This window comes from Amphibalanus amphitrite, unplaced genomic scaffold, assembly GCF_019059575.1.
Source record: "Amphibalanus amphitrite isolate SeventyFive unplaced genomic scaffold, NRLGWU_Aamphi_draft 000777F_arrow, whole genome shotgun sequence".
Lineage (NCBI taxonomy): Eukaryota > Metazoa > Arthropoda > Thecostraca > Balanomorpha > Balanidae > Amphibalanus > Amphibalanus amphitrite.
Window position 1 is genome coordinate 8,010 of NW_024882271.1, and position 267,324 is coordinate 275,333.

The 267,324-nt window shown below is 49.7% G+C and overlaps 10 protein-coding genes across 27 annotated transcripts; 7 read left to right on the forward strand and 3 right to left on the reverse strand.

Moving 5' to 3' along the window:
- The first annotated feature begins 3,745 nt into the window (after positions 1–3,745).
- LOC122365998 (tensin-1-like) lies at positions 3,746–120,699 on the forward strand. Of its 15 annotated transcripts, XM_043337713.1 has the most exons (25): positions 3,840–4,466; positions 10,202–10,310; positions 31,007–31,044; positions 56,511–56,543; positions 57,850–57,981; positions 62,181–62,228; positions 75,878–76,072; positions 76,455–76,651; positions 77,756–77,902; positions 79,345–79,554; positions 79,907–80,070; positions 81,401–81,562; positions 97,956–99,603; positions 108,623–108,706; positions 110,597–110,842; positions 111,741–111,870; positions 112,393–112,485; positions 114,745–114,813; positions 115,423–115,535; positions 116,165–116,236; positions 117,125–117,321; positions 117,729–118,103; positions 118,652–118,832; positions 119,467–119,565; positions 119,961–120,699. In XM_043337713.1, the coding sequence occupies exons 1-25, from the start codon at positions 4,314–4,316 to the stop codon at positions 120,121–120,123; spliced, it is 5,058 nt and encodes a 1,685-aa protein (XP_043193648.1). In that variant the 5' UTR covers positions 3,840–4,313; the 3' UTR covers positions 120,124–120,699. The 15 variants fall into 15 exon arrangements, with proteins under 15 accessions (XP_043193653.1, XP_043193656.1, XP_043193648.1 ...); XM_043337716.1 differs by lacking the exon at positions 57,850–57,981 and having other exon boundaries at positions 3,896–4,466; XM_043337712.1 differs by lacking the exon at positions 116,165–116,236 and having other exon boundaries at positions 4,288–4,466.
- A 2,075-nt stretch (positions 120,700–122,774) lies between these two features.
- Positions 122,775–126,133, forward strand: LOC122366000. 2 transcript variants are annotated; one of them, XM_043337728.1, is made up of 3 exons: positions 122,775–123,134; positions 123,795–124,005; positions 124,321–126,133. In XM_043337728.1, the coding sequence occupies exons 1-3, from the start codon at positions 122,854–122,856 to the stop codon at positions 124,726–124,728; spliced, it is 900 nt and encodes a 299-aa protein (XP_043193663.1). In that variant the 5' UTR covers positions 122,775–122,853; the 3' UTR covers positions 124,729–126,133. The 2 variants fall into 2 exon arrangements, with proteins under 2 accessions (XP_043193663.1, XP_043193662.1); XM_043337727.1 differs by lacking the exon at positions 122,775–123,134 and having other exon boundaries at positions 123,156–124,005.
- A 376-nt stretch (positions 126,134–126,509) lies between these two features.
- LOC122366001 lies at positions 126,510–154,968 on the reverse strand. Of its 2 annotated transcripts, none has more exons than XM_043337730.1 (7): positions 154,951–154,968; positions 137,939–138,162; positions 137,428–137,578; positions 131,041–131,175; positions 130,644–130,744; positions 129,651–129,804; positions 126,510–129,125 (listed from the first exon to the last, which is right to left on the reverse strand). In XM_043337730.1, the coding sequence occupies exons 2-7, from the start codon at positions 138,092–138,094 to the stop codon at positions 127,894–127,896; spliced, it is 1,929 nt and encodes a 642-aa protein (XP_043193665.1). In that variant the 5' UTR covers positions 138,095–138,162; positions 154,951–154,968; the 3' UTR covers positions 126,510–127,893. The 2 variants fall into 2 exon arrangements, with proteins under 2 accessions (XP_043193665.1, XP_043193666.1); XM_043337731.1 differs by lacking the exon at positions 154,951–154,968 and adding an exon at positions 139,904–139,929 and having other exon boundaries at positions 137,939–138,126.
- Positions 154,969–155,544: 576 nt separating this feature from the next.
- On the reverse strand, positions 155,545–158,711 carry LOC122366007. Its single transcript, XM_043337737.1, has 3 exons — positions 158,208–158,711; positions 157,009–157,469; positions 155,545–156,700 (listed from the first exon to the last, which is right to left on the reverse strand). Exons 2-3 carry the CDS (start codon positions 157,447–157,449, stop codon positions 155,888–155,890), a joined length of 1,254 nt encoding a protein of 417 aa, XP_043193672.1. The 5' UTR covers positions 157,450–157,469; positions 158,208–158,711; the 3' UTR covers positions 155,545–155,887.
- Positions 158,712–159,041: 330 nt separating this feature from the next.
- Positions 159,042–173,263, forward strand: LOC122366008 (zinc finger protein 271-like). 2 transcript variants are annotated; one of them, XM_043337738.1, is made up of 8 exons: positions 159,042–159,139; positions 163,536–164,622; positions 165,315–166,424; positions 166,863–167,044; positions 167,481–167,816; positions 168,081–168,326; positions 171,078–171,362; positions 171,741–173,263. In XM_043337738.1, the coding sequence occupies exons 3-8, from the start codon at positions 165,341–165,343 to the stop codon at positions 172,314–172,316; spliced, it is 2,709 nt and encodes a 902-aa protein (XP_043193673.1). In that variant the 5' UTR covers positions 159,042–159,139; positions 163,536–164,622; positions 165,315–165,340; the 3' UTR covers positions 172,317–173,263. The 2 variants fall into 2 exon arrangements, with proteins under 2 accessions (XP_043193673.1, XP_043193674.1); XM_043337739.1 differs by lacking the exon at positions 163,536–164,622 and having other exon boundaries at positions 159,089–159,139.
- A 35,303-nt stretch (positions 173,264–208,566) lies between these two features.
- Positions 208,567–215,803, forward strand: LOC122366002 (serine/threonine-protein phosphatase 1 regulatory subunit 10-like). Its single transcript, XM_043337732.1, has 3 exons — positions 208,567–208,704; positions 214,325–214,398; positions 214,678–215,803. Exons 1-3 carry the CDS (start codon positions 208,567–208,569, stop codon positions 215,801–215,803), a joined length of 1,338 nt encoding a protein of 445 aa, XP_043193667.1.
- A 2,218-nt stretch (positions 215,804–218,021) lies between these two features.
- On the forward strand, positions 218,022–225,393 carry LOC122366010 (lymphocyte antigen 6H-like). Its single transcript, XM_043337741.1, has 4 exons — positions 218,022–218,196; positions 222,075–222,219; positions 223,429–223,492; positions 224,202–225,393. The coding sequence occupies exons 1-4, from the start codon at positions 218,192–218,194 to the stop codon at positions 224,333–224,335; spliced, it is 348 nt and encodes a 115-aa protein (XP_043193676.1). The 5' UTR covers positions 218,022–218,191; the 3' UTR covers positions 224,336–225,393.
- Positions 225,394–238,553: 13,160 nt separating this feature from the next.
- On the reverse strand, positions 238,554–239,461 carry LOC122366009 (protein obstructor-E-like). The gene has a single exon (XM_043337740.1). It carries the CDS (start codon positions 239,402–239,404, stop codon positions 238,568–238,570), a length of 837 nt encoding a protein of 278 aa, XP_043193675.1. The 5' UTR covers positions 239,405–239,461; the 3' UTR covers positions 238,554–238,567.
- Positions 239,462–249,380: 9,919 nt separating this feature from the next.
- Positions 249,381–250,313, forward strand: LOC122366003. Its single transcript, XM_043337733.1, has one exon. The coding sequence runs from the start codon at positions 249,381–249,383 to the stop codon at positions 250,311–250,313; it is 933 nt and encodes a 310-aa protein (XP_043193668.1).
- Positions 250,314–250,390: 77 nt separating this feature from the next.
- Positions 250,391–250,996, forward strand: LOC122366005. Its single transcript, XM_043337734.1, has one exon. The coding sequence runs from the start codon at positions 250,391–250,393 to the stop codon at positions 250,994–250,996; it is 606 nt and encodes a 201-aa protein (XP_043193669.1).
- Positions 250,997–267,324: the final 16,328 nt, after the last annotated feature.

Sequence of the window (267,324 nt, forward strand, 5' to 3'; positions counted from 1 at the left end):
AAAGAAAGGTCCCACTTGGCCTGGCCTTCGAGGTCGTTGATGGGAAGGCTGATGTTCATGTCTACTCTACCTTACTTACATACATAATACCGATATGTCCTTTATCTAACTTCCTTTCGCCGATTGCTGCCACATTTATCCAGCATGTCCATCATTTCCCCGACTTTGTGCCTGCGGAAGACGGCATCAAAAGGCTGAGATAGGGGTTAAAGGGCGCGCTGTCTGCGGATGCCGGTACGATTTGATGTCCCCTTCACCACTGCGTATATCACAGCCGAGTCAGGTGGGGCCTCCGGAGGGAGGCAGGCGCCACGCTTCCGCTTGTTAGTGTGTTTGCGTGCCGTGTACGACGTGTCGATAAATTTCGGTCCCCGACTGGGATCGCTGAGGTGAAAAAGTGCGGCGAAGGATCGGAGACTAACAAGCAGTGAGGCCATGTCATGCTGGGAGGGAATGGTACCGTGGGGTTATGGCGCGGTTGACTAGGATGATATGTTGACATATTTCATAACCCGTGCCCCGCCGATATGTTTTGTATCTTCGCCCCTCGGTGCAATAAAGAGTTTAGAGATACCTAAATAATCGTAGTGTACATAGAGCAGGATAGAGAAAAGGCATTTTAGATTCACATTTTGTGTTAAATGTTGGTGTTCTTGGAGTAGCGGCGGAACACGTTCAATTAAGGGGGGGGGGGGCTCTGCCGACTTTTGGTCCCATTCTTTCCATGCAACGCCCATATGACTAATGTTAAAATGGCAAAATCAACGGGGGGCACGGTGCCCCCCCCCCCCGTTCCGCCGTCTATGTATTCTTGAAAGTTCGTGTCCCTGCAGTCATGCAGGCTGATGCCGAAAAGAATGAGGGAAATTGGCGTTCCACGTACGGCTCTCGCGAGATTAAGCGGTAGGTTTTGCACTTTTACATTTCCGGTTATATCTCAGAAACTAATCGATCTACGATGAAGCCATTTTACACGATCATGGCCGGCTTGTGAACCAACAAGTCGATCGCATCTTCAACACTTGAAAGTTAAGACGACGATTATAGCCTGAAGTACACTGAATTTTCTAGGTGCAAAACCTTCTCCTAAAACCCGCGAGACATGTACCTACAGTTCAGTATTCACAATTTAATCTATTTATGTGTTGTTTTTGCTTATCTACCTATAACACAAGTTCGATCTGTTATGAGCTTTACTAAAAACTTTGTTCGCGTACGACATGCCCAATAGTAATAGGTACCCGTATCCAAACATTTGCAGTCTGATGCATTCCGTTTACATTGATAAACGCCGGTTGTGGGTATGGTTGAAATGTGACCTCGTACTGCAGCTCAAGGGAGCTATCTCAACAAGATAATGCAGCAAAGTACCTCAAATATTTTATCAGTTGGGTAATGCTCTCACAAAAGTCTGAATACCTTTTTTCGTCGTATCCCGGCTTCTCCTACCTATTGCGTGCTAGTTTTGTCTAGCGCAAGACCTCTACGCTGATTATCTCTGTGGCGCCCTATCGGGCGCCCTATCCCATTCACACCGTAAGACAAAAACCGTATTGAGTAGGTATCGTACAGGAGGCATCAATCAGCAGCAGTCAGCAGTGGCTGGCCACGACCAGAGCAAGGCCGTATAAGAGGACCAGAGACCCCTGGGAGGTGGCCTGCAACCGCTCAGCAGCGCCACCAGTAGGACGGTAAACTAACAGTGCCTAACCTGGCCACCAGGCGGCGCTCAGGTCGCCTCCGAGGCGCTCAGCCGGCATCTGTATGCAGATCAGGCCTCGGGCCGTTTGCCTGGCAATGTACGATGAAGGCCGCTCAGCGGGGGCTGGAGGAGGGGGGGGGGGGGGGTGCTCCGTCATCGTTCTGTGACGGGGAGGAGGGAGGGGAGGGAGAGGAGGTCGGTGACCGGCGGGTCGAGCGCCCAAACTTCATTGTCATCAGTTTTGAGGTGGGCACGGCGGGCAGAGTCAGCAGCACGGCCAGATCCAGTCACAAAGGTCTCAGCTGCCCTGTTTGAGGGCTGAGGCACCGACTTTGGGTCTGCGGGGCTAGGGGACTGTTGGTAGCTGAGGGCTGGCCGATGTAATTAGACACATCATCTGTCACTGGGTTGCAGCAATTGTGAACGGCGTACCAATCGTCTACCGACTCGGCACATATCCCCCACCTTCAATTATGTACCCTGATTTGGTTATCCGAAATAATTTGCCCAGCTATTCGACCGATAAAATATGCCACGATGTAGCACAATTATTCATTAATGTCTATCACGCGAGCCCCATGCCTCAAAGCAACCCTCCAGCGACCAGCGTCTTGTATGTTTTACGCCAACTAACTGGACTTTGTTCTTCCCGCCGTCGACGATGACAAACACACCCAACTGAACGTAACTAAGCTAAGCTAAACTACACTAAACTAGCTGCTCGGCTGGCCACTGTCCGGTACAGACCCGAGGCCGCCTGACGGCAGGGGCGGTCGGTGCCCGCTCGCTCTCACAGCGCCGCTAGGTAAACAGTGCTCGCTCAGCGGCGGCGCAGCGTCAGCGGCAGCGGCGCCGGCGGGCGGGTGGGTCTCCGGGCCACACCTGCACACATATAGAGCTCCTGTGCAGAGGCCTGCCGACCTCTGGCCTCAAGAGAAACGGGAAGGGTGCTTTAGATGTTTAGATACGTGCTTGTCGTGTCTGCTCATCTGTTGTATAAGTGGCAGTGCGTGAAAAGAGGACATTTGCTCATGCGTTCAACAACAAGGGTAAATTATCGGTTGCATGCGGGACCCGTATGCAGAAAGCAATGACATAGGGGGCTGAGGTGTTTGCTGATCGCAATACGTGAGCTGCACTCTTATACTGGGAAAATCGTATTTGTACAAAATATATCAGCAGTAATCGCCACGCACTTTTAGAATGTGGATCGCTCATGATTGTTCAATACAATATCAAGCATGTAGACAGTTTTGTCGATAAAATGTAGGTAGGTAGAAAGAATGATAACTCACTCACTTCGATCAACTCACTCACTTCGTTCTCGATCCGATTTGCTGCATGAATGACAATATCCACACATGGGCCTCACGTTTGCACGGCCGAACGGCTACACGTGCTAACGCCTCTCCGCATTCGTATAAGCTCTGTTGCGCAATGCCCCTGGCTCCCCCGTAACGCCTTATCAGTCCCTTCATCCCAAAGGCTATCTCGGAGCACCACCAACCCTTCCGACCAGTCCGGGGCACTGGACAACATACAGGAATGGAGCCTGCAGGTGCGGGGCGGGATGGTGTTCCCCGAACGAGCCTGCCTCCGCCTTCAGTGCTGTCGTGCACGGTGCATAGCAGGCGTCCAATGAGGGGTGCAACTATCGGCCCCCGGGGGCGCAGCTGGGCAGGGAACACAGATTCATGAAGCCACAAACATGAAAGACGGGGAGCGAGAGACAGCAAAGGATTCAGACGAGCGCTGCTTGAGGCTAGAAATGTTTTTGAAGATGCCGATTTCTTTATAAAATTTGCTAATTTGAGAGAGGTGCTTTGATTTGGTTTAGCTAGTTTTCTTAGATTCATCAGCACGGCCCATCGTGACCTCAGCAAATGTGAAGTCACGATCAGACTATGGATCAAGTCAACTTCGTAAACCGCCGTCACCTCGCCCTGACCTCCAGCCGCGGCGGTCTGTGGGCGGCGGCGGGGGCGGGGGCGGGGGCGGCCTCTCCCGCCGCCCACACCAGTGCGGCGCTAATGTGACGATTGCGGCGCGGCGTGAGTCGGGAGTGCCGCCGCGGCGCCACCGGCCGGTGGAGGGGCGGTTCGTGGAACCGATGCTGTGGACCTCCGCCTCTCGGGAGGGTGCAGTCGGGTGACCGGGCGGACCGGCGCCCCAGCTGGCCACTACTGCCAGTGGCCGGCGCGCGAGTGGCCTGGTCAGAGAGTCCGGAGAGACGTGTTTGAGTGCCGAGTGTCCACCAGTGTGTGCCGAGTGCTGTGAGTGCCTTGGAGTGCAGGGGTGTCGTATAGGGCGTCGGAGGGCGGCAAAGGTCGCCGTCACCGCCCCTGTGGAGGCTAACACGTGGGCACAACCAGTTTCTCCTGAACCGTGGCTGCGGGCGGGCGGCCAAACGGCGGTGTTGTGGGGCGTCCGCGGCCGCCAGTGCGGGCTCAGCTGTGGCCACCTGTGACTGCTGATGTGCTGTGTGAGGTGACCTGGGGTCCGCCGGTCAGCCGGGGTTGTTTGGGCCCATCAGGGCCCCGGGAGTGCATTGCAGTGGCGGCCCCACGCGGCGATTAGATGTGAGCGGCTCGATTGTTGCTGAGTGGATGGGATGAGCGTCCGCCGGGGGCAGCGGCCGGTCAGCGGGTGCTCGGTCAGCGCTGACGCCACGGAGACGCGTCTCCCGTCTGTCTCTTCTGCGAGCACAGGGGATATGACGGCGTCAGAGCAGTCCCCGCCCTCGTCACTGGTAATAGAGGCCCAGGTGAGTCTGGGCTGTTGTGAGTTGTTGTGAAGACAGTCTTCGTGCGTATAAAGGTCAAAGGACGCCATATTGTGTCGGGCCTGACCTGGTAAGTGGTTTAGGTATACGTAGTTGCAAAGTGTCATGGTCGGGTGGAATATTCATTGCGAATAAATTGGCCGACCTACTATCGTATGAATAGTAACTGCGAAAATGGTTTTGCCCCACCGACTATCGTCGGCCGATGATATTGTGTAACAGTGGGGCAAACAAAATGTGTTTGTGGGTGTGTTACGTTTACAAGCATTTACGGTTTGTTCAAACTTGTGTAATTATCATGGGCGATTCCTTATGTGCATTGCCATTCGCGAGGTACGTTCATCCAAAAATACACCTCACCAATCATTCGAGTCGGCTTCAGTTCACCTGATAGACGCCCGGGGCAAGTGCGGCTCAGTAATTGACGTGCTTCATTTCATTGGTGCCCGTATCGGCTCGCCTCGCGTAATAACAAATAATAACAAAAGTGCTGTCATCCATAACTCATTTGCATAATCAGATGCCAGAATCGTTCACTTGGTTTGACCCTCCCTGTCGAAGTGGGCCCATGTGAGCTGACCTGTGTGACCTTAGGTATCGTTCTTGTGGACGGCTCCTTGATGTCATGGAACTGACCCTGACTCATGGCATCAAACATGATCTGACCTAACATCCATTTAGCAGCTTCCGTCCTTATACTCCCTTGTTTCCTGGCATGCCTTTTCACTTCAATTTCGATTTATTAACTCTTCTATATAGGTAATGTATCCTTGCAACCTTTTCAACCTTTCCATTCGGAGCTGGCCCTATATTTTATACCTACACATCCCTCTCCTCGTTCTTTCCCTCGCTCTCCCTCGCTTTCATCCCACACCTCTCACACTTTTCCCTTCCAGTGTGACGTAATGGTATCGGGGTCCCATTCAAACACCGAATTACTTCGATTATGAGCATATTTAATTGACCGAATCCTCAATGTAATCTGAATAAAATGACAAATAGCAAACATTCGGGTATATTCGATCACAGATCTTTGTCAACTTTGTCTTTGTGGGTTGACAAAGATCTGTGATCGAATATACCCGAATTTTTGCTATTTGTCATTTTATTCAGATTACATTGAGGATTCGGTCAATTAAATATGCTCATAATCATCATGATGATTTTCCTCATTACGCTAAACTCACCGAATTACTTCATACGGTTCCGCCCAGCCATGCCGGCTCATATGGCGACCCTCGATTCTTCTGCTCTCAGTCACAAGCAGGCACTCTGCGCAGATCACTGTGACAAAACTTTGCCTACTGAGCGCCTCAAGCAGCCAGGACTGAGGACACGGCTTTTGCATTGCTTCCATTTACATATATTAGTACCGATATACATTGATACTACGCTGATGATACTATATAGTAACACACATTCTGATAGTTGATACTGCTACTACGTGATTGTATAGTAGTATGATAGTTATCCGATTACAGGTAGGCTCATCCTAAACGTGTGGTCTTATTCCGGTATAAGATCGAGATGGACTTTTACCTACCTACTCACAGGTTTTCTCATCTGCACCGAGTGCTAGGCCATCTGGACAAACGCACTTTCCAACCCTGATCGTAAGGCAGAAATGCGAGCAGCCATTGCGCTGCTGGTCGCAGGCGGGTTTGGCGGCGGCCGGCTGGAGCCAGGGGTGCAGCACCTGTACGGGTCCTCCGCCGGTGTTCGCGGGTAGCGCGCGTGCCGATCCGTCCGTCCCACTGTCGGCCGTCCAGAGACGACCCGTTGAGTGTTCCGTCCAGTACAATCGAGAGCCCAGAACCGCCAAACCGCCAACATCCTTCAGACTCGGGTGGGTCAGCATCGTCCGCAGTTTGAATGATGACCATCGCCAGGTCCGTTCGTAAGACTCGACCGAGTTTGTGGTAGCATTCACCCAGAAAATACTCTCCATCCAACCATCGGAGTCCAACGGTGGCTTGACGACCACTGCTTTCGGCGGAAACTTGAGCTTAGTGCGGGTAGAGCCAGCAAAGTTTCCGTAAAATTCTTTACCATCCATTGTCATTGCACGAAATGCCCACTTTCCCCAGTCTAATAACAGAAAAGCAAAAGTCTGGCCGTTTCCAGTTCTAATAAGATTGCTCTGGTGTTCCCAATATTTCTTCAGCAGCGTTTTGACATATGCGCCATCAAACGGCGTAACCTTAAATGATATCGATTTGCCGAACCGTACACTTGCGTCCTTCTCCATCCAGAGAAGATTCTGATGCTCCCAGTCGATAGCCATACCCAGAATGTGTTTGTTCTCAGCCGCTGGCACTACGATAGAAGAATCTGAAACGACTGCGCCCGGCGACCACGAACCACGGGACACGCCACTGGCGTCCAACCAAAACAGCAGGTACTCCTCGTTGCCAGCCCGGAAGAAGGCCAAGTCGGTGACATTGTTGAGACCGGAGAGGATCTCAGTCACCTGCTCGGTCTGCAGATCCACCGCCTGCAGAGAGTCGGCGCTGGCCACCACGGCATATGCTGGGTACTTCTTGTGGCATCCCAGTTCGACCAGATCCTGTCCCTCCGGGCAAAAGCAGGTGGCGCCGGCAGTACCGTTCACCGCCGTCGGAACGCAGAGATGCTGACACCCGGCGTCTTCGCACGCGTTCTGCACCTGCTCCGGCTGCCTCTCCGGCGAGACGATGCGGAGAGCGAGCAGCTTCTCCGCCTTCGCCAGCGCCGGCAGCGTCTGCCCGCGGACCGCACCCGCCACTAGGTCCTCGACCTCGCCGTCGTACGCCGAGACGCGGCTCACTGTCGTCTGGTCTTTCCACATGATGTAAATGTCGCCGTCATTGACGTCGATTGCGCGTCTGAAGTTGGTGGCTATCCGTTCGTCCAGTGCTGCGATCATCCTCTCGTTCTCGCCGGCGTAGTTGACTTGATAGATTTCGGCACCTAGGCCAATGTTGCGTCGACTGGCTAGGGTGTAAATCTGTTTCTGCACTGGGTCCACAGCCATTCCACAGGGGTAGGTGATGTTCACTGGTAGCTCGCGTAGGCCAGTCCCGTCCAGGTTCAACACCTGGAGCTTGTAAGGGCCGTATTTCTCATTAACGATCCGAAAAAGAAGCCGGTTGGGCATGTCGTACGCAGCGTAAAAGCGGCTAGTACCGCCCGCTTCGGCCAGCTTCACGCACCGGTCGAAGAGGTAGGAGCAGACGTAGCTAACTCGCGACGCTGTGAGGTGCCAGTTTTCGTTTACCCAATCGAAGGCTAGTGCTTCTATGAAGTTCAGGCGAATGTGAGAAGGCTGCGGAAGATCCCAGGTGTCGTTCAGGCTGGCTATGGATGCGCAGCGCAGCATGGCGTTTTCGTTCTGGTCTTTCTGCGCCTGGACCCAGCAGACAGTGCCGTTGTGGGGGTTGGTGGCCACATGCCAGGCCTGCCACCACTGGAACACCTCCGGACGCCAGGCGATCAGCTCACCGCTCGTGTCCAGGTGCATGATGCCATCCTGAGATACGGCGATCAAGCTGAGTCTCTTTGCACTGGCGTCGGCGGCAGCAGAAGCGGCCAGTAATAGCAGCGCGAGCACCACCGTCTGCAGCGCCATGGTGCTGCCCCTTGACACGGCGTCCAACTGCCGGGTGGGCGACCAGCGACGATGTGTCCAGCTGCTCCATGGTCCTAACCTTGGCTTGATATGTTCCAGAGTTCCATATGATACAATGTACAAACCCCGACCGGTTCTTGAACTATTCCGTTGCTGTCATTGTGCCAAGCACCAGAACGGACGGCCTCGGTTTACCGAAGACAAGTGCATTGCTTTGTATGTATGTATGTATGTATGTATGTATGTATGGATGTATGTATGTATGTATGTATGTATGTATGTATGTATGTATGTATGTATGTATGTATGCATGTATTGACACCAAAAGCCTTCCACATATGGCGTGGCGATTACGGCTGTTCTTTTTCTTACGGCGATTCTTTTTATACCAATCATTAAACATAAAGGAGCGGTCAGCGATCCTGATCGAGGTTGGACAAAAAGCTTATTAGATCATATGTGACGCCTTTTAAGGGTAGTAATAGCTAAAGTACCGTCAGTCTACTCAGCTACTTTTCCTGGTCATTCGTGAGCTTGAAGTTTCCCAATGTCGAACCACGTTTGCATTCGTATGGCACCGCACGGACGAATGGATGTAGCAACCAGACGTGCCACCGATGTTATTTCGTCTGTTCAAGTTGTGTTTGGGCATGTTTGCCGTCCTCGTTATAATGCACGACGCACTTCGTGTGTATCAGCTTATCCTAACGAACGCGACTGGTAACGATGCAAAACCACAGCAACATGCGTAGCTTCCTTAAGCCTGAAACAGACTCTTTCCGCAGTCAGGAAATCGCATGCGAGAGCCTATTCAAATACATGGAAGCACACTCGCATCAATCGCACGCACCTCTCGCAAGCGATTGATGCGAGAAGAATTACAATGTATTTGAATAGGCTCTCGCATGCGATTTCCTGAACGCGGAAAGAGTCTGTTTCAGCCTTTACTGTGCGACGTGTACATAGACGCAGCTGTGGCCTGTGGTGCTTTGAGCAACGCGGCACCATTGATTATAAACGGTACTTGGGCGCCTGCAGGGGCTGTCCAGTGTCCACTGTCTAAGACGTATGTCTACTGTTCGAGAGCGGTGCGGAGGTTCCGTCAGCCTTCCACTATGATAATTGGCATGATGATCATCAGCCATACCCATTACCCTGGCCGCTGACAAGCCTATCGGTAATTTTTCTGGGCCTGCCGTCAACTTTGTCATGACTCTACCGCCAGATAGCATCAGACTGTGCTAATGAGCGGCGTCCAGCGGCGGGTGGAAGCGTCAGGCGGGGGCGGAGAGCGGGGCGGAGAGCGGGCGAGCGGTGACGGAGAGCGGGAGCCGCGAGCGGGGCGGCATCCAGCGGCAGGCGGGAGCGGCGAGCGGGGCGGCATCCAGCGGCGGGCGGGGGCGAGCGGTGACGGATTGTGGCGGCGGGATCTCTGGATGAGATGAAGCGTCGCGAGACTGATCGGTGGAACTTGGACATCGAGTCCACCAACACAGCGGTGCACTCGCATACTGACACAGAGGCTGGCAGTGGCAGACCGGGCCGTCGGCCGGCACGGCGGAGACACTGAGTGGAATCTGTTATCACTGAACGCGCAGTGGGCCAGGAGAGGTCTGTCAGCACCTGTGATGGATTGAGGAGCTGCGCCGTGCGCGTAGTGCGCAGCCCTCCCATCCACACCACCGGCACCAACACCAACACACACGGCTGTCAGTGAGCAGCTATACTCGGCACTGACAAAATGGTAGTTGGCGGAACCGCTAGGGCAGGGGGAAGCGATACTTCAGACTGTCCCCAAAATGTAAACGACATCTGCCCAATAGATAAACCCGGACCGGTATTTTCCCAAAATCAGCCATGCTGTTGTAACTGGTCTGTTTTGCTTAATGATTTTCTAGGGGTGCGTGATACGCAATGCAATTTTATGACATTTCAACGTTTGAGCTTAAGAAAAGGCGATAAGCAGATAACAAAAGTACGAGTCAGTGTGCACTGTGCACTGTCCAGTTTATCAAGCCTGGTGGTCCGGTAGGGCTTATTGGTGCCAACGTCAAGGCAAATCCCCATTTTCAGCTACTAATAGTCTGACGCCATACCGTCTCTGTTTCAGGGAGATGCCACCCTCCAGTGTCACACCTTCAAAAACAAGCTGTTCAGGAAGAAGCGGGCGTGCAGCGTGTGTCATCAGATCATCAACACGCATGGCAGCGCATGTCGAGGTCAGTCATTGCACACACCGGGCCTGTGTTAGGAACCGAGCATGTATGTCAGAAATGGCGCTTGTCTGGCAGATTCCTATCGCGGTCTGTCGATTTTTACACCTTTATTTCAGGATAGGTGTCCGTCTAGCCTATGCTGATTCCTTGGCCGATTCCTTGCCCATCTTGTCATGCGCCGTTCACGTCGCTATCCCATGAATGCTTCGAATGCCATACTTTGACAGTGTGACGGATATTACAGATCCGCTATTGAGGCCGACATATTACTTACCGTAACGCACAAATGCCTGTGTTTGAGCGGAATTATGCGATTGCCGATGGTTGCGACATTCTAGTTGTCGCTTGGTATCAGTTGCGGAATAACGGCCCGTTTCCTGACACCATTCCTCTAAAACTGACCGCCAGGGAGGGTCACAGTTCGGGCCGGGAAAGGGCAGATGGAATCGCGTGACCTCGACATCCAGCCGATAACCGAGATGACCCCTGGCGACCTCTCGACGTAACACACGCCACAGAAAGCATGACTGGTGATTGGGATTGATGACTGTCTCTGGGCTTGGAGGCCCGTCGAATGACATTTTGTGGTAGAAAGTTTCGATTTAGAGTTTTTAAGTATACATAAAATGCGTTGTTTTTATTTTTCGAAAGTTTTTGCACAATCTTTTCAACCTGATGATCATGTTTCATGCGACAATGAATTTAGAAGTTGAAATGCGTTTTGCAAATTTGTTAACTACCCATAGCGCTTCGTCAGATGATGCAGGCTTTAGCCTTTGCCCGGACGGCTCCCGGTATGAACGTTAGCCCCATTTCGGCTCGAATCGACTCGGTCCCTTTGGATGTCGTTCCTCATACTGCATGGCCGAAGCTCTGACGACATTCACGGCCATTCATCTTGGCTCCACTGCTGCTGCAGTCTTGGCCGTGACACCTCCCTCACTCGGACCGCCGTCAGCCACTGCGTGCCAGGTGACTGACAGCGGCCCTTCGCGGCCTGACCGCTCCCTACACTGAGTGGCTATTTAACGTGTCGGCTGGTAGCCCACTTAGCGCCTTTTTGCCAGCGCAATCAGTGGCGTCATGCCTCAATATCTGACCGCCCGCGCAGCTCGCACGCGACCGCTCGAGGCACGAGACACGATATTGCCGCCGTCTTTCCGTTAAACCCACGGCGCGCGGGCGGGCAGGCGTCGCCTCTGTGTCTGTCCGCCAGTCCAGCTGTGTGTGCTCAGACGGGACTGCTGAAACCAGCTGAGAGAAGGACGCTTTCTCCCGGCCATCCATTGACGCTGTTGTATCGTGGGCTGCGTAAGGTCGTGGAGGCACGGGTCGCGGCGACAATAGACGCTCGCCGTGGCTTGGCGCACCGACCTACTGTGTGGGAGGACGTCCTCCGAAGGCTAAAGTGACGTGGCTGTGGCTAAAGTGGCGCCCCGCGTGGCCAAAGCGACGCGTCTGCGACTGAAGTGGGGCGTGACACTCATAGCTAGCGCGCCACACGACGAGACTGGCGCACCTGCGGCCGGCACGGCGCGGCGCGCGGGGTCCTGGCGCGGCTGAGGGGAACAGCACGAGCCGTGATGAAGCGGTCTGTTGTGGACGCCCGGTCCTTCTGCCAAATACGGTCCGCGGGTCGGCGGCCACTGACCGAAATGGGAGGACCGGTCTGAGCCATACTGGTGCAGGCAGTGGGCGGCGGCGCGGCCAACGGCCGTCTTGTTCGAGTCCTGCCGCCTGGTCGGAAACAAGTCCTGCCGCCAGGTCGAGTTCTGCCGGTCTGCCGCATGGATGCGCTTCAGCCTTCATGGATGCATTTAGCATGCTTACCTGCCTGGATGTGGGTATAAACATATTTATACATATATACTTATGCAAATTGCATCACATATATCCAGTGTATTTTATTAGCCAGTCCCCATCCTCTTTTTCCTGAATGGGCGATTAGAAGAGTGCCATTCATCTGAACAGACCTGCCAATCTATCTACGATCGACCTGACCAAACGAGGTGTTCACTGATAAAAATTTTGACACCCCACCTCTACGACGACTCCATGTTTTAGAGTCTGAGTGCTTAGATTTTGGTGTCCGACTCCAAAATGTATGGTCATTGACCCCATCGTTTGGCGTCGGTTTCCGACGAAGCCAAAATATGGTGTCCTCCTGAGAGGGTCATGACACCCATAAATCGGATCAGTGAGCTCTGCGAGGGTGTCCGACACCAAAACGGCAATAGTTGACGCCTTTGTTGGGGAGTTGGCTATCTTTAAAAGGGAGTCGTGCATCTTAGCAAGGGAGTAAGACACCCCTTTATGAGAGTCAAGTTAAAATGAGGTGTCTTGACTCTACGTTATTGCATGACTCACTTAAGTCTTAACATGGAGTCGAGACTCCTTTTACACATTTGACTCCCATAAAAGGTGCTTTACTCTCTTGCCAAAATATCTGACTCCTCATCAAAGAAGGATGACTCTCTTTTGAACGTAGGTGACTACCTTTGGAGAATAAGTGATTCCCTTTTGAAACTGTGTGACTCTCGTTTGAAAATGAGTGACTCCCTTTTTAACATGTGCGACTAGCCCTAAAAATGTGCAACTCCCTTTTCGAGAGGCGCAACTCCTTTTTGGAAATGTGCGAATCCCTTTTGAGTTAGGTACGATTTTCTTTTAAGATATGTACCGCGCCTATATATAGTTTACATATAGGTATGACTCGCTTTTGAAGGTGTACGACTCCCTGTTGAATGATCCCTCATGATCTACCACTCCCTTTTGCAAATTTCCATTGATGTACGGCTTTCTTTTAAAGAACTACGACTAAATACCTCGCTGAAGATATGTCCCTCTAATAAAAGTGTGACGTTACATTACGGGAACGTTAAACTCTAACAGAAAAAAGTATACTCCCTATTTAAGGTTTCAGACTCCTCTACGACTCCTTTAAACGGATGTTATATAGGTGGCGCTGCTATCGTGCTGGTACTGAAAGTTTTACTTTTTCTCATAGATGTCGCTGATTGTGACAGTCTTTTTTTGCGTCGAACTTTCCGCTTTTTGTCTGTAGGTTTGACGTACCTTGTCTTTCTTTCATCATTTTCATCAGTTTGGCAGTTTGAGATTTAGGACTGGCCCATCACAACTTCTGTATGATGTAAGATGATTGTGTGGTAATGCTTTGACGGCTAAAACTCGGTGAAAAGATTCATGTTGTATATAATAAAGCTTAATACTTGTATGTGCATGGTTATATTGATTAGATTCCAATCTTGGAGTCAAATCAACGTTTGCAGACCGGATGTGGACATTGAAGTCATATCTAGAGATCTTCCGAGAACAATGCTTTGGAATTTCTCAAGATATGATGGAAATGGAATACATCTATACATGTCACGGTGACAACAGTGAATGGCGGCACCGTGGATTGCTGTTTCGCCAAAGAATGGTGAAACACCAAATAAGACGATTCTGCTGAAGCGCGTCGCGTGTAGGGACATTTGGATAACACTCCAGAAAAGTGTCATTTGCACCTCGGTAGGGGGTAATTCAAGAGAGCTATGACTCCATTTAAGGTGATATGCCAAAAAGTCCGCCCCATAGGAGTGTCAAAATACCCTCTTTTGGGGCATCATTACCCCAAAAGAAAGAGTCCTAAGGGGAGTCGCGACTCTATTTATGGTGACATGCCAAAAAGTCCGCCCCACAGGGGTGTCAAAAAACTCTCTTTTGGGGCATCCAAACTCCGAAATCAAGAGTCCATGTACGCCAATAAACGGCGTTCACGGACACCATATTACGGTGTTATGATGCCCCAAAAGAGAGTTTGTTTGACACCCCCGTGGGGCGGACTTTTTGGCAGAGTCACCCTACCCCCCATTTGGTGTCATTTTTTCTTTCAGTGTTAACGCACGGTCTCGACTGATTAGGGCTCGTCCCGTGTTGGTTAGCACGCGGTCCGGGGTTGTTAGCACTCGTCCAACTCCATTGTCTGGTATCAGCCACCGCGCCTGAGGACAAAATGTAATAGAAATACCTTATATAGAAAAGTGATTATTACCAAATGCCACCAAAACCCAGTTTTATTCATAGGCCACACCCTCTGTGGCCTTTGGTTCTCACGCGAACTTCCGCACGCACGAATGTGCGAGTACCGCTTCCGGCACACAAAACCCACTACGTTTCCTTTGTCACTGTCCTGTTAGTGCTCAAATACCCAGTAATTCGTGGCGTCTTGTTCCAAGTCGCTACGGCTCAGCTCATCTCGCCATGACTCGACTGAGTCAGAGCTGGCTACTGACTCGGAAGACAAGCGGAAGTGAACGTTCTGTTCAGCTGTCTGAATGATATTGGCATAACCCCGGCCGGGGCTAGTCGAAATGACCTTTGATCTATGAGTACTCAACCAGACGTGACCTCTGATGTTGATGTGTGAACATATCGAATCAAGCTTTGTAATACTGGAGATAGGCGATGTGGCGCACCGTCCTGACGTGTCATGTGACTTACTGCCACCAACGTGGAGGCATCTGACAGCTTTACTGTCTGTGTCTGGCTCTGAAGACTTAAACTAATTATTGTAACTTGTAAGTGGCGCTTCATCAAACAGTCGGCCATTTTATGATGACAAACCTCAAAGTCTAGTTTCCAGTAGGTACTGAGATGACTACTGATAGACGATGGAAACTTTGGACAGTTTTGTTATACATTAAATTTTAGTGCTTTATCTTGAATTGTTGAAGTAAAATAACGGATGACATCTTCTACGAGGCAGTTACGAGTTTTAGGACCGCTGAATTGCATTAAATTATCCAGCCGAGGCCTTCAGCCAAAGTCGAACCAGCCAGTGGCCGCTTGTTGACTCTGGCTGACTAAAGGACAGAACTGTCTCGACTAAACAGAAAAGATAAACAGCGAGGACTGACGAAAAAACGGAATGCCACCGATCTATCGAAGCATCACGCGACGAGGAAAGGGTTTCGAGGAAGCGCTGATGATGCCCAAATGCTCGATTTGCAATATATGGCCAGTCGGGTGATGGCAAACGGTTGACGATATTGATGGAATAAGACAAGTCTTTACGTATGACGGCTGACAAACGAAGAACGTCTGACCACATCGCAAAAGACGGATGATAATGATTGACAACAGACATTTAAAGAGAGAACGTATAATAGACCGCTGATGACAGGCGGTTATGTACTGAGATGACCGCCTGTCCTCAACAGACTGCCCACACCTTCCATTGACCATTAACTGCAGACCAGAAACGACGCAGCACACAATTGTCGAGACTATTGTCGAAAAGTAACCCCAAAAATAGCAATTCCCGCTTCGCTTCTGTCAACGAACTCAGCCCAAATTGCACATTGCACATTGCACAGCGAACAGTGCATATTGCCAGGGCTGCGGAGTCGATGGATTTACGGCGACTCCGACTCCGACTCCGACTCCGGCTTTCAAAAACCAACTCCGACTCCGACTCCGACTCCGGGCAGAAATGTCGACTCCGATCAACTCCAACTCCCGACTCCGACTCCGCACATCTGGTAGGGCTGCGGAGTCGACAGATTTTAGGTGACTCCGACTCCGACTCCGGCTGGGGTTTCCAATATCGACTCCGACTCCGACTCCGACTCCGGTCACAACTGTCGACTCCGACCAAGACTCCGACCAACTCCGACTCCGACTCCGACTCCGACTCCGCAGCCCTGCATATTGCACAGCTAATCTCAGGCCTTGTTGCAGGGCCTTTAGACCACAGCAGTGTCAGACTGATTTGTTTTTATATTCTGATGCCCTCCAAGTAATATGATGTCATTTATACAATGACATCAAACACGTAATAATAAATGTTCGCGAGCGTCTTGTCCAGAACGATCGTGGTAAAAACGACGGCAATTTGTAAGGAGTCCGCCGGCTGGTGAGTGCTCCAACTCTATCGGCCTAGGAAGGCTTGAAACGCCCGCTGGGCTGTCTGGTAGGTACGGCTGGGGACGGGCTGCCGGCGCCTGCTGGGATGGGTCTGGCTGGGGACGGACTAGGTCTCGGCACCCGCTGTGTGGGGCAGGCGGCGTGGGGGGAGGGGGAGCGGGGTGGGAGGCCGCCCGCCGGCGCTACCCCCTGCTATTACCGGCCTCACCGCCGGCAGAAGGGTCGCCGTAGGGGACGGGTAGGTGGGGAGAGGGTCGTAGGGGACCGGCAGGGACCAGTTCAGCCCTGTGCGCCCAGCCGGCGGGCTGTGGCGCTGTGCGACTCCGAGGCGTGCGACTCCGATTTGGGTGTGCGTTGAAGCGACTTTATTTCAGTGGTGTTAACGGTGAAGTGAGTTTGGCATTGTGATGGTGTGTTGAACTATGGTCACTGGTATCGAAAAGCACCCATACTCAATAGAAGTATAGTGTCCTGTTGTGACCCACCCAGTCCGGTGAGACCTGTGAGCCATACCGTGAAGAGTATGCCGCCTCCTACAGTCATGAAGGGACTGCTCAGAAAAGGTAAGTTCGATATCGCACACCGACGCTAAGTGTAAAGACTCGTAGCCAAGAGACAATATCACACCTCATCTTGATCTGCTTTGCCGACCCTGCTGGCTATTCTTTTCAAACACAACGGTGTCTGATCCAGATTAGCTTTTCCAGCAGCGCTTCTTTAGTATCATATGACTCAGCTCCATGTTTGCTGCAGCTGCAGCTCTCAATTCTGAGACCCAACAGCTGTGATTTGACGTGACCTACCCGATTCGAGCCAGCACGACTCACATGTTTTGACCTGACCTTTCCTTTACACCCCTGTTATGATGTCGATGTGATCTGATCAGGTGACCTATGTGACCCAGTGACCTGAAGCTGACTCAGCACCATCTGACCTCCACCTGTCTCCAATGATATCTGTATCTGCCTTTCTCGCTTCGACTAGCCCCTGACCGCTGTCGTTGAGAGCGTGACACGGGTCGGGCTCGCGCCCCGACTAGCCATCAATTCGTCCCATAATAGAGAGCACATGCATGGCTAGAAAGTCCCACGTGGGTGCAGGTTAACAAACGAGCCTGTTTTGATAGGCTGGCCAGCGCCGCCGGTTGCTGCTTCAATGGACGGTGAAGACGGCCGGACGGTGACGGCGTGGGTTTCCAGGGGAGGGGGTCCGGTAGGTATGCGCCTGGCTCGTGGAATGTGGGGCAAGACGCCAGGTGGGCAGATGTATTGTATAGGGAAAGGCGTTTAAGTCATTTGTCGTTACGAAGGATCACCTTTGTCGCTTTGGTATTTTGTATGAGTTCGTTGTATTCATTCCCAGACCTTTGGTTGCTGGGAGGTAAGGGTAATCGGCTGGGTTTCGACCGATTCTAAAGCATTTTACTAAAACAAAAACAAAAAATGCTAGTCAATGTCGACATCACACGAGAATGGCGAAACAGACCATCATATATGTATATTTGAACCGTGACGGGCATCGCAAAACGCGCTTTTGGGCACTTGCAGAATGAAAATGCGAATCTGCTGTCCCTCCTCTGCTGAGCTTCTTTTTATCATGTCTGTTGTCTGTTTGCCGAAGTTTTTATTCGTGCCCTTTTTATCTCGTCCTGCGTAATCTCGCCCTTGAAATGTCAGTAGTTACGCTCGCTCTGACCATAGAGCTACAGGAGCTGTGCGCGTCGTGTTTTTACTCCGTGTCAGAGTCACGACAAGTGTCACCTGGTGCCCAAAATCACCCCGTCATCTGGTTCGGCACGTGCCCCGCTAAAGACGCACGTGCCACGTGGAGGTGCGAGTACCGGCCGCACGTGCAGGAGATGTGTCACAACATGCGGACATGCCTGTGTGAAAAGACGCGACGGGGGTGATCGTGGATTTGGCACATTGTCACACCCAGTTTGGTAAACCTATTGGCAGCCTGCCAGCAATCGTGGCATTATGTGCCTTCGCTTCGACGTGAGACGGTTGGGCTCGCTCAGCGTAGCTGATGGACCAATAACTCGTTTACTGGCCTTCGAGACAGTGCAGCCCGAGCTGAAATGTCGGATATAAAACGAAACTGTGGTCCGTTGGTCGTACATTACAGCAAAAGTTTTCCCTGCAAAGAATAGTGAGTGAAGTGATGTATGCTTTATGTCGCCTGGAGCCTCGCATGCGAACTTTTATTCGCATCGATCTGACTCTCCAGCAACTCTCCCGAGTCCTGTTATTACTCACGTTTCCTGTCTATCAATATCTGCGGTTCCACCTTTCAGTCCTTTGCTGTTGCCACCTTGCTGTATTTCTACCGTTTCGCTTCTCCACCCTTCTGCCTCCTCCTTTTTTCGTCTCAATCCTGTCTCCCGTACAGGCGCCGGAAGGGGCAAGAGAAGCGACAGTTCAGCTCAGCCCTTCCTGTTTCCAGCCCATCTTTCTCCGCGCCGGAAGATACAGACGAGAGACAGCCTACCAGTCCAATCCCAGAGACCTCGGCGTCGGGCGGCCTCCCCAGCCCGGCCCAGGAACGCTGACGACAGCTCCGTCGACACGGTACATGACAGGCGAACACGGCACCCGTCACAGAGCGGGACGGCCGGGACGTGACGTGACGTCCAGCCGTGTCCCGTGTCACGGCTTGTCACCACAACGTCACGCCAGTGACGTTGTTATCACGTTATTACCGCGGTACAGGGCGTTGAAGGGTGTCACAGTCACCAGCTGACTCCAATCTGTCCAGCTTTCTGTCGTCGAGGAAGTCGCTAGTTGTCAGGAATGGCGCTCGTTCGAGACGCCATTCCTGCTCGGGCATTCGGGGAGGCCTCTAGCCTCCTCGCCCCATCACCTTTCTTCCCGCGAGCCTATCGCTCCTCCGTCATCGCTCTCAGTCACCCCAATCCGTAGAGGCCGCTCGTCTGTCGGCACCGCCTCCACCCGCGTGTTTTACTCGCCCAGGCGTTCGATGAGGAACGGTGCTGCCGCTGCACGTTCGCTGCACGCCGGGCGAAAGGTCACGGCGTGTTGACAAATGTGTGCGGCGCATATCGGCAGCACATGTGTGCGCCGCGTCAGCACCGTTTAGGCCGCTGCCCGCGGCTGTGAACGATATCGCAGCCGGGCGCCCGCCTGGTAGGCTCAATGAAACACTCGTTTGTTGGGTGATATTAGACGAGCATTAGGCTCGAACGGCTTGAGTAATAGAACGCGTAAATTAGGGTGCAGCTGTGGAAGCGAACCAGACGTTTCCTTGCCTTTCGATCCCCGCAGTCTTTCACCAAAGACGCGCGTCCGGTCCGTGCCGCTTGCAGCTCGTCTCAGTAAACCGGTCTCCCCTTTTCCCGGGCGGAAGGGACCATAACAAGAGGGTGAGCGGGCGGCACGTGCCTCCCGTACGCACGTGCCCCGGCCCTCTGTCCATTGAGTCGCGGGACCACCGCCCCCGGCGCCAGCTGGGCTGTGTTCCGCTCCAATCCAACGCCACCGCTCCGGAAGCCGGCCATCACGAACAATTACCACCGTGGTGACGCCCGGCGGTCGGCGGCGCCTCAAAGCGGTGTCAGAGTGAGATGGACGGTGGAGGAGGCTGTCAAAACGGCACCTGAGCGCATAGGATGATGCGATAAATCAGAAGTCTGTGTGCTTTGTTCGAACTGCTAGTGCTGTGCAATATGAATGTTGATATATCAAGCAATAATTGAAGAGAATGCGCGCAAAATAGCTAAAGAACACTACCTAATGGGCCTTCTTCTATCTTTGATTACCGGTATAAGAGAAAGAACGGCTTTTATTCTATAAGCGCAGGCGTTTTCGGAAATGGTACCTATGTCTTTTAGCGATCTCGGCTGCAGCGCCTAAGAAACGTAAGCATCTTTGGCGTCTTGCAAGTTGATGGTTTCTGACAGTTTGGTGTCTGCAGCTTATCCTGAATGCGCGGCTCACTTCGAGATCATTTCACCATCGCTCCACCATCGCTTTTCTATCATTTCACCATCGCTTCACCATCGCCTTGTTGCTCGCCATCTCCCCCCCCCCACCCCACCTCATGCCCCCGTCTCGGTGCCCGGCTCTCCGGTATGTCACCGAGAGGCGGCCAGGCGCGCGAGACACGCCAGTTATGAATAGCCCTCTGTACGGTACTCGCCCGGCTCGTGCCGTTTGGGAGGGGGGGGGGAGGAGAGAGGAGGTGGGGAGGGGAGGGGCAGGTATCTGGGGAAGATGGGGGTCAGAGTACGGAAACGTAAACGATCCAGCTGGAGCCGCGCTCACAGAAGGCACGGCTCGTGCGGGGTGACCTGGTTGCGCTGAGGTGGGGAAGGGAGGGAAACTGTGAGGGGATTACGCTAACCAGCGGAGGCTTACAGCAAGCCGATGGAAAGATGAGGGGATCGTTAAATAGACAGGACCGGAATACATTATTTGTTTCAAAGCATAACAGTTTGAAATTAATATGATGCGTAGTGGTCTACTTTCTTTATCCTTTTGTCTCCGCTGGTAACTGGACATGGCTCTCCCTTGAGATCCCAATAACAGCGGCATCGGGCTGGAATATTCAATATTCATGACCCGCTCACCGTCTCCGAATCCATTAGCATACGCTCGACTCCTGTGTGGGTCTTGGGCGCACCGTTACTCTAGCTCCCCGACACCGATACCGTTCGCATGCAGGCCGTTTTTCGTGACCGGTCCTGTGTGCGCTCGGTGTCCGATCGGGTACTCCGTGAGCCGTGATGACGGCCTCTGTTCGACCACGACCCGGCCCGTCAGCACGGCCACCTAATTAGCATCTGCAGACGGTCACGTGGTGCATTAGTATTGGCGGCGCGGCGCGGCGAGCAGCGGCGCACTGTGGCGAGGCTCGGCGCGCCGCTCAAGACCGCGTGCCGGGCCGGGGCGGCGCCGTGCGGCGCGTGGCGCGCGAGACTGCGCTATTTCTGCCGCGGCCGCGCAGCGTGCCTCCCATACGCACACATACAGCGGTGGGCAGACCAACAGAGCAGTCACAGAGGCGGGCTAACTGCGTCAGACAACCTCGCCAGACCTGCGCTCTTCATGGACACATAGACCAGTGATCCCTGCGATACCCTGTCCACTTGGGATCGATTCCACACGGCGTCAATTGTTTTCAACCTTTGCACCGTGGCCTGGCAGGCTGTTTGGCCTGTTTCCCGTAGCGTGACGGTATGACGACGTGCCTGAATAATCAGGAGTGACCGATAGTGGCGCCCACGTGAGCGATGGCATCACTGACAGTCAGGACGGAGAAAGTGGTCGGGAAGGAACGGATAGAGAAGGGAAAACGGCTTGACGAATCCTCGTAGGTATACATAACTCTAATAAAGTTATTTTTAACGTTGTGCTTTGTTTTGCTTGCAATGTATTATCATATATGAAATTATTTTTTATCATAAATATATCAATGAGCCATTTTTTACTCATTCATTAGAAAAAGTGCAATGCCTGCCGCTACAAAGAAAGCACGTCTTAGATTTGATAATCTGCCATCTGAGCAAAGAAGGCCACCCCGATGCAAGGAAATCAACCGATGCGAGGGGCCCCACAAAGCCCCGGCATTTCAATCGGATCTTTATGAGGCGCTGCTGATGCTCCTGTTGCAGAGTTGGCTGGATCTTTGGCGCACGAAACACACGTCTTTGTATCTTCTTACCAACCTGATCGCTCGACTGCGCCTCAAAGGGTCGAGCTATCCGATCACACTGCAAACATGGCGCAAGCTGTTCTCGAGTATCGGTATCCACTGCGCAGGCTTTGACCTTCGATCCCTGTGTAGAAACGGGTGATGACAATGCAACGATCGTTTGCTGGCGCTTTTTGTCACTAGATGGCACTAGCAACGAACGCCTGAAAGCATACTGCACCGCCGAACAATGTAAACGGCCTGATGCGCTTTATCATGCACCCCTAAGCTCAGCGCCTCCGGCCTCTCACTCGTTATCTTACCAATGCTTACAGGTTCTCACCTTTGTCCATATCCGTACTGGCCAGTTCTCACCTCGCGGGCATTATCTATCTGCTCACATCGTTTCTCCTCACTGTATCTCTCATTTCACACCCCAATAACCGGTGCTAACAGCGCCACTGTGACGCCGTTTGCGGTCAGAGGCCTCCTTAGCGCGTGCGGCCCGCCACCACGGTTATTTAGAGCCGCTGCTTCCTGTGTTTCGGTCCGACTTCCGTTCAGACTGGCACGGAACCTGGGTGGGCGGCGCGGGCGGTGCTCCCGGAGCTGCCTCACCAGCTGCCGACTCCCCTCCCCTTCGTCCCCTCCACTAGGGCACAGAGACGAAAGGGGAGAGGAAAGGGAGAGCTGAGAGGGGAGGTGGTGGTGTTACTGAGCTGAGTATGATTACTAGCTATAAAGCTGACTGTTGATCGATTTTTTTTGCGGCGACCGACTTCCCATTTCGGCCTTTACCATTGTTCAGGGAATTAAGTTTAGATTTTGAGTGTCAGGGCTTCGTAGCTGACTTACGAAGGGACATATGCAATTACGAAGGGACATATGCAAGATTGAAGATGAACCAGGCCAGTCTGTGTCTCCGTGTGTGACTATAGTTGCTGATGCGTCCAAACCTACGGCCAAACAGAGAGTGAAGAGGAGGTCGGGCTGAGAGGACTGGGCGACCGAGCTCCAGGGGTGACCGACCAGCTTTGGGAGGGGTGACCGACCTACTGTGGCAGGGGGACGGGATGGGTCTACGACGGGTAGCGTGCCTCAGGGATACCTACTTTTTCCCGGCATCCCTGGAAAGCAGCTGGCATTTCTGGCAGCTAGGGTATTAACTGTACAGCAGTACTGCGTTCTAATGAATCACATTCATCACGATGATTGATTTCGGTAAGCATCGGCGATGTTGATTTGCCCTGAAAACCCGACTGACTCAGCGAGGGAAAATGTGAGCGTCAAACTGGTTTGGTAGCTACAATGAGTGTATGACGTATACTTACCAGGTGCATTGCAACTTGCCGGTTTGCACATTGCTTTGAGCTTGCAAATTAAAATTGTTACCTTTTTTACCCTTAAGAGCTTTGAGGCATTTGTATTTAAAGCAAAAGCTTATTTTGTTTTATGTATAAGAAACGTATAGTCAACACAATGTACCATTATAGCATTTACTTCTAAATACATAGTAACTATGCCTGAAAAGGTTTGCTTCCATGAACTATACACTATGTTCTGTCCCGTGCCCCGATTACATTTCCTGTTCGTCAGAACCTTTATCCCGCGGGCTGCTGGATGAAAGTTGCAGATAAATGTTTGCAGCTCCATGAAAAAATAAGATACGATACGCCGCTGCAGAGTTTGCTGTGAACATTGAACAACGCCGTTCCTGTCATCACGCATCGTACCGTCCTTCTATAGCTACACATGCTCGCTACGAAATGCCCGTGCTGACCCTGGCCTTGGATCGATGAATGCAATGTCGGTTCGTATCGATCCGATGGGACACAAACAGTCCATGCAGCCGGCCGGTCGACGGCTCTGTCCAAATCCGCCGCTTTCGCCGCCGCGGCTATTTACCGCCCGTCCGACGCGGCGCAGACTGGTCGGACACCCCTGCAGTCGGCGGCGGCGGCGGCGGCGGCGGCGACGGCAGTGAGGCAGCCCGCCCGCTCAGGCAGTCACGCAGCGGGCCGTGTGCGTGGCGGGCGCGCAGGCGGCCGCGAGACGTTGGCGACGCGGCGCGGCGCCGCGGCGGCGGACCACCAGGCGGTGTCTGGGAGAACGGAGAAGTGATTAGTGACCAGAGTGGCGAGGAGAAAAGTGAGGTCGTGTCGCGCGCAGTTTTGCCGTCGATTTAAAATCCCGAATCGCCGGATCATTCGTCGTTCTTTGGTGACTGCCGTGTGTCGTTTGGTTCCCGGCAGTGTGTGGAAGTAGGGTCTGACGGTGAATGGCTTCGGTGATGTGTGATGATCACAATCTCACAGTGCTGCGGTGAAAGCCGATGGAAATGTGACCACAGTGATCTTCGCTGATCACGTGGTTTTGGTGACCGAGGATTCCGACCGTTCACTGCCTTCTACTCAGTGTGTGACGCCGCATTGCGACCACCCCGCGCGACTGTGACGTGACGCCCGCGTGGTGACGGCGTGCTGTGACCGTGTGACGGGTCCTAGTGACGCCCGTGACGGTGTGCCGTCACGGAGCGGGTGCGGCCGCGCGGTGCCCTGTCGCCACTGTCTGCGCTGTGTCGGAGGTCCAGAGGATGCGGGCGGTGACCTGACCCAGAGCGACGGCCAGCGCGGCCCCTCCGGCGGCGCAATGGACCTCCTCAAAGACTGCCGTAAGTACCGCGACTCTCCGAACGCGACAGCCTAATGGAGGCCCAAAGGCGTCGCCCACACCGCGTGCAGCTCGGCAGCCGTTTTTGCATCGCCCCCGACGGCTGATGTGTCAACACAGTGTGCATTTGCGCTATCTTGCACACGCCTTTGTCCGGTGACAGTCGTGGGCGACCATCGCGCTCGTGATCAGAGCGATGTGTCCGGAATGGTGCGCCGGAATGACAGCGGAATGGGGCGCGAGTGGCGACGGAATGGGGATTGGGGAGGCATCCAACTGTCTGCCGTTCCGAATTTCGAGACTTATTTAGAGAACAAAAGTAAGGCTTTTGAAAGCCTTTCGAAAGGGTTACAAAACTTCCTATATCATTTCTGCCCCATGTATCAAATATTCCTGCCTGACCAAACAATGACATCACCGTTATAGACTGTTCTTTATTTCATAGACACTTTTCACCTCCTGTGTCGTAAAAAGGTTACACAGGTGCCAGGAAATACGAGTGAAGTTCCCGGTATAGCAATGGGAAAGTTTGAATTTAGCCTAATGGTTTCGATTCGAACAAAACACGCCATGCACTTCTTGGGCCTTTCCTGAAGCATTTGCATGAAGTTTAAGCATGTTTGCCGTACTTCATACCTTATCTAAGGAAAAAAAAAACATGCATGCCTTCCTCGCTTGATTTAACAGGAGATATTACCTTCAATCGGTATGTGACTCGATCTACAGCAAACGAATGATGATGCTAGGTGTCTGAACCACATGACTAGCTGGCGCCTCTTACATGTTTGAGTATTTAAACTGCTATTTGTTGTGACCACTGCCGATCAAATGTCATTGACCCTAATATTATCATTTTTCTGCCTCTTGATCAAACACGTGCTGATTGAATTTTAATTATAACGGTGATCATCGTGGCGGGCCCGGGTATATTTGCACACGGCCGGGCACCTCCCGCTGCGAGCACACCAGGCGGTTCACATCAGTGGGCGCGAGTAGCGTCTGCTTCCAGAACTGGGACGGAACTGCTGTCAGGCATCGACATCTAGAAACAGTGGCTTTATTTGATTAGTCTGATGGGAGCATCCGTCAATTCCAAGCCATGCGTTCCGTCTGTCGAACTTTGGGCTGATCGAGGCAGATGACTCCACCATGAGCTCGATAATCAGTATCATCGCTCTAAGCTGGCACGTAATTGTACGCTGACCTTTCTCTCCAGTCTTATATCTTTATGCCGACCTCTCTCCAGCACTTAACATCCGTACGCTGATCTCTCGCCCTGACACTGCATACGTGAGCTGACCTCTCGCTCCGGCGTCAGTTTCTCCTCTGCCGCCGTTGCTCCTGCCCGCGGCTGCGCGCGTGTTTGAGGGCACATTTTGAAGACGGCCTCCGCCGCCGCGCCGCTGGCCTGTCGGACGACTGGAGTGCCTTCACGTGCCGTCCCTGGAGACTCACGCGCCTGCACGACGCCAGCAGCCGCCGGCCGACCGCCCCGGCTTTCGAGCACGTGTTGGTTATCGTTTTTCCTCCCCTCACAGCGACGTGGCATCAGGCAGAGACCGCTTTTGGTGGTTGTCATCACGCCTTTTTGCTCCTTGTCGGAGCGGGCAGGATTCAGTCTAGGATTTGTCGCTGTTGTGTGCCGAATGAGGCGGTGGTCTCTATCGTTGGAGCCGGCCAGACGGATAGTATCTGCGAATTCTCTGTGTGTTGGGCTTTGGTGAGAACGGGGGCGTGGCGTGGATTAGTGGGCTCACACGGGTAGCGGCGCCCAACAATGGGCGGTCGGTCAGCCCGCCGCGACAGCTCCTGTGTTACCGGAATGACCAAGTATTGGCCGTCGCCTACCCTGTGATTAGCGAGAGAGCCTTCTGTGTAGGAGACCGCTCAGAGCGTTAACCCCTGAGAATGGAAACTATCGATATTTATCGCCAGAGCCTTATCCATTGGGATCAGGCAGTTGTCACTTTGGATTCCGTACGAACTCTGGGATGATATCGCCAGACGCCAAAGTCGACAAATATCTAAAAGCATCATAAACTGCCACACTGATAAGTGTGGCAGACTGCAAAAGGATAAGACTAATACCTATTGTAATATCCCAAGGGGCTCGTAGGCTAATGTTAATGCGATTAAATGGCGCCATCTGAACACCACCCATTTTACCCATCCCGTAACTAAGCAGGTGGCTGCCACAGTCGCAGCCAGACGTGTAGCGCAGGCCTGCCGTGCAACCTCTCGCGGTAGTTATGGTGGGTGTGTCGTCTGGTGGGCCGCGGAAGCTGGACAGTAGCACGGTCGTGCTAACGTGACAAATGCGGCGTACTCGGCAGCGCTAGTAAACATAGCACGTCTCTTGTCAGTGACTACCGTGCTCAATTGGCGGCGTGCACAGTGCATACAGCATCAGTAAGAGATGCATGCTGTCTGAACCTTGAACAGACGTCAGCATACAAAACACTGAGCCGCTGCCAATGGAGAGGGGACCCTTCACTTATGAGAGGGACATAACTACGGCAGGGAAATGTCGAAAGTTGAGATGACTTGCACGAGTTTTTTTTTATTTTCGGACAGACTGCTTCCAGATGGTGAACCTCTCCGTCCACGTGGTGAAGCTCAAAATATCTCGTAGCGAACGTCTTGTCAGTGTCAGTGGCATGACGATCCCGCAGTGACCCAGCCCGGGTCGTATCTCCGTGTTGGCGGTACAGCCTACACTCACGGCGGAGCGGTCCAATCACGTGCGTCGCCTCGCCGCTGGCAGATGCGGCACAGTCTACTCTCACGGCGCTGCTTGGCCCCGGGCAGGTGTCTGTCTAACAGCCGGCCTCTCAATCGAATCCGACCTCGTGTCTATTGTCTCGGCATTGCTGGCATGATTGGCTATTGTTGCTGCGGTCGGCTCTCAGTCAGCACCCCTGCTGCACGCGGCAGGTCAAAGTCAACCGACTCGCCGTGAGGAATTCCTTCCACAATACATAAACGGTCGCCGCTCTTATCAAAATGGCCACTCATGTCATCAAGATATGCCGCAAGACAGACCTGTGATGAATGGATGCCCGCATTACACTTGCCGTTTTTGGGCTGCTAGGTAACCAGGATATATTTACGATCTCTGAACGCTGATGTGAGCCATTATAGATCAGCGCCGTGTTTGGGCAGTCGACAGTCGCCACCCCGGGGTGGGGGGGGGGGGGGGGGAGGGGAGTGAGCGGTGGGTGAATGAAACTCTCCCCACTCTCTCTTTCTCTCACCCTCTTCCATACCCAGCGGCCGGCTGGCTGTCGGGACTGACTTACTGCCTGGTGTCAGCGGCCGGCGACCGTATGGAGCGGCCAGGTGCGCGCGGTGCCGTGTCGAGTTACCGGTCTGTGACACGGGGCACGGCCCGGACCGCTCGGTACGACCCGTGTCCGGTGTCAGCACGGGTCGCGGGCGGGAGGAATTGAAACGGTCAGCGGGGCTTCAGTTATACTGGGGTGGAGGGCGGGTTAGCGGTAACGGTGCTGCAGTAAAGGTGGCAGCTGGAGTGGGATTTATTATTCGTTCCCAGAATATATTGTCTAATGACCGTGCCTGCTTTTGCATTGTCGCTTACCGAATGAGGTGCAGAACATCCGTGGATCATGGGCTTATACGACCATCAAACCTTGATCGTGCATAACGGTTAGATCCATTCGGCATATTTATGTTTTTATAGGTCTTAATGGGGTGAGCAATGAGCGTGGACATTTACAGGAAAATCATTTTAATAGGATTAAGCCAGTTTACCTGTACCACTAGCACCACTTTTTATTCTGATTGGCTTTGGCTGGTGATCACCACAGTTTGTATCAATCAAACCGGTACTGTTCGTCTGTAGTCTGGCCGTGCAGACCACAGCCCAGCGACAGCGTTCGGCGAACGATAGAACGCTGTCAACGGCCCACTGATCCGCCCACGCTGGCCTCGACTGCCCATAATGCTCACAAATAGAGGAAAACAGCGACCTGCTCCGTCAGACGAGGCTACTGATGAAGCCTAGAACTACTGCACTTTCCTTCGTGACGCTGTCGGCCCTCTCCCACTTGACGCCCTCACTTCTTCGAGTCAGTCACTATCAGCTCTGTATCTTCCATGGGGGTGCCCTCAGCTTCCTCTTACAAGCTTTCCTCGGCTCTCCTCCCCCAATATCATTCGCTTCCCCAATCTGGGTGACACATAATGCATATGTGACATACTTATCCGTTTTACAAGGTTTTGTCACGTGTTCCGTAATGCTCAGCAATCCAGACGGACATTAGTTCGTCTCCTGTCGGGTGAGGACTCTGTGGCCGTCATTTGGTCATGCCTTCGTGCACGTGGGCCGTCGCCGGCCGTGTCAGATTATGGTCCCGGACAGTTACGGAGTCATTTGACGGAGTTACGGGGGAGGGCAGCCATTGGACGTCACTGGCTAGCTCGTCACACCACGAAATGTTTGGGATACCACCCGGCTAATGGGTAATCCCCGCGAGGCGTTATTACCCGGTCTGGTCGTGACTGCCCTTTGTATTTGCACAACTATGTATATAGGTAGTTGGTTATCTGAAAGTTATTTGAAAAAGAGCGAAATCATTGCATACAGTAGGTATCACGCCGATCACCACAGATCCTCGCTCATGTACCCTTGCGTTTTCCGGCATAGTTGTGCAATGTGCATGTTTGATTTGCTGTTTGATTCTCTAAACACCCCGCTACAAATGCGGTTTACACGTTGTTCAACACATTTTGCATGCAGCGGTCCTAATCGTCGAGCCAGACGAGGCACGGTAGTCTGTGTCGTCCACGGAGCTTTGCGGGAGTGAGGCCGCGAATATACCCGGAAACGCATTTTATCTTTAAATAAATATATCGGGCTGCTTCCCAGCAGTGTTCCCATCCCCAATGGGGATGGGGGGGAAGGAATTAAGGAGACTTCGGCCGCAGTTAAAATGTTACGATGCCCTGATTCACACATAACTTTACGATAGGCAAGTTTAAAGTTCATGTCAACGAACACTGTTCCGGTGCAGACAAGACAAATGTCACTTTACGTTTCTGCCCTCATCAGTACGGCTGCGCTTTTACCTCTTACAACTCATTAGTTGACTAAACTAAGCGAGCGTTGCATGTTTCCATTCCCGAATGGGCATGCAGATCTTGAATGCAGTGCGCACTGCGCTTCACGAACCTAATAACGCCGTCTGCGCAATTTGTCTGCCTGACGTTATGAGTTTGCTGTCTTTACGGCCGACGAACAGTGTATGATTGCTCTTTGTGGGTTTATGTACCTTATTTAGAAAGACACGATTACGGTCATTCAGGCAAAGACCAACTTCATGAATGACAGAATGACATACGGAAGGGGTTGAATGGCAAAACGCTGGTTTGTTATATTTGCGGCTCATTTGACCTTTCATAGTATGCATACACTAAACAACGCAATCTTTGTGGACTTTGCAGGATACTATTGTAATGGAAATGCTTTTCAATGGCGAAATTCTGATCTGGGAGTGCAGATCAGGACCTCAGTATACCGCACCATTCTGGTCCCAGTCCATTTCGCCTGGGTCAGACTGCCCTCCGCTCTCATCGCGTCTCGCATCCAGCCTCCTCTGATCCCATCGTCCTCTGCTGCCGTCCTGTTCCCCCACCCTTTCCTCCCCTCCCCTCCGTCTCGTGTTACGCCCTGTGACAACCGCCGCTGTCTGGCGGCCAATGCAGGGTCGTCACTCACCCCTCTGCTCCAGACCCCCCCCCCCCCCCCAGTGGCAGCACGTGCCGACCAGCCATCAGCGGGATGTCAGACTCGTTAGTCCCCGTTGCTGACGTCACGTCGGTCACGTGATCTGAGGCTGTTTGTTTTTCACGGTCATTGTGACTGTCACGTGATTGGTAGCCCACGGCACATGGAAAGACAGGGTGTCTTTCAGGGTCATTGGAGGCGGTCGGAATGCATTGTCGTTGCCATGGAAACGTTTCGGCCTTCCTTCCTCCCCGCATTAGCACCCCTGCGCTAATCCAAAGAGCAATGGGGCGTGCGGTTGTGCATTTGTGTGTGAATGTGTCGTGTGGGGTGGCTAGTTGTTCGATAATGCGGTGTGACGTATCCATCTCCCCATGACCGGAGTGAATGTCGAACCCCTTTCGCTGTACAAAGCAAATAAATCAGGATAGAAATCTACCCAATTTAGTATTTACCAGGAATTTGACATCTGTTCATGCATCTATATATCTCGATAATCCATTTTCGTCTGAGAATTGTGAGCTAACGCAGTTTTGTAGTTGATGTCATGTCTGATGGATACAATTGTACGAATTTTCCACTTGGTTTGTATGCGTGTCTCTGTGGCGATTAATGCGTCTTTGTGTCCTCTATGCGTACGTGTGTGACTCGAGTCGAGTCGAGTCATCACCAACTGACTCAGACTTCTGTTCCTCCGTTCCAGTGTGCAAATATGCCTGCCACAAGAGCTGCGAACCCAAGGTAAGCTTTGTGCCGACTGTGGCACTCGAGGCTGGCCGCTGCACCTGGGACTGTTTATTCTGCTACTGGGGGGAGGTGCTGCTCTGTCCTCTGGCATACAGACTAGTACGAACGTCGTGGACATGGAAGTCGCAAACGGTCACGGGCGTCACAGACAATCGGGAAGTAATTTTCTCGACTTTGGCTCACATCTCATCGACCCGTGGCATGCACACGTGCCACATGCCCCTGCCGGGCTCCGCTAGCGAAAATTGACCCATACAATCTACTGCGCGGAGTCTTTTAGTCCATTCAACTTAAGTTCAGTGGACTTAAATGAGACAAACATTTGCACCCACCACTTCAGATCCAGCCTGCGGCTCGGCATCGGGTTTGACCCGGTCGGCCCGTTGCGCCCTCTCCCCACGTGTTATGCCGCCCGTTCCGTCGACCCCCTCATACCTCCCCACGCAGCGCTCGGGTCGTTCGGCCCTCTCCGTGTCACTTATCGGCGCGAGAGGCGGCGGCGTCCCTGCCCCGATGGAAGGTACGATAGCCGTGAACGGCGGCCGCCTGCCGCCCCGCCGACTCTGATGGCCAGTCGTGATAGCGGCGGCGCGCCTGAAGACCGTACGCACGACGCACAGGCCAGCCGGTGCTCCGGGGCAGGGGCGGCGGTCCTGTAAAACGCGCCCACGACAAAAGACGAGAGGGCAGATACGCCGATTGAGGTGGTGTAACTCTTTGAAGCCATCAATCAGCGGCAGTAAATCAGCCATTGGTCACCGCTGCCCGCCCGAGTGAAAGGAAAAGAACAAGATGTCGAGCCGTTTCACTAACGAGCTGACTGGACAGAGAGAACGGATTGGAGGGATTATTGCGGTCGGCGTGTGGGTGTGAGGGCCGGCGACCCGGCTGATTTTCATAACAATCCCTGTGTACCTGCTCAGCTCTGAGATGACCCGCGCGCAGACAGAGACAGATGGTTTAGAGGAAACGTTAAGACCCACGCGAGACAGAGAGACGAAATTATTCGATGGAAGACAATCAGATGCAGTCGATAGAGACGAGATAAGATGCATGAGGGTGGCGAGAGATGTCAGAAACAGATGCAGGGAAACGCGAGGAGGTGAGCTAAAGTCGCGAAATCAGCGACAAAATACGTTAGAGACGACTAGGACGAAGACACTTACTTACTCAAAGAGAGACGACAGGAATGAGAGACAGCGAGACGCAGGAGACGGCTGGAGCGGAGACAGAGAGGCCGTTGGATGAGCTGCGACCTCTCTGTGCGCGGCGGGGGATCCGAGGGACCCGCGTAGTCGAACACAGTCACAATGGTGTGTTGTTACCTGGTCGTGGAGAAGTGCAGACAGGATCGGAGAGAGAGGACTGTTAAGTTTATAGGACTATGGTGGATGTCGGTCAGACATAATGACCAAGTCCTTCACCGAGGGTCATGCATGCATATGGGCGCATCGCCATGCAGTACGTCATCAAGCTGAATGTTAGAAACTAAGTGCCACACTTTGCGCTAGCGCACTGCTCAGGGCAACACAATTACCAATGAAAAGGGTTATCTAGTGGGTAAGGTAGGATTTCCAACACCTGGACATCAGTGTGAAAGATTGCGGTCATTATGATTGGCATCCCGGGTTTGATGGGCTATCTTCCGCCGCTCATTAAGAACGGTTGGCCCAATTTTGATTCACAGTAACTGAGTGTGACGGAATGGGCTTACCTGTGAAATTCGTGTAGTTAGTTTTGGCGTGGCGGCCAACACCAGTTCAGAGCGAACCGGGCGTCAAATCTAAATCATACCGTCTCATTTCGTTGCTGGAGCTAGGTGGATGATTACTGAATATAGAATAATTGATAAGAATTGTATAGATTAAGATCATTGCCCGAAGAATTTGCGGCATCAGCATGTATTTCAGACAAATTTACGATACTGAAGTGCGTTTCTAGCAATGCGCGTAACCGACGATTCTGACACAGTTGCTGCCATTGCACGGCCACGATAAACCTCTGTGACATCTTCGAGTGACGCGCCACACCCAGAAGTCCAGCCTTTGTGCCACTCTGCCTAGCGAGTGCAGAGCCGACCAATTGTTGTTCGCCCGGCGCCCTGTCGGTGGTCAGTTGATGGCAGGTCGGTGGACCCCTACACACTGCACTGATGAGGCCGAAGCCCGACAGCCGTCAATGATGACGAGCGGGCGTTGTTAGCAGCACACAAGGAACTGTTCCGAGGAAGATTTATAAGCTCGATTGTTGAGTCCAGTTGTCACGAGGACGTTCGAAGTGCTGCTCTCTCCAGACATCCAGCTCGTAACGAAGACAGGCTGGCCGGTCAGACTTCAGCCATATTTCTCAGCTGATTGACGTTCCTCGTTGTCGAGTGATTCATCGTCAAACTTCTGTTATTGGCGATCAACGAACGCCTGTCTTCTGTCTAAGAAAGCTTGTCATTTCTTTCACCAATCGATCGGCCGGGCGTAGTGGCTGACGATCCATGAAACCAGGAATGTAGCTGACCGCATAAATCGTCGTGGATCACGCCGTCGTGAATTTCTGGAATATTTGTCCGTTCATCCTGTTACGAAACATTCCGTGATCGCTCACTCTGATCACAAAAAGCCTGGCACAATCTGTCACAAAGTTACCTTTGTGACATGGGATCATTTTTCAAACACCATCCGATAAGCGCGTCAGGCGCTATTGACGTTTGGTGGACGGGCGTGTCCAGAACGCGTAAATCAATCGGTCAGGACTCCGTAGATGGCGCTGCCTGTCCTTCGACCGGGTCAAGGTCGCTGTCAGATTCGCTGAGTAGGCGCTGTGAAGAGAGATTGGCAGTCTCCGTCCAATGCTGATTTTCAAACGGATAGGGATAAAAAGTCGGTGATCGTGAACGATACCATCCAAGCGTTTTATTATTGTTAGTGGCAGTTCTTGTGAGAGCGCAGTACTGGACCCTCGCCGTCAGCCTACCGAGTCGTGTAGGTATGCACAAGTGGGAAGTTCAACTTAACTAAAGACTTGTTTAAACCTACCCATAGTGTTGCCTGAGCCTCAACTCAACAAATGGACGCTTGTCACCAACAAACGATTGACGGATACGACTGCGATTAGAAAATTCCCTTTCCGAATGTAATTAGTTGTCTTGGCTGCCGGTCTACCTAAACTACCATGGCGCTACGATGTAGACCTCACTCTCGGTGCCCGACCACTCTATTCTGCCACCCTCCTCTGCTCTGCCTGGTCACTCTCCCCACTGACATAGCCTCGCCGAGTTTGTCGTTATCATGCTCGACGATTGCCTCGCGCGGCGGCCCAATTTGGGCGGCGGCCAGCGTGGCCCAGCCTCCACTGCCGGACTGCCGCGCCGGGCCGGGCCGGGCCGGACCGGTCCAAGTGGAGCTTGTTTGTTTGAACAGCCAGAGTCATCGTGCTTGAAGAGGCTGTCTGTATGCATCGCCCGCGTCTGTTGTGTTGGACCTGGAATGTAGGACACGAGCTCTGACGCACGCATGCGCACAAATACTTTTGACACCGACACCGGTACTGACACGATCTCAGCACAGGTACTGACTGGTACCTCGGCTGACAGTGACACTTGCACTGACACACTGGCTCAAGTCTCATGACACATGGACACATGCTCGTAAAACTGTCTGAAACGGAAGAGATGGTCCTTGGCGGCGCCATAATAGGAGAATTCAGCCTCAGTTTCGACATTCCTCATTAATAGTCAGCTAGCATTACAAGTTTCGATATTTTGTGTCGCAATAGCCAAATTACAGGGACACATAGTCGTACATAACTAAAGATGGCGGACAAAGGCAGCTGACCCGGCAGTTATATCGCCGCTTTCACAATAGCTCGCGCGGCTATGCATGCTAGGTGCTTGGGTTGGCACATGCCATGCTCATTCTTCGCCCCTTTTATCGACTGGGTAAACCCTTTGAAAGACTTCCCAGCTATCTCACTTCACGGGGTAACCAGTATTATATTTTGCGGTGTTCACCCTCGGTGTACCAAGGTCCAAAACCCGCCACAGGTCGCAACTCTCACGATAAAGAAATGTGCTGACGTTCAGGATTATTCATTATCGTAATCGCCGGCGCTGCCTTCGGGACAGCGCTCTACCGCCATTGGCTACGTTAAATACCCGTCCCGTGCTGAGGCTGGCGGAGCCGTTGTGCTATTTCTCCAAGTTTGCACCACATCCCAGTACATTTGATTCCTCATCCACGCCGCCTGTCGGTGCAGTCAGCGGTCGTCCTAACCGGCCCCGATTTGTGGTCGCTACTCGCTATCCCCTTGGCCGGCGGGCTGGGCTGGCTGTGTCTGACCTACATATACGGGTCGACCCCGTATGGTCGCCGGCGGGGTGGCTGGGCCGACTGTGCAGTGTGCACTGTGCAGGTCGACCTATACGGCTCGACCCCGTGTGGTCACCATCCGTCCCTTGGCCGTGGCTAGGGTGGCTGGGCGGCTGTAGTCGACCTATACGGGTCGACCCCGTGTGGTCGCCGGCCGGGGTGGCTGGGGCGGCTGCAGTCGAGCTATACGGCTCGACCCCGTGTGGTCACCATCCGTCCCTTGGCCGTGGCTAGGGTGGCTGAGCGGCTGTGGTCGACCTATACGGCTCGACCCCGTGTGGTCTCCGGCCGCCGACAGCCACAGAGATGGATGGACGTCGGCGCCGATGTCACTCTCAGCGGGACGCACCGCTCGACGCCTCCTCGGCGGAAAAAGAAAAACGACTCATTGGCGGCTGGCAGATCTTCAGTAAGACGATGGCGAATGGTGAATGGCATCTACAGAAAGACGAACTTACACATCAGGAGGAAGCCACTGAATTCCAAGACATCAGGAAGCTTAATGGTTTTATTCATCATCACATGTCGCTTTATGTAAAATTCATCGATGGACGAACACAATAGATTTGATTTATCCATGCCTTTCCTGTTACTTGCATCATTGGTCCAGGCTAGGCATGATTCCAAACGATCACTTTCTTATGTTATCTATATCAGATTTTCTGATTGTGCTCTTTATACGTGCTTCCATTTCTGTTCCTTCCGTGCAACTTCCACGACGTGTAAATGGCCTTCTAGCGCCAGACTGGCTATCCCCAGTGAGGCCTGAATGAAACTCTATAGCCTCTTCCCTCTTCTGCAGTCTCGTTGGATGATGCATGATCAATGTATCCAAGAATGTCAACCGTCTGGAAAAATGATTGTCCTAAAACGCTGAGTAGGATATAGGGCTAATAAGCTAGGACAATTTGGCTAATGGAATAAGTCGTAGATTGGCAATATGTGTGAGTAGATTGGCCCTTGTGGACACTTCCTTGCAGCTTGGTATAGTTCCCTCGGCATTGACTAGCTGAGGCTCCATCACCATTTGCACAGATTACCTCTGATCTGAGGCTCTGAGGGATGAAATCTTCCGATGCATCCTATGGTGCATTTTTTATTGCGCCTAAAACTCCACAATGTGAAAGGATCAGACTTTTTCTCCCGTTGTCAGCTCACATCTCTAAGGTCCTCTGACCAAGTTCGGTTCACCGTGATAAATACCCCCGCCTGGGACGGTGTGAGGTCGATTACATTTCCAGGGTCCCCGGCGTGTGGTCCCGGGTGGCCACCCCAAATACCGACCGACTGACACGGCCTCCAGAGGGCCGGTCCGCACGCGCCAGACCACTGGAGATCGTTTTCCAGGTCACGTGACTGATTTGAATGTCGGCAGCCCATCTGTCTTCTCACTAACAAGATAGAGAGGCGGACAGCAGTTATATAACTGTCCAACGGCAGACACGGCTGTCTCACATAACGAGATTTGTTCTGAAATATCCTCCACCACACGCAGTACGCTTCACGAACGGTATCCTGCTGATAAAGACACAGGGAAATCGACGTCCGATAATCATAAAGATGAAGATTTCCCTCATCAATGAAGATGGTCGTATATCAGGTGTGGCATATCTAGCCCGCTTTAGGCTTTAATGTGCTCATATAGTCTGGGTTTTATTGCATCTAACGAGTTATCGCTTAGATGGTTGATAAGAGGTTATTGATGTTCAATGGCTTTCGTATTGGTTTAACTAGTCTATGCATGAGACGAACGTTGTAATCTAATTGACCGGTGATGTGAAACCAGCCATATAAATCGTGACATGACCCTGTGTTGCGTAACAATGCAACGTTCCCATGTTAGCTATCAGGCAACATTGATGGATGCGGCCTTTCACTACGCACTGCAATCAATGGAACTCTCAGATCCTGATGACGCTGATAGCGCCCTTTAGACGATACAAATTATATATCGGCTTGTCAACCGATTTGGTGGGAAAGCCCTATATCTTACCCTGTCGTCGACATCCTGAGCTGACCCCAGGTAAAAGAAAACACTCACGTATTCATGCGAAAAGACAGTTTGATCTCATCCACTTTGTAAGTCTAGGAGCACTAATTTAAGCTACAAATGCATTATTGTACTTTTCCCCGCCGGAGCACTGTTGGACTAGGACCAGCTGAACCAGTGGGACTGCTCCCTCGAGGACACATTTATAGCCACTTCCCCACCCAGCCCCGCTTCACCGACCCATGCCGTTCCCCTATACCCAGGGATGAAGCACGGCCGCGCCTCTCTGCGGGGGGCGGCCCGCTCGCCCGCTTCGCCCCATTGCCCTTCAATGGCCGATCGTTCTTGGTCGACCAATGTGGCGGTCCGACGAGCAGACAGCGCGCACGAACAAACGCATGGAATGTCGGCGCCGTACGACAGCCAGAAGTGGTAAACGGGATTGTATCTCGAATGGGAAAAGTTCCAAGCGGAGCGCTGAATTGGTCACTCGAATGGGAGCCCTTTCGTTTTGGAGACAACCGGCCCGACAGAGCTTCAGTTGTTTGGAATCGGTCGGGACAGACCATGAGAGGTGCTTTGAGCTTTCAGGCATGTTCACTCACTGTAATTCGTGCAACGCTTTCAGACCGCCTCTCACGGGAGCACTGATACCAAACCGCTATAAATAAATAGGAAACAAAAGTCTGCGGTCTGGCTGCCTTGTGTCAGTTGTGTGACTAAGGCTCAATGTCATTCGTGACGAGCTAACTCACAGAAAATGCATTAAGATCATCCTATCATCTGACATTCCGGCGGCATTTTTGGAAGTCCCTTTGTCCGAGATATGATGATATCTGCGGTCAGATCCCTGTCACGCCGCGGTCCAGCCCGAGTCCGGCTAATGGTCGCTCTCGCCGCATCATTTACGGCGGTGGCGGCGCGCCGGCGGCACTGGCGGCGCGTCCAGCTGCGTCGCTTTGGCCGCACCCCGTCATCATGGCGATGGCGTGGTCATCCCGCTGATGGATGTCGGTGTACTTAGCGCCGTCCCAGTGCTGCCATCCGCGGCCCTGCTAGGTTTTTTGGTGATAGTTGCCGTGAATGTGTTAGTTCCTGCTGCGGGGTTTATCTCACTTTCTTCGCCTGACGCCCTCCGAATTCCGATTGTGCTTGGTGATATTTTATGCGGATGAATTAGGCTAACTTTGGTATAAGTGACGAAGGTAAGTGACAAACTTGTGAGATATCAATTAGCCATTAATTGAGGAAGTGCTTCCTCTAAACAAGGGCTATTCTTATCACTCGGCAATGATAAATCAAATCTTGCCCGTCTCCGAACCTAGCCAGTATGAAGGCGCCTTTACCGGCGCTGCAGCGCAACCGTCTACCACCTCACAGTGGCTTCTCATGCCGTCCCGATACAGACCTGGCACCTTACACCGGAACTGCAGACCCTGCCAACGGGACCTGTCAGGTGTCAGCTGACCGCTGGCGTGACTGTCATCTGTCAGCAAACTGCTGACCTCACTGTCAGCTTTGTGCTGCACCCTGACAGTGTCTTTGCTCGCTGGCGACTTTTCTAGCGGTCCTGAGGATTATATAGGCGTGTCAGCGTCTAACTGTATGGCTTCGGTGGTGCCGTACGACACAACGAAAGCTTCCCCTCACTTGCGACATGCTTTTAATGTGTCTAATAAATGCCCAATATCGTGGAATAGTGACGTTTCATTCTTGCGCGCCTTCCTTAACAGCAGCACACATTAGTCTTTGATGGTTTTACCTGTGCGTTTCGTCCCTCCGGCGTTCTGAAGTGGCCATCAGATGAGACGCTCACGATTCATTAATTCTCGATAGACATTCGTTTGAACACATCCAAACACCATAACGTCTGATAGAGCGTCCGTCCCGTGCACTTTCACACACATAGCACTCTCACCGCAGTGATGAACACCAGAGATGCACTAAGAAGCCCCGTGGTGTTGACCTCGGCTCAGTCAGCTGACGACCGGCCGGCGGCGCCCACGTCTGACCCCAGGTCAAAGGTCAGCCTGCTTCCCAGCCTGACCGAGATGGAAAGTTGGCTGACGGCCCACGCGGGCCAGTATATGTGCCGGCGGGCGGGTGCGTCCGCCGTTATGGCCACGGTTTATGCCGGCTGTCGGTTTAGTGTAAACTGGCCTTTAGACGGAACGGTCCGGCCGACGGCAAAACGTGAGCTTTCTGGTTGAGTCAGAATCAGAGTGAATCTTGTTTGTGTGGGAGCTCAATGCAGCCGTCAAAACGGAGCACAGCTGTCTAGCTACATAATCTGCTCAAAGTGGTGCAGATTTTGTCTGCTTCTTTTGAAACGAGTTAGTTTTGTTCGCTATTAAACCAAGATGAGTCGAAGTCCTTGCTTGTGAAAACCCCATCATTCGGTGGAGATATAATGCTGGGAAACAGCCAAAGGGTAAGTTACTTTAGTGATGGGACGGTCCTTTGAAACACGCACTGCGACCAGGCGCTCAGTGCGAATGCTCCTGGGGTCTTCAGATGTATCTTGGTCCCCGCTCTCGTCCAAATCGGCTGATCACGGCTGAGCGCACTCGGCCGCTCTGAAGGCGAGCTTGGAGTCCATCTTTGGTCACACATGCCAATTACGGTGACACGCGACAAATGGTAGGGCGGTAAATGACCGTGCCGGGCTATGGCTGACCTATTTTGACGCCCATTCAACTGACGAAAACACCTCGGTGAATCGGAACTCAGGGACTGGCAGCATTGGGAAGAAGGTGCAGAAAAAGCAGAACAAACCATTCCGGATGGCTATTGACGTGCTAGCGATTTGCTGCCTGCGCCAAAAACACCCGACCGGGTTGTTGCTTCCTCGAAGCGGACGTCAAGGTATTTTCTTTTCATCAAATCGCGGGAGTGTATGTGTACATTTTACCTTTGAATTGTTAGATAGGCACAAAACCGAGGCTCTTGTTATCAATTGTTTTACCATCTTTGAAATTTATCTTTGGACGTTCATATGAGCGTGCACTCAGGCCACTCCGCGTGTAACCCAGCCACTTGACCTCCCCCTGCCCTCCTAGCCTGACCCGAGTGGGCCCGCACCGCGGCCGTTGCGCCAAATGCCAAGTCACGCGGTGACTGAGCGCGTGGACAAAACACTCCCGGGCGCCGGCCGCGAGCACTCATTGTTTCCGAGCAGCTCGGGCTGGTCCGAGCAGCCCGAGCGGACGAGCAGCCACCAGCAGTTGTGAGAGCTTCGGGTCCACCGCGCCCCGCCCCCAATTGACCTTAGCAACACACAGAATGGTCGTCGTGATTAGAGGGTCACGGCGGGCCTGATGAAAAAGTGGGCGGGTGTGAGCCGTGTTTTCTCTTGTGACTGAGTTCCCTGGCCAACGTCCTTTGTTTAGAAGGCGGAGGTTTGATGCAACGTAGCTTCTCGCACGGGCTTTGGAGTGGACAGGGCGAGCTCAGTTTGTTTCTTGGAATTTACATAAACAAGAGCTGCTATTGTTTTTACTTGTAGCATTTTGTGTTGTATCATTATTATGTATATGATAGAGTACTCGCTCGGAAACATGCAGTTGCTCAAAAGTCATCGAAATACAAGGATTGAAAGTGAATGGTGCCTCCACCAAAGGGTCAAAGCAGAGAGGCGGCTAAACGTCTGAATTAGGGAGGCGTAAGCTGACTCTGGTAATTGGTATCTGGCACAGGCTTGCAAAGACACACGCTGACGTTTAAATATTTACTTTTGACACCCATGACGTAGGTACGACAACTGGCCATGATTAGGTAATCACATCGCGGTGCAAGCTAATGAAGCTGACGTTGTGATCTGGTTTGGCCGACACCGGAACTGCAATTTTATATTTTGTGCCGCGGTAAATAAAAATTTGCACGGGTGTTTTGAATAAATGGATTGGCGCAAGCATGTTCCGTGCAAAGTGCTACCAGAATTGAATTAGCTTTTGTTTGACTATGCCTAGGTATTTTATTTAGGCACATGGGAAACTGTATTTATTGTCTACTTCGGACGCGGGTAGCGTTGCTACTGATGCCCGCCAACCATCGGCAATAAAACATTTGGCCAAACTTATCGACCCACCAAACCATTTATCCAACCTATCGAAAGGGAGAGGCGCCCCACCCAAAGATCCGTCTGTCTGTGTCGTTTGACGCAGTGCTATTTGAATCGGCCACTGGTGGCTACTGGCTACATTTAGAGTTAAAAGCTTGGACTGCCTATTTGAAAAGCAAAGGCTGCACAAAACATAGCCGTCTTAGCAAACGGCTGCTCTGTGCCCATTGCCCCACTGCACTGCTACCTAGGGCGCCGTTCAACTCTCAGCGGGATGAAGCTATACTAATAGTACCTGCGATCACCACCAGGTGGAGGAGAGGCTCCGCTCGGAACTGCTTGGTCCATTATCTATCAACGTGTATAAGCCCTCTTCCAAGAATCACAATGAGAATGAGTCGTGGCACGGCACTTGCCAAAGTGACCATGCATATGTAAACAAGCTGTTGATTTCGCTAACCAGTCTCACAGCCCTGTTGTTTTTCAGAACTAGTGTTCAGTGCCGGACATGCTAAGGTCACAGACGTGTTCCTGGCACTCGCACATGTCTACTAAGTACCAACACGCTTTGATCGGGCCCTTCTGAAGCTGCTGCAGATCAAACGGCCATCTGGATTAGTCATTGACCGCTAACCATGGGAACACGAACCATTTGATCTATCACAGCGTCGTATCCTTGAACGGCGCCCGAGCGGGATGGGGCGCTCGTAAAGCGAGTTCGTGACGTGAAACCTTAGTTTCTGATCCGTTAGCGATGATGTCCCCAACTCTTCTTCCTCTTCCAGCCGCAAGAATCGCCATCCAGCGTCACACACTGGGCCAAATGAGCGTGCCGGCGCCACCCAGACGGCCCGCGGACGGCAGAAATCAATGTGCCGCTGTCATTGGCCTTGGGACCGGCCGGGCCGGGGAGGGAAAGGGAAGGGTAAGAGAGATCTATGATCATGCGGAACCATAAATGGTCTCAGGCCCGCACACGCTTCCGGCCAATGGTTCTCGGGCCAGTGGTTCTTATCTTCCTGCTTCTTACGGTGTTGTGGCATCGCTGACAGATGCAAGCTTCTATCTATAGACTCTTGTCATCCCATCCGACTTGGTGTGTTTGGGTATACATTAGATGACGACGATGACAATGATGACGATGGCTTGATGACGCAATTAAAGGTGTCGGAGGTGACGTCACCAAGTGGGCTGTTAGCGGTGACCGCAGTTGGCTCCAGGAAGACACCCCTTCCGGTGCAGTGACCCAGCTCTGAGGGTCTGCAGCCGCACCCCCACCCCTCCCTGCTCCCGGCCGCGAAACTGGGACATTCATCAACGTTGCCAGTCTGCTTTGACAGTGGTGAATGGGAGCACTTAGCCTCGGCGGCGTCATAGATGTACTACTATCGGCAAGAGCAGACCCGTAGCTGACCCAGACCAAACCCAGACCAAACCCAGACTAGACCCACAGGCCAGACCAGACCCAGACCAAACCCAAATTAGACCCAGACCTGATCCACACCAGACACAGACCAAATCAGCAGACTAAACCAAAACCAAATCAGAGCAGACCAGACCAGACCCAAACCAGGCCCAGACCAAATCAAATTAAATCAAACCAAAGCAAACTAAACAAGACCAGACCCAGACCAGCTCAGTCCAGTGGACAGTCGGGCTCCGTTTAATCTATTGGACAGCCGATCGCGCCTGGCCATGCCTGGCCAGACAGGCCGACAGTCGGCGGCGGCCCCGGCCCATCAGGAAGTCTCCGGACTGCCAACACCAACACTGTTGTCACAACACGAGGACAGAGTCACCGAGTCCGGCTGGTGACGCTGCAGAAGCTGATGTCGGGTGACGGCGTGATGGGCCACGACACCGACACTTCGAATTGTCAGGAAAGCTGATGGATATGGAGGGAACTGATGTCGAGAGAGCTGATGTCAAGGGAACTGATGTCGGGAGACGGTGTAACGCATAACAAGGTCCACCAGCAAAATTTGGCTCGTCGCGATCTATCACGAAATTATGACGGATTGTTTTCGTAATATAATGTGAATTGAAGGTCAAATGGAGGATAATGGCCGTTAAATTTAAGGCAAACAATCGCAGTGTTCAAAAAGATGCCACTTGCAATCTCGATGATGTAAGGTATGCCGTCTTCTCTCGGCATGGCTTCATGAAGACTGAAGTGAGCGGCGCAGAGCCGGCCTATAGACCACGAGTCACAGTGTCATCCGACATCCCAGTCTGTAATGCTGTTAGTGACTCCCACCCCTGACACTGGGCACTGCATTGTCCGTCTGTTGTGGCGGTCTGTCGGGCAGTTTTGACTGCTCCGGGGTGGGCTCAGTGGTCACCGGGATGAATACAAATCACAGCCGGCTCCGTAAGAAACGGGATGACAAATGAACGAGGCTGCGAACCGTAGCACCGACATGAACATTGCTGGCAACATGACCATTGTATGAAGGGCAAGCTGTTGGTTGCGTGGTATGTTTTGCAAGTCTGCGTATTAATCATATGTAAATACATATATCTGCTAGGCGGCATCTCACAGCGATGACTCGGCGTACGACTGCATGGTAAGGTATCCTGTGAAGATAAAGCCTTTTTTTCTCACGCCATTCATTCTGTCGGACAAATTTGGAAGGTCGCGGTCGGCAGGCAAACGACCCGAATCACCAGATGAGTGACCACTGACCCGCTGAACTTTCCAGATCCTCTGGTCACTGCTGTGACGCTTCTCCAAATAAACATATGTTCGGATTCGGCTGTCTTTTGTAAACGAACCAGCAGCCACTCCGTCTACAGATGAATTTAGGTGCTGACTGCTGAGTGGACTCATGTGCGGCTGAGATGTCGCATCGCATAGACCATGATTGCTAATTAACAATTGCTACGGTATTTCAACATCTCTGATTCTAAAGCTGTTTTACGCTTGTCGGTAAACCTTTGAGTGACCAGTTACAGTTGGAGTGACACATTTTCTGTGCAGTGTGCCCGGTGCATAACCTCCTCATGGACCCTCCCAGTCTGCGCTAACATGGTAATATATGCTGCCACGTCTTTGGTATGCCGTAACACCCTGTGTGACGTTAGTTTTTCAGCCCCCAGTGGGCTTTGTGTTGTCACTCCGCAGTCATATGTGACAGTGGCGGACGTGCACGGTGCATTCCAACCGTGGAGGTGTTGGGGACCATTCTCACCTGTGCGATATGCGGCCCAAGGGACCCCAGCAGACCCCAGACCAAGACAACGGCCTGTCAGGGCTATGAGCAACATCTCTTTTAAAGGGACTATCCCACCTTTAACATGGGGTTTGAGTTGAGATAGCCAAGTTTGCGGCGAGGTTCAGAAACCACTATCTTTCTAGGTTGCAACCCCCGCGGCCTCTTGGTTTTGAAGAAATTCGTTCCCTTCATTTGAAAATGGGCCTTGTGCAAGGCCCTATCTTCAACATGGAGCGACCGTTAGTGTGACGTCACCTCGTTTAGTCATTCTTATTTAAATGGGTTTGTTCGTTGAAAAATCGCTTAAAACTTGGTCTGAACTTTGTTGTGGTGCCTACAGAGTAAAAAGAAACAGCTTTATGACAGTAATGTGGCCTGGGGAAGGAGGTAATTTTGGGCTGTGACGTCACATATTTGAAAGTTTGTGTTTGGAATATGGGAAGCCTAAGATGTTTAATGAAAAATAAATGCCGGAACCGTGTTCCTGGTCATCCAATCTATAAAGTCGGGCACAATTTAACTGGTTTTAACAACATTTTAGAAGGTGGGATAGTCCCTTTAACCCACGCCCCGTAGGGCCCTACCGGCGGACCCTACCACCCGTAGGGGGGGGGGGCGTTTCGGCCCCCCCTAAGATCTCGGAAATTTACCGGCCGATTTTCAAAATTCAAACGGCGTTTGATAGCCCCACCCGGGAACTACCTTGTGACCAAATTTCATTGACCTAGGTCAAACCGATGACGTCACAGGTCAGGTCAAAGGTCAGATTTTCACCGTTCACAGGCATTTCAAGAAATGTGTTGTGGAATCGAGTAAATTGGTAATTTATGGAAAACCATCGATTGTACATTGTTCGTCAAACACATACTTTGGTATCTGAGGTCACTGATACCAGGTCAGGTCACAGCGAGGTCAGGTCACGGGGGTCACAATATGAAAGTGTCGTGTGATACATGTTTTATGGTCCATTTTACATGCCAAATGCGATGATGTGGGTTAGGCAGCCTTTGGGGCCAGCCTAGGTCACGTTTTGGTGAAGGTCAGGTCAAGGTCAGGTCAAATTAGGTCAAATTTCAAAGTTGATATTTTGCATAAAATGGGTATCGATTCGATGCAGCTCGTCACGGGGAGTCTAATGGTGGTCTTTGTTTTGCTCTACGAGGTCTAGAATTGCCAAAAATTGAGTTTGAAAATTTGACGTCATCATTTTTTTTTCGCTATAACTTGGCCAAAAAACAAGGTATCGATCTGAAATTTGGTATGTAGATAGAAGACGGTAGGTACTATCACATATATTCCGGTTTTTTCGAAACTCAAAAAACTTTTTGGATTTTTTGGCTAATATATCCAAAAAAATGCTTTTTTTATTTTTGGGGGTCAAAACTCAAAAATTTCAAAAATCCGAGATAGCAGTTTTGTAGCCCTGTCAATTCTACACCTTTTAAGTCTTGATCATTTTTCTGTATCTTCAAAGCTGTAGGCCTGACAGGTCTTCTCGCGAAGGTCTTTTTTCGGTCGAAAATGACAGAACATGACGTCATTCTGACGTCATTTGTGGCCAACCTATCGTAGCCTCTGGTAAAATTTTTGGTCACAATGTGTAAAATTGATGCCCGGAGGGGTCCTGAAAGTTTAGTGGCGATATCTCCAGCCGTTTACGAGATATCGACCGAAAAGGACAGGGGGGGCCGTTTCGGCCCCCCTACGGGGCGCGGGTTAAATATCTTTACATCTTCTACGAAATTACCCGAGCATATATAAAAATTGATAGGTAAATCAATTTTGAAACAATTAAACAAAATTTGACAAAGCAACTAGGTATCAGACTCAGTATTTTGACCTTTTCATCTTTTTTCTTTCTTTTCCATGGGTGGGCCACACTTTATCCCGCTCCCCTACCCCCTAACCCTACCCCTCTGGACGACTTGGCCGGCACCCCAGGCCAGTTTTTGTCGCTGGCCCGCTGCGGAGGCACGCGTGTTCTGTCAGACTGCCTGGGGGAACGGGGATGAGGTATAGCGGACCGTCAGCCTGTAATGAACTTCATGAAGATCAGCACGGAGAAACTTTAACTAAGTGTATACTAGATGGCATGTTTTGCGCTATAACTGTGCGTTTTGATAGATGCGTTTAAGGGGGCATTAGTTTGGGTGTGGGAGCTTATGATTTTTATTTGTCTTATTTTGTCGGAGTTGGATATTTGTTTGAACGGCATGGTATGCTGGTGCTGGTTGTGGGTTGTTAGAGCCTTTCTCATGGTTTGCCTTTAACGAACTCAAAACCACCCTACCCTACCCTAACCTACCTATACCCTACCCTACTAATAACCTACACGTAGTTGCCCTTCTCATACTCGATTAAAGTAATGTACCAAATTTGAGCGCAATCGGCCCAGCCATTCTTGAGTTATAAAACTGGCCAACTGCACGTGCGCACGCGCTAGCTGAGACTCCAGATAACTTGTGTCAGCCACCTTTCTAAATTGTCCCCAACAGTGAACAAAATTTGAGCGAAATCGGCCCAGCCGTTCTTGAGATGTGGAAGCGGACCCCTCACGTGCGCACGTGCAATCGATCCACCCTACCTGTGACAAACGACCATGCACCGCCAGGTGAGTGCCCCCTCCACCCACAGTCCAAGTTTCAGCGCAATCGGCCCAGTAGCAGCTGAGTTATTCCTAGTACAATAATGTGCTGTTAACTGATAAGCGCATATTTTAAGTGTTTTCTAATTCCCCTTGGCGGGCGGTGCATTGCAGCCCATGCTTTGATAGCTATTGTCAAAAGTTGTATGACCTGCCGGCCATAAGCCATCGATCGGATTTTGTCGAAAAATACCTGTAACGTTAACAAAACACGGTCGTATGTTTGAGTCTTTTTCACGAAAGTTTATTGACTTTTCGATAATATTTTGGGTGGATATTGGTCAGAAAAGAATGCTCTTTCCGAATATGTAGGTTTCATAGCCATTGATTAGCGTTTTAAATACGTTTTGATGTTGTAAAGGACTCCGCGCTCCGCGCGAATCAAATTTTCAAATTAATTTTTCATTATTAAAGAAATGGTACGGATCATCACTTTTTATCTGCTATCCTCTGATTACACGTACATTTGCCTTCAAAATGGCACCACACCGATTTCATTCCGTCAAGCCGTTTCCCAGCGGCATCGATTTTCCCGTCACAATGCACGAAATCGGTCATTTTTTGACAACCGGGGGTGCTGTCTTGCACGTGGCGCGTGCTATACTATGAAACCATATCAATACGCTAGTTCCATCTCTCCTCTATCCAGTGGTGGCAACCCCACCTCGCTACGGCAATCTGTCGCCGAGTTTTGGGCCCGGGAAGTGGGCGCCGCAGGCCAGTTTTCGCCCGATCTTCGATTTGACCGTTTCCTGTGTTAACCCTATGGCGCACGCGAGCGCGTGCTGACGGCGCACCCCTGGCCCGATCACCCCCAAATTTTAATACAGCGGTCACATCAACCCACAGATTGTGCCCACAAAATTTCACGTCGATACGCGGCGCCTTTCAGGCGCAATAAGACACATAAGGCATGACAGTCGCAGGCACGTACAGACATGTTATAATTCATAATATAGACTAGTAAAACGCCCTTTGGGCGAAGAACGAGCGAGCGAGATAGTGAGCCCTGCACGTGCGCAAGGGCGAGAGGGTACTTCCAACGGGCTTGTGCAAAGCACTCTTCTAACCGGTCGCTAGCGATGTGCCAAATTTGAACGCAATCGGCCCAGCCGTTCCTGAGATCTGGAAGCGGCATTCTGCACGTGCACACGTGCAAACGGGGTCCAAAATGACTTTTGCACGGCACCATACTAACCGGTCCCCAACCCTGTACCAAATTTGAGCGCAATCGGCCCAGCCGTTCTCGAGATCTGGAAACGCCCCCTGCACGTGCGCACGTGCAGTAGCACCCCAACCGTAACACATGCAGATGAATTATCTGATGGAGACCTAACTGTGTACCGAGTTTCAATTCAATCGGCCCAACCGTTGTGCCGTTATTGAGGTTGCAATTTTGGGGGTTCTTAAAAAATGTCCAACTTTACCACGCGCCACGTGCGGTGGTTGGCAAGAACGCATGGTGGCCATCACACCACAGAACTTTTACGTCCAAGTGACATTCAGTAAAGAAGACCGCTTGTCAATCGGATGTCCCGTTCCTAAGATATTAGCTTTTGAAAAGCGTCCCCACGGCAGGCCGGCCGGCCGGCCGCTCATACTCAGGATTTTCCCTTAATTCAGTATGAACTCGCTCGCTCGCTGCGCTCGCTCGCTCGTAATTAAAAAAGGAATGCTGCTTCCATAGGACACTTGACGCTCAAGACAATCTTTGTTTTCGTGTAAAATCAGTCTAATTTATCTGAACGCTGCTGTTGTGGCATTTGTCCGTTCAAGTAGCCGTGATATACGGGTATCGCCGTCTAGTTGCAGGCGCGCGTGCTGGAGTGTTGGTTGAACCGACCCCGTGTGCGATTAGCACCCCGCGGCCTCCCGCGGTACGTGTTTATGCCATTAGGGTGATGGATGGAAGCTGGGGAGGCAAACATTCCCCATCAACCAATCATCGTTAGCATAACTCCGAACAGAGCTCCAACTATGATAACGGTAATCACGAGACATAGATATCGCATAAGTCGGCTGATCTACAGCTGTCATCACTTTGTACCTGCAGTATTCTGCCCCTTCTGAGAGGGGCAGAATATCGTATATCCGGAGCATCTCTTTGCTGTGATCCGAGCAACTCTTTACTGGGATCCGGAGCAGCTCTTTACTCTGATCGGGAAGATCTCTTACCTATGATCCGGTGTGCAGCTCTCAGCTGTGATCTGCCGGGCGGGGGACGGCCCGCGGTGGCTGCCCGCGCGACGCGTTATTTTTACACCCGCCGGCCGCGGCGGCAGTTCGGGCGGTGGCGGTGGCGGCGGCGGCGGCTCGGGCGGCGGCCGGACCGCCCAGAAAGGCGGCCGACAGCGAGCCGGCCGCCCGTGCTCACCGCCCCATCCGGACCCGGAGCTGGAACGGACCGGACCCGGAATCAGGAGCATCCGGTCCTGGGCGCAGCCTGTGAGTAAAGTACCGAGTTCTGAGTTCGTAAGGCGTTGCCAGACCGCCGACGACCGTCTTTTCCACGACATCCCCTTTGATATTGTATTTTGATCTTCAATCTGCATATTTCCGGCTGGTAGTCAGTTAGAAGGCAGCAGGGGTGGCATTCTTTGATGAATATGCCTAAAAGCCGGTTACGATGGCACCGTTTTGATTGAAGTGTAAATAGGAAATGGTAATTGTATTTTTTCATATAAGATGTAGACTTCCTTCCTCTACATTTTCTACAATGCACTATTGCCGTTTTCAACCAAACCGTGAGTGGCGCATTAAATTAATGTTTATCAGCATTGGTATCGTGCGAGCACTTTATAGCGAATAGCCATCGCAATAACGCAACACTTTATTGTTTACTGTTGTTATCTGTTGAAGTGCTGAGCCTTACCTATACCTTGCCTTTGAACATTGCCGTCGACGCTCAGTCATCTCAAGTCAGAGGCGCTTCAGATGTGTGCTTTTACTAGAGGTGTGCCCGGCTACAAATAACAGAATAATGCACCCATTTAGTTTTATTAGCATAGAAAATACCGGCAATTCCCTTTCACTTTTCACACTGGATAGCTCGTACCGCTTGGGTTTATGTATTTGCCATTGCCCGCAGCGTTGGATCTTGCTGCTATCTCCGCCCTGTGTTTGAACACCTGCCGTGCCTATATAGTTCTTGCTTGGAGCGTTAATGTTTCATGCATACCAACGATCAATGCATGTAACATGGAATGAAGCGGCGCGGCGCACCGCATTTATGCATACATACATAAGCGCACGACCTGATTGGGCTAGAAAGTTCTTCAGGGCCTCTCACACGTTGGTCTCGAGTGACGCACTGTCAGAGGCGCCTGTTCAGTGTAAGGTGTGGTCTGTTGTTCCCCTTGTGTTACTCATGCCTGCTCCGCTTCGCGGGATCTCCCCTTTTGGCCTTCGTAAGTACCAACATACGGTGCAGCGTATCGGTAGTATACTGGCCGCTCTTGCCCGATCTGAGGGCCGGTTCTGAAGCTGACTGTGCGCATGGACTGCATGCCGTTAGTGACCCCCAGATGATCTCTATTCCTCCTCTCGTGATACACAGACACCGACGAACCCTGACACGCTGACACGGCGGCGGCGGGGATTTCTTGACAGCCCCCCCCCCCCTCCAGTGGCAGAGCTGCATGCCGGCTGACCGTTGAGGTGCTATGCTGACTGCTGAGCAAGCTCAACTCATGCTGAGGTCATCAAATGATGGCTGCTGCCGACCGTCCACTGACCAGTGCCACCGTCCACCATCGCCCGTCCACGTTTGCTGAGAATTATAGAGCTCTCGCCCGAGATAACACTCTCCGTCCACGGCTCGTTTTCCACCGTCCAACGTCCATCGACCGGGTGCCTTCCGCCGTCCACCGTCTATCATGCACGGCCCACCGTCCACCGCACGCTGTCCATCGTCCTTCGCCCACCGTCAACCGTCAACCGTCTACCGTCCATCGTCCATCGTCCACCGCCCACCGTCCACCGCCCCGCCGCCCACCGTAGCCTGAAGCGGGGGCCGTCATGACCAACCAACTCTCCTTACATTGACGAGCGGATGGCACGAAACTTGAATAGCGGTCGCGCAGAACTGGTGCATCTCAGTGGTTCGCAGCGGACTCTTGGTCACGTCGCTGCTTTGCAGAGGTGGCTGAGTAGATGAGTCATTCTGAAATGACTGGTGGCTGAGTAGACGAGTCATTCTGAAATGAGCCGGGCCTGGGATCCTCCGTTGAAACGCACTGACCAGCTTCAGTGGAAGCTTTTGGTCTCTATTTTGGATTTCGAAAGTATTTTACATTATCTAGTGCAGCTAGGAAACTCACCTAGTAACACATTCCACACCATGGACCCTGCTTTGATTCATGCCACCATTCTTATCCGCTGGACCTGTGGGCGCGAATGGCGAGCGACGGCACATGACAGTGCAATCACTACTTCACTAATGTCTGTTTATGCACTGGGGGACAAGCAGTCCGAACTCCAAGCATGAGTCAGCTCGTCAATTGAAAAGTCTGATGGGGCGCAGGAAGCCGGTCATTGATCACAAATGTTATGCCATTGCACTGTCGTTACGACCTCTAATGATGATGTCATGCCACTGATGAGATTCTCACGTCAGCGCCCTGCCTCGCCTACGCCACCGCCGCCTTGCTTTGGCTGGCTAGAGTTACCTCCACTTCTGTCCTGCTGTGCCAATATTTAGAGCAGAACTGGACCGACAAGTAGAACATCAGTATTGGGAACGAGCTCCCGAGTGTCGTGATTATAGCGCTGGAGGACCTGAAAACGGTCCGTGGGCACCGGAAATGATGGTTCTCACGAGCTCTGGTCGCCGCGCCGCGGTTAGAACGCTGAGAACGGTGAGAACTGATCGATATAACATTTAACAGGCGGAGTTTTGAATGATGGATCGACACGCACTCGTGTCCTCGACGTATGCTCAAATCTGATGTGGAATTTCAGAGATGCCCATACTTTGCGTCGAGGCTGCATCTGTAGCGATTACATAGCTCTTCGAATCTGGATGAATGCTTGCTTACTTATCTACTTTTGATTCTATTCTGGCCAACATGATCGTCTGTAGGTCATAGCTCAGACAGGTAGAGAGGAAATGGCAGAAATATAGGTGCTGTTGGCAGCGATCGAAACGACCCCAAATCCAAGATCGGCGACATGCCAGACCGATTGATAAATGGACTGGTCGGTCCCGAACGATGATCCCGGCAATGACGGCTATATGAAATGTCGGATAACGGAAGCAACATTAGTGAGATGTGCGTACCTTTAAAAACTAATATTATTCCTTATCCCTCAACATCAACTGACATTGAATCATTAATATCACATGCATGTCACAAAAGTCAAAACTACAACTAACGCTTTCTCCAGTCCCTTCATCCCTCCGACTCCCATAGATGGCGTGGCTCGCCCGCTCCAAGCAACCCTCTCCTTTCGGCCGTCTCTAGTGCCCCTTTGGAAAGCCCGGTCCGCCCTTCCAGGTCACTACCCGCCTCTCCCCGCCTCGGCCATCGCCCCACGTCTGCCACCCACGGTGCAGCGGGTCGGTGCATTAGCCGGGACTGGTGCACTGTTTACTCGGCCTGTCCACCGGTCTGTCAGCGCTGACTGGACCGGCAGCCGGAGAAGCCCTGTTGGCACCAGGGCCCAATCTTACCAATGCCGTGGATGCAGATGCCGTGGATGCCTACCACGGCGGCTGATCCACGGCACTCCATTTACCCAATCTCACCAATGCCGTGCCACGGCATTTCTATTCACGTCATTTTGCCCACGGTACAATTCAGCGCCAGCAGAAAACACGCAACGTGATTGGCCAATTCTTGTCACCTTCGCTATCGGAAATTGTGCGTATTGCTTGTGAACAAGTATAGTTCTCTATTTAAAGTTTTGTCGGGCGTTTATTTGTTTTAGAGCCATACATATGTGTGAAGGATAAGTTATTTGTGGAAAACGTGATAGCAAACTATGAAAAACTAAAGCCTGCCTAAAGAATTCTCCTGAAAAGCGGATTACTGGCCTAGTAAACTTCCGCGAGGACATTCTCGCGCTGAGAAAATCGAGTGGATTAGATTTCAACTTCGTTTCGCTGCTCATCATTTCTATTTACTTGCTGTTAAGATATTGCAACAATTTTGAGATAAAATTACCTATTGAAGTAACGACCTAGTGATAGCTCCGCTGTTGTTTCTAAGACATTGGAATAATGCAATTGAAATGCAGCTCATAAAGTTTAAACTTTGGGTACATGCACCCTGACAGCTCAAGCTATAGCCTTATTTGCTGCTTTTTACGAGCACGATAACAAAAGGAATTACTCAAAATATTGAAGAAACCCGTCTACATCTCAAAACCATAACATATCAAGAAAAAGGCATTCAGTTCAGAAGTCAGATTGAGACGCATGAAGACAACATGCTCCGTAGCTGTCTGTGCCAGACAGAAAGTTTTAAAATATGCATTGTGAGTGCCGATACTTGTTTGACAAGTTAACGGTATTTAATTGTTTTAACCCTCGCCGGACCTATTGGTTTTCTACATACGCGCCGGCCGAGGGGGGGGGGGGGCGGGTACGACCCCCCCTCGCCGTTTCGCCCCTGGTGGAGCTAGCGCGTCGCGGAAAAAACGAGCGTGTGCGCCGTTACGAGACGCAGAGATTGGTACCCGATTTTAAGGTCCTAGGTCAACCGGTGACCTCTGAGGTCAGGTCAAGTGCCCCAAGGTACGGTTCAGTTTTTGGTGAATAACTTCGCAAAAAACGACCGCAGAGCCGCGATTTTGGCAGCATCGTGTTCGCCTCGCTCAGGCGCGTCGAATGATATACTTTTTGTCCGGGTCAGGTCAACTTGGGGTGTTGACCTCAGGTCAAGGTCAGGTCAGCACCCCCAGGTCACGAAGTTGGTCGAAAGAGGTCATGTCGCATATCATTCGATTCGGCAGGTCTTCCTGAGTCTATTGGTGGCTTTTTCGACTCGCTAGCTCAATTTGATCAAGAGTTATTGACGAAAAACTAATATGACCTTGATGACGTCATAAATGACGTCACGCAAGGTCAACATTGCAAAAGTGACGCATCTAACCTTGCAAGGAGTTCATCAAATCACGATTCTGTGTGTTTGAGATAGTTGGAGATCGTTCCCGGCGCCAGAATAGCAGTTTTCATTTTTCCCCATTGACTTATAATGGTGAGGTCACGAAAATGACCTGACCTCATATGACCTTGAGGAAAAATCCGAGATATACAAGTTGTGAGACTCATAATGGATACTAGACCCTGCAAGTTTCATTTCCCTGTGACATCTCCTCTGGCAGTGAGGGCGTTGCGAAGTTGCGACATCTGAAGACCGTGCAGAGGTTCACTTATGACGTCATAGGTCAGTGACCTGACCTGACCCAAAAATGCGGTTGGTGTCAAAAGATGCGGCTTGGATCAAAGGTCAGGTATGCCAAGTTTCAGCTCTCTATCGCCAGCTGTTCGGAGCTATCGCGAAAAAACCCTATGGGGGGGGGGCGGCACCCGCCCCCCCCCCCCCCTCGGCCGGCGAGGGTTAAATATTTACTTAGAAATCATGAAGGATGTTTGTGAGACGTCCGGACGGGGTGAACACTGAAACACCCATATTATAGCATATATAGATAGGTTTGGCATTGGTATGATTGGGCCCAGATGCTAAAATCGCCTCCACGATCTCGTATGGATTTGAAAAATAAGACCATATAATGAATAAACATGTTTATTTTTATGGGTTTGAGTGTGATTTTAACCCTGGAAAATACATTTTTTTTTTTGAAATAATAACTATGCGTGTAATCGTCGCTCTAAGATGTCAAGGGCATTATATGAAGAATTCTTTACTTTAAAAAAAATAATAGTGTCAAATATTGCATAGTAACATCCTCCCAGCGACCTATCCCTTTCACAACACCCGCCATTCACGGCACTAAAAGGTGGCGTGAATGGAACGGCCACCGACAGCGCAAACAGCTGATTATTTGCGTTTGTTCTGCCGCCTTCGCGGCAGCTTGTGCCACTGCCCATGTTAAAGCACTGCCAAAATGCCGTGGATAAACATCGACCGCATGCCGTGAATGAGATGGCGTGAATAGCTATCCACGGCATTGGTAATATGCCGTTGCCGTGAATGGGCTCCATTCACGGCATTTTGCCTATTCACGGCATTGGTAAGATTGGGCCCTGGTACCGGACGGGAGGGAGGGGAAGGGAGGGACGAGCGCTATCAGACAGGAATCGGCGAATCAAAGCGAGGGAGAGAGAAAACAGCAGATTATTCTAAAATAGGCTTGACTTTTTTTTTAGAAGTGAGCTTCAGAGGGTGTTTAGGCATTCCATTATCTATGGCAGGAATGATTTTGCATCATGTTGTTTCTTCTTTTCCCTTCCCTTGCTATCTACGATTATTAAATACAGCACAGAAAGTATGCCCAGAGCATTGCGGTTACTTCTCGAAATCTGCTGTAACTCTCCTCATGGGCTGCTCCTTATATCTATTCTATAGACGCCACTCACGTCGGTTGCAGGTCTGTTTAGAATCACTCTCGGTCCCTGTCGTCGGCAGTTGCGGCGAGCTCGGACATTCGTGGCGCGTTGGTGGTGTTTGCGGCGCGTTAGTGGGCAGCGGCTGATCAAAGGGAACGATCGGTCTGATCACAGGTGGCCGGCGGGGACACGGAAAGAGTCAACAGGCCGCGGTGGACTCTAGCAAACACTGACGGGGGGGGGGGGGGGAAGCAGAGGGATACCTATACAAACTGGGACTGATTCACCTGAAACGTGCTGTTTGGGTTGAGCTTCAGGCTCACTGCCTGGCTTCTGTGTTATTTTTTCATGTCTAACATATTTCCATGCCATAACTTTTGCTTATTTGCGCTTTATCCATGCGCTTTTTCATATATCGGTGACGATGGGTTTCTTTACACAAATCTAGCAAGCTATCGTGTCGAATTCGTCAATATGCACGATTTTTTGTTGGTCTGTATGCCAGTACAGACAGTGGCACCAGTACAGTGCAGCCAATTTTTTAACTTTTATTTACGTTTGATGTAGTAAAAATGCATTGATGTATTCGAAATGTGCTGCTCTCTACTGGTATTTCTTTTGGTAGTGTTCACGTTTGTATTATGTTTCTAATTATTTTTCTTTCTTTTTCTTTTATAGGCATCTTCCAACTGCAGAGAGGCCAGTGAACGGGTAAGTTGCATGAACAAATTAGCAATTAACCTGTAAGAATGTCGTGGGATATATGTCGATCGCTGCTGAATTCTAGACATACTCTGCCCGCCAAACTCATTTATTTGAACATGTGCAGTAAGTGTATTCGTAACTATCACACAATCGTACTTTAATCCGTCAACTGACATCTTGTGCTATCGGTAGGTGCCTACCCGTGCAGGCCAAATAGCTATTAGCTATGCATGTTTGTATTGCAGTTATGTTGTTTCTCTAGCACATTAAGCATCTCTCGGTTATATGTGTGCCCCTAAAGTGTATTGTTATGGCTGGTCCTAGATTTAGATGCCTCGCATCCCATGCCGTGATCGCATTAGCAGTGCCCATTTATAGAACCGCTGCAATGGGCTCAGATATTCATGGCTCGTCCGGTATGCAATGGACTTGCTAACCACGGACCTGCCGCAGGCCATGGCTCCGCGCTGTCGTGGGGCGTTGCAATACTGCAATTGCGCACCTTCAGAGACAACACTCTCAAGGATTGATAATGCTTTGCGAATGAGATCCTTTACCCTCGCTTCAGTTTCTTACTCCTTTCCGTTTGAAGGTCATGTTTAATTGCTTTGCGACTTGATGTGTAAAAATCAACCATGAGACTCATGAGTCACTACCGATTTCCGTATCTGCATTGATAGACGGTTTATTTCCTGTGCAACATTCGGTCCTGACTCAATCCACACTGAGCCGACAGCGCAGCTTTACCTCTCTGCGCCGCCAATAGATGGCAGGGCAGGTCACCGGTCACATTCAGAGCCGAATAGGTCTGTTTATGCGTCCGCATGACCGCCCGTGGCGCGTGGACTTTGGACCGAGACCGACCCTCTGCCCATGACGAGGCGAGCGGGGGATATCGCGGCCTCGGTCGGGCTGGAGATCGGTCGGGTCGAAAAGATGGGAGGGACTAGCGATCTTCACAGCCCACAACCGTCGATAGCTTGAACTAACTGCCCAATGCCCGTTGTAGTATGCTTTCATATCTTCGCGTGAAAATTGATCCATTTCTCACACTTACATTTTTCTGTCTGCGTGAATTCTACCTTGAACCTTTCTGCGTTACGTTCTTTATTTACCGTCTTCACTTCCCTTTCTTTGACTGATCAGTGGTGTCTTATTGTGACTCTGTTTTCTCCTGACGCGTTATTTGGACTCGACCCGACTCTAGATCTTCCCCGTCTGTGACTCTATCAGACCGTGACTCTATCTGGAGTCCTGGACTCTGTCTGATCTGACTGTGACTGATTCGCTCTCGTCTGCGGGTGTGCCGTAGCCGGTCGGACAGGGCCGCGGCCGGTTCGGCCTTCGATCACGGGACACTACTCCGGAACGCTATCAGGGCAACCAGGCCTGGCAAATCTACACGGCCATTAGAAAAGAGGAACGCCAGAGGGGCCCACCTCCGGTAAGACCGGTCACAGGTCAGCGCCTGAGGTGCCGACCGCACTAAATGCCGCCTGTAACTGCACGGGGTGCGACTCAAACGGAAACGGAACATCCGATTACTGATCAACATTGTTAGACACATAGGTGGAGGGAACTTCTGAATCCGGGCTGAGGCCAGAGCCTGAGAAATGCACACCTGACCACACTAATGAATATGTAGTCATGACTCAGTTTCGCGATCTGGCCTCAGAAGTTCTGTATAGTTGTTTGCAGCTTATAGAAACATTTCGGACTAAACTCACCCTGCACAACACTTGGCCGCTCGACACGACTCTGACTGGCCACTGTCCTATGTGCACAGTGCACAGCACCCAGTTAACCACACCATGCACCGGTGCGTGAACACAGCACTTATGAATCACCTGCTTAGCACTGGCAACTTGCGCTTGTGTCCAGTGGTTCCTAAGCTGGTCCATTTTTGACACCTCGGTGACAGTGTACCTAACTGGTTTTATGGTGAACATAAGCTAACAATGTCTTGTGAGGTGAACCTTTGTTATAGCCGGATAGACTGAACTAATCACTAAACAATAATATCAACAATTAGCCGCGTCAGTAGTCCCAGCGTTGTGGTGTCCTGTGTGACCCCATGAGTTCAGCTCTCCAATGGATAGCCCCAGCGTTACAAGCCGCCCTGGTAGTGCGTAAACCCCATAGTTATAGTCCTAGCGTCACAGTCCTCTTTGTGTGACCCAGCGTCACACTTGCCCCGCGTGGCCCCCGCTTTATGCGCCGCCATGTGTGTGTGTGGCTCTGACCGCGGCCGAGCGATCGATCGTCGACAACGGCGCGGAGCTGGCGCAGCCGCCGGTCGTCGGACGCTCGCACCGGCCGCACGCAGCTCGTGCCACCCGGACAGTCGATGGCGACACGACGACACGAGCGGCGGCACGACCGTCGAGCCACGTGCTGAGGGGGTCGCCGCGTGTAACGTGTGAGGTGCCTCTCCGTGCTGTGGATACGTGCGGTGGTACGCGGTGGTGGACGAGAGACGCTTTGTCGCGGTCGACGTCCATGGGCGTAGGAGAAATAAAACATTGCAAAAGGCGGAAGACCTTGTGGGCCCTGGCAGTGGTGACTCTTCAATATTCATGTATTAGATCCTATGGTGGCATTGATCGTTGCGGAACCGATATCAATGCGATCCACGCAATCGAGTGTGGTGGAACGATCTCTTGCAATCGGTGAACGCTGAACGAGCTGTGATCGTAAGCTGCGGTGATCCTGTTTTGCAGTGTTGTGCTTACTTTAATGCCTCGAACTAACTACAACTAAGTCAGTTTGGGTGGATTTGAGGAGATTGCAACCGGCGGTCCAAGCCTTGTGTCAAGGACTCCTGTCGCGGAAGCCCGAACAGTTGATCGCATTAGCGGCCGATCATGAGATATCATGCGCCGATTGGGTGGGAGCGGGTGCTCCATATCGTCACGAAACCTTTCTTCCGCTCTGCGAATAACCATGAAGCCATGCAGAGGGGCACACGTGCACTGACTCCATGAAAGAAGCGCGCTCGGGTCAGGATCCCGGCCCAGCTTGCTCACACCTGCTGTGACCTGACCTCGAACCCCTGCACCCAAAGTCGCCACCATGCAGCAGGTGCTACGCAACATGGAGTACTTCCGCGAGTACCTGGCGTACCAGCAGCGGCGCGAACAGCGCGAAGCCCACCGGCGGCGGCGGGAACAACGCATGAGTCGCAGTCTGCCGGAGACGAGCGCGGGTGTCGTACTTCCTCCGCCTCCGCCGCCCGACGCCGGGTCAGAGAGTGAGCCAGACTCCGGGAGACCGTCCAGAAAGTCGCGAAATGCGGCGAGGATGAGAAGACGACTCAGCCACGACATATCCGAGTACCAGGCCAGGGTGCGCATATTGAGAGTGTGTCGGCGACGGTGGGATGCTTGGCAGTCCGCTGTTGAAGTTAGTTATAGGATGTATGAGTGGGATGAATTCCTTTATGCAGGATTCAAGTTTGAGTTGTTTAGTAGTTGAACGGATTTTGCGAGCGCCGCCTACCGCGCTGGCAGACTTATTTCCGGGTTTAATCTATGCGGATGGGCAGCCGAGGGAGTTGATTTGGCCCCGGGATAGTCCGTTGCTTGCAGCTGCCGTGAGTCTGCCACGGCCCTTACCGACTGAATGGCTGGTACTAAAAGTTCAACGCTAGCTCGATTCCGTCCAAACGCCAGTTGGTATGAGCTCTTTTGACAGATGTCTTATCTCTTTGTCTTTCGATTTAATTTCCGCGGAGAAAGAGAATCATCGAGCTGACATTTTGTGAAGTGGGAACGTGAGATGAGAGGCTGCTACGCCATAATTAGAGACTGATTCAAGGCTATAGGACTGGAGTGATCATTGAAATCATTTGCATTTTGCAAAGCATGTAATTGGATACTAGGTAGGTATACATACCTAGTTAGATTATTGACTTGATTTTATAACATGAGTTACAAAGGACATGCGTTATTTATCTACTTTCCTGGTTCACCAGCATTCAACGGTGATCATGCTAGCTTACACTGGAATCTCAACTCTGTTATGTCAGTCTGCTGGTTCTATCTGCTCGATAGATAACCACAATTCAGCTGAATGGCCAAACTGGACCGTCCCTATACGCTTACATTGCGGGCGAACTTTTATTTCCCTACAAAGCTTTTGGCCTGCCCTTGGTGTAAACGCGGCCTTATCAGAGCTTTAGCGTTTGACTACGGTCTTTAACGAGCTTTAGTCCCAGTCGTCATGACTGAAAGGAAGTTTAAAAAGGGATGTTTGTCTTCTTTATCGGTTAGCGGCTCGACCCGGGTCCTGGGTTAGTAGACCAAGTTTCCTCAAACGATACTCGATTACGATAGAGCCAGCTTGTGATAATGGCTTTCAATGGGCCATGGGTTGAATTCCACTCATGTTCTTGTTTATACACTTCACACTTCACTTCACATATACCTACCTAATTTGTGTTTGCTTATTTCCTTCATTCTGTCTCTACAAAACGGTGGCAATGCTTAGACGATAATCATGGTACCGAATATCAAGTTCAGGCTGGTCTATGCATTGAACACTTGCACATTGCGTTATATACCTTATATATAACCGTGCCTACCAAGCATGGTCAAGCATCAGCAGCCACTGAAGGGTCTCCGCGCCACCACCAGTGTGCGGCTTCCGGGCCGACCTGGCCAAAATCGATCCCCCAACCCTGCCGACACGCTGCCGGCGGCGCCGGTCAGTCGGCGGGGGTCGCAGCGAGGGGCCGGTTCCTCAGAACTCACACCAAGTGGCCCAGTCAGTTCCAAACTGCTTAGCGCCCTGACCAGTTACAACTGCTCAGAGACCCGGCTCGGTCAGCTCAGGGCCGGAGGGGGCGCCGGTCTCGCCTGGGCTGTTGTGCCTGACCGAGTTTTACCGCGGCAGTCTGTCTCTGTAGTGGCGAAATGTCACCGGCCTGTCACATACCTAGGGCAGGCGTCTGGCGACGCCGCTGCAGTTCTGCATCGACAGGGATCTATTTTAAATGAGCTAGGCGCTGAGCTATGCCAACTCTGAGCCTATGCAATATGTGGTGCGCGAGGCTCTGGTGATGGTATTTGATTGTGTGCTACTGGCCTCACTTGTGTCTTGCGCCTTTTAAATTATAGGTTTCCTTTTTATTAAAGATGCTTCCGCGTGTTCCCCTTACCGTCCTATATTAAACCAGGATCAACAAAACTCTGTGCATTACTGGTGCTTACACGCTGAAGCAATAGACATACATGCGTAACATTTATAAACCATGCTTCTTACATCGGTAGCCGCTTTACGCTTTCGCCTTTTACGCTAACCTTGGCCAGCGCTCTTTCTCTGTTGTTCCGGTTATGTGCCCCAACTATCCAGATCAGATCAATACGGAGCCCTACGCAGCTCCGAGTGGGTCGTATTTTGACTGGTCGTTGTCTGCAACAGAAATGAGCCGCTCAGAAATGTGTGCCTCCACTTGACTGGCTAGATATAAAACGTCCAAACGGAAGTGTTTTCTGAGCCCGTCACCATGCCTGATTAGGGTCGCGGGTTTCCGCTTTGTTGTGATTGTTTTGTCGTGTGTATAATGTTTGCTTGCTATAACGCGACGGGTAGCTGGCCATTGGCCACAACTATCTAACACCTCGTGTTTTTGTTTTGTTCCAGCTTCAGAATGAACCTGTAGCAAAGCCCCGGCAGCCACCAACCAAGCCGGTGAGTACAGGGGCTCCATTCAGGTAACAGTAGCCCTCTGGCTACTCCGTGCTCACTGCTTGTTGCTGGTTAAACACGACATTCATCCATATTTATCCTAATTTAGGCAGGATGGCTGTTTTTACTGCCACCACCAATCGCCATTCTTTTCCATTGCGGGGCACTTTTATTTCATTGCACTCTTAAACCAACCCGACGTGACCGCTAAACCCTCTAACCGGTGCACGATGGCGTAGAGTACGCCTCTACTACCATGATCGCCAATAGGCTCGGTACACGCTCGGTTCCAACGTAATCCGGCATGCAGCGGTGCTAACGCGGCAGCGATTCGGCTCAGGAATGCCGCTCAGCAGCCGTCGATAGCGCTCTGTCCCAGCCGAGCGAGCGGCGGAGCGGTCTCCGCGCGTGTCTTGGCGGCCGGCCACCGCGCCGCGCCGCGCCGCGCGCTGACGGTCCGTCCGCCGCTGATCGCTGACGGTCCACCGCTGACCGCTGACTGCCCGCCGCTGACGGTCCGCCGCTGACTGTCCGCACTGCACCCGTCAGCAACCAGTCAGACCGCCACCATGACCATTGCGCGCCGCGGTGACCGCTCCCGGCGGCCGCCGTCTCCGGGCGGGCGGGCCGCGTCGCGTGCCTTACCGTAGCGGTGATGGTGGTCGACAGCGGACATTTGTCGTCGAGAGGCCTGGCCGGGCCGGTTCGCCGGCCTCCGCGCTGGAGATCAGATGGAGGGAGGGGAGCACAGCCGGACAGTCGCGTGCCGTCCACCTCACTCCGACACTGATGCATTATTCAGTTCAGCTGTTGCAGTAATCTGGGGATAACACCGAGTATTTGGGCGAGTTGAAGCGAAACTGCAGCGTGGTGTTATCACGCCAGAACCTCTCGCGAAAACCCTCACATAAAAAAATGTTGCAATGCCTCTACAGGCAGTATTTGATGTACTCCTCCAAAACGTTCCTTTCCATAACCTCATGAGCTGGAGCAGCCTCTGAGCTTCCTGCTGGCTCAGCTCTCGCTCACCTGGCACGCCTGCTGACGTCCATTCGCTGACGTCGATTGGTTCGTGTCAAAACAGTTCTCGTCTCTGACATGACTGAATTCCCGGGTTCGCTGAGGGCGGAACAGGCGACTGGCCAGGAGGATCTCAGCACCGCACACAGCCGCTATTTGAGTTCGGAAGTGGCCAAAATGCGATAACTCGTTAACCAGTTGACATTTTGCCAAGGAATTTTTATTGTATGTGAAGTCAACCGTAAGGTCACATATGGGAACGTATGAGCATCCATGCTGCTACATCATTGCCGTAAAAAAATATTTTTGCTTGTAATCGCGGATGACGGGTATATCCCATAACGTGGGTGACTCGGGAGGGGATTCTGCATAGCTTCCCTGCTGTCTTCGAAACTACTCGTTCAATACTAAAAGTTCAAACGGCTTCTGATAGGAATAGCTGACAAACGAAACCTAACTTTGTCACAAAAGGGTCATGGAAAGATCATGGGTCACAAAAGGTCATGGAAAATGTCATGGAAGGAAATGTATACATTTTTAAGGTCATGCGACACATCTTTAATGGTCCATTTCGGCAAAAGCATCTAAAATGATGTCATCTGGGTCGTCCGATTCGAAACTATTTCCATTCGACAAATGAAGGTCAGGTCACGGCGAGGTCAAAAAGGTCAAATTTTGAAGTTGAACATTCTCAACAAAAAAGATGTGCATCGGATGCAATTTGAGCTCTGGAACACGATGATGCTATTCGTTTTGGTTTGCGATGTCAAGAACGTACTGAAATTGCCTTAACAATATCGAAAATTGTGATTAACCGACTACGGTAAAATACAAAAGTCGATAACATTGCCATTTCTGAAGTTATCTGACTGAAACTTTCCAAAAGCAATGCAAATGTTACATACAAAAGCCAATAAGGTTCATTCTGGTCGATGGCTGCTCCCCAAAACTATGAATGTTATCAATCATATCGGACATTCTTACGATGTTCTGTTGGCTGGATGTCTTTTTGCTTTATTGAATTTGATCAGACTACATTCAGTTAAGACGACGTACATTTATTGGTCACCAGAAAGTATACCCACAAGTCAATCGGCAATCGACAATCGACAACCAACAAATGCAATCGACACGAGCGTCGAGCACCCCTCAGCACAAACAACTGCCGGGGGCGGTAAGACGGACCGCGCTCCTCTCTCGCAGCTGATTGGTCAGCTGCCGAACCGCACGGACGTCTCGCACGCCTGACCGGGGTCGACCGGGCGGCGACCTAGCGTCACTAGAACTGCAATAACTTTTGCCGGCAGTGTGATGCCGACCTAATTTTTTCAGCAAATGGATCACAATTGTACAGTATATGTTATGGACGTTGTCTCGATGTGAAGCACGCTGTGCGTTTTTTGGTAGGCCTATGTAAATATTGAAATCCTCAAGCCCTTCTGCTTTGTGCAAGTGTGCAACAATTAGCTTACAATAACTGAGTGGGAAGTTTTTTAGATGCACTATTGTTACCAATGGATTCCGCACATTTTCCCCTTTCAGCTGATATCTTACTTACGCATTTTCAAGCAAAGAATATGACAGGAGACTCGTCAACATTTACATGAAAATCGCAGCACAAGTTCGGTCTCACGGAGCAAAACAAAACGGTGTACTTGAGGAGCCCACCAATCTGTGCCAGAATGAGTAATATTTTTTCTGGATGATATTTTATACAGTCTGATCAATTTACGACCAGAAAATGTGAGAAAATCACGCTTTAAAATTTGTCGAAAATTAGGGTATTGGCCACTTCTGAACCCGGATAGCGGCTGTGTGCACCGCAGTGACAGACCGGATCGCGCGCGATCACGATAAACTCCGGGGTCGGTAGCGTCGTGACGTGAGCGGCGGCGGCGCTAACTGCCCCGGTAGCTGAGAGGGAGGTGCCTCCGCATACCGGCGGTCCAGTGGCGGCGCTGGCGGCGCTGACCGCTGCTGTGTCCATCTGGGGACGGGTTAGCAGCGGCCCGGTCCAGGCGGCGCGCCAGTGCAACCGCGGACCGCGTGCTGCAGCGAGCGGTCAGCGGACGGCGCGTGGTGCAGTGGCGTCGACAGGAGCCCACCTGTGTCTGTGTTCTGGTGTTCAGGGGTGACGTGAGGCTCAATACTCCGTGCAGTGAGTGTCGCGTGTGCAGCCGTGTGATAATTTCCTGGACAGCACGCGAGGCGTCCATAGCGAGGACGGGCGAAACAATGCAGCGAATGTGATGATGGCTCTGAAAACTTTGCCGATGTGTAATGTGTGAGCATGAGCAGTGCAAGCCACCTGCGTTTCTCACTAATGGAGAACCACATATGAGACACCCGGCTCTGCAAAGTGTGATGAAGTCAGCGAAAACTGGCATGTCTCCGTTGCGACAGGCGATGCGGTGACGCTTTAGAGGTGCGGCGTGCGACAATCGCCGAGCGACGGCCTGCTAGACACCACCACTGAGCGACAGACAGTCGCCGCGCTGCGCGACAATCGCTGGGCGACTGCCGCTGTCCTACAGTCGCCGCGCTGGGTGCCAGCTTCGCCGTGCGACAGTCGCTGCGCTGGGCGATAGTCGCCGCTGCCGCGCGACAGTTGCCGTGCGACTACGGCCGCGCCGTGCGACAGCCGGTGGGTGCTCACGAATCAGCTTCGCGGGACCGTATCCACCAGATCAATTCTGCTATCTAATCAGAGTGCGGCTGGCGGCCGGATGGTGGCGGCCGGATGGCGGTGCCCCCAGCTTAGGTCGATGTGGGCCAGTGTAGTGAGGTCGCCCGTGGTGTCCTCAGTGTCGGTTAACAGCCAGAGCTGTTTGGGGAGAACTGAAAGCCGGTTACTGGTCAGAAGACAGGGAGTGTGCCTAATGAGAAACAAGTGTTAGTGACGGACTCGATTAGCTAATCTATACGTGATTTGGCCGTATGCTCAGTGATCAGTTACGAGCATTCGCTAAGTTGAGCGATCAAAGTGAAAAACGCACTGCTGATCGAAAGCGTTCCAAATGAAGGCAGTGATACGCTTGACAACACTGTATGGAGTGAGAACCTGAACCGTGATGGTTGCGTCAGCATAACTTTCAATTTATGGCCATATGTGCGAATTAATTAAAGCGAACTGAAAGCAGACAAGGGACATCTGCAATAGCAGCATTAACATTACTTCTGTGGACCAGTGCTGCCGACACAATCCCGTGGCATTTCATTGGAAACTTCCTTTTAGCGGTAAGTTTTCGGTGAATTTCATTCACAACAGGCTGCAGAGTGCTTAGTACGAGAATGTCGTCATTCATTACCTGTCATTCATGTCGTTCATGGTGTGTTGTATCAGGAAAATTCCCTTTTTACGTGCAGCCACCGTTGCGTGAGACGTGTGGCGCCATTACCGCGCACGGCGACTACCGTTTTCCATTCAGGGGACAATGCTGTGCTATTTTTGCTCCGTTCTGCCATGTGCATACATGGGTGCATCGATCTTGGCATATGTGTCAAAGGCACCGTATTTGGGCATTAGAACATACGATTTTACTTCAACAGTTGCACTATTGCGCTCACATTGCACTGGCACAAGCCTCATAAAAAGATGCTGAAGCATGGGGATATTGAAAATATTTCTATGGAAACGTTTACCAGAGCATGGGATGCTTACTAGACAAACCACCATGCAGTGTGGTTCAGAGCTGATCTGACGCGGAGTTTGTTGTCAGTTCAAGCACACAGCTTGTCAATTTATCGTCAAAGGCGTTTTATCGTGGTTTTCATCACTAGGACGGATGAGGAGCTGAGTATTGATCTGGCACTGTGCTGGTGATGTGTTGGATATATCGTGTTGGTAATTGGGCATAAGAGTACCCGATTACCACCAAGGGATACAGGGGTACGTTCAGCTGCATCCGCACCCCGGTGTTTTTCATGCCTAAACGGGTGTAGCGGCGACAGTGTTCACTAATGCAATCACTCCCTGCATTGGTCAAATGGCGCCTCACCCGCTCAAAAGCTCAAACGGTCTCATTGACAGCTGCATGAAAGATTGTGGCGATAAATGCTCCTAAGCTCCCTGACTAATGTTGGAAGCTGATTCCGTCGTGACTTGGTCGTCGTCAAGGTCTTGGAGATTACGACACAGTTACCAGCATGCGCTATGCGTCGTTTAATCTTTTAATGCCTGCACAGGTAAAAGAAATGCTTCCGCACTTACGACAAAATTAACAGAATAAGTCTGCTGTTTGTGCTTCTGAAATCAGATTGACTTTTCATTTCGTGTATAATAATCGAATTGATGTCAAGAAAATTCACAAAGTCGTTTGGGAATGACACTGCTATATTTCGCCGTAAATTTATTGCCAGACGTCAATGTCCAGAAATGTTGTCCTATTGAGAAAATACAACTCATCCACATTTGAAAACACATATTGATATTGCAATATTGTAATTAAAGTGCTTACTTTAAGACAAATGGCTTAACAATTAAGTGCTTCTTAATTTTTCCAGAGGCGCTACTTTACACTAAAGAACGGTTCATGCAGTTCATTCCATTGAGCCAGTACCGTCCACAGCATTGAAAAGCTGACGTGGTAGCCGACCCTCGAGTGTTTCATTCAGCTTCTGCCGTGACCGCTGGGCGTTCGGCGTTATTGAGTTGGACTCGGTCGTGACTGAACCCATAACTCTGTCAGCATGACGCCAGAGATTCACCGATGACGGTCTACCAGTCATGCACGCAGCTCCATACACCACACCTTCTCAGTAGACTGTTGGGTTTTTCTCAGGGACTGCTGAGCTATTTACGGCACTACAAAACGCTATTAAACCGGCAGATGAATGATTGTGAAGTCATTTAACTGAAACGTAAAGGAAAATCTGTGTGGAGTTGACTTACCGATCGTCAATGTGGTTTTCCTCTTTGCGAGAAGGTAGCACACGATATTTTATAACCTCATGTTTTTGGTTTGTGACTATAGCACTAGCAACCAACTCATGACGGTAGCATAATGCCGGGCTCAATCGGAATTTGTTTTACGTGACGTTCAATTACTTTTTTGTAATTTAATTGCTTCTTGGCCTCTCTTTGAAATATTGATGTAACGTTGTATACCCGTTGCTTCAGTAGAATGACCCGATTTGCAATTTCAGTCCATTAACTTTTTATTGGTATTTTGTTCCTACATTTAATACCTACCCATCACTTTTATGGTGTGCTGTGGTAGTTACACATTGCAGCCTGCAACCTTGAGCCCCTAACTTCCCCATGGATCAAAATAAAAAAACGCAAAAAGTGTTCAGTCAGAGCATATACCTACTCACTATTGGAATGTGTCTCTCATTTAAAAACGACATGTCTATGAGGTAATGTACGTAATGTACGTTGGTCATATTTTTTTGGGAAAGTAATCCTGTTAGCGCTAATGGCAATGCGTTACCATGACGTACGGTGACTATTCCTGATCTCATTAGCCACGTTTTGGCAGAAAAAGCATGGGCATCCCACTTCCCAGTCTAGCTGCGAATGTCTCAATGTCTCAAAAACAAATATTTTCACTCCTGAACATAGCACAAAACATCTTTTTATCTAAAAGTGCAAGCAATGCTACACTTGAGAGTAAGGCGATGGGGTCAACGTCTCGGCCTCAGGATTGTACCAACGTTGGTAGAGTATCTGTTCGGCACGACCTTCAATCTTCAAGACATTTTAGGCATGGCTTAATAAATGAATGCTGGCTGCTGCTGCAAAATCATGCTGTTAATAAATCCCCCAATCAAAAAAACAAAGTTTAGAGCCTTTCTCCTTTTGCCGACATCTGCGTCACGCACCAGGCGATCGCCCAGCGTCCTCCGCCGCCAGCTAGTGCGGGCCGCACCGGGTCGGCAGTGGCACACGGCTCCGATATGGCGGCGCGCCATATCAGCGTGTGTTTGGCGCCGCCACAAATGGCGCCAGTTAGTCGCGCGCTGCCTGCAAACAGCCAGCGCCAGCGTGCCGCGCGGCAGGTGACCTCTGCAGTCGATGCCGACGGGAATGTTGCGCTCATGTCTTCATCGGAGAGTTCACATTGACGTGATGTACACAGATCGGCACTTAGACGCCGGTGTGCAAGGAATGATGATGGTAGGATATGAACGGGTTCATTAATTGAATGGCATGCTCGGAATAGTGCTGTATGTACAGTGTCCATCTGTAACTATCCGTGGTCTCTGCAATATCCGCGTGCACACTGCACATGTCACCGTGTTGCACGATGCGCATGGCCTGGGGCGAGGCGGGGATGAAGAGGAAGCTGGGACCCAGAGTGGTGAATGGCATGTTGTGTCATACTGACAAACATGAACAACCGGCATTTCTCATTTCTGTGGGTTAATATTTATACTTGACATGTCGACTGGCGTAGTATCGTACAAAGGTTGTAATACCGCCCAGCGTTTGTAGCGGACCGGAATCATTTTGCTTTGTCGTGATGTATTTCGACCACACTTTATTTGGTCTATTCATGAGTATTTGTATGAATACGGCCATAGCAATTAGGTATCAAGATTTCACGAGCGGACCATTTAACAGGCTCCGTGGCAACTGGAATTGGTTTTCGCTATATGGTAGGCCCATTCTATCGAAATGTACATGGTGCCACATTCTGATTAAATTTGGTGCAGGTTGGAATTTTCTTCCCTCACCATAGCAATCCACGGACCAAACATATTCACGAGCGGGCGTTTTCAGTGTCCTCGCATGACAGCTATATTTGCAACTCGCAAGTATGCTATTATTTCAATGCCTGAGTTGTGTTCAAAGGTTATCTCGGACAATAGTGTAAGGCATTTTGTGATGAATACGGTGCGCCGAAAGTTTTGATAGTTTCTTGCTAAGTCTAGATTTCCGGGTCGTCTGCAGAGAAGTTCGCTTTACTTTCCTCATTATGAAGTTTTCAACCGGAATAAGGAAGAGAATCAGGCAATGCGTATCTTTGTATTCCTTACTCAAAGTGAATGCTAGGTCGTATCATGACTGATCTCCATGTATCAAGCAGTTAGGTGCTAAGAATTATTTTCATCTGTCCATATTCTGATAAGCCCATTCGCCAATCAAAGTGGTGACAACTGACAGATCCGCCAATTCTGCTGCGTCCAGCGTTCCATTCCAACATGCTGTATACTTGCACAGTTCTTCCTCAACCAATTTTATTAAGAAATACATCGTTAGAGCATGTGCAATTTATTTGAACAGTTCACGATGCATATTCATTCACATTTCCATCAAGAGATAAGGCATTTTGACATATATCTTTCCATGAACAAGACGTAAATACCCGTGGAAATCATATCATCCTTTCCGAAAACCCATACTACGCTGTTAGTTCTAGTTGCACAATGCACATAGCCCCTCGGCCGCAGAGGTGCAGTTTTATCGCTTAGCTTGCATTCCCTTGTGCACATATTTGCCAATCATATGCCGTACAGGCAGGTGTTTCGCTCACATCCCCTGCGTCGCTTAACCCCCGCCCCTGCTAGCACCCCCAAACCAAACCGACCGAGCCCAACACAGGGCATGGTGCATTGCCCTGTGTAGGTATAACGAAAGTGGGTGCACGGTCATTGTTGGGGGCGGGACGGGCACCTGGTGAGGCCCTGCCCCCCCCCCCCCCACACACACACACTTACAGATATCACACGGGAGGCTGAGCTTTCCGTAAACACAGCACAGGGTCCCGTTACTTACTTCGAGCTAACACAGTGACGTCCATGAGGGTGCAGAAAGGGGCCCGCTGCTGAGTTCAAGGTCAGACGGGCGTCCGTTTTCTGTGCATTGAACGTGGTTGGCGTTTCATGGATGTCATCGCCTTCCATGTCACTTCCGGGATATCGTACTTGTTCACATCGAAATGATTGATCATATAAAGCAATTACTATTGTTAGTGTTAGTTATGTTTGCAACGTGACAGCAATTTACCATCAAATCTTGAGAATACTTAGATATTTTCGTCACTTTTATAAGCATAAACCTGTAAGAACATATAATTTCGGAATGTTTGATTTCATAATCCAGAATTGGAGGATCAAAAGCATGCGATAGCATGCTTTTGCATCCGGAAATTCCCATTGGTGGGTCGCTGAAAAAAAGTTCGGCTGAACCTTGGGCTGAACCTGTTTGTCAGTGAGTATGTGAGTATGTGAGTGAGTTTGTCCAAGCTTTTTTGGACCTGGACTCAAAATGGGTGGACCGATCGGGACGAAAGTGGGACCGTTTGATTCGTCTCCGGCGAGGTAAACTTTTGGTGCTGGCCTCGGTTCGCTCGGTGCTTCGTGGCACATGCTATTCCGCTTCAAAGTTTCGGTGACACGAAATTTTTTGTCAAGGCTACAGGTCAACCCGAGGTCACGGGCAAAGCCATACTGGCGGGACACATCGGTAACACCTTGAACCAGTTTCCAGGGGGGTCACCGTCTGCGAGGGGTGCAGGCTGCACGTGCTGGGGGCGGAAAACCGTTTTGACGTGAGGTCCTCTGGCTCAAAGAAATTTTAAGCTATCAACCTCAAAATCGGTTCAATGGTAGTCCCAGGCAAGGCCTCCAAAATAATGCACATTTGGTTGAGCTAAACTCTGTGGTGCATGAGCTATGCACGTGCAAGCCGATTGCACCCCTTCGTACGTTGCCACGCCTGCAGGGTAAACGGCAGCTCTAAGTGGTTCATAACTTGCAGGTCATAAGAAGAATACATTTGATCGCGACATTCCGGCGAGATAATATCCGAGGGGTGCAAGCTGCGCGTGCGGGGGGCGGATAACGGTTTTGACGAGGGATCCTCTGATCCCGGGAAACGTCGATCTAGCGACACAAAAGTCGGTAGACGGATAGAACTAGACACACGCTACAGGGTGTCATGAAAATGACTGCACTGGGGTGCCTGGGGCATGAACTATGCACGTGCAGTTAATTCATATCTTACTGTAGGTAGATATCCACACCAATTTCGCGTGCTTTCAAGCATTTTTGGGATGTTTCGGTTGGTTTCAGGTTCAGTCCAAGCGAGTCCTGGCGAGTCCAAGCTCAGTCCGCTCAGTCCAAGCTCAGTCTGGGTTTCGGTGGTTTGGTCCGGTGTGTGCCCTCAGTACCGTTCCTCCAATTCTGGCCCAAGGCAACGCAAGAGCGCTGCCGGCATCTAGTCCTTAGGAATCGGTGTTGTAACTTGTAGGTTATAAAATCCCTTAGAACTGTTCGGCCCCATGCGAAATTAAAGGTAGTGTGCCAGCTTTCCTGGACCGTATGGAGTTAATGGCCCAGATAAGGAGAACCGGATTTTTAGAACTTATCCATACCTTCAAAACTCATGGAAACGTCTTAAATTCTTCAAATTTTGAGTACCCCAGTGCGAAATTCGCCCCGACGGGTTGTCGGTCGTACCCCAACCACATTTCACACCACTATGAACAATAAATGCACACACTGAAATCGCTATTACCGATATGCTCATCCAATCAAGTTTCGATAAACCCGTTCATCATCACCTCCTGCGGTTTCGAACACGCCTGTTAGGTGGTGCGGTAGACCGCGCCCAAAGCCAGGGCCCCGGTAACGTGAGTTAGCCGAGTCGGGGCAGCGTGCGCTGACCCAAGCCGGGGCCGCGCGTCCTCCCGGTGTCGTGTGATAGCCCGGGGCTGCCCGCGGGGATGCGGTAGACCGCGCCCAAAGCTGCGGCCCCGGCTTGGGTCAGCGCACGCTGCCCCGACTCGGCTACCTCACGTTACCGGGGCCCTGGCTTTGGGCGTGGCTTCTGCTCATACTTTGTGGTGCGGTGGTGGTGCGTCGGGCCGCGCGCTCTGACTTCGGCCAAGAAAAATGCGTCAGCTGATCATTGTCATTTCTGCCACTTGCGTGTGGTGGAGTGCGTCTAGCGGCTGGTAGGGACAATTATGAGACAGTGCTTGCGCGCTTTATACAAACTGAATTATCGCAAGGCTACTAAATCAAATTGTATTTGCGCATTGGTATCTTCGGTCTTTGTTATTGTTTGAGCTGGCCGGCTGCCGACAGGTGTGCGGTTATTTATTTTTGTTTTCGGCAGGAAGAGACATCTCATAATTTCGAAGAGACTACTTTTTTGCTATTGACACGCTCAGAAGATTGATTGAAAATGTGACGAGATGAAAATATTCCAAGATGAAGTGAAAGTCAAGTAGCAAGAGCCCGAAGAGGTTGTTGTCGCAAGTATTAATTGAAATAGATAGGTATGGAAGTGCATCTATATAAATCAATCGCCAATGGATAAATACCAATTGAGTTTATTGGTGGTTTATTGGTTTCCCAAATCCCAGATGGATCATTGTAGACCGTGTTTGATTGAATCAGACTGCAAAATTCATGCTGGATTTACCATGTTCTAGGTAATTTAGTTATGTTCACATAATAATACAGTAAATGTAACTGGTTCATCTTCAGTTTAACATGGTATTGATGTTTGCAACCATGTGTTTTGTCGGATTAATCAGAAATAAAGTTTGACTTGCATGCTGACTGCTGAGTGGCGAGCTTTCTGCTTTGGGCACCAAGTTTGATGTTGTGCCCACACTCATAATGATAAATTATTTCTATATCAATATTTAGTTAATGAAACGTCATCTAAAATGGAAGTGAAATATTACTATTCAATATCAATATTTATTGTCAATATTCTATAGGATTAAAGCAAAAAACATAGTGACCTACCTTCTGATGTTTGTGAGATGTACCATAATTGAATATCAATATAAAGGGGCTAGCTTGTATTTCCTGGTCTAATGTCGGCTGTTGAAGGTCCTGCTTCAATCAATGATAGTGCCTACTTGCCTGTCATGCATTGAAATTGGTGCAGTGTTTCAATACATCTGTGAGAACTGAAAGTTGTCTGTGAGAATGTCAAGGTGGATCAGAGTTTGTGCATTGCAACCAGAATAGGAATTGAGACCCTGGAAGACCATTATCAGCACTAGTAAATTCTAACACTGAACACTCCTTCCAGGCTCCAAAACTTGGTTGTCATAATCTTTGTTATTTTTATGCCAAAACCAAAATGAATTTCAGTTTTACATGTGGTGTGTGCAGCTTCCAGCCAGCAGGAAATGCATTTCAAAATGAGCTATGGTTGACTTCATTCAGACCCCATTACACTTCCATAACATATCATGAGTCATGAAGAGAGAGCAACATTATTCATCATTACGATATATGAATGCTTTTATTTATCTTGCCAGGGTCCAAGCGTGCACGTATTTACCTACTATCAATGCACATGACAGAACAGATAACATCAGCTCGTCAAACACATGATACCACACGTATCAGGAGTCTACTGTTATTCTTTGAAAATAAGCCTATCCATGAACACCTTGATAAACTGCTTGGCAAACCCAATAAGTACTTGTGGCTATGACAAAGGTGCTTGCAGAATCATAACCAAACTACTGTAAGTTGTAACAATAATAATCCCTGTTTTCTCTTGCTTTTTTCCATTTCAACTCGGATCTTCATTTAGGTACAATCATCTCTGGAATACCTATTTATCACACATTTCAATCCATCTTCTGATGAAAACAAAAAATAAAATAACCAACGCTCACTCACTCCTCATCTCAATCTTAAAATATCTCAATCTCATCACATTTTCCACCAATCTTCTGAGTGTGTCAATGTCAAAAAGGTAATCTCTTCGCAATTGTGAGTTGTCTCTTCCTGTCGAAAACAAAAATAAATAACAAACGCACATTGGCAGCCAGCCAGCCCAAACAATAACAAAGACCGAAGATACCAATGCGTAAATACAATTTGATTTAGTAGCCTTGCGATAATTCAGTTTGTATATAGCGCGCAACCACTGTCTCATAATTGTCCCTACCAGCCGCTAGACGCACTCGTGTGGTGGAATGGGGTCATAACTTAAGAGACGGCTTTTTCATATCAATTATTTTACATAAAATCATATTTCAAGCCATAAATAATGTTCGACAGCCAAATAAAAGAAACAATACCAATACAGGCTTACAGTTTAAGGCTCGACATTGTGTTGTCTACGATTAGACAGCTGATAACTCATTCCCGTACGTCGTAACTCTATAATGACCTTTGCTTATTGTCACATGTGCGCCGCATTCGCGATTGTTGCCGACGCCTGTTTGCAGGTCAGCCCACTACAGTTGTTATACATATCGAAAAACCGATAAACTTTTAGGCGAAAAAGGCACTATTCCAGGCCCATTTTTGATTTTCTTTGCGATATTAGGTAAAAACAGAAGCTTCTTATCGTAGGAAAAATAAAATGGGAAATCTTTCAAAGGTGGCACACTACCTTTAAACAGTCAAGCGAACGGGAAAACGTAGCTCTGCCCACCACAAAATACCGTAAATAAAGTAGAAATATAAATAAAACAATTCCCAAAAAGATTGAAAAATTTCAAACTGAGCATATAATTTTTTATGATATGGTATCGATAAATTGGACCGAACGAGACGAATGCCCAATTTATCTTGCTTGTCATTTTAGAGGCATACCTACACTGCAGCAATCTTGTTTCCTCCGTACCCAGATAAAGCTGCACCCCAGCCCGCTGCTCCGAGTGACCGTGTGCTGACGCCTCTGTCCTCTCTCTGTGTTCCAGCTCCCCCAGAGCAGGTTGGTGGCTGAGAGGAGGTCTCGGGAGCGCACTGAACCGCCGGCCAGCATGGAGCTCAACTTTGTCACCCAGCGCGTGATGGCGCTCTGCTTCCCGCCGGGAGTAGACGCTGATACGTACCGGGCCAACCTGCGAGAGGTCGCGCAGATGCTGCACAACAAGCACGGCCACAACTACATGGTAAGTGTCGGCACGGTCTTCTGGCCCAACTAACAAGTGAACTGATAACTGACGGGGCTTAGTGCTGCCTTTAGCATTATCGGTAATCTTTAGCTACAGCATAATGATTATGCCCTCTTTTGCTTGTGACGTAGCCCAGGCTTTCCAACCGTAATTCAAACTTTGCCTCCCACAAAATATCAATTTCAGGGTCAGAAATATGTTCATTTACGCGTATTTTTGTTATTTTCTCGGTGTATATACCTAGTTCCAAACTTTTAATTGAGCTGCAGTCATTGTTATGGTCCACGATGTCACGGTCTCTATCAAACGACAAATTTCAAGTGGCGTCCCCTCCCCTCACCACCGCCCGGAGTACCATCTGACCTCACCTCGGGGGCAGATCTTCAACCTGTCGGAGCGGCGTCAGGAGCTCTGCGAGCTCAACCGACGAGTATCCGAGTTCGGCTGGCCCGAGACACTGGCGCCGCCGCTCGACAGGCTCTGCTCCATCTGTAAATCCATCGACAACTGGACCTCGGACGACCCCAACAACGTGGCCGTGCTGCACTCGCGCGGCGCCGACGGCAGTAGGGATAGGTGGGTATCGGAGATGAGCTAAACGAACATGGAACAGAATAGAGACATTGCACATTTTTCTAGACTTGGCATGATTATGTGTCTGTGTTTGTTTTAGTGTTTATTTTGCACTTGTGTGATGCAGTCTTCGTAACACCATTGCGTGGGTTTGACTTGAATGGAGATCTGTGTGGTGCGGGATCAATTCTCTGCGACTCTCCTCGATATCGCATTATTTGTCTCGGAGCAAACCTCAGATAGCACGCTTCTGGCATAGCTCTTCACTTCATCTGGCACTCTGGTGATGTTAGAACACAATACGACTTCAGTAGGAGGTTCGTTTTGTTTTTCTGAGCTGCTTTGTTGTATGTAGTGTCTTATCTCTCCTTGGTCCGAAAAAACTGGCAACGGAAAACAATTACCGGCGTGCGTTCTTGGCAGGGGACCCGTGTGACTGAAGGCACTTTTTGTTTTTCATTTCGCACTGCAAGGAAAATAGCATGCTCTGGGGTTGGTGTTTTCTTGTCGCAACAATTCTCTTCAATTTTTCCATTTTACTAAGGCTTCGGTTCGCGGAAGTGAATGAATATGAGCTTTTCCAGTCTGACGTCTTTGGCCTCAGACTGCGCTCGATGAAAATGTCCCGAATCCTCGTAATGGGCAGTATACAACTGCAAAGCTTCAGAGACGGCTGTCACTCTTGCCGAATTTTCTACGAATCGTGGCCGCTAAGCAGTTCCCGGGATTTATTCGTCGGAGATGGTATTATAACGGAAATGGAATACCGATGCAGCTGCCAGATGACGGAAGTCATATTCGATGCCGCCAAATGCAACGACTGCCCAGCATCCAACGAATCTGAATGTGCTTCTAGTTTCTACTGTAAGGCAGATATGGTCTTTTCACGGTTTTAAGGAAAATAGCCTTTAGTTTGCGGCAATTCATAGCGATGAAACTTCGGTACGTAGTTCAAGCTAAAAGAGTTATTCACAAGCATTTACTGTCCCACAAGCTCATTTGTTGAATATGCTTTCGTCCGTCTCATTAGGCCCAGCGAAGCGCTCTTGAGATGGGCGTACGTGCTCACTTGACTGTTCTGACTCCTGTGTATATGTGTGTGTGCAGCGGCGGCTGGGACCGGATCGGCGTGGTGGTCAGCGCGTACATCCACTACTCCAACATCTGCAGTCCCGACCAGGCGCTCGACAGGTTCGCCATGAAGAAGTTCTTCGACGACAAGATCCGACGGCTAGACCACCCGAGCCAAAAACGGTGCGTGCCTGTCGCGTTTAGTTCCATGCCTTTTTAGCAGATAACCTGATGTATAAATGAAAATCGTAGCTGCTTTTACCCTTCATTTTTCATGTTTTTTTTATCTGACTTATAATATAGAGAATGGAAATTCTACCATTCACTTAATTTGTTAAGTGCTGCTGTTTTATGAAATGAACTTGCTACGAGATATTGTCATTCCTGGTTGAGGCACTGCACCACTCGTACTGTTCTCTCTGGCCGTCTGTTTTCTGGGGTGCTTATATGTGTTCGCGACTGGCTGCTCTCGTTATCGGGCCAGTTGGGCTAATTCAATCACAAGACACCATGTCGTGCCCTCAGGGGATGGGAAAGGAGAGAGAGAGAGAGAGAGAGAGAGGAAGGGAGGGGAGGGAGAGACTCTGGCTGGCCTCCAGGAGGCGACATGATTAGTCCCGCTCACGACCTATCCTGTTTTCTCTCCTCTCCTCTCCTCTCCTCTCCTCTCCTCTCCTCTCCTCTCCTCTCCTCTCCTCTCCTCTCCTCTCCTCTCCTCTCCTCTCCTCTCCTCTCCTCTCCTCTCCTCTCCTCTCCTATCTCCTCTCTCCTCTACGTTTTTCTCCCCTCCTCTCTGTTCCTCTCTTCCCCTCCCGTGTGGCGTGAATTATCCGTTACACGTGCGGATGCACGCAGTTCTCCGGGCTTGGCTAATGTTCATGGTTGGTTATCTGATGCAACGCTATACGAGTGGACAGGAACTCTTGACATTTCTTGCCGGCATAAACCATTGAGACTCGTACTCTAGATAATCGTATCAGTTCGGTACACAATCCCTTTATCTTCTGTAAGCTTATTTCCGATCTGATAGGTCATGCAGTTTGTCAATCACAGAACGTTCACTATAGTCATGTTGATTGTTGATGTCCCAGACCTGTGAGCGTTAACTGCACTGCATGAATTACGCTCAATCGACCAAATGATCTGCAGCTTTCTCGCAGTCATACAGTTTTGGTAGCCTCGCCGATCAGGTAAATGCGTAGCCGAACAGATTCGATAGCTCGGCAATGGGACGAATATTGGCGCATCTGTGATATGACATCATGCCTGAATCGGGATGCCACACCTCTTTATCATTCCTCAAGCTGCACATCACCATTTACATCATCCTCACAAGGTTTGTCAATTGCATGATTCGGACCATCGGCGTCACACTCAACCATGACAGCACACCTGTGCGATGCCATGGGTGTGTGCTGTGATGTCATATCACACCTAAGTGTGTCGTGTGATGTCATGAGTTATAGGTGACCTAACATCGAGCTCGTCACGAGGTATCACATATGTTCATAACAACTCCTCACCTGACATCTCACATGATACACAATTAATACATGTATCGTCCTAATCCTCATGTATCATGTGACTCATCTCACTTTACCCGACTCCACCCCTTCCTTCCACAGGTACGTCAACTACTTCGCTGGCCTGCTGTCGGGTCGGATCCAAATCAACAGCGCACCACTGAGCCTGCACCACCTGGTGCTGGTGGGCGCGCCTCAGCTACGGCCAGGCGGGGGATGTAGGGTGTTCGTACGCCTGTACCAGGGCATGGTGCCCCTCTGGACGTCCGGGGTGTACACTGTGGACGACCGCGCCAAGTACACCGTCATCAGGTGAGGGTGGAATGGGGACGTTGATTGATGGACGGGGAAGGGACGGGAAGGGTGTGTAATAGCTGGAATGGTTCACGGTGGGGGTGTGATTCGATAGTGCAGGGATGGTGAATGGTGATCCGCGTTTGCAACCAAAGTTTTCCCGTTTGCTAGATTTTTGCTGACACTAGCAGTTCAGCTGCACGAACTGCAGATGGGCTTCGCTTCCCGTGGTGTAGTCGTTTCTTTAGTATTGCCCTTACAATGATATATTGTAAGGGCATATCCTCTATGCTGACTCGCCAATCTCCGTTGCCCTGTGTTGCCCTGTGCTGCCACTGCCCTGTGCTGACCTCCCTCTCCCCGTCTACAGTCCTGAGGTTGTACTCCAGCTGCGGGGCGACATCCTCATCAAGTGCTACCACTGCGAGTCGCCCTCCGAGCGACAGGTGGTCTTCAGAGTGCAGTTCCACACGTGTGCCGTCTCCGACGACGTCCTCAGCTTCCCCCGACAGGATCTGGACGACGCCTGCGACGGTAGGTGGCGCTTTCTGGTGGTGGATTGGGCGAACTAATAGTTACTAATAGTGCTGCTCCCTACCGCTGCAGTTTGAAGACGCTCTGAGCGGTCGTCAATTGTTAAATAGCGATCTGCATTTAGCTTCTACTCAGTGCGAACTGCGAGCAGGGTGTAGCTATAGAAGCGTTAGACGGCGCAAACGTAGCTTTGGCTTGTTAGGAGTCTTGTATCTTTGCTTTTGATGCGTCATGTCCGTGAGTATGGTTCATATCTTCCGCACATCCTTGTTCCTGAGTCCTGACTCATTGCTCATAGTGGCAACTAGCATTAGTACTTGACTTCCGCCGTTGAGTCACATCCGGTCACTGTTGGCTAGGCCTCACTTCCGCAGTCCATGGAAACAATCTCGTGCAAAGTCTGGAACTCGAACGTAATGTCGTCCAACGACATCTGAGATCGTGAATGTCCACGTTAAAAAACCGACTGCATGAAATCGTACGCATTATTCCAGCGCAATTGATAAGAAAGTAGCCTAATTTGCTTAACTTCAATCGAACCTACTGTAAGTCCACAATCATTGCCGATTCCACGGGGCCACGAGCAACTATTTCCGGCGTCTGCTACCCGTCCCGCCCGTGATAACACCCGTGATTCCGCCCCCAGCGGTTAATTGCTTACTGCTTCCATACATTGTCTATAATGTATACCCGGGTCCCCTCTCCCCATACCCCTCCCTGGCTCCGCTCAGCTGAGTTGGACCTCTCTGGCGGCCCCTGATGGCCCATCGGTGGGGCTAGTGCACCTGAACCTTCCGTCTCGGTGGCCGGGTTTATTGGTGCACCTGCATCCGGTTAGGAGTCGCACCACTGAGCCCGGCTGGCGGACCGTGCCAGTTGAGAGGGATGCTGTCGGGGCGGCGGGCTGTCGGCTGTGCGAGAGCGGGCTGGGGCTGTCGAAGAGGTGTGTGATGTACTGTGTGGATATGTGCGATAGGAGAGGTGTGCACTGTATAGTGTGTACTGTGCTGTGCAGATAGGTGCTGTATGAGAGGTGTGTGATGTGCCGTAAAGGGGTGGGTATAGCAGTAGGGTGTGTGTTGTGCGGTGGGGGCGGGGGATAGGAGCACGGCGTGTGCTGTGCATTAGGGGTCTGAGCTGCTCGTGGATGTGCTGTGATCTCGTATGTCCTCGTCTGTGATGTTTGTGCATGGGATTTACTCGTGGGTTCATCTCTTCGCCAACGTAACATTTCACCATGCTTACATTTTATTCATCCTCTCCATCCTATTCTTAATTAAGTTATATACCTTTCACTCATCTAACCGTGCTTCTGTTTTATCTCCGTCAGACATGCGATTCCCGCTGGACGGCGGTGTGGAGCTGCACTTCTCCCCCACCAGTCTGGGCCAGGACCAGGTGGCGGCTCCGGTACATCTGGACCGCACCCCGGACCCGGTCCAGCGGTGGGACAGCTACGTCGAGCTCCGGACGGGACCCGCCGACCTGCCAGGTACTGTCCGGGCGCTGGGTATTGGAGGGGGTGTGAGGGGCTTGTCAATGGGAGGAGAAGTAACGATGATATATTGGGTGAAGTGTAAACGGGTATATCACCCGGAGATCAAACTGTATTTTTATATTTGTGTGTTCTTTGTTCACCCTGGTAAGATCTCGGGTTTGTTATGTGATGCTTTCAAGCATGTGTTAAGAAGCATTTGCTCAAACCAAAAGAGTCAAATTCCTTTATACAGGGCCGGGAATAACGTGTTTCCTATGCGCATGACTGATTATTTGGATGGTTAATGATCCAACAAGATTAATAGTCACACCGTTAATTATTACCGGCAACATAACAAATTAAGCTGCTAATCTGGCTTGACAACATTAAAGGTTGATCAATTATTTTTTACAGCGGTGATCTTTTTACGCGTCATCTCTTCTTGGTGACGTTTATCTAATGCTCAACAATTCATTAAGCAGGATAATCCCTTGGAAAACCATTATGTGGGCCCACCAAAAGCCGCATTGGCGCGGGCATGCACGTCACCGTTTTCAACGCATATCATGAAACAGATTTCTGTAAAACAAAAGTGTATTTAAGCCGCAAATATTGCCAGGCTTGGAAAAGTGTGTCGCTTATTATAGTATTTCAGTTGAAAGCGATATTAATTCCAAATATGGCTTAGGTCCATCAACAGCTGACACTTGAAAGCGCCACTGTTGCGCCCAGCTGTAGCACGCAAGCGTTTGATATAAACACGCACCACTTCACATGACCAGCGACTGAACGCTATCGGCGTGCATCGTGTCAGCTCCTTGTCCATCACAAGTGGACGAGTTCTAATGCACCTCCGAAAATGGTGACAGTGGCTCCTGTGAATCCAAAACATTCATGAGACGCTCCGACATGCGACGGAGCTGTGACTGGTCCGTTGTTTTATGTGGGACGCTCACTACCCACGCGATCCTGGCACATGCACGACCTGCGATAAATGTTAGATAACGCGGCATTCGGTTAGATTTAAGAAGTTCTCGCCGCTGGCTTTATTGAGCTATATGCATGTGACTATATGGAGCTATCATTTTTTTTTATCCATTACTTTATTAACTGAACAAGATAAGAAGCCATGGTAAGGCTAAAACAAACACACACGTGTCACAAATGAACAGGTGTGCCGTACCCCCGTACCCCTTCCCCCGATGTCGCCGCCCCCGCCCTGCAGCCCGTCTCTGTGCAGTCTGGTTGCGCTGGTCGGACTCCCCCGCCCACATGTAGCAGTCCCATCTTTCTCCGAGCGGCTGTGATCTGACCTATCACCGTAATCTGACCTTCATCTGACTGTGGTAAACAGTCGAGGGGTGGGCGCGACTGGCGGTAGCTAACGGTGTAAGGGAACTGACGGGAAAAAGGAGAGAATAGGAGACTGAAGGGGAAGAAGGGACTCAGCGAGGCGGAGAGAGGTGCCGATTATGCAGACAAAGTAGCCCCCTGGACAGCACAGGGCGGTACCCGGTGGCCAGGTGCTGGGTGATGTCCGGTTCTGCCCTCATGGGCGGACCGAGGGCGGCCGTCCACCCATGACCACAAAAGGCCTCTCATGGCCAGCGCTGCACAGCGAACTGTAGTCGAAGCCGAGCTGTGTTCGCTCCTTCAACAAGCATTGGAGCGTTACAGGGTGAAAGGTCCGTGTAATCCCTTTGACTTCATGGATGGTGGTCTGCCAATAAATCCCCGAATGACAAGGTCTACACCCTTGATGTCGGATGTCTAGGAGATGGCGTATTATCGCGGCTCACTGCGCCCAGTCTGGGCGGCATCGCTTCCAGGTGCTGTTGGCTGCTGCCGGTCTGTAGATAACTTTTATCAGGTGCTCTTGAACCATCAAAACAATGTCTGCCTAGCGTATTGATGCGTTTAGCTTACACTGTGCTTGCTGGCGCTGAACTGTCCATCCTAATGCTACCGGTTGGACCATCTTTACTCGTACGCATGGTCACTTCCTGGCATTCACGGCTGCTCACATTGGTCCTTGGCTGCATTACCCTGTGGTCTTTCGGCGCCAGTTTACATTTTCTTCGATTGAAACTCCCCCGTCAAAACCGAACTGTAGCTCTTACCATCACGATATTATTGACTTTGGTCTCATACACGCTGCTGAAAGACGTCTCAGTTATTCCCGGCAGACACTGCCTTGCAAGAGTGGCTCTATTCTGGACTCGGGCTTATGACAACAAACACTTGGGAGCAGGGTTGTATACGACTCAATCAATAGCAATCAATTCAATCACGACAAATTTGGGAAACCAATCAAATCAATCAAGTCAGAGCAGTTTTCAGGAATTGATTCAATCGACTCAAACGCGACAATGAAAGGAATCAATCAACTCAATTAAACGACTCAAACCAAGACATACATTAGGTTTTTTGCCCCACCAACTTGGAAAAGTGTCCATAGCAGTCTGGTGTACCTACCAACCTACCTACCTACAGAAGAAACATAAAAATATTGTCATTTAAAATTATAAATTGCCATACCATTCAAAGTTTCTATGTAATAAGGAAGGATACCTAGCAATGGACAGGTGGATCATGATATTGAGGTTCAATGGGTAGAATTGGAGCAGAAGTTTTATTTAATGGGTGCAAAATAACCCAGTAGTTACTCGCCCCTTAACCCAAATCACCACCTTTCACCTAAAAGTTGTCAATTTAATTTTGGCCATATTCCAACTCCATTTACACTAAATATCAGATATTGCAGTTGAAAGTTGGCTGCTCGGAGTTTGGCAGTGTTCGTGATTTGGCCATTTACCCTACACTATGTCTATTTTAATGGATAATATGTATCAATAACATATTAACCATAGGGAAATAGAAATAAATATATTACCTGCATGTGACGGTTTCGGTTAGAAAGAGACTGACGGGCAGCCTGAAAAATCTTTCCACACACACGTGACGTTTAGGATGTAGAAGGCCCACAGAGGGGGAGAAGCTCCAAATGTCACGTGACTAATATGCCCTTCGGCGCCCTGTTTTCACCGGCGTCCTTTGAGGGACGACGGTGAAAACAGGGCGCCTGGGGCGATTTGATCAAGGTTCGTGAAATTCACACGTGACGTTTAGGATGTAGAAGGCCCACAGAGGGGGAGAAGCTCCAAATGTCACGTGACTAATATGCCCTTCGGCGCCCTGTTTTCACCGGCGTCCCATTTGAGACGTGGGATGGGGCTAAGCTTTTATAAATCCTTATTCTACGTCTTTTGATTTTTTGGTAAGATGACGTCATTGATTATCATGTAGTATGGTAGATCATCATAAAATAAATCGGTTGTACAACACCAATTTCGTTTTAATTATTATTTCATTTGAAATAAAACCACTTAATTATATTCGGTAAAATATTTTAAGGGAAATGAAATATATTAAATATGTTATGCTTAGGCTCTCAGGAGAAAAGGATCAACAAACGTTCTGCTGCAAATTAAACAATGCAGCAAATTAGCTATTAATTAGTTACGTAAACGTAATTAGCGAGACAAAAACGGCGCTTTTGTTTCAGTTATTTTTGTAGGGGTTTCAGACATTTGTAGAGTTCAGTGGGTTGTTTCTGAGGAGATGTGGAGATGTGAATTATTAATTAATCACACTTTATTAGTATATAGGGCCTTGCACTTTATCATCTGGATTAAAAAAAACGTTTCCTGCTGAGTGCAGAAAGGTAGGTAGGTGCATCGCCAGGTTCTATCACCAAGATTGGAGCAGTTATTGCAGTTGAAAGTCAAAGTTGGCTGTTCATGTTTAGGCCCTGTTCTTTATTTGGCCATCTACCCCATATTGCAGTTGTGATGACAAGCAGTTTTCAGTGTAGTTTTGTGATCTATGATGTCATCAATTATTGTCATTATTTTTCGTCAACTAAAACTTATTTGAACTTTCCATTCAATCGACTCAATCATACGAGTCACTCTAATTTTCGGGAATCAAATCAGTCAACCAGTCGCTAAAGCCAAACGAGTCAGTCAACCAGTCATCTCGAAAAGTCAATCGACTCAATCCAATCAACTCAAAATACGCGTTGAAACAAATCAATCAATTCAATCGACTTGATTGGTATACAACCCTGCTTGGGAGCTCACTACAAAAGTAAACTGAGCCGTGCCTGGTGAATATCAAGTGTACTGAAAGAGTTCCCTGGTATTCCCGAAGAAGAATAAATAATCCGGTCGGTTCATAAAGGCAGGCGGATCTTTTTCGAATGGTGCAAAAAGTGTTAGATGTTTATGGGCGATGGAAATATGCTGACAAAGTTAGAACGATGAAGTTACATAAGCTTCGCTAACTCTGGTCGGTTGCCATAGCATAGTTTCACGCCCGAAATCGCCACGCACTTTCAGAATGTGGATCGCTCATGATTGTTCAATACAATACAATACAATACAAAATATGCATTTTAAAGCGCGACCTGCATGCTGTGGTGACAGTTACAGCGGCTTGGCCCGCCTCCGCACGCCATGGTCCATGCAGCTCAGTCTGGCTTCTCTGCCCATGAAAACTCAGCTCTATGGCCCATTGACTATTCAGCTTCCCTCCCGCCCTATGGTAGCTCCGTTCGCTTCCGTTAGCTGAAGGTGCAGCTCAGTCCGCCTCTGTATAGCTGAAGGCAGCCCAGATCGCCTCCGTATAGCTGAAGGCAGCCCAGATCGCCTCCATATAGCCTCGGCAGCTCAGTCCGCCTCTGTATAGCTGCCGGCAGCTCAGTCCGCCTCCATATAGCCTCGGCAGCCCAGATCGCCTCCGTATAGCTGAAGGCAGCTCAGTTCGCCTGCGTATATCTGATGTCAGCTCAGGTCCTCAGTTAGCCGGCAGTTCAGTTCCCCGGCCCGCTGGCAGCTCAGTCCGCCTCTGTATAGCCTCGGCAGCTCGTCCGGCGCGGGGAGTGATGGCTGCCGGCCCGGAATCCATCACTGTCTCTGTGTTTTGTGGAGGTCGACGGGTCCGATCGGCGCCGGCCGCAGCGGGAGGCGGCTCCTCTGTGCCGCCGCTCTGGCCGCTCTGACTCTGATATCAGCGTTCATCAGCCGAGCTGGGTCAGACCCGCTGAGCTAAGGTAGGGCCGCGGCCCGCCGGCGCCGCACTCGTGCTGAGAATTAGCGGGCTAGTGTTTTTCTGTGAATGGTTGCGTTAGAATCTTTTGTTTTTTATGTATTGCATCAGAGCCTTCTCGTACATAATTCACTCTACATACCAAAAAAGTAGCATCATATGCTTCATCATATGCGAAAAAGTTATTTTCTTTTTTGCCTCACCTTTTCAGGCGAAGCATTTTGGCCCATTGACATTTTGTCCTGGTTTGGCTCGCTTTCTCACACAGGAGGGTTTCATTCATTTATCATTCATTCATTAGATTCATTCGGCCGATCGCTATTCCGTACAGCCGATGTTTTGCTCCCGATAGCAAGCTCAGTGTACCGCCAGTCTGCGAGCGCTGGTCGCCGCTCCGTGCACGCCACGACTAACCCAACCAGTGCAGTGCCTACTGCCGCGCTAGTGCGCCATATACGTCCACGGTGGACGACCGCCACGGCCGCTCGGCCTATAGGGCGCCGCCGTCGGTCTGGGCTGCATGTTTGGTATGGATGCTCCTGTATAGCTGCGCAGGTGAAAACCCTTGTTAGGCATTTTACTTCCATTTGCCAGAAGATGAAAGTTGCTATGGCCTTGAAAATCCTTGTGACATATATAGATATCATTTCATGGTAAAACTTTTGACAAACTACATATTTGCTAAATGTTATGCTTCTACATAGGTATTAGGTATAATTATTTTACAATTCATTTCCCCCTGCTATCGGTCTTGTTTCGATTTCGCTTATTTCCCTTCAAAAGGTCATCATCAGCACGCAGATAGGAAGCTGCGATATGTCGAACGGTGGGATGTGAACTGGGCGTTGGTCGCTTGGGTGCGGTGATTAGGTCGGTAGGTAGGTGGATGATGATGATTTGGTATTTTATTTCGGTAGCTAGGTGGAGGCGAGCAGTTTTACTAATTAGCTCGTCGCTAAGAGAGGCATCTCAGGGGCGTCCAAGGGCGTCTCGGGGGCGGTCCGAAGACGTCCGAGGGCGTCTCGAGGGCGTCTCAGGGGCGTCTCGGGGGCGGGCCATGAGTGGCGCGTTGGCGTGGTGACCTGACACCGGACCTGGCTCTCTCTCGAGTCCCGACCCACGCCGACCGAACGGTGACCGTGAGAGGTGGCTGACCTTTGCGGCGGGTGGCCTGGGAGCTTTGGAGTGCAGGTGACACGAGTCGGTCGCGCTAAATAGATCAGTGTATTATCAGGGAAGTGTGGAGACCAAACTGTCCCTTCCAGCGGCAAGCCCGTTTCACTTGCAGTTACTAGCAGTTGACCGAAAATGATGGTAGCTTGAAGATGTTTTCTTGTGAGCAGTCGGTTGTCGATCATCGTCTTATTTTGAACTTTAATTAGACACATCTTTCCACGTTGACAATCAATGTCATTTTCTATTTGCTCTCATGAAGCATTATGTAGCCACAATGAAAACCAATTGTGTTTCACGTGGCACTCCTAAGAGAATCATCGCGCTCCTCTGCGCTCGGGGATTGCCATTATTCCACCGATGCAACTCTCGTCCCCTGCAGACAGACTCCGGTCGTCGCCTTTCCGCCGGGAGGTGTTGGCGGCGCCGGGCAGTACCACTGGGCGTGCCACAAATAACACACCAACCCTCATCGAGACCCGTTCGGTGTCAGTCTAGATTTGCCGACGGTGAAAACGCCCAGTGCAGATGTGTCCCGCCCGACTGGAATGGAGCAAAGTGGCGAATAAAACGCCCAGTTTCATGGGAAAGGAGCAAATGAGTTGGACGTCCCTGCAAGACGCGGGCAGCTGAGTTGTATGATGGCGTTTAAAGATGACAAGCAGCTCTATCTGGAGATTGTATGAGGTTCATGCGGGTCGATCTAAACTGAGTATTGTATGCCCATATGTAGATCCTGATTTCTATCAGAATAAAAAGGTCATCTTTGTAACATTCGTTTTGTAACCAAGAGTTCCACTACTTTGACAAGGCTGTTTTTAGTTTACATTGTCCTTTCTTCCTTGGCTACAGCCATAGCAACAGCGAAGAGCGAGCCTGCATAACCCAAGCGCTCTGTCGGTTCCGTGATTTAAGTGCGGCGGCTTGGCTGGCAGAGCATATCGAACCATTTATGGGCTATGATTCACCGCTCGCTCTCTGCATCGTCATGCCTTGTTCAGGGCCACGACTGCCATGGTCACGGCCGGTCAATGCACGGCTCGATGGCTTCTAAACCGACATTTCAGCGTTTATATCTGCGATTAGGATCCTGTCTTGGATTATTGCCTAATGAACAGCCGCCAGGGAGGCATGTTGTGAGTCATGAGTGGCGTGAAGCTTTATGTCTGGGTGTCCGCGCTTCTAGTAAAACCCAGCATGGCTTTCTTTATATGGAGCCTGGAACTGAGACTGGGTTGACTGGAGTTGACTCCAGATAATCATTTCTGGGCCTGTGCAATCTGCAATCTCTGCAATCTACAAATGTCTACATATACTTATATCGGATCATCATTTGGCGATGAACCTCACGATGTGGCTCGAGGCGCCTCTACGGTGGCTAGCTTACTGCTCAGACCGCCCACTAAGACTACTGCCCGCCGATCGTGCAGTTTGCGAGACGAATGCTCTCCCTTGTTACGTTGTGCTCCACGCCTGTGCTCGCTCCCACACAGCTGCTGCTGCCCACGAACGCTGTCGGTGACGTCACGGATGTGAGCTTCGATGACGTCACAGCTGCGAGCAGCTGGCGGCTGATATCGCTCAGAGAGCAGCTGGGATAAAAAGCGAGATATGTGGAAACTAGGGTCATGGGAAAACAGATGAAAGTGGAGAATGGCCGACACAGATGCACTGTGCAGTGTCCACAGACTGCTGCAATATCCGGATGCCTGGTTTCACTGCCGGCCGTCATTGCATCCAGCTGTGTACGACCGTCTACTGTGCTCCTTCTAGTGACCGTATAGCCCTTGAGCCGCAAAATGCTCTCTGTCCGGCCTCTGTCCCCAGCAGGTCGCCGTAATGACTTCTCGGACCATGCATGTCGCAACGGACGCTGTCGGCAGCCAGCGTGCTCCGACTGCCACCGGCTGCCGTTCGCAGCGTCTCATTTGCCGCTTTAATGACTTTTCTGCGAGCCATGCAGCCGCTGACAGGGTGACCACCTGTTAAACGTTGGGTCAGCCTGAGGCAGACAGTGCCCCCGACCCAGATGGGACCAGCAACGTGGGGGAAGTGTGAAGAAGGCCAGGGCGTAGGCTCGCTGATCGAAGACTGAATTTTGGAATCAGGTTGAGAAATTGGAAACTCACTTCGGAGGACCTGGGAGAATAGTTTGAGGGTCGATCTGATATATTCCGGAAGGATTTAGGAATGTAGTTGAAGAAATGCATTGATGAAGTCCTGTAAGTAGACAGCGACTTCTGATCGGCAGCGACGGTGGAACAGCTGGAAGCAATGCTCGCGGTACCTCCAAATCAAAGTCAGTAGCGGTGGCTGTTGAAGTTATTAGAAGACAGCTGGGCGTAAGGCTCGTGGCCATACCTGGCGGCCGGTCGGCAAATCGTCGTCATTCATAAAAGGTACTGCGTGCAGCGGAGTCGCGGACGAATCCCAGTAATCGCGTGCAGTGCAGCCGCGGCCGGGTTCGACAAGTCGCGTGCAGCACCGCCCCCAGAGCAGGGAGCGTTCGGTAGGGGAGGAACAGGTGTCTTTCTGCAGTTGGCATCTATGTTGCAAGCTGTGTTTTAATGTTGGAAAGTACTTTTTGGGCAGTACATACATACGTGCAATATATTCAACCTATTTCATTCCATTGTTTTGGGCATGTTTATGTCTTGCTTTCATTACATAAACTATTGATGAAATGCTTAAACTAACAGAATCCAGAACACCTAGTTACCTTTCCTCGCGTACCGTTCAATGCCGCTCGTCCTCTTTTTTTATTACTCGCAGAAATTCAGATGTTACAATGTGTTGTGTTTTATTCTCGAGACTAGAAACTTGTCCGGTGAGTAATGCGTGTTGCTCAATAATTATTGTGCTTAGTGCACTAATCACTGCCTGCAATATTCGCTCGCTGGAAGTTTCGCTCCTCGTCACCAGCTGTTTCTGTGATATCCGGCGGAAGTCGCATGGTCTATCTTCCAGTTCACCGGAAAGTGTCTTCAAGGCCGACAACTGGCCACCGACCGACCAGCTATCCATATCCTTGTCCTGTCTGACGCCCTTCCTGGTCCTGTGCCTGTTTTATCGCCCGCTTTGCCGGACTCCATCCCCCTCTGCCCGGTTCCTTGTCGCTCTGCCGTGGGTCGGTTTCGAGCTGGGTGGGTGGCGGCGGAGGTCACCTCTGTCCACCCACAGTACGAGGTCGACCTGCACGAGTCCGACGCTGCGGAGGGTGGACCTCAGCGCCGTGTCGCCGATACCATCTGTCCGCTGCCGCTGTCCAGTCGGTCGGCCCGACCTCCAAGGACGCGCGCCTCCGTCCCGGGCTGACGTCTGACGTCTGCGAGACGTCAGGGTACGTCAGGCGTCAGAGGTGGTCCGAGTACTCGCTGACTGATGGAACAGTCGCCAGCTCGGTAGCCAAAGGCTGGCGGAACTAGAGTGCCGTGTACCACGAGTTGTTCAGTAGCAGCGACCCACCTGAGGTCAAAGGGTCTGTTGCGATTGTATACAGCGCTCGCTTGGGTTCCCTTGAAGTGACAACTGTTGTTTCGGCCACAGATATCAAAGTGATTGAGGGAACGGGTGAGCAGAAGAGCTACCCGGACGCCGGGGACATCAAAGTAGTTAGTATCTGCCAAAGGCGGGGAGCGGGGGACGCGATCTGCTGACGAAAGGCGGAGGGAGGGGGCTGGCGCGTCAAACGCTGCTCGCATCTGTCACACGGCGGACAGAGAGGCGTGTCGGACAGCCAAACAATCTGTCTCGCAGGCGCCGGGCGGTGCGCAGCTCAAGGTTACGTGTTCGTGTGATGTGGGCGCTGCAGAGCGTCTCAGACCTCAGTCGATTTCTGTCAGCCCTCTGACCTTCCTGCTGGCTTTGAGACACGGCTCGCCGACCTCAGGTGTCCTGTCGACGCTCTGCGCCGTGTCATCGCTCAAGGCGAGCCGCTGCACTGTCTCATACCGTGCACCGTGTATGTGACCGGCATGTCGCCTATGCGGAGCCGGGACCTCGCTCTCCGCAGACCCTGTGCCCGCTAGCCCACATCCGGAGTCTGGCGCCGTCGGAGGGGCCGCGCTGGGCCGCGGGGTCGCTAGAAATACGCCCGTGAGTCAGCCGGGTTCCCCTGCGGGGAGCAGACGTTTCGGCCGGCGTGGTGACGAACTTCCTCTCTGGTGTCCGACACAGTGCCTGGTCTGGTCAGTTCGCGGAATAGCGCCGACTGTGTGAGACCGTCCGTGGTGGTGTGTTCGAGCTGACACGCAGCACGCTCAGTCGACGGTCTGGTCACCTCGAGCCGTGTCGTGGTGCCTCATCTCTCAGCTGTGTCGTTTACAGCCAGCTGTGAATGATTCGAGTGATTCACGTGCTAAGACAGTGAACTCACGTGACCTTAGGGTATCAAATCGATCTTCCGTGGTGCAATCACGTGACCCAGCTGCGTCAATCTCTCAGTACAGAGATGGTAGCCGTCCAATTCAAAGGTGAGGTACCGGGTCATGGGCATTGGCTCACTCTCGTTTCGAGACCGGCCCGCATTCCTGCTCGTCACACCTGACCCGTATTGTCGGTCTTGTGATCGAATTCTGACGCCGGATTGCCTCTGGTTTCCATTGTTCTGTACGCTTTGGACTGCTCTGTGCTACAGAACACCTGAGGGTTCAACGATCTGAGCTCTGGTCGTGTGCTTTCCGAGCTTGGCATACGTGATCTCTGGCCAAGTGCTCTCAATGATCATGAGTGCATCTCTTTCCTCGGTGCTGGATGCATTGAGTGGCGAGTTCTCGTTACCGTTGCGGTGACCGTTAGTGACCTCTGTGGTGACCGCTACACTGACCTACGTACTAACCGCTACAATGACCAGGTCCAGACTCCAGCCCCTCTCGGTCGCTGGTCCATTCCGACCCTGCTCACTGGCCTCAGCCTGACCGCGCCAGCCACGCGGCGCCAGTGGCGGAGCCCTGATAGCCACCCTGATTGGTGCGCCAAATTTGGCTGGGACGGCCGGCGCGGGTGCCATGAGCGCTCCACCCAGAACGGCAGCGGTGACCGCGTCGGTCGAGCTGTCCCGACCCCGCCGAGCTGGCGCCAGGCAGAGGGAGGGAGAGGAGAGAGCTGACGGTCAGAGAGGTGTGTTGGTGTCGTCCAGGGTGGAATGTTGTGACTGGGATGTAGTTGGATGGTCTGGTGCGTGGGTTAGGTCTGCTGATCCAACAGGTGGTACTGGTGAACAGCGGACGTTTTTATCTTGGACGGACTATAACGCCCTTGAGGCTAGGCGTCTGGGCGGAAAATTAATGCATCTGATAGGCTTTTGGTGCTCGTGTTGTGTCTTGGAGAGTCCGACAACGACCAGTCGTTCGATTAGGCAATGTTGTTTACGTTGAGCATTCCATTCACATGCTCCGACGCCCGCTTCTTTCAGTGTAATTAGGCTTACGTAATGTACCATTTATTGTACGTACATTTGAATTTATGCGACGATGCGTCTTCGGAAGTTTTTACAATTTATATAGTTGCCCGTTTGCATCCTGAAATTATAATTACATGTCCCAATCTTATCTTATACTGATAGGTGATGCAGTCTCTTTTTACTAGGCTTTTTTGTTTTTGTAAGTACTGTAAATGGCTGGACAAACGGTACCGTTTTAATAACGGCGAATTTTATTGTCTCTGCTGTCGTGAATTAAACGGAAAACGAATTATACCGACATTGTACCTCCAATTACGCTCGCCATTTATGCTAGCCTTGTTAACGGCCCTCCATTCGATTGATGAGTCCCCCATTTGCAACTCCCTAACAAGACGATTGTGAAATAGGATCTGCATTGCTGAGACTCCATTCATTTCAATGTCGAAAGCAGTCTTGTGTGCGACATGGGATCCGACCCGTGCGGTGTCGGACGATTACTCCCCGTCTGAACCCATTACCAGAGCCGGATACAGCGCCGCAATGGGCATCAACAACCCAGCCTCTGCCGACCTGGCTTGTAACCGATACTACCAACACGCGGAGCGCACAGTGATGCAAATGGGGTTCACAAGTGGCCATAAATACCGAAAAGGCCCAAATTTCAAGTTCACCTAATCGAATAAATCGTAATATGGCCAGTCAGGCAAATGTTTGGGGTGTCTGAAAAACATGATTTTCATGTCTTTTGTCAAAACCGGCCTCGTGTATGATTGTCAGAAGTCGTGATATTTTCTGTGTCGTAAAATGACCGTCAGATTCTCGCAACTTCAAACGCCGCTAGCGTGCCTTCATTTCATACAAATGGCAGACATTATACATGGCAATGATCCCCAAAGTCTGCCGCTTCTAATGCAGGGTCACAAAAAGTCGTATCTCTTTTGGTTTGGCGTTGATCTAACTATTTGTCATCATGATGCAATCGCAGTTTTTTACTAGAAAATATTTGCTTTCGTTTCACCTACAGCAGTGTACATAGTGTGTGCCCGTTAGTGCAACATACCATAGCATTCCCTAATCATTTCTGAGCCGCACTGTGAAAAAATGAAGGCGCTAGCACAGGGCTGACCGGCGCTACTAAAGTTTTCGTCCGTTGCGTTCGGGTGCCGCGGCGCGGTGGGCAGCCCGGGCGGCCGCGCCGCGCGCGGGCGGCCACAGCGGGGTTTCGTCGGTGCATCCCTCTGCTGTTCCTAAACGAAGTGTCTTAGCGCCTCGCGACAAAAACCAACGGATTGCTCTTGACAAGATCTCGCGAGTGAGCATTTTACTTTTGACTTAACCTTCCAGGCGGTGGGGGGGGGGCATTTTTTTGCCCCCCTTTAGTTTTTTCGATATATCTCGAGAACCGCTGCGCCGATCGTCACCAAACTTTCAGTACCCTCCCGGGAGCAGCTAGCGCACATGGTGACCAAAAATTTTTCCAAAGGCTATGATAGGTTGGCTGCTAATGACGTCAGAGTGACGTCATTTTTGCCATTTTCGACCCAAAAAAAGGTTTCGCGGGAAGAGCTGTCAGGCCTACAGCTTTAGAGATACAGAAAAATGTTTCAGACATAAGAAGTGTGGAATTAACAGGGCTACAAAACTGCTATTTCGGTTTTTCGAATTTGTTGGATTTTGACCCCCAAAAATCAAAAAAATAGATTTTTTGAATATAATAGCCTAAAAATCCAAAAAGTTTTTTGAATTTCGAAAAAAACCGGAATATATGTGATAGCCCCTACCGCGTTCTATCTACATACCAAATTTGAGATCGATACCTCTTTTTTTGGCCAAGTTATAGTGAAAAAAACTGTTCAAAATTGATGACGTCAAATTTTCAAACTCCATTTTTTGCAATTCTAGACCTCGTAGCGCAAAACAAAGACCACCATTAGACTCCCCGTGACGAGCTGCATCGAATAGATACCCATTTTATGCAAAAATATCAACTTTGAAATTTGACCTTTTTTGACCTGACCTTGACCTGACCTCCACCAGAAAGTGACCTAAACCGTACCTGATGGTCTTATAACCAACACCATTGAGTTGGAAATGAAAAACTGGCCATAAAACATGCATCGCATAACCGTAGTAAAGTTGGGCTCATGTGGTGACCCTTGGTGACCTTTGGTGACCTGACCTGTGACCTGACCTGGTATGACCAGTGACCTCTAATAGCAACATATGTACTAGACAACTGACGCCTTATCGCTGATTTTCGACAAAATGCGTTTTACTCGGTGTTATAGCGCTTTCCCTAGAAGCCCCGTGAACGGTGAAACATTTTATCTTTGACCTGACCTGTGACGTCATCGGTGACCCCGAGGTCAATGAAATTTGGTTTCCCTCGACAAATTTGACAGGGCTATCGAACGCCGTTTGAATTTTCCGGATCCGTCCAGTAGTTTCGGAGATACGGGGGGGGGGGGGCAAAAAAGTGCCCCCCCCCCACCGCGCGGAAGGTGGCTGGTAGGCCCACCGCCTGCCGGGTTAAGGTCAATATTTGACCTACTTATAGCAGGTCAAAGCTAAACGTCTGTCGAAATTGCAATCCGCGGTGAAAGCAATCCGCCCCGACCGCGACACCCGACCGCGCCGGACAAAAACTTCAATAGCGCCGGTCTGCCCTGTGCTAGCGCCTTAACTCTTTCACGGTGTGACTAAGAAATGGTTAGGGAATGCTATGGTATGGTGCACTAACGGGCACACACTGTGTAAACTGCTGTAGGTGAAACGAAAGCAAATATTTTTTTAGTAAAAAAGTGCGATTGCAACATGATGACAAATGATAAGATCACCGCCAAACCAAAAAAGATGCGGCTTTTTGTGACCCGGCATGAGAGGCAGCAGGCTTTAGGGATCATTGCCATGCATAATTTTTGCAGTTTGTATTAAATAAACGCACGCTAGGGGCGTTTGAACTTGCAAGTATTTGACAGTCATTTTACGACATAGAAAATGTCACGACTTCTGACAATCATACACGAGGCCGGTTTAGACAAAAATATGAAAACTATGTGATTTTAGATGCGCCAAACATTTCTTTGGTTAGCCATATAGCGATTTACTCGGTTTGGTAAACTTGACTTTTTGGTATTTATGGCCACTCGTGAACCCCATTTGCATCACTGTGGAGCGGCGGGCGCCCTCGCAGCCCATCTGCTGTCAGCGCACTGCCTTTATCTGCCAGATAGATCGAACTCGGTCTATCTGGCAGCCCGAGCTGGGCTCACACAATGGTCCATTGATGTGGGACGCACACGGCAGCTGAAGGCGACGCGGTATCAAGGCCGCCAAGATGCCATCTGTCAGTGTTTGGTCTATAAAGCTACCGTGTGGTGCTGTTGTGTACGGGCGCTACTATGCTGTCGGCTCATTGCTCGCTTATCTGCGCCGCATTACATCCGTTTTGCCTAATCATCGCCGAGGCGCCATCGAATTGATGGTTTGACAATGACCGGTGCCGTAATGACGGGCACGTAGTGACGGGAAACAACACGGCTGATAACGGTTTAATTTCGGGACGGGCCTGCGTTTTGTCGGTGCCTGTGGCAGGGAAAGTAAGTCGAGGGCGTGAACGCCGGTAATTTTCTCGCCGGGAGAAGGAAGGCCCGTCGATGCCGAGACCGTGTTAATTATTCATTCAGTCCGGTGGAAAACCGTTAAATGGTCACGCTCTGAACGCGACCCCGGCCTGCCTATAACACCCAGTTGGCGCTCACGAACGCGGTGAGATGAGCCGCTGCGATAGGTCGCAAATTCGACCTGTCACCGACCTCCGGTCGTCTGTTGGTCGGTCGGACGTGCTGACGAGCGCTGCCTGTCCCCTGGGGACCGACGTGGGCGACTGGCGACAGCTCACTCTCTCGAGTGACGAGACCGTCGCCGGAGGCCGGTCGGCGCTTCGCCTAGATTTGTGACGTCATATTCGACGGTCGTTGTTTCGGCATTCCCTCCCGTGTCGCCGCAGCTAGAAAGTCAATAACAGTTGTGTCGTGAAATCATCGGAGGCGTAGCTTCGAGCGGTTTCCCCATTCCGTTCATTTACAACAACAGTTGGTGGGAATGGCTGTCCGCCCACGTCCTCTCTATCACACGGTATGATGTCACACTCTGTGACGTCACGAGCCGTAACAACGGAACGGAAGGCCGGTCAGTGGGACGTCATCATTCCGGCCGAGCCGTCAGCTGGACGCATCGGGCGACCTTCACAGCTCCGAGACGTTAAAATATCTCGCCACACTCCGTCACCGATAAATTTATAGTGGCTCTTTTTATGTTTTGCAGTGGCTTTTGTTCTGTTTTAAGACTGACTGATGGAGGGGCGGTTTCAGTGGCCGGTGGTCCGATTTGTGTACGACTGTACCTCAGTCGGAGCACTGGCCTCCGCCTCCGCCCCAGTAGTCCTTGAGCAGGCGCTGTGATTTTTGGCCGGTCGGGATGTGATCACTGAATGTAGTCGCCCTGCTGGGGGAGCTGATGGCTTTCTGGGGTAGGCTATACCTTGCTCGGATCCTTTTCTCATGCAGAGTTCGACTGTGCGCGTGCCGACGCCGCCGCTGGTCGCCGTGCGCCGCTATTGTCGCTGATGTGGTCAGCTGTGCGGCGGCGCCTCGGGCGGCGGCGGTCCGCGCTCGCGCCGCGCTCCGGCCGCGCTCCGCTGACGGTGGCCGCACTGTGTTTCAGACGCGGCCGAGCCGCCGGCACACACGGAGGGTCCGCTGGACGGCTCGCTCTACGCGACCGTCGCCAAGAAGCCCGTCAGTCCGAGGAGTGCCGCCGCCGCCGCCGCCGCCGACAGCCATGAACTGCACACGGTGTCTATGGACTCTGGTATCTCCAGTGGAGGTAGAGAGAGACTAAGCGGCGGCAGCAGTCACTCGCCGTCAGGCCCGCACTCGGCCGGTTCGGCGCGCTCGGCGCCCTGTGATAGCAGTCCGTTGGTGAGTGCCGATACCTCTGCCTCCGCGCGCCTCTGTCGGTCGTCAGTGGAAGCGCCACCGCCGCCGCGAGTGACCAAACAGCCGTCCGTGGACGCTACACAGCTGGACGAGCTGCTCAGTGGACTGTTGGAGAACTGCTCCAACATACCCGACTTGCGCCCGTGCCAGACGCCCGCGCCCGATTTAGACACGATTCAGACGCCGACGTTCGCGTCTGCGCCGGTGGCCAGTGTCAGTGAGCAGCGCGCGACGTCGCGAGGACGGACGGTGAGCTCCAGAGACGCGGACACCAGTGTGAGCTCCGGGTACGGTTCGCAGCAGCAGTCGCCACCCAACCCGCCCCCGCACGCAGCAGACATGGTGCACTACAACGGCTACAAGTCCGACTCGGCCTTTTCCGAGTCGTTCAGTGCCAAAGCCGAGGAGGAGATTCCGTACCACGCGCGTGCCGACAGCAAGCCGTTCTCGTACGCTAACTTTGCATCCTCGTCGCGCCGCAGTCCAAGTCCGTCCGCCGAGCCTCCGCGCCGCTCTGAGAGCGCCAGTCGAGAGACGACTCGAGCCGCGCTCGAGTCGCCGCGACTCGTGCGCAAACTGCTCGGCGGTGGTGGCTCGAGTGGCGGCTCGAATGGCATCTCGAGCGGGATCTCGAGCGGCGTCTCGAGCGCACCCTCGCAGCCGGCCGGCCGGAAGGCGCCGCCGTCTCCAAGTCTGCCTAGGAAAACCTACACCAACGGCTCCACCTCAAGGAGCACGGTGACTGAGTCGTTCTCGAAGACGACGAATGGTAGCGGGGTCAGTGGTGGCCTCACCAGGCCAACTGCGAAGGCCACTGACACGCTGCAATCTCACCGCAGCTTCGCGTCGGACAGCGCCCCGTCCCACCGCAGCTACAACACGGACACGATGAAATCCTACAACACCGACACCATCAAGTCGTACAACACCGACACTCTGCGCAGTAACGCCTCCTTCAATACAGACACCTTCAAGTCCAACCGCTCCTACGACTGGGAGAGCTCCATCCGGTCCAAGACCTCACCAGCTCCGGCACCGGCCCCTGCCCCTGCGCCCGCCCCTGCGCCCGCTCCCGCTCCCGCCGCGTCTCGCGCTGTGGAACCGTTCCGTCGCGCACCACCGCCCGCACCACGAGACATCGACATCAACCTGAACGACCCCAACGCCAAGGTGGTCACCACCTACGACCAGAACACCAACTCGATGACGACGGTGTCGACCCAGTCGTTTGATGTGCCGAGCAGCCCCAACCCGACGCGTCGGATCGTCGAGACGACCAAACGCTACATGGTCGACGACGACGAGCGCAGCGGTCAGACGGGCGTCACCAAGATGGAGGAGACCATCCGAGAGTTCGTCATCGAGGATCTGCCGTGAGTACAGAGCCGGGTGGATGACACCACTAAATTTCACATTTCCCAGCCTCACTACATCTTTATCAATCAGCATCTTTCCATTAGCTTTTTTATGAGTTTTTATTCTACGTTTTCTATTTGCCTTTCTCTATCTCTCCAATAACTCTTTCCATTTTTGTTTGTTTGTTTGCTTCGTGTGACTTTTTATTTAGTGTTTTTTATATTTCTTGTGCCGTGCAGTTGGTCGTGATTGTTCTGTGAATATTTTGTGTGCCTTTTTATGATGTATTGTACCTAATATTTGTATTCTTTTGACAGTCGTCTGCATGACGTTGCGCTATCCGATGCGCACCAATGTGTGCCTGCTGTAAGAATATTTAGTCTGGTGCTTGTACTTTGTCTGTTCTAGTTGTTTGTTTATGTTTCTGGCTCTTTTGTTCGGGTGTTAACCTTTCATTCCCCTGACGCGGTGTATGGCCATTGTAACGTTTCATAAGCGTACTGGATTATGAAATAGCTCACTCCTCTCGGCCGCCCTTCGGAAAACTGAGCCGTAAAGACGAGAGATTAAATATTAAAAAGATTATTTATTTTTTTACTTATGGCACGATTTCAGTCCGAACAGCAACTTACTTGGAGTCTGGAAAACATCTAGAGATTTAATTAGCTTGATTTGCTTTCAGTTGAAAATAAGATCATCCGTATTTGTGTAAACGTTTAATTTATCAATGAACGTTTTATCTTTTTGAAGATGCTACCTTTTCTATAATGCCTTGGCTGCCCCTCCCTTCAACACCGCAACCATTGCCAATGCTCCAATTCGTTTGAGATTTGTTTGTACATACCTACTTGTCAGGTGTTTCACGGAGTTACACACTCCCCGTAGTTACCATTTGTTCCGGTCATCACAATTTGTCTCGGTAACAGTGTTCAATTACGCGGCCGCCGGCCTTCCAACGTATTTCGAAGGTAAGTGCCGTCCGAACGACTGGCTAGCGCCGCGTCCTGCCTTTCTCCGCACCGTCTAATGACCAGGCCGCCTAAAACAACCATACTACCTTCTCACTTTTCACCACTTCTCACCAGCCTTCTCACCAGATCCGTGTGTAGGATGTCCTCACATGTGACGTTTGGGCGATCTTATATGGCAGCCATGTATGGAAATATGGCAGTCCTGTCAATCCGCCATCAGCTGGCACAGTCAACTGGCGACCTTGTCAAGTCGCGCTGAAATTCACTCCCCCGTCGGTGCCTCACTAACATTCTCCCTACTGACCTGACTGCCCCGCTGCACCGCCTTACCCTATACGGCTTTCGATCTCAGACCCCAGTGACGTCATTGTGGTCCTCCAATGACGTCACAAGGACCCGCGGCGACCGGACGTGCCTCAGTGGACTGGAATCGTCACCGCTGCCGCTGGAGGTTGGGGGTGGAGATAGAGAGGAGATCTCCGTGACGTCGTGAAGGGAGATGACGAAGCACGGTGGCCGCTGTTCGTGATACGGTGCCGACGGCCTTTGCCGACGAGATACGGTGCCGACGGCCTGTCGTCGGCGTGCGGAACAAAGTGGGGCGCATCACGTCATAGCGAGACGGTTATTGCGGTGCTGCAGGGTGATGTCAGCGCCGCTGGAAGCCAATGATGTCATATGTTTGATGGTCGGAGATGAAGGCATCCGGTCGTAACAACGCCCTTGTTGTTATGCCTGGTGGTAAAACAAAAGTCGTATGTGCTTTAGATAGCCCGGCATTGAGTGGTGTGTGGCTGTCCCTGCAAAAGAACAGCACAATAGACTGTTCTACCTTTCTTTCCTTTTCATTCAACAACATCGCTTTCAATGCGACAATTTATCCGTCAATGAATGACAATGCGTCTGAAAGGCGGCCGACTGCGAGGCGGCGTGAACCGGTTAGAGAACCAGCCAAATCTCGGCATCATCACCGCAGTCGTGTTGAGCGCTGCTCGACGACACTCACTACACGCAGAATCCATTTATGAGCGGTCTGACTGGCTGACCGCGCGGACGGGCGGGCGGTGCGGATTCCGTCTCCTTACGCCAGTCTCGCTCCTCCGTCGTGTGACCTTCAGGGCGTCCGTGACCGTCTGTCTGCTGTCCGTCCATCAGTGTTCGCCACGGGCCGGGCCAGCCCAACGGGCCATGGGCCGGGCTGGGCTACGGGCTGGGCCGGGCCCCCAAATATCATTAGTTAACGGGCTATGGACGGGCCGGGCCAAGAGCTTTGTGGACTATGGGTTTTGCGACTAATGTCAATTTAAGAAAATTTGGAAACTGATGCAAACAAAACCCACTGGGAAAATACTAAAACTAAACCAAATTTAAGCAATGTGAAAGAAAACCTACTTGATATTGAATTTTGGAAATCTTGAGAATTATCCAATATCACATCATGTCACACATAGGAGGGTTTTCATAAAAATTCCGCAACCAAAAAGATCAGAGAATCTCTAGCATCATTAGTTTGTTAATAAGTTAAAATGTAGTTATCAGAATAACTTACTTAGCACTACAACTCCAAAAACTAAGAAGCCACTCAACAATGATGGGCTACAGGGCTACATTAAGTTTAACACTTATATATAGTGATAGTGAGACAATTCCAACACAGTCTTTTTTCCTTCACCGACGGCTTTTTAACGAACAGAACCTTAAAGGGATACTCACGAAACACACTGTAAGTAACGAGGAATTCTACAGATTATTTCGCGATGAAAGCTTCTTTAAATGTCCATAAATTGGTCAAAATAAATCACAACAACAACCCCCTTCTCCATTCCATCCCCTTCTCAACAAAATGGCGCTATGTTTATGTGGCGGCATCTAGGTAGTATACACAACAGTATATCAAATAAATGCGTTTTTTTTAGTAAGTATCAAGGTGAAAAACAAAATTTAACAAATAAAAAATAAAACCTAAATCACGAAGCCTGAAAACTCGAACGAAAAACAAAATAAAAACTTGATCATATATGTTTTATTATACAATTGGTCAGAATCGTCACCTGCCGCAGCTGCGACAATCAAGAAGTGTTCGCTCATTTTCAATTGATGATGATGATGCGTAAAAGTCGCAAAAGTACCGAATGACGTTTCAAGCTTACCATGTTTTCTGCTTACGCTGCTAGCGATATCCATATCTTGAAAAGAGCCTAACATAAAATAGCAAGGAAAGCAGCAGATAGTTGTCCACAGAGATTCGGTTGACACGTGGGCATGAATTGAAAATAGATTAAATCAGTTTTGCTGATAAATGGATGGATTTTCTCTTTTTTGGAAGACAGTGCTAAAGCTAGTGTCACCTATTTTGTATGTTTTCTCAGGCTTTTGATATTGCAGCATCAATGGAATGAATTTAACAGCAAGGTCAATCCCAGACAGATTCATCAATTCCCATAAGTCAAGCTTTTTTTCTGCTGGTAAGTGCTGGGAAATATAGAGTAAGTTGCAAATACTTCCTTCAAGTATGCATTAGAGTCACCAATTATGCATGATAATGTTCACACACATCAGCTTGCAAGATAACTTAACTCATAGAATGTAGTTTATATAATCATGTAAACTTTTTATAGGTGTGAAATCATGACCTAATTGACTGAGGTGCTTGCTGTTACTGTTAAAATTTGTGCCATAGGTACTTGAAATCATTATATTTATTGAAAAGAAGGGAGTCATGATTGCCATGTTAATATTCATGCAATTTGAATTGTTCTCAAAATAGTGTAATCAGTCATGCTTATTATAGCAATAGACTAAGACAATAACTAGATTGCTATTTTTGACGGGCCGGGCCGGGCTGGGCTTGGACATATTTGCCAAGAGCGGGCTACGGGCTGGGCCGGGCTCTGAACCCATGGGCCCGGGCCGGGCTGGGCTGGGGATTTTGGGGCCCGTGGCGAACACTGCCGTCCATCCCAATCTGATCGCACCGCGGCGCCGGCCGGGCGGCACAGGTGCCCCCGGGCTGACGGCGCCGGCCCGCTGTCAGACGGAGGAGGCGGAAGGATCAGCGGGTGCACCAGCTTCTGTGGAACTCCGTGGAGATGGAGGATTATTGCACTGATTCCTCGATTGGGCAGAAAAAGGACTGACTGATGGCCTTCGAGCCGTGACCTGAATCCTCCCCCATTGTCCTCCCCCGCAAACCCTTGGCCCGGTATCAGCGATGGCTCGCTGCGTGGGCGAATGCAAGAACTCGGGAATTTCGGCATCTGAAGCACCCATTTGCGAATAGCGAGCTCTGTATGCAAATTATGCGGCGCGTTTAGTGAGTCATGATTACTGGCAACCTGATTTGGAAAAGTTATCCAATGCTCATAGTCGTTAGACGTGATTCAAGGTAGTGCATTCCTGACTCCTGATTGCCGACTTCTGGCTCGCTCCTGACTCCTTACGTTTGGCTCCCGCCTCCCAGCTCCTGAACGAACGCCAGCTCATGCCGACGCCTGCCCCAAGTCAAACCTGACCCTGACACCTGCCAACGCTCCAAGGTCGTTCCAATTCTGGCCAGTCTCTTCACACCCGGCGTCTCGCCAGAGACGCACACGCATCCTCCCACGTTAGCTCTGCTTCTCTCCGCACAACTGACGTCATTCTGACGTCAGCATGTCACCTGACGGACAGCAAGGTCGTTTGGCTGCCGTGCCATGTCGTAATGGTGATGGCGGTATTTTAACGACTCCGAAGAGGATAGAAAGAGGAACGGTCAGACTCCACCAGGGCACACCAAGCAGTGCATTGGTCCGGTAGCATCCAGTCCGGTACTTCAGTTCTCTGTTTAGCGCGTGGGCTGTTCCCACTCGACCTTGGTGTCTCAGCGGCGCCACCTCGCCCACGATACCCCGACCAGTGTCGGCTGCAGTTCCGGAGGGGGCGGGCGGTGTTGGCAGGCCGCCGCCCACCGCGAGAGACCGTATTTGTCTCAGAACTGTCCTCGGTGCTCTGAGAGCGTCCTCAATCGTCCCCAATCGTCCTCAGCTGTCCCTGTCTCACCCACGTCCTCATTCAGTTGCGGATGCAGCACTATCGCTGGGTGGGCGGTCAGATTAGAATGTTGCAATGCTGGACATATGCAAAGGAGGGCTGCAGCGGTGAATGAAGCCGAGCAGTGAGGGGAGTTGTCACCTCCTGCCATCCACCGGGGAACAGTGGAGCGCTGATTTACACCCAGCGCTGACGGAAAAACAGGTCAGTGCGCTGCGGCGGCGGTTGGGATCCTCCCTCCCAGCTTGTTGAGATATGCCAGGCTGCATTTCGCTCCCGGTGGGCGGGCCGCGAACGAACGAGGGGGCGGGTCCGGCGGCTCTCCTGTCGGCCGGCGCCCCCGCAGCGGTCGTTTCGGCCTGGCGCCGCGCCGGACAGGTCGTCGTTCACACCGCGTCGGCGCCGACGCACCGGGCTCTGACGGATGGCTCGGCGGGCTCCGACAGGGCCGGAGAAGGACCGGGTGACAGGTGCGGCGCCTGGTCTGGCGCCGGTACCTGTCGACGCGCAGAGGCGGATGCAGGGGCGCGCGGGGGCGGCGCGTGAGCCTGCTTTTGTCGCGCTACTCTCACCTTGATGCCCATTCGCGATAACACCGTTATCGCACACAGCACCGTGGTGTCACCCTGGTGTCGTTTTACCAACCTCATCGACTCGGATCGAATCGCAGTTTACCCCGGAAGTAGCCTATCAAGGTCGGACGTTAGGTCAGGGCTTATCGCGAGCGCGGCGCTGGACGCGCGTAGGTGTCGGGTCACACCTGGCCCGCCACTGCGCCGCCCTGACCTTCGGCCGCTGTTTTCGTTGGTGGCCTGATCTGTTGTTGGCGACCACGCTCGCGGACGAACGTGGGCGGCCTATTTATATTCAGTCCGGACACAAAACAAGTGGCGGGCGGCTGGCGAGGCGCCCACTCTGTCGGTCGCCGCGGCGGACCTGGCGCGGCTGAGGCGGACGTGGCGCACCTCCGGTCACCGACCTGTCGAATGGAGGTGCCGGATCGGGCCTCAGTGGAACAAGTGGGGCTCTAATAGGTTTTATGCCGAGTGTCGGGCTAATGAAATTAAAAATTTATGGTTTGTTATTTGAAATAGGGTAGTCGGTGCATTTATCGTAAAACAGTATCAGTTTCAGTTTCACCACTGTCGACGCGTTTTATGAACTTCTGTCAAATTTTTCGTGGAAAAGATTCCATGTATGTGACTTGCTTGCACATGGATTTTAAATCAACCGGCGTAAAGCAACGGGATAACCGTTCGTTTACGAGGATATACGCTAAAACATCAGACGGAAACGACTCCTTTGAATAACATTGATGCTCCGCTGTTAACATCTCCGCTCAAATAAACCCGGTTGTCAGGCGGCTCGATGCTGGCTTCGGTTCAAAGTGCGCCGGTGGCTGGCGCCTGAAGTGGCAACTGCTAGGGGTCACAACCCGAGCAGCATTGACGTCCGGCATTTTCTGGCTCTACTCCAGCCAACTGAGTCAGTTGGGGAGTCTGTCTGCCGCCCGGTCCAGTCGGCGGCTGGTGATTCAGACCGGTAGGATAACTCAGACTAGTGTCACGATGGCTCAGACCCAGGTGATAAGTGGTCGCTACCACAGTGGCCCAAAGATTGGATGACTGATAAAATATTTCATATTTGCAAAATGATAGCGTCTTTTCTCACAGCATTTTATCTATTCTGAACGGCACTTACGGTTATGCTAATGTAAGTTGTCTTGAAGCCCACAATCCTTCTGCACTTATCATTACGATTCACACATAATTGGGACTGGCACTGCTCTGAGCTCACAGGCTGGCCTTACTCTTCACCTCACCTGTCAGTAGAGCTGTCATTAGCTGTCACCCATTGGCAGCAGCCGCTCACCAGGCCACCCGCACCTGCACGGCAACGGCTGCTCCATACATCATCAATGGAGGACCGCATGTGCCAAGGCCACTACTGCCGACTATGTAAAGCAGGCTGCACATCGCCCGGCCACTACCACTCGTCAATAACTTGCCGAGCTCGAGAGCTCTGCATTCTGCAAACACCATCATTTGCGTGCGATGACAGCGCCGCGGGTGGAATGTGAGAGGGACGGCAATTTGTGTCACTGCTAACTGCCAGCAGATGTCAGGCGTGTTTGCACACATGAAGTGAATTGTTCGCTACAGGTCGTGGCAGCATTTTACTGAGGACAGAGTGGCTCTGTTACGTTCCTGGCTGTCTGAACAATGCTGTGTTTACTGGGATGTGTTTCGTCAGCTGTAAACAGGCAGGTTTGTTTGGGGTGACGCCGTACACAGTTTACTATCCTACAACCTTGCTGCTGTTGGCAGGTAGGCATTCATTGTCACGACCTTCCTAGCCGTCATTAAACTGGAGCCAGCTAGTGACGGATGCTGACATCCAGACTCTCCTAATCAAAAATAGAAATCACAAGGAACTACTTACATTCAAATAGTCGAGTCGACCTGATTGAATGATTCAATCAGGTCGACTCAAATCGGTCCTCTTAGTTTCAGTGAAACCTCAAAACGGCTCAACCCCTCGTCATTGGAACTTATTCAATGTGTTTAAGCTTCAATTGATGTCAGTAAAGAAGCGTTTCTCAGCATTGCGTGTTACTGTTGTATTTGAAGCTGACGTGCTGCCCATCATAGCCGCAGTTAGAGATTTTAGAACTTCATCTACCTAAACGTTAGGCTGTCGGCTGAAACAGATGGTGTATGTATTTTTTCTGCTCTGACATAATCACCTGACACCGACTAATTTAGAGTGACAAATATCAGCTTCCTGCACAGGACTCCGCATCATTTAGCGGCTCCGGCACCGTAGCAAATATGCATGATAGATTATTTATTTCACTCTATGCAGGCGCGTCCGATGTGGAGCTGTCACTTTTCCTCGTCTGACGGGGCCCGTCAGTCACCAATGACTCATGTCAGAGCGATTTGGCAGCCCTCGCCACACATCCGTTCTTCCTCCAAACAGCGCGCCGCACGTTTACTGAAAGTCGACGCCGCTTTAAGCTCGCCTCGGCCGGTTTTCCTGGGTGGTCGCCGGCCAAATGGCGCGCTGATATGCTAGTGCGGGCTCAGAATAGAACTTCGTGGTGCACTGATTCCCATCTACACCAACTAGAGGCTGGATTTTTTTTTTTTAGAAAATGGGACAATGATTTATGCGATTTATTAGAATCTACCCAGCTGCGAATAGAGTATGATTCTGCATCTACTCGATATGGTTTAAATTAAAACGGTCCTTATCGACCTCATAATTGTTTCAGCCCATCCTAACTCTATCATGCGGTTAGTTTGGGAAGGGTACCGCCACCGCTGTTGGTCCGTACGGGCCAAACTTGCCCGCTCGGAGGGGATTGTGTGGCTGGGCCCGCTATTTCTGGAGGTCGCTGGGCCTCGAGCCGGCTCGGTGGGTCGGTCGGCCGGCCCGGGCATGGCTCAGTCAGCCAGTTAGTGTTTCCCTGGGCTCTGAGCGGGCCCAGTCTGGACTCGGGGGTTCTCTGTGGTTTGTGGAGTTTGATAGGGAAAGGACGTAGCTGCGTGAGGGCAGACATGATCCGCTGCTGGTAAGACAGAGTTTTGTGCTGGTGGTATTTTCATTTCTAGGCCGAGTGTTGTCAAGCGGTTGTCTGCAGTGTTATACGTACAATGCTTTCATATTGTTTGTGTTGTGTGTGCTGTGTGCTGTTAGTTGTGTCGTATGTGCTTTTCACACATATTCCTTGCCTGAATGATGGATTAAGCTGTCATTGTCTTTCTTTATTTGTCATTAGTTACGTCTGTTTTGTTGTCGCATTTATAATTGAAATTGTACATTGATCGTGAAAATTTGCATTGCATATTTTTATATGATGCTGTAGTTTGTGAAAGATATCGCGTGTATTATTTGGCCTTGAAAATACCGCAACAACTGCATATGATTTCTTGAATACTAGGGACAAGAGCTGTCAAGTCTTCATCAAAATTTTCCTTCGGTGACGGCTGATGATGATCGCGTCTTTACGTACATGCGTCTGTGTTGACAGGGACGGACCCGGTTCAGCCGGCAACATCACCTGGCTGCAGAAGCAGCAGCAGAAGCTACGGGACCGGCAACAGGCGCGCATCAGGTGGGTCAATAGTGTATAGAAAATATGCATCTACTGGTGAACAGAGGTATGTGTGCTAAAAAATAAGTAAAGACAATAAAAATATGTTAGTGTCGTCGAAATATTTCTTTGAAACAATAATAGCTACCTTTATCGGAAACAAGTAGGTACGTACCTAAATAGCTTGGTTGTGACGAAAATGGTCGGGTCTTTAGCATTATACACCAACTTTCCCGTGATATAACCGGTTTAGCAAGCTGTTTCCTTATGGTGTTTGCTTTTCCTTCATGACGCTTCTGTCAGCTGAAACACACCGCAATACAACTATTGCGGCACAGCATAGCTGCAGGCGCAGACACCAATGCCATCTAGCGTAAACAAACTGGATTGTACTGCGGTACAGCATAGCTGCAGGCGCAGACACTGATGCCATCTAGCGGTAGATACAACTATTGCGGCACAGCATAGCTGCAGGCGCAGACACCAATGCCATCTAGCGTAAACAAACTGGATTGTGCTGCGGTACAGCATAGCTGCAGGCGCGGACACTAATGCCATCTAGCGGTAGACTTTTGGAGTGCTGCGGCACAGCATAGCTGCAGGCGCGGACTTTAACCCTCGCCGGCACAGGGGGGGTTGATGCAACCCCCCCAAGGTTTTTCGCGAATAACTCGCGTAAAAAGCGGCCGATCGCAACGAAACTTTCAGTACCCTCGCATTGATCAATTTTACACCTACCCTGAAATAGCGATTTCATGACCCTGACCCAAATGACCTTTGACATGTGACCTCTTTTCCGAGACCATGTTTGGCCGGAATCGCGATTCGGCGTATGTCGGCTCGCATTAGCCGCGCGTTTGCAAGCTTTTCGTGGTTTCAAACGTTCAAACATGTGATTTGATGTTGCTCCCACACATTAGGGTGGGTCTCAAGATCACCTGAAGGTCAGGTCAGGTCCATTGACCTTTGGTGACCTCGGGTGACCTCGGTTCACTTTTTCGAGTTTAACATGTTTCTAGGCTAGTTTTTGGAGCTGAATTCGAATTTAGCAACCATTTGAACATTTACGAAGTAGTTTTGGTGCCTTCGTAACATGTTACGAAGCTGTCACAGGCGGTTGACACGTATTACGAATACCCGTCACAACACCTACCGGTTGACCTGACCTGACCTGACCCGACCTGAACTAAATGCTAAAAGACATCATCTCTGATCAAAACTAGCACGATAAACGTGATCAGCACCCCGGAAAACCATATAGCAGCCACACTTCACGACTTTCTAACAGGTCCCGATTTCCCGGTTTTCGGGTCATTGACCTGACCTGGAAGGTCACCCGATGACCTAGGACCTTAAAATTGGGTATCATCGGCTTTCTCTCGTGACGGGCAACACGCTCGTTTTTTCCGCGAAGCTCTAGCTCGATCAGGGGCCAAACGCAAGGGGGGGGGGTCGTACCAACCCCCCCCCCCCCTGTGCCGTCGAAGGACGCAAAATGGCCTGTGCCGGCGAGGGTTAATGCCATATATTATGGCGATAGATTTTAGGGACTGCGCCGCGGAACAGCATAGCTACAGGCGCAGACACAGATGCTATCTAGCGATAGATTCATATGTAGATTTGTTCTGCGGCGCAGCATAGCTGCAGTCACTGAGATTAATGCCATCTAGCGATAATTTTGTAGGGTTGTATTGCGGTACAGCATATCTACAGGCGCAGACACTAATGTCATCTAGCGGTAGCTTTTTGGACTGTTGCGGCACAGTATAGCTAAGAGTGCATTGATAAGAAATAATAGTGCATTGTTTAACCCCTCCTTGAGCTTGCTTTCGTCGCCTGCCTCAATACGTATCTTGCCGATCCTCCCCTGCCTCAGTACGCATCTATAACCGCTCGCTCTCCCTGCCTCAGGAGTGAGCGTGAGCCGAAGGAGGCGCGTGTTCTGCACGAGCTGCGTCAGCGGCAGGGTGGTCTGGAGGACGGTTACACATCCGACACCACCCTCTGGACGGACACATCACGTGAGACGAGTCCGGCGCACATGGCGCCGCTGCACGTCAACACGAGCGGCGTCAAGACGGGCAGCTCTGCGCCGGTATCGCCGCAGCTGGCCGCGCGCAGCGTCAGCCGCGAACGGAGCACGGCGAGCTCCTTCAGGTGAGAGGGAGAGAGAGAGAGAGAGAGAGAGAGAGAGAGAGAGAGAGAGAGAGAGAGAGAGAGAGGGTAGAGGAGAGGAAAAGAGAAATCCAGAGGAGAGAGGGACAAAGATTTAGAATTGAAGGGACAAAGCAGACTTTTCACAGATAGACGGATAAGTTCAGGGCTTATTGGCTCGTTGAGCCTAAGCACTAACTACACAGGCAATGGTTGAAAAAGAAAAGAACAGGGGGAAAATCAGTGGCTCAGCTATCGGTCACCGCTGTATTTGTCTCGGACGTGTTTCGTTACCGCGTTGCCACGTCACCTCTGCACTACCGGCCGCCCACGGTCCGCCCTCCTGCGTGTTTTCTCTGGCTCTGTGACTGATGTGCTGCCCCGTACAGACCGGCGCTGTTTGAATTGGCTCGGTGCGGAGGTCAAACGGTAGGGGCCGGGATGTTTTCAGACCGGGTGGGTGTGGGGACTGGAGGGTGATTTCCCGGTGCCTTGATGAGCAGCTATATCCGCCGGCGTCACAGAGCGTTCCAATCAGGCGGCTGGAGTGACAGAGATGGGTGGTGAGCCTTTGAACGGGACGCGGTGTCTGCAAGACAAATATTGACGAACACTGTGGGCTGTAGGGCCAAACGAGAGACCAGTGACACCAAACTACAATGTTACTTCAACGGCAATGTTATTCAAACAACGCTAGCGGCTTTTTATTTGAATCACGCTTATGTCGTTTATATGCGTCAGCTTCGTCGGGTAAATGCGCATTTTGGCGTGTGTAAACAGCATCACCTCTCATTGCTCCCCCTGTGTGTCTCTCTTTGTGTCCATCCAGGAGTAACCAGTACGGAGCCGTACAGCTTCCGTCCCTAACTGAGTCCCCATGTCCCTCCGTTTGCCCATACAGGAGTAACCAGTACGGCAGCGTGCAGCGGCCACTGGCCAGGCACCGCTCCGAGACCGCCTACGACCGACAGAGACCCCACGTGCAGGTGCTCAGGGGCGATCAGAGAAAAATCAGCGACTCTGACCTGACGGTGAGTCATCAGTAACAGCTGATGGCGAGTCAGAGTCATGACTCGTGGGTATTACAGAGTCAGTCATGCCACAAGCGGTGAATGATGTCGATGAATGGCAGCGAAGACGTGACAACCACTTCGTGTGTTGTATTTCCAGGCTTGCCAACAATAGTTTTAGACGTGCAGTATAGTGGATTGTTCCCGCTTTCGTAACGCTGCCACTGTGTTGTGATTTATTTGAGCTTTAAAATGTTGTCGTTTTTAATCGTAAAACCAGTGTGTTGTTTTATGCGTAACTATCGCTGTTTTACCAGCTATTCATTTTTATTTAGCGCGCTGTCATCCTTTCATAAAAGTTTTAAGTTTGGCTAACACTTTGTTTTGCCCCACTATGTCATCTCGGATAAATTTCAGCTAGACGACTGCTTAGTTTAGTTGATGCATTATTATTTTCTCCCGCCTAGCTATTTTTCTTTAGTTGCTTCAGTGTTGTCCTGCCCCCCGAGTGAGCGCGTACGCTTGTCGTTTGTTTGCCTGCAGCACCTAACGAAGACGACTCAGTACAGCCAGTACTCCTCCACCCCCGTTCGCGATCGAGAAGGTCTTCTCACCACCGTGAATGGCCAAAGTGGTGTAAGTTGACTAGCTAGTGCCTATCTTGCCGCGCTGTGTTGTAGAAAAACGCACTAGAGCTCTGAGGCTGTCACTGCTTTTATGTAAAGTGTGGGATTCACGGCGCACGGATGTGGTTTTAGGACACGCTTTGGCTTCGCTGGCTATGTGATGGCCCCATGTGCTGGTGAATGAGTGTTTGTATAGTTGAGTGATGTTGAGAATCGTAAGTGGTGTTGGAATGAAATGTTTTGTGGTGAGCGATGTAGTCGACTGATCTGTCTGTGCCAAGTCCTTATTGACGTGCCAGTGACCGTTACGGTTCATTATGACCCGACGTGGAGTGCCAATGTCGATGGGCGGAACGGTTATCGGTCCATTAGTCAGTCTGGCGGGCGGAGTAGATCCTCTCGTGGTCGCCGTCGCACACTAAGCCAGACCTGTGGGTGGATTTTGGACCGCTCTCATCAACCCGCAGACCTGCCAAACCTCTAACTCATTGGCTCCGTCGGAGCGCGTCCTGGCAAATCCTTCACCTCATCGATCTCCATTAGACCTGTCGCTTGCGATCCTACATGAGGTAGCAGTAGCTACCACCTGTCCTCTGAAGTCCGGTCACTGCCAGATGTGACAGAACAGTTATGTGACATAGCACTGTCATCTGGTGGACAGTCTGGCCCGCCTCACTTCTGGCGCTCCTGACAGTCGGGGCGGCGTCGGTTTGTGCGTCGCCGCACCTGGCACAGGTCCCTTCTGAGTCCTGGCGGCGGCGGTGGCAGGCAGTGGTCTCTGCGACTGGCGGCGGGCCGGTGGCGCACTGGAGGTCTCCTGACCCGACCCGTGCCGGCTGTGTGTGGATACAAAACTGTGTGTGTGCGCTAATCTGTCTCAAAATCACCCTCATCCCGGTGTATAGTGGTGTCTAGAGTTCTGCGAGTGTAACTCGCTCGGTGCAGATCATTTTATGTGAGACCGTACTTGTGAAAGCGTGATTTAGAAGTCGAGGTGCCCCCGTGGAGGTATAGGAAACGTGATGAGAAACCGCGCCGGAAGACCGTCAGTGCGGTTTGCACTGGATATCCAGCCGTCGGTACGTTATCTCGAAAGATCGGCAGCACTTTAAAACTTAACCCAGAGACTTCTTCAGCAATACAAGGCCGCTTAGAAATTGCCTTGTTGCCGCTCGGAGAAATCGTACTTTCCGCTTTAAATCTGTAAAAATGAAAATTATACAACGATTTTCTAGCTGTATCGAGTGGTATGTATGATCTGTAAAAAACTATGTTTCTATTTGTCACGTAACGGTCTGCCAATCACTTCCAAAAGTGACGTCTGACTCGCGCAAAGCTTTAAATCGCTATGGGTCCCATAATTAGGAGTCCTAATCTCCCTCCCGTAAGCATCGCCTGCTCTGTCTCTTCATCGTTCACACCCAATTCAGTGGTCTATCCGTGGTAACACGAGCGCTCCCGACAGCCGGAAGACGAGATTGACGCCCTGGTGTGGCCCGAGGACCGTGCCGAGAGTCCGTGGCACTACACGGGCAGCGGCCGCTGGGTAAGGCGTGCCCGACCCGCCGACTGTGCACGATGCAGTGACCCTCGGTGCAGTGACCCCGCAGTGACCCAGTGACCGGCAGTGTGGGACCAGCAGCCGCAGCTCTGAGGCGCGGTGGTCGAGAGGTGTCCCGTTTTTGGTGGTTTTCGTGTGGTAGTCTTTGGTGTTGAATGGTTTTGTGGCAGAGTGATGTTTTGGTATATTTTTTTAGATGAATGATCGAGTTCGTCGTGGTTTTTGTGTTTGTAGTTTTGATCTTATGAGACGATCCCTAATTGGTTTTGGAAAATGTGTGACAGTGTGCCGTGATTTTTGGTAGTGGGTTACCCTCACCGCCCCTAAACCTCTGCCCGTCAATTTGATTCACAATTCACATCATAGCACATATGTTGCTCACTTCCTTTACACCTGTAGCCCCTTGCACCTGTGACGGATTCGTAAACCTGGAATCCACGGTTAACACGCATGCTTTCCGGTTGTAACATCCCGTGAGCAATGAGCATGGCCCACCTACCTTGATCCCTTCCTCACACACTCCTGGACTGTGTGTTGCTCGTTCAGTGTGCTACCGACCGCTGTGTTAACGCCACTGCCGCTGCCGGCTAACCACGCTCGCTGCTAACCTGGCCAGTTCGCTGCCTAGCTCTGGCCGCCCGCAGCGTTCAGCTGCCCGACCTGAAACTCGGTCATTGAACTGCATGCTCGCCCGCTGTCTATTTGCAGCTGACTAAATTAGAAGAACTAACATACCGGTTGAAGGTCGTTAATTTACGCAACCCTCGCACACATCAGGTGAGAAGCTATAACGTCGGCTAATGGGGCCAGCATGCGTGGGATAGCAGAGTCAACTCAATGTGTGTCAAAGCACGTGTGTCCCGCACTAGTGAGTAGCTACGGGGAGGTCTCAATGTAAATATCCGGGACGGGCTTGCACGCGCCGCTTGTACCGGCTTGGCGGCGCTCCCAAGTAAGCGCTACTCTCGTGACTGTGATTTATACATCCGTATGATGAGGAACGGAGGGTGAATATGCAGTGCCTCTCGTGACGGGTAACATGTCAGACACTAACGAATAATGAGAAGGAGCATGATATGGCTGATGTGCTGATTAGTGATCACTCATTGTATAATGGCGCTGTCATGACGGCTTACAACTAATATTCCCTCCATTTATTACATGTCCGTGGCAACACTAATATGTTTTATGTCACTGATGACCCCAGTTTGAGTCCTTTGGTTGATGCTCCCTTATCAGCTAGCTCTGCTCCGTTTAGTGTCCCCGAAGCTACCTAGCTCCTTGTATCGCCCTCGCTGAGCGAGGACCCTGCGGTGGTAGGTGACGGGTCGTCTAACCCTAGGCAATGTTTGCCTACAAACTGTTCTGACCGCTCTCCCCGTGCAGGTGAGGGACCCATCTGAGCCGAGACCGGAGACGCCGGCGTTCCCGAACCCGCCGAGAACGCCCTACCAGGACCAGTCGCAGACTTTGCCGCCCAAGAGCCCCACCAGCCAGCGGTGAGTCACTATAAAGGAGAGAAGGGTGCTGTTGTACCGTCACTCAGAGGACGAGATGGGGGCAGATGACGATTCTGGTTGTCGGTAGGAACTGTAGGTTGTCCTAGTCTACCACCAGGGCCGTTCCGGCTAAACTCATATTGGGTAGGATATTGCAAGTGAACGTTTTTACCAGTAATGTATTTTTTGTTACGATGAATTGTTGTTCATATGAGATCGACGCACTGTAAATTTGAATGTTAAACAATGCCTTTCCAATCAATATTTATTTTGCTATCCGCATTTATAACCATCTAACGCTTGACTAATCTAATCAATAAATTATTGATTTCTTTCATTGGCCCTCTATTTTTGGTTCCCCTTCCTCAACTTATTCAAACTCAAGTCTGATGACCAACTTTCAAGCAATTCCAGCTTTGGAATCATTCATGGTAGTGCTCCTTCTTTTGATTCTTATTTTGTTAGCTAATAAGCCTGGCTAATGCTCTTCAATGACGCTAAATAAAACCGGCTTCAGCAACTTACACGTAACTGACTGGGACTTCACCGGAGCCCACTGAACTATAATTTGCCGTTCGCTCTGCTGTGGTGCGGGCTCTGAACGCAGACTGTTGTATTCCCCTCTGTAGAAAACTGCTGACGGTCACCCAGACGACTAAAACGTACACACGAACGCCCTATCAGGTGCCGGGGCCGGTCAGGTACGTAAGTGGCGCCACCTGCACGCCTCTGAATGCACGGCCTGTCCGCCCGGCGGCTGCTGTCAGTACCGCCTCTGACAGTGGAGCGGTACAGTATCTGACGCTGTGTCAGGTGCAGTGCGGCAGCCGCCGGGTCTAAATAGAGGCACAGTTAGTACACATTTGACATGGCACCCTTTCCCTGCCCGACCTGCCTCTACACATGCATGGATCAACTCTTTCAGCCTGCACGAGTGTCTCGCTCCACTATTGCACCAGATTGCTTAGGTCCACAACTTCGGAATTCTGCATGGTCGTGATCAGTTTCCTTGAAATGTGAAGCTATTTGTGAGGCATGAGATGAATTTATTGGTTGCCTACCACCTTGTAGCGGTGGTTTTATGTTCTACTGCTCCGTTCTGGCAAGTTGGTGACCTCTCTACGTGTTACACGTGTTCTCGGTTTCTGTTGAGTGGTCTCTCTTTAGTTTTAGTTTGTCGATACCCAGTACAATGTTGTCATGTGTTGGCCGTTGGCGAGGCACCGAGCCGACCTGCTGCTTGTCCCATATTGAATCGCTGATCCGATCAACTAGCCTGTGTTGTTACTTGTTAGCATAACAAACAAAGAAGCCAGTCCGGAATCATTTTAACATGGGTTTATTCTACGAATTGGAGTTATGGCAATGGATAATGCCAAATAATCAGCTAAACACTTTCAGATACCTCAAACAGTTATTGCTTTTTATTCCTTCACGTCTTTCTAGGGTTGTTTTCAATAGCAATTAGCAACGTCTTGCGAAACATCACTGATCACAAGCAGTTTCCCCAGCGGCAGTCTTCAATCTCAGCCGCTTCCCTCCCCTCCCCATAGCCACCCCCCTCTTTAACCCTCTCCCCTCTCGTGCAGGGAGCGCTCGCCGTCCCCCGGAGTGCACCAGGTGCACTTTGAGCAGTCGGCCGCGCTCGAGTCGTCGCCGCCGGGCGGTCTCGGTCGCAGTCGCCAGTCGTCAGTCAGCTCCGACACGGAGGTCATTTCGGCGCACCCGACCTTCGTGCGCGACAACAGCCGGTGGTGGTACAAGCCGTCCATCAGCAGAGAACAGGGTACGTGAGGGATAGGAGGGGTACGGATTAGCGGGGGTGTCAAGGGGGTGCACACGGGAGTGGACGAGGGCCTAGGAAACAAAGGTACGGTCACGGGCTAGAGGGTAGTATCTCTGCAGGGTGCGCAAGGGAACGGTAAGGGACGGGAGGGCCACGAACCAGAACATTATGGCTCTGACATCAGGAGCTTCTTTGTAAGCATCATCGCTGCATATTCTACTATTACTTTTCACAACTTCATCCATCAATTTTTATTTTTGGTTAGGACGCTAACCAATCTTGTGACCGCTTTGTCAACTCATGGAGAATCTTCCCTGTAAGGGCAGTTACAAAGATAGGCGATCAAATGTCACCCAACCTCGTGACTGACCTGACCTGTGACCTGACCTGTGACCTCCCTCCCACAGCCATCTCCCTTCTGCGGGACAAGGCGCCTGGATCGTTCATCATCCGCGACTCCAACTCGTTCCCGGGCGCGTTCGGTCTCGCGCTCAAGGTGGAGTCTCCGCCCGCCAGCGCGCCCTCGCGCGGCGGCGACCCGGCCAGCGAGCTGGTGCGACACTTCCTCATCGAAACCACCAACAAAGGCGTGCGCCTGAAGGGATGTCCGAACGAGCCGACGTTTGGCTCGCTGTCTGCGCTGGTGTACCAGCACAGCATCACCCAGCTGGACCTGCCGTGCAAGCTGACACTGCCGGAGGCGGACCTGGGCATGGAGGACGCAGTGGACTCGGCACCGGCGGCGGCGCAGAAACACCGCGCGCTGCTCGACACCGGCGCTGGTCAGTGGAGGGAGGGGAGATGCAGCTGGGAGGGAACGGGAGATGGGGAGGAGCGTGGCCTGTGGGGGAGGGAGAGGGTCGAGGGAGTGGCAAGGATGTATTGGTAGCGTGTTTGGTGCCCACCCATGGTCTCTGTGCGCCAGTGTCATGCTCCCAATTCCGGTAGTTTGTACATGCGATGGCTGCGCACTCCTGTTCTATCTATTCTCCAGGCTGCGGCGTCTTCTGAATGTCGTCGCTGTTGATTGCCCATACTCCTTTTATTCATGCTATAGCTGGTATTGTTCCGAAGCTGTGATCGCTGCTCGGTGGTCACGACTCACGAGTCATCCTTTCTCTGTATTCCCGCCTGCGGTATGCGGTACCTGTGCTGGCTACTCACCCTTCCCGGCTCCGCGCTGACTCTCTGCTCTCTGTATTCCAGCCTGCAGCGTTCTGTACCTCTGGTCGTTGCTGACTCCTGTTCTATGCCCCCTGCTATTCCAGCCTGCAGCGTTCTGTACCTCTGGTCGTTGCTGACTCCTGTTCTATGCCCCCTGCTATTCCAGCCTGCAGCGTTCTGTACCTCTGGTCGTGCGACACGGAGGCACTGACGGGCCCGCAGGCGGTGCGCCGCGCCACCACCGAGCTGCTGAAGAAGCAGCCGCTGCCCGAGGGCGTCGTGGTGCACTTCAAGGTCTCCCACCAGGGTATCACGCTCACCGACAGCCTTCGCAAACAGTTCTTCAGGTGAGAAACAGTGAGAGGAGGTGTAGATTCTTAGTAGATGAGACTGAGAATCGATCCGTAGGTATAGGCGGCACCACGGTCAGATTGGTCAGAATCTACCTGTATGTGAGCCAGTCCGTATGTGAGCCCGGATAGTCGGTAGTCCGAGCTGTTCCGAAGGTCACAGCTGGGTTTGTTTTTTGTTTTGTTGGGTTAGGCCCTTTCGGTCCAATGAGACCATTTCAGAGCCGGGAGGAAGATAGGATATAGGGGGAGACATTGGTCTGGGCAGGCACCCTAGCGAGTCACCGGGGCTGAGCCCGTCCAGAGGACAGGCCACCCAGCCCCAAGGTACTCGCTGCACCCGGCTACGGGGTGCGCTCCCTCGGGAGCAGCGGTGCTGCTCCAAGGGAACAGCCCGCATGAGATAAAGTTGCCTGTCCAGCCCGGAGGGGGTTGCGGCGTGGAGGAGAAAGATTTCAGTATCCTGAGGATAGAAGCACGGAACGGTGACAGCTGGGCATCGGTCGCGCTGGTCAACGATCTCGCTGAATCATGAACCGGTCAGCATGAGCTCCATGGACACCTCAGCAGCGGAGTTTGCTCTCCACCTCTGCGGGCGATGTCTGACTACCTCCCTCCCTTCCTCCGACAGGCGGCACTACAACACGGCCCTGGTGTCCCACTGCAGTCTGGATCCGGAGGACCGGCGCTGGACCCAGCGCGGTGACGACGGACAGCCCGTGGGATCCCTGTGAGTGGCGACGGCAGCGCCGCGTGGCGACGGGCGCGGCAACTCCGCAGGCCGGCGTGCCGAGAATCCGTGTAACGATGAGGTTGAATGGATGATCTTTGAGCATCAGAAACAAAGTGCCAGCAGTTTATTTTTAAGCATGAAATAGTACACAAACGTCTCATTTTTACCTTATTTGTAGTGCTAATTTTCCCATGAGGCACCAACGCTCATGACTCGAGAACGATTATCAGACGGGATCACCAAGTCAACTGGATAAAAATGGCATGTCAACGACTGTACTATTGAGTTGAGGCTGAACGATTTATAACCATCCCATTCCGGTGCCACCTTATGACACCGACCCGCTGTCGTGATACCGTCTCTGACTCCGTCCCGCCCCTCTGCGCTCACAGGCGGATATTCGGGTTCGTGGCCAAGAAGGGTCCGTCCAGTGGCAACAACCAGTGCCACTTGTTCGCCGAGTATGACGCCGACCAGCCGGCCTCCGCCATCGTCAACTTCGTCACCAACGTCATGATGGCCGGCTCGTACGGCGGCGCGCGTAACATGCTGTGACGTCATCGGTGGACTGATGACGCAACTGGAGGCGCCGTGCCATCGTGCGATGCGCGGTAACCCGCAATGTGCGCCCAAAGAAACGGGATGAGATTGGAAACTGGGTGAGATAGAGTGGAGAGGGAGAGTTTGAGAGAGAGAGAGAGAGAGAGAGAGAGAGAGAGAGAGCCTGCGCCGTGTCGCGCTCTGGAGCTTGTCTGCGCGCGGGCTACTGGCCGGCCTGATCGTCCTTGTTGCCATACGCCATCACACGTAGCTGTATTTAATGGATAGTGCCACGTAGAGCTCGAGGCGGCCGGCGGGCGGCACAAAGACAGGGCGAGGCCGGCCGTCGGCGCGCGTAATTCACTAATGGCGCGCCTGCGCAGGCCGCCGGCCCACTCATAGTTTTCTACTGACTGCCCGGGCCGTCGGGGGCGCCGCCGCCGCCCCGCCCCGTGTACATAGGCTCTTCATGTGATGAGGCGGTCCGCGGTCGAAACTGCGGACTGAGAGTGAGTGACGGATGTGCTCGCCTAACCTGCCTATATTGTGCTGCGCCCTCTACTGGCGTCGGAATAAACCAACTAGCGCCTATGGGCTGTGTTTGAGATTGTCATACTGAAGTGAGATGTCCGTGAGATGGCGCCAGCTCTGATAGGTGTCGATTAACTGCTCCCAGGTCTATGGAGGAAAGGACTGTATCGGTCTGATCAGGTTTATTATTATATATGTATATCTATACAACACTGCACGGCTGCGCCGTCCGCGACACGCGACTGCGAACGTCGACACACCCGAGCCCGCCCGTTCAACTCGAACGAGGCGATCGCCACTGCCCCGTCCGTCATCCTCCACACGGTTCAGGGCGAGTCTGAACCACACAGGCCACTGCCGAGGTCCGTTATCACACAAAACGCAACATAGGCCCGCACCGCACACCGCAGCTCGGATAGACACCTCGACGGCCTACAACCGACCAAAGCCGTGCCTGCAATATAGACACTGAGTGCTGCAACAAACGACATATCGAACACTGGGTGATTATCATCATATAACGTTAAGACTTAGCCAGGTTATCAGTGCGAATAAAGTGCCATCACATAACGGGTGTCTACTAAATAATGAGAAAATTTCTAAGGAGTTGATACGCACCTTTAATGGTAACACATAATATGCATAATTCTCATGATGAAAGACCAATTTGTTGCGAATGTTAAACACACAAAATGAAAACATGACATCCCACGGTCAGCCGCCAGGAGGACGTTAAGCATGCAACGGTTCCGAGTAATCTTCGCCAATCTGAAGGAAAATTACCGATCTATACCGGAGAATACACTTATGGCTCTCTAAGTACAAATTAAAGGTTTTTAGTCCAGTGCCAATCGCATATTTATGATATTTCGGACAAGAGGAAACGTTCAGCATGCTAGACAAAAGTTTGAAGTGGCTGTAACTCTGCGAGTTTCGCCACAGAAATAAGATCCCCTGCTATGGGGTGCGAAGGACAAAGTGAGGGGTGTCAATGTGCCTGCTGGCGTGACGCTTTAATATTTGCCACTATTATGTCGTAGTTTCTGCTTTAGAAAACGTGCAATTAAGTAACTGAGGTGCACACAGACACCCGTTATCACCAAAGCGCAGGAACGCAGAGAATAACGGCGTTTGCGTCGGCCGTTCAGGGGCACGCTGTCAACTGTTCACAAAGTGGAGATGGTAATGGGTGACGAAAGCTGTTTGGCCTTCCCAGGAACAGAAATGTCATCTGTTGCCGGTTTGTATGCTCCTGTAACCGTAGTTACGTGACCCGCCGACAGGTGGGACCGGTGGCGTTCGCCCTGCCCGCCACCGGCAGTGCGTGCTCGCTTTCGGCAGAGCTCGGAGCTCCCTGTGCGTGGCCCAGTCGCCGGTATTTGAGGCGGTTCGGGTCTCCGCATGTGCTTTGAGCGGTGCGGAGATGGAGGAGGAATTAAGGACTGCTATCCGCGAGTTGGCGGGAAAAGTGAGTGCCATCGAGGCATCAGTGCGCGTCATTGACGCTCGTGTGAGTGAGCCCAACGCCGGTCGTCGGCACGTGGCTCCAACGGCTCTCAGTGCAGCCGAGGCTGCTGAGCCCAGTGAGAAGCAGGAGCAGCCGAGTTTCGGCGCGTCAGCAGATCTGCAGGCTGACTTTCGAGCGATTCGGGACAGCCTGAGCAAGGTCAAGCTCCCTCAGGACTTGGTGGTTGGTGACTCCCGAGCCGGCATCGGCAAGGCTGATCTAGCGCGCTTCCAGGTCATCCAGAAGTGCGCCCGTTTCCAGGAAACCGCCTTGAAGATACTGTCTTCGGCGCAGGTAGCTGATCCAGTGATTGACCAGCTCACAACCGTGACGCTGGCTCAGCTCAGGTTCCTACAAGAGGAGTACACTCATCTGATTGTCTCCAACCAGTTCGACGACTCTACGGCGCAGCTGTTCAAGACGCTGCAACACAACCCGGCGACCTTCACGCCTGGAGCAGTGGAAAATCTCCAGCGCGCCGTGGCCATTGCCGGGGCGCGGCAGCATTCTCGTCAGGTCAGCCAAGTTCCTGACCGTGGTCGCTGGCGAGGTCCAGCGCCGCAGGGCCAACGGTTCTACGGCGGCCCGGTGTCGTCTGATTGGCGGAGCCGCGGTCGTCCCGGTCTGCCGCCGTCACGTGACCTGCCGAGGTCGAGTCAGTCTGGTGGGGCGGGGGCCGGAGCTGCGGACTGATAGTGAGAGTGGACATGGTGCTGCGGCCGGAGGCCTGGGCGGGGATCGGTGCGTCTGATACAGTACTTAACTGGGTGACGGAGGGCGTGCCCATCCCCCTCGTGCGTGAACCCGAGCGTAGAGTGTTCACTAATCCAGTGTTTAGTGGTGTAGAGAAAACGTTTTTGGACCAAGAAATCAGTGCGCTGGAAGAGAGGGGTATTATTCGGCGAGTTCGCGACATGCCCCATTGTGTATCGCCGCTGAAGGTAGTACCCAAGAGTGGCGGCAAGTTCAGACTGATATGCGACCTCAGGTACGTGAACTCGCATTGTGACACGCCCAAATTTTCTTCTGAGGGTGTTGATGTGCTGCCGGAGATAGTGCGCGGTGGTGAGCAGGCTGTCACCGTAGACCTGAAGGATGGTTTTTATCATTTTCCGATCAGGGCTGAGTTCCGAACGTATTTAGGGTTTCAGTTTGGCGGTTTTTGGTGGGTGTGGTGCTGTCTACCGTTTGGCTTGCAATGTTCGCCGTTTTTCTTCCACAAATGTATTCGTGTTGTCGTCGAGTATTTGCGTGGTCCTACTCACTCTCTATCCCTGATGGCATATGTGGATGATTTTTATCTTTGCTCGTCAAAAATACGAATTCAGGAGGACATGCGCGTGCTGTTGGATACCCTCAAGGCACTGGGGCTTGCGGTTAATTTTAATAAGTCCTGTCTCACGCCGTCAGATTCAGTTACGTATTTAGGGTTTGACGTTCACTGTGCGTCTGCATCTCGACCGCCTTTGATAACAGTTCCGAAGGCTAAAATCCGCAAGCTAAAACAGGACATTTCGAGGTCACTGAAACGTTCTAACGTGTCAGCTAGGGTGCTGGCTCGAATGGCCGGTCGTTGCGTTAGTATGCTCGCCGCGGTGTTCCCCGCAAAGTTGAAACTTCGCAATGTGTACCGACTTTTGAATTCCAGGTCGTCTTGGGGGTCGCTGCTGACGTGGTCCCCCGGAGCCAGGGACGATCTGTCGTGGTGGGTGTCCTCTCTGGACAGCTGGAACGGCCGGCTGCTGGTGCCGCCAGCTGCTTGCGATCTGCAGCTCGCCACCGACGCCTCGGGCTCCGGCTGGGGAGCCGTTCTCTCGGCGCACAGTTGTCAGCTGGCGTCCGGGTTCTGGGACTGTCGGGTGAGTGGCGAGTCGGTCAACTATCGAGAGCTGCTCGCGGTATATTTGGCACTCCTTTCATTCCGTTCAGCGTTAGTTGGGAAAACAGTGGAGGTTCTGTCTGACAATGTTGCTACTGTGGCGCACATTAATAATTTTGGATCTTCCAATATTCGCTTGGATAGTGTCGCCCAAGATATATGGGCATTTGCGTTACAGAATGGTATGTCGCTTGTCGCGCATCATATAGCGGGTGTTTCAAACACAGGTCCTGACGCTCTCTCGCGTGTTTCGGCGCGTCATGAGTGGATGATACATCCGTTCGTTTTCCGGCAGCTCGACCGGATGTTCGGGCCGCATACAGTGGACCGGTTCGCGTCGTTCAATACGGCGCTACTTCCCGCCTACAACAGTCGGTTTGCCGACCCCTGCTCGGCGGGGATCGACGCGCTGGGCCAGACCGATTGGGGCGCGGAGAACAACTGGGTGAACCCTCCGTTTCGTCTAATCTCGAGGGTTCTGGACATCGTGGAGGCACAGCGGGCGGTCGCGACGCTGATAGCACCCATGTGGCCGGGGCAGCCGTGGATGGCGCGGCTCCGCCGGCTGTCCACGGCGCCGCCGCTGCGACTGCCGCCGGTGACGAGCTCGTGTCTCCCCCTGGCCGAGCAGCAGGAGATAGAGCCGCGGCGCAACTGCCGCTGGAGTCTGTTCGCCTGGAGGATATCTGGCGCGAACAGCTAGCCGCTCGTGGTTGGTCTCGGACAGCGAGCAACTGTATGCAACTGAGCCTGGCGGGCAGCACGTTGCAAACTTACGACCGTTACATTCGTGATTTGTTCACATTTTGCAGCGGCCGGGGAGTTTCTTTTCCGCCGACCGATCCTGCAGTGATGGCTGACTTCATGATCCACCGGTGTGGCTCCTCTTCTCGTCCACACTCCACTGTCCGGTGCGTGTCTGCCGCCGTATCTGCGCTGTATGAGGCAGTGGGTGCTGCTAACCCCGTGCACGACCCGTTTGTTGCTCGGTTGTTGCAGGGTATTGTGAAGAGTGGCACGCGCGCGCCGTTGGCCAGGTCGGCCGTCATGGATATTTCTGCGTTCATGCGTCTGTTTCGTGCCTGGTCAGGTAATGACGACCTGTCCGTTAAACACCTTAGGTTGAAGACCATTGTTTTGTTAGCTTTAGCGTTGATGTTAAGACCGTCAGACGTAGCGCCACGGGCTAAAACGTACGACACTAACACAGACCTTGTATCTTCTTTTGTGATGTCGACTGATCAGTTCTTGTTCAGAGAGGACGGCTCTCTCCAGGTAACCTTTTTGGGTGTAAAGAACGACAGCCAGAGAACGGGGTTTCAGGTTACCCTGCCCGCCTGTCCGGATCCCCAGGTAGACCCTGTGGGGGCGCTCAAGTCGTATTTTGCGCGTACCGACTCAGTGCGATGTCCAGTGGAGAAGCCGGCGTTTTTAACGCTTGTTAAGCCCTTTACCGCGGTGTCTGCTAGTACGGTGTCTCAGATTCTCCGGGAGGCGATTTCATTGGCTGAAAAGTTTGGATTGGCACCAGGCCATCGGCCGAAAGACTTTAGACCGACGGGCGCGACGCGTGCGGTGCAGCTGGGCTTTGATACTGATGACATTCAGCGCCTAGGGCAATGGAAGACGCGATCAGTGTTCTTGGACCACTATGTGCACGGTGAGGTCGACCGTGCGTATACTGACACCCTCTTCTCCTGAGCGTCGCTCGTTAGACGATACAGTTCACACGGGGTTCTGTGCGCTTGGTTTGTGCTTTCAGTTTCGCTGTTCTCGCTCAGTTGGTGTGTTTTTCTCTCCATGGCGGTATTGCTGTTTTGTTTACTTGTTTAATACATGCTGTGGCGGGTCACTGTAACGTTGGTTTAGCAGAAACCGTAGTTACGTGACCCGCCGACAGGTGGGACCGGTGGCGTTCGCCCTGCCCGCCACCGGCAGTGCGTGCTCGCTTTCGTTTGAACGGAGTAGTGGAATTGTGTGGACTAGATATGTCGGGCCCGGTGGTGGGCTGATGGGTTTGTGCAGGGAGTTCAGAGGCCGAGAGCGGACGTGCTATGTATTGCTGTTTTGTTTACTTGTTTAATACATGCTGTGGCGGGTCACTGTAACGTTGGTTTAGCAGAAACGGGTGATACAACTGCAACCTGAGGACAAGTTTCCTTGCCGGTTTCCAGCTTACTGATGTGGCTAGACGGTGTCTCCGGAAGGGGAGGTACTGCCAGCCATATGCCCAAAATGAGTTAACATTGGAAGGGTGTTCTAGTGCGAGGGACGGCTAGAAAAGGTGTCGATTCCTTATTTTTGAGGGTCGCCAAGGCCACACAAGACGTTGACTACCCAAGTGGTGGCTATAAGCTCCGGTTTGACTTAGTTTTCGGCCATTATGCCATTAAAACCATCCCAATGTTGGAGGGGGTCGGCATACCCTTGGAAGATCGAGAGGACAATTCACCCTGCGTGTCGCAGCTTTGGCCACTTTAAGACTTGTGAGGCTTTGCCAAAAAAGAAATATATTTAGGGGACTAGACCACAGCTTTGGACCGACATCTGAAGACGCGAAGTCAGAAATTATCGGTCTCGTTTAACGCGAAGGTGCCGCGACGTTTGATCGAGGGGGTCGGGTGGCTCGTGCGGCCTGGCGTGAAACATGATGAACTCAGTGCGTTGCTTCGAAGGTTCTTGATAACCAATAAATAGGTGCATCCTCATGCGAATTTTGAATGATCTAAGTTACGTAATTACCGAGATATAGGCCTTTAAACTTTTTCTCATTATTTAGTAGACACCCGTTAGTCTGAAAACAGTCCGCCTCAAAACGGCTTAACCATGAGTAGCTTGGCTGGTAGCAAGAGGTGTTTAGTGGATTACCGGTACCTGCAACGCCAATATTTCATATACAAACCAGGGATAGACATACGTTATCGATCCAATAAGAATTACCAGACTTGCTTTAAGTAGCAGTTGCAAATGATGCACAGTTGCAGCTGATAAGCCGCGAGAGAGCTACGAAATCTAACAGATCGGATATCACCTACAGGCTACACAATATCTGAGAGAAACGCTCTGCGCTGAAGGACGTGAACCACTCTGCCAATCATAGGTCTCGCCACCAAATATGCACCAATCACGAACCAGACAAGGCGCCCAACAGCCAATCAGCATCGAGCGAGAACATTCTGCGCAGTATTCCACTTTCAGCCCTGACAAACGAAGCAGTGCCTATTGAACGAAAATAACGCCTTTCTGTCGCGGTCAACACACAACTCACGCGCAAAAATTGCTGAAAAAGGGGGCCAGTACGCATGCATGCACCACAGCCCACTTGGTTATGAATAAATCACGAAGTAACTCTCAATAAGTGACATCCCCGCATGGTATCACTCCTGTCGCCGACATCATTTTCTGGTGAGCAACCATCACTAGCATGCTCAAATCAATATTTCGAGACTGCATAACCTTTGGATTGTTTAACAGTGCGACTGATACATAAAAAGTCAGAAAACGCTGATGTACACACACCGCTTCAAACCAATGCGTCTACCAGGCTGTCATGGGAGAAGAGATGGGCATGCACGAAGTTATCCCATTCTAGCACTATTTTGGGTTGGTCGCATTAGCTTCAGTAAATCGTATTTTAGTTACGTATATTAGCAGGTAGGTACTTCTTTATTCTCTGTGTACAATGAACATCCATTCCAACCAACATCACTCTCGCTCCTCATAGCAGTCGATTCAGTACACTTACCGACCCAAGCCCGAACGCAGTTCGATCGGCACTCCGCCTAGTGTTCAGCCGAAGTCCCCCGACAATCTACACTCTCATATATCACAGTTCAGACATTTCTCCGTCGAGTACCGCCCGGTTCCCTCACAGCGGCCGGTCCAGGTTCACGTACTGGCGCAGCGGCAGCGGCAGCGGAAGCCGCACGATACGCTCCCTCATCTGGTCTGCCAGGCGCTGGCTAGCCTCGACAGAGGCGTGTCGGGAGGGCCGCGCTCGTCGGCGGCTGCTCATAGGACAGCGGCCGCGGTGCGGCTCGCCACCGTCCAGCTCCGGCTCGTCCCGGTCGTCGTCATCAGAGTAGCCCACCAGAAACCGGCTGATTTCGTTAGCGAACTCGGCGCGCGACTGGGCAGAGTGTCGCCACATCGGAGGCACGTGGCCGTATATGAACCGCGCCGGTCGCCGTCGAGGACGCTCCCGATCACTGACGTCACCGTCATCACCGTCGTCATCGTCGCCGTCATCGTCTGAGGAGGCGGCCACGCCGTTCTCGGGTTCCGAGTGGTCGCGCGGCGGCAGCGGCGGCGAGTCGCCCAGACCACTGTCCAGGTGGTCGCACCGGCCGCGCTTCTGAGTCTCACAGGGCCCGGCGCCGGCGGCCGGCCCACCCTCTGTGCCCGCCGTACTGTCATCGTTGAAGCGCTTCAGAGAGGCGCGAGACTGAGAGGCCTCTGGCGTAGACACTGTATTGTCTCCTGCCTCTGCGGGAGACGCTCCCTGGTCTCCTGTCTCTGTCTCCGTCTCCGTCTGTTGTCCTGAGTTCGAAGAGGCAGACTCTTTTGAGGCAGCCGGGATACTCTCCTTCTGCTCCTGGGAGTTACCAGGGACCGCATCCTGCTCCTGCTGAGGGGTGGCCGTCTCCTGCCCCTCATTCTGCTGGGAGTTGGCTGTAGCCGCAGCGCGCTTCTGCAGACGATCCAGCCGCTCCTGCCGGCGATCCTGCCGCTCCTGCTGGAGCTGGCCATCCCGCTCCTGCTCTTCATCGTCCGAGTCATCCTCGGATGCGCCGGTCGGCTCCATAAACGCCTCCTCAGAGTGTCCCGAGTCGCGTCTGTGGCGCCCGGTGCGCCGCTCCTCCCCCTCCTCCTCCCCTTCCCCGTCGGAGCTGCGAATCTCGGCGACCGAGGCGCCCACCAGCGGCAGCACGAACCGTCGGATGCGCCGCTCCTCCTCCGCGCGACCGCTGGTGGGCCGGCGCCGGCGCTGGGCGCGCGCCGTGGCCGCTGGCGGCGGCTGGTCGGCCAGCAGCTGAGCGCGCAGCAGACGGCGGATGGCCGTGCGACACAGCTGCTGTAGTGAGGCCGGCACCCGCGGCGCTGCCGGACCAGGGGCGCCCGTCACAGCGAGACTCACAGGGCGTCTAATGTGAGATCTGCAGTAATCACATATACTGTTCAAGTTAAACTAGCATTCGTAATAATCATCAAAACCCGGATACATTCTTGCAATTTACGTAGTTTTCTACCTGAGGGCACACACTCAGACAATAAAAACCCGGTGGCCTGACCTTTACCGTATTCACACGTTCTAGATAAACCGATGTTCCTTACCCGTGACCTGGCCTCTGTTCCTTGTGCCCTGCCCCTGATCCCGTGACTTGACCTTTGACTTCTGTTCTCGAGACCTCGGCCCAGTTCATATAGAGCCCTTTGCTGCTAAGTGACACTTATTGGAAAGGGCGACCCGATAGATGAGTTCATATAGCCACCCTTACACACCTGCATCAACGTTCTCAAGTCTTCCTTTGATTCCTTTGCATTTTGGCAAAGTAACACTTGCCCACTGGCTTCTCTATAGGAACTGGGTCAAAACTCAAAACCTCTGACCCTTGTCGTACTCACGCATGCTCAGCGGACCGCTGTGACCGCTGACGTTGGGCTCAATCAGCCCGGCGAAGGAGACGGACAGCTTGTCCTGCACGTCCCATTCGCTCTCCCCGAGTCGCTCGATTCGCTTCAGATAGTCGTTGACGGGTACTACCAGCACCCCGCCCACCTGAACAAAACAGAGAAGCGAGAGTAGTGAGCTTTCCGGTACAAATATGCTGCATCCTGTATACCATTATTCCGCCTGCCTGGGCACAATAGAGGAGTCAATGATCTTCACTGCCAGAATAGACTGACTGCTACAGATGCCGGAACGCTTCAATAGGCTCCTAGCCAGCGAAAAGGTGGTCATATTTCTTCCTTCGTCAATAAGCTATCGCGAAGCCATCTGAGCGATGCATCACTCCGACGAAAAGTTCTTACAAACGTAGTTAGCCCTACTACTACATAGGTCAACCATCACGCTCCTCAAACGTGTTCCAAGCCTATGGTGACCTTCCAACCCAGTCCAAGGTCACCAACGTCGCATCAGTTTTTCGCTCAACAAAGATACCGGCGAGCCGAGCAGGCGCCACGCGGTCACTGCCGGACAAAAATAACCTCCGACGCGGCGCCTGGAGGGGCACACGCCGGGGGCAGCCCGACGCCGGGAGGCCGGGCACCGGGCGAATCTTTTTCATCACACACGGCGTGAGACGGTGACGAGATTCACTAATTACCTACCGGGTGTCATGGGACCGGGGGGGGGGGGGGGAGGGGGGAGATACGATCATCAGGGTGGCGGGGGGGGGGGGTGCAGTCACGTGAATGTATCGCGTAGAATCATGCGAGTTTGAAATGCGTTGTCTCATGTCTGTATGTAGTTGTAGGCATACCATGTGACGGGATTAAAAGTCACTGACCGTTCGTCCTGCTCTCTGTATGAGTGGAATATGGACTGCTACTGTTTGTTTGGGGCCGAAAGCTAGGGTCAGCTTGCAGCCACGCCGGTAAACGGACGTACGATACCTTGAGCAGCTGTTTGAGGCAGGCCAGTTCCGACAGCGGACAGCGCGCCCCGCAGTACACACGGTCGTATTGCTGACCGGGCCCGATCAGCAGACCGTTGCCTGGGGACAAGCATTGTGAATTGCGTTACCAAAGTGCGGCCGCCATTATCCATTGAGAGCAACAAAGGCGGGATCAACACACGCAGCCGTATGGTGCGCAGGCATCTTAAACAAAATTATCGAATTAGGTCAATTATATGCGTCATACGACACGTCTCCCGTAAACAACTCGTAAGTATTTCAACGAGTCTCGCACCATTTCATCACGTTCCACCACATAGCGCTAAAACCACTTAAGTCTCACATTCTAGCGTGCTCTGACGCCGCCCACTCAGTCCACTTCAGCCCCGACTCACCGCACACAAACTGAGGCGGACAGAAGTCGTACTGATCCACGGCCGGCGATGAGGCGATGAACTCAGCCAGCCGCTCCTGGGCGTAGTCGATCACCTCCTGGTAGAGCTCCACCCCATGGTTGACGCCCGTGCTCTCTATGGTAGATAGGGTAAGGTCAGTGGCCTCATGGGATCATACAGTTCGCTAATAGTCCCGTTTGTTTGTTTATTAGGGCTTTAGGGTGCACCGACTACTAAGGTCATTTTGCGTCCATGCTCAAAGCCCCGTGGATAGATAGGTGACAGGTAACGGGAATAAACTAAATGATGGGCAACGGTCCGGGTTCACAGTACGGTGCCCAAGCAAATGGCTACGGCAGCCGTAATCAGCGGAACTAGCATGTTTGATCTTCAATATCTTAGAAATACTCCTAAATATTGTAGCAAGGTAATGGAGAAATGGGCGGGCGGGTAAACACTCCTCTACTTCGTTGCAGCTGACCCAGCACCGGGGTCCACCGTTGTTCGGCTGTTGTAGCAGAAGAGAGAATAATTCGCCGCTGGAGGAACTCGATAGTAAAGCTGCTAGAACAGGGAAGCTTGCTGAGATGGATGATAATATCCACCTGATAGAGATATAGATCCCGATAGAGATCTTGAGATAGATCGAATCCACCTGAGAGAGATGTAGATCCAGATCCACCTTGCATACAAATACATCTGATGGAAGATGCTTTTTGATTTAGAGGCTTGATGATTCTGTTCATTGTATAGACCATGATGCACGAGATGCTTCTTCACTGCTCGGATTAGGGATAGAGGGATCCGATCAGCTGGGTTTGCGGCACAGTTGGGCAGGTGAAGGACAGGGCATTCGAAGTCCCGATGACCACTGCCAAACTTATGGGTGGTAATTACATTGATTAATTGAATGTGATCATTCGTCCAGTCACCCATTCCTATATCACTGGCCTCCCCATTACGAAAACTGCCCACTTAGTTCGTATTAGCGTTGCTAGTTTAGTTACCCTCGAGAATCATTAGCTGGACTGCCCAACCTGAGTTCTGCTTAACTCCTATCGGCCTTATCCTAAGATGTATCCTTCATCATTCTTACGCTCATTTACACAAAACATTTGCCCTCCATTCACTCACCCCAATCGATTTAGCAGCCCCGAAATTCCCTCCGATAGTGTTAGGTGTCTGGCTGACGACGATCTCCCCGGCGAGATAAATGTCTCCTTCCGAAATCCATTTGCATGCTCCGCTAACCGGCGACAAAGATACTTATCGCAGGGCCGTCCAGAATAAATATGTACAAATATCCACCCTACTAATCTATGGGATTCCCACACGTCCGATAGACTTATGGTACACACATACACGATTTACATCCGACTTATCTCTCTATCCGGGAGAGATTACCTATGCCCTCTTCCGGTCCGCGTGTAACACCTCCGTTCACGACCCAGGGACCACCGTTCATATCCTGGAACTCTCCTCAGGAACTCTCCTTAAACCCTGGGATTTACTTTCAAGGCTTTACGTGTCCTGGAGTACATCGTTACCTCCCCTGAGGCTGTCCAGTACCGATTAAGGTACCCTTACAAAATAAGTATGAGGACTTATTCGGGACACTACAGCATGCCTTATCCGCCCTTTGGGTGACTCACCCCTGACCTTCGGCTTCTTACCTTTGGCATAGCTCCAACTTACTCTCCGACTGCACTGTACCAGTCTTCTCCTTTCCTCTGCCATAGAAACCTCTCACTGCCTCGTTACCCAGTATTACCTAAGCGGGAAATTAACAGTGGCCGGTACCACTGGCGGAAAACGTGCATATGCCCTGCGTACGTGACGGTGTGTCCCTCTTATTATTCCGGTCTGGACGTGGGTTTAGAGAAGTGCATCTGTGTCTCATACAGTCATGCTGGTAAACGTTACGCCATAGGAGACGGGCAAACAAGCCGTCTGTGCCTCACAATGCCCTGTGCCAATATTGGTGGAGTAATCATTGGCGCTAACTCGCAAGAACGCGAAGAACAAAAACGCATTATTTATCCAAACCAAATCGTAATCTCAAGTCCTAATTGCTGCTGTACGCGTGAACCTAATCATCAGTTCTCGTATACAACCCTAGCAAACCTTGAACCGCTCTTGATTTAATCAGATGATCTAGAACCAATTAGTACGCACGGATCTGTCGTCTGGTTGTGACCGCCGTATCATAGTAAATTACTGAGTGCTCAAACGGAAATGAGTCCTTGAAACTCGCTCGATAGTTTCTGGTGGCAGTTTCTGATGGACTACTAGTTACCTATACAATTTATCTTTATAGAATGCCAGAATATTGTCATACGGATACGGATCGCTAGCTTTTCAGAGGAAATCTAATTTAAATCATCCTATCAACAGTAAACAATGCACATTAAACGAACTGCAGTCTAGATATTACATAGCACGTCGTATTTAGAATTACGCATTAACTGTTTACGTTCTTATCCCGTGGCAACTTCCACAACTAACCATGTTCCTATACCTACGATGACCTTCACCTACCGCACGCGCCCAATTACGGTTAGCCCACTGCCCTACTGTGGCCGCTGCTCCACTCCCGACGCTGCCCTCGTGTGCCATCTAGCGGCGCACGGTCCCGCGTCGCGAACGATGATTACCGCGGCGCCGGTCGGCGCCGCGTCGACAGTCGACAGTTGTCAAGGCCGCGCCGCGATGGGCGCGTCATCACTCTCGGTGCAGTACTGGTGTGTGCGGTCTCTTCGGGCCGGGTAGATTCAACGAATGTGTCAGTGAGTGTGAATCTGGTAAAATATCGCTGCAATATCTATCTCCCTGTTCGACATCTCATCAGCTCCATTCAACGTAAGTTTTTTTTTTTAAATTAACATCCTGTCCCATTTAATCGTTTCCCAACAAAGGTGGTCCTTTCTAGTATTTATTCTACAAAAGCACAACGATCGGCACCTATATTAGTCGCATATTAGTTCTAACCACAAACAATTCTACATCTACCTGTTACTCGACATTTCGCAATTTCAATGACGCAAAGTGACCATCTAAAGTCGCTAAGTGTCAAACCGTCAACCTCAAACCACTGCTCGCAACTCTGCACCTAAGTAACAGAAGAAATTCGGCCGTAAGCTCAAGCATTCGTATCTGTCGAAAATCATAACTCATAGCCATATTCATAGATCGATCGCATGAATCAGTCGCCACCTTAAAACATTACATTCCTTTTCAACCGTATTTACCGGTTCTATAATTGATTTCGACTTCGCAATTAATTCCTACAGCAATATTACCAATGATTTCGCAATGCAACTTTTAGTGAGTACAGCACGAATCTAAACCCTTAATTTCACAAACGTTCCAACCTCAAAACGCACCTGGCCATCGCCCATAATAAATCGAACGAACCAGCTTGACCGAAGACAAAGACATTTCAACGCTGTCACGCATCCTGTCATCAATCTCAACGTTCGTGACCATGAGCTGCTTATTCAAAATTTAGCCTCTCGCTCTCGGCCTAATCGTGAACTCCAACTGACAATAACGGTTTGCTGGCGACTCTGACGTGACTTCGAAATTCAGATCCTAATATGCTACTAGGGTGTCTGGACCAATAAGTTCAAAGTAATTTAAGTTTTCCAATTCCAATTGAGAGTGCATTTTATGGCAACCGAAAATGTTTGGCAGTCGTCACGGCACGGCAACCGGGCAGAGGGGGGGGGGGGGGGGTCAAGGATTGGGATTGAGCAGACTTTTCAACAACACTCACATTCTGGAGTTTCTCTGCGCTTCCGCTTCTCAGTGTGGTCACAAGCGTCGGCTGCTGTCCTCGGTTCTGATCACTCGAACTGAAGAGGCTTCTCGCGGGTGACCCCGGACTGACGGCGGCTCCCAGATGGCGTTTCCGGCTCCAGCTGTGGACTGTGACTCTCGGCTGCTCGACTGTGATTCCCTCTGGTTGGGTGGCGCACCCTTTTATAGTTGGGGGGGGGGGGGGGGGGGGGTGACTGCCACGCCCTTGCGCCGTCATCTTCCTCTGCCTTCCTCTTGTGGGTGGGCCCGTAAGATGGCGCCCTCTGTCCTGTTAAGTCGCCTTGCTCCTCTGTGTCTGCAATTTTTGGCCGTCGAATCGTCTTCGTGTTGAGTGCTTTATCATCTTAGTAGTCGCTGGCATAAACCAATCCCCGAAAGGTTGGTGATTTTCGAGTTTTAATTTTGATTCTTCAATTTCATTTTATTCAAACTTTTGTTTCCTTCCGTTTCGTCTGCCGGCAACGCCCCTTGTGACGTCACTCTTGCTCCGCCCACTGTACCGGGTGTGGCCGTAAGTCAGCGCCTTCTTCCTCTGCGGAGATCTCTGGAACTACCTCATGAGGCCATTGTGAGGTCGGTCACCCGGTTGTTTTGCCAGGGTCACTCACCCTGGGTTGCTGTGCCCGACAAAGGAGGCTCTGTGCTCCAGCCGGCATCCATCCTTGACACTGCTCCATGATCTGTTGACATATCTTACTGATCCAGCGCTCCCAGCCGTTATCTGTCCTCGGTGTGGGTCCACGAGCTGTTGACAATGTTACTGATCCAGCTGTTACTTGTTGGGGTTCGAATCGTTCATCCTGCGGTAGCTGTCTCCAAAAGCGCGCGTCTTAATGGGAGTTTAACGGCTGCCCACTCTGTGCGGACAGTGATAGATTAGGGGAACTGGGGGGGGGGGGGGAATTGGGTGTGGGAAAGCGAGGCTAGGCGTGTGGCCGGACTGCGAGGGAGAGGGACTGCCGGACCGAGCCGTGCCGAAAAGATACTACGTTAAATGTTCAAGATGTAGCGTGCTACAATATCAGCACAGGAAAGACGACTAACGAATACGAGGATCAATCATAACGATCGCCACTAGCATCATATCGATAACCGAAGGTTTGTTGTCAATAGTTAACCCGCGCCCCGTAGGGGGGGGGGGCGAAACGGCCCCCCCCCCTGTCCTTTTCGGTCGATATCTCCTAAACCGCTTCAGATATCGCCACCAAACTTTCAGGACCCCTCCGGGCATCAATTTTACACATTGTGACCAAAAAATTTTCCAGAGGCTATGATAGGTTGGCCACAAATGACGTCAGAATGACGTCATGTTCTGTCATTTTCGACCGAAAAAAGACCTTCGCGAGAAGACCTGTCAGGCCTACAGCTTTGAAGATACAGAAAAATGATCAAGACATAAAAGGTGTAGAATTGACAGGGCTACAAAACTGCTATCTCGGATTTTTGAAATTTTTGAGTTTTGAACCCCAAAAATAAAAAAAACATTTTTTTGATATATTAGCCAAAAAATCCAAAAAGTTTTTTGAGTTTCAAAAAAACGGAATATATGTGATAGTACCTACCGTCTTCTATCTACATACCGAATTTCAGATCGATACCTCGTTTTTTGGCCAAGTTATAGCGAAAAAACTGTTCAAAATTGATGACGTCAAATTTTCAAACTCAATTTTTGGCAGTTCTAGACCTCGTAGAGCAAAACAAAGACCACCATTAGACTCCCCGTGACGAGCTGCATCGAATCGATACCCATTTTATGCAAAAATATCAACTTTGAAATTTGACCTTATTTGACCTGACCTTGACCTGACCTTCACCAAAACGTGACCTAGGCTGGCCCCAAAGGCTGCCTAACCCACATAATCGCATTTGTCATGTAAAATGGACCATAAAACATGTATCACACGACACTTTCATATTGTGACCCCGGTGACCTGACCTCGCTGTGACCTGACCTGGTATCAGTGACCTCAGATAGCAAAGTATGTGTTTGACGAACAATGTACCATCGATGGTTTTCAATAAATTACCAATTAACTCGATTTCACAACACATTTCTTGAAATGCCTGTGAACGGTGAAAATCTGACCTTTGACCTGACCTGTGACGTCATCGGTTTGACCTAGGTCAATGAAATTTGGTCACAAGGTAGTTCCCGGGTGGGGCTATCGAACGCCGTTTGAATTTTGAAAATCGGCCGGTAACTTTCCGAGATCTTAGGGGGGGCCGAAACGGCCCCCCCCCCCCTACGGGTGGTAGGGTCCGCCGGTAGCCCTACGGGGCGCGGGTTAAAACACTATTCGTTAGAATTGTGTTTTTCTATTGAAAAACAAATCTGAGTTCCCTGACAATTTGGCAAAATATTCCAGCACCGATATCATGCGAATAGAAAGCACAGAGCAGATCGATAACAACCAATTTCAATAGCGATATCAATGTGATCATCGATACATCATTGACATATTGGTAGCTTGTATCGATTAGGCCTAGGGCGCCACCATCGACAGTTGAGAACTCCGTGCTAAACTGAGGTTAAAACTCGGCGCTTACGGCAGCTAGCTCTGGCCTCACCGATAATGAGTCCGACCATGGTGCTGACGTAGCCGGTGCCGGAGCCGATGTTGAGGAAGCTGTGGCCCGGCTGCAGGCTCAGGTTCTCCATCACGGACGAGTATATGCACGGCGCCGACAGGTGCAAATTGTCGCTCCGCCAGGCTGTGTCCTGCACAACAGCAAACGGGAGTCATGAGAGGGTGATGCTAGCTTTCAGTGATGTAACCATTAAGCTACCACTAAAGGTGCTAATTTTCTTAAAGCTCCTTGAGTTTTCCTTCCTCAACACTGGCATCTTGTCCTGCAATTTCAAGTCCAATTTTCTGATAAAATTTAAAGATTCTTCTTTATGTGAGGACAACCAGCTTCAATAATTTCTAATGATACAGGGGAGAAAAATAACAGATGCCTTTTCTGACACATCAGCTTTGACATTTGAAAGTGTACCACAGTACTCTCCAGGATTACCCTGTACTGTACTCCTGTCTATAGTTACCCTCAGCTGCAATCATACACCCAATAAACCTACCTTGTAAGCACTGTCCCTGCACTCCTCTGTGAAGTAGTTGCCTCGGTCGACTGCTCGGAACACATGTTCCACACCGCCAGTGGTGATGCAGTCCCGTTCCACCAGGTTGTCCACCAGGTCATCGTTGTCCTCGCCCGTGCTGACCGTGCTCCCCATCCTGGTTCAGTTGGTCTTCGTATCAACAGTATCTGCTCAGGCAATGCTGTCACTTGACTGTGCAGACCCTGAAAGAGTGGGGGCAGAATGTAGGTTGCATATCAATAACCCTCGCCCCGTTGGGGGGGGGGGGGCAATTTGGCCCCCGGTGGTTTTTCCTGAATAGGAAGAAAACGGCGGCGCGCAGCGCCGCCAAATTTTCAGTACCTTCCCGGGCATCAAGTTGACACCTTCAAACCGAATTTCAAGTCTTAGGTCACCTTAGGTCAGGAGTTATTGAGGTCAAACTGAGGTCATGTTCGAGCAAAAATGAGCATAAAAACATGCAATCTTGAAACGCTCACCAAATCTACAGTTATCAAGCAATTTCAATGTTCTTTATATGGTCTAGTAGAAAAAAAGTAGCGCTACAAAACTGCCGTCTCGGATTTTCAAAATTTTGGGTTTTTGACCCCGAAAAATTCAAAAAATCGTTTTTTTAAGAAAAACTAAAAAAATAAAAAAAAAACGAATTTCGAAAAAAACGGAATATATGTGATAGTCCCTGCGCTCTTCTCTATACATACCAAATTTCAGATCGATATCTCTTTTTTTAACCAAGTTATAGCGAAAAAACTGTTCAAAAATAATGACGTCAAATTTTTTAACTCAATTTTTAGCGATTCCAGACCACGTAGGACAAAACAAAGACCACCATTGAACTCCACGTGACGAGCTGCATCGATTCGATACCCAGTTTATGCAAAAATATCAACTTTGAAATTTGACCTAATTTGACCTGACCTTGACCTGACCTGACCTTGACCAAAACGTGACCTAAGCTGGCCCCAAAGGCTGCCTGACCCACATAATCGCATTTGTCATGTAAAATGGACCATAAAACATGTATCACACGACACTTTCATATTGTGACCCCCAGTGGCCAGTGACCTGACCTCTGTGACCTGACCTGGTATCAGTGACCTCAAATAGCAAAATATGTTTGAAGAACATTTCCCCATCGATGATTTTCAATTAAATGCATTTTACTCGATTTTACAATGCATTTCTTGAAATGCCTGTAAAGGGTGAAAATTCGATCTTTGACCTGACCTGTGACGTCATCGGTTTGACCTAGGTCAATAAAATTGGGTCACAAGGTAGTTCCCTGATAGGGCTATCCAACACCGTTTACCGCTTGTCGCTAAGTTGCGTGGTTCTCGAGATCTTAGGGGGGGCCAAATTGCCCCCCCCCCCCAACAGGGCGCGTTGCTCGGCAGAGCCCAACGGGGTGCGGGTTAAGGGAGGGAAAATGTCATATGCAGCTGATCTAGCTAGAAAACTAATTGGACGTTAACAACAATTAATACCCATAAACTAGATAGCATAAAAGAAAACAAAAGAACACAATCCCACAAAATACAAACTTGAAATCAGGTTTTAAATGAACCAAGCATGCCTAAGTCGCGAACTTGAACTGCAAAACGAGCAATAATTTCACATTTGGCATATACCCTAAGCATGGATAAGAGATAAATCCATGCCCTAAGCATGAGTTAAAGGGACCCTCCCACCTTAACATTAGTTTTGAGTTGAGATAGCCAAGTTTGCGGCCAGGCTCAGAAACCACCATTTATCCTGGTCGCAACCCCCGCAGCTTTATGGTGTTCAAGAAATTTCTTCCCTTTACTTGCAGGGTGGGACCAGCGTGGTCCCTATCTCTTAAAGGAAATAGTTCACATTTTAACATGGGTTTTGAACTGGAATAGCATTTCCGTAGCTTGGGCTGAGACGAGCATAAATCAGGAGCTTTTACAGCCCAACGATCACCCTAGGCAAAGATATTCTATTTCTCGTCCCGAAAAAGGTGTCTTGCGTTGAGGATGTGTGCCTTGCATATATTTGCATCCAGTATGAAACGAGCATGGGTCCCGAAAATTCTTCAGAAACTAGAGAAATTATCTACGAGAACTCTAGAGAAATTATCGTACTGATCAATAAGGGCATTCAGGGGAACATTATCGCCCTTGCCAGTAAAACTAGTAAAAGGGCTAACTTTGCATGGTTCTTTAATCTTTAATGCATTATTTCACGCACTGGCGGATCCAGGGTTTCAGCGCGGGGGGGGGCATACCAGGTCACGGAGCCAAACCTTCTCCTAGGGTACCCCCAAATCCTGTCTTCTCATCGGATTTAGGCCACTTATTTTTCGTCATAGCCCTGATACGAGTTTTTTTCTTAAAAAAAAACAAATGGTAGGCCACCTGGGCCCTGTTTCACCGGTGATAGCAACACGCTGCTATTACACGTGGGGCGTTCCACGATAAATCGACAAATAAAAAATTAAATTTGCACCCTCATATTTTATTTTTCGTTGAAAACTGGTGTAAGGGGTTGTGATGGGCGGGGAAGCCAGCTGTGACAAGGATTTTTTTCTTCGAACAACGGTTTCCGAGATATAGCCTCGGGCAATTCCAGCAGGTCGCGCTGCAGCCCTATGTTTGGCGGCCTATAACTCAGAAACTATTGGTTTTCTACGATAAAAACTTTATATGGTTCAACTCACAATCAGCCAACAAACATTTTGGCTATCTCGCATTTTCAATTTTTGAAAATTTTGATCACGCGACCTTTTGACCTATTTTTCGAAGAGTGACCTTGATATTTTCCCCACTGAAAGTTGTAATTTTGTCTGATGACGATTAAAGCCTTATCAATTGTCATTCATGTGCGAAAATAAAAAAGTGGATATTGCCCTGCGTTGACCTCAGGTCAGGTAATTTTTATGACCTGTCCATTATTACGAGCGGGAGCGACAGCGAGATCTCGAGAATAAAGCAAGATAGCGACAAGCGGTAAACGGTGCAGGGTACAAATGGATAAGGTCTATAATTTTTACTGAGGTCATTTTCAGGTCAGGTCAAAGATGACGTCACACTTGCCGGCCTATCTTGCCGGCCCTCACTTGCCGGCCCTCACTTGCCGGCCTATCTTCAGGAGCCCTGTGGAGTCCTTATAGATCGGCATGGGACTCTCAGGCGTCGCTGCAGCGACGCCTGAGGGATCTCATGGGAGGACTCCCTGGGAGCCCTCAGAGTCGACAGTGTGGGGCCCACAGAGTTGCAGGTAGGTAGCCGTCAGATGCGCTTGTGTAAGACCTTCAGAGGCGCCAGTGTGGGGCCCTCAGAGCCGCCGCCGATGCAGGCCCTTAAGAAACATTGGTGTTAGTCCCTCAGATTGGTGGTATTGGGCTCTCAGAGGCGCCGGTGTGAGGCCCTCACAGGCGCCGTTATGGGCCCTCAGAGACACTGGTGTGAAGCCGTTCCATGCGGGTATGGGTCAGGACCCTAATTAGAGCTGAGCTGACGCTTAATGGGTCAGCAAGAGCACTCAGAGGCCAGCACAGGGCTATCAGAAGTCGGAGTGGGGCCGTTATGGAGATGTGTGATGTGTGGCGACTCAGGAGCCCGTGTCTCCGTGAGGTGCTCTCACGAGTCCTGCGGGTCTTATATCAGTCGAAATGAGGCACGCTTGGACCCTGAGCGGCCACTAATTGGCACTGCAGGGCCTCTCGGGCCCATAGGGCACCATGCATCTAATGAGGCGGCACGCGCCCCTTGTGTCCCCCCCCCCCGCTTACGCTGCGCTGGCTGCGGCCATACAGGTAAATCGTATTCTAACCGTCCCTATTCCCAAGCATAGGCGGCGGGCGATTCCTGGCTTGCGCAATATGACTGCCGTCGTTACGCAATACGGTCAATAGGGTTGAAGCGGCATTGCTCCCTTGTGGTAAGAAGCAACATATTTTTAGACAAAATAAAGGCAATGACAACTAAATTGAGGTTACTAAAACGACTCTGATCACAAAAGTACCTAGTTACTAGGAAGGCTTTCTAATCAATTTTTATTTAGTTCCTCGTTATAGGCGTAAGAAGTGTAAGTCTGAATGGGGGGGGGGCATACTTGTACTGAATGCCCCTCAGGCTCCTGTCCGGGGGGCATATGCCCCTAACCTATTAATTTGAGGACTCGTTTACCTTCAATTAAGGGGGGGGGGGGCACTGCCAACTTTTGGTCCCATTCTTTCCATGCAACGCCCATAGGGCTAATGTTAAAATGCCAAAATCAAAGGGGGGGACGGTGCCCCGGTGCCCTCCCCGTTCCGCCGCCTATGCCCAGTAAAAAATACCATTAGAAATTACCAAATGGTTCCAAATGGGAAAAACCATTTGACTTATTGAACACTTTTCCAAATGGTTCCAAAGAGGTTCCATTTGAAATGTGTCCAATTGGCCACCAATTGGTACCAATTGGAACCATTTCATGACCATTTGAAATGTATCCAATTGGTCACCAGTTGGTACCAATTGGACACATTTCAAATGGTCATGAAATGGTTCCAATTGGTACCAATTGGTGGCCGATTGGACACATTTCAAATGGAACCTCTTTGGAACCATTTGGAAAAGTGTTCAATAAGTCAAATGTTTTTTCCCATTTGGAACCATTTGGAAATCTCTAATGGTATTTTTTACTGGGCAGCTGGATTACCATTTGAAGATCCTTTTCAAGTCCATGCATTTCATCCACAAAATAACAAACTGCACCGTGAATTATTTTTTATTGTTTTACTCTGCAAGCATATACATTTTCATCAGTACGTACCTACCAACATTAGACATTAACTACACACATGGACATTGTTGTTTGGTCAACACCACATCGATGAGGCGACTGCTATCAGAATCAAGAACAGAATTACAATGTAGTTATACACTGGGCCATACGTACGCTATTCCACATAGGCACAATGAACGACGTGATACAATATCATTCCGATCGGTGATACTGTCTGTTGTTCTGACAGATTTCTTAATCTTCCGTGGCGATCAGAATTTTCAGAAGTCAGAACGTAGCTATAATGAAGGCATGCAGCCCATCTGGACCCGTGTAGAACCGGTAGACGGCGTCTGTCCGGTGCAAGTTCGTGCCTGCGACAGTACAGGACAGCACGGGTTAATTGGGCGATGGGATCAAATTAATTACCACACAGAGTCATTTGTCAAATATCACAATATAATAACTTTAAGCTCATGCAACTTGCATTGTCATTTAGGCAGCCTGACCACAACAAATATGGCACTGACAATTTTCCGCTGGCAAAATAAATTGTGATCGCTAATTTTAAGCCTCTTTCTCACCTCTGTTAAACTCAGTAGGTACTTACAAAGATGCCAAATGCAACCAAATTTATTCAAATAACTATTTTCAGTATTTGCAGTCGTAAAACGAATATCGCATACAGAGGCACAAGAAAAGTCACTCACCAGCCGCGTGATTCTGCTCAGCTTCCTCTTTTACAGCAGGACTGGGTCCCGGTCGACCGCGGGCAGTCTCAGGCCCAGCGAACGCGAAACACGGTGGCGCGCCGGCCGGCCGGCCGACGTCGACGCCCGATTTGAACTGTGGCGCCGGCGCGGCCGCGGCCGGCCGGGCGCCAAGCCGCCAACGGTCGGGCGCCAACGGTCGGGCGCCGCCAGCGTAGGCACACAGAGAAAAAGTAGTGCTGTTTAACTGAGCGGAAACGGCGTGGATTTTGCGAATCATTTTATTTAATGAAAACTAAGCTTATCAAGTATAACCAGTCCAAGGTCTTCCCATTACCTCTAAGTCTATTATTTAAGCATATGTTTAAAAACCATTAGAAACCATTAGGGTACCAATTGGGAACTAATAGATACCCGGTCCATACTCAAAACACACTTGAAACCATTAGAGACCATCAAGGTAGAAACACTTTTGAAGCATACTTGTCACACATCTGGAAACAGGGCTGCAAAATGGTGGATTTATGACTCTAACTCCGACTCTGACTCAAAAATTGACTCCAGCTCCGACTACGGTTCGGACTTTGCTTTTATTCATCTCATGAAATAAAAGTTATTGCCATATAAGTATGTTTTTCTTGCCTAAAACGACCCTTGAATGCTTTGCAAATGCATTTTTCATTTCGACACCAGTTGAAATGGAATGGGAGACACCATTTCAAAACAGATTTGATTTGCTTTTCCATTTGGGAACTATTTCGACACCAATTGAGATCAAATAGGAAAACCATTGTCCATTTCATATCAAATAGGAATATATCTTCCAAATGGAAACCATTTCAATAACAATTGGGATTAAATAAGACACGCATTATCAGATAAAATTCTATTTCGAAACCACTTGAACAATTTAGATCAAATAGGAATATCTCCCGACTCCCAAATGGAAACCATTTCAAAACCAATTGGGATGAAATGGGACAAACCATTTGGGATGAAATGGTTTTCTTCCGTTTGGAGACCAATTGGACACCAATTGGGATCAAATGGGAAAAACCATTTGAGATCAAATGGGAAAAACCATTAGATACCAATTGGGATCAAATGGGACACACCATTTGGGATGAAATGGTTTTATTCCATTTGGAACCAATTGGTATCAAATGGAAAGCACCATTTCAGACCAATTGGGAAGTTACCAATTGGAAACATCTCTATACCAATTGGGGACATACCATTTGGGATCAAATGGAAAGCACCATTTCAGACCAATTGGGAAATTTCCAATTGGAAACCGTTTCGATACCAATTGGGGACATACCATTTGGGATGAAATGGTTTTATTCCATTTGGAGACCAATTGGACACCAATTGGGATCAAATGTGAAAAACCATTTGAGATCAAATGGGAATTTCTTCCATATGGAAACCATTTAGATACCAACTGGGATCAAATGGGACACACCATTTGGAATGAAATGGTTTTATTCCATTTGGAACCAATTGGAATCAAATGGAAAACACAATTTGAAATCAAATGGGATTTATTTTCCATTAGGAAACCATTTCAAAACCAATTGGGATCAAATGGAAAACACCATTTCAGACCAATTGGGAAATTACCAATTGGAAACCATTTCGATACCAATTGGGATCAAATGGGACACACCATTTGGAATGAAATGGTTTTCTTCCATTTGGAACCAATTGGGATCAAATGGAAAACACCATTTGAAATCAAATGGGATTTATTTTCCATTAGGAAACCATTTCAAAACCAATTGGGACCAAATGGAAAACACCATTTCAGACCAATTGGGAAATTACCAATTGGAAACCATTTCAAATGGTCATGAAAACCATTAGAACCTATTTCAAACCATTTGACACATTTGAAACCAATTGGTAAATCCTAATGGTTTCAAATGGTATTTTTTACTGGGTGGAGAGGAAAGATGAGTGAGCAAGGGATTTGAGAGATAGGTAAAGAGACAGGGGAGAAATGAGATTTTATTGCTCGGCTCCTAATAACACTTCCTAAAATAAAATATAATTGGCCGTAATTATCGAATAAGAATCATTGTCAATTGAACGTCTGATTCGCTTACATTAATCGACAATCCGCCCTATGTTTGACATGTTTGCAGTTTGCACCAAAGCCAGCTTGCAGGCTATAGCCTATACATCGAGGCAGTGGAGGTATACATATACTATACATCCCGGTGAATTCCTGCATATAGCCGAGACCTCCGGCGGTCTTTTCCCACGATCAGCCGGATTTCAAAGTCGTGTATTTTTCGTCCATGGCAGGCGGCCGGCGCAATCTCGGGGAAAGAGGCGCTCCAGTAACAAAAGCACGAGCAGATCGCCCAAATGCCGGTGGCCGCGATAATTTCTCTAGTTTCTGAAGAATTTTCGGGACCCATGCTCTTTTCATACTGGATCGCGTGTGCCTTACAGAAACTGAAAAGTTCTTCCTATATCAAAAATATAGAAAATAATCTTTTGTTATAAAAAGGTTTTATTTTCTTTGCTGATCATTTTGAACATAAAAAATCATAAATCCATTGCAAAAAAAAAAGTTCGTGAAAGTGAACTATTTCCTTTAAAGGGATTATCAGGGTTTAAAAATTGAAAGGAATCGGCATAAATTTCCAATCAATGAACTCCCCAGACTCTGCCGATTCTAACGATATGCATAAAATGTAAATCGGTACCAAAATTTGCGAGATATAGCCGTTTCAAAATTGACAAAATTGTACTTACTTACGCAAAACAAGTACTTGGGCGGCCAAGTTGGCCCATCGCTAAAATGTAAACAAAGAGCAGCCTTGGGAAATTTCGCCAAGGCCGCCGCACCGCACTGGCGATTTCCACAAGACGGGCCTTGTCTGTTTTGTTTTTGTCTGTTGTTTTTAGCAAGATTACTTTACTACTCAGGTTGGTTCACTAGGGAAAAAAAGGCGCCGTAGTTACGTCACGGATTTGGTAGCAATCTGGTAGCAATTTTTGCAGACATCAATGGCGCACGTGTTGTTTGATTGTCGCCAATCCTATTTTACTGCACTATTTTGTTATTTCACTGCAATGTATTTTACATTACATTTGAAAATTAAAATAAAGAAATATTCGTAACCCAGCAAGTCAGTTATTCTTTGAGGCAGCACTCTGTCAGCATTGAGCCTTCAGAATGTGTCATTTGATAGACTTTCCCACATTATCTACTCTTGTGGAAAACTTTCTTAAGTCATCAAAAATGTATGCACATATGAATAATTAGAACTTCATATTCAAAGTTTTATAGAAATAAAATTTCACATTACATTATCATAAGGCTACCTGTCCATTTCATCCAACCAATTAAATATTTATCCAGCAGAAGGGAGGTACCTCTGAGAAGGTACTGATATCTCTTATCTACACCAATATTTCAGAAAAATGACAGAGACTGAGAAGCTATGAAAACTTCAGCGTATGAAAGGGATGTTATGACTTATGTACATTGAAAAACATCATATAATGCTTTTGAACCATCTCATTCACCAGCACACATCAATCCGGCTCCTGGCTTCTGTCAAGGAAACATTCCAAAATAATGCATTATTTTATTTCATTGACCACCTTGCAAAAGACAAACAGCAAACACATCACCACCAAAAACAAAAAAAAAAGTCAACAGGTAGGTACCAGCTGATCTAGCCGTGCCCGTGCTGTGTCATGTGCCTTTGAAAAACTTTAGCAATCAGGGTTGAATAAACACCCCAAAGTTAGCCATTCATGCATGAACAAGTGCAAAATCTGGTCGAGCATTTTAATAAAAATGAAACAAACAGCATTGTAGGTTACAATTATAAAAAAGACAATTACAAAAAAAATAACAGCAGAGCTTACTCTACAAGGCATAACCATTAATTTTATAACTGACATCCAAATTCGCATCTCCGAAGTTTAACCCACCTACCAGCTACCTGCATATTTCTGCGCACATGTGCTGCGCAGTGTGCACAGTCACTACACATTACATAATTATGAGAATTAAAATAGTTTTGAACAATCAAACAAGTCAGGACTGGTATGCAGATTCACAAGTTCTCTCAACATCTTCAACTACCAACAATCAAGAGCACCTTGTGATCTCAGTAACTCCGCAGATCCATCTTCTGTTTTCCATTTTCAGTTTTCAATTGAAATATAAGTTCCATCTGGGAGACACATGTTGCATCATTATGTTTAAACAATTATTATGCTTGAACTTTTGGTTTTTCATGTGAACTTCACTTTAAAAGTTGATTCAATTTTTAAAGTTGATATAACTTGTATAATGCTACGATCACGGCGCACCAAATCACAGATAACTTGAAAATAACCAAGCAAAAGCCACATTCTTCAGCAAACTATGAGACCTATCTGATCCATGCTGCGTTGAAATAATTAACAATCGCCAAAATCAGTCAAAATATGACAATTAAATTAGTATAAACTTCATAAAACTTCTATTTGTGAGGCAATGCGCAACAGAAATGCGAGGGGATATGGTAGTAATCTGGTAGCAATTATGAAGGATTTCCCCTGTAGCTGATAAAAATCACAAGAAACAATTTTTTTAACGCAGAGGAAATCCTTCATTATGAGTTGCAAGGACCATTTGATTGGCCCATTTTGGTCAAATATAGGCCGATTGTTTCGATTTCAACCCCATTTATCGTAATGAGACGAATCCATTGGCTTAGTGGTACGTCTTTTGAACACATATAGGCCTTGGATTTCTCCTTAGCCTGCCTGAAACACACCATGATTAGGATGCATTGCTATGGGTGAAGGAAAATTCATGCGCCGTGATGACGTCACCGTAAAGGAATTCTGGAGCTCGTGAACGGGGGCTGGTTTTTAGGGCCTTGCAACAAGATTTCAGTGCTTGGCATTGGATTTGGATATGAACAAATTGAAGATTTGCTTTTCAATAAGACAGCAAGAGTTATCAACATTGCCAAAGTTATCATATGGGTGTGATTTGAATAGCTTGTTTGCTGATCATCAAAATCTTGATGTTAATATCATTTAAATGTCAACAATTTTCAAGGGTAAATTTGAGTGTTTTATTTCAATAAATTGAAATGTAAGTGCATCAGGCACAAGAGCTAAGTTTCAATCTGATTATTTTGTCAAGAGTGGTGATCATCTAATGTAATGTCTTGCGAGAAAGCTTACCTAAGTGACTGAAGAAAGCGCTACAGTTTTTCAAGATCTATGTTGATCTGTTTTTTCGAACAACAGGTCGTACAACATGATGTTGTGACATGACCTCTGTGCCCTGTACGTCTCCCCTGCTGCTGCAGCAGAGCCCCGGCTTCAACTATAGTTTGTTATGGGTGGGCTCTCCGTGAACGTCTTGGTGCGTTTCTACATATTGTTGCTGTGAAAGGACGGTACACGAAAAAATATGTAACTTGTATGTTTTTTATTGCCCTGGTACCTACTTAATGTATATTTTTGTTGTTTATGAGTGATTAATGAATATATTTTGAGGAAAATTGAGGCATTTCAGTTTTAGTTTGTGGAACAGAGCAGAAGAAGCTGCTGAGTGCGGATCATGCTTCAATTGAGATAATCATCCTCAGTTATCTACATATAAGCATGCTTTGTATGCTCCTTGCATTTTGCCAGCTTCTACTTGCTAGTCAAAGTTGTAAGAAGGGTAAGGGAGAACAATTGGTACACATGCCACCATGTGCAATCACCAAACGAATGAATGTGAGGGCCAAGTCCTTCACACGGCATGGATACTTATAGGTACTGCACTAATGTATAATGTTCATTATGTTCATATTAGCAACTCACCCAGGCAGCCTGCCTGGTGGTATTTCTGAGTGTAAAGATTTTGTAAGACTCACACTAATCAATAAGGTAAATTATATTGATATGTATGGATGAACAATGTGCAAAGGGGTCGCACGTGCCTGCTCAGTGCTCAGCCATGGATGCACGTGCCTTCTCAACAATGGGCGTGCTTGCAGACATCTCCATGGACGAACAATGTGCAAGGGGGGGGGGGCGTGCCTCCGCGGCCGCCTGTTGGCTCAGCCGCTGCTGCTGCTTGGCGCCGCTGCTGAGCGCTGCCAGAGACGCCGCTCGCTGCCGGAGCTGCCGGAACAGTCACCGGAGCTGCCGCCCGCTGCCGGAGCTGCGGGAGCCGGGCCCGCCGCCCATCTGTCAGGACCGCCGACGGCAGCACGCCCGTCGGTCAGGGTCTGTCAGTGCCGGCAGTGGACGCGCGCGGGTGCGGGCCGGGTACGGACGCGCGCGGGTGCGCGCCAGGTACGGGTGCGCGCCGGCTATGGACGCGCGCGCGCTTCCGTGCCGACGATGGGCGCGCGCGAGTGTATGCCGACCATGGCTGCCGCCCGCTGCCGGAGCTGCGGGAGCCGGACCCGCCGCCCGTCTACCGGGTCTGCCGGCCGCCGCGCGCCCGTCTGTCGGAGCCGCCGGCGGCAGCACGCCCGTCGGTCAGGGTCTGTCAGTGCCGGCTGTGGACGCGCGCGGGTGCGCGCCGGCTATGGATGCGCGCCGGTGCGTGCCGGGTACGAGCTCGCTTGGGTGCGCCCCGGCTGTGGACGCGCGCGGGTGCGCGCCGGGTACGGACGCGGCGCGCGCGCCGGCCATGGACGCGCGCGCGCTTGCGTGTCGACCAGGGACGCGCGCGCGTGCGTGCCGACGATGGGCGCGCGCGCGTGCATGCCGGCCATGGCCGCGCGCGTGCGCCCCAGCCATGGACGCGCGCTAATGCGCGCCGGCGATGGGCACGTACGTGCCTGCTCGGCAATGGATGAGCGACGAGTGTGCCTTCTCGGAAATGAGTATACATGCAGACATCTTCATGGATGGACGCTTTCAATATGTTAAATGTGTTGAGATGGATCTGAGTAAATTGGAGAGAAACTAGCCTAGGATAGTTTTAGTCCTGCTCAACTGGTTCTGCCAATAAGTACCAACACCACCTTGCTGCCAACTGCTTACCAAATACCGCATCTGTTGTACCCTTGCATGATGCATATGTACCTACATACAGAAAAAAATTACAGTCTGTTGAAATCTGAAAACATGCACTGCTGAGCACTGTGGATGAATCTGTATGAACCGTGTGGGCCCAGCGAAACCTTCTGGCCCAGGTTATAATTGACAGTGCATTAGGAATCAATCCTTGCGAAGAGAAAATAGATGATTGTGCTTTAGATGAGCATAATGAAGAAGCGTTCCTGAAGTTGAGTTAGTGGCTTTCCATCATCCATGCCAGATGGCCAAAACACACCATTTCAATACTGTCCCAAAAATATATTTCAAAACACTTATTGCATGGCTATACACACCAGCTTACTCGGTCACCACACTCAAACCAAGGCCATAGGGTAGTAGTATAGTAGGCGTCACACTTGTTTTTTGCAACCATGAACGAACGAAGAGAGGCGCTGTAGGTTAGGTTGTAGGTAAGGTTAGGTTTGGTTAGGTTTGGTTTGGTAAGGTTTGATGAGAAAGCATCTCTGGGTATAGCGCTTCTCCTTGGTTGCAAAAAGAAGTGTGACGCCTGCTTTATGACTACCCATATAAGTAGACTCAAACACAGTCTACTGATACAAACGTCACTGGTCTCAAGTCTGTGCTCAATGCACCAGCTGTACACTACTCACAATACGTCAGGACTCAACGTCAGCCACCAGTTTTCTACATCAAAATTCACATCAGGTTTTCGAAGTAACAATGTATGTGCCACTTCTGTACTTTGTGCTACAAACACAGAATAAATGATATCAGTCAGCAATGCATTGCTCATTGTCAGCCAAAGTCTGCAAAGTCAGTCCGCAGGCTTTGCAAGTAAGTGCAAAGTCTGCGGAGATCAGTTGCTATACACACCACCAATATCATGCTGCAATGTGCTCAAAACATGCCCATACACCAACAACAAAGCACAACCATGAAGCACCACTGATAACGCTTAACCTCAAAGCACACAACATGATAATTTATTTATTTTGAGTACCTACAGAAACAGAATGTCTCAAGGCCACTTGTGCTCACTCCTAAATCTGCCAGTCGCCCAGCCTTGAACATTGACATTATTTCATCTGAAATCTATTTTCTTTACTTGATCAAAGTTGATCTGCGTCATACATCTTACAACGGATGTCTCGAATTATTGGTAAGGTTCAGCACTTAGCATTAAAAATGACTAGATGGCCATGTTTGCGCGATAACTGTATAGATTCGATAGATGTTGTTGATGGGGCCATTAGTTTGGGTGTATGAGGTTACATTTTAATTTGTATGAGCTAGGTGAAGTTTGACATTTGGTTTTAATTGAACTGTATGGTATGCTGGTGCTGATTACCCGGGGTTGTTTGAGTCTTTCGGATGTTGGGCCCTTATGCACTCAAACTTAACATACACTACAATACCCTACCATACCCAGGATGGATGGATGGATACACGCGATAACTGTACGTTTCGATGGCTATTGTTCATGGGACCATTAGTTTGATGCATGAGGTTATATTTTTATTTGTATGAAAAAATATAACCTCAAAAAAAAGAAAACCGCCCGCATCGCACGCCCGACCACCGCCAATCGGAAACGCCGTAATACGCCACCGGAAACGCCGCTAAAAACCCTACCCTAACCTACAAATGTACATACCCTACCTCTACCCTACTCTACCCTACCCTACCCTACCCTACCCTACCCTACCCTACCCTACCCTACCCTACCCTACCCTACCCTACCCTACCCTACCCTACCCTACCCTACCCTACCCTACCCTACCCTACCCAACCCACACCCTACCTTACTCATAACCTACACGTAGTTACCCTTCTCATACTCGATTAAAGTAATGTACCAAATTTGAGCGCAATCGGCCCAGCCGTTCTTGAGATATAAAAGCGGCCCGCTGCACGTGCGCACGCGCTAACTGAGACTCTAGATGACTTGTGCCAGCCACCTTTCTAAATTGTTCCTAACGGTGTACAAAATTTGAGCGAAATCGGCCCAGCCGTTCTTGAGATGTATAAGTGGACCCCTCACGTGCGCACGTGCAATCGATCCACCCTACCTGACACAAATGACCATACATCACCAGGTTAGTGCCCCATCCACCCACAGTCCAAGTTTCAGCGCAATCGGCCCAGTAGTAGCTGAGTTATTCCTGGTACAATAATGTTCTGTTTACTGGTAGGCGCTTATTTTCAGTGTTTGGAATTCCCCTTTGCGGGCGGTGCATTGCAGCCCATGCTTTGATAGCTATTGCCAAAAGTTGAATGACTTGCCGGCCATAATAAGCCATCGATCGGATTTTGTCGAAAAAATACCGGTAACGTTAACAAAACACGGTCACATGCTTGAGTCATTTTCACGAAAATTTATTGACTTTTCGATAATATTTTGGGTGGATATTGGTCAGAAAAGAATGCTCTTTCCGAATATGTAGGTTTCATAGCCATTGGTCAGCGTTTTCAATACGTTTTGATGTTGTAAAGGACATCGCATTCCGCGCGAATCAAATTTTGAAATTAATTTTTCATTATTAAGGAAATGGTACGGATCATCAGTTTTTGTTTGCTATTATCTGATTACACATACAGTTGTCTGCAAAATGATACAACACCGATTTCATTCCGTCAAGCCGTTTTCCAGCGGCATCGGTTTTCTTTCTACAATGCCCGAAATCGGTCATTTTTTCACAACTGGGGGTGCTGTCTTGCACGTGACGCGTGCTATACGTTTTTCTTATACCGATTCGCTAGAACCATCTCTCCTCTATCCATCGGTGGCAACCCCACATCGCTACGCCAATCCGTTACCAAAATATAAGCCCAAGATGGGAGCACTGCACGGCGGTTTTCACCTGATCGCCGATTTGGCCGTTTCCTGTGTTAACCCTATGGCGCACGCGAGCGCGTGCTGACGGCGCACCCCTGGGCCAATCCGTCCCAAATTTTAATACAGTGGTCACATCAACCCACCGATTCGGCATGCCAAATTTCACGTCGATACGCGGCGCCTTTCAGGCGCAATAAGACACATAAGGCATGACAGTCGCAGGCACGCACGCACGCACGCACGCACGGACATGTTATAATTCATAATATAGATATAGATAGGTAACTTTGATTCAACACTAGTTCCATCCAAGCTTCTTCATTGCTTGAGCTATATCACTTTCAAGTTTAATTACTTGAACTAAGGATTCTTGAATTACACTCGGGATGAGCTTAGTTTGAAAGCACACAACACAATTTAATTATTTTGATAACCCACAGGATGTCTAGAAGCTACACGCACTGGCTACGAAGCCCACAAGTCTTGAACATTCAAATAGGAACAGCTTTGTATTTAAATTTTCTTCACTTGATAAACTGTGTTCTGCATCACAAATTTTACAATGCATGACTTGAATTATTGATAGGTTCAGCACATTGAACATCCAATTATGATAAATTCAATTCACCACTGTAGTTCCATCCAAGATTCTTCATGGCTATATATCACTGAAGTTTCATTACTAAGTCTTCCTGAGCCACATTCAAGATGAACTGTGGTTCGTTTCAAAAATAAAATAGAAAAAACATTGCTAGAAAAATGTTAGGTCGAAAAAATAAACAACAAATAGCTATAAATTGAAGAACACCAGTCAAGTAATGAACTCCTGTCGCTTGCCAGTTGCGCTAGATATTGGAGTGGAGACGTCAGAGAAAAAAAAGTCTTTAGATTTCTCCCATTTCCCCACGTAACGTTGAACGGCCGTTGCGGCCTTATCTGGTATGCGACGGCCTTATCTGGCATACAAAATATCTCTAGAAGTCTCTAGCTAGTGTTAAAGCCTATGGACTTATAGGGAAATGTATCCGAGTACTTGGTACTGCCTCCTCCAGGTACTGGCTGGCAGACGGATCAACTTTGGAGGCCCACCATTTGGAAATTAGAGAAGTATGCGCATCCGGCTGACCTTATCCTCACTTCTGTATGGAAATATGAAATTGCAAAATTCTACAATGCCTTAACCCTACCACTTACATTTGGAAATTAGGCAATTTTGAGACGAATGACTTCGGATTGGGGCCTCAGCCACCTTCTTCTACACGTTTCACTGAGTAACTCCGAAATTTCGGAAAAAACCCTGATAATACCTTTAACCATTACGGGAATCTGATGACGTCATCAGGCTTTCGAACGTCCGTTAAATGTTTGACTAAAACGTTTTGTAGCACGCGGTGGTATATGCTGCGTTGCGCGCAACAAATGCCGCACTTTTAAATAAAGTCGCTAGGAACAGCGGAGATCCCAAAAAGTAAACAAAAGTAAAAGTCTAATATCTTGAAAACCGGTGAATATTTTTCGGTGAAATTTGGTAGATATTCGTTTTCGCTCTTTCTGAACCGAGCGACATCACTTTCATGCCAATTCATAAACTTTTTTGAAGGTGGGAGGGTCCCTTTAACAACAAACAAGCCAACCCTTTTAGATAAATATCCTTCATATATCAGAACAACCTTCCTATTTACATATACCGTGCAGAAAACACACAACAGAGAAGTCAGTACGTCGCAGTCAAGGTACGCAAAAATAGTGACGCAAATATCTCAAGCTTGACAAGCTGCTTGTGACTCCACACCCAATGACGTCATTTTGAATTGCATCCGGGAGCTTTGCATGTGCTTCTCATGTGGGAGCAAATATTGGTACGTCATTTTGTGCGTCAAGAAATTTTCAAGACAAATTTTCAGAGCTCACGAGTATTACCAGTGGATGACCTTGAAAGCTACGCGATGTTTTGATGCGTGATTCTCAAAGCCAAGAAGGCTCGTCTTAGTTGTTTTGTTTATAACCTACAAACCTACGCATCGGTTTTTGCGATGATCATTGATCATCGATTGTGATGATCGGAAAAGTCACTTGTAAACAAAATGGGTAGTAGAAAATGTTGCAATTGCAAGCTTCTAAGACCACCTGAAACATTCATAATTCAAATTCGGATGCATTGGTCTGGAGGGCCTGGAGTGTCGCCACTCATACCAATCTTGCTTATACCTGACCTGCCATACCTACTTGTCCTATCATCGACAGGGAGCGCTCGCAACGCCCTGAAAGTCCTCACATCGTCTGATAGAAATGTTTATTTTTTTGTGTATATAAGCTCTGTTTCAGACAAGGCATACCATGCCTACTCACAGTGTAATTAATTGCACTGGCACCTAACCCATTCCCTATAAAAATACAAAACCACCAGAAATGTGGTCATCGTCAGTAGGTATAAAAATATGAACAGCCTCACTTACAACAAAAATAAGAAAACGTGCTACAAGGCCACACAACAAGGCACCAGATATAAACAACAAATATGAAGACCAGTAGGCATCACATAACCCACATCACATAAGTTGTACCCAAACTCAAGCTCGATGAGTTGCACGAATAACTTCCCTACTGGCGACTTCACATTTACAGCTCATCCTTTCCCTCCCCGCCCTCCGTCGCCAAACCCTCCCCACTCTCTCCCACCTCCCCATCGTCCCTCTTTCCAAAAGAGGCGTCCAACAGGTCACGTTCGATGCTCTCCACGAGCCGTCGCTGCACATCGGGATCATCTCCGAATATACTCTCCAGCACACTGAACACCCTGCGCCGCTCCTCGGGGAATCTGACCAGTGCCCGCCGGTAAAATCGCACAGTCTCGGACAGCACCTCCGGCCAAGGGGTGGGCTCAAAGCCGAGCTGCTCGCGGGCGCGCCGCCAGCTCACCGGACCGCGGTACACGGACGGAAAGAAGCGCGCCACGTTCTCACTGTTAACCTCCCGGGTCACCACACTGTGCACACCTAGCTCACGCGCTATCTCACCAAGAAGTTCCGCCAGACGGAAGTCGCGGTCCAGCGCCAGGTTGAACGCCTTCCCGTTGACTTCCTTGGAGCGGTTCAGCGCGGCTGTTAGCGCGCGTGCCACGTCCGAGACAAACACGTAACTAGTGCGGAGTGTGCGTACTGAGGGTGGGATGGGCACCGGTCGGCGAAGGACACCCGCATACTGCACCCAGAGCTGGTAGGCCCACCAGCGGCCCGTGGTGTCTCGCGGACCGAGCACGTCTGGCAGACGGAGCACCACGTGCGGCACGGCGCGCGCGCGCAGCACCTCCTCCGCCGACAGCTTGCCGTCGCCGTACGAGTCGCGGGAGGCCAAGTCGTGCCGCCGACGCCGGTCCGACGGACGTACTGCGGCCTCCTCGTGAGAGAGCACGCCCGTGCTCGGCTCACACACCTGGCGGCAAAGGTGGGAGGGAGAGAGGGAGTGCCAGGTAATACCGGTCAATCGGGGCCATGCACGACGAGAAAACATCAGTATGGGTCGCAGCTGGCTCATATAATTCAGTCAACGACGCCTAGTCGTAAAAGGATAAGATGTCAAAAATAGGTAGGTAGGCTCAAACGATCAGTGGTGCAAAGTTATAGGTACTTTTTGTTGAGCCGGTGAACGTGAATGTAGAAAGTGAACGCCTATCGAGAGGCAGTAGACAGTAACTAAAAATGACCTATTTATAGGACCACTGGCACTATCTCACCACTCACCTCATACACAGAGTCGGAGCTGATGAACACATAGTACTTCATCTTCTCTGCCAGCGCGTCCAGTGCCTGGCTCACGGCGTCGGCGTCATAGCCGCTGAAGTCTATGACAAAATCCCACTGAGTCACCTCCTTCTGGGCAGCCATCAGTTCCTCGCAGCCCAGCAGCGGGTTACCGCTCGGACAGCGGCGGCACGGCGTGTAGCGGTCACACCTGAGCTGGCGCACGTGCTGCAGCACGCGGTCACGCGCGTCGTAGCGCTCCGAGCCGCGGCTCACGACCGTCACGTTGTAGCGCCCTTTCTGGCGCAGTAGCGCCGTGACGCTCTCGGCGCCGATGAAACCGTTGCCGCCGAGAACGAGCACCTGCTGCGTGTGAGAGACATCCGAATCGGCTGCCGTCTGGCTGGTCAGTAGCAGGAGGACTGGCAGGAGCAGCAGCATGGCGGACAGCGCCCAGAGTCCTCATAAAACACAGGAGCGACCATGAGCATTGAACTACATAACACAAAAAGTTAGTGTAGCATTACTAGCCTAAAAAACAGCAATATTATTTATGAGAGAGAGAGAGAGAGAGAGAGAGAGAGAGAGAGAGAGAGAGAGAGAGAGAGAGAGAGAGAGAAAGAGAAAGAGAAAGAGAAAGAGAGAGAGATAGAGAGAGAGAGAGAGAGAGAGAGAGAGAGAGAGAGAGAGAGAGAGAGAGAGAGAGAGAGAGAGAGAGAGAGAGAGAGAGAGAGAGAGAGAGAGAGAGAGAGAGAGAGAGAGAGAGATGAAATTCAGAGGTAGTAGGTACCTAAGCCTAAGGTGAGAATGATGTGATGGAGAAATGAGAGGGGCAAAAGAAAAAGGAGGTGGTGAAGAAGAGAGAATTCATGGAGATGGGAGAGGTGGAGGAGAAAGGATAAAAGATGGTTGGACCATTGTTTCTGTATGGGTAATGAAGTCTGAACTCTGGTCAGACTGTCAGAGGACAGGGGATGAGGACTGAGGAGGAGAGGGAGCCGGGAGGGAGGGAGCTGGAGGGAGGGGGGAGAGAGAGAGAGAGAGAGAGAGAGAGAGAGAGAGAGAGAGAGAGAGAGAGAGAGAGAGAGAGAGAGAGAAGGGGGGAAGAGAGAAGGAAAGAGAGAGAGAGAGAGAGAGAGAGAGAGAGAGAGAGAGAGAGAGAGAGAGAGAGAGAGAGCTGTGAGTGCCCATTTACTTACCACTTAAATTTTGAGGACCAAAACGCCTTCCAGGCTTCCGCTGATCGACGCCCCAGCTTCTCCAAAGACAGCGCCGACTTGAGTGCCAAGGCAAGGGAACTAATCACTCCGACCTCAGTTGTCTAGAAAGCTAACAGACGCATGACTGAGCATTGAGCAAAGAAGTCGTGAAGAAACTAGATTTTCAGCACTCTCGCTCGTTCACCGAAACCGGTCTTCACCTTGGGTCTTCACACCCTGACCCGGCACGCTGAACGCTCCTAAGAAATATCGCTAAGGGTAGAACTTAGTATGACCGTGACTGGGGGTAGTATCCAAGGCCCTGTAGTATCTATCTAAGACACTTGCTTATTTTGGTTAGGCATGAATCACTACATATCCAGCAAGCACCCAACATATCAACACGATATCATTTACCTAAATACCAGACGATCAAAATTCAGAAATGCAAGAATTTTACTCGAAACATTTCCACTCTCGAAAAAGTTAAAGCTAATAATAATTTAGAGGTAGATTTCATTTCAATATTTTGATTCATATATGGTGCGACTGTTACAAATGTGATAAATATTTGCATAATTGAAAATTGTTTACGTAAAAGACTTTAGAGTCTGATTTGGTTTTGATTCGAAAGCCTTTTAAACATTTTTTCAGGTATTTCGGTTCCCGCTTTTACTGCACTTTGTATTTTCAAGCGGATGCTTTCATGTTCACATTCACTCTGACTGAATGAAAAAACAAAGTACCATAAATAGAAACTCATTTTGTTCTATGACGTCATATCAAGGCCTTCGCCATTTTGAAATTTCTCTTTTCAATCTCCTCCTCGCTATGCTGCAATACAAGGCCATATAACCTGCAATAGTGCTGCAATACAACATATGAGGCGACGACGCTGGATATTCGGTTGCTTGAAAGCGGCTTGAATTAAGGTAAATTTTCACAATTTAACTTGATGTCTTTTTCATAAAAACGTACAATTTTAACTACCTGCATGCCGGACTGGAAAACATCCATACACTATGCTGGACGCTCGTGAGACCCTCATGCGCCGAAACTTGGCGCAGCCGATTTTGCGCTGAAAGTTCTGCATGATTTGCGCGAAGAAATGGGTGCTTGTTTGCGTCAAAAATAAGCCACTTAAATATGACATTTACCGTCCAAGGCTATATCAACCAGACAGAGCATTATGGGGCCTCGAACGCTCCAATGTTTGAGCATTCGAATAAGCTTTTATTTCCATTGAAACCTAATACCACAATACCCTTAGCTCACTGTAGCGTCAGGCGTGAAACAAGGTCCTTGCAGGAAGTTCTGGGGCCACAAAAATCGGTGAAGCAGATGTTCGAGTCTGGCGGGCATCTGCGAGCCCAAGGGCCGGGCAGCGGAGCCGTATGTTCTCTGACACTTCAGCCTCTTCTCGGCACACGGTGCAGAGTGCGGTGGGGCAATGTGCACCTCTTGTCTGGGCACTGTTGGCACGCCTGGAGGGGAGACGGCTGATCTGGTGCAGGTACTGGAGCGAGCGGCCCAAGTGGCCTGGGCCCCGCCCAACAGCCTGCTGAATGCTGACAGTACACAAATTCACGTCTGAAAGTGAGGACGGACATCAAAGATCTGCTTGACCCTGATGACAGGCCAGTCAGTGACGACTCAGCAAAGGCTGACATTTTGAACGACTACCTACTTCTCCAGTGTCTTCACTACTGAGAAGCAAAGCAAACTGGGGTACTGTTTCATCATACCAATTAGACAATGCTCTATCTAACTGAGTACTTTAACCCTCGCCCATGTAGGGGGGGGGGGGTTGGTGCAACCCCCCCCCCCCCTGAGGTTTTTCTTAGCTACACGCCGAACCGTTTCAGATAGCCTGCTCAAATTTTCAGTACCCTATGGGGCATCCTTTGCGCAACTTTTGGTATTTTTTTGTCAAGGTCATGTCAGGTCACGGAGTTATGACGTCATAAAGGGAACAACCTCCGGCCAGATTTACGCGAAATTGGAGATTGCTTCACATTGGTGCAAATGCCGACTGACCTGACACACTGATGGATTGTTTTAGAATCATAACTGGCTGATTTGACATTGGCACAATGTCTGTTGACCTTTTCAAGGTTACTAAAGGTCAAGGTCAGGTCAGTGACCTCGGTTGACCTGTAATGACTTCTTGCACTTTTATGCCTTTTGGGGTATTTTGATGCCCTGAATTCGAATTTGCTATCCATTTCAGGCATCGTCGGTTGTTTCTTGTAGTTCATTTTGGGTCAGGGTCAGGTCAGTGACGTCACACGCCTGACGTGACCCAATGCACAAATGACCTTGCAGACTTCCGATGCTCCCAACGCATCATGTTTAGAGTTATGACATCGAAATACACACCAAACGATAGAGAATTGATCAAGGATCATGATAATGAAGGTTTCAAGTCGATATCTCTTACCGTTTTGCCGCAATCGGCGCGGAAATCTGAAAAAGTTAGATTTTTCCGAAAATTTGACCTTTGACCGGTCATAAGTAGGTCAAATGTTGACCTAGGACCAAAAAATATACCACCAATCGCGAGATCTCGTTGAGAGCAATCCGTTGGTCTTTTCCGCTAAGCTCTACGACGCTCCGTTTTCAAACGCCAGGGTGGGGGGTCGCACCAACCCCCCCCCCCCCCCTCCTGCATGGGCGAAGGTGGCAAAACACCGTTTACGGGCGAGGGTTAAATGTTTTGAAATTTATCATAAATATTTTATTTTTTCACAAAAAACATGATCATTCTCACCCAGAGGTCAGGGTAACTATGATCACTATATTAAAGGCACCTTATATGTGCCATAGGAGCCCTCAGAAAGGGCTTGTGTGATAAGCTTACATGTTATAAATAAAATAAAAGGCTTTGCTTGACAAAAACTCACACATTTTACAGCAAAACTATCTATGAATCATTGAGGTATTAAAATTAAAGGGACACTCCCACCTTAACATTAGTTTTGAGTTGAGATAGCCAAATTGGTGGCCATGGCCTGCAAATACCGGTTTGGGCACTCACAACATCGACAAATGCTTTAATTCGGAGATATGGAATTTCAAACTTGCAGTTTTCGGATTCTAAGGGGCTAGTGCATTGGTATGCCCCCTTAGAATTTGTGACGTCAGCGGAGATCTAACGATTTTTAAATCTTTTACTAAAACGTTTGGTAGCACGCGGTGGTATATGCTGCTTTCCGCGCAACAAATGCCGCACTTTCAAATAAAGTCGCTAGGAACAGCGGAGATCCCAAAAAGTAAACAAAAGTAAAAGTCTAATATCTTGAAAACCGGTGAATATTTTTCGATGAAATTTGGTAGATATTCGTTTTCGCTCTTTCTGAACCGAGCGACATCACTTTCGTGCCAATTCATTAACTTTTTTGAAGGTGGGAGGGTCCCTTTAAGTTGCAAGCTCCAGTTCTAAACTCACATTACAGAGCTATAAGCAGCAAAAATAGCTTCTTTAATCTCTGACTTCAAGATAAGGTAACAGTCACAGATGTCCTAAGCCACAGGCTACCTGTCCTGTCCTACAACACACTTTGTCTACTGGTGGCTGTGGGACCACTTGCCACACTGCTCATGCCCCTCCCAGTTGATTGTCTTTTTTCACTTTCTGTTGATGCTCCAATTACCACAGATAGAGCAGCTCAATACTCATCCTCCATCCTCAGTTTCTAAGCCTTTGCTTTCTCTTTCTTTATCTGGGTCTTTTTCATCTTTACCATTATTTTTGCTGGAGATGCTAGTGAATTCATACTCCATGCTAAAGACAAAAAAAAAAAAAAAACAAGCTGTGACATCAATTGTCAACATGATTGTTTTGATTGGGACCAAAGTGTTTGTTATAATGCGATTGCTTTATTTGACCATTGGCATAGAAAATGCAGATCACAGCGGCAAAATGTTCATTTTAGGCCTGAAACTGGTCTATGATCAAAGTCACCCTGGGCATCATTGTCACTCCGGTTTACGACATGAAGTTCCTGAACTCGCCCAGCAGCAAGCTTCACTCAACATCAGCAATGTGTCCATCTATCCAGAACTGGTCCGACAGAAGTTGAGTCGTCACTTCTGAGTCGGCCAACTCCATCATTGCTTGCTTCCATCTGTTGCAAGTCTTAAGACGAAGGATGTGTTCCCCATGATTGGACACTGGCCGCGTTTGTGCCCATTAAAAAAAAGAGACAGAAGACAACTCAAAAACTACTGTCCAATCAGCTTGACTGCAGTGACGTGCAAGTTCATGGAGTCGCTGATACGGGACCAATTGATGGTATACCTCACCACGAATGGACTGTTCTCGTCACCAGCATAGGTTTTCGCCCACACCGATCCTGCACGGCTCAGCTGCTGGAAGTCCTAGATGACTGGAGCCGAGCGATCGAGCGAGCATCCTTGAACGTCGGGTCAGGAACTCTGGTCACTCGTAGACTATGAACGGTGTCTGCCTCGCCTCCGCCTCAGCCGAGAGAGATTTGGGAGTCGTCATCCACCCAGAGCTGAAGTTCAGGAGGCGGGCTTCCTCTGCTGTGTCGAAGGCTTCACGGATCCCATCTCTGATCCGGAGGTCGTTCTCGAATCTGGACGGGATCACCCTGACGATTTTATACAAGTCTTTTGCCAGGCCCCACCTTGAATTCGGCAACCTCATATGTGATATGGGGCCCGTTCAATCCTGCAGACATCAATCAAGCTTGTGGAGCGAGTCTAGGGGTGCGCTACTCGTTTAGTGCCCGGCATCAGGAGCAAGCCATATACCGAGAGGCTGAAGTGTCTGAGCTTCCTTCGTTGCTCCACCGAAGACGCCGTGGTGACATGATTGGAATGTACCAGCTACTGCATAACGAGATCGATATCGACTCGGACAAGTTCGTCAAGCCTGCGTCCACGAGGTCCAACCGTGGCCATTCATGGAAGCTGTACGAACCACATGCCAAGTCACGAGCCAGGAGACGACTATTCACTGTTCGAGCGCTCAACGACTGGAACTCCCTCCGTGGTCCATGCATCAGTTGTCCAGGCCTCATCCCTCCACGCCTTCAAATCCAGACTCGACAAGCATTAGGCCAATCTGATGTATTAGATTCCTAATCTAGAGATAGAGATGACCCACTAGAGATGACAACCAGTCACGAGCTCGGCGAGAGCGGGCCCTACAGGCGAGTTGCCTTTCAAAATTCCCGATGAGTGTAAGGTAAGGTAAGGTAACTTTCAAATGTTTAAAATGATTTTCTGTTTTCAATGCTTCTGTAAAAATTGTGCAAAACATTTTCAATCTTGCATCTGACATTTTTTGTCCCGTGACAGGATCAAGATGAGGACACCTCCGGGATTTATATTGATATCGAAATCCAGTATGAAAAGAGTGTGTTTTGTTGCCGTCAGTTCGTGGTGAACATGAATGCCGTGTCGGGTGAATCCTACTGCTCTGGATGCAAGTGGGAGGAATATGAGCTAGTGTCAGTTGTATACCACAACGAGGAGCGCGCCCAGCACATTTTTCGTGAGCACGGAATTCTACCGTCAAGTGTCACCTGTCCTTTGTGTGATAAGGAGTGTACATTTTATGAGGACAGAGGTCTGTGGCGCTGCACTGCTCACGTCCCAGTGGCGAAAAAGAAGAAGCGGCGCTCTTGCTCCTTCAGCATCTCAGACAAAAAAGGGACTATTCTTGAAGGAAGTCACATCAACGCATGGCAAGTACTGTTATTTATTAATTTGTTTGTGCAGAAAAAGTGGTGTCACAGCGCTGCCTCTCGAAATCTGGGGATCACATTGAAGACAAGCGTGGACTGGAGAATTCTATGTTCAGAGGTCTGCCAAAGGTGGTTGGACCATCAGGAGCCAATAGGCGGACCTGGAAAGATCGTAGAAATCGATCAGACATTTTTCATCAAAGAAAAGATCAATCATGGTCACAAACCAAGCCGTGTCTGGCTTTTGGGAGGTATAGAACGTGATAGTGAGAAAAAGTTCATTGTTCCTCTCCCAGAACCACTGAGCACAGAAGAGCAAAGAGAGGATGAAGCTGAGGGAGCTCTCATACCCCTCATTGTAAGGCACGTGCTGGCAGGGACAATCATCCACACAGACAGTGGGGCAGCTTATCGTCGTCTGACCGAGCTTGGTTTTCAGCATTGTACTGTCAACCACAAGGAGAACTTTGTGAGCCCCGTGGATAAGGAGGTGAGGACGCAAAAGATCACACGGCTCTGGAGGGACGTAAAGGAGTGGTGCTCCCGACCCGGTAACAAGGCGAAATACATCGACCAGTACCTGGGCCGGTACGTCTTCCTGAGCTCTGTGCCACCAGAGGAAAGCGTGCACCACTTTCTGCAGGCTGCCAGGAAGATTTACCCTCACCACAGTCAGCAGCGCAGCTGCTAGCTCTGAGGTAAGTAAATTGTATCCCTCCACTCCCATATTAAACCCTGATTCTCAACAGTTCCCCATTTTCTAACCATTTTTTCGTGTTTTGTAATTGTGATGTCACTTTCATAACACCATGAAAATGGACAGCAAATATGTTTTCACAATGGCAATGTCGCAACGGCGGTGTTTGATGCGGTCGTGCCACTCCGTCGGTGTGTGTTATGCGGTGAAGGGGTGGGACGGGTTGGTGTTTTGGGCTTAATATGATAGGTATTTGCGCCATGTGAGTATCAGATTTGGATTCAGAACGTCATATAATGTAAGGCATGCAAAGCTTATTTATGAAAAGTGAATCGAACCGTTCGGACCTCTTCCACACGTATGACACTTTTTTATAGGGAAGTGTGGCAGTGCCATATTTTCCTGCACATTTATAAACTACTATGGCCTCAAAACTAAAATCCCGAACCTCTGACATATGGTAGCTACATCATGGTTAACTCTACTTTATTTGTAAGGTGTCACTGAATGAACTGAACAAAAATTAAGGCCACTTTCAATAAACATTTTGAGATTAAACTGAAATCCCAACATTTGTTACATTCCCCCAAAGTTGCATAATTTATCTATTTATAAGCCTTCCTTTGACTTTTGTCCCTAAATGTAATTATTTTTTAGTTCAAATTCGCAACATCATATTTTACCGTATTTCAGATAACGTGCAGACAGCTGCCATCGCAATGTCTGAAGACGTCAGCTGGAGTGAAGAGGGGCTGTCGCTGACCGCACCCTCTGAAGATGATGACACACAGGCCCTGGTCTCTAACACATCAATCACCATCACGCCCTCCTCTGGCACTGCTGGGGACGGAGAGGCAGTTCTCACTGACACTGAGACCTCTGTGACAGAAACGGAGGCGGCGGATTCTAACGCAGGCATTATGAAAACACAGACTATTGTTGTTTATGCTGACACTGAAGCTGGCGAAACTATTGAGGCTGCAGAGGCTGGTGGGTTGCCTTCTGACATTGACGCTATGGAGGCTGATGATGTGGCTGCTGAGACTGGGACAGCACCAGCTGAGACCTCAATGATGGCCACAGATAGCGAGCCCATGACCGCTGAAGCTGGGACTGCTGAGACGAAGGCTTCGTCTGTCGCCCCGGAGGTGATGTTTCTCGACGCGGAGGGCTCTGGCACCAGCGCCGGCACGCTGCAGGTGGACGCCGGCTCTGCTCTGGACGCGGAGAGCGCGGCGGCCGCAGCCGGCGATGGCAGGAAGGTGCTGCTGTTCACCCTGTTAGACTCTGACCTGGGCGACGGAGGAGACACCGAGTCGAACCAGGTGACCCTCCACAGCGCGCCCGTGGCCGCCGACGGGCCGGCCAAGATCGAGACGCGGCTGGCGGTGCGCGAGGCGCTGATCCCGTCCCGCCGCTCCAGCCGGCCGCCCGCCCGGCCGCCGCGCTGCCGGGCGTGCGGCGGTCCGCCGGGCAAGGGCGCCGGCGGCTACTGCGACGACTGTACAGTGGCGGCCGGCACGGTGGAGGGCGAGGATGGGGAGGAGTGCGAGCCGCCGGTGCCGCCCTGCGCCGACTGCGGCCGCCTGTTCGACTCGGCCTACTCCCTGGTGAGCCACCGCGCCAACGAGCACGGAGGCACCATCTACCCGTGCGCCTTCTGTGGACGGGAGTTCCTGCGGCGCGCCGACCTCAAGAGCCACATGAACCTCCATCTGGGCATCAAGAAGAGTGTGTGCGATGTGTGCGGGAGGCAGTTTTCGCACATGTCCAACCTGTACCGTCACAGGCGCATCCACACCGGTGAGTGGCACAGACTGCCGGCGGGCGATTGGGGAGGGGCACGTCACGGGGTATTGGTATTATATCTTGACATAATTGTGACAACTTGGATAGTTCCTTATTGCAATTTTATGTTTCTAGGTTTGCTCTGAGCCCTGAGGCCTGATGCAGATTTAGCTTCGTATGTGAGCGAAGCCAATGACTTATTTTAGCGTGTATTGTCTGGCAAAATCTTTGATCTTTTGCGCTACCACCTATCGATAGTTTTTTCATATATGCATTGGTGTCCTTGTGAATCCTTCCATTCAAAATCTTTGGACTAAATATACAAAAGTATTATCAAACCTGTTTGTTACTTGTTGGACTTTCGAAGGTTTTCATTTCTGCTTGTCTGCCGCTGATCCTCAGGCGTACTGCCCCCAATGAACCCACCCCTGACTCGTGCCTCCCATCTGCCAGGCGAGCGGCCGTACGTATGCTCCGTGTGCGGCAAACGCTTCAGCCAGGCCAACGCACTCAGCGCCCACGCCGAAACGCACGAGGTCAAGTCGATGCACATGTGCCCGTTCTGTCCGAAGAAGTTCCGCAACCGCTCACAGCTGGCTGGTCACATTCGACTGATGCATCAGTCGGAGGTTCAGGTAAGCCTGGGTTACTTTAACGCTGTGGTTAAGTCGACGGCAGCTGCATTTGGAGTGTAAAGTTGTAAACGGGGAGGGAAATATGCAATGATATTTGTATAAATAGGGATTAAAACATGGTATGTATGTAAATTGTAAGCTTTGCAAACAGAGAGTAAGATACTAATTCATAGTCATTGCGATTTGTCGAGTTAGAAAAAGTTTCAGTTGTTTGCAGGCTGCAGCCCCTTTTTATCCCTCGGTGATGATTTCATAAAATCACCGCATCCGGTAATAGGCATCAATAATGATCGACTAGAAGCTATTATAATATATTACACGCTACATTTATATGTTGTCGTGCGCTGCCTACTGCTCTACCTACTCTTCACTTCCAAAGCGAAAATATGTAGCATCGTTATAGTTTCACCTCACCTGTGCCCTCTGCCCCTTCCAGCAGCCGATGCGCCGTCAGTCGCAGGCCGGGCGCCGGTTCCACTGCGGTGTGTGTGGCGCGCGGCTCGACTCGCGGGCCAAGCTGCGCCGCCACCTGGCCGACCACCCGGCGGACAGTCTGCGCTGCGCCGTCTGCCAGGAGGCGTTCCCCTCGGCCGAGGAGCTGACCCGGCACGCGTGCAGCGCTGCGGGCAGAGCGGCGGAAGAGGAGGAGGAGGAGACGGTGGTCGACCTCAGTGACGTGGAGGAACCGGTGACGAAGGAGAGCGCCGCCACCGAGCAGCCGGCCCGGCCCAGGTCGTCCTTCATGCTCTCCGACAGCAGGGAGAGGAAGGAGGTGGGTCGGGTAGCTGCAGCGTAAAGACGCTCAGACCGATTGTCTGATTTGGTGTTTTCTGTAACTATTGGTTTCTTTAGAGCGTGACGTTTGATCGTCGTTGTAATGTTTTCCAGCCATAGATTTTCCATGTTGGCAGGACTGTTGCCTCAGAACCAACTGTCTTGTACTCAGCGCAGGTTTTGTACTACGTATTTTGGTACCGATCATTTGTCTTTACTCCAATGTCTCCCTGTCTGATGCGCCATCTACCCCGCTCCCCAGGAGGAGCCGGCCGGCCTGCTGGCGGCCGCTGACCGCTCCACCGAGGTGGATAACCTTATGGAGGAGCTGGTGGCCGTACAGAGCGTCGGCACCCAGTACGATGTCAACGAGATCCTCTACCTGACGGAGACGGAGCGGCTGGGCTCGCCGCCGGCGCCGCCCACCCCGCCGCCGCCGCCGGAGCCCGAGGAGCCCGAGAAGAAGGAGTGCGAGGCGGAGGATGGGGAGGAGCAGCATCTGGATAAGGTGGGAGCTGGTGGCCTTGTAAATGCGAGTTTTTCTTATAACGGTTAACAGCTGTGTGGACTGCGAGGTTTTGGGAATTTCTCTTAGAACGGCTGTGTAAATTCCTATCTTCCGGTTGTAAAGTCTGGTTGAACTGATCTTACGGGTTTCCTATACGCTCTAGATCAATTAAACCGCTATGGTTAAGCTTCGGTGTTTTTAGTGATAGATAGATAGATAGATAATGTATTAAGACCTTCCATGACATGTATTATATAGCTTCTGCGTCAGTACAAATGTGATGGTTAAAACTTATCAATACAATATGCTGTAAGTGCTTAACCCTTTTAGTGGCAGGCTCCTGGCTACCCCTATTAGTGGCAGGGGGGGGGCTGTTTACGACCCCCCTTGATATCTCGAGATCTAACGGGCCGATTTTTAAAATTCAAACGGCATTCGATTTCGCTCAACGTGATCTACATTTCTAAAAAATAAAAATTAAAAAATGTCAATAGGGGGGATAGAGGAATCTTGGGATAGAGGGGGGTAAAAACGGGCAAATTGCAGATACATTTTAGACTGTTTATCACGGCCAGGTTTCTGAACCAATCTTAACGCAACTTTTGCCGATCGATAGAGAATGAACCAGGAATTCACATGGATCCTAAAAATATGCATTTTCAAAAATCATAGGCGGATACAGATCATTTAGATTGGGGGTACACAAAAAGTATAGTAAATAAGGTTTTTGTTGGTACTGTTTCTAAAAAGGGTGGTAATGGTCTTGTTATGTTACAATTTTCTTATGGGAGAACGACTACAATTGTATTGGTCATGCATAGGCGGTGTCAGGGCACCTATGTTGGGAGGTAAAACATAACCCCCCTTTTTGGATGCCTGGATCCGCCTATTATAGCAAAAACGTGTCAAAAGAGGATGCACAATAACTGTATATGTTATCACATGATACCTTTCATTCACTGTTCGTAAAACTGGTGCAGCATCGTGATCTTCGCCCAAATGACTCGCTTCACGAATAGGACCCCCCCAATTCCCAGACGTGCTCTGGAGCCGCCCCTGGTAAAGTTATGAACTTGAAATTTTCAGGGAATGTGCCCAATTTAGTTTTAGGAAAAGTCAGAAAATTTCAGCATCGTAGCTTTAGCGGTTTCGGAGATATTCCCGAAAAACCTGAGGGGTGGATAAAAACAACCCCCCCCCCCCTGCCACTAATAGGGTTAATACAGTGCTTAACCCGCGCGGGGCTGGGGGGGGGGTAAATTTTACCCCCCCTCGCGAATTTTTGCGATATCTCAAAAACGGCGGCGCGCAGCGCCGCCAAACTTTCAGTACCTTTTCTTACATCAATTTGACACGTTCCCTGAAAATTTGAGCGAAATCCGTCGGAAAATTTTTGAGAAATTGACGTTTTAGTGACGTCATGTTCGCCATTTTCGCCTCAAAAACGGCAAAAGTTCAAACGCCGCTAACATCTTCATTTTTAAAGGAATCAAGACGTAACAAAAAAGGTTATACGTAATTTTACTTTGTCTATCAAATGGCTATCTCGGTTTTTAGAAAATTTTGGATTTTTCCTACATTTTTTCAAAAAATTGACTTTTTTGGGAAAATCATTATAAAATCCAAAATTTTGAGTCTATCGAAAAAACCGGAATATATGTCAGAGAAGTGGTCTATGTGCACCTACATACCAAATTTTAGAAGAATCGGTTCAAAAATGTGGGAGTTTTTCAAAATGTTATGACGTCACGACACACAAAATTTTTGAAAAATGACTTTTTTGGAAGTTCTAGACCTCGTACGGAAACAAAAATAGCACCATTCGATTCGCCGTGAAAAACTGCATCAGATAGACACCTTTTTAGGCCTTAACAACCAACTTCAAAATTTGACCTCACTTGACCTGACCTTGACCTGACCTCGACCTGAAATTCATCCAGAGGTGGTCCATATCACTTATTGAGTGTGCCTATTGAATTCTATGAGTAAAATTACCCATAAAACATGTGTCGCACATGCCCTTTTCTATATTTTGTTTTTTGGTGACCTGACTTGACCTGACCTGACCTTGACCTTGACCTCTGAATGATATTGTATGCAACGAATATTGTCTTGGTAGCCTAAGAACACGTTTTGGGCGATCAGTCTCAGTCCATGACTCCATTCTTCGGCAACTACGGTGCAAGGCCGATACTGTAGAAACTTGCAATTTGTACCCTTGACCTGACCTTGACCTTGACCTCAAACTTTAAATTAAGTACATGTTTTTAGTAGTTCGTGATGAGAGCTTTCGATTGGCGCTTGAATTTTCCAAATCGGACCATTAGTTCGGGAGATAACAGGGGGGTAAAATTTACCCCCCCCCCCCCCCCCAGCCCCGCGCGTTCGGCTGGAGACCCCAGCCCCGCGCGGGTTAATTGTAAGGAGATCGAAGAACCGCGACTCTTTTACTGTCACAGCCGGCTTGTATGTTTGGCTGAACCACTAACTTAAATTAAGGTGTTTGTCTTCGATAACCAACTACTCGAACACCTACCCGGATGCCATGCCTACCTATCTCCGTGGTTTACTTTCGCCGTCAACCAGAGTTTTCAGGACCAGGTGTCTGCTGAACTTTCAACCATCGCCTCTCCTCAACCAACTCTTCTCACACTCCTCATTACCGATTTCAATTACCAACCTCAACTCCGGTCGAGTGACTCCCATGACTGACAGTTCTTTCTCTCCCTCCGCCCCTCGTCTCTCCCTCAGGTGATTGAGGACGTGGCGCGCGGCGGCGCCGGCTCGCCGGACTCGGCCGAGCAGTTCCCGTGCTCCACCTGCGGTCGTATGTTCTCCCGCCTCTCCAACCTACGACAGCACGAGGCAATGCACGACGCCACGCTGCAGCGCTTCAAGTGCGACAAGTGCGACTTGACCTTCGCCTGGCAGCAGACTCGCGACCGACACGTGCTGAAAATGCACACGGACAGCATCAAACGTGTGCCGTGTCCCGCGCCCGGCTGTAAGAAGACGTTCATGCCGGATTCACTGCGGGTGAGTGGTCGGGAAGGGTGGCGAGTGTGTGTGAAGTATCATATGACAGCGACATGACTGTGTGGTAGAGTGACAGGAAGGTGCAGATGTGTGGTGCGATGTGGCAATGCGGCAGATTGACAGGGGTGCGATGTGTGGCGTGTCAGATGGTAATGGTCTGTGTCGCAACATGTCATCAGCCAGTGTCTAGACTTGAAGAAAGCAAATCGTTTCCGTGTTTGATTTTGTGTTGAAGTTCTCTCAGTTACATTGAGAACCTTTTCATATATTATGTTTTTTATTGTTGTAAGAAGATACCTAGCTACCAGTTTATTGGAACGCACAGCACATAACATGTAATGTTACCTCTATCTCACTTCGTGTTATCGGTGTTTCCAGGGTCACATCAAGAGAATCCATCTGAAGGAGCGCAACTACGGCTGCTACATGTGTTCCAAGACGTTCCACGGCCGCTCGGAGCTGCAGGACCACGTACGGAGTCACACGCAGGAGCGGCCGTACGTGTGCTGCACGTGCGGCCGACAGTTTGGCTACCTGGGCCACCTGCGACGGCACGAGGAGGTACACGAGCGCCTGGAGGAGGAGGAGGCGGCGCGGGCGCGGCGCGACGGACTGCGCACCTACCAGTCGCGCCGCGCGCCGGCCCGCATCGCGCCGCGCCCGCCGCACGGAGCGCCCGCGCAGGACATCGTCAAACACTCGCTGGAGAGCGCGCGCATCCCTCTGCGGCTGGAGGGCGGCGGGGCGCTGCCGCCGGGCACGCGGCTGGTAGCCGCCGGCCCGCTGAGCGGCGGGATCACACACCTGGTGCCGGTGTCGGGCAGCGCGCCCGCCGGCCAGCCGGTGGTGGTGGCTGGCGCTCCGCCGCCGCCGCCGCCGCCTGCCGAGGACGTGGTGACAGCAGTGGTCGGCCCGGAGTGTAAGGAAATCATCATTGTGGAGTGCGAGGTGTGATCGACTCCAGCGGCCCAAGCAGCACCCCGGGAGGTGCGATGACGCGCCTCCAGCGGCGGTCTGGACTCTCGAAGCCCGACCGGCGTCTGCCACTGGTCGCTGTCGGGCCACAGAGCTGCTCGGCCAGGACGCTGGGCTGATCGTGTGATCAACATGGGACAGGTCGTGCTGGACTCAATGAGGAACAGTCTGAGGAAGGACAGACATTCGGATGCTCTCTGCTTCTAAGGACACTGCATCCCTCGTGACCGTGAGAGAAGGAGAGTGTTGAACTGTGGGGAAAGTGATTGTGTGTATGTCTCCTTCTCATGTTAACCTGCTAGCCCGGGACGCTCCGCTTATCTGCCGATTGAGTGCTTATCTGACACTTTGTATGAATTATTATTTGAAGTGCATTGTTTTTTTTTTTCGTTGTATAAAGGCCATGTACAAGGAATGAAGAGCTGAGTAGGTGTGTGCCACTGTAGTTATAGACGTACTGCGTAGCGCAAACTATGATGCAACGAAAGGGGAGGTTCAATTCACGTCCGCTTCTGGCATATTTCATCTGGAACTTTCTAACTGGCATTCATTAAGTTTCATTGCATTTAGAGCCGAGCGAAGATGTGGAATGACACATTTCTACGTATGACCTGCAGTGGTGTAGCTACCAAGCTATAGCGACATATATCATTTCAGGAATTCAGTTTACTTGGTTGTCTTGATGGGTTTTGTGCGTGGTTGCGCTTGTATTGTAAGCTTGGTCACTCGTGCGATTTCGTCATGTCATTTGACCGATGTTCTTGTAATCCAGAAGCAGTTTGCTTGAAGCATTTGCGTAGAGGGAGGGAAGGCATAGCGTGTAAAGATGGGCACATCGCCCCCTTCCTTCGCGACTTCGTGATCGTTTGTACCATTTCGTTGTCACCACGAGTTTGTGTGCTGAACAATGTACGTTTTGATATTCATCACCTAAAGTATTTGAGCTGCGTATTGTCCGGAGTAAGGCACTATGCACTGAGGAACACGATACTCATGGTATCGGAAACCTTACTGTGCATATCGGATCGACTGGGGCATCACATAACCAGGTGGACTTTAACCAGGAACGTGGTGGTCAGACTATTTGAACCGCCCACAGTACAGAGTTCAATGCCCAAGTGCCTCATACTCATCCCATATGTGCTACACCCGGTGCCTCGACTCTTCTAGACCCTTGCATTTCACTAAGATCATCTGAGATCATCGGTTTTTCTGCAGTAACAATGTACAACCATAGGGAGTTTCGAAGTACTCCAAATGGTCTCACAATCAGCTGTCGAATGAAATTGATATGTAGCTTGAGCATGCCCTCCCTTGACCAGCTTCCTGGTTTTGCGGCTTTGACCTGACCTAAATCTGAGATAAACATGTGAGGTGTTGACCTTTCCTAAAACAAAAAAGTAAATTATTCGGCGGGGTTGGACGTTGAAAGGCTATGGTAGCTACCATCCACTATAATCGCCGCTCTACGACTATTTTGTCGAAGTTATTTGTCAGGAAACGAACGGCTGATCCGACCTCAGACACCGGTACTTACCCTAATACCTCCAAGCCAGGTATTTTCGCTACTTGTAAAGCCGCCCATAAGCTCGTTTTCCCTGGCGAGACTAGATTGGTAAGGGACGAAACGGCAAGGGAATGTCATACATACACATCCCCTCGATCCCCAACTGCCGCCAGAACGAAAGATATGGCAATAATGAAGTCGCCATTTGGGAAAATGTGGTAGGTCATGTGACAGGTGACACCTTGCGATTATTGTGAGTTGTGACACCCTGTGAACAATTATTGGTTCAGCCGTGCTACGTTTAGATGTATTTTTAGTAGAGTCGGAAAATGCTTCACTCGCCTGTGGCGTAACCTGAGTGGATACCGCGAATGAGCACTGCGGTGCAGCATAGTTTCAGGCGCCTACAACTAGTGCCATCTATGGGCGAACGTTGTATTTACACCGTACGGCTCCGCGCTCACAGTCGCTGCTCCGCAAATTCTCTAGTTTCGTGACATTACGGTCATCACTCGTTCTTTACTTGTGCTGTGACTCTGTGAGGGTGCGGTGGTCCGATCATCACTTTTCTTCTAGGATTTCACGTCCCCCTCTCACTCCTGGCTCCTGACTCCTGAGTCACGTGGCAACCAAGCAGTGCCTAAGCGGCTTGCTTAATTCTTAGCTATAGATGTTAGAAGGGGGAAGGGTCCGATTGATAGCTCTTTCCAGCCCTCGCCCGTATACGGTGCTTCGCCAGCCGCGAACGTATAGCAATAGGGTGGGTGGGTGGGTGGGTGGGGGGGGGGTTCCGTTGGACCCCCGTCTTGCCGTTTGGCCCCTGATTGAGCTAGAGCTTCGCGAGAAAAAAGAATGCGCTGCCCAGTGCCCGTGACGGGAGGAAGCCGATGTTACCCAATTTTTAGGTCTTAGGTCATTGGTTGACCAATGACCAAAAAGTCGGGAAAATCGGGGACTGTTAAAACGTCGTTAAGTGTGGCTTCAATTGGGCTGGCAAAGCGTAGCTGGCTGCTTCGGGGTGCTGATCACGAATGTCATGCTAGTTTTGATCATAGATGACTCTGTCTTCATGCATTTAAGCCAGGTCAGGTCAGGTCAGGTTAACCAGTCGGGATCCTGCCGGGTATTCGTAGTAGGTACAGACCACCGCTAAAGTAATGTAGGGTTTTACCAATCTCAACGCCTGAACGGTATGTCCGTGAAGTTGGCGACGTCGCCAGCGACTTTTCCAGCGACGAGCACCGATTTTCGAAAAAACCTCGTACAAGGTCAATTGGACCCTGAGGATCACGAAAATCGAATCCATTCACCCCTAAACCTTGACCTTCAAGGTCAAATTCAAGGTCAAAGGACGGGGAACTGAAAAAGTGCCACTAAATATTGTCCGAATTTCAAAATTTTGGCACCAAAATGTAGCTCGTCCAAAGTTCTAGCCGCACATCGAAAACCATTTTCATCAAGGTCAAACTTCAAGGTCAAATTCAAGGTCAAATGACGGGGAACTGAAAAAGTGCCACTAAATATTGTCCGATTTTCAAAATTTTGGCACCAAAATGTAGCTCGTGCAAAGTTCTAGCCGCACATCGAAAACCGTTTTCATCAAGGTCAAACTTCAAGGTCAAATTCAAGGTCAAAGGACGGGGAACTGAAAAAGTGCCACTAAATATTGTCCGATTTTCAAAATTTTGGCACCAAAATGTAGCGCGTGCAAAGTTCTAGCCGCACATCGAAAACCATTTTCATCAAGGTCAAACTTCAAGGTCAAATTCAAGGTCAAATGACGGGGAACTGAAAAAGTGCCACTAAATATTGTCCGATTTTCAAAATTTTGGCACCAAAATGTAGCTCGTGCAAAGTTCTAGCCGTACATCGAAAACCGTTTTCATCAAGGTCAAACTTCAAGGTCAAATTCAAGGTCAAAAGACGGGGAACTGAAAAAGTGCCACTAAATATTGTCCGATTTTCAAAATTTTGGCACCAAAATGTAGCGCGTGCAAAGTTCTAGCCGCACATCGAAAACCATTTTCATCAAGGTCAAACTTCAAGGTCAAATTCAAGGTCAAATGACGGGGAACTGAAAAAGTGCCACTAAATATTGTCCGATTTTCAAAATTTTGGCACCAAAATGTAGCTCGTGCAAAGTTCTAGCCGCACATCGAAAACCATTCTCATCAAGGTCAAACTTCAAGGTCAAATTCAAGGTCAAAGGACGGGGAACTTAAAAAGTGCCACTAAATATTGTCCGATTTTCAAAATTTTGGCACCAAAATGTAGCTCGTGCAAAGTTCTAGCCGCACATCGAAAACCATTTTCATCAAGGTCAAACTTCAAGGTAAAATTCAAGGTCAAAGGACGGGGAACTTAAAAAGGGCCACTAAATATTGTCCGATTTTCAAAATTTTGGCACCAAAATGTAGCGCGTGAAAAGTTCTAGCCGCACATCGAAAACCATTTTCATCAAGGTCAAACTTCAAGGTCAAATTCAAGGTCAAAGGACGGGGAACTTTAAAAATGCTACGTCACCAGCGACTTTTCCAGCGACGAGCACCGATTTTAGCCAAAACCTCGTACAAGGTCAATTGGACCATGAGGATCACGAAAATCGAACCCATTCACCCCTAAACATTGACCTTCAAGGTCAAATTCAAGGTCAAAGGACGGGGAACTGAAAAAGTGCCACTAAATATTGTCCGATTTTCAAAATTTGGGCACCGAAATGTAGCTCCTCCAAAGTTCTAGCCGCACATCGAAAACCATTTTCATCAAGGTCAAACTTCAAGGTCAAATTCAAGGTCAAATGACGGGGAACTGAAAAAGTGCCACTAAATATTGTCCGATTTTCAAAATTTTGGCACCAAAATGTAGCGCGTGCAAAGTTCTAGCCGCACATCGAAAACCATTTTCATCAAGGTCAAACTTCAAGGTCAAATTCAAGGTCAAATGACGGGGAACTGAAAAAGTGACACTAAATATTGTCCGATTTTCAAAATTTGGGCACCAAAATGTAGCTCGTGCAAAGTTCTAGCCGCACATCGAAAACCGTTTTCATCAAGGTCAAACTTCAAGGTCAAATTCAAGGTCAAAGGACGGGGAACTGAAAAATTGCCACTAAATATTGTCCGATTTTCAAAATTTTGGCACCAAAATGTAGCGCGTGCAAAGTTCTAGCCGCACATCGAAAACCGTTTTAATCAAGGTCAAACTTCAAGGTCAAATTCAAGGTCAAAGGACGGGGAACTTTAAAAATGCTACGTCACCAGCGACTTTTCCAGCGACGAGCACCGATTTTAGCCAAAACCTCGTACAAGGTCAATTGGACCATGAGGATCACGAAAATCGAACCCATTCACCCCTAAACATTGACCTTCAAGGTCAAATTCAAGGTCAAAGGACGGGGAACTGAAAAAGTGCCACTAAATATTGTCCGATTTTCAAAATTTTGGCACCAAAATGTAGCGCGTGCAAAGTTCTAGCCGCACATCGAAAACCATTTTCATCAAGGTCAAACTTCAACGTCAAATTCAAGGTCAAATGACGGGGAACTGAAAAAGTGCCACTAAATATTGTCCGATTTTCAAAATTTTGGCACCAAAATGTAGCTCGTGCAAAGTTCTAGCCGCACATCGAAAACCATTCTCATCAAGGTCAAACTTCAAGGTCAAATTCAAGGTCAAAGGACGGGGAACTGAAAAAGTGCCACTAAATATTGTCCGATTTTCAAAATTTTGGCACCAAAATATAGCTCGTGCAAAGTTCTAGCCGCACATCGAAAACCATTTTCATCAAGGTCAAAATTCAAGGTCAAATTCAAGGTCAAATGACGGGGAACTGAAAAAGTGCCACTAAATATTGTCCGATTTTCAAAATTTTGGCACCAAAATGTAGCTCGTGCAAAGTTCTAGCCGCACATCGAAAACCATTTTCATCAAGGTCAAACTTCAAGGTCAAATTCAAGGTCAAAGGACAGGGAACTTAAAAAGTGCCACTAAATATTGTCCGATTTTCAAAATTTTGGCACCAAAATGTAGCGCGTGCAAAGTTCTAGCCGCACATCGAAAACCATTTTCATCAAGGTCAAACTTCAAGGTCAAATTCAAGGTCAAAGGATGGGGAACTTAAAAAAATGCTACGTCACCAGCGACTTTTCCAGCGACGAGCACCGATTTTAGCCAAAACCTCGTACAAGGTCAATTGGACCATGAGGATCACGAAACTCGAACCCATTCACCCATAAACATTGAACTTCAAGGTCAAATTCAAGGTCAAAAGACGGGGAACTGAAAAAGTGCTACTAAATATTGTCCGATTTTCAAAATTTTGGCACCAAAATGTAGCGCGTGCAAAGTTCTAGCCGCACATCGAAAACCATTTTCATCAAGGTCAAACTTCAAGGTCAAATTCAAGGTCAAAGGACGGGGAACTGGAAAAGTGCCACTAAATATTGTCCGATTTTCAAAATTTTGGCACCAAAATGTAGCGCGTGCAAAGTTCTAGCCGCACATCGAAAACCATTTTCATCAAGGTCAAACTTCAAGGTCAAATTCAAGGTCAAATGACGGGGAACCGAAAAAGTGCCACTATAGAATGCCACGGCTAGAACTTTGGACGAGCTACATTTTGGTGCCAAAATTTTGAAAATCGGACAATATTTAGTGGCACTTTTTTCAGTTCCCCGTCCTTTGACCTTGAATTTGACCTTGAAGGTCAATGTTTAGGGGTGAATGGGTTCGTTTTTCGTGATCCTCATGGTCCAATTGACCTTGTACGAGGTTTTGGCTAAAATCGGTGCTCGTCGCTGGAAAAGTCGCTGGTGACGTAGCATTTTTAAAGTTCCTCGTCCTTTGACCTTGAATTTGACCTTGAAGTTTGACCTTGATGAAAATGGTTTTCGATGTGCGGCTAGAACTTTGCACGCGCTACATTTTGGTGCCAAAATTTTGAAAATCGGACAATATTTAGTGGCACTTTTTCAGTTCCCCGTCCTTTGGCCTTGATTTTGACCTTGAAGGTCAATGTTTAGGGGTGAATGGGTTCGATTTTCGTGATCCTCATGGTCCAATTGACCTTGTACGAGGTTTTGGCTAAAATCGGTGCTCGTCGCTGGAAAAGTCGCTGGTGACGTAGCATTTTTAAAGTTCCCCGTCCTTTGACCTTGAATTTGACCTTGAAGTTTTATCTTGATGAAAATGGTTTTCGATGTGCGGCTAGAACTTTGCACGCGCTACATTTTGGTGCCAAAATTTTGAAAATCGGACAATATTTAGTGGCACTTTTTTAGTTCCCCGTCCTTTGACCTTGAATTTGACCTTGAAGGTCAATGTTTAGGGGTGAATGGGTTCGATTTTCGTGATCCTCATGGTCCAATTGACCTTGTACGAGGTTTTGGCTAAAATCGGTGCTCGTCGCTGGAAAAGTCGCTGGTGACGTAGCATTTTTAAAGTTCCCCGTCCTTTGACCTTGAATTTGACCTTGAAGTTTGACCTTGATGAAAATGGTTTTCGATGTGCGGCTAGAACTTTGCACGAGCTACATTTTGGTGCCAAAATTTTGAAAATCGGACAATATTTAGTGGCACTTTTGCAGTTCCCCGTCCTTTGACCTTGAATTTGACCTTGAAGTTTGACATTGATGAAAACGGTTTTCGATGTGCGTCTAGAACTTTGCACGAGCTACATTTTGGTGCCAAAGTTTTGAAAATCGGACAATATTTAGTGGCACTTTTTCAGTTCCCCGTCATTTGACCTTGAATTTGACCTTGAAGTTTGACCTTGATTAAAATGGTTTTCGATGTGCGGCTAGAACTTTGCACGCGCTACATTTTGGTGCCAAAATTTTGAAAATCGGACAATATTTAGTGGCACTTTTTTAGTTCCCCGTCCTTTGACCTTGAATTTGACCTTGAAGGTCAATGTTTAGGGGTGAATGGGTTCGATTTTCGTGATCCTCATGGTCCAATTGACCTTGTACGAGGTTTTGGCTAAAATCGGTGCTCGTCGCTGGAAAAGTCGCTGGTGACGTAGCATTTTTAAAGTTCCCCGTCCTTTGACCTTGAATTTGACCTTGAAGTTTGACCTTGATGAAAACGGTTTTCGATGTGCGGCTAGAACTTTGCACGAGCTACATTTTGGTGCCAAAATTTTGAAAATTGGACAATATTTAGTGGCACTTTTTCAGTTCCCCGTCATTTGACCTTGAATTTGACCTTGAAGTTTGACCTTGATGAAAATGGTTTTCGATGTGCGGCTAGAACTTTGCACGCGCTACATTTTGGTGCCAAAACTTTGAAAATCGGGCAATATTTAGTGGCACATTTTCAGTTCCCCGTCCTTTGACCTTGAATTTGACCTTGAAGTTTGACCTTGATGAAAACGGTTTTCGATGTGCGGCTAGAACTTTGCACGAGCTACATTTTGGTGGCAAAATTTTGAAAATCGGACGATATTTAGTGGCACTTTTTCAGTTCCCCGTCATTTGACCTTGAATTTGACCTTGAAGTTTGACCTTGATGAAAATGGTTTTCGATATGCGGCTAGAACTTTGCACGCGCTACATTTTGGTGCCAAAATTTTGAAAATCGGACAATATTTAGTGGCACTTTTTCAGTTCCCCGTCCTTTGACCTTGAATTTGACCTTGAAGGTCAATGTTTAGGGGTGAATGGGTTTGATTTTCGTGATCCTCATGGTCCAATTGACCTTGTACGAGGTTTTGGCTAAAATCGGTGCTCGTCGCTGGAAAAGTCGCTGGTGACGTAGCATTTTTTAAGTTCCCCGTCCTTTGACCTTGAATTTGACCTTGAAGTTTGACCTTGATGAAAATGGTTTTCGATGTGCGGCTAGAACTTTGCACGCGCTACATTTTGGTGCCAAAATTTTGAAAATTGGACAATACTTAGTGGCACTTTTTAAGTTCCCCGTCCTTTGACCTTGAATTTGACCTTGAAGTTTGACCTTGATGAAAATGGTTTTTGATGTGCGGCTAGAACTTTGCACGAGCTACATTTTGGTGCCAAAATTTTGAAAATCGGATAATATTTAGTGGCACTTTATCAGTTCCCCGTCATTTGACCTTGAATTTGACCTTGAAGTTTGACCTTGATGAAAATGGTTTTCGATTTGCGGCTAGAATTTTGCACGCGCTACATTTTGGTGCCACAATTTTGAAAATCGGACAATATTTAGTGGCACTTTTTCAGTTCCCCGTCCTTTGACCTTGAATTTGACCTTGAAGTTTGACCTTGATGAAAACGTTTTTCGATGTGCGGCTAGAACTTTGCACGAGCTACATTTTGGTGCCAAAATTTTGAAAATCGGACAACATTTAGTGGCACTTTTTCAGTTCCCCGTCATTTGACCTTGAATTTGACCTTGAAGTTTGACCTTGCTGAAAATGGTTTTCGATGTGCGGCTAGAACTTTGCACGCGCTACATTTTGGTGCAAAAATTTTGAAAATCGGACAATATTTAGTGGCACTTTTTAAGTTCCCCGTTCTTTGACCTTGAATTTGACCTTGAAGTTTGACCTTGATGAAAATGGTTTTCGATGTGCGGCTAGAACTTTGCACGAGCTACATTTTGGTGCCAAAATTTTGAAAATCGGACAATATTTAGTGGCACTTTTAAAGTTCCCCGTAATTTGACCTTGAATTTGGCCTTGAAGTTTGACCTTGATGAAAATGGTTTTCGATGTGCGGCTAGAACTTTGCACGCGCTACATTTTGGTGCCAAAATTTTGAAAATCGGACAATATTTAGTGGCACTTTTTCAGTTCCCCGTCCTTTGACCTTGAATTTGACCTTGAAGTTTGACCTTGATGAAAACGGTTTTCAATGTGCGGCTAGAACTTTGCACGAGCTACATTTTGGTGCCAAAATTTTGAAAATCGGACAATATTTAGTGGCACTTTTTAAGTTCCCCGTCATTTGACCTTGAATTTGACCTTGAAGTTTGACCTTGATGAAAATGGTTTTCGATGTGCGGCTAGAACTTTGCACGCGCTACATTTTGGTGCCAAAATTTTGAAAATCGGACAATATTTAGTGCCACTTTTTCAGTTACCCGTCCTTTGACCTTGAATTTGACCTTGAAGGTCAATGTTTAGGGGTGAATGGGTTCGATTTTCGTGATCCTCATGGTCCAATTGACCTTGTACGATGTTTTGGCTAAAATCGGTGCTCGTCGCTGGAAAAGTCGCTGGTGACGTAGCATTTTTGAAGTTCCCCGTCCTTTGACCTTGAATTTGACCTTGAAGTTTGACCTTGATGAAAATGGTTTTCGATGTGCGGCTAGAACTTTGCACGCGCTACATTTTGGCGCCAAAATTTTGAAAATCGGACAATATTTAGTGGCACTTTTTAAGTTCCCCGTCCTTTGACCTTGAATTTGACCTTGAAGTTTGACCTTGATGAAAATGGTTTTCGATTTGCGGCTAGAATTTTGCACGCGCTACATTTTGGTGCCACAATTTTGAAAATCGGACAATATTTAGTGGCACTTTTTCAGTTTCCCGTCCTTTGACCTTGAATTTGACCTTGAAGTTTGACCTTGATGAAAACGGTTTTCGATGTGCGGCTAGAACTTTGCACGAGCTACATTTTGTTGCCAAAATTTTGAAAATCGGACAATATTTAGTGGCACTTTTTCAGTTCCCCGTCATTTGACCTTGAATTTGACCTTGAAGTTTGACCTTGATGAAAATGGTTTTCGATGTGCGGCTAGAACTTTGCACGAGCTAAATTTTGGTGCCAAAATTTTGAAAATCGGACAATATTTAGTGGCACTTTTTCAGTTCCCCGTCATTTGACCTTGAATTTGACCTTGAAGTTTGACCTTGATGAAAATGGTTTTCGATGTGCGGCTAGAACTTTTGACGAGCTACATTTTGGTGCCAAAATTTTGAAAATCGGACAATATTTAGTGGCACTTTTACAGTTCCCCGTCCTTTGACCTTGAATTTGACCTTGAAGGTCAAGGTTTAGGGGTGAATGGATTCGATTTTCGTGATCCTCAGGGTCCAATTGACCTTGGACGAGGTTTTGGCGAAAATCGGTGCTCGTCGCTGGAAAAGTCGCTGGCGACGTCGCCAACTTCACGGACATCTGAACGGTTGGCTTTGACTGGCGATTGTTTAATGCGGAATGATTGAAAAGAAGATGTCAATAGCTAAAGTTGCAGCTGCAAGGGTGACGATACATATAAGCTACATTCAAAGTTTCATTGTAGTCTGGTTAATCGTTCCTAAGCTTCAGAAGCAGAACATACCCATGACTGAAACCCCACATTATTTCTGCTGTGGACTGTATGTGTCAACTACCTCTGACAGCTTCGTAACACGTTACGAAGGCTCCAAAGCTACTTCGTAATTGTTCAGATGGTTGTTAAATTCGAATTCAGCTAAAAAAACTAGCCTAGAAACAAGTAAAACCCGAAAAAGTGAGCCAAGGTCATTAAAGGTCAATGACCTGACCTGAACTTCAGGTAACCTTGACACCCACCCTAATTGCATAGGATCAACATCATATCACATGTTTGAACGCTTGAACTACCACGAAGACAGCAAACGCGCGGCTATTGCGAGCCGACATATACCTACGCCGAATCGCGATTCCGGTCAACCATGGTCTCGAGAAATAGGTCACAGGTCAGAGGTCATTTGGGTCAGGGTCATGATTTTTTTTAGAATAGGTGTAAAATTGATTAACCCGAGGGTACTGAAAGTATCGTTACAGTCGGTGGCTTTTTACGCGAGTTATTCGCGAAAAACCTTAGGGGGGGGGGGGGGTCCGTTCGACCCTCCTAAAAGGGTGAGGGTTAGGTTTGGCTTCAAAAAGGCAAAACTGTCACGAATGACGTTTTTGCTAGAAACGTGTTGTGTTTCTTACTTGTTTTTCTTCTTTTTAAGTTTCTTTCGGGGAAATATTCCGTTACCAATAGCCGTTTTCACGACGGGCTATGAGGCGAATGCACCTAAATTGACCAGATCTGCACCAATTCTCTTTTACAATAAATATCTTCATATCTTGAATTTATTTCAGTGTCTTAGTCGATGATAATGTCTGACAGCATGACAAAGAAGGCATATCAGTAATTAGTGCAACCCTAGCTAACAGTTAGGTACGAAGAAACATCCTGAACCTAATTTGAACAACTCTGCACCAAATCTGACCAAATGTGTACCAAATGGTACCAGATGGCCGTCGTGAAAACGGCTAATATTGTGTTTTTCTCGGCGGGTCGCGTGAAATAGGCCATACCTAATTTGGTTTAAAATAAAGGTTATAGGATGTCTGGTCAGTTTAACCACGGTGACTATATAAATAACCTGACAGCCGACAGGTCAGGTCAGTGAAAAAGTAATCAAATGGTTATATGTTATTCAGCTGAGAACATCAAGAATTTCTTACGTTTTTTTCTGTCAAATGAAATTGACGGTGACCTCTAATGGCCTACGGTGACCTCAGGGGTGAGAGGCTAGGTCACGGATTCAATTTCTCATTCATTGTTTATTGTTCGCCAGTAATATGTTTAAACCTCTTTGCGTGTTTACCTGCTATGACTTTCGTCCGTAACGGACACTGAGTAGGCACAATAAAGTTCTTAACCCGGCAGTTGCTGGGGTATTTCGCCACCCACCGTTTGCTGGGGGGGGGGGGCGTTAAACGCCCCCAGCCGATAACTCGAGAACCAATAGGCGCAGCGAAACGCACGAGGCGGCAAACGAAAGAACGCGACGAGACGCTTCAGATGAGTACTTTAAAGTTGAACTTTGAGGTCACAGGTCGGGTCAAGTTCAGGTCAAACACCTGAAATCGGGCTTTCAGTAGCATTGACTTCAGGACTTCGCAATGGGCGCCTCTCGTCATAATCTCTGTCAAAACGGTGCACAATCCATCATATAAGGCCTACAAGAGTGTCAGCTCCATGTAGGGGTCAGTCAAGCATAGGTCAGGGTCAAGGTCAGGTCAACCAGGTAGGCACATATCCCCGAAAATCAAAACTGATATTCGCAGCCTGTGACACATGTTTTATGGGTAATTTGGGGCGTAGAGCACGATGGTGACGTTCATTTTATCAAATGTGTACGTGTTTGGCTCAAAAACTTGAATTTAAGAAATTCATGTATCATGGTCGTGAAGGAGTCACGAGAAATTGCCAAGATTCAGTTCAAGATTTTGGAAAATGCGGAACAATAATCAATAATCGAAGATAGCCATTTGATTGTTCATGGTATTGGCAGTCTAATGGCGTTTACGGCATGTTTGTATGTCTATTCTGTGATTTTATATGATTTTTTGAACATATGCCGTTTTTGGTCGAAAACTCAGAAATCATGACGTCACTAAAACCTCGATATCTCAAAAATTTTCCGACCGATTTTTTTGAAACTTTGTCACAATAAACTTCAATCAATTCCCTACAGGTACCCAAAATTTGGCGCGCCGTTTTTATGCTATGGCCCGGCGAAAAAAGTGGGGGCGTTTAACGCCCCCCCCCCAGCAACTCGCGGGTTAAAGGGACCCTCCCACCTTCAAAAAAGTTTATGAATTGGCATGAAAGTGATGTCGCTCGGGTCAGAAAGAGCGAAAATGAATATCTACCAAATTTCACCGAAAAATATTCACCGGTTTTCAAGATATTAGTCTTTTACTTTTGTTTAATTTTTGGGATCTCCGCCGTTCCTAGCGATTTTTTTTTGAAAGCAATAGTTTGGCAGCTGAAAGTGCGGCACTTGTTGCGCGCAAAGCAGCATATACCACCGCGTGCTACAAAACGTTTTAGTCAAACATTTAAAAATCGTTAGATATCTGCGCTGACGTCACACATTCAGAGGGGTATTAGCCCCTCTGAATCAAAATGCTGCAATTTTGAATTTCAATATTTCCGATTTAAGGCATTTCTTGATGTTGTGAGTGCCGAAACCGGTAATTGTGAGCCAGGGACCCCATTTTGGCTATCTCAACTCAAATCTAATGTTAAGGCGGGAGGGTCCCTTTAAAGCTCTTTCGCCAACTTCGCCTCAGATATGACTTCGGGTCTATGGCCAAACAGTTAAACAGAGGCCAAACAGTTAAACGGACGGAATTTGCCGAAACATTTGTTCTGTAACAACCTATGATTCAGTGAATGTGTATGATATTCATGTCAAGGTATCACCATCGTGTTTGTTTCGTCGAAACACGTCGCATGGCCTACAACTTGAACTTAAGAACTTAACTAGAAAACTTGACATCAGGTAAAGGTCAATCAATGGTCATGTCCTGACCGGAAAAGAACCTGCTGCAAAAAATGTGAGATCGATCTGTGTTGCTGAGCTGAACACACTTGACACTCCAGCACTGAACACTGAACACTGGTGCTGAACACTGAACACACACTGAACACACTCCAGGTGCTGTCATCGCTCTACAGCGTCTCCATCAAAAGTTGTTGTCGAAAATGTGTTAGAGACCTTTGATGACCTAATGACTGGGGGGGGGGTTGTTTTTATCCACCCCTCAGGTTTTTCGGGAATATCTCCGAAACCGCTGAAGCTACGATGCTGAAATTTTCTGACTTTTCCTAAAACTAAATTGGGCACATTCCCTGAAAATTTCAAGTTCATAACTTTACCAGGGGCGGCTCCAGAGCACTGGGAATTGGGGGGTCCTATTCGTGAAGCGAGTCATTTGGGCGAAGATCACGATGCTGCACCAGTTTTACGAACAGTGAATGAAAGGTATCATGTGATAAAATATACAAAGTTATTGTGCATCCTCTTTTGACACGTTTTTGCTATAATAGGCGGATCCAGGCCTCCAAAAAGGGGGGTTATTTTTTACCTCCCAACATAGGTGCCCTGACACCGCCTATGCATGACCAATACAATTTTAGTCGTTCTCTCATAAGACAATTGTAACATAACAATACCATTGCCACCCTTTTTAGAAACAGTACCAACAAAAACCTTATTTACTATACTTTTTGTGTACCCCCAATCTCAATGATCTGTATCCGCCTATGATTTTTGAAAATGCATATTTTTAGGATCCATGTGAATTCCTGGTTCATTCTCTATCGATCGGTAAAAGTTGCGTTAACCTTCCAGGCGGTGGGGGGGGGGGGCATTTTTTTGCCCCCCCTTTAGTTTTTTCGATATATCTCGAGAACCGCTGCGCCGATCGTCACCAAACTTTCAGTACCCTCCCGGGAGCAGCTAGCGCACATGGTGACCAAAAATTTTTCCAAAGGCTATAATAGGTTGGCCGCTAATGACGTCAGAGTGACGTCATTTTTGCCATTTTCGACCCAAAAAAAGGTTTCGCGGGAGGAGCTGTCAGGCCTACAGCTTTAGAGATACAGAAAAATGTTTCAGACATAAAAGGTGTGGAATTTAAAGGGCTACAAAACTGCTATTTCGGTTTTTCATTTTTTTTGGATTTTGACCCCCAAAAATCAAAAAATATATTTTTTGAATATAATAGCCAAAAAATCCAAAAAGTTTTTTGAATTTAGGAAAAACCGGAATATATGTGATAGCCCCTACCACCTTCTATCTACATACCAAATTTGAGATCGATACCTCTTTTTTTGGCCAAGTTATAGCGAAAAAACTGTTCAAAATTGATGACGTCAAATTTTCAAACTCAATTTTTAGCAATTCTAGACCTGGTAGCGCAAAACAAAGACCACCATTAGACTCCCCGTGACAAGCTGCATCGAATCGATACCCATTTTATGCAAAAATATCAACTTTGAAATTTGACCTTTTTTGACCTGACCTTGACCTGACCTCCACCAGAAAGTGACCTAAACCGTACCTGATGGTCTTGTAACCAACACCATTGAGTTGGAAATGAAAAACTGGCCATAAAACATGCATCGCATAACCTTAGTAAAGTTGGGCTCATGTGGTGACCCTTGGTGACCTTTGGTGACCTGACCTGTGACCTGACCTGGTATGACCAGTGACCTCTAATAGCAACATATGTACTAGACAACTGACGCCTTATCGCTGATTTTCGACAAAATGCGTTTTACTCGGTGTTATAGCGCTTTCCCTAGAAGCCCCGTGAACGGTGAAATATTTTATCTTTGACCTGACCTGTGACGTCATCGGTGACCCCGAGGTCAATGAAATTTGGTTGCCCTCGACAAATTTGACAGGGCTATCGAACGCCGTTTGAATTTTCCGGATCCGTCCAGTAGTTTCGGAGATACGGGGGGGGGCAAAAAAGTGCCCCCCCCCCCACCGCGTGGAAGGTGGCTGGTAGGCCCACCGCCTGCCGGGTTAAGATTGGTTCAGAAACCTGGCCGTGATAAACAGTCTAAAATGTATCTGCAATTTGCCCGTTTTTACCCCCCTCTACCCCCCTATTGACATTTTTTATTTTTTTTTTTAGAAATGTAGATCTCGTTGAGCCAAATCGAATGCCGTTTGAATTTTGAAAATCGGCCGGTTAGATCTCGAGATATCAAGGGGGGGGTCGTAAACAGCCCCCCCCCCCTGCCACTAATATGGGGTAGCCAGGAGCCTGCCACTAATAGGGTTAAAACAAATCGTACGGTCAGTCTAAGGGACAGCGTTTACTTAATTTTCTTGTTGTGAGGTCCTGGTGTTACTTGTGATGACCTCTTTTACAAAATGTGGAATCGATGATGTGCCAGCACATGCCTGCGCTCCGCGGATCCATCCCCATGCTGTTTTTTGGGATGTTCGTTAAAAAGCCAGTGGGAATAAAAACTCCTAGTCATATGGCTGGTTAACCTCAGCATAGGAATGGCATAATTACCTTTTGACCCTCGCACTCGTATGTAGGGGGGTGGGATAGATTTTCCTCGGGTTTACGTGAATAACTCACGCAAATAGCGGCCGATCGCGACGAAACGTTCACTTTTCTCGAATTGATTAATTTTACACCTATTCTGAAAGTTGTAGGTATGACCCTGACCAAAGTGACCTTTGACCTGCGCTGTGACATATTTCTCTAGACTATGTTTAGCCGGAATCGCGATTCGGCGTACGTCAGCTCACACCCGTGCGTATCCAGTCTTTTTGTAATTAAGCGTTCAGACATGTGAAATGGTGTTGGTCGGTGGTCCCATGCATTATGGTGGGTGCCAAGGTCACGTGAAGGTCAGTTCAATGTCTAATGACCTTGGCTCACGTTTTCGGGTGTAACATGTTTCTAGGGTAGTTTGTTAAAGATGATTTCGACTTTAGTATCCATCTGAGCATTTTTGAAGTAGTTTTAGTGCTTTCATAACACATTATGACGCCGTTTGTGGTGACTGGTGGTTGACAACTATACTACATATGGATAGCGGGCAGGGCGCCTACTAATTGACCTGTCCAATGACGGCCTAAATGCATGACGACGTCACCTGTGATCGAAACATAGGTACTTACATGGAATTCGTGATCAGCACCCCGAAAAGCCCATTGCAGCCACACTTTACTAAGCTCTATAGCAGATCCCGATTTTCCCGACTTTTGGGTCTTCGACCAGTTTGACCTAACCAAGGTCAACCAAACATGACCTTTAAATGACAACTTAAAATAGGGTATTATCGGCTTCTTCTTGTCACGAGCAGCATGCTCTTTTTACTGCGAAGCTCTAGTTCGATCAGGGGTGGAACGGCAAGGGGTGGGTCCAACTGTCCCCCCTCCTACACGTGACACATACGCTGTGAAAGGCCGCACACAGGCGAGTTTTAAAATATTTTTGAGCCATCTTGCGTTTCCCGCGTTAGTCTATCTTAACAACTTGTGTAACCGTTTTGTCCCTTCCCATCGAGAAGTTACCGTAGAGCAGAAACCTTGACCCGGGGGAAGGCTCATATTCAAACTATAAAGCCTTAGTGAATCGTACTATATATGTGCAATATGCTTGTTTACTGCAATAAACCGTTATTCACACGATGGAAGGAAATAGCTGTGTCTGTATCTGTCCTATCATATAAAATTTCATGGCAAATGAAATAAATTTGGTAATGACTCATGTTAGGTACCTACTTACATTGATTTATTAAGTCAGTAAAAAAGTTGGGTATGGTTGAAAATTTATTGACAAACATAACTTTTCATTAATGAAGACAGTGCCAAATCAGCTTTTAATTTGGAAAATGACGACACAATTACGAGACTTTTTGTCATTTTAACGCCTTCGGCTTCTGCGTCCGGCCTTCTTTCCAGAGCTGGACCGGCTGGTAGAGCGTTTACGACTTCCACGGCGGGCTTTGGACTTGGATTTCTTGGCAGTTTTACCAGCCTTCTTTGGCGCCCTGTCTGGGGTCTTGGATCGTCCCCTGGATTGCTTGGACGCCATGTTAGCAGTAAGCCATTTGTACTTTGGTCCATCTCGGAACAAGGGAGCCTTTTTTCCTTGAACCAGCTGACGAACTATTTCTTGAACTCTCGGCTCATCTTCGTCTTCTGCGCACATCACGTTTTCCATAACATCGGACATTTTGCCCTTGCTCTTAATCCAAGCTTTGCGAATATCCTCCATCTCTTCTTCACTGCCCTTGTATTGCTTGTAAAACTTTTTAATGTCATTTTCAGTTACGCGATTGAATTGCTTATTCAATATTTCCCTAATTTTGAGATCTTCAGCCTTTACGGGAGCCTTCTTTTTAGAAACGCGTTTGGCTTTATGCAACTGCTTTCGCATACATACAGGAGTAGACGTACTGCCCGAAGGCGCAGAATTTGGAGCTGACATTTTAATTGAAAATAAAAAAGTTAAAAGCTCAGTATCTATGTTCAGTCACACGTAATCGAATCGATCGCAGTCAAGTTGGATCTCAAAATTTGGTTTGAAAATATAGTCTCGTGGAAATATTATCGTATTCACGTGAATTATAATATAACCTCTGTAACGGAAATAATTCAACACTATTCGATAACCGTTTTCCAATGCGGAGATGCCTCACAGAAAATTGGAAATCAATAATTATTTTGGGAGATCATGGATTACAATTATTAGATGGATGAGAGCGTAAATAGGGTTAAAGATAAAGATGCTACAGAACTTTGCAGACGCATTTGAAGACGCCAAAGTCTAAATATTAGGCATGTACTACTATGTAGATTCGTAGAAGCAAAAAATCAGCACTGTAACATCTAACTGCTCATAAAACGCCATGGATAGTTAACATCCCTTCACGTATTTATCCAGGCCTCGTTTTTTGTGCTATTTTTGCTGATAATGGCGACCACAGCTCATGACTACAGACTGCATCCATTGTGCATTCTGCATCCATCCATTCATCCCGTTCTGTGATGCAAAATGCTGTTAAATTTTAGGCATTTAAGCAAGCAAATACATTTGTGTCAATGAGTACCTGAGTGAAATTTAGAGATATATAGCTTCACTTATATGTCTGTACCGTAGGTGACAAAGCCCGCATGGTGCGGGTGGTGAGAAGTCAAATGCAGAGAAACTCTGCACTCTTGCTTATCGCTCGATTCAACGAAAGTCCAAATCTTATTATCTTTCTCTTACGGAGATTCGCCGAATAAATAATATGAAACAATATTAACCTTCTTTATGAATACGGATTATAAAAACCAGCTCCTTGCAACATTGCCTCCAAATCATAGCTCTTCATCTTTACTTGGTTAGAAAGCAAGATAATCAATCTTATTTTATCGGAGATGCCAACGCGGATATATACGTTAACCTTGTTAGCACTAGCAGAGTTTTTTTTTAGAATATCTTAACAATTAATAGGCAGGTACACATGCAAGGTTTTATGACACGATAACATTACTATAAGAGCTAGGTTTATTTTTCGTTAAAACTGAGTGCATGTTTTACTTAAGTAGGTACTCACCGACTTGCATTTGGCTATGATAGCTTGTAACAAATAGACCTAAGGGGTAAGGGGTAATGCTGTACAATTGTATGGCTCTCGCGAGATTAAGCGGTAGGTTTTGCACTTTTACATTTCCGGTTATATCTCAGAAAGTAATCGATCTACGATGAAGCCATTTTACACGATCATGGCCGGCTTGTTAACCAACAAGTCGATCGTATCCTCAACACTTAAAAGCTTAAGACGACGAAGATATAGCCTGAAGTACACTAAATTTTCTAGGTGCAAAACCTACCGCTAAAACCCGCGAGACCATAGCTTCTTCCCTACAACTAATCCGCACAAAATCGAAAGTGAATTGATGTCATATTATCCTGAAAGCACTCATGATGGACCAGTGAGTTCCATCTCCTGTGAGACCAGTTAGTGTGCTGTCAATCCAGTGGCTGGTGTATGCAGGGTTTGGGGGCGGACGCGTCTTGGGGGTCGCGCCAGCTTGGGGGGGGGGGCCGGTAACACAGGCTGGCAGTGTCGCCACCGGTCCGGCAGGCAATGCGTTTCCCGTCTGGACCAGCCGAGTCGCACACACGTCTGGAACTGCCGAGCCCTGCAGAGTTATAACTTATAATCCACGGCGCAGACAGCTTCAAACGCCCGCCAAAGTGGACTGGGGACAGGCTGTCGAGTCTGTGTCTCTGGGTTACACCACAATGGTCATGAATCCATAAGTGCATGTGTGTAGTCATGCTCCTCATCGCTACGTCGCTGAAAAGAAAGTGTGGAGCAACCGCACAATGGTTGGAGGATCGCTGGCACGCGGTGATTAAAACTGGCTACAGATATGAGCCGTTTGTGAAAGTGAAAATGCGAATAGCACTGCACCAGTCACCTATGCCGCGTAGCACTGTATAAAGTTACTGAGAACTTATTATTTACAGTTAACCCGCACTGAAAAGGACTGAAACCCGCTCTGACTGAACCCGCGCTGACTGAAAAGGGGCCGAGACGGCTCTCTCACTTTCTCTCTCTCTCTCTCTCTCTCTCTCTCTCTCTCTCTCTCTCTCTCTCTCTCTCTCTCTCTCTCTCTCTCTCTCTCTCTCTCTCTCTCTCTCTCTCTCTCTCTCTCTCTCTCTCTCTCTCTCTCTCTCTCTCTCTCCTTTTCAGTCGATATGTATATTGCAAATATCGTCACTAAACGTTCAACTTCAGATCCCCTCCGGGCATCACTTTTATACCTTATGGCTATGTTTTACTATAGCCTATAATAGGTTGGCCAAAAATGACATCAGAGTGACGTCACGTTCCGCCATTTTTGACAAAAAAAGTTTTGTAGAAGAGCTGTCACATCTATAGTTTTTGAAGACAGATAAAAATGTTTAACAACTGAAAGAAAGGTTTAAAATCAAGAGGGCTACAAAACTGCTGCCTAAGGTCTGGAAAATTTTGGATTTTGACCCCCAAATTAAAAAGTGTGTTTTTTTAGATTTAAAACCGATACCAAAAAGTTTCAAACATTTGAAAACAAATGAAGTATATATTTTAGAACTAGCAGTCGCCCATCGACATGCCAAATTTTATCTCGATAGCTCTATTTTTGGCAAAGTGATGGCGAAAAAAAAAACTACTCAAGATTCATAACGTCAACTTTTCAAGCTCATTTTTTTAGCCGTTCTACACCAGTTAACGCAAAACGAAGACCGCCATTGGGTTCCTCGTGACGAGCTGTATACGAATGTTTACTTTTTGCCACAATATCAGTTTGACCTTTCTACATATATGACCTTGACCTGACCTCAACAAAAACGGAACCTAAGCTTGCCCTGATGGTCGCCTTGCCCACACCATTGAAATTGAAATGTAAAGTTGGCCATAAAACACGTATCACACTACCCTTGCATGGTTGGGTTCATATTGTAGGAGTGACCAATAGTGACCTGACTTCGGTAACCTGACCTGGTATCAGTGACCTCATTTGGCAACTTATGTATTAGGTAACCTCTATCGATTATTTTCGCTGATATGCCATTTCCCCATCGCGCTATAACATATTCTCACAATGCCTGTAAACCGTGAAAAAATGCGACCTTTGACCTGACCCGTGACGTCATTGGTTGCATCTATGTAGGTCAATGAAATTGGGTCACATGGCAGTTCCCCGGTGGGGCTATCGAATGCCGTTTAAGTTTTGAAAATCGGTGGGTAACTTTCCAAGATCTTACGGGGGGGACAGCCCACCACCCCCATGGGTGGCAGGGTCCGCCGATAGCCCCACGGTGCGTGGGCTAACCCTCGCCGGGCCAGGGGGTGTTGACATAAAGTTATAATAACCCCCTAAGATTTTCGCAGATAGCGTAAAACAGCACTGAACAGCGCCGCAAAAAATGGCATACTCCATGGCACATCCCATTGGCACTTTTCCTGACAATTTTCAGTCTCATTCAACTGAGGTCGGATTACATGTTCACAACATAGGTAGGCAGCGTAAAATTTGAACAATTTAGCGGCATTTGAATAAGTGTCTTTCGCAAATAGCGTCAAGACATTGCCACGTAGTCTCGCCAAGTTTGAAACACTCTACGGGTCGATTATTCGACACATGTCCTAAAAATTCAAGTCCAGCACCCTCAGGTCAGCTCATCGGGTCATAAAAACTGGTGCATCGTCATAACACTAAAATTGCTTTTGTTGTGCTACAAAATCCAAGGCACTACATGGATGTCATTGAAAACTGCACGGCTCACCAAGAGTGACACTGATAACGTAAATTCCGTTTACAGTCTCGGTTGACCTAAGGTCATCTAGAGGATATCATGTTCTAACGCTGTGCATTACCGACCGGTGCTGGCTCGCTGGTGCTTTTCTTTAAATTTTGTTTTATCTTTTCTAGAGCACAAAAGTTATGAGCCAAAAACATTAACGTGCTCTGGCGTTTTTTCTTCATTTTATCCCCTACAACTTTCCCAAACGTTGATCTAGTCACCAAATTAGCAGAGGTGCTTGACTTTCTGTGGATGACTTATCTTATAAATTTGGCGTCCAAAGAGCCACGTAGTCCCGCCAGGTGGATTGTAACAGTTCGGCCATTTGCGTTATCGGAAAGGCGCAGGCTCGCCGAAGGTTAATAATTTAATATTAATCAAGCCTTTCTGCGTGTGACAGTAATACCTAAGCACGTTTCCACAATTACTTACATCTCTGTGCACAGCTTGAGATGGCTTTTGAACACCTCTTAAGTGTTGCAACTGTCGCCGGGCGGGCGATACTCGTATGTCGTTTTTCTAGCATTTCGTCGACGTTTTGCGCCATCACTACGGGCTAATGGATTAGACATTCCGCGGCGCGCGTGCCCCTCGACCCCGTACCGTACGCCGCACGGGGCGGGGCGGGGCGGCGACGTGAAGGTTGTGGGAGCCGATCCGGACCGGACCGGACCGGACGGTGCGGCACCCGGTCCGGCGGCTGGGATCAGCTGAGGATCAATGGCCACCGCGGCCGTCACCCCGAGCATGGCTGCCGGACGCGACACCCGGCAAATACGCGGTCCGTACTGGCGACTGTGGTTTCATCACTCGATGTCTTCCTTATCACTCGTCGTTGTGCAAAACTCGCGCGCCTCGGATGGGTGACAGGGACAAGGCGAATCGTCTTTGGCTCACCACGCTTGTTTTTTCGCTTTATGGATGATTTTGACACAATGTGTCATATTTTCTGGGGATTTTCGACCATATGACAATTTGTTGTTCAGTGGCTATCCTACACACAACTTCCTGGAAAGTTTAGAAAGCCGCTTTTTAAATTGACAGATAAATGAGTATATGGCCTATTTGATTATGCATGAATGTCGATAGTAAACAACACAACCTTATCACAACACGCTCCATTACAATTTTTAAAAGTTTCAGTATCTTAAAACTACCGCAAATGTTCAGCTTCAGGCTATCAGCTTCTGACTATAACGACAGCACGGTGAGCATCTGACTTGAAGTGACAGCGTTATGCATGAGATTATCCTGAACGTTAAATAAACAAATGGATTAAAACAGTTGCGCCATAACAATGCTTAACAGTTGCTACCGAAGCGATTGTACAGTGGATTACGATTGATTTTAGATAAGTTCGATAATGCAGGCTTGCAATGCAGACCAGACAGCACAATCATGAAGTTCGCCTTTGGTCATAAATTCCGTAAGCGACGCTTATCGAAAGTTTTTTTTTTTTTGTAGCGGATCAGACACGGCTGCATTCCGGAATAGTGAGGACATTGAGCAAGCGGAGACCCTGTCTGGACACTACGGAAATGATGACACTCTTTGGTGCTGATCACCATTGATTGTCGCTACTGCTTGGACTTCACTACGTCAATTGGATATTAAACGTCACTTATAGCCCAAAGGCGATGATATCCCCGCGATGGTGTTAATTCACATTGCTGATTTAAAACTGTTTGGTTAGCGATACATTGTGTTTGTCTTCATGTGGAACTGCAACTACAAAAGATACTATCTTTATGTAAAATCACAGCTTTGTTAAACGGTAGTTGATCCCATCATCGTACATATCATGTGTAATACGTCATAGATTGGCAAGGACTTGTAGCATTTGTTTGGAAAATAAGAGTAACGAGCATTGATTGTTGACTGGGCTTCTATACATAGACAGGTTACGTGACTGGAATAAAATAGCTCAATGTACCCACTATCTTTGAATGGCATCTCAAACCATTATCAGCTGTAAAAAGCCGGGAACACCTTGCGTTCACAGTTCACTTAATGAAAGGGAGCTTTGAATAGCCGAATGCCCGTTACAGAGCTGCGCTGGAAATATATCCATTTTCTTTGACCTCACAGTCAGAAGAGTTAACCCTCGCCCGTATAGGGGGGGGGGGGGGGGTCGAACGGACCCCCCCCCCATGGTTTTTCGCGAATAACTCGCGTAATAAGCGGCCGATCGCAACGAAACTTTCAGTACCCTCGCGTTTATCAATTCTACACCTACCCTGAAAATTTCATGACCCTGACCCAAATGACCTTTGACCTGTGACCTACTTTTCGAGACCATGTTTGGCTGGAATCGCGATTCGGCGTATGTCGGCTCGCATTAGCCGCGCGTTTGCAGTCTTTTCGTGGTTTCAAGCGTTCAGCCATGTGATATGATGTTGCCCCCATGCATTAGGGTGGGTGTCAAGGTCACCTGAAGGTCAGGTCAGGTCATTGACCTTTGATGACCTCGGTTCACTTTTTCGAGTTTTACATGTTTCTAGGCCAGTTTTTGGAGCTGAATTCGAATTTAGCAACCATATGAACATTTACGAAGGAGTTTTGGTGCCTTCGTAACATGTTACGAAGGTGTCAGAGGCGGTTGCCACCTACTACGAATACCCTTACTGGTTGACCTGACCTGACCTGACCCGACCTGGCCTAAATACATGAAGACATCATCTGTGATCAAAACTAACATGATATTCGTGATCAGCACCCCGAAAACCCCATAGCAGCCACACTTTACGACGTTCTAACAGGTCCCGATTTTCCCGCCTTCGGGGTCATTGACCTGACCTGCAAGGTCAACCAATGACCTAGGACCTTAAAATGGGGTATCATCGGCTTCCTCTCGTCACGGGCAACATGCTCGTTTTTTTCCGCGAAGCTCTAGCTCGATCAGGGGCAAAACGGCAAGGGGGGGGGTCCAACGGACCCCCTGTTCCGACATTCGGGAAAAAATGTGGGTTAAAATGACGGTTTCTATTAACTCCATTCAACACCAAAGCATCAGAGCCGGTTCAACAGCGACTACATGATCATTGCAGCTTTAGTTTACATGATTGAATAGGTTTTAAACTGTTCCGAGCAAAATTAAGCCACATTTACCACTTAACTCATTCTATGGCATTTCACGTATATGCAAACAGGTAAATCAGTGTCGTTCTTCCTTTACATGATTTACATTCGCTCGTTCTCACTGCAACTAAATATCGCTGAACACATATTTTCTCGCGGCTTTCCAGATGAAATACCTCCGGCTTGAGATGACGGACCACTAAATAAAAACACGGATAAATTGTCGGCTAGTCGCAACACTCCCCCCAGTGTTCTACTGGGTAGAACACCAATAATACGTGCGACTACTGGCCTATATGACATGACACGAACACTGCCCTTTAGTCCATTGATTTGCAGCATGCACATCCTCCAACTTACTGCCCGAGCGCTCAAGCTTTCAGCTCAGCTCCACTCCCGCTTCACTGGGATCTCTCACAACTTTCCAAGAAGCAAACTTTGTTTGCCGGACGACGGTAGACGGATCCTCTTGCCGTCTGCAGCGACACTGAGCGCACTCGACCATCATCGCTTGTGGTTACTTCTGTGATCCTCGCCAGCGGCCAGTAACCTCTGGGCGACTCTTGATCCACCATGAGGACGACATCACCAACTTGTAGATCTCGGGTTTCACGCACCCACTTCTTCCGTTGAATCAGCAGTGGTAGGTATTCTTTCTGCCACCTTCGCCATAGCTGATCGGCGAGTGCTTGGGACTGCCGCCACTTTCCACGGCCGAGGACATCACTTTCAGCGAAGATGCCAGGCGGGAAGGCGGCCTCCGGGTAGCCCAAGACGAAGTGGTTCGGAGTGAGGGGCTCCGGGTCACCAATGTCCGTGCTGACATAGGTCAGCGGACGGCTATTGAGTACAAACTCAATCTCCGTCAGTACAGTACACAACACTTCTTCTGAGACGCACTGGTTTCCGAGCACGACCCGCAGAGCACGCTTGACCGAGGATACTAGTCGCTCCCACACTCCTCCCTTGTGGCTTGCGTTAGGTGGGTTGAACCGCCAGTCAATCTGTCTTTGGCTGAGTTCATCGACGATCTTCTCCTGGTTCCATTCATCCAAACAGACCTTGAGCTCCTTCTCTCCTGCCACTAGGTTGGATCCGTTATCAGACCAGACGACACGTGGCCGTCCGCGGCGGGCGACGAAGCGCCTAAACGCCATGAGAAAGCCGTCTGTGTCCATGGAGCTGACGAGTTCCAGATGCAAGGCCCGAGTCGCGAGGCACGTGATCAGCAGGATGTATCGTTTCTCAGTCTTGCGAAACTTGCGAACCGTCAGCGGCCCACAGAAGTCGAGTCCGACGCATGCAAACGGCTTCGTCATGTCGAATCGACTCGCCGGCAGGTCTGCCATCATTGGCGTCTGAGGCTGCGCTCTTCTGTTTCTGCAGAATGCGCATCGGTGTAGCATCTTCCGCACAGTTGATCTCGCCTTCGGTATCCAGTATTGGAGTCTCAACTCACTGAGTGTGTGTTCCAGACCAGAGTGCATGACGCGCTGGTGTACATCAGTCACAATTAGTCGGATGATGTCTTCGTCCTTACCAAGCAGGACTGGATGGCGACAGGTTTCTGGCACCGGCGCGTTACGAAGCCGCCCTCGGGCTCTCAGCAGGCCTTGTTCGTCTACGTACGGGGAGAGCTGATGTAAGATGCTTTCTGTCGGCAGTCTAGATTTGCTAGCAGCAGCTTGCAGTTCGGCGGGATATGCGGACTTCTGAGCTTCTTTCAGAACAAACATCTCGGCGGATTTGAGTTCTTCGGCAGTTAAAGGCCCACTGACTCGCATGCCGCTTCCCTTACTTTGTTTGGCGTTCTTGGTGAAGCGAAGAACCCATGCCACGGTACGCTTGTACTTCACCCACGATGAGTGTCGAGCTGGGTCTAGCAATGGTCCATCGCTGTGGTGCGCCGCAAAGAAGACTTCACGTGGAGCCTTCACCTCCTCATCTGCGGCGGTCAAGGTGGCCGCGACTTCTTCCTCGGAAGGCCATCTCTTGCGATCTTCAGTCAGGAATGCTGGTCCCGACCACCACAGGGTGCACGTTTTGAGCTGTGAGGCAGACAGGCCACGAGAGCACACGTCTGCGGGATTTATCTCACCCGGCACATGCCGCCACTGACTTGTTTCCGAGGACTCATGAATCTCTGAGATCCGGTTGGCGACGAAAGTATGAAAACGTCGGCTTTCATTTTTCAGAAACCGAAGTACGACGGTACTGTCTGTCCATAGTAGAGTTTCATCAACACCAGTAGCCAGCTCCCGTGTGATGAAGTTGGCGAGCCGCACCCCCAGCACGGCCGCTTGTAGCTCGAGCCGAACTATAGTTAGTTGCTTCAAGGGCGCCAGCCGAGTCCGGGACATGAGGAAGGAGGTGATGTGCTTGCCATCAGTACACGACATTCTGAGGTATGCCACGGCTCCAAAGGCTCGCTCAGACGCATCGCAGAAGATGTGGAGTTCCCGGCGCATCACTTGACTATCCTGCGCAAAGCCGGCTTTGTAACATCGGGATATCTGGATATCTTCGAGGTGAGGAATTTCCATCAACCATGCCTGCCAAGCGTTCAACTCTTCTCCACTCAGTTCCTGGTCCCAGTCCAGTTGCAGCTTCCATAGGTGCTGGACAAGAAGCTTCGCTCTCAAGACAAAGGGAGTCACGATGCCCAGCGGGTCGAAGACCATCGACAACTTGCGCAGCACCCCTCGTTTTGTCGCCGGAACATCTGCAGCAGACACTTGGACTGCCATGACATCACTTGCTGGATTCCAGACACAACCAAGAGCACGCTGGGTGCTCTGGCCGAGAGAGCCGATGTCAAGACTTGCAGCACCTCGATCTTCACTTGGAATCTCTCGCAGCACCTCTTCACTGTTGCTGCACCACTTCGCTAATCGGAATCCACCCTTAGCGACCAGCTTAGTCACCTCCGACTGCAGAGTCTTTGCTGTCGAGACGTCTTTCACCGATGTCAGCAGATCATCCATATAAAAATTGTTTCTCACGGCGTCAGCAGCAGCCTTTGACTCAGGCAAATCCGTTTCGTGATCAGCAGCTGTTCTCAGAAGAGCGTGATTTGCCAAGGTCGGGCTACATTTTGCTCCAAAAATCACGACCGTCATCTGGTAGACATCAGGAGGCTTGCTTTGGTCCAGGTTTCGCCAGAGGAAACTCAGAGCCGGCTGGTCCTCTTCAACCACTCGAACTTGGTGGAACATCTGTTCTATGTCTGCGACTAGAGCTACTCGTTCCTCCCTGAAGCGCAACAGGACACCAACCAAGTTCCGGAGGAGGTCTGGGCCGGTTAACAAGACATCGTTGAGAGATACGCCAGAGAACTGGGCCGCTGCGTCGAACACAACTCGCACTTTGGTCTTGTTTGCGCTGACCACCGCATGGTGCGGTAGCAGCCATCTCTTGTCTCTGTTCTTCAACAGTTCTTCCGAGGAGACCTTGCGAGCGTGATTCTTTGCGACATAGCCCATCAGAGCTTCTTCGTACGCTGCTGCTCTCGTAGGATCCCGCGACAGGCTCCTCTCCAGCGACTCCAGTCGCCTCTCTGCCATCTTGCGATTGTCAGGCATCTTCGTGTCTTCTTGTTTCCAGAGGAGTCCTACTTCGTAGCGACCATCTTGCAGCTTCGTGGTGCTATCGAGCATAGTCTGGGCTCGAGTGTCCTTCTGAGAATAAGACGCCTGGCCTTCAAACATGCTCCCAAACGACTCAGTCGTCCACCAGTCGCTTATCGCTGCGCACAACTGGGACTCCTCAGATGAGTGATGAATCAGCATAACATCACGCATCTGTCCGGGAACGAGTCCAGCTACAGAGCCTGTCAGTGTCCAACCGAACACAGTTCTGATCGCGACAGGGTCACCGGGGCTGCCGGTTCTCACTTCTAGCTGTAGGACCGCCTCAATCACGTTAGCTCCGAGTAGGAGTTCCACCTTGCGCCCACGGCAGTCCGGCAGCTTCAGATCATGCACATGCCGCCACTGTTTTGCAGGATAATGCGGCACAGTAAGATTGATCTCCTTTACTGAGAAGGCTTCTGGCACTGAAACAGAGTAGACTTCCTCTCCCTCAGTCAGCAGATTTAACTGCAGACGTCAGATTTAACGAGACGGCACTCATAATCCACTGGGCACAGAACAGCTGGCTCCCCGACAAAGTCGTCCCTCCGCTCCCAGCTGAGACCTCCCTCTGCGTCCTTCAACAGCCGCTCTTCCAGCCGTGCAGATGCTTCCGCATCTTCAGCCTCCTGAAGCTGGCGTCTTCTCCTCATATCCTGTTCTTGCTTCTCCAGCTCCAGTCGTCGCCGAAGCTGTTGGAGCTCCAGCTGCCTCACCTGTGCTGTTATTCGCGCCCTGCCGGGGTCAGTAGCCTTAGATGAGACGCGACTCTCTGCAGTCACTGAAGGCGCTTCGTCCCCCGGAGGACCAGGACGAAGCGCCTTCAGTGACTGCAGAGAGTCGCGTCTCATCTAAGGCTACTGACCCCGGCAGGGCGCGAATAACAGCACAGGTGAGGCAGCTGGAGCTCCAACAGCTTCGGCGACGACTGGAGCTGGAGAAGCAAGAACAGGATATGAGGAGAAGACGCCAGCTTCAGGAGGCTGAAGATGCGGAAGCATCTGCACGGCTGGAAGAGCGGCTGTTGAAGGACGCAGAGGGAGGTCTCAGCTGGGAGCGGAGGGACGACTTTGTCGGGGAGCCAGCTGTTCTGTGCCCAGTGGATTATGAGTGCCGCCCCGTGGAAGCAGAGTCAGTGTCTCAGTGTCCAGCTAATCAAGCTAGTTCAAGACCAGCCGATCCAGTGACAAGCAGCGACTCGCCTAACTCAGCTGTGCCTCGCCATCCTACGCCTGATGACAAGAGACGATGTTCTACTCCGGGTGTAGCAGAGACAGTGCCGCAGCGTCCAACTAGTCCTCCCAGACCAGCCCATTCAGTGGTAAGCAGTGATCCACCCGACCCGGTCGTGCTTGGCCGTCCCATGCCTGAGGATGCGAGACGGTACTCTACCCCGGGTGCAGCTGCTCCGGTGCAAGTTGCCCCTGTCTACCAGCCTGAGCATCTTTTCCATCGCAGCCTCCCCAGACTCACTCTGCCCACATTCGCCGGCGACACGAGCGAGTGGGTGAACTGGTTTGCTTTGTTCCGCACTTTGGTCCATGACCAGCCAGCTCTGACCCCCACGGAGAAAATGGCTCATTTGCAGGCCGCTGTCACTGGCTTGGCCCAGAGGACCATCGGAGGGATGCTGTATAGAGGGGAGCTGTATGAGGAGGCAGTTAGAGTACTAAAGGACAGATTCGGCCGAGATGATGACATCATCCACTCCAACCTCGACAGCATCTTCTCTTGTCCGGCACCTTCTCATCTCGATCCTGCCAGCCTGGAACAGTTTCAAGCCACAGTCCACTGCGCTGTAGTAGTGTTCCAGAGTCTGGGGCATGACGGTGACCTGTACAGTTATGAGAATTTGAGACGTGTGGTAGAGAAGCTACCGACTGAACTGAAGAGAGAGTGGGGTGAACATGTCTTAAACCTCGAACCAGAGAAGCCCAGCCTGCTCCATCTAGACTCTTGGCTGTGCAGACAGGTCAGGATCGCGCTGAACTTCGCGGCTGTTTCTCAACAGCATGGAGGGCGGTCAGCCGAAAAGAAGCGTGAAGCAAAGACGCAGGGAGCCAGTGGAGAACATGCTCTTCAGCGGACGGCTCTGGCGACTGAAGCACAGAACAGAGCCGGCAAGACTTGCATCTGCTGTGAAGCTGCCCATGACGTTACTGTATGCCCCGCATTCCTCAGCAAGTCAGTGGATGAGAGAGCTGCCTTTGTTGCTAGCTCAGGTGCCTGCTTCTTCTGTTTAAAGACAGGTCACGCCGTCAGAAAGTGCCGCTTTGCAAGGCGATGTGGCATCGAGGGTTGTGAAATGAGGCACCATCTGGTGTTGCACGGCAGCAGGAGGGTCGGTCTCGGTACAGAGGCCAGCCGGTCGGTGCCGAGCTCAGAGCCTGATGGCCAACGGGTGGTTGCTGCGTCGTCACTGCCTGTGGAACAGGTCACTACTCTTCTCCAGGTTGTGGAGGTCACCGTCGTCGGCCAGAACGGCAAGACCAGGAAGGTATGTGCGCTGCTAGACCCAGGATCACAAACTTCTCTCGTTGCAGAAGATGTCGTGGAAGAACTCGGACTCCAGGGGGAGCGCCAAACTTTGCGACTGAGAAATGTTGAAGGGAATGGCTCCCAGCAGCGCACGAGACGTCTGCAGTTAAATCTGCTGACTGAAACAGAGTAGACTTCCTCTCCCTCAGTCAGCAGATTTAACTGCAGACGTCTCGTGCGCTGCTGGGAGCCATTCCCTTCAACATTTCTCAGTCGCAAAGTTTGGCGCTCCCCCTGGAGTCCGAGTTCTTCCACGACATCTTCTGCAACGAGAGAAGTTTGTGATCCTGGGTCTAGCAGCGCACATACCTTCCTGGTCTTGCCGTTCTGGCCGACGACGGTGACCTCCACAACCTGGAGAAGAGTAGTGACCTGTTCCACAGGCAGTGACGACGCAGCAACCACCCGTTGGCCATCAGGCTCTGAGCTCGGCACCGACCGGCTGGCCTCTGTACCGAGACCGACCCTCCTGCTGCCGTGCAACACCAGATGGTGCCTCATTTCACAACCCTCGATGCCACATCGCCTTGCAAAGCGGCACTTTCTGACGGCGTGACCTGTCTTTAAACAGAAGAAGCAGGCACCTGAGCTAGCAACAAAGGCAGCTCTCTCATCCACTGACTTGCTGAGGAATGCGGGGCATACAGTAACGTCATGGGCAGCTTCACAGCAGATGCAAGTCTTGCCGGCTCTGTTCTGTGCTTCAGTCGCCAGAGCCGTCCGCTGAAGAGCATGTTCTCCACTGGCTCCCTGCGTCTTTGCTTCACGCTTCTTTTCGGCTGACCGCCCTCCATGCTGTTGAGAAACAGCCGCGAAGTTCAGCGCGATCCTGACCTGTCTGCACAGCCAAGAGTCTAGATGGAGCAGGCTGGGCTTCTCTGGTTCGAGGTTTAAGACATGTTCACCCCACTCTCTCTTCAGTTCAGTCGGTAGCTTCTCTACCACACGTCTCAAATTCTCATAACTGTACAGGTCACCGTCATGCCCCAGACTCTGGAACACTACTACAGCGCAGTGGACTGTGGCTTGAAACTGTTCCAGGCTGGCAGGATCGAGATGAGAAGGTGCCGGACAAGAGAAGATGCTGTCGAGGTTGGAGTGGATGATGTCATCATCTCGGCCGAATCTGTCCTTTAGTACTCTAACTGCCTCCTCATACAGCTCCCCTCTATACAGCATCCCTCCGATGGTCCTCTGGGCCAAGCCAGTGACAGCGGCCTGCAAATGAGCCATTTTCTCCGTGGGGGTCAGAGCTGGCTGGTCATGGACCAAAGTGCGGAACAAAGCAAACCAGTTCACCCACTCGCTCGTGTCGCCGGCGAATGTGGGCAGAGTGAGTCTGGGGAGGCTGCGATGGAAAAGATGCTCAGGCTGGTAGACAGGGGCAACTTGCACCGGAGCAGCTGCACCCGGGGTAGAGTACCGTCTCGCATCCTCAGGCATGGGACGGCCAAGCACGACCGGGTCGGGTGGATCACTGCTTACCACTGAATGGGCTGGTCTGGGAGGACTAGTTGGACGCTGCGGCACTGTCTCTGCTACACCCGGAGTAGAACATCGTCTCTTGTCATCAGGCGTAGGATGGCGAGGCACAGCTGAGTTAGGCGAGTCGCTGCTTGTCACTGGATCGGCTGGTCTTGAACTAGCTTGATTAGCTGGACACTGAGACACTGACTCTGCTTCCACGGGGCGGCACTCATAATCCACTGGGCACAGAACAGCTGGCTCCCCGACAAAGTCGTCCCTCCGCTCCCAGCTGAGACCTCCCTCTGCGTCCTTCAACAGCCGCTCTTCCAGCCGTGCAGATGCTTCCGCATCTTCAGCCTCCTGAAGCTGGCGTCTTCTCCTCATATCCTGTTCTTGCTTCTCCAGCTCCAGTCGTCGCCGAAGCTGTTGGAGCTCCAGCTGCCTCACCTGTGCTGTTATTCGCGCCCTGCCGGGGTCAGTAGCCTTAGATGAGACGCGACTCTCTGCAGTCACTGAAGGCGCTTCGTCCTTCCTACCTGCCAGGTGCTCCTGAATGCGGACCACAGCAGCCTCATGCTGCTCTCTTACATCCTTCATATAGAGTTCGGCAGCCTGCAATTCGCCTTCCTCCTTGAGGCTGGCCACATACTTGCCGTTTGCTTCTTCGATTTCTTCCAAAGCCACATCAAGTTCTTTGAGCGTCTCGGCGAGTTGAGTTCGGCTGCCTTTACTATCTATGAGAATCAATGCACGTCTCCTTACTCTTGTTAGCTTGCACAGCCTTCTACCACGCACGGATTTCAACGTTTTCGTCTCGTCCATGTCTTGTATCTGTCTTCCAATTGATTGCACAATGCACAGTGCACGGAGTTTAAAACTGTTCCGACATTCGGGAAAAAATGTGGGTTAAAATGACGGTTTCTATTAACTCCATTCAACACCAAAGCATCAGAGCCGGTTCAACAGCGACTACATGATCATTGCAGCTTTAGTTTACATGATTGAATAGGTTTTAAACTGTTCCGAGCAAAATTAAGCCACATTTACCACTTAACTCATTCTATGGCATTTCACGTATATGCAAACAGGTAAATCAGTGTCGTTCTTCCTTTACATGATTTACATTCGCTCGTTCTCACTGCAACTAAATATCGCTGAACACATATTTTCTCGCGGCTTTCCAGATGAAATACCTCCGGCTTGAGATGACGGACCACTAAATAAAAACACGGATAAATTGTCGGCTAGTCGCAACACCCCCCCCCCCCTTATACGTTCGCGGCTGGAAAAACACCAATACGGGCGAGGGTTAAAACTTAAAAACGTATCGCATCATCAAGCCTGCAGCGCAGGATATTGCCAAACAGAGCGACAGAATGCAGCTTCGTTGGAATAGAGGATGCGGCAAACCAGATTGGGCTTGCTCAGTTGACCAATCGTGTCAAACTGGAGCGTTGACCAGAGCATAGGGCGTACGACCAGTCCCCCGGTAAATACATCAAGCTGCAGCAAAGCGACATTTATTGCCGGCATTTCGACAGACGGTTGGGTGACACCAGACGGAATATTTATGTTTATGTGACCGACCTATTCCAGAACTGCAGACTGGACAGGAAGTGCCATTTCTGTACACACAAGTCGCAATCACTCGCTATCCATGGACACTAGAGATGTCATTTGGATACCAACCTTTTGGTATACCGATACCTACCAACTTGGTATTTGGTATTTCAAGGCCAGTGTATTTGGTATTTTGTTGGTATTATGAACCCTCACTAATGTAAAACAGGCTGAGAATTTGGTATATAGTTGGTATTTTCCTCATATTCCCAAGTCGGTTTGGTTTCGGCATGGTTTCGGTATTTTGCCATGGATATTGTTGGTATTTGGTTTGGTATCGGTATCTCGATTTTCCGTATTTGACATCACTAATGGACACCATCGGTTCAATACATACGGTTTTAATTTTTTTTTGTATATATTAGGATTTAGGAGTAGCTGTTATATGAAAGCATACCTGAACGTGCTCGTAAGTACACCTGCCCCTCTTCTTCTCTTCCTTACTCTCTTTCCCTCTCATCATGCCTAATAACTCTATAAATCCTCGGAGTATACCTGCACAATTAATTAAGTGCAGGTCACATCTGGTGGGGGTGAGGGCACGACCCTCCCCCTCGCCGTTTCGTCCCATAATGTAGCTAGAGCGTCGCAGAAAAATGATCGTGTGCGCCTTTACAAGGCGCAGCAATTGGTACCCGATTTTAAGGTCTCAGGTCAATCGGTGACCTCTAAGGTCAGGGCAAGTGAACCAAGGCACGGGTTCAGTTTTTCATAACTAAATTAGCAAAAACCGGTTGCAGAGCCGCGATTTTGGAATTATCGTATTCAACTCGCTCAGGCGCGTCGAATGTTTTTTTTTTTTGTTGGGGTGAGGTCAACTTGAGGTGTTGACCTCGGGTCAAGGTCAGGCCAACGCCCACAAGTCATGAAGCTGGTCGAAGGAGGTCATGTCGCATATCATTCGATTCCGCAGATTCGAATCGAATCGCAGATTCGATTCGATATCATTCGATTCGATTCCGTCTTCCTGAGTCTAGTTATTGATGGCTTTCCCGACTTGCTAGCTCAGTTTGAGCGGGAGTTATGGACGAAAAACTCTTATGACCAAAGTGACGTCATAAATGACGTCACGCTAGGTCAGCAGTGCAAAAGTGAAGCATTTTAACTTTCAAGGAATGCAATAAATCACGATTCCGTGTGCTTGAGATAGTTTGAGATTGTTCCCGGCGCTAAAATAGTAGTTTTCATTTTTCCTATTGACTTAAAATGGTGAGGTCACGTGATCGACCTGACCTCATGTGGTCTGTAGGAAAAATCCGAGATATACAAGTTGTGAGGCCTCTGGAGGATACTACATACTGCAAGTTTCGTCTCCCTATAAAAGTTTCTCTGGCACTGAGTGCGCTGCGAAGTTGCGTCATCCGAGGACCGTGCAGAGATTCACTTATCACGTCATAGGTCAGTGACCTGACCTGAAAATTCGGTTGGATGCGGCTTGGATCAAATATCAGCCATACCAAGTTTCAGCTCTCTTTCACCAGCGCGTCTAGAGCTATCGTGAAAAATCCTATGGGGGGGGGGGGGGACGGCACCCCCACCCCCACCCCCACCCGCCCCTCGGCCGGCGAGGAATATACATAGCACGACGTTAGATGCCCAGCTCTTCGTACGATATTATAGATGTTCAGTAAGGCGCGGCATTAAACAGCCAGTACGGGATTGAATATGTCCGTTATGACCGTCATTGAATAACCAGTAAAGCAAAACATTGGATGTCTACTACGGCGGCATTTAATGTTCATTTCCACTTTGAATTGTCAGTATCGCCTCGCCAACTAATGCCCGTTACGGCACTGTATGGACCAGTAAGGCACTGTATGGACCAGTACGGCTCTGTATGGATCAGTGCGGCACCGTATGGACCATTACGGCACTGTACGGACCAGTACGACACTGTATGGACCAGTACGGCACGGTGCGGGCCAGCACCGTACCGTATGGACCATTGCGGCACTGTACGGACCAGTACGGCACGGTATGGGCCAGTACAGCACCATATGAACCAGTACGGCACTGTACGGACCAGTACGGCACTGCCTGGACTAGTACGACACTGAATGGGCTAGTGCGGCACTGAATGGACTAGTAAGGCACTGTATGGACCAGTACAGCTCTGCACGGACCAGTACGTCACGGTATGGGCCAGTACGGCATGGTGTGGGCCAGTACGGCACCGTATGGACTAGTACAGCGCTGCATGGGCCAGTACAGCATCATATGGACCAGTACGGCACGGTATGGGCCAGTACGGCACGATATGGACCAGTACATCACTGCATGAACCAGTACGGCACTGTATGGACCAGTACCTACGGCTCTGTATGGATCAGTATGGCACTGTATGGGCCAGTACGGCACGGTATGGCCTACGACACGGTATGGGCCAGTACAGCACCATATGGCATAGGCGTAGGAACGTTTTCGAAAGTGGGGGGGGGGGAGGCCAGGGTCCCAGAGGTCCAAAACCTAACCTACCCCCAAAATCCGATTTCTCCTCGGATTTCGGCCACTTTGTTTTCGCAAACATGCTCAGAGGTAAAAAAAAATCGAGACAAAAAAAAAGAAAAAAAATGGTTGAAATTTCAGGGAGTCTCCCGTCCATAAACTCAAACTGATGGACGCGTTCCCCCGTCCTCCGCAGCCGTTGGCACCCATGCAAATTCCAGAGGCATCCAGCAACTTTTTCATTACGAGCAAGCGTGAAACGTGCAAAGCGAGTCTTTTCAATATACCTATAAAAATCAGCATGAACGGCCCAGCTAGGCTCAGCCAGGCCTATAACGTTTTTAAGAGGTTTTATATCAGCGACCACTGCAACTGGGCTGATTGACTATCACTTATCAGAGGCCGGTGTGGGACTTTTAGACGGTCTGGGCCTTCAGAGGCCAGTTTAACCCTCCACGGCCCGGTCCTATAGGTTTTCTACATACGCGCTGGCCGAGGGGGCGGGGGGCGGGTACGACCCCCCTCGCCGTTTCGCCCCAGGTGGAGCTAGCGCGTCGGGGTAAAACGAGCGTGTGCGCCGTTACGAGACGCAGAGATCGATACCCGATTTTATGGTCCTAGGTCAACCGGTGACCTCTGACACCGTTCCGTGCTTCTATCCTCAGGATACTGAAATCCTTCTCCTCCACACCGCAACCCCCTCCGGGCTGGACAGGCAACTTTATCTCATGCGGGCTGCTCCCTTGGAGCGGCACCGCTGCTCCCGAGGGAGCGCACCCCGTAGCCGGGTGCAGTGAGTGCCTTGGGGCTGGGTGGCCTGTCCTCTGGACGGGCTCAGCCCCGGCGACTCACTAGGGTGCCTGCCCAGACCAATGTCTCCCCCCTATATCCTATCATCCTTCCGGCTCTGAAATGGTCTTATTGGACCGAAAGGGCCGAACCCAACAAAACAAACAAAAACCGGTGACCTCTGAGGTCAGGTCAAGTGCCTCAAGGCACGGTTCCGTTTTTGGTGAATAACTTCGCAAAAAATGGCCGCAGAGCCGCGATTTTGCCAGCATCGTGTTCGCCTCTCTCAGGCGCGTCGAATGATATACTTTTTGTTTGGGTGAGGTAAACTTAGGGTGTTGACCTCGGGTCACGGTCAGGTCGGCGTCCCCAGGTCACGAAATTGGTCGAAGGAGGTCATGTCGCATATCATTCGATTCGGCAGGTCTTCTTGAGTCCATAGGTGGCTTTCCCGACTCGCTAGCTCAATTTGATCGGTACCTAGTTATTGACGAAAAACTAATAAGACCCTTATAACTTCATAAATGACGTCGCGCAAGGTCAACATTGCAAAAGGGACGCATCGAACCTTGCAAGGAGTGCATGAAATCACGATTCGGTGTGCTTGAGATAGTTGGAGATCGATCGTTCCCGGCGCCAGAAAAAGTTTTCAGTTTATCCCCATTGACTTATACCTAATGGTGAGGTCACGAAAATGACCTGACCTCATATGAACTTTAGGAAAAATCCGAGATATACAGTATACAAGTTGAGAGACTCCTATTGGATACTAGGTCCTCCAAGGTTCATTTCCCTGTGAAATCTCCTCTGGCAGTGAGGGCGTTGCGAAGTTGCGACATCTGAAGACCGTGCAGAGGTTCACTTATGACCACATGGGTCAGTGACCTGATCTGACCCGAAAATGCGGTTGGTGTCAAAAGATGCGGCTTGGATCAAAGGTCAGGTATGCCAAGTTTCAGCTCTCTATCGCCAGCGTGTTCGGAACTATCGCGAAAAAAAAAACTATGGAGGGGCGGCACCCACCCCCCCCCCCCCCGGCCGGCGAGGGTTAAGGCCCTCAGAGACCAGTACAGGGCCTGCAAAGGGCAGGATGAGACCTTAACCCTAGAACGCCTAGGGGGGGGGGTTGTATCAACCCCCCCCCTGAGGTTTTTTTCGAAGTGCACGCTAAACGGCTTGTCGTAGCGGGCTGAAATTTTCAATACCCTCTGGGGCAACCTTTGCGCATCTTTTGCCGAAAAAAAATTGATCGGGTCATGTCAGGTCACGGAGTTATGACGTCATAAGAGGTACAGCCTCCGGCCGACAGTTACCAAACGTGTGCGCCGAATCCCTAGGTTTTCTGCCGGTGATACCCACATTGTTTGATGGATCATGATGAAACTTCCCATGCATGTTGGGGCAAGCATTGGCTATCGTGTGGTGCAAGAAAATTGACCGGGTCGGTCAGGTCACGGAGCTATGACGTCACAAGAGGAACAGCGTCCGGTACTATTTTTGAAAAGCGCCCGAACCACTATTTTGCTAATTCTTGTCACCTCAATGGGAATATGCAGCAATATTAGCTTATATAGGGAGCAAATGGACCTCCCAAATCCAAAAATACAATCAGATTTCAAAAATTTAAATTTTGATTTTTTCGAATTTCTGCCGCCGACTGTGACCTTGCCGACTTCCGGCGCTCCCAACGCGCCATTTTTAGAGCTAGGGAAACGAAATACATACCAAACGATAGAGAATTGATCAAGGAACACGATAGTGAAGGTTTCAAGTCGATATCTCCCACCGTTTTGCCGCAATCGCCGCGGAAAGTTGAAAAAGTTTGATTTTTTTCGGAAAATTTGATCTTTGACCGGTCATAAGTAGGTCAAATGTTGACCTAGGACCAAAAAATATGCCACCAATCGCGAGATCTCGTTGAGAGCAATCCGTTGGTTTTTTCCACTAAGCTCTAAGACCTTCCGTTTCGAAACGCCAGGGGGGGTCGTAACAACCCCCCCCCCCTGGTCGTTCGTGTTATGAGAAATGGCCTGGTCGTGCGAGGGTTAAGATGCCGACTTGGGCCATCAAAGGCTAATGTGGGTCCTTACAGGCCAGTATGGGCCCTCAGAGGTCAGTGTGGGACCCTAAAATGCCGGCATGGGCCGGTGTTGGACCCCAGAGGCCAGCAGAAGACCCTCACAAACCAAGATGGGCCTCAGAGGCCGGCATCGGGTCTTCAGAATCCAGTGCAAGGCCCTCAGAGACTAATGCGTGTCCTTACATGCCAGCATGGGCCCTTAGAGGTCAGTGTGGGGCCGTAACAGACCGGCATGGGCGGGACTTGGAACCTAGAGACCAGCGGAGGGCCCTCATAGGCCAAGGTGGGCCCTCAGAGGCCGATGCGGACCCTTGGAGACCGGCATCGGAACTCCGGAATCCAGTGCGGGGCCCTTAGAGGTCAATGTGGGACCCTAAAATACCGGCATGGGCCGGTGTTGGAACCCAGAGACCAGCAGAAGGCCCTCAAAAACCAAGATGGGCCTCAGAGGCCGGCATCAGGTCTTCAGAATCCCGTGCAAGGCCTCATAGGCTAATGTGGGTCCTTACAGGTCAGCATTGGCCCTTAGAGGTCAGTGTGGGGCCCTAAAAGACCGGCATGGGCCGGCGTTGGACCCCTCAGGCCAAGGTGGACCCTCAGAGGCCGATGCGGACCCTTAGAGGCCGGCATCGGGTCTTCAGAATTCAGTGCGGGGCCCTCAAAGGCACCTAAAGGCTAGTCTTGGGACCCCAGAGACAGAAATGAGGCCACCAGAGGCCGGTGTGAGGCCCTCAGACGCCGGCTGGGCCCTTGAGGTCGGTTTAGGGGCCCTCAAATGAGGTCAATGTGGGTTCTCAGCGGTCAATGTGGTCGCTTGACCGCCACTGAAGGGCCCTCCGAGATCAGTGTAGGACCCTCAAAGACTGGTTTGGGAGCTGTTAATAGCTAGCGTGGGATTCTTGAGTCTCGTGACAATCGAATAAGGGCCAGAGCCCCATACGCCCATGGGGCCCATTGGTTGTTTGGGGGGGCCAAATGATATGATGGCCCCCTGATTAGCCTTTGGAGGGGGGAAGGGCATGGCCCTGATCCCCTCTGCGACCGCCACTGCACTGAAAGTGGAAGGGGGAGGGGCAGAAACAGACATTGCTGGCCCCCAGCCTGTTTGAACCGAGGCTGAGGCACGGTCACCCTGGCCCCCAGCTAGAACGCCTTTGACGAACTATGCCGACCCCAAGCAGATAAGGTCAAGCGTTGGTCGTTTGTATACGCATTCTCCTGCACCGTGCTAGTATTGTCTTAGTATTGCCTATACCTTTTTAGTGCTCGCTGTCCCGCGCCTCGTATTCAACAAAATGCTGTCACCAGGACTCACAGTCTTGTCTCTGATATGGTTTCCTTCATTGAGTGAAGGAAATTGCGGTCAATAACGCTGTAGAAACAAAAAGGAATCCTCATTAAAGGGCAAGCTGAATAGTTGTCAAGTTACCGGGTGGTAGGTTAGGTACAGACAGACACTTAAGTCAGCAAAAAGTGGGGGGGGGGCAGTTAACATTGCTGGCCCCCCACCTCCGAAAGTGGGGGGGCCATGGCCCCCCCGGCCCCCCTGTTCCTACGCCTATGCCATATGGACCAGTACGGCACGGCGGGCGTACTCGGCCGTCCGACTGAGGCACGGTGGCCTTTCATCGCGACCGACCGGTCGGTCAGGACGGGGCGCCACCTCCTCCCGTGTCGCCGGCTCCGAGCGGTGCACGTAAAAGGCGGCTCACCCAGGCCAGGTCGTCAGTCGACCCAGAGCCATCTCAGGAGTCAGAGCAGCAGACCCCAGGAGACCCAGGGAGCTGAACACAGAGAGACGCGAGAGGACAGCACAGAGAGACGAGCGCAGCCGCCAGAAATGAAAACGGTGAGAGAAGAGACTGGCGCAGAGCCAAAGGGAGCCAACGAGCCACATCAGCCGCTGATGGTGCTGGCACGGTTTTCTGCACGTCATAGCCTTTCAGGATCACATGAATAGTGCTTATTGGATAACATGTGCGACTTCGCGGTTAGATCACAAAGCAAAAACCGCTCTTTTTTAATCATTTTACGCCTTTTTATGTAAGACGTTTAACTGTTTAAAAACTCTATCAATATCAGGTTGAGAGGCTTATTTGATCTTTTGGAAACATGTCATTTATCATCATGCGAGCAACATCTTGTTTGCGTTCATTGAACAGCTAAGATATTTCTGCGAATAATCAGTTGCAAATTGCATAGGCATAATGTTCATCCACGCTAGTCTCGCTGCGAAAATATTTGACCTCGTAACACTGACGTCCTGTTTTGTCTGTTTCAGTTCGGCGCGATCCTCCTGGCCTCGTTGGCAGTCGCAGTGCGTTCTGATGGAGGCGGAGGCGGTCGTCATTTCGGGTGGGTAAACTCCGACTTTCGGCAGCTTTCTAACCAGCATCGCGTCAGCAACGTATAAATATGAGTCGCTGAGACTGAGATACCAAATAGGTAACCCTTGTAACTGCTAACTTGAGGGTTCCTCGATAAACATATCAAATAAGTCATGGTTTTGTAATGCTCGACAATATTAGACGATATGTGTGTTGACGGTTTTTGTCATCTGCACAATGTATTCAGAAGCAGTTTATGCACAGTTCGTCATGCACCGACACTGACCTTGTCTTTTCTCCCTCGCAGTGGTGGCCACGGCGGGTTCCGTCCGGCTCCCTTCCATGGAGGATACGGCGGCCCCGGCCCTATCGGCCCTATCGGTCACGGCCCTATCGCCCACGGCCCTATTGGCCCGGTCGGCTACGGCGCCGGATACGGCTATGGCGGCCACAGCCACGGCTACAGCATCCGGCCGACCAAGTTCATCCTAGAGGTCGGAGAGTACGGCAGTGAGGGCGGCTTCAAGGGCCACGGAGGTCACGGAGGTCACGGCGGACATGGGGGCGGCGGTGGCCACAAGGGCGGCCAGGGCGGCCACAAGGGAGGCCACAAGGGCAAGGGCGGCGGCGGCGGCCGCAAGAAGATCATCCATGTGCACCACTACCACCGCACCCCGGTGTACACCCACCCCGTACCCGTACCCGTGTACGGCGCCCCTGCGCCCGTGTACGGCGCCCCGGCTCCGGTGTACGGCGCCCCGGCCTTCCACACTCAGGGTCGCAATATTGGAGGACCCGGCCCGATCGCTGTTGGCCACGGAAACCGCGGCAGCATCTACCCCGCTCCGCGGCCGCCGGTGCACCCCATCCCCGTGTCGCCGGTGCACCCTGCTCCCGTCCACCAGCCGCACCCCATCCCTGTCCACCAGCCGCACCCCGCACCCATCCATCCCGCTCCTATCCACCCCGCCCCCATCAGTCAGGGCTTTGGACCCTTCAAGCAGCAGGGTATCACCTTTGACTCCCAGGGCGCGTCGTTCGACTCCCAGCGCGATTCGTTCATCTCTCAGGGCCCCGTGACCACCAGCACGACGACGACCATCTCTCAGGGACCGGTCATCCACTCGGACGGCGGCAGCAGCGTGTCGCAGTCGCTGGGACCCGTTCGGGAGACGTTCACCAGCAGCTCCCAGCAGGCCGAGCAGCCGCTGCCGCCCGTCTTCTCCTCGGGCAGCGCGCTGGACGTGCCCCAGTCGGCCGGACCGCTGCCGCTCGCCACCGGCGACGACAGCTTCGACGACAGCTTCCCGCCGCACGGACAGTCGGCCGGGCCGAGTGTGTCGCTCTCCGACCCGGTGGAGGTGCCCCAGCAGAACTTTGACATCAGCGCGCCGCTCAATAATGGGCTCTACTCAACCCCCAACCGGAGCTAGAGGCTTCTCTGCGCTAGCGTAGGATAGAAAATGGAGTTGCTGTGTCGGCAGAGTGTTCGAGCTTTGTGTGTCTGAGGCTGAGATACCCCAGCACTATCGAATGCTCGAACAGCAAAGAGAGTTACGTACTTAACCGCCTCATCTTTGCCTTGGACTCACGCCAGCACACTACTCTTCTTTAGCTCAATGATACTGCTCAATGCGTTGTTATGTGACTTGTTTTCTTTTTTACGGCACGAGCGATCGCACGTGTCGACTGCCATTGTGTGATTGTATCATCTGCCATTGCATGATTTTTTGTTACATACCAGTGCCAGTGGTGTGACTGGAGAGACGAAATAAACCTCAAACCAGTTATCTCGTGTGTCGCTGAAGGCACGTTCCTCCGGGACGGTGAGAGTGAAAGCAGTCGGCCGCGCGGCGACCCTGCCAGCCGGCCGGACCGGAACAGCACGCCTTTCCTAAGCAGAGCCGATGTTCGCACATCTTGTCCGCTGCAGAGATACACCGGTTTGACTCCCCCCCCCACCCCCCACCATAAGCCACCGCCCTCTCACGTTTTTCAACATGTGCGGTTTGCATCATCACATTGCGCTCCACAGCATCGATACATAGTATTTAAGTTCGCAGATTTGCAAGAGGATGTCATTCTTGGTTGGAATTTCAGAAAAAGTGAATGGCACACTCCAAACTTGATCTTCTAATTCCGCGACGCGTGGGTATTTCTAGTTGAAAGGTTGTTAGATATTGCGACTGCAGTGCACATGCTTCGCTGTCTCAGATATTAGGAAACCGCTAAAGAGCGAACGTTAACACCTATTGCATTTGATATAGCGCATTGCCGTGCATTGGGAATGTAAGTTGATATCCTGTGAAGCAATGCAGACTTTACTGAGCGCATCTGTAGATTCTCTTGTGAATCTGACAAGTGAGGCCAGATCCATGCAATTATTCGAACGAGGAGGATAGCACATGGATTTTCAAAACACGCCGAAACTATAGACTTTCGTATCACACCAGCTGGCCGACGGGAGGGGAGGGGCGTAAAGTAACTTTGAACTAAGTTTCCTCAAGATCAGTGGCATTGTCCAACACGAGAAAACTTTTCTGATGCATGTGGCCAAACCCATGCATCACAATTCGGAAGCCTATCAGCGATGAGACGTCCACCACTCCCAGACCATTATTGTTTTATCGGCGCCCATATTTCTCGGTGCGTTCGCGTCGCGTCCGATTGGGGCCACCGATCGCTCTCAGAGGGGACACGGCAGCGCGGCCGGTCGCCACCGCGCTCTGTCGTCATCGCTCGCAGGGGAGCTGACTCGGCCTGCCGCCACGAGCGTGCTCAGACAGTGGTCCTCAGGGGGCAGCGGGGGACACTCAGACAACCACTTCAGGGTGCAGGAAGTGGGGAGGGTGCAGCCATACCACAGGGGCGCGACAATCACCTTAGCAAGGAACCTAGTGCGGACGTAATGAGACAGCCGCCTACACGTATTCGATTTTCATCAGCCACTTTCTGTCCGATTTCCGTCATGATGCCATTTCTGGCTTTATGAATCAGTTTGATTGTGGTCTGCATGGGCAACTTATGAAAAAAGCTGACGAACTGCAAAGAACACACCCGTCTTCTCTTCCCTTGTTGCTCAGGGTCATGTTTTTGCACACTACATATACCTTTTCTGATCTGACAAGGTTACACGGTGCCTCGACGGTGACCAGTGGAGGGCGGATCTGAACGGAAAATATCCTCCGCGGTAACCGTTTGAGTGGACTTGGTTCGTCCCGACTACCGACGAGACAGGAGCAGTCCGACTCCCTGCAGCGACCAGTCGGTGATCGACTTAGCGAAATGTCTCACACCACCCTCTTACTCTTCGGAGTTAAAGACTTTAGTATTATCATATACTGAAGGGACATAACTGAACAAAGAAAAAACAACAAAAAACGAAAAGATGGAAATACCTAACCTTCATGACCTTAAACGATCGGCGAAAAAGAGACAAAAAGCGCCCAAAATCTTGCTACATTCCGAAAATAGCGTCTCCTTGCAAGCCCTGTAAAATCACGGCATTTTGGAGCGTGAAGGGTTCACACTAGCAATATGAACTGGAGAGTTCGTTTACTCCCAAATTCCCGTAATTTCTCACTGCTCCCCCAGTTGGGCGCCTGGCACCGCCCCTGGTCGATACCGCGCCGACGACAGGGCACCACTCGGCCCGGCGCCCGGGACGATCTGGCCGGGTCGGCGCACCGTCAGCCGTCGGGGGCGACGCTGGCCGTCGGAGAGCAGCGGCACCGACGGCAGTGGCTCGTCGACGGCGACGGAGAGAGGAGGAGACACACCCAGAGAGGCACGGAGGAGAGCCACCCGCTGGTGCTGCAGCCATGAGGTCAGTGACAGGATCAGCTGGGATTTGGTTGAAACACGGTAGGTATGAGGCTAATGGTGGTAGTTTTAGGGCGCACCAGCAACGAAGCTATATGGATGTGAGGCTAATGTCGTCAGCATCATGCTGATGTAGGAAACTTCTAAGTGAAGATTTAGCGTTCTTTCGTGTCATGGAATGAACTTGTTCATGGTCAGGAGCGTCTTATAAACGTTTCTCTTTCGATTGCGTCAACATTTTGACTCTTTATTCATAGCCCATGCTTTCAGCAAAGTACTTAGCCTTATACCACGTTATCATCACTTTTGGCGATCATTGAGTTTTATCAGCGTGTCTTTCAGTCCTTAACCAAAGCAAACTAGCCCATGAATCCATGAGCATCCAGTCAATAACGTATCCAGCCTGCTGTTTTTTTAACTGTAAATAAAATAAAGAAATATAAATTGAAGCCACAGGTATCGGTATAGATAACATGGTGTAGTCATTTTGGTAAAAACGCAATCGGCTATGGTATTTGGAAAACATGCTTTAGAATTGGAGCTGGTGGAATAAAGACTAACTCGTGATTAGCATTTGAATTGGCATAAACAACCGATTAGCATTTTAAAGACAAGAAAATGAAGATGTTGGGGACAAAAAGAAACACTGAGCTAGAAATAAAGAGACATGCCTCTGCCAATTCATTGGTAGATTTAGAAACTTCCACCGATTGAGGTTATCGAATAGGAAACTCCAGCAAAAGACTAAAAATGTATACCTACCCATAGGATCAATGTATTTTTTTAACATTTTTGCTGGGATTTTATTGTACAGAAACAATTCAACGGCTCATCAACTTCTTCCAATAGCAACAGCTTCTTTTTTCGTCGTATTCATTTCCGACCTTCTGATTGCCATCGAAAAGGTCCTTATCTCTAACATCCGACGCTGCTCACGATGAGCGCAGTGTGCAGACCGTTTCGTTTGATACGCCTCGATGGCGGTCACTTTGTCTTTCGCCGCTCTCTGATGGACACCACATATCTCTCCGCCTCCCTGGGAGAGAGAGAGAGAGAGAGAGAGAGAGAGAGAGAGAGAGAGAGAGAGAGAGAGAGAGAGAGAGAGAGAGAGAGAGAGAGACAGATAGAGAGGAGAGAGAGAGACAGAGAGAGAGAGAGAGAGAGAGAGAGGGAGAGAGAGGGATGAGGAGGAGGAGGAGGAGGAGGAGGAGGAGGAGGAGGAGGAGGGACAGATGGAAGAGGATGCCCTACGTCGTGGGTTATTGTTTTATTACACTACACACAGTTGTAATTATTGTGACGACCGTCGTCTTAGGATGTAGGTCTGTGATTTAATTGATCCACATAATTCATATAAGAATAATATATGATTGACTATAGTTTGTGTAGTTTGTAGAGTGCACTTTTATCATGACCAGAGTTGCTGAGAATGTGAGTTGCTGAGAGAGCTGCTTATTGACCTTATAACGTACGGATATCAGCTAGAATAATAATTACGGAGCTGACTAGTTCTCACCGGATATTTGAATTTGTTATTTTCATTAGGTCGTTTATCATTTTCCCAAAGATGCGATAAGTTATCACCTAGGTGCCAGTAAGACGCGTAAGTGCTATAACAGGAACAAGTATTGAACTCTACGAATAGTAGCGCGATTCTAAGCAAAACGATCAGGAGCACCCATCCCCCTCACCTATACCGCTCAATGTCATGACATCGCATTTGGCCAACGGCCGAGAGGTGCTGAAGAGAGTAACATCGAAGCTGACGGGAATGCAATCTCCCCACGATCCCAACTCGATTACTGTTCTGAAGTTTGGAGCCAGATAGCGTCAGCAGTGTCAGCACGGTGTAACAATGTCTGAACGTTTTCAGCGAACTATCCAGCGAAAGGCTGGTTGGCGTCGGTCCAACAAGATCATTCCCATTCTGCTGGCAACACTTCGTGAAAATTGTGATAATAAAGATTCTAAACATGAATCTGAAATTAGGACACAATCCTATGATATTACCAGGTCAATGTTAGGAACGTTGTTTTCTCTATTGACCTGAAGCTTTGAGCAGGACATTGAGGTTCAGGGTACCACTGAGAGCCCGCCCGTTGAACTCGGCGACCGAGGGAAGGGATTTGCCGCCGCCCAGGGCCAGAACGGCGCTTGGTCGATGACTTTTTATTCCGATAGTAAACACTAGAATGAAGAGTAGCTCGGCAATAAGTAGACGCTTCACCAGAAAAGCAGTCAAACAACGGGCATGTTCTGACATCCTATACACAAAATTTTCATTCATCTCAAGCCTGACGCACTTTACCATATGACGCACTTTTTATGCCATATGTCCATGTTTGGTGCTAAGTCTCACATATGCCCATATGCCCATGGTGCTAAGTCCTCACATGGCCACATGACCATGGACATACGGTATAACTAGCATTGATCTCCACAAAGATAACGTTGCTGTTGTCGCATTTGGTGCAGCATAAGCATGTTTGCATGATAACTTTGGCCTTTCTTTTTGTTTGTTTGTTTGTTTTGTTGGGTTAGGCCCTTTCGGTCGACAAGACCATTGCAGAGCCGGAAGGATGATAGGAATTAGGGGGTGACAGTGGTCTGGGCAGGCACCCTAGTGAGTCGCCGGGGCTGAGCCCGTCCAGAGGACAGGCCACCCAGCCCCTAGGCACTCACTGCACCCGGCTACGGGGTGCGCTCCCTCAGGAGCAGCGGTGCCGCTCCAAGGGAGCAGCCCGCATGAGATAAAGTTGCCTGTCCAGCCCGGAGGGGGATTGCGGCTTGGAGGAGAAGGATTTCTGAATCCTGAGGATAGAAGCACGGATAGGTGTTGGCCTTTCGCCTCTATGTAGACTATAGCGGAATGATGATAGGTATTTGTAGCCTGTATGTACCATATAATACCCTAATCCTGCTAATCACTAAGAACATAATTACAACTGAGCATTTTGTTTTATCTAGAGGCTAAATTGGATGGTTCTGGCTGCCGTCTGGTGTCACCCCAGTCACTGGGCTCGGCGGTACAGCCTGCATTTAGGCGCTCACTCGTGCTGCCATCTAGTGACGAGGTGGTTAATCAAAGCTGCGGTGAATGGGCAGCACTTATTGCGGAAGGCTGTCGGCCGGTAGGTGGCGCAAAAGTCTCTCTATCCATCCCTCAGCCTCTGCCTCTGTCTCCTCGTCTCTTTCTGTCTCTGCTTAGTGTCTCAACATCTGGGCTGGGCTTTAGTGTCTATGTTTTGTTTGTCTGTTTGTCCGTCTCTCCGTCCGTCTGTCCGTCCTTCTGATCGACTCCGTCTTTCTGTTCTGTCCGTCTGTCCGTCTGTCCATCTGTCCGTCTGTCCATCTGTCCGTCCGTCCGTCCGTTTTGTTCGTCATCACTAGGAGCTATGTAACCGTGTTACCGTGGCGCGATGCCAGTAGGAGCTATTACAGAAGTGGTTGTATCGTCTGATTGAAACGTGGTGCATATCGTCAAACGTAGTCTGGTTTGTTTGTTTGTTTGTTTTGTTGGGTTAGGCCCTTTCGGTCCAATTAGACCATTTCAGAGCCGGAAGGATGATAGGATATAGGGGGAAACATTGGTCTGGGCAGGCACCCTAGTGAGTCGCCGGGGCTGAGCCCGTCCAGAGGACAGGCCACCCAGCCCCAAGGCACTCACTGCACCCGGCTCCGAGGTGCGCTCCCTCAGGAGCAGCGGTGCCGCTCCAAGGGAGCAGCCCGCATGAGATAAAGTTGCCTGTCCAGCCCGGAAGGGGGTGGCGGAGTGGAGGAGAAGGATTTCTGTTTCCTGAGGATAGAAGCACGGATAGGTGTAACGTAGTCTGGCTGAGTGCGGTGGACTCACTGAGCGGCGGTACCACTGTGTGTTCCCAGATGGCACCTGGCCTGCAGTCTGCTGCTCCTGCTGCTACTGACAACGCTCAGCTCAGCTCTCAAGTGTATCCGGTGTAAGAACTGCGCCGCCAAGTACGAGGAATCCCAGTCAGTGCGCTGTGACCCCGACAAGGACACGTGTCAGGTCAGGTCAGGGTGCGGTGTCGGGCTCATGACTGCCCCTGCAGCGTGGTACGATAGATCAGCGAATTGGGGTAACTAATGCTAGTCTCTGCTCTATGCCCATGACGCGTCTCTGCTCTATGGTTTGACGATGCGGCTAACAGTTTATGGCATGTCGCTTGATGCATCGGTGCTGCTTCCATTTTACTGAAGATTAATAACGGGAAATGTTCGGTCCCCCGTCACATTCTGCGAAATTTGTCGTTGCTCCCAGCCCGCTTGCTGAAAGACGAGCGTCATTTATTTTACTCCCGCTCATAAAATGCCGTGTAGCCTTACGAGGCCGTTTGTCTTAGTCACCATCTATTGTTTTATGTACGAATGGGGCGGAAAGCTTTACACCAATTATTTATCCTTCTTTGAATATAGCGCTTACATCCAGTTTTTTTTTTTAATCGTCAAAATAAAACTGGGCATTGACGAGTCTTGAGGGTAGTATTGGATGCTACAGGACGACAAACTGCCCCCCCCCTCCAAAAAACAATCTTTGAGCAAAGGAAACTGACCGAGGATGAAATATTTGCCTCGGGCAGTATGCATTTTTTCGTGGAGTTAATATGTGTGGCATTTATATGGCCGGCAGTGATTGCTACTGACCGGAAAACCATCATCGCTCTGAGCTCCATCGTTGCTCGCGGCGGCGGCTGGTGGTCGCCCACCAACCGAGTTCGCCAGTCTCTCGCGGACGATCAATCGCGCCGGACGTCAGGAAAGCGGGAGCCGTAGGTGCCCCTCCCCCTCCCCCCGGGCGCTGATGAGTCCGTCCTTCAATGGTGAGCGGAACGCCACCGGTCACTCTCTGCCGCGTGGCCCTCTGATGGAGCCCCTGGCCGCGACGCGGTCTGCTCGGCCCATCGCAACGCGAGTAAAGATGGCGCCCTGGTCCGGCGGCCTGCCCTGTTCATTCTTATCCTCCCGGCTCATCCTCGGCCGGCTAACGACGAGCGCTTCCGCACTGGGCCAACAGCGATTACCGCCCACTGTCTGCCGCTTTCCTAACGGCCTGAGACGTCTTTGTTGCACGTCACGCCCACCGGTTCGGGGTAGAATGGCACGGGGAAGATAATGAAAAAGTTGAGATGGGTTGGCATCGTCGTGCGGTGCTGGATTTAATCTCGTTCGCGAGCTGGTGAACAAAAACGATGCCTCATTCATCTCATTTCTCTTTCAGTGGCTACGGATAAAGAATGGCCAGATGGACAGAGACTGCGGGAAGAAAGCCGACTGCGGCAGCAGTAAGTATGGTCGGGGCGGTCGCGTGCTCTGCCTTTCTCCCTATCGGCTTTGCAATAAAAAACGAATATTAGCTTTGGAAACTCACACATCCTAAGCTCCTAAGTTTGGGGCTGGTGGAATCGAGCCAATAATAACAGTGGAAGTTTGACTATAACTCACGCCACTGCCGGCCGAAGCAATTTAACTCTGGCGGCACCAGTCCCCGAGGAGATGATCCTAATTTAAACGAGCCTATTGCAGCGTTGGCGATATAGATACGGCTAGGCTGGGGGTCACTTGGATGGACCGTTTGCTCTCGTAGGTACTTAGACCTTCAGATATGAGCTTAACGTTGAATAATTTATGATTGTCTGTACATTATAAAAAATCCCCTCCTCGGATGGCAAAAATGATGTAAAGCTGTTCAGATTCAGACCAGCGCCAACCCCTAGATGTCTGAATCAGGTAATGAGGTCAGCGCAAACCCCGTCCCGCCCCTTACTTTAGATTTTTAATATGGTAGCCTATGAGATTGGATTGGATCAAGTTGCATAGTACAATAACGTGATTGTGGAGGGCGAGGCGAGTTTTGAACGACCTGACACCATCATCAAAAGCCCAACATGATGCTGATAGCTAAGCGTCCCGAGCTCAACGAGAGTAAAATGCATATCTCTGTCCGGAAATATCAGTAGCATTTATGTCGATAACCACGCCTTTTATTTTCAGGCACGTTACTGCACTACCAGATGGTCGACTGCTGCGATGGCAACAACTGTAACGGAGCCAGCTCCGGCGGCAGTTCGCTGTGGCTGCTGGCAGCTCCCTCCTTGCTTCTGGTTCCGGCACTGCGGCGGCTCTGAGATGTGTCCCTTCCTCAGCCGGGCTGGTTCTGAAAGGCACCCTTCCAATCTGCTTGTCGCCGCATTTCACCAGCTGAGAGGTGTCACTTCGTTAGCCGGGCCGGTTCTGAAAGACCGGCGCGTTCAGATCGTTGCTGTATCTCTGAGAGGTGCTCCTCCCTACCCCGCCGTGCGCCTGAGAAGTAGCTGTCGTGCGGCGGCCGTTCCTGAGCCACTGCGGCGGCTCTGAGAGCTATCTCCTCTTCCTGAACCGCTGCGCTGGCCGTTAGGCGCCCTCCTGGGTAATGGCTTCCGCGTCACGCCGGCCCTGAAAGTCTTCTCTCTGTGCTGAGTAAGCTCTAAGAAGCTTCTCTCTGTGCTGAGTCAGCTCTAAGAAGCTTCTCTCTGTGCTGCGTCAGCTCTAAAGAGATTCTCTCTGCCCCGCACCAGCTCTGAAGGCCGCTGCACTGGCTGTCAGCAGCTGCTGCTGCCAGCCACGGCAGCCCAACAGAAAATCTGGTGGCCCGGCCAAATTCGCATGGCGCAGGTGCTCTGTCTTCGGCGACAGCTGCATAAGGAGGAAACAGGCGCCAAATTGTAGACGGCAAGCGTAAAAGTATCGGGTTTGCCATTTTGCCAAAGGGGATGGGTGTTATCGTTGTGTGTTAGAGGGAAATGTGATATTTTAGACTACTGAAACAATAGGTGAATAGTGGTTTTAGCGATAATGAAGCAGCTACATTTGTAGCTAGATCCTTATAAGTAAGGACAATTTGTTGAAGGGGTATGGTATGAGCACTTGCTGCGACGCTGTGGGACGTTCTCGTAGGTTACATTACAATGTACTGTCCCCAGGGGCCATTTTCTTTGGGTTTGGACGTCACATGGCATTTCGTAATTGGTTGTAAGGTAAATGTTGTCAATTTTCAATACTTTGTAAAGAAATGTATCATGTCCAGCATTTATTTGGAGCTCTTTACTTCTATTTTTAGCGTTGCGCAATACGCTTTTGCATGTCTGTATGCATTATTTTCCGAATAATGTAACTCATATGTCGACAATAAATGTAATGAATTGTTTTATGTACATCTACGTCACTACTGAAATCGATATCTACATGACTAAAGCTGGATGTATAACCGATCCCATCGCCGTCGAATGACGGTCTAGCGTAAAGGTTAGGAACCCATTCATACATACATATATCGATGCTATGTGTGCTGCGATTTGTTTTCTTCAAAGTAATTGATTCGTTATTCAGAACATAGAGCGCAAAAGACAACAAGTGACCGGTCAATAATTCTAAGTCATCTATAAATTTGAATATCCTTGATGCAGACTCATAACCAAATATTCATGTCATGCATGTATCGACAAAGCACACAGGAATCATTTAGGCCAGAGGTGTGATACTTTAGATATTAGTTGTGCTTTTGTGTTATCTTTCAATAGCTGTATACAAAAGCCTCATGCCTTATCACAAAGTAAAGATCCTCTTTGTAAGCAGCACATCCTTCTCGCTGTGACATTGTTGGATAATAATGCTGCCCACAGCAGATCTGACGAGCGCAAACACAGCACACTTGTCACATCATTCCGAGTAGAATGCATCTGAGTCGCTCGTCTTTCCGCGTCGGTGCTCCGCTGAGGCAGCGAGACACGAGTGGGCGAGGCAGAGAGCGCCGGACTACATCAAATAACAGCAATGTGGCACCGGACTACATCAAATCATAGCAATGTGGCGCCGGCCTACATCAAATCATAGCAATGTGGCGCCGGTCTACATCAAATCATAGCAATGTGGCGCCGACCCATATCACAGCACCGCAGGGGCGCGGCGGCCGGCATATCACAGCATACCACATCATATCACATCACATCACCACTCAACTCAACACAACACATCACAGCACAGAGCGAGTGGAAAGACGTCAAATCACAATCACATCAAGGATTGCGGCATGGAAGCATTACATCAAGGCGCGACTTTGTTGGCTCATATCACCTTACATGATCTGCCAAATAATGATATGACATGACGTCACATCACATAATTACTGTAGTAGAAGGCATATTACATAGCATCGCGGAGGACTGGGAAATCACATCACAGTAGAGTCGGGAGTCGACCTCCAGACGTCAACCTCCCCACTCGATTCGCTCCATTGGCTGCCGAACGGGAGGACGGAACCATTTCAGGGCGGCAGTGGCGCAGCCATTGACCTTTCTTTACGGGCGCTAAGTCTGTCAGGCGCCGCTGGCATTCGCTGCTTTATTCCGGCCTCCATGGCAGACTGTTTGACTCATGTCAGAAGCGCTTTGAAACGATGAGCTACTCGTCGTCGGAGGCCGTTGCAATATCCACTGAATGACCTCTCAGGCCAGAGCCCTGCTCCATCAGAATGATGAGGTCATGATGGTCCCGTTGACAGAGCTCTCATCACATCAGTGTGGCAGCTTCACTAATACAACCCCCACAGAGACGTTCCATCAGACAAAACGTAAACGGAGATGATGGCACTGTAGTCAATGGCGATACAATGATGACTCGTTGACAAAAGATAATCTGGCTTGCCAGAGACGGGTGACACCGTGGTAATTATATTAACGCCAGAGAAATGCGATGTGCTGTGATATGTCACAAAGCAGACAAAATGTCATCACGGCTAACAAAAACGATAATTGTATGGCTTCTCTAGGAAAGCTGCGATAATGTCTGTCATCGAAGACCGTTGTAGTCAAGCTCACAGGGGGAGCTATGCTGCTATCACATAATGCGTTCGGTCCAGTACTTACGGTAACGATCGATCGATCTGGCGCGAATAAACCAGCCGAGTGTGTCTGGCACTGACACAGAGAGGTCTGGTATGCTCGATACAACTGATCCAAGAGTGGATCTGACACGGGGAAAAGTCGAGAGTGTTTGGCATACAGAGGACGTCAAGGGTTTATGCCTGGCACAGGGGAGGTTACAGGGTCACGAGTGGAGCCCGCACTCATGGGAAGTCAGGCGTAGATGGTGAGGTGCCGTTATCCCCTGTGCCAGCCTTTTCATTTATCAGCCCGGTGATCCAGCTCGGTATCACGGGCGCGTCTGTAGTACGTTCCTGCCCAGCACACGGCTGTCCCGGCCGATAGCGCGGTCCGGGCCAGTCGCTCCACACGCCGGATCGCCTCCTGCCGGCTGATTACCCCGCAGAGCTCTGCTCCGCTCCTCTGCCGGTGGCACTCTTCCTTTCTGCATCGACCGCCGTTCCGCCGGACGGTTCGCGCCCATCGGATACACAGCATATCAACACGATACAGTCCAGTGGACCAGCGACTCGTTCTGTTGACGATTCCAGTCCATCTTCCTTTTCCGAGAAATGGGCTTCCTGAGAAAGATTGCGAAGTAATGGCGAGGAGAATGCCTTGACGATTTTTTTTATTTCACGAGAACTTCGAGTGATGCCCATAGAGTCAGCGTTTATAAAAGCGGCGGATCTCGAGTGGTCTAAAATTATTTCTAGCGATGGATGTACAATTTCAGATTTCGCCATACTTGCGTCCGAGCTAGAAATAACTAAACCGATTCAGCTGAACTTTTGCTGACCAGCACACACTCAGCTTACGCTCAACTCATTCATTCATAAATCATAAAGCTCGCTCAGCTGTCCAACCCAGCTCGCTCAGCCTACCAGAGTCGATCGGTCCTCTCACGCCCTACCCTTCATCTTTTCATTTCAGGCCCATAGCAAGAATATGCTTACTTGGGTTCAACTGATGATAGCTGAACCGGAAATGTCTTCTTTTCTCATAAATAGTTATACTTATGCAATATGCATGCATACTTATGATGTAATTCAAAATAGCAGGCACATTATTATCTTTTTTACATCCTTGATAGCTCGAGTGTTGCTATAACATCAGAACACTTTGAGGTGCAGTTAGCCCCCAGGACCCTGTGCGCACCGCTCTCATCATCAAATAATTAATAGCTTCTAATAATACCAACGGGTCAGAAGGTATGTGGTGAATACGGGGCTACAAACTTTCTAGATTGAAAACTGATAACCGGTTGGCTGCATTTGCTCCAAACTACAAGTGTCTAATTCCACTGCCTAAGCGCTTAGGAATGCCTGGAATAGGAGGGAAAATGATAATTCCATACGTGCATAATACGTTCTTGAAAATTAGGAAATCCGTGCTGTGCCTGACCGAAACGGAAGGCAAGCACTGCACTGCAGTGAGCTTATTTGAATTTTGGATTCAGCTGGGCTTATAGCCAGCGAGTTGTGCCAACGGAGCATTTCAGCAATAATGAGATAATAATTTGTCGCGTTAATTTAACTGTTCACGCTGTTAAATTGTAAGTTAATGGATTGAAAAGACAATACAGCAAGCTTCCTTTGCTTAGATTTTGCTAAACAAAATACATCCGTTTTGCTTTTACTAAATAAAAAGCACATGGTAGTGAATGAGCTTAAAGGGACTATCCCACCTTCTAAAATGTTGTTAAAACCAGTTAAATTGTGCCCGACTTTATAGATTGGATGACCAGGAACACGGTTCTGGCATTTATTTTTCATTAAACATCTTAGGCTTCCCATATTCCAAACACAAACTTTCAAATATGTGACGTCACAGCCCAAAATTACCTCCTTCCCCAGGTCACATTACTGTCATAAAGCTGATTCTTTTTACTCTGTAGGCACCACAACAAAGTTCAGACCAAGTTTTAAGCGATTTTTCAACGAACAAACCCATTTAAATCAGAATGACTAAACGAGGTGACGTCACACTAACGGTCGCTCCATGTTGAAGATAGCAAGATTACTTTACTACTCGAAGATAGGGCCTTGTACAAGGCCCATTTTCAAATGAAGGGAACGAATTTCTTCAACACCAAGAGGCCGCGGGGGTTGCAACCTAGATAGATATAGGTTTCTGAACCTCGCCACAAACTTGGCTATCTCAACTCAAACCCCATGTTAAAGGTGGGATAGTCCCTTTAATCTGACGTACACGCTACAAAGACTTCGTACTACTGAGCGCATTGTGGGCATAAGACCAATCCAAGTATGTCATGGACGCATAGTAAATCCCTGCATAGAACTTGTTATCCTGTTCAAGGGCTTTACATATTAGCTGCCTTAGCAGAGAAGGTTTGTCAGCAATAGCCTAAACACCTGGCCAAGGCGGAATACTGATTGATTGATTTATTGTTTTTCTTTTTACAGAAGTAATTAGCTGTCCAGATTGTCCGAACCTACACGATGAGATCATGCACGCTATCAACAATATAAACAGCTGCAGTGTCCGAGGAAGGGCATGGGGAGCGGGAGACTCCTCGAGGACAGTGTAACTGATTCATGCGAGTATGTCATACTCGTATGAGCCACTGCGCCAACCAGCCTCAAAGTCCAATTGGAGATCAGATTGTTTGCGACTTTTCTTGAACGTTCAGGTGCTCTTCAGTTTTGGGGAAAATGGTTACACTATTCATTGCTCAGCATATTAAAAAATACATGATCCTGAAACGATCAACAACTTTTATCAAGTTATTAAATAGTTAAACCATTGCACTAGTCAACTCCTGGTATCGACCGCGTCGACTAGAAATTCCCTTATTGGGTTGATTGGCCTTCTCGAAAAATCTCCAATCCATTTCTACGTCCGTGCATCTGTAATGCCAATGTTTGCGCACCACTTGAGTGGCAGCACTGCTCCTTATGGGCTGAGGCGTAACACCTTCTATGGTGAATCCAGTTCTACAAGGTCTCAGTAGGGGCCACGTTCCGTGGTCCGACTGAAAGGAGCTTATTCAGCCTGGCTGGCCCCGTTACCAGCTTCCCGGTCCCGATTGTCGGAGGAGAAGTGAAGTGGTGTATCGTCATGTGGGCGAGACACCACCCACTCGGCCGGTACTTCGGTGGTAAGTCTTTGGTAAAGTGTGCTACTTGAAGAAAAAACTACGACAGCGGTGATATGACATAAATCAGCAACAAAGTCAGATCTGCTCGTGACCAACGGAGACGTTTAAATATCTAGCGAAATATCTGGATATACAGGAATTCTTGAGTAACTTTGTCTCTCTCATAAGAAGCACTAACTCTGGCCGAACTGCAATCGCAACAGCAGAAGGCTCAGTTTTGTCTGTGAATATGCTTACAAAACTGACATAGAGCTTATGGAGGCGCCCCTGGAAGGTATGCTGCACCGCCTGGCTTACTGCCCGAGCGCCTGAAAGGTATGCTGTGCCGCCTGGTTCACTACCAGCTGCGATATGGTCAGCAATGACCGTGACATGGCGTGGCAGCCGCATTCGGCCAAACTGAACGCAATTGGGCTCGGTTGAGCATGTGTGTGTGTGTGTGATTGAAGGCTCAGGCTGCGAGGAGCGAAGCGGAAACGCTAAGAGAAGCATGTGTGAAAACTGTAAACGACACGACGGCGCTTACCTGCACTTCAATACCCATGTATTTTTCTTTTATATGAACGAATGTAATGGAAAGATCTGTGATAATTCGGTCATAAGTCATGGGACTGTAGCTGAGCCTCAGGATGTAGAAAGCAAGGTGTGAGAATCGCTCAACCACATATTACACAGATCAACCCAAACACGCAGATACAAGTGCAAAACATGAACATCTGCAGGACAGAGCAGGGAATTTCCAGCGCGGCAGCGTTTGACTGATAAGTGGCCAGGGACGGAGAACGACCTTGGGAGCTGCTCTGAGTGCACCATGGCTCTGGAGGAGCCCACACCAGTCACAGGTATCTGCCACTTGTGTGACAGGTGTTGACATGCTCAACGGACAACTCTCAGCTCGCTGCTGACACTGTCGTGCCCAAGATTCCTATACTAGGGGAAGTTGGGGGAACGCCGAATACTTTTTTTCTGACGCCCGTAGCACGCAAGGTAGACAACATAAGCTATTCTTGTTGGCGTCATTCGAGAGGCCAGTCTTTTGCCTTTCAAACATACCAGGCGCATTTGATGAATTCGCATACTGTTAAGCGCACAAACTAAAAATATCAAAGAAGTGACTTTTTCGGCGTTGCCCCGGACTGCGGGGAAAGCCGAAAATGGGAGAAATGATCTACGGGGAATGCCGACATTGATGTTTTGCCACTTTATCTCAAACTTTATCCAGAATTTATCAAAGCTGACACGCGTTTTAAGAGCTTGAGGACGCTTGGTGCACACTGGAAGTTATAATTGTGTGATATAATAAGAAAATGCCAGGTAAATAATTCCTTATAGGTAACAGGCCGTTGGGTCGGTTGAAAGTGTAATTTGTGTGACTAAAAATTCGCGTTGCTATTCTACAGCAGTAAAGTCTACGTAGCGTGCCTTAACCCGCGCCGGGCCGGTGCTCTGAGATTCCGCGCCGGGCCGGGGGGGGGGGTGTCTGAACACCCCCCCTTCTAACTCGGCTCCTGGGCCACGTAGCGACACGCGGTAAGCGGCAATCGAAAGAGCGTCAAAAATAAGGACGAAAACACTTCGGTCATTTTTTGGGTCAGGTCAAAGGTCAGGTCACCAGAGGTCACCAAAGGTCAAATGTCCACTATTTCAACATTTTGGAAACTGCCAACGGCTATCTCGGGAACCGATAGAGCTACAGCGCCGCGGAAAAGCGCATTCGATAGCCCTTTTACAGACCTTTCTGAGTATTGTTCTCAGATTTGACCTCAGGTCAACGGTTTAGCCTCCAGGGGGCAAAAACTCCAAAAATAGCCGTTTTTACGAAAAACGTTTTTTCGGCAATAACTTTTGACTCAAAAGAGTCATGACATTACTTTTGCCAGCATCGTGTTCCTCTCGTCGAGACGCGTCGAATGAACTATAATTTGACCTTGAAAGGTCAACTTGAAAATTTGACCTCAGGTCAAGGTCATGACCTGACCGGAAAAGGTCATGTTGCATATCAGTCGATCCGCAACGTCGAGCCGAACACATCTAAGGCGTTTTCAGCGCTCTAGCACGTCTCTATCAGAAGTTATTAGCGAAAAACTGTTAGATTCTGTTCGTGACCTGAGATGACCTCGGGGACATAACGAGGGGTCACAGTTGCCATTTTCCGGTTCAGTGTGTCCATTTTACCTACATCTCGATGTTTGAGAGTGTCTAGAATAACGTTCGTGCAAAACAGACGCTTTTCAATTTTCTCCCATTGACTTATAATGGAGAGGTCGCAAAATTGACCTGACCTTAGGTCACCGATATCAAAATTCCGAGATATACATTTTATAGATATTGTTGCTCTAATCAATCGCTGAAAGTTTCAAGGCAATCAATCAATCGGTGTAGCTATGACGAGCATTCTTATTTTTTCTGAGGTGAGGTCACTTGGCGTGACCTGGTGACCTGACCTAAGGTGACCTGGGTCTGAAATTTTCACAACATGTGCGGAAAAGATGCACGAACAGGTGTGCCAAAAACGGCGGCGCTCCGCGCCGCCGTTTTTGAGATATCTGCGAAAAACCGCAGGGGGGGGTGTTCAAACACCCCCCCCCGGCCCGGCGCGGGTTAACGTGCGTAATTGCACGTTTTCGGCATTACCCCAGCCAGCCATGCTTTCATTTGCAGGCCCATAACTTTTCAACGTGCCGTATGAATTTCAAATAGGCAGCACACTTATGCAAAGACATGCTGCAGATTACTTGACCGAATTGGCCAGACAAACGGTAGCATAATGAGTAAGAAATGCAGCTTCAAAGGCGCATGTAGTACAAGGAACGCGTACCTTGAAAACGCTCTTGGCGCCCTCACAGCCGAAGTATTCCGAATGACGACTCGTAACAAACATGCGATAATTGGAGTCACTTAAGCTTCAGAGCATCACTGACAGGTGGCATCCATGTCTTACGGTTTTCGAAATATCTCGAATTTCGGCTTTGCCCCAACTCCGGCATTGCCCCAACTTCCCCTACTCGTCGTGCCTGGGGAGCAAGCCGTTGCTATGATGAGGCAGAAGCGGGCGCCACGCCGCCGCGTTGGTGTTCTTGCAATACCAAATATCCAGATAGCTGTTGAATTACTGCTGACAACAACCATCCGGCAAACACTGCAACATTGTCATGACATGTCATTATTTGTTGAAAAAAAAAAATAGGAGCAACAAAAGGGAATGCTGGTGATTCGTAACACAAAAGCTTCAAGCTCAATCCGTGGGATGTATTGGATCGTGTATTTTATTGCAATCGTCATAAGATATATTAGGTATCTGTGTTGTCTTTATTTTTGTGGTGCTTTCCAAGTTAATCTTTAATCTTTTATTTATTAAACTAGGTTTAACCCGCGCCCGGCTGGGGGTCCTGGATTTCCACGCCCTGCTGGGGGGGGGGGGTGTTTCAACACCCCCCTCGTAACTCAGCTCCTGGGCCACGTAGCGATACGCGGAAGGCGGCGTTCGAAAGAGCGTCAAAAATAATGACGAAATCACTACGGTCAATTTTTTTTGGTCAGGTCAAAGGTCAGGTCACCAGAGGTCATTGAAGGCAAAATTTCGCCGATTTCCAGGTCGAATGTCGAAAATTTCAAAGAAGCCAACGCATAACTCGGGAACCAATAGAGCTACAGCGCCGCGGAAAAGCGCATTCGATAGCCCTATTAACGACCTTTCTGGGTAATTCTCTCAGATTTGACCTAACGTCAACGGTTTTGCCTGCAGGGGCAAAAACTGCAAAAATAACCGATTTTTTTGGAAACAGTTTTTCTGCAATAACTTTTGACCCAAGCCTTGTACGAGCTTACTTTCACCGGCATCGTGTTTCCCTCGTCAAGACGCATCGAGTGAACTATAACTTGACCTTGAAAGGTCAACTTGAAAATTTGACCTCAGGTCAAGGTCATGACCTGACCGGAAAGGGTTATGTTGCATATCAGTCGATCCGTATCGTCGAGCTGAACACATATAAGGTGTTTTCATCGCTCTAGCATGCTTCTATCAAAAGTTATTTGCGAAAAACTGTTAGATACCATTCATGACGTAAGATGACCTCAGGGCATAAACAAGGGTCACGGACACCATTTTCATGTTCAGTTTGTCTAAACCACTTGTAATTCAGTGTTTGGGAGTGTTTATAATGTCTTTCGTCCAAAAGAGGCACATTTCAATTTTCTCCCATTGACTTGTAATGGGGAGGTCGCAAAATTGACCTGACCTTAGGTCATCGATATCAAAATTCTGAGATATACATTTTGTACATGCTATTGCTCTTAGCAATCGCCGAAAGTTTCAAAGCGATCGGTCACTCGGTGTAGCTATGACAGACATTGAAACTTTTTATGAGGTGAGGTCACTTCAAGTGACCTGGTGACCTGACCTTGAATGAACTTGGCCTGAAATTTTTACAACAGGTGTAGAATTGATGTATAATAAGGTGTACCAAAAACGGCGGCGCTCCGCGCCGCCGCTTTGGAGATATTCGCGAAAAACCACAAGGGGGGTGTTCAAACACCCCCCCCCCAGCAGGGCGCGGGTTAACAAATCGCTTTACAATTTCTAATCAAAGCATTATAGCATAACCTTCCTTTCAATAAATATTGTGTAAATACATGTTTTGAAAACATCCTATTAATTCTGCCTCGACAGAATTTGTGCTACATAAAAAGAAAAATGTTTCAACAGAAATTTGTCGCAAAAATCTTTGACATTAATTGAAGGAAAGCAAGGCTTGCCAGTATGTGTTAACTTTACATTCATCTAAGAGGACAAATATGCAGGTTACATCCGCACACAGCTACACGAGAAGACTGAAAGCACTTTATATGTTGCAAGCGTCTTTCTTCATTTCAAAAGCAAAATCAGGAAACAACTGTCAATTATTGCGAGACGTATAACGTTGTATGTCTTGTTGTATAGTTCGGCTCGGCTTACAAGGCTCGTCTGTGTTCGCTGTACTGAAGAGATCCTATACTTTCTAAGCCTAGCTCAGCCGGGCTCAGTGGGAGCACATTACTTTCAAAACGTGACAGTTATTACCCTTCTCTCAAACTGAATAGCCTTGAGCGCAGCAAATAGCAGACAATCCCAGAGAACGCTTCTGCATCACAGTCAAGCTGGGCAGTAAATATCACCCATAGTTACAGTCATTCCCGAGATGGATACGTTTTCGGAAAAGATGGTATGACCACTCTCCCAATGCTAATATTGACCAGCGTATTTCCTTATTTCTTCATCGCCTTACGCACCCTAGTCAAACATCCATCAGAAGAATGGCATTTGCAGATCACTTAGCTGATGCAGAGCCGGGAACATGATTCGGCTTGGCTTCCCCGCCGCTCGCCACGATATGTTACGTCCTTGGCCGTCTATATTCGCCGATCGCGAGGCGTCCACTGTCGGAAAAGCCAGAGCCAGTCTCATAATGCGTCCTTCTTCTTATGCACCGCATTTTGTAACGTCTGTGATGATTCAATGGCATTGGCAAATGTGTGTCTTCTCTTAGTGGACTTGTTCCTTGAAACGTTAATGCCCGATTGACGGAAATGTGTCATAATTATGCTGCTTAGCTGGTAAGTGTCGCTCAACTCCGGCCAGTACTGCTGAATCTTCACGCATTTAGGCCATTTGATATTGGGTCCTGGTATCTGGTGCCGGTGTAATTGACCAGAAGCTAGAAAAAAGGAAGCTCCACACCATCCCGTGACGTCAATAATGCGTAGTGACAAAAACGCTGAGAGAAAAAGCCCGCCTCCATTTGTGCCCAGCTGAGAGGATTTTCGGGCGGATCCTCCAGTAAGGAAGAGGTGCCGGACTGAAGGCAGCTTAGTTCAAGGTCGGATTTAGTTCAACGGTGCCGCTACAGGGCCGGTTCTGCCGGACACCCAATTTTTTCGTTTCTAAATGCTGCCTACTGTCCGGAATTGCTCGACTGGCGGTGTGTTAACAATGAAAAATATACACGTAAGCTATGCAAGTCGTGGGCTTAATTCTCAATAAATATGTTGCAATGGGTTGGCCTAAATTGAACTGTTAGCTTATAATGCATTGGTCTGAAAGTGATTATCCTAGATCAAAATGAAGCCTTTTATACGTGAAAAGGAACATCAATGGGGAAATAGTTAGTTATTGGAATCATGGCATCGTCAAAGCATTAATTTTAGATATCATCGAAATGAAAAGCGAGGAAAAGTTGAATCGTTATCGTATAATTTTGCTCAATCAGCAAAATCAGAAACTCTGAAATGCTTGAATGTTATCTTGGCAACTTTGAATGTATTTCTTATATTGTTTTGTCATAGTATTTTCCAAATTTTCGGACATCAAAATGCCAATAGATTTACTTTGATATGTCTAAAAGAATCGGTCAGCTCTGTCACCCCTGCTATTTGAGTACTGATGATCAATTAATTTGGCGTCGCTAGATAAATACCCCACAGATCAAACTATACACCATGCCTTCCTGTTTCTTAATCTACGAATTTCTTTTTAACCCTCGCATGTGTGCGGCGTTTGCCAGCTTCTAATGTGTAGGGGGGGGGGGGGGGTCGGTTGGACCCCCCCTTGCCGTTTGGCCCCTGATCGAGCTAGAGCTTCGCGGAAAAAACGAGCGTGTTGCCCGTGACGAGAGGAAGCCGATGATATCAAATTTTAAGGTCCTAGTTCATTGGTTGACCTTCCAGGTCAGGTCAATGACCAAAAGTCGGGAAAATCGGGACCTATTAGAAAGTCGTAAAGTGTGGCGGCTAAGGGGTTTTTCGGGGTGCTGATCACGAATATCGTGTTAGTTTTGATCACAGATGTCTTTAAGCATTTAGACCAGGTCGGGTCAGGTCAGGTCAGGTCAACCAGTAGGGGTTGTGACGGGTATTCGTAGTACGTGTCAACCGCCTCTGACAGCTTCGTAACATGTTACGAAGGCACCAAAACTACTTCGTAAATGTTCAAATGGTTGCTAAATTCGAATTCAGCTCCAAAAACTAGCCTAGAAACATGTAAAACTCGAAAAAGTGAACCGAGGTCACCCGAGGTCACCAAAAGTCAATGACCTGACCTGACCTTCAGATGACCTTGACACCCATTCTAATGCATGGGAGCAACATCAAATCACATGTTTGAACGTTTGAAACCACGAAAAGCTTGCAAACGCGCGGCTAATGCGAGCCGACATACGCGGAATCGCGATTCCGGCCAAACATGGTCTCGGAAAAGAGGTCACAGGTCAAAGGTCATTTGGGTCAGGGTCATGAAATTTTTAGGGTAGGTGTACCTAAAATTGATCAATGAGAGGGTACTGAAAGTTTCGTCGCGATCGGCCGCTTTTTACGCGAGTTATTCGCGAAAAACCATGGGGGGGGGGGTCCATCCGACCCCCCCCCCCCCTACACATGCGAGGGTTAACTCTCACGGGAACTGAGATCCCAGCTGGATCTGCTGCAGTCAGCGTGCTTCTTATTTCTTTCCAAGTGCTTCAGGACATATTGTAATGAGTGAGTCCAGGAGGCTAGCAAAGCAAGTATTTCCCAATGGGATTTTAGCAAATGCGGCTGCTTTCGACATGTTTTATTTACATCAAACAAATAAATACCTGATTTACGGGGCCGTGGTGCAGACACATTTCTTACATACCATTCGCACAACATTCTCTGCAGGAAGCCAGCTTCAATAGAAAATCAGAATAAATGTCGTCCTAAGGGACCAATAGCATATAACCACAGCAAGTCACCATAGAGAAAGAGTTTTATAGCCAATAATCACATACTTAGCAGCCGGCGCAATCCGTTTCACAACTGAGCGGCGAGTTTTTCCTATTCTTACAAGAACTAGACCGCCACCTTGCGACCTGTCCGGTTTTCTTGCTGTGCAGGCGATTGCACAGCGGACAGGTTGTGTAATGACCCGGTCGGGGCGGGGTCGGCCGAGCTACCTGCTGACAGATGATTGGCACATGACACAAACTAAGCCAAGAATTGCGCTACTCCTGGCTGTCATGGCAGCCTCCGTGTGCCTGGAGCAAAATGAAAAAAAACGGCAACCACCGAGGCCGCCGACCGCTGGGCAGTGAGAGAGACATGCACTGGTCTAACAGATACCCAACTGAACGAAGAGAGCGGCATCAAAGATGAGCGCAGCTAAACGCATCAGCTACGTTAGAATTAACAGCGCTTCTGTGTGCTTTTATATGTTTTTCATCTTTAGGTACAATGTTAAGGTAATGAGAAAATACTTCTAAAATTCTTGGATAATTTAACGGCTCAGAGTCACCTATCGAGAACAAACACACCTTCAGGACAGCAACTCAAAAATCGTATAACCTTATTTATTTTACTCTTCCGGGCACAAATTCGGGCAGCTTCAGTCCGGGTCCTTTGATGGCGACGATGCGCCCGCCGGCACTGGGCACTCTGCGCAGCGGACCGACCACAGGACCAGGTACGGACACCGGCACGGTCACGGCCGGCGGCGGCGGCGGCGGCGGCGGCGGTACGGCGGCACAGCCAGGCACCAGTTCGGCGTCCACACAGGTCAGCGAGCTCTCGTCCACGGCCTTGCCATACGGACACTTGGTGATGCGCGGGTAGTAGTTGACACACGTCACCAGGCGGTCGCAGCGGCCGGTGGCGAAGCGCGGGAAGGCGCCGAAGCGAAGCGACGCCGAGCCGGCTGGGATCTGATCGGGACAGGAGTAGCCGGAGAGCGTCTCAGCATCGCCGACGGAACACTGCGGCACCAGGTCGGGCCAGTTGCAGGCGTGCGTGCGTTCGTCGTAGGCCAGACCCTCGGGGCACAGTTCCGGCTGAGGCACGCCGTAGGCACACTTGACGAAGTAGTCCACGCACCCGTCTCCGGACGGGAAGATTCCGAACGCGAACGGACAGGGTCCGGGGACGGGCGCCGGCTCCTGGAAGGCCCGGGTGTCGCAGTGGACCCGCCAGTGGTAGTCGCAGCCCTCGTGGACGGCGCCGGTCCCCGAGAAGAGCAGTCCGTTGGCGCACACCTCCTGGGTGAGCGTGCCGTTGGCGCAGCGGAAGTAGCGCTCGCACGAGCCGGGGTCCGGGTACGTCTGCAGGCCCTCGGGGTACTCGCAGACCAGCGGCGGGCCCTGGCCGGCGGCGTGCGCCACCGCCAGCACCAGCAGCAACAGGGGACGGGACATGTCGGCAGCGGCGATCGGTGCGGACTGGCCCGACTGACAGCGGCCCGGAGCGGGCCGCTGGCCGCCGTCGAAGGCCGCCCGGCCGCTGACCGCGACCTCGTCAGTGGTACAGAGCAACGACTGACTGCTTTCACAGGTCGGCACGGGCGGGGTGCGACCGCGCCCCGTCTCCGAACCCACCTCAGCTGACCGATACCTACTGGTTTCCCAGAGCCAAGGCTGGTCGGTGAACAAGAGTTTTTGGTACCTAACGACAACCCAAAATAGAAAAGATGCATGAAGGCCACCGTTTTTTTAGATACCGTAAACGGGGGTGACTTTGCCATATTTTCAACTTTAGACGCTTGTATTCTTTAAACTTGTTAACTTATTGGGATGACTATGTTCAAAACACGGATGAAGATTAGCTCTTTCTGTTTTGCTATTATCGTATTTATATCTTGCCTAAAAATATAAATTTTTAAGGGAAATGAGTCGTGGCAAAGTTAAACTGAAAAAGGGGTGACTTTGCCACTATGCCAAATAATGTTTTTAACGCTATCAAATACTTTTCAAGCATTTCTGTTCCATTGTATGGGGAAGAGCAGCCATCCTTTATTGTTTAATAGGAAAAAATAAAGCAATTTGAGGTTCTTTGCTCTTAAATGATGTATTAAAAAGGACAGATACCTTATTTTTCATAATACATTATATTTGTTGAAAATAATTGATATTTGATAGTAAATTGAAACTGAAAAATGGTTCAGAATAGTATAATAAGCAAATATATTATTGTATTGGTACTCTACGACCTTGCCGCTTTTTTCCAGCGCCATTAAGAGCGGAACAGAAATAGGACGTTCTTGCGGGATCATACCGACACCCTTATTATCAGTGTTTTGATCTATAAAATGATACAGATTGCTTTAGTCAGTCTTACTGGCAAACTCAGGAGCTGTAGATGATCATGGCTGTGCTGAAATGTTGGGCCCAGCTTCAACCATTTTTTATTTTGGTAATTTTTGCCTTTCTATACTTCCACGTTACATTCCTGTGTTAACCCGCGCCCTGGTGTGGGTCTGAGCCACCTTCGCCCTGGTGGGGGGGGGGCCAAAATGACCCCCCCCGTCTAACTCGAAAACGAAGAGGGCTAGGAAGACGCGGAAAAAAGCAAACGAAAGCCCATAACAAGTACGTTCGAAAGTATTTCGGTCATTTTTTCGCTAAGGTCAATATTGAGGTCGCTAGAGGTCATCATAGGTCAAATTTCAGTGTTTTCGGTGTTGCCGGACATATTCCGCTGTAGCTCGGAAACTAGAAGAGCTAGAGAGCCGCGGAAAAAAGCAATCGATAGCTCTTTTCAAGCTCTTTCGCCAAAGTTCGTCAGATTTGACCTCAGCTCAACGGTTTGGCCTACAGAGGTCATGCAAGGTCAACTTGGCAAATTTCGTTGAAAATGTTTTTAACTATAGCATGCATTCACGAGAAAATAGAGAAACGATTCATGCACCATCGTGCTTGGCTCGTCGAGACGCGTCGAATGATATATAGTTTGACCTCGAAAGGTCATTTTGAAAATTTGACCTCAGGTCAAGGTCATGACCTTACCGAAATAGGTCATGCTGCATATCATTCGATCCGCATTGACGAGACAAACACGATAAACGTCGAATGGAGTCTCTATCTCTATTCAATAACAAGTAAGTGCAGAAAAACCGCTGGTGACCTCTGGTGACCAGGGAGATGACCTAGCGTGACCTCAGCGAGGTCACAAGCAAATGGTTTCACATGGGCTGTGATTTGCTGACCCAAGACACTTCAATAACGAAATATAGGAACAATCACGCCCGATTTAGCTGAAAAACAACTACTTTTCGATTCTCCCATTGACTTATAATGGGGAGCAGCGATGACCTGACCTGACCTTAGGTCACATTTATAAAAAATCCGAGATAGCCATTTTGTAGAGCTGGGTGACATCTTCAAGTACTGTAAATTTTACATCGATCGGATAAAAGCTGTGCCTTTGAGAGAGCTTTGAACTTTTTTAGAGGTGGTGTCAGTTTTGGTGACCTTGTGACCTGACCTGACCTGACCCGAACCCCCCAAAAAAGGACATGATGTAAAAATGTTGAATAAACAGCTATACAAAGTTTCAGGGCGCTAACTCAAGTGGTTTCTGAGTTATCGCTGAAAAACCACAGGGGGGGGGGCCAAAATGGCCCCCCCCCCACCAGGGCGAAGGTTAATTTTCAACAAATAAACTTTTACTTTTTAAAAACCAGTTTTGAGATCAAAATGATGCTACATTAAAAACTTATTTTTAATTGCATCGGATAAGTATTTCATTTTTACATTGATAACATGGTGGCAAAGTCACCACATGTGGCCTGCAATTCACTTGGAAGAATCGCCACCAAATTGTTTAGCTAAATGAAGTTAAAATGCCACACACAGAAAAATATTAACACCGTTAGCGGTGTAATTGCACAGTACATATCTGAGCACTTGAGGAAAGTTAATTTAGTCCCTTCCCCGCTTGAATTACTCGCGCTTCTAAATGAACACCAGGAAGAAGGTAATAGAACACTGTTAGGAGGGTTGGGTGTTTTACAACATGTAGTAAAACACCCAACCCTCCTAACAGTGTTCTGTTACCTTCTTCCTGGTGTTCATTTAGAAGCGCGAGTAATTTAAGCGGGGAAGGGACTAAATTAACTTTCCTCAAGTGCTCAGATATGTACTGTGCAATTACACCGCTAACGGTGTTAATATTTTTCTGTGTGCAGTTTTGTTGGAAATGCTATAAACTTAACAGCCTTGTCATGATCAACCATACCAAGTTTCAGCATCGCAGTAGGTCTAGAACATGGTAATATGACCAGTAAAACGCCTTTTGGGCGACCAACGGAGCGAGCGAGAGGATGGGCCTTGCACGTGCGAAATTGCGAGGGGGTACATCCAACTAACTTGTGCACTGCACCCTACTAACCGGTCTTTAGCGATGTGCCAAATTTCAGCGCAATCGGCCTAGCCGTTCTCGAGATCTGGAAGCGGCACACTGCACGTGCGCACGTGCAAGCGGGGTCCAAACTGACTTTTGCACGGCACCCTACTAACTGCTCCCCAACCGTGTACCAAATTTGAGCGCAATCGGCCCAGCCGTTCTCGAGATCTGGGAGCGCCCCCTGCACGTGCGCACGTGCTGTAGCACCCCAACCTTAGCACATGCAGATGAATTATCTGATGGAGACCTAACTGTGTACCGAGTTTCAATTCAATGGGCCCAACCGTTGTGCCGTTTTTGAGGTTGCAATTTTGGGGGTTCTTAAAAAATGTCCAACTTTACCACGCGCCACGTGCGGTGGTTGGCAAGAACGCATGGTGGCCATCACACCACATAACTTTTACGTCCAAGTGACATTCAGTAAAGAAGACCGCTTGTCAATCGGATGTCCCGTTCCTAAGATATTAGCTTTTGAAGAGCGTCCCCACGGCCGCTCATACTCAGGATTTTCCCTTAATTCAGTATGAGACTCCGCTCGCTTCGCTCGCTCCGTAATACCAGTATAACGCCTTTTGGGGCGACTAACGGAGCGAGCGAGAGGGTGAGCCTTGCACGTGCGAAATTTCGACGGGGTACCTCCAGCTGACTTGTGCACGGCACCCTACTAACCGGTCTCTAGCGATGTGCCAAATTTGAGCGCAATCGGCCCAGCCGTTCTCGAGATCTGGAAGCGGCACCCTGCACGTGCGCACGTGCAAAATGGGCCCCAACTGACTTGTGCACGGCACCTTACTAACCGGTCCCTAACTGTGTACCAAATTTGAGGGTAATTGGTAGAGCCGTTCTCGAGATCTGGAAACGACCCCTGCACGTGCGCACGTGCAGCAGCGCTCCAACTCTGGCACATGGATATGCAGTGCCTAGTGGGTGCCTACCTACATGCCAACTTTCAGCGCAATCGGCCAAGTAGTTACCGAGATATTGCAACAATTACAAAACGGACACCTCTTCGTTTTGCACGTGGCACGTGCATAAGGGGTCACCCACATGCATCAGGAATAGTCCAAAACTTGGTAGAAGGAATGAAGCTACCCTACAAAAATTACCGCGTGTAAATCGGTCAAGTGGTTGCTGAGATATAAGCCTCGCAAAAGCGTGACCACGGCCGGCCGGCCGGCCGGCCGGCCGCTCATACTCAGAAATTTCCGTTAATCTAAGGAAAGACTACGCTCGCTTCGCTCGCTCCGTAAAAAGTTCGGACATCTTCAAATTTGACCATTTCAATGACTCCAATAAAATGGAGCCCAGTTAGGTATTTAGTGGTAACTTATCTCTCAGTGTTGGTTATGTTGGAAGGCCCATTAATTATCATTCATTTGTGCGTAAAAAAATCATTACATTCTTCGTAAAATATCACTGGAGATCATCCTAAAGCATTTTTTGAGAAGCATGTCAAAGTCACCCAGCAAGACGAAGTCACCCCCGTTTGCGGTATCTGCGAAAAACCTTCCCTGATACCCAGAAAACATATTGGACAAAAATCATTCCGCATGCTGACACGCTTTTAATTACAACAAGTCTGGAGACGCACAAATAAGGTGCGCTGACATACCTACATACCTCAAATCACCATCCTGGTGCACCTGATCACATTGTCTCTATGGAGGTCACAGGTCGAAGGACGACTCGCCGACAGTGAGCCGCAGGGGCGAGACCGTCCCGGGGGGACCGGATTGCCCAGCTGGGACAGCGCGCCGACGCCCGCCGCTCAAACGCTCGCCCCGGAGAGGATTTTAGCGAGTCCTGTCCTGGTGAAGACACGATCTCGACCACCGGCTCTCTGGAGGGGGTGCCCGCCAGCCTGGATGCAGGGAAACGTGAGGGCAATGCAGATTGGCTTGTCGTGAGGATGGCGAGCACGAATGGGTCAAAGGTTAACTGGATCAGGGTCATGAAGTTTTCAGGTTAAGTAGATATAAACTTGATAAACGCGTAAGAACCGAAAGTTTCGTCGCGATCCGGCTTGTGATCTTTTCGTGACACATTTCCACAAGAAATATTCTGTGAGGCGTCATCTATTTGGACTTCCTTGGCCTAGGCGATTACAGAGACACCTATGTAGGACCATGAAGCTATGTCAGTGCCCTTTTAGCCAAGGGTTCCCATGCATAGTGCGCATAGGCGGCGGAAAGGGGGGGGGGGCACCGGGGCACCGTGTCCCCCTTGATTTTGCCATTTTAAAATTAGCCCGTATGGGCGTTTCATGGAAAGAATGGGACCAAAAGTCGTCAGTGACTCAGTGGCCTCCCCCCCCCCCAGGTGTTCCGCCGCTACTGATAGTGCGGTTATAGACCAGTATCAGGTATAAGTTCGTTGTTTGCAGCAGAACACAGCTGCTTCCTTTGAAAATTCAAGCGCATGGATTTGTTGCTGATTGTGCCTTTGCTTTTTCATCCTAATGCGCAGCATCCATCCCTTTGTCACTCTCTCAGACTTGTCAGAATGATCGCTAGGTATCTTTTTATTAGAAATCGCAGTGCCTTTCTCTTACCACTTACAGCATTCAGTGCCCAATTGGTGGCACTGAACACTTCCCACATTGGCAGCATATGGTCGCTGCGGGCAAAAACCTCAAACGAGTCGTCACCATAAGAACCCCTGAATATATCAGCGAAATCATCACCAAATTAACCCGCGACCTACATGACCGCAACACAATATCCAGATACCATATCCAGGTTTATTTTGAAAACTTATATTTCATTTCATTTTTATGATCGACTTCTCGTCACTGTGCATTGGACTGATTTGACCTTATTTGACCTCCTTGTGACTTCACATGTCAATTATCAAGGTCATCGATATCTTATCGTGTGCATCACGATGAGCTCTTTCGAATGTCGTTTGCATTTTTCGATCCGGCTATTGGTTCCGGAGATACGACGGAGGGACCCTTTGGCCGCCCCCCCCCCCCAACAGGACGTGGAACCTGGCAGACCTCAACGTGGCGCGGGTTAGGGAAGTCTCGATGCTGAACAACATAAACTTGATTAACCCGAGCCTGACCGATGCTCTGAGATTCCGCGCCGGGCCAGGGGGGGGGGGGGGTCTGAACACTCCCCGTCTAACTCTGCTCCTGGGCCAAGTAGCGACACGCGGTAAGCGGCAATCGAAAGAACGTCCAAAATAAGGACGAAAACACTTCGGTCATTTTTTGTGTCAGGTTAAAGGTCAGGTCACCAGAGGTCACCAAAGGTAAAATATTGACTATTTCAACATTTTGGAAATTGCCAACGGCTCCCGCGCCCCGTAGGGGGGGGGGCCGAAACGGCCCCTCCCTGTCCTTTTCCGTCGATATCTCCTAAACGGCTGAAGATATCGCCACCAAACTTTTAGGACCCCTCCGGGCATCAATTTTACACATTGTGACCAAATATTTTTTCCAGAGGCTATGATAGGTTGGTCACAAATGACGTCAGAATGACGTCATGTTCTGCCATTTTTGACCGAAAAAAGACCTTCGCGAGAAGACCAGTCAGGCCTACAGCTTTGAAGATACAGAAAAATGATCGGACGTAAAAGGTGTAAAATTGACAGGGCTACAAAACTGCTATCTCGGATTTTTTTTATATTTTTGAGTTTTGATCCCTAAAAATCAAAAAAGCATTTTTTGGATATATTAGCCAAAAAATCCAAAAAGGTTTTTGAGTTTCGAAAAAAGGAACATATGTGACAGTACCTACCGTCTTCTATCTACATACCAAAGTTCAGATCAGTGTCTCCTTTTTTGGCCAAGTTATAGCGAAAAAAAACTGTTCAAAAATAATGACGTCAAATTTCCAAACTCAATTTTTTGGCAATTCTAGACCTCTTAGAGCAGAACAAAGACCATCATTAGACTTCCCGTGACAAGCTGCATCGAATCGATACCCATTTTATGCAAAAATATCAACTTCGAAATTTGACCTAATTTGACCTGACCTTCACCAAAATGTGACCCAGGCTGGCCCCAAAGGCTGCCTAACCCACATAATCGCATTTGTCATGTAAAATGGACCATAAAACATGTATCACACGACACTTTCATATTGTGACCCCCGGTTACCTGACCTCGCTGTGACCTGACCTGGTATCAGTGACCTCAGATAGTAAAGTATGTGTTTGAAGAACAATGTACCATCGATGGTTTTCAATAAATTACCAATTTACTCGATTTCACAACACATTTCTTGAAATGCCTGTGAACGGTGAAAATCCGACCTTTGACCTGACCTTTGCCGTCATCGGTTTGACCTAGGTCAATGAAATTTGGTCACAAGGTAGTTCCCCGGTGGGGCTATCAAACACCGTTTGAATTTTGAAAATCGGCCGGTAAATTTCCGAGATCTTAGGAGGGGGGGGGGGGCAAAACGGCCTCTCCCCTACGGGTGGTAGGGTCCGCCGATAGCCCTACGGGGCACGGGCTATCTTGGGAACCGATAGAGCTACAGCACCCGCAGAAAAGTGCATTCGACAGCCCTTTTACAGGCCTTTCTGAATAATGCCCTCAGATTTGACCTCAGGTCAACGGTTTAGCCTCCAGAGGGCAAAACTCCCAAAATAGCCGTTTTTACGAAAAACGTTTTTTCGGCAATAACTTTTGACTCAAATAAGCCATGACATTACTATTGCCAGCATCGTGTTCCTCTCGTCGAGACGCATCGAATGAACTATAATTTGACCTTGAATGGTCAACTTGAAAATTTGACCTCAGGTCAAGGTCATGCTGACCGGAAAAGGTCATGCTGCATATCAGTCGATCCGCAACGTCGAGCCGAACACAGCTAAAGCGTTTTCATCGCTCTAGCACGCCTCTATCAGAAGTTATTAGCAAAAAACTGTTAGACTCTGTTCGTGACCTGAGATGACCTCGGGGACATAACGAGGGGTCACAGCTGCCATTTTCCGGTTCAGTGTGCCAATATTACCTACAACTCGATGTTTGAGAGTGTCTAGAATAGCGTTCGCGCATATTTGCATAACAGACGATTTTCAATTTTCTCCCATTGACATGTAAAGGAGAGGCCGCCAAATTGACCTGACCTTAGGTCACCGATATCAAAATTCCGAGATATAAATTTAATAGATAATGTTGCTTTAAAATCGCTGAAAGTTTCAAGGTCATCAATCAATCGATGTAGCTATGACGAGCATTCTTTTTTCTGAGGTGAGGTCACTTGGCGTGACCTGGTGACCTGACCTACGACAGCCTGGGTCTGAAATTTTCACAACATGTGCGGAAAAGATGCACGAACAAAACCGCAGGGATGTTCCGGGCCCGGCGCGGGTTAAGTATATAAATTGACAAGTATTACTGAGCGTACAGGAATGCCTTAACCTGTGGGCCCGGCACCGACGCTACCGCCCCGTCGGCCGTGCCGGACCTCACTAGCGCCACATCATCGCTGCTAGCGCCATATCGCCGCTGCGCCGGCACATATAACCTGCGTGTGTACCGCTAGGTGGCACCACATTTTGTCTAGTATTGGAGCTTGTTATTCATATATCACATTTACCTCCTTGCTTTACAATTATTCATAGTAAATTATTTCGTATGTAAATTATCAACATAGCCGACAATCATTTCTCAAACCGTATTTATTATTAACATATTTTCTGTATTTTCAACTCTGGAGACGCTACTCCAAGATACCTATAAGAAACAGGTAGATCCGATGTTTGAAAGTAAACAAAAAGTAAAGCCCCAGTCACAAATTTGACGCACCTGTGACATTTCCTGACACCCACGTGACTATTGTATTAACTTTTGTGTTATGCGATGTTTTGACCTTATTTAAAGTAGGTACTGAAAGCTCAAAATGTATGATTAAAGGAAATAGTTCACTTTTTAACATGAGTTTTGAACTGGAATAGCAGTTCCGTAGCCTGGGCTGAGACGAGCATAAATCAGGAGCTTTTACAGCCCAACGATCACCCTAGGCAAAGATATTCTATTTCTCGTCCCGAAAAAGGTGTCTTGCATTGAGGATGTGTGCCTTGCATATATTTGCATCCAGTATGAAACGAGCATGGGTCCCGAAAATTCTTCAGAAACTAGAGAAATTATCTACGAGAACTCTAGAGAAATTCTCGTACTGATCAATAGGGACATTCAGCAGCAGCAGATCGCCCAAATGCCGGTGGCCGCGATAATTTCTCTAGTTTCTGAAGAATTTTCGGGACCCATGCTCTTTTCATACTGGATCGCGTGTGCCTTACAGAAACTGAAAAGTTCTTCCTATATCAAAATATAGAAAATAATATTTTGTTATAAATAGGTTTTATTTTTTTTTTTGATCATTTTGAACATAAAAAATCATAAATCCATTGCAAAAAAATAATATCGTGAAAGTGAACTATTTCCTTTAATGTTGTTTAAAGCAGCATATTAATAATTATGTTTGTAAATTATCGATAAGCTGCTTATAGCAGGTCACGTGATTGCTACCAGATTATGTGCGCAGAAAGCATCTTTTCAACTTCGATTTTGAACAATTTTTACCTCCTTTGAGGCCAAATGATGGACGGTTTGAGGCACACGATGAAATGCTGAATCTATTGATGCCAAAATTTGTTCGTTTTTTGCATTTTTAGACTAGTATATCCTGGCTCAAACTTTGACCAGTTTGTGTGTAAACCCTATGGTGAAGGGAAAACTTCACGCCCAGCACACGCCCAGCAGACGTCTTTACAGTGCTGCCAAATCGTGTTTGGTGGGGGTCGCGCTACTCTTTCTTCCGTTTATGGTTCTGCTCCGCGACGCACGTGTTTACCAAGTCTTTAATATACCCACGTTATTATCACCATTCAACACGCGTTCTGATATTATATGAAGTAGCGGCCAAGGACAATATAACTATACGCTACATTGGTGACCCCAAAGTGATTTTTAGTGCGTGATAAGTGATTCGTGATTGTGTTTAAGTGCGCCGCGACCGCCTCACCTGGGACATGTCTACCAACGGCGAGACAACCGGCAACGGAGCGCCTCCAGTCAGCGCAACTGGCCCGGCTACAGCAGCCATCCCGCCCCCAGCCTCGGCCGCCAGCCGGCCTGTCGCCTCCCTGCGGCTGCCCCCGTTCTCCACGGAGGAGACGGAGCTCTGGCTGTCGCAGGTTGAGTGCGCGCTGGGGGTGGCTGGAATCACCGATGACCTCACCCGCTACCAGGTGCTGGTGGTTAACCTGCCCACCGAGGTTGCCGTTCAAGTGAGGGATGTTATCAGCAGCCCAGCACCGTCATATGCCACCCTGACGGCGGCCCTTCGAGAGAGGCTGGCCCAGTCTCGTGCCTCTCGCCTGGAGGCTCTACTGCGGCACCAGCAGCTCGGCGACCAGAGGCCTTCTGAACTCCTGCGCCGCATGCAGGGGGAGCTGGCCATGGCAGGCGTCCTGCCAGCAGACAACGGCCTGCTGAGGACGCTGTACAAGCAGCGCCTCCCCCAGTCTGCCCGAGCCGCCCTCTCCCTGCTGCCAGAGGACATTCCACTGCCAGAACTAGCTGCAGCGGCCGACCGCTTCATGGAGGCCAACACTCCGGCACTGTCCGTCAGTGCAGTGCACCAAGCGCCACAGCCGCCCAACCAGTCTGCACTGGACCAGCTGACCGCCTCCGTCGCTGCCCTCACGGCTGCCATCGGTCAGATGCAGACCGACGTGACCAGCCTGCGTCAGGGCAACTATGGCCAGCAGGACCAGCAGCACCGCTACAGAGGTCGATCAAACAGCCGCCACTCCAGGGCCCGCTCACCGTCCCAGAGGCGGGGGCAGCAGCAGCAGCTGAACCAGCTCTGCTTTTATCACCACAGGTTCGGAGCAGCTGCACGCAAATGCTCGGAGCCCTGCTCGTGGACACCAGCCCAGCAGGAAAACGGCCAGGCCTGAAGGGAGCAGCGCCTGATCCCTCGGGCCAGCAACAACTGGCGCGCCTCCTCCACGTGAGCGACGGTTCGCTCACCCTGATGGTCGACACAGGCGCCCAGGTGAGCACCCTGCCACCAGCCAGCGTGCCTGCCAACTCCAGCCTGGAACCAGCCATCGGACCCAGCCTCAAGGCAGCAAACGGCTCATCCATCGCTGTCCATGGACAGGTGCGGATCCCGCTGGAGCTGGGGGGCTGCCAGTTCCCCTGGACGTTCCTGGTTGCTGACACCACCACGGCCATACTGGGAGCAGATTTTCTGCGCCATCACCAGCTGTCCATCGACATGGCAGCTGGCACCCTGAGCCTGCCGTCTGGGGTTGTGGTAGCGACAGCTGCTTCTACTCACCCTGACACTCCAGCAGGCATCCGAGGACTGCAGCTCACAACAACTCTGGAATACCTCTGGAGTGAGTTCCCTGATGTGACCACACCCCCTGCTGGACCAGCCAAGGTGGTCCACAACACCACCCACCACATCGAGACCACTGGACCGCCTCAGGTGTCTAGGCCCCGCAGACTGGCCCCGGACAAGCTGAAGGCAGCCAAAGGAGAGATGGCCATGCTCCTGGACAGCGGCACGTTCAGACCGTCAAAGTCCAGCTGGGCATCACCAATCCACCTGGAGCCGAAGGGACAGCCTTGACAATTCCGTCTCTGTGGGGACTACAGACGTCTCAACAAAGCTACCATCCCTGACCGCTATCCTCTTCCGCATATCCAGGACTTCTCATCCAACTTACATGGCACTACTGTCTTCTCCAAGCTTGACCTCCAGCGCGCCTTCCATCAGATCCCCGTTGAGCCTTCCGACATTCCCAAAACCGCTCTAACCACTCCATTTGGCCTCTTCGAAGCACAGATGATGCCGTTCGGCCTCCGCAACGCTGCCCAGACGTGCCAGCGCCTGATGGATGAGGTGCTCCGAGACCTGCCTGGCTGTTTCGTCTACATAGACGATATCCTGGTGGCCAGCGAGTCGGCCGCCCAGCACAGAGAGCACCTCCACACCGTCTTCAAGCGCCTCTCTCAGCACGGCATCAAGGTGCACAAGGCAAAGAGTCAGCTGGGGGTGGCCGAGCTGGACTTCCTCGGCCACCATGTCTCGTCGGCAGGCATCTCGCCTCTCCCCAGCAAAGTGAAAGCCATCACTGACTTCCCAACCCCACAAACGGAGCGCCAGCTGAGAAAGTTCATCGGAATGGTGACCTTCTACCATCGCTTCCTGCGTCGAGCAGCTGACCACCTGCAGCCACTGTACAGCCTGCTCACCCTCAAGTCCACCTCACGACAGGACCGCCCCCTGGTGTGGACGGAGGAGGCCTCCAAGGCCTTCCAGCAGAGCAAGGATGCGGTCTCCTCTGCTGTTCTGCTCACCCACCAAGTGCCCAGCGCGCCTATCAGCATCCAACCCAGTAAACATGCCGACGTCGGCCCGACGTCGGGCCGAGGCTCGGCCCGATTTCGGCCCAACGTCGGTTCAACCTCGGGCCGACATTGGCTGGACGTCGGATATGCCCGCATGTTCCGACGTCCAGCCGAAGTCCAGCCGACGTCGAGCCGACGTCGGGCCGAGGTCGTTTGCCGAGGTTGACGAGATCGTTCGTCGTTGGACCGACGGGGCCGACGTCGGCATGTTTATTGGGACTACGCGCCAAAAATATCAACCGGCGGCGGGATTCGAGCCCCCCAGTCGCCGACGTCGGCATGTTTAGGCCAAAAGTATCAGCCTGCGATGGGATTCGAACCCCGTGTGATTTGAACGGGAGGTTAGTGCGCTAACCACTACACCACGCAGCCAGATATCAAATTCAGTTTGTTTTGTTGGGTTATGCCCTTTCGGTCTGACAAGACCATTTCAGAGCCGGAAAGATGATAGGATGGAGACATTGGTCTTCTTGGCGAGCACCCTGGGTCCAGTTCATATAGAGTCCCTGGTCCCATTGCTGTTACGTGACACTTATTGAAAAGGGCGACCCCGCAATGGATTCATATAGCCACTCTTACACACCTGCACCAACGTTTCCCATAGTGTCCCTTTGATAAGTGGCACTTTGGCAAAGTGACACTTGCCGACTGGCCTTTCTATATGAACTGGGCCCGGCCCTGGTGATGGTGAGTTGCCGGGGCTGAGCCTGACCAAAGGATAGGCCGAGCAGCCCCCAAGCACTGACCGCACCCGGCTACGGGCGAGCTCGGCTTACGGGCAATCCCAAATGGGATAAAGTTTCCCGTCCAGTCCGGATCAGGGGGTTGCGGCGTGGAGGAAGATTTGAGTTTCCTGAGGATATTTCGAATACAGAAGCTCTTTATGAAACATGAAACATGTATTTTATATTATTTTAACGGTCAAAACAACGGCCGATGTCGGTCCGACGTCGCCCCGACGTCGGCCCGACGTCGGCTGGACCTCAGCAATTGATCGCGGTCCGACGTCGGCCCGACGTCGGCTGGACCTCGGCTGGACGTCGGTACATGCGGGCATATCCGACATCCAGCCGACGTCGTGCCGAGGTTGGACCGACGTCGGGCCGACGTCGGCGTGCGGATGCCGAGTTGCCGACGTCACCCCGACGTCGGCCGACGTCGGGCCGACGTCGGCATGTTTACTGGGAAGCGGACGCCTCAGACACAGGCGTGGGAGCTGTCCTGCAGCAGTTCGTGTCCGGTGCCTGGCAGCCGCTCGGCTTCTTCTCCCGCGGCCTGAGGAAGCCAGAGACAAGGTACAGCACCTTCGGCAGGGAGCTGCTGGCCGTCTACCTGGCCATCAAGCACTTCAGGCACGCCGTGGAGGGCCGCCAGCTGGTGGTTTTCACTGACCACAAGCCGCTGACGCACGCCATCGCCTCTGCCTCGGACAGCCACTCACCGCGTGAGTCGCGCCAGCTGGATTACATCCTCCAGTTCACCTCGGATGTGCGACACGTCCCCGGCGCCGACAACGCCGCAGCTGACGCGCTGTCCCGAGCCGTCTGTATGCTGACCAGCCCCAGCCCGGCCGTCGACGACTTCGACGAGCTCGCCGCCTGTCAGCAGGAGGATCAGGAGCTGGCCCGCTTCCGATCCACCCAGCACGGACTGCAGCTGCGAGACGCCCGTCTCCCCAGCGGCCGCACCCTGGTGGTTGACGAATCGCAGGCCGCGCCGCGCCCGTGGATCCCGGCGCCGCTCCGGCGCGCCTACTTCCGGCACGTGCACGACCTGGCCCACCCGGGCGTGCGCGCCACCGTCGACCTGGTCACGCGGCGGTTCGTGTGGCCGTCGGTGAAGAGGAACGCCGCACTCTGGGCGCGCACCTGCATCCCGTGCCAGCGCACCAAAATCCACCGGCACACGACAGCGCCGCCCGCCTCGTTCCCGCCCCCTGCCGACAGGTTTCGACAAGTGCACGCCGACCTGGTCGGCCCGCTGCCGCCGTCTGAGGGCTACTCTTATCTTCTGACGGTGGTGGACCGGTACAGCCGCTGGCCGGAGGCGATCCCGCTGCGCGGCATCACGGCGCGAGAGGTCGCCCGGGCGCTGATCTCCGGCTGGATCTCTCGGTTCGGCGTCCCGGACGAAATCATCACCGATCGGGGCAGCCAATTCGAGTCGGCGCTCTGGGCTGAGCTGTCCGCTCTCCTCGGCTGCGCGCGGCGCCGGACCACGGCGTACCACCCCCAGGCCAACGGGATGGTGGAGCGCCTGCACCGGCAGCTCAAGGCCGCGCTGCGCGCCGCCGCGCCCGCCCACTGGACGGAGGCTCTACCCCTGGCGCTGCTCGGCATCCGCGCGGCGCTCAAGCAGGACCTGGGCTGCAGCACTGCCGAGCTGGTCTACGGAGCGCCGCTCCGCCTGCCGGGCGAGCTCATCGCTCCGTCCGCCTCCGAGCCGCCGACACCGGCCTCATTCGCCGCCAACCTGCAGCGCACCATGGCGGCGCTGCGTCCGACGGCGCCACGGACCGCATCAGCCGCCCCGTCCTACGTGCCGCGCGCCCTGGAGCACGCCTCGCACGTGTTCGTGCGCCAAGACGCCGTGAAGCCGCCGCTCGCCCACCGGTACGCCGGGCCGTACCGCGTGTTGGCAAGAACGCCAAAAACAATCACCGTGGACCGCGGCGGCCGCCCGGACGTCATCTCACTGGACCGGGTGAAGCCGGCCTACCTGGCCTGCGCCGCGCCGGCCACGCCCCCGCCTACCGCCGCCCGCCCGCAGCGCACAGCGGCCGCGGTCCGACACTCAGCGCCGGAGCTCTTCATCGCTCTACCGCCTGCGCCGGCTGACGGATCCCCGGCTCCTGCAGCACGAGCGACGGCGCCGCTCGCCCCGCCGGCGGCCCGTGCGCCGCCCGCGCCGCCACCGGCCGGCGCGCCGCCTGCCGAGCCACGCCCACCGACTGCACCGGCCGCTCGGCGTGCTGGCGTCCGCCACGGACCCGCCGCGTCGTCCACCGCGTCGCCGCCGGCGCCCATCCTGCGGACTCGGTCTGGCCGTGCTATACAGCCGCCTGCCCGTTACCGTCGCGTCACCTTCGCCGACCCTCCTGGCCGACGCGTCTAGGGGGGGAGCCATGTGGGCCCGGCACCGACGCTACCGCCCCGTCGGCCGTGCCGGACCTCACTAGCGCCACATCATCGCTGCTAGCGCCATATCGCCGCTGCGCCGGCACATATAACCTGCGTGTGTACCGCTAGGTGGCACCACATTTTGTCTAGTATTGGAGCTTGTTATTCATATATCACATTTACCTCCTTGCTTTACAATTATTCATAGTAAATTATTTCGTATGTAAATTATCAACATAGCCGACAATCATTTCTCAAACCGTATTTATTATTAACATATTTTCTGTATTTTCAACTCTGGAGACGCTACTCTTTCTTCCGTTTATGGTTCTGTTCCGCGACGCACGTGTTTACCAAGTCTTTAATATACCCACGTTATTATCACCATTCAACACGCGTTCTGATATTATATGAAGTAGCGGCCAAGGACAGTATAACTACGCTACATTCATGTGGGCCCGGCACCGACGCTACCGCCCCGTCGGCCGTGCCGGACCTCACTAGCGCCACATCATCGCTGCTAGCGCCATATCGCCGCTGCGCCGGCACATATAACCTGCGTGTGTACCGCTAGGTGGCACCACATTTTGTCTAGTATTGGAGCTTGTTATTCATATATCACATTTACCTCCTTGCTTTACAATTATTCATAGTAAATTATTTCGTATGTAAATTATCAACATAGCCGACAATCATTTCTCAAACCGTATTTATTATTAACATATTTTCTGTATTTTCAACTCTGGAGACGCTACTCTTTCTTCCGTTTATGGTTCTGTTCCGCGACGCACGTGTTTACCAAGTCTTTAATATACCCACGTTATTATCACCATTCAACACGCGTTCTGATATTATATGAAGTAGCGGCCAAGGACAATATAACTACGCTACAAACCCTCGCCGGACCTATTGGTTTTCTAAATACGCGCCGGCCGAGGGGGGGGGGGGGGCGAGTACGACCCCCCCTCGCCGTTTTGCCCCTGGTGGAGCTAGCGCGTCGCGGAAAAAACGAGCGTGTGCGCCGTTACGAGACGCAGAGATTGGTACCCGATTTTAAGGTCCTAGGTCAACCGGTGACCTCTGAGGTCAGGTCAAGTGCCCCAGGGTACGGTTCAGTTTTTGGTGAATAACGTCGCAAAAAAACTGCCGCAGAGCCGCGATTTTGGCAGCATCGTGTTCGCCTCGCTCAGGCGCGTCGAATGATATACTTTTTGTTCGGGTCAGGTCAACTTAGGGTGTTGACCTCAGGTCAAGGTCAGGTCAGTACCCCCAGGTCACGAAGTTGGTCGAAAGAGGTCATGTCGCATATCATTCGATTCGGCAGGTCTTCCTGAGGCCATTGGTGGCTTTCTCGACTCGCTAGCTCAATTTGGTCGGGAGTTATTGACGAAAAACTAATATGACCTTGATGACGTCATAAATGACGTCACGGAAGGTCAACATTGCAAAAGTGACGCATCTAACCTTGCAAGGAGTGCATCAAGTCACGATTCTGTGTGCTTGAGATAGTTGGAGATCGTTCCCGGCGCCAGAATAGCAGTTTTCATTTTTCCCCATTGACTTAAAATGGTGAGGTCACGAAAATGACCTGACCTCATATGACCTTTAGGAAAAATCCGAGATATACAAGTTGTGAGACTCATAATGAATACTAGATCCTGCAAGTTTCATTTCCCTGTGACATCTCCTCTGGCAGTGAGGGCGTTGCGAAGTTGCGACATCTGAAGACCGTGCAGAGGTTCACTTATGACGTCATAGGTCAGTGACCTGACCTGACCCAAAAATGCGGTTGGTGTCAAAAGATGCGGCTTGGATCAAAGGTCAGGTATGCCAAGTTTCAGCTCTCTATCGCCAGCGTGTTCGGAGCTATCGCGAAAAAAACCCTATTGGGGGGGGGGCGGCACCCGCCCCCCCCCCTCGGCCGGCGAGGGTTAAGTTAATTGTTACTCATTTGTTATTCATTTGAAACGTCGGGCAAAAACCTCAATTTTTAATATTTACTTTCAGTCTTAGTTTAAAACAAATGAATAAAACAATAAACTTATCCCGCGACCGCCTGGGGGGTCGGATCCGACCACCCCCCTCCGTTTTTCTTGAATAACTCATGAACCCCTTTCGCTATCTACTTGAAACTTGGCATACCTTCTCCCCCATCAATTTGACGTCTCCTGTTTTTAAGATTTTTTTTTCAATTTTTAAGAAAAAATTCCCAAAATTTTTTGATATATATCGATTTTAGTGATGTAACTACATGGCGTTTTTAGTCAAAAAGTGGTAAATGTTTAAAAAATCGCCAAAAATCAGAGTTTAACCTTCCAGGCGGTGGGGGGGGGGGGGCATTTTTTGCCCCCCTTTAGTTTTTTCGATATATCTCGAGAACCGCTGCGCCGATCGTCACCAAACTTTCAGTACCCTCCCGGGAGCAGCTAGCGCACATGGTGACCAAAAATTTTTCCAAAGGCTATAATAGGTTGGCCGCTAATGACGTCAGAGTGACGTCATTTTTGCCATTTTCGACCCCAAAAAAGGTTTCGCGGGAAGAGCTGTCAGGCCTACAGCTTTAGAAATACAGAAAAATGTTTTAGACATAAAAGGTGTGGAATTTAAAGGGCTACAAAACTGCTATTTCGGTTTTTCAATTTTTTTGGATTTTGACCCCCAAAAATTAAAAAATAGATTTTTTGAATATAATAGCCAAAAAATCCAAAAAGTTTTTTGAATTTCGGAAAAACCGGAATATATGTGATAGCCCCTACCGCCTTCTATCTACATACCAAATTTGAGATCGATACCTCTTTTTTTGGCCAAGTTATAGCGAAAAAACTGTTCAAAATTGATGACGTCAAATTTTCAAACTCAATTTTTAGCAATTCTAGACCTCGTAGCGCAAACCAAAGACCACCATTAGACTCTCCGTGACGAGCTGCATCGAATCAATACCCATTTTATGCAAAAATATCAACTTTGAAATTTGACCTTTTTTGACCTGACCTTGACCTGACCTCCACCAGAAAGTGACCTAAACCGTGCCTGATGGTCTTGTAACCAACACCATTGAGTTGGAAATGAAAAACTGGCCATAAAACATGCATCGCATAACCTTAGTAAAGTTGGGCTCATGTGGTGACCCTTGGTGACCTTTGGTGACCTGACCTGTGACCTGACCTGGTATGACCAGTGACCTCTAATAGCAACATATGTACTAGACAACTGACGCCTTATCGCTGATTTTCGACAAAATGCGTTTTACTCGGTGTTATAGCGCTTTCCCTAGAAGCCCCGTGAACGGTGAAACATTTTATCTTTGACCTGACCTGTGACGTCATCGGTGACCCCGAGGTCAATGAAATTTGGTTTCCCTCGACAAATTTGACAGGGCTATCGAACGCCGTTTGAATTTTCCGGATCCGTCCAGTAGTTTCGGAGATACGGGGGGGGGGCAAAAAAGTGCCCCCCCCCCACCGCGTGGAAGGTGGCTGGTAGGCCCACCGCCTGCCGGGTTAAAGCAAATTGCATATTAAGGACAAGAAAAGACGCAGCTCAACGAGTTCTTTAAAATGGCTATCTCGGATTTTCCATAAAATGCGTTTTTCACCCCTAAAAATTCAAAAAACTATATTTTTTTGAAAATAGCAAATAAAATCCAAAATGTTGGGAATTTCCAAAAAAAAAACGGAATATATGTTGTAGAGCTCTATTAGAACATAAGATGTCCCAAATTTCAACTTTCTATCTTGATTTTTGACCCCCAAATTGTAAAAAATAGCTCCAACATGCATAGGGCATGGTGAGGTCATAAGCATTTTCGTGAATTAGAGGCACTTCTGAACATCGCATGTGAAAACAAATGGCACCACTAGATTTCTGGGACAAAGTTCTTTCAGAAAAGTGCATTTTTATGTCAAAAATAAAAAGTTGAAAAATTGAATTTTTTTCTTAGCCCTCGTTTAGTTATGTATAGTATAAATAAACGATTTTTTTATGCTTTCAATGCACACTTATCTCTAGCACAGTGACTTGGGGTCACATATAACCATTACCATCGGATTCGGCGTGAAAAAATAAGCCATAAAACATGTGTCGCACGCCCATGTAGCAGAAAGTGAAAACCGTGACCTTTCGTGACCTGACCTGACCTTGACCCGTACTTCGTATGACCCCTATACGCACATGGTACCTTCACTAGGCCTTTGAGGTCATTTTTGGTGAGTTTCGAGCAGCAGCTATCGATTCCGCTGTCCGTAAGCCGATTCATGCAAAACCCCTAAATTTGACCTTTGACCTGACCTTGACCCGAAAGTTGACCTCAATCTTAAAATCTTAAGAGTGCTTTGGGAAGGTCTCGTAGAGACCTTTCGAACGCCGCCTCGCGGGGCTCGATACGACCATTGGTTCTCGAGATAACAGGGGGGGGGGGGTCGGATCCGACCCCCCCCCCCCCCAGGCTGTCGTGGGTACGGAAATAGCCATGCGGTGCCGGGTTAAGGCCTTCCTGTATGCTCAGCAAAACATAAACTTGGTTACTTATATGTCATCCTTCCGTCGAGAGGCAGAATGCACAACCCTTACCAGACATCACTGATATGGTACGGTGTGAATGTGGTGTCACGTACTTTGTGTCTATTATGATGATGCCATGTTCATTTACCCCATGTTATATCGGCTTTATCGGTCCGTGTCAGGTGAAAAGCCACTTTTTGCTGTGGACCTTCGACAAAACTACACAGCTAAACCTGAATCTGAATACACTGCCACTGACACCTGACAGACATTGATCGCTGACCGGTCTGCCGGCCGACACCACATGACAGCCACAGCACCTCGCTGGAACCGCGATCGGTCCCGGCGTGCAGGCCCTGGGGGTTCGCATGACTACATATAATCACCATTAGCGCCAGTCGATAGAGCAGAACAACACGAAACTTAAGAGAATAGCATCACGGTTAAGATCTCATGATAAGCCTATCACAGCTACATTCACGTTGTTTTTGCAAGTCCACCGATGACCGAACAATTCGATCCAATCGCCTAATGAGTAGCTTCCTTGACAACGAGCTCATTCTTTTTTAAACACTTAGCATACAAAAACCGGTTTTTATGGTTCATAAACTGGTTTTCAAAGACAGGTTCAACGGCAGAAGACTGATTTATACGAGAAAAACTAGGTAGCCACAAAATAAGCGATTGATAAAACAGTCGGATTAACCCGCGCCAGACCGCCAGGTCCTTTTTCATAACGTGGAGGGTCATGGGGGGGTCCGCACCCCTCTCGCAATCGATTCCTATTACACTTTGAAACCCCGAAACTACAGGGTATGTGGAAACTTAGGTGACTCTAGGTCAATAATGGCCGTTTTACGACGGACTACCCGGCGAGTGCACCTAATTTGACCAAATCTGCTTCTAATCTCTTTTACAGCAAATATCTGTATTTTATGAATTTATTTAAGTGTTTTCATCGATGATACTCTCTGATAATATGACAAAGCAGGCATATAAGCAATTAGTGCAGCCCCAGCTGATAGCTAGTAAGACACACTGAACCTGATTTGACCAAATCTGCACCTAATCTGTGTCAAATATGCACCAGATGTGTACCAGATGGCCGTCGTGAAAACGGCTATTAAGGCTGGTTTTGGGGTATAAATGTAAACATTTTGTTAACCCGCGACGTGGTGGTGGTGGGGGAGGGGGTCATTTCACGCCCCCCCCCCCCTCAGATTTTTGTGAATGCCTCAAAAGCAGCGGAGTGCAGCGCCGCCGTTTCTTAGCACACCTGTTCCTACATGTTTTCCGCACATGTTGTGGAAATTTCAGACCCAGGTCGTGCAAGGTCAGGCCACCAGGTCACTTTAACTGACCTCACCTCATAAAAAGTTTCAATGTCGACCATAGCTACCCCGATTCTTACCTGGTCAGCGATTGGCCCATCGATTTGAACTTACAGCGATTGATAAGAGCAACACTGCGTACAAAGTGTACCTTTAACCCTCGCCGGCCGAGGGGGGGGGGCGGGTGCCGCCCCCCCATAGGGTTTTTTCGCGATAGCTCCGAACACGCTGGCGATAGAGAGCTGAAACTTGGCATACCTGACCTTTGATCCAAGCCGCATCTTTTGACACCAACCGCATTTTTTGGTCAGGTCAGGTCACTGACCTATGACGTCATAAGTGAACCTCTGCACGGTCTTCAGATGTCGCAACTTCGCAACGCCCTCACTGCCAGAGGAGATGTCACAGGGAAATGAAACTTGCAGGATCTAGTATCCATTATGAGTCTCACAACTTGTGTATCTCGGATTTTTCCTAAAGGTCATATGAGGTCAGGTCATTTTCGTGACCTCACCATTATCCCTCGCCCCGTTGGGGGGGGGGGGCCATTTTGGCCCCCCCCTGTGGTTTTTCCTGAATAGCAAGAAAACGGCGGCGCGCAGCGCCGCCAAATTTTCAGTACCTTCCCGGGCATCAATTTGACACCTTCACACCAAATTTCAAGTCTTAGGTCACCTTAGGTCAGGAGTTATTGAGGTCAAACTGAGGTCATGTTCGAGCAAAAATGAGCAAAAAACATGCAATCTTGAAACGCTCACCAAATCTACAGTTATCAAGCAATTTCAAAGTTCTTTATATGGTCTAGTAGACAAAAAGCGGCGCTACAAAACTGCTATCTCGGATTTTCAAAATTTTTGGTTTTTGACCAAAAAAAAATTCAAAAAACTGATTTTTTTAGAAAAACTTTGGAAAAATCCAAAATTTTTCCGAATTTCGAAAAAACCGGAATATATGTGATAGTCCCAGCGCTCTTCTATCTACATACCAAATTTCAGATCGATATCTCGTTTTTTGGCCAAGTTATAGCGAAAAAACTGTTCAAAAATGATGACGTCAAATTTTTGAACTCAATTTTTAGCAATTCTAGACTACGTACGGCAAAACAAAGACCACCATTGAACTCCCCGTGACGAGCTGCATCGATTCGATACCCATTTTATGCAAAAATAATAACTTTGAAATTTGACCCAATTTGACCTGACCTTGACCTGACCTTGACCTGACCTTGACCAAAACGTGATCTAAGCTGGCCCCAAAGGCTACCTGGCCCATATAATCGCATTTGTCATGTAAAATGGACCATAAAACATGTATCACACGACACTTTCATATTGTGACCCCCCCGTGACCTGACCTCTGTGACCTGACCTGGTATCAGTGACCTCAAATAGCAAAATATGTGTTTGAAGAACATTTCCCAATCGATGATTTTCAATGAAATGCATTTTACTCGATTTTACAACGCATTTCTTGAAGTGCCTGTAAACGGTGAAAATTGGACCTTTGACCTGACCTGTGACGTCATCGGTTTGACCTAGGTCAATGAAATTGGGTCACAAGGTAGTTCCCCGTTGGGGCTATCCAACGCCGTTTACCGCTTGTCGCTATGTTGCGTGGTTCTCGAGATCTTAGGGGGGGGCCAAAATGGCCCCCCCCAACCGGGCGCGTTGCTCGGCAGAGCCCAACGGGGCGCGGGTTATAAGTCAACGGGGAAAAATGAAAACTGCTATTCTGGCGCCGGGAACGATCTCCAACTATCTCAAGCACACAGAATCGTGATTTGATGCACTGCTTGCAAGGTTAGATGCGTCACTTTTGCAATGTTGACCTTGCGTGACGTCATTTATGACGTCATCAAGGTCATATTAGTTTTTCGTCAATAACTCTTGATCAAATTGAGCTAGCGAGTCAAGAAAGCCACCAATGGAATCAGGAAGACCTGCCGAATCGAATGATATGCGACATGACCTCTTTCAACCAACTTCGTGACCTGCGGGTGCTGACCTGACCTTGACCTGAGGTCAACACCCAAAGTTGACCTGACCCGGACAAAAAGTATATCATTCGACGCGCCTGAGCAAGGCGAACACGATGCTGCCAAAATCGCGGCTCTGTGGCCGTTTTTTTGCGAAGTTATTCACCAAACACTGAACCGTACCCTGGGGCACTTGACCTGACCTCAGAGGTCACCGGTTGACCTAGGAACTTAAAATCGGGTACCAATCTCTGCGTCTCATAACGGCGCACACGCTCGTTTTTTCTGCGACGCGCTAGCTCCACCAGGGGCGAAACGGCGAGGGGGGTTGTACCCGCCCCCCCCCCCTCGGCCGGCGCGTATGTAGAAAACCAATAGGTCCGGCGAGGGATATCCCGGAATTTCTATATCGGTGACCTAAGGTCAGCGGTCAATTTTGCAGCCTCCCCATTGTAAGTTAATGGGAGATAATTGAAATGCGCCTCTTTTGCCCCCCTGCTGAAAAGCTGCCCCGTTTGCACTCCCCCCGTCCGGGGGGGGGGGTGTTGCCCCTCCGGGGCAACACTAATGCCCCAAGCAGCGTCTGAGTTTTGGTGGTATTTAACCCGGCAGGCGGTGGGCCTACCAGCCACCTTCCGCGCGGTGGGGGGGGGCACTTTTTAGCCCCCCCCCCGTATCTCCGAAACTACTGGACGGATCCGGAAAATTCAAACGGCGTTCAATAGCCCTGTCAAATTTGTCGTGGGAAACCAAACTTCATTGACCTCGGGGTCACCGATGACGTCACAGGTCAGGTCAAAGATAAAATGTTTCACCGTTCACGGAGCTTCTAGGGAAAGGGGCATTCCACGTCAAGTGAGACAAAAAATGACCATTTTGAACCTCACCTCCTCCGATTTTTGCGAAACTTTGTGAAACTACTCATCTGTATGTGAAAAGAAAGGAGACATGTTTTTGTCAAGATATGACGTCACGTTTCCGAGATACACGTCATCAAACATTGACTTAGGCAAGGCACATTATCATCTTTAAAGCGTCATAACCATTGAAGTTTTAGACATATCACCATGAGACAAAGTGTGAAATGGAGGGAATAGATCAGGCTTTAATTTGAGGATAACAATATTGACATAGTTAACTAATTAATGAACTAAATTAAAATTCAAAAAATAAATTTTGATTTTCTGAAAAATGGGTACCCTTCGATTTTGCTGATTTTCTCATATTTTATTCTCCCATACATAAGCTACATCATATAAAAAATCCAGAATGGGCAGACGTCTACGTAACTGCCTTTTGGACTTCGGAATGTCTGGCACTCGCGTGTTTCGTTTTAGCAACCAAAGAGAGGCGCTACCCGGAGATGCTTCTTTCTGCCCCAAACCAAAGCAAACCTAGCCTGACCTGACGTGACCTGACCTAATCTAACATGCGTAAATATGTACAGCCCTCACGGCAGTTGCCGACTGGCCAAATGCTACTTAGATACGAACATTAGCCCTCACGACATTTGCCGGCTGGCCAGATGCTATACTTAAAAAACGAATGCGTGTTCAAACACTTGAGGCTAACCGGCCACGAGCCAGCCACCTTTAGATTACGAGGTGGGTACACTCGGCACACTAACTACTAAGCCACGGAGATAGCTGGTCATCGCGGAGATGTAAGCCAGTTTTTTTAATGATGGAATTGGGCATTCTCCGGGCAGCGCCTCTCTTTGGTTGCAAGAAGGAAATACGCCTGACTCTCCCAGCGCTAGGGGAGAAAGGCCCGGTTTAGCCAAAAAAAGGTATAAAAAAATGAATTTGAATTGTAGGTGGGGCGGTGGGGAACTTTATCGTGTGCCAATTTCATGGCCCTAGATCAATATCTTCAAGATCAAATGAGGTTAATCGTGATGAAATTTGCTATGGTGACTATTTTGCGTTTATGCGCCCATAGCTCTAAGAGTTACTGGCCGATTTTCCTATTTCTTCCTTTTTACGACATTTGTAGTATTATGAGAATCTTTAGATAATCTAACCATAAATTTGGCAGTTAGTGGCCTGCTAAGAGTAAGATGTCGCCGGCAAAGGCGCGGGGATCGGCCGACGCGGGAAACGTTTCAGTCACAGATTGTGTTTGCACCCTAATAATTCAATTTTTACCAGTTGGTTTTCGTATTTATTTGACCATTAGTTTGCCTGTACATTTTTAAGCCTTCACACAAAATTTGACACGAATCGATCATAATCAGCGGTAAGAAGCGCAGTGCAAAGATGGAACCGTCCGGCGCCGGCACAGTCTACCATTCAGGCGGCAACGGCCGACGCCGGCCGCCGCGCCGCTCCGGCAAGATGTTTGACTTTACACCGCTATTACCAGAAAAGTTGTGGACCGATTTACCTATTGCTTGCACAGGAGGATTTGCAATTCAATTCTGGACAGATGCTGAAAGTTTGACGTTAATATAATAGTTATGGCGTGAGTTATTGGCGAAAAACAGGTGGGGTTGGCGAAATCCGCCCCTTCCATCGCCCGTGCTACGTTGCACTACTTGTTGCTATATCATCCAAAGTTATCGTTGGCCCACTCTAATTTTCTCAGCACGTATGCCTTACGTGTGGTGGAAGATAATGTCCAAATTTGAGCAAAATCGAAGGGTACCCATTTTTCACAAATTAGATTTTAAGAAATTAATTCAAAATAAAATAAATTCAAAATCACCAAAAAATGTTAAAATTACCAAATTTAACTAGCATAACTCCTCGTGTTCACGTTTCCGTTTGTTTGAAATTAATAGCTTCAAAAATGTTGAAGCTATAGATCTTTCAAGATTACAATACACGTCCAATTCTGCTAAAAAAGCAGAAGTTTAGCGGCTTGTATCTCTGTAGCCCGAGGGCATATGACAAAATCCTTTGACCCTCAGAGGTTTCACCCAATAGCCAACAAGTATACCAAGTTTGAACAAAATCGCAGAGGTGGCCGATTTTGGCTGTCCCGGTTGACATGGAATGCCCCGAAAGCGCTATAACACCGAGTAAAACGCATTTTGTCGAAAATCAGCGATAAGGCGTCAGTTGTCTAGTACATATGTTGCTATTAGAGGTCACTGGTCATACCAGGTCAGGTCACAGGTCAGGTCACCAAAGGTCACCAAGGGTCATCACATGAGCCCAACTTTACTAAGGTTATGCGATGCATGTTTTATGACCAGTTTTTCATTTCCAACTCAATGGTGTTGGTTACAAGACCATCAGGTACGGTTTAGGTCACTTTCTGGTGGAGGTCAGGTCAAGGTCAGGTAACAAAGGTCAAATTTCAAAGTTGATATTTTTGCATAAAATGGGCATCGATTCGATGCAGCTCGTCACGGGGAGTCTAATTGTGGTCTTTGTTTTGCGCTACGAGGTCTAAAATTGCTAAAAATTGAGTTTGAAAATTTGACGTCATCAATTTTGAACAGTTTTTTCACTATAACTTGGCCAAAAAAAGAGGTATCGATCTCAAATTTGGTATTTAGATAGAAGGCGGTAGGGGCTATCACATATATTCCGGTTTTTTTCGAAATTCAAAAAACGTTTTGGATTTTTTTGGCTATTATATTCAAAAAATCTATTTTTTATTTTTGGGGGTCAAAATCCAAAAAATTCGTTAAACTGAAATAACAGTTTTGTAGCCCTTTTAATTCCACACCTTTCAGGTCTGAAACATTTTTCTGTATCTCTAAAACTGTAGGCCTGACAGCTCTTCCCGCGAAACCTTTTTTTGGGTCGAAAATGGCAAAAATGACGTCACTCTGACGTCATTATCGGCCAACCTATCATAGCTTTGGAATTTTTTTTGGTCTCCATGTGCGCTAGCTGCTCCCGGGAGGGTACTGAAAGTTTGGTGACGATCGGCGCAGCGGTTCTCGAGATATATCGAAAAAACTAAAGGGGGGCAAAAAATGCCCCCCCCCCACCGCCTGGAAGGTTAATGCCACGTGCTTACGCTATTTACAAAAAAAACTTTGCTATTCCGTTGCCGCTAAATCATTTCAATTTTATCCTAACTTTGTACCGTTTTTTGTGACATGGTTACCTGACCTGAAATGACTGGGACTTGAAATCATCAGGGAGGTACCAAAAGAATACCCGTTTCTCCATGGGGTATGCCAAATCTGGGGTCGCTACGCGCCGTAATTTGTACGCCATCTGCTAGAAACCTCAGGGGGTACTTACATCACCCGCCCCCCTGGCCGGCCGAGGGTTAACCCGCGACCCGTGGGGGGGCAAAGGGTTCCCTGTGGTTTTCCCCAGATTTCTTAGAAACGGCTGCGAATTTCGACTGGAAAAATCAGGTCCCAGTTCATCTCAGGTCACGAGCTAGAGAGGTCAAACTGAGGTCATATTCGGCGATTTTTCGTCGAGAAAAATGTTCAAGTAGAAAAATCGCAAAAAATCAGGGTTTCAACTTAACGACTCACCAATTGGATCGTAGGTGTAAAAAAGCATTGGCAAACAAAATGGCTATCTCGAAATTTCTAATGTTAAAAAATTTTTGGATCAAGGGATTTTCTAACTCAAAATTTAGATTTGAGAAATTTTTGAACTTTGGGGACATTTAAAGAAACGTTTTATATACTAGAGAACCCCTG

Excerpts from the sequence above, each read along its gene's own strand:
- LOC122366005 (XM_043337734.1), top strand. The coding sequence starts at position 250,391 with ATGGTCGACACAGGCGCCCAGGTGAGCACCCTGCCACCAGCCAGCGTG.
- LOC122366001 (XM_043337730.1), bottom strand. The coding sequence starts at position 138,094 with ATGGGGAGCACGGTCAGCACGGGCGAGGACAACGATGACCTGGTGGAC. Across the intron at positions 137,579-137,938 it reads GCAGGGACAGTGCTTACAAG|GACACAGCCTGGCGGAGCGA; the intron begins GTAGGTTTATTG and ends GCTGTTGTGCAG. Across the intron at positions 129,126-129,650 it reads CAGCGGTCCGCTGAGCATGC|CGCCGCGGGTGCCGGCCTCA; the intron begins GTGAGTACGACA and ends CTGGTCCGGCAG.
- LOC122365998 (XM_043337713.1), top strand. The coding sequence starts at position 4,314 with ATGAGCGTCCGCCGGGGGCAGCGGCCGGTCAGCGGGTGCTCGGTCAGC. Across the intron at positions 110,843-111,740 it reads AGCACGGCGAGCTCCTTCAG|GAGTAACCAGTACGGCAGCG; the intron begins GTGAGAGGGAGA and ends TTGCCCATACAG. Across the intron at positions 114,814-115,422 it reads GCAACCCTCGCACACATCAG|GTGAGGGACCCATCTGAGCC; the intron begins GTGAGAAGCTAT and ends CTCCCCGTGCAG.
- LOC122366002 (XM_043337732.1), top strand. The coding sequence starts at position 208,567 with ATGGATCAGTGCGGCACCGTATGGACCATTACGGCACTGTACGGACCA. Across the intron at positions 208,705-214,324 it reads GTACGGACCAGTACGGCACG|TTCGGCGCGATCCTCCTGGC; the intron begins GTATGGGCCAGT and ends TGTCTGTTTCAG. Across the intron at positions 214,399-214,677 it reads GGAGGCGGTCGTCATTTCGG|TGGTGGCCACGGCGGGTTCC; the intron begins GTGGGTAAACTC and ends TCTCCCTCGCAG.
- LOC122366000 (XM_043337727.1), top strand. The coding sequence starts at position 123,424 with ATGGCATATGTGGATGATTTTTATCTTTGCTCGTCAAAAATACGAATT. Across the intron at positions 124,006-124,320 it reads CCGGGTTCTGGGACTGTCGG|CTCGACCGGATGTTCGGGCC; the intron begins GTGAGTGGCGAG and ends GTTTTCCGGCAG.
- LOC122366008 (XM_043337738.1), top strand. The coding sequence starts at position 165,341 with ATGTCTGAAGACGTCAGCTGGAGTGAAGAGGGGCTGTCGCTGACCGCA. Across the intron at positions 166,425-166,862 it reads TCACAGGCGCATCCACACCG|GCGAGCGGCCGTACGTATGC; the intron begins GTGAGTGGCACA and ends CCCATCTGCCAG. Across the intron at positions 168,327-171,077 it reads AGGAGCAGCATCTGGATAAG|GTGATTGAGGACGTGGCGCG; the intron begins GTGGGAGCTGGT and ends TCTCTCCCTCAG.
- LOC122366010 (XM_043337741.1), top strand. Across the intron at positions 222,220-223,428 it reads CCGACAAGGACACGTGTCAG|TGGCTACGGATAAAGAATGG; the intron begins GTCAGGTCAGGG and ends TTTCTCTTTCAG. Across the intron at positions 223,493-224,201 it reads GAAAGCCGACTGCGGCAGCA|GCACGTTACTGCACTACCAG; the intron begins GTAAGTATGGTC and ends TTTTATTTTCAG.
- LOC122366007 (XM_043337737.1), bottom strand. The coding sequence starts at position 157,449 with ATGCTGCTGCTCCTGCCAGTCCTCCTGCTACTGACCAGCCAGACGGCA. Across the intron at positions 156,701-157,008 it reads GCTCCGACTCTGTGTATGAG|GTGTGTGAGCCGAGCACGGG; the intron begins GTGAGTGGTGAG and ends CTTTGCCGCCAG.
- LOC122366009 (XM_043337740.1), bottom strand. The coding sequence starts at position 239,404 with ATGTCCCGTCCCCTGTTGCTGCTGGTGCTGGCGGTGGCGCACGCCGCC.
- LOC122366003 (XM_043337733.1), top strand. The coding sequence starts at position 249,381 with ATGTCTACCAACGGCGAGACAACCGGCAACGGAGCGCCTCCAGTCAGC.